Raw genomic sequence first — 242,841 nt, 5'->3', positions numbered from 1 at the left:
TCCCTCTACTAGGCCCAGGGGGCAAAGGTTGTTTTGTATTCACCATGTTCCCCGTCTTTTCTGGGGACATTCAGCAAGGAACACTGTGGACTGGGCAATTGTTGGTTTGGGAAACATTCCCAACTTCAGAATAAATGACAGGGAAGGACGGACTAAAAGAGCAAAAGGTCTGGATAATAGATGGTGTGTGTTTGAGAGCAGGCTGTCCCAGGCCACGGGCCTTCTCCAAACAGGAACAGAAAAATGCTCCAAGGCACAAAGCTGCCTCCCTCTGGAGAGGAGCCTAGCCAGACCCCCACCAGCGTTGGACGGAGGCTCTGGCTGAGATGGGTCGTCCCCTAACCAGGAAAGTCCATCTCAAACCCCAGGACCTGCCGAGAAGCCAGCCTTCAGCTGATGGTGCAGTGATGCCCATCAACTCAATGATTGTGTGGCCTTTTAATGTGTAAGAACTTTCTTCTTTCATTTACGCCCCTGACCTACAGCAGCATTAACCCCCTTTATGAACCTGCCTTTCTGAAGGATTTGTTATCGGCCTATCAATTAGCCATAGGTCAATGAGTGCTTCTCAAGGGTCTGAAAAGACTTGACTTCCTCACCTAGCTGGTGTGGCTCAGTGGTTGAGCATCAACCTATGAACCAGGAGGTCACAGTTTGATTCCCGGTCAGGGCACATGTCCAGGTTTTGGGCTCACACCCCAGTGTGGGGTGTGCAGGAGGCAGCCGATCAATGAGTCTCTCTCATCATTGATGTTTCTATTTCTCCTTCTCCCTTCTTCTCTGAAATCAATAGAAATCTATTTAAAAAAAGAAAGACTTGACTTCCTCAAGCTAAACACTTAACATTTCTACTTTACTGTTTATATTAGTCTACAAATACTCTGTATTAGCAAGTCTTTTCACAAACTGTAGTGCCCTTCCTGTAATAGTCAGGCTTTTGTGGTAGCAAGTGACTGAAACGGAACTTAAACTGAGATTAGCAAAGGAGAGAGATGGTTTCTTGATTTACGGGAAGGGGTAGATCTGGCATTGGGCACAAATGGGCCCAGGCCCCAAATGCTGCCACCCATATGCTCTCTCTCAAATTGGGTTGTCCTCTCTCCTGCTGCAAGTGGTTCTCAATGTGCACTGAAACCCGCTGCCAGCGACCCCATCAGGTTCCTCCAGCAGAGAACCAGCCGCACCTGCCCAGGAAGTGAGGGGCACTCTGATTGGCTGGGCCTGGATCGCATGCCCATCTCCTGTGGCGAGGAGGATGGGGTGCTCTGAATGGCAGGTCCTACCAGAATTATATGATTGGAGAAGTTGATCTTAAAGAAGCAGGTGCTGCCAGAAAAAGAAAAAAAAAAGCAACCTGTTTCCACTGCAGCCCACATAGCAAATATGTGAATGGTTTCTCTGCACATGCCTGTCAAACCAGCTTGTTGCAGGATCTGTTGCTTTTTATTCACCATGTTTCCCTGGCCAGTCATGTTCAGTGGATAGAACGGTAGCCCTCGAACTGAAGGGTCCCGGGTTCGATTCTGATCAAAGGCACGTGCCTTGGTTGCAGGCTTGATACCTGGCCTGGCTTATTGAAGGCACTGCCACTCCTGAATCTGCCAGGGGGCCCCTCCCGCCTCACCACGCTCTTCCCTGCTTTGTCTGCCCGACAAACTCCCCTCGCTTTCCAACCTGCTTTTGTTTGCACGAGGATCCTACCCACCAGCTACAAAGTTCCTGGGACAGAAGCTGCCATTCTCCCTCCAACCAAGGGTGACCTTTCTCTACTGGCGGAGAGGGAATTCCCTCGGCAGGGAATTCCCTGCCTAAGCCCTCAGACAGCTGCCCTCGAGCTCTCTGAAGACAGAGGAGCTGCTGGTAAGTGGGGCTGCCAACTCCTGGTGACATTTGACCTTTCAACTCCAACGGCTGAGAGGCAGCTGAGTGCAAGGCCATGGCTGGACGTTGACAGCTCTTAGCTTCAAAGAGAGAAAGGGAGGGAGGTGCAGATCACACCCATCTCCTGGGGCCAGAAGGGGAAAGTGAATCTAATCTGCTTGCTGAACCCCAGTTCTAGCCAAGGAGACATAAGCCCCTTTACATCCCCTTCCCCCCACCCCCCCAAAAAACCACTTCTTGAGCCATAAAATATAGTGCCTCTTCCAAGGAGCACAACTCTTTATTGGTGACCCTGAACGTTTGCATCTGGTCACAGCAACCTTAGGGTGGCCAGGAGTCCAGGGCAGAAAAATGTGGCACGGTCACCCCACCACCCAGAGAACGTTGAGGCGTGGCTCCACCAGATGCCAGGAGCTGGTCGCCATGCACAGCGACTTGGCCGTTCAGTCGCTGCTGTGGGCCCGGCAGCCCTCCTGAGAGCGGGGCCTGTGCCAGGTGAGCACCGACACCCACGGATGCCAGCGCGGACTTCCAGAGTCAGGTGGCCTCCCGGAGTCTGTCTTTGTCTCGTTTTCTCCTTTCGCAGGTGCATCTTAACCCCACCCCTCAGTCAGTCTGCCAGCCTGGCCATGAAAGGACGGTCTGAGACCACCTTTTCTCGGGGTCCTGTCTTTCATCAACGTCAAGGTCTACATTTTCTGTCTAGCCACACACTCTCCTGCTGCACGTTGCACCCCATTTTTTTTTTAGCCATTCACCCACTTGGAGGCCAAGGAGAGAATGAACACAGTGAAGGGAGCTGGTCCTGGCCGACCCAGGGATGGGCTGTAGGTTCATTTGGTTCCCAGGCATTTATTTGAAACCTTCCTTTCGCCCTGGGTTTCCACTGGTCCCGTTTGTGAGAGTGAAGTCATGACTCTGCTCAAGCGTCCATGTTAGGATGTTTAACCTTTTCTTCTCTCCTTTCGGTGACGGGGTCTAGAGGGAAGCAGAGGCGAGGGGCAGAGCCTCTGGCCTCAGCTCAGCCCTCCGCAGAGGGGCATTGCTTCCAGAACAGGGCCGTTTCTCGGCACATCGGTCTATTTTTGCAGTCGAGCTGGCTGCCCCATGCCAAGGTTCCTTACCACAAATAGAACTTCTGGAAGGGCCTACTGGTTTCCTCCGGGCCTTCAGACACCTCTTCACATTTCATTTGGCTTCCCTTCCCCAGCCTCAGAAGGGAATATTTGGAGCCCCTTCTGTTTTGCTGTGACTACAGGCACCTCTGGGGCTCTCCGGGGGGACTCCTTTGGGCGGCGCTGAGCCTGGCCTGACTCTCTGGCTCTGGACTCTGGCGCACCCTGCCGCCGCTCTGCTCTGGAGGCCGAGCTGCAAAGCCCAGGGTAGGCAGAGTGCCCGTGTGCACCAAAACTTAGGCTCTGCCCTGGCCGGTTCACCTCAGTGGATAGAGCATTGGCCCTCGAACTGAAGGGTCTCAGGTTTGATTCTGGTCAAGGGCACGTGCCTTGGTTGCAGGCTTGATCCCCGGCCCAGGTCGGGGTGTGTGTAGGAGGCAACCAATCCATGTGTCACTCTCACATCGATGTTTCTCTCTCTTTGTCTCTCCCCTTCCCTTCCACTCTCTAAAGATCAACAGAAAAAGTATCATTGGGTGAGGAATAAAAAAAATAAAACCACCAAAAAACTTAGGCTCAGCCCTGAATGAGGTGAAAAACAGACAAACCACCAGTGCCACACTCCGTGTCCTTGCCCCAGCCCCCCAATCCCCAGTCCTTCCAAGTGCCCTTGGTCCCCACCTGTCATTTGAGACAGGACTGGAGACCTCACCGTATGAAGTGTCATGGGCAAGTGATGTACAACCGAGACACTGGCCTGGCAGGGGATGCTTGGAGCCGGAGCCCTCCAGAAGCAATCCCTCCACGTTGGACTGAAACAGGTGGTGGGAAATGAGAGATCACCCCACTAACCTGCCAACCAGGCAAGAGCTGCCTGTGCCCAAGCCCGGCTTTTGCGCGCTGGAGCCCAAGGTTAGAAGCAGCTGGGGAAGCCACTTTCTCAAGGCACTTAAGATAGCTTCAGAAGATTCCAGAACAGTAACATCTGAAAGACTCCCACATTATTACCTCAACTCCTTCTCTCAGGCCACGTGGCCACCCAGGGCCCAAATCTCAGGCCTGCCACTCGCTAGGTTGAGAGTTGAGGATGCTCCTCTCCCCTCCCGAGGGGACAAAAGGGATGACGATAATACGCCAGCACATAATAACCCTCTAAGTCTGAAGAACAAGCCTCCACGAGAGCAAGACCCTGACGTTAGAGAAAGAGTGACATGTTCCACATGATCCCAATAGTCCAAACGAAAGACACGAACGAGCCCAGAGGTGCCAGCTGCTCACGTGACTGGGGATGGATGTAACCTTGCCCTTGATGTGTAATAGGTGCGTGCATTTCTCTTGCAGTCCAGGCAGCGTTCCCAAGACCGGCGGCTCCCAGACCTGAGCAGCAACCAGAACACCTGCAGGGCTGGTTTCCAGACTGCCGGCCCCACCCTGGAGCTTCTGACTCAGTGGGACTGGAGTGAGGCCCAAGAATTTACATTTCGAACAAGTTCTCAGGTGCTGCTGCTGGGAACAGGAGCGCCCAGGGCCGGGTGTGTCCTCGCCGCGCTGGGCCTCCATGGCGTCCTCTGTGAGCGAAATGATTAGCTGGCTCATGAGGCGGGTGCTTTGGACATCATACTCAGGGTCTATAGCCTTCTAGTAGGAGGGCAAATTGGAAAGCAATCTGGCAATGTAGATTGAGAGCCTTTTAAAAAATATATTTTTTATTGATTTCGGGAGGAAGGGAGAAGGACAGGGAGATACACATCAATGAAGAGAGAGAATCATTGATCGGCTGCCTCCTGCATGCCCCCCATTGGGGATTGAGCCCGCAACCCAACCCGGGCATGTGCCCTGACCGGGAATCGAACCGTGACCTCCTGGTTTATAGGTCGACGCTCAACCACTGAGCCGTGCCGGCCAGTCGACTGAGAGCCTTTCAATGTGTCTGCTCCCAGCGGCTGGGATCCCCTCTTCTGGGAAGCTGTCCCTGAGGGAAGTCTGAGATGAACAGAGCCTTCGAGGGCCTGTGGGACTGAGGAGAGGCTGCAGGTTTGTACAGAGCTCTCCATTCCTGCAGCTGGGGGTGGGCAGAGAGTGCAGAGGAGGATCTGGGCCCGACCCAGAGCCCGGACTCTGACATAGTCAGTACACGCACAAGTGAGACTGGGGGGTGCAGAGGGGTTCCCACCCCCCAAGTCCCTCAGCACATCTCCACTGTCGTGTCTTTGTCGCCCTTCGGATGGACATGTCAGTACCAAGTCTTGGTGAGGGACAGACGCCTGAGGTTTGAGTTCCAGCTCTGCCACTGACCGTGACCTGCAGGGCAAGAGGCTGAGCCCGCCTGGGCCTCAGTTTATCTTCAGGGGGAATGACACCGCACTTCGAACACCGTGCAGCGCTCAGAGTGGTGCTCCAATACCTTTCCTGTTACTATTACCGAAGACACACAGTGGGGAAGAGAATCCACTTCCAAAAGCAAGGAGTAAACACTGGAGGGCGGGCGCACACTAAAGGGGAAAGTTCTGGGGGGTGGGGGTGGGGGTTACGGGGAGGAGACTCTTGTTTTCTCTTAGTGAGAGGGGACAAGGGAAATGCCATGAGCTGGCAAAAGGCCTCTGTGGGTGCTCAGTTCCTGTGGGTGCTGCCTGTGACCTCGGCAGCTCAGTGACTGAGGAGAGCGGTGGGCTCCTCTCTGTGGGAGTGAGTGAGCGGAGGGAACTGAATCCGCTGACGACGAGGCAGAGGCGGTGCCCACAGCTAGCTGCCTCCAACGTGCGGGTTCCTCCATCCCTGTGATTAATGGAAACTCTTCCAAGAGTCTACATGGAAATGAGCGAATGGAAAAGGGAGACAATGAGGGCTCTGAGGCTGCGTGAGGTGGCTCTTCTCTCACGCTACCGCCAGGACCTGCGTGCTTGCTGATTCACGCACAACGCAGAAGACGAAGTCGGCTGGACAGTGGAGAATTACCAGGTGTCGTGAAAACAACAAAACACCGAAGGACCCTCCATCCCCCCACCTTTAGACCCAGGCTCCAAAAGTAGGCAAAAGCCCACGCTTCTGAGTCACACTCAATTGTCAAGGTAACTGGTAGACACAGCGCTCCAGGGGCCATTGGATGTTTACCCCGTTCAACAAATGCAGGCCAACCTGTTGGGTAAGATTAGTCCATCCTGAGTAAATGGAAGGGCTCTGAACTCCCAGCCTCTGGGTATTGAAAATAAGACTCTGGGTCAACGGGACTGCAGGGCACAGAGGGGAGGTGTGGGGAGAGATTTTACGTTCCTTATCGCCAAATGGAACGTGGTAGGGAACCACTCTCAGTCTAAGACTCCACCGTCTAGGCTCAGAGCACCTGTGCAGGCAGCTGGATGGAGGAGTGCTGTTCCCCACCCACCCGTCCTGTGCGAGGGAGGCGAGCGCCAAATGGCGGGTGACCCGTCCTCTGGCTGGTATCAGAAATATGGCAAGACGTTTCCGTGGACAAGTCACACAACCCGGGCATGGATCTGCACAAGTCCACAGTTCGCACACCCAGGCAAGGTTCTTTGGCTTCAAGCCTCTGGTCTAATATTTCCCTTAAAAAAAATAGCCGTGAGGATTCCATTTCACCCTGGCTGGTGTAGTTCAGTGCTTAGAGCGTTGGCCTGCACACCTGGGTTCGATTCCCTTTCAAGGGCATGTAACTGGGTTGCAGTTTGTTTCCTGGGCCCCGGGTGGAGTATGTGGGAGTCAACCAATCGATGTCTCTCTCTCTCTCTCTCACATCCATGTTTCTCTCTCTCTCCTTTTTCCCCTCCCTCTCTCTAAAAATCAATGGGGAAAATATCTTCAGGTGAGGATTAACAACAAGAACAACAACAGAAAGGTTCAATTTCTTCTCTTGTGAAATATTAAGTCTTCCCCCTCCCTAATAAAAGGGCTATTTTTTTGTTGTTGTCCTTTCTTTTCTGATGGGATTATCTTGTCTCAAATGTTTCCATTTTATTTATTGTTTTAATACTTTATTGATTTTTTTTTACAGAGAGGAAGGGAGAGGGATAGAGAGCTAGAAACATCGATGAGCGAGACACATCGATCAGCCGCCTCCTGTACACCCCCTACTGGGGATGTGCCCACAACCAAGGTACATGCCCCTGACCCGAACCGAACCTGGGACCCTTCAGTCTGCAGGCTGACGCTCTATCCACTGAGCCAAACCGGTTAGGGCTCAAATGTTTCCATTTTAAAAAGACCCTCTCCGGCTTCAGCAGGCCCAGCCGCACCAAAAGCTTTCTCAAGTTCAGGTTCCGGCATGACTAGAAAAAGCAGCAGGCCGAGACAGAAATGGCGAGGATGGTTGGCAACCAGGAGAAACACAAACTGGCCTTCAGGTATTCTATTTCCCCTCCTCAACAAAATCGGACACATAGCTTTACTCCACGAATCACTTGGGTAATAGAAGATTTCAACTGAAGTCATGAAACTTAAGTCATGAGATTTAAAAAAAAAAAAAAAAGGATCCCAGAAGATTGCACTATTTTTAACACTCCCGAGTTTCCCAGGTCAGGAGAGAGTGACCTGGCCTCAGCAGGAACCACGGGTCACAGCATTTCCCTCCCCGTGTGATGAGAAGGGCTTGTCCTCGTGGGACCGGCACACGTAGAAATGATGACACCCTCTCTGTGCAGCTGTTCGGCAATAGGACCAGCACATTTTAAAGACACACACACTCAAGACCCACACTTGGTATTGGGTCAACAGACTTTTGCACCAGAAGCAAATAGGAACGGTCTTCTCCACAAATGCTGATAGAATAACCGGATATTCACATGGAGTAAGGAGACCTCGACTCCTGTTCTCACACCACACACACAGATTAACTCAAGATGGACCGCAGACTTCAACACAGACGCTAAAATTATGAAGCTTCTAGAAGTATGAAATAGCATCTTTACAAAAGGACAAAGGAAAAAAACTGCCAACATAGACTTCATTAAAGTTAAACACTTCTGCCCAGTAGAAGATACTGTTAAGAAAAGAAATAAGTTGCTAGGAGAGTGGATCATGAATATTCTCGTCACAAAAAAGAAATGGTGATATGTGGTGTGATGGTGGTGTGGGCTAGGGCTATGGTAGGGATCCTTATGGGTATTACCAAGTCATCATGTTGTCCACCTTAAACTTACACAATGTTATATGTCAGGTGTATCTTAGTAAGCCAGGGGGAAAAAAAAGAGAGAGAGAGAGAAAAGAAACAAGCCAGCCATAGACTGGGACTAAAAATTTTCAAAACAACTATGTCAAAGGACCGATGTCCAGAATATATAATGAACACCTACAACTTAATAACAGAGACACAAACAACCCAGTAAAATATAGACAGGCGAGTACATACAAATGGCCAATAAGAACATCACCATTAGTCATCAGGGAATTGCAAAGGAAAGCTACAATGAGATGTACTATATACCCACTGGGACGGCCAGATCACACCAAACGTTGCCAACGACGAGAGCTACAGGAACTCTCATACATTGCTGATGAGAGGATAAAATGATATGACCATTTTGGAAAAAGATCTGGAAGTTTCTTATAAAACTAAACATGTATCGCCTGGCCAGTGTAGCTCAGTGGTTGAGGGCCGACCTATGAACTGGGAGCTCACGGTTTGATTCCCAATCAGGGCACATGCCCAGGTTGCAGGCTCGATCCCCAGTGTGGGGCCTGCAGGAGGCAGCTGATGAATGAGTCTCTCTCATCATTGAGGTTTCTATCCCAGTGGTCGGCAAACTGCAGCTCGCAAGCCACATGCGGCTCTTTGGCCCCTTGAGTGTGGCCACGAAGTTTCAATCGCACTGTATGTGCGTGCCTGCACGTGGTATTTTGTGGAAGAGCCACACTCAAGGGGCCGCAGTTTGCCGACCACTGTTCTATCCCTTTCCCTCTCTGAAATCAATAAAAATATATTTTAAAAAAATAATCAGATTGGTGGTTGCCTCTGGGGTGGGTGTGAGGAAGGGGTTGGCTGGGAAGAAGCATTCGGGAATATTCTGGGCGATGGTAATGTTCCGCATCCTGACACGTGAAAATGAATAAAGGAAGCCTCATTCAAAATGGAGTCAGAGCCCTAGTCAGTGTGGCTCAGTTGGCTGGCGCGTCATCCCATACACTGAAAGGTCACCGGTTTGATTCCCGGTTAGGGCACATGCCTAGATTGCACGTTCGATCAGCAACCAAGTGATGTTTTTCTCCCTCCCCCACCTTTCTCTCTCTCTAAAATCAATATCTCCAAGTGAAGATTTAATAAAAGAAAATAGAGCTGGAAAGCCATGGAGGACTCTCCCGCACTACCCCTCGTCGCAGCTTGTATACTTCAGCAGAAGGAAAATGTCCTCTCCGCCAGAAACAGCAACTGCTCTTGCCTGCAACCAATGAGAACACATCACCACCTCCATCTCTCATTTTCCTCCTTTGTTCAAAACAACCCCTCCCAAAATTCCCCCTTTCCTTCTCTTGTGGTCTCCAATCTGGCCTATGTTTCCCATAATTTGCTTGTCCAGAATTGAAATTCCTCTGCTACTGTTGAATAAACCCATTTGCTGCTTGATAGCCTTTGTTTAAGGCTCATGCTACACTTAAGATTTGAGCATTTCACTATAAATTTTATCCCCACTGACATCCAAATATAAACAAATATTAAATTCTGACTAATGACGAGCACACTGGAATATTTGGGAGAGGGAGTGTACTGATGTTTACAATTTAGAAATGATGAATTCATGGATGGATGGAATATGGACAAATCTATACATATAAAAGGCTAATATGCTAAGAGTCCATCCAACTGGTAGCTCTGACTCACACTGACCACCAGGGGGCAGACACTCAATGCAGGAGCTGCCAAGCTGCAGTGACTGGGCAACTGCGGTTCTTGGGTAATGCATCCCGAAAGCAGAGAGGAGGGAGCCCGATTCCTCTTGGGGTCACGTGATTCTACCTTCGGCCATGGGTTATGTTGTTGCTGGGGCACTGTCGGCCCTGACTCTGGTTTAGTGCACACTTGCGTTTGTGTTCCACACCCTGTAAGAGAGTAACTGCAGAGTGCCCTTTCACACTCCGGAACCCCTCAGGGGATGTCGGACTGCCGGTTTCAGCCCGATCCAAGGCCAGGCCGAGGGACTCCACCTGCTGGAGGGACCCTATTCACTCCACAGACGCCCTTCGAGCCACAGTGCCACCCCAGTTGCGGCTGGCTGGGGAGGGACCAGAGGGACCGAGGGAGGTTGGCTCCAGGGTGTGTCTGGCCCGTCTCGCCCAGTCCCACCCTGCCGCCACCTTCTAATTAATTTCCTTTCAATGTGCACGAATCCATGCACTGGGTCACTAGTGGTTATATAATAAAACACAACAGCAAAATGGAAACTGTACAATCTAGGTGGTCAGTAAATGCATGTTCACTGAATAAATTCTTTCAACTTCTCTGTATGTTTGAAAATTTTCATAATAAAATGTTGGGGGTGTGGGGATAGACAAATACAAAACTATAAAAATAGAGCCTCAATGCTCAGTCTCCACCACAACTCCGAAATCAAAGAACTACAAGACTCAGGGCAGGGAGACACTGAGGGCCCCCCTGCCAGGCCTGCCCCCATTTGGCCAGTCTTCCAGAAACCTGGGAGCCACAGTCCCATCACAACAGTATGCCCCTGGGCTTCACTATCAAAAAGCCAAAGCTCGAAAGAGACATCGAGAAAGCCTAGAACAGTGGTTCTCAACCTGTAGGTTGCGACCCCTTTGGGGGTCGAACGACCCTTTCACAGGGGTCGCCTAAGACCGTCGGAAAACACATATATAATTACGTATTGTTTACAGTAGCAAAATTACAGTTATGCAGTAGCTACGAAAATAATTTTATGGTTGGGGGTCACCACAACATGAGGAACTGTATTAAAGGGTCGTGGCATTAGGAAGGTTGAGAACCACTGGTCTAGAAGGTCTGTATAGAGGGGGGAAGGAGCCAACCCAGTTCACCTGTTTAAGTCATTTGCTACCGATGGGAAAATACAGGCCAGGGCATGTATGAGCTTCACTGGGTATTTAATTTTAAGCCAAATTAGGCCGACCATGCCTATGTGGGTTCTAGTTGCAGAAGCACATCTAGTTCCAGATCAAAAGTGTAATCTTCAAATAACAGTACAATTTATTGTGCACTGTGCATGTTGGGCATTTTACACAATCTGAGTTCTCGCAGCCACCCTGTAAAGCAGGTTTATTATCCTAATTTTATGATTGAGGAAACTGAGGCTCAGAGAGGGTAAATGATGTGTACAAAACCACAGAGCTGGAGCTGAAAAATGAAATAGAAGTCCTTTCCCGAAAGCACTCCTCACCAAGCCCCTCCCTGACAGGGTACAACCTGCCTGTGTGCAAAGCTTTTGGAGCAGGAAGCTTTGGGCTTCAGGGGACAATGAAGAATTTCATTACCTTAGGGCAGTGGTCAGCAAACCGCGGCTCGGCAAACCGCGACTCACAAGCCACATGCGGCTCTTTGGCCCCTTGAGTGTGGCTCTTCCACAAAATACCGACTTCTGCATATGGGCCACGAAGTTTCAATAGCACTGTACATGCGCGCCCACACGTGGTATTTTGTGGAAGAGCCACACTCAAGGGGCCAAGAGCCGCATGTGGCTCTCGAGCTGCGGTTTGCGACCACAGCCTTAGGGCAAGAGACCAATCTCTCTTTCGCTGAAGACCTCAATCTCCATGTCCTGGCAAGGCGCCCTCATTAGGCCATTTGTACTTTTCACATGTATATCAATCACCATCTTAGGTGGTTTTCCCTCTTATTCACTAGTTAAAACGCAGTGTCCAGTATGAGCTGTTTTCCCTGTAAGTTTTAATGACAGCAGAGCCCAGCTGCGCTCTTTAAGCCCCTGCCTTGGTACCTTCCTTTACTGTTTTCCACTCTCCCATCTCACTTCCCCACTTAGCTGGGAGCAGTGACAGCTCGGAAGGGGGGCCAGTTTGGGTTTGTGACTTTGTGGCTATCAGACTCCTGCGGAAGGGAGAGGATGTAGAACGGGAAATGTTAAGAGGCTCTTAATTGGGAAGTGTCTTACAAATCTGAATTTGCAGAACACCAGTTTGCAGTTCCGGTCAGTTGTGAGGGCTCAGATTCCTCCCACTGTGGAAAAGACGCAGGCCTCCCACGCCGCCTTTACCAGAGGGCGCAGCTTCAGCACAGGGACTGACTCACAGGCTGGTAGAGGGTTAGAGAGAAAAAAGAAGCTCCGGTGACTTACCACAGCTTTTCAGGGCTGATCTTTAGAGAGAAATGATACCTATGTAGAAACTGAATATGTCATTCACTTATTTAAAAAGAAAAAAAGAAAGGAAAAAACCAGAATCCTATGAAAATGTCTTTAATTTTCACCTTTTGGAAATACATTTTTCATTTTTATTTTTGTGATACAAAAATGTTATATATCTAACAATGACCTCTATGAAGCAGCTCTACTGAAGTAGATCCACAAAATTCTGTCTCCGTTGTGATCTGCTTCGACAGAGGAAGGGCGGGTACACGTAGCTTTGCCATGATTTCACACACGCACACACAGGAATACACACATGCCACCTTCCTCCCAGATAGCCACCCACACACAGAGGAGACAACCACACTGACAAGTGAACAGAGCACTACATGTAAAAACAGAAATTAACTTTTTTACTTGTCCCAGCGCAAGAAACTCACATCTTAGCAAAAATAACTCTAAATAAATATGCCAAGGCCAAGGCATATGGTAAGCTCCTTTATCGGTAGAGATTTTTCTACTGGAAAAATAAGCTTGAAAGCTTCATATTTTCAGGCAGCTAAGGTGGGAAGCAGACAGACATATCCTATTTCCCCACTAGGAGACGGTAACCATGTGCTAGGACTGCAGCAGAGTCCGAGCGTGAGGAGACAAGGAAACCCCTTGAAGCAGGAAGGAGTTCAACCCCAAACTCATCATCACAGCCCCCAAGAATGTCAGCTCTTTCTGCATATTTCACAGCCGACACCCCCCATCAGGTGGATTCTTACACACGCTAATTCATCACAGGAAAGGTTTCACATGAGCAACAAATAACTGGTTAATAATGTACACCTTAACAGCCTACAACCATGCTGAGTGTCAGCAGTTTACAATCGAAAGGAAGGAAAAAAACACAGCCACAAAAACAAAAGCTGAGCTTTTTCCAGGAGAAGCCGTTTTCAAAGCCCTCCCACACCACACTTATTGAATAGGGTATGGCTTCCAATGTGCCGCTGGTTCCTTCCCAGCGACAGCACCGCGACTTGTCTTGGTCAGGCCTCGGCTACCACGTGTCAGGAACTTCAAAGAGCTTGGCAGAGCTGTCCGAGATGCCTCCTGGTGGGAAAGGACAAAACAAGATGAGCAAGGAGAGGAGAGGGCAGGCCCTGGAGAACAGAGCCACCATCACAGAGCAGGGCAGCTGCACAGCCACGTGGGAAAAGTCCAGGCAGGTCTTGTCTATGGAGAGCAGTGTCCAGCCAATGGCGGGACCCCACAGACACATCCCATATAGGACCATGAGGTGCCTCCCTCCCCACTCAGCTGCCTCGCCTCTGTCATTTTACAGGAGTTAACACGTAGACACTTACAACATCTCCCAGTGGCACATACACCATATTCTTTGCTAGCCACCATGCTGAGCACTTAGTTCATTTACTCTTCAGAAAAGCCCTACACGATGGTACAAATATGCCCATTTCACAGATGCAAGAAGAGGCTCAGCGAGGCTGAGTGGCTGAGATGGAGTCTGCATCCTTCTACAGCACCAAGAGCCCCGCCGAGTCCCAGAAGGCTGGCTTTCTGTGATCTGTGGGCAACGGGCACCGAGATCAGCGTGGAGGGAAGCTGACCAGTGTGGGTTCTGAGATCCTAAAAAGGGCAAAGAAGCTTGTAGCTTTTTCCGACCTCAGCGACACCGGCTAAGGTCTTCTTGGACTGAAGGAACCTTTTCCATTACAAACAGCTTCAACTCAAAGTGAGAAGCCCTTCTTTTCCATCCATGCCACTTTCTGTAACAGCAACTGCACAGATGTGTCAGGGCCTGGAGCGCCGATGCCCGGAGCTGAGCGAGCGGGAACTAAGTCAGGAAAAGGCGTGCTCACAATGGAAAGTGTAGCGGGCCAGGCCCTCCCTGCACCGCTGGTGTCATACCTTATTTAAGCCATAACTGCAGGGTTGGCAGGGAAAATGGGCAGAGCCAACCCCAGCTGCTAACATTCCAAGATTTCAAAAGAGAAGAGGTCTTTGATGATGCCTGAAATGGAGAGTAACTCTTAAGAAGAGATGAGGTTCGGTGTCCCACAAAGTAGAAAATCGCTCAGCTGAGCCTGGCTACTGTTAATGACAGGAATGCCTAAAGGGAACAAGATCTGAACATCTGAAATAACATGGGCATTTCAGCTAAAATGAGAAATCCCACTTCCGATCACTTATTGAGAGAAAATCCAGAGAGACAGGGAGAGCAGACCAGGAGAAGGGGACTCTAATGTTTGTACTGCTATGTTGAACATGCAAGCCTTGGGACTCTCAAGACTGCAAGAATTTTCCTGAGGAGTGAAGATGGGCTGGAGATGACTCACGTGAAAAAGATTCATGTGATCCCGTTATAAAAAGAATAAAGATTTAAAAAACAAAACAAAACAAAACAAACAATCAAAAACCAGAAACACTGCCCTCCCTGGAATAAGTGCTGTATTGGTCCCTAATAAACCTAACTTGCCTGACCTCACTCATACGTTCAAACAGCACCTATTGTGAGACAGGAAAATAAATATCAATAAGAGCATTTTTATAATTCACATCGAAGAAATAGCAGCCAATTAGCCACTATAAAGGTAAAGGTCACAATGTCCAATGTGAGGAATTAAAATGAATTAAAACTAGCCAAGGGAGGCAGGGGAAGGTAAATAACTAAAAAGCAACTGCACTGTCATACTTATAGTAGCACCTGCCATTAGATGGATGGGAACATGTGTGAGTAGGTGGCATGCCACCATATACACAGTAGTGACTCTGTGAAGATCTAGTGAGAAATAATGGAAAGAACTTTGGAGTTGGGCCAATCTGCCTTGCCCATTTTATTAGCTGGATGACTTAGAACAACTTTCATTGTCTCATCTATAAGATGGACTGACTACTACTTTATGCCACATAGGACTCTGGGATGTAGCAAAGTTCCCAGCACAGAGCAAGTGTTTCATACACATCGGGCCCCTCCCCTTTCCAGTAAGGAGCCCACATTGAGCACGGTTGTTCCCAGGAAGCCAACAGCCTGCCGTCAAAGAGATGCAAATTTTCACTGTCTAAAATGTGCAGCTGCTGAACAAGACTATGTACAGAGGAACCAGAACTTTAGGAACCTTAAAGAAGACCCAGACACAGGCGAACTGGGGGTCACGGCTGGTGTTTTTTCCAGCACTTTCCAGAAAGAGCACTGTGGACTGCCCAAGGATCAGTCTCAGAGCTAGTGGGTAAGGAGCATTTTCCATGGAACTCATCTTCACAGTCCTGTTTTACTAGATTGCAAAAATTATTTAGGAACAATTTTTCTTTTTTAAAAGAGATACTTAAGGACATCTGCCTCCTCCTATGATGGACCTAAATCCATACCTTGCATCCTTTACAAAGATTAATTAAAAATGGATTGTACACCTAAATGTAAAACCTAAAACTATACAACTTCTAGAAGAAAACATATGAGAAAATCATTGCAATCTTGAGTTAGGCAAAGATTTCTTAAATATAATACCAAAGGCATACTGCAAGAAAAATTGATAAATTGGATTTTGTTAAAATTTAAAGCTTCTACTACTTGAAAAATACTGTTAAGAGAATTTTAAAAACTCTGTAAAGCGCTCGCGCGCGCGCGCGCACACACACACACACACACACACACACACAGAATATGAAAAGTTTGGAAGATTTTGCAAAACACCCAAAAGAACTTGTATCCAGAATATATAAGGAACTCTCAAAACTGAATAAGAAGAAAACAACTCAGTGAGGGAAAAAGGGGCAAATATATAAACAAACATTTCACCAAAGGAGAGATTGGGATGGCAAATCATCACATAAAGAGATACTTAACATCAATTAGTCATAAGGGAAATTCAAATCAAAGCAACAATGAGATATCACTATATACCCATCGGAATGGCTATAGAAGGACAATACCAGTACTTGTCAATGTACAGAGCCACTGGGTCCTCCCTACCCTGCTGGTGGGAATGCAAATGGTGCAGCTACTTTAGCAAACAGTGTGACAGTTTCTTATGAAGTCAAACATACACTTACCATATGACCCAGCAATTCCACTCCCACGTATTTTCTCAAAAGAAATGAAATTAGTCCATTCAAAAACCTGTACCTAAATGTTTACAGCAGCTTGATTCTTAGTAGCCGAAAACAGGTACCAATCTAAATGCCAACTGGCAAAACCCATATATATAAAAGACTGTGACCGACCGTCCGTCCATCCAACCAACCAAACGGCCGGTACATATGATGCGCACTGGCAATTTAAAAATAAATGTTGACTCGCGCATGTGCGATACACATATAGCTCTCACTGGTGCCAATCATATGCGTGTGTTTTGATCTGTCATTGTCGATTGTGAATTTGGTTGTTTTTGTTGACATTCTGAAGCTGAAAGAAAGCGGGTGTTGTCGACAGAGTATGTCTGAAGACCAACTATTGGCATAACGTACCTCTGACACTTCATCTCTGACACTTCTATTATAGAGAAAGCTCAAATAGCGATATTAAAATATTTCTTCTAATTAATTTCCTTTCAATGTGCACGAATCCACACACCAGGCCATTAGTGGATAAATAAACAGTAATATGTCCATAAAGCAGAATACTATTCAGCAATAAGGAATAAACCACTAATACATACAACAACATGAATGAATCTCAAATGCATTATATTAAATGACTCAAAGGTTACCTATTGTCTGGTTCCATTTCTATGATATTCTGAAAAAGGCAAAATCACAGTGATAGAAAGCATATATCAGTGGTTGTCAGGATCTAGGCATGCAGGCAGGGATAACTACAAAGGGGCATGATAGACCTGGTCTATATCTCAATCATAGTGATTGTTAAATGAATGTACAGATTTGTCAAAACTAATCAAATTGTACATCTAAAAGTGATTACTTCTATCGTACATAAATTATATTTTTTAAAAACTGTCCTGTAAAAGATATTAGGAATGTTGTTTTAAAAAGACAACAAAAATATAATATAAAACATTATGCTGATAAAAAAATTATTTGGCCAATAGTTGTTTTTTTAATGGAGAAAAAACAGGATACTAACTTTCAGAGAATATGATGCCAATGATGTATAAAAATGACAAGTGGAGCCCGGCCAGAGGGGCTCAGTGGTTGAGTGTTGACCTATGAACCAGGAGGTCACAGTTTGATTCCTGGTCAGGGCACTTGCCCAGGTTGTGGGCTGGATCCCCAGTATGGGGCATGCAGGAGGCAGCCGATCAATGATTCTCTCTCTCATCATTGATGTTTCTATCTCTCTCTCCTTCTCTCTTCCTCTCTAAAATCAATAAAAATATATTTTTTAAAAAAAATGAGAGGTGGAGTAAAACACATTAACAGACTATCAAGTAACTTTCTATTTTTCTACACTTTACAGATTTTCATAGTAAGCACATTATTTTTATTAACTAAAACAGCAAAAGAGATTAAAAAGTGGTCAACACAATAGGTGACTGTTTCTGCCTATTTATCTTTCAACTAACCAGAGTGGAGAGGAAGGAACTCCGAGAGGTAAGACATCTCTGACCTGAGGTGAATCCAAAACAATCTAAAAGCTACATGGTACACTGGAAATATGCCGAGGTGTCTACAGAGCGGGATTCTGTATTTGGGAAGATCCTCTGGGGTGCCATAGAAAGTTATTAACTCCTTAGGAAATGCTCCCCAGGGTGGTTTCCCACACCCAGCAGGCGAAGCTCCCCCTGGATGGTTTGTGGGGGTACCCAAGGGTTGCCAGGAGGAACGGGGAGGGCACAAAAATGCACTGAGCAAACTGCCCCACAGTCCAGAGCAGCACACATCTCACTTCCCACACTTAGGCTGGAAACCACACTTTGAGTAATTAAAAAGCTCCTGGGGAGGTCACTGGACTTTCCCAGCCTGGTCACTCAGGTGACCAACAGCAGCAACTGCAGATCTCATTTCTGACTCTAAGGAGACCTGTAATAGTATGAGGAGATTGCTGCTCTATGAAGATTCTAAATTTTTATATTCCGACCCTATGGCTTTGAGCTTGAAAAGTTCAGCAGACTAGTCAAGACTCCAGTGAAACTCACGGTTCTTGGCAAAAAGTCAAAGGTGTAATGTGTTGTTTTAAATGCAAGGGGGAAGAGAGACTTGGAGCGATGTCTCTACCATGCCAGAACAGTCAATACGAACGGTCCATGTCTCTGGCATTCTTCCGTGACCACTGCCTAACAGGGTGCTTACGGAACCTCGGGCCCTGGACTGCCCATCAGTATTCTGAGTAGCCAGTCTGCTCAGTGTCAGGCAACTACTGTCAGCCTACAGGCGAGGCTGGGGTTTCTCCAGGCCCTGGAGACACTCTTCACTTAGCCATCCAGAACAAGTGTGCTACGGAAGCCCATCCATTAAACACTGCCTGGGACCATTTCCCAAAGACAGTTTATTCCAGCATAAATGGCACACAGGATTGTTTTCCTTTGTGTACCTTGAACTCTGCAGAGGAAAAGTAGACAGCACAATCAATCTACACTAATCATAATAAATATAAAAGAAGGGAGCTTACATTATATATTTGCTTCCTGAAAATAGGATAGAAACAGCAAAACCTAAGAGAAAAATGTTTACCAAGTACATAATATGTGCATAAAATAGAAGCTCCAAAGGGGAGTGGTCATTGGATTTTATCACGACCTCATCATCTGAAAGTCCAGGTTGGTAATTGTTTCTGATCCAGAACAACTGCCAGAAATCCTCATGTTTGTACATAAAGAACCCTCTGCTTCCTCTGGTGCAATGTGTGAGCTCTGGATCAAACAGTCCCGTCCCCGTCCCCGTCCCCCCCCCCACCCCCCCTCCGTTATATTTGACTTGGCCAGTTGATAACTCTCTGAGCCTTGGTTTCCTATAGAAATTGAATATGTAACTGATAGGGTTTTTCTAAGGGCTAAACAAGGTAACAAAGGACGTTCCTAGTACAATGTCTGGTATATTATTTAAACTTAAATGGGTCATTTTGTTATCTAGAAAGGGTTCTAATACTTAACTCTTCGTGTACTTTAGATATTACTATGTATAACTAAGGAAAATGGCACTGTTTTGTGTGGGGTTTATCGAGCATCCTTTGTCCCAGGATTGCCACAATACACAACATTCTATGGTCTTACTTTCTGCTACGTTCTCCTTGGAAAAGAGAAAATTCCCTACAAATGAAGCAATGTTTTATGTTTTCATGCCCTCACTGAGAGTGCTGGGCACCCAACACATCTTTGCGAATCCCCTGAGCACCTGCCAAGATGCTCTCTCCACAACAGCAGAGCTCAGACTTGATGCCTTAACCTGTCTCTGAGACAGACTTTCCCACACTCCAAACACTCCAGCACGGTTCCCGCCAACACCCAACCAGGCCCTCACAACTCTGGAACATGAGAGCTGGAGCCAGACCCTTCACAGGGCTGAGCCTGGTCCTCTCACTACTGCAGGACCTTATTAAAGTCACCAAGCAATAAAGTTGGTTGATTCCACAGATTCCGCACCTAATCGCTTGACCTGCATCCTGCCAATACGACCAGGACCAAACGCTACAACAAACCAACGGAAAAGAATCCATTAAACTTTTGTCCTGCCACTGCTAGGTCCAACTTGGTGAGCGGTGCTCCAAAAGAAAGCTAAATTCTCCAAGTTCTGTGGTTCAATTCAAAGTAGTCAAGATGTTTCTCTCTCTGACAATGAAGTACAAAATCTATCGCGTGTTTTTGTTTTTTTTTTAGCTCATATCTTGTAGCAGTTACAGTTTTACTGTCAATGGGAGAGGGGAAAAACTATTTAAATGATGGTATTATAAATTCAAAACCCCAAATAACTCATAGAAAGCTTTCATTTAAAACAAAATTTATAAAAGGAGCTAATCTATTAATGCAGTCTATTATTAGGTATTTTGATTTTAATATCTTTAAGATTATGCTGAGATAGAAAAAAAAAACCTGAAATCTTGCCCCTGAGAAGTAACAGTTAAGCTGAAAAATTCAAAAGAGAACAAGTTATGAAGGAAAGGAATACAAGAAGGGAGCCCTCCTGTCCCTCCCCCGCCAACCCCCACCCCCGCATCATGCTCAGAGTGATCACTAAAAGTCGTGCTAACATTTAATATTTAACATGTGTTGAGCAGATATAAATCAGCAGCAGTAACAAGGTATCACAGATGAAGATGAAGTATGTTACAGATTAAGAACTTCTCAAAAACTTATTTTAAGGAAAGAATGGGAGGCAAGTAAAGGGAGACACCCCAATTCAAGGAGATAGCTCAAATATACACTCCAGGCTTCCAATCAGAGTTTAAAGTTTTCAGTTAAGTTAGGCATCAGCATATTGTAAAAAAGCTTATGTGACATTTTGTCACTTCTTTGATTTCATTAATACTGAGATGCAGAAAACTTCCTACGGTTAGTTTGACCACATGCGAACAAAGGAAGGAACTGAAACACGAGTTCCAAGCTTGGGTATGAATCACCTTCCACTGCTTTACTACCTTCCTTCAGTTTGGTTGTTGGGCCTGCTGACCAGGGAGACTGTCATGATGTAAGAGATAAGGAACAGGGAATAATGGCATCGAGGTAGCTGGGCCTTCTTCCCCGAACAGATAACACATAACTGTGCTTACAAACACCGGCTTTGTTATAGGACAGAATTAATTGCTCCATGACCCTGGGCAAGTCAGTAATCCTTTAGGCTTCTGTTTTCTTAACTGTAAACGGGCCCATGATGACTACCTCAGATAATTACATGAAAGAATTTCTGTTAAGCATTAGGTGTCGTGCTGGATCCTTGGCAAACACTCAGTGAGCAACAGCTATTATGGCCGGATCTGACAAGCAAGCCCCTTCCTCCCACACTCTAGCCCTGTAGGGTCTGGGCCATGAAGGGCTGAGTTAGGTCATGGCATGTCTGAATGACAGAGAAGATGTTTCGGCTTCAGGTGGGCTGGGGCTCACCTTCTGGGTCTGCTTCTTACTAGCAGCTACATGGACCTGCATATGTTTCTGATGGCAATTCCCTACGTCTGGGCTATTGTGAGGATGAAATTAAATAAGGAAAGAGAAAAACTCCTACTACAGCATCTAGCACATAGTAAGCTCTCAACATGTGCTAATTTCCTGTTTCCTTTGCTCCTTATATAATTCTGCTTCGGAGAGAAATCCAGGTTGCCTGGGTTTTCGTGGGAACAGTGAAAACTCTGTTACCAAAAATAATACGTGTAGGAGTAGGCCTCTGTGCAAAGTTAAATGTACATTTAAAATATGGAGGCTACTTTAAGCACATCAGCAAAACCTCTAACCCATGGAGGAGAGAGAAGATACCAAAATGGACTAACCGTCTTTAACATGCTCTATCTAGAGCCAGAGCTTTTTTTTTTCTATTTTTTTCAGAGCCAGGGCTTTTAAGGGATTCCTCAAATTAAATTAAATTGGTCCTAAAAACATGTGGTCCCTTGCACCAACTGAGCCCTGCTGTAGTCTCTCCCACAGAACACAAGTTTCCAGCGCGCTGAAGAGCACACAACTCCAGAACCTCAGAAAGAGCCAATACAAACCCGCTGGAGAAAGGTCCTTCTTCATTTTTTTAAATTTCTTCGTCTTTTTCCTTCCCTCGGTGGGGGGTTCAGCACAGGAATCTGTCTGCTCAAACTCAAGGTCAGAAGTCTCTCTTGCCTCCGAGCCAGCTTCTGCTTGACTGAGGCTCAGCTTTCTCTTTCTTCCTGTGCTGGTAGCTGTAGGACTGAAATGCAGACAGTGGAACAACATGAAATATGTTAAGAATAACAGGAAGACTAGCCTATAAAAATATTTTAATACTCTTAATCCTATGAATACTTAACTAGCAATCAACAACATGGGCAGCTGCTGCCTATGTGTAAGTTAAGACCTTATGAACTGAAGCCTAAAGGTTTACCCATGAGAAGCTTATTCCGAAGCAAGTTCTACATTATGCTTGGATGGAGATATATACAAATCTAAGCTGTTCTAAGTGCTTAAAGAACACATTTTTTAAAAGAAAACCCCTGGTCTCTGTTTTAGTAGAACTACTATAAAATAATAGTCTTGATTACATTTAATCAGAAGCTAGCATTGTTACCTTCAGGACTACTTAATGGATACACAGCAGAACAGAAGCAATCGTGAGTCAGTTATCACACTGTGCATGCATTTGAATACACTTACAGGGCATACCCCACCTTCCTATAATTCTCTCCTATTCCTAAAAGGTGCCAAATTTATAATTAAACCTGGCTTCACTTTTAAAGCTTCATAGGATCTGACATGTTGAATTACATCGGATTATATGTCCCAATTTTTCCTTAAGAAAATATGTTTCCTGAAATATAACTTGATAAAAACAGAGACCACATGGCCAGTGTGAGTCCTGTCTCTTCTAAGTGGGTCTTATAAATAGATTTTTTATTATAGCCCCCAAGTTTTGAAAAGCATATAAAATCAAGTCATTCCACTTGGAACATTCTCCTACTTAAGTCTTCCCTAGGAAGTGAATACTTCACAATGTTATGCTTGAAAAACCTTTGGCTACCCAATTATGTAGTATTCTGGTCAGGACTGTATAACCTGAATATAATCATAAAGAAATAGCACATAAACCCAAATAAAAAATATTTTGTTGAAAAAAAGTGTCTGGGGCGGGGGGAAGGGGTGTTCTTTAAAAAAGTCATAAAAAAGACTAAAGAGACAGGAAAGCTAGATGGAGCATATATAGACTGGAGCTTAGATTGGATCATAGGCTGAATCTTATACTGAAGGAGAAAAAGCTATAAAGATAACATGGGATCAAATAAAAAAATTGAACAGTAGGTTAAATATTAGATCAATGTTGAATAACCAAGGTTGGTAACTGTACTATAGTAATGTCAGAGAATATCCTTATTTAGAGTATTTGGGTATTAAGGACCACTATATATCTAACTTCCTCTCAAATGGTTCAGAAAAAAAAATAGTATTGTTGGTGGTAGTGAGTGGGTGGGGGTTGTTGGGAAGGTGAAGAGAGAGAGAATGCAATACAGAGTGTGTGTGTACAGTAAGCCAGTACGCCCTCACTTAATGACATCAATAGGTTCTGTGACTCTGAAGCAAACCGATGTAAAATAAAACCAATTACCATGGACTAATTGATATAAACAGAAGTTAATTTCCAATGGCATCTAATCAACATTATAGTGAAACAACACTGAATGAAATGATGAGGACCTGCTATATAGATAGAGAGAGGAAGGGGAAAGGGAGGAAGAGAAAGCATGTGTACACAAAGCAAAAAAATAAACGGAGCAATATGTTAACAATAGATGAACCGTTATAGAGTGTGTGTGTGTGTGTGTGTGTGTGTGTGTGTGTGTGTATACTGTATATGATCTTTGATTTATTGTTAGATAGAACAAGGGTCTCAAGATCTAGACAGTTCTAAATGTTATTCTTGCTAAATGTTAAAATGTAGCACAGTATTTTGCAGATCAGCTGTAAACTGGATGAGCTTGACTGGAACTCAACCAGGTAAGTGTAGCCAAGTACAAAGAGAAATCAATGTGTAACAGACCAAACAATATTTACAAACAATGGCTAAGCCTCCCTTCAAAGAGACAGAGCTTTGAGTATGAATCCTCTTTCTTCTTTACTTGCTGCAAGTAAATAAAATTACTTTGCAACAACCACCTCTCAGTCTTTAATAGAACACCCCAAGCGGCAAACCACTTGAGTTTGGTAACAGTATTTGTGTCACTTTTTTAACCCTTTTCGGTCCAACGTGGAGGCTGACTCGACAGACCAGGCGCTCGGAGCAGGTCCAAGGTTGAGCTGAGGTCTAGTGAGACAGATAACTTCAACATTCAATCCTGTCAATTAATTTGGACCAGACTGTTTGAATTCCAAAAATAAAATTGGACCGCAAAGGATTCTAAAGTTTGAAATTATTTTTAAATTAATAGTAAAAAAAAAAGGGAGACGGAAGATGGCGGCGGTATAGGCAGACTCGTCCCAGGTCGTGTCCCGGAGCAAATGGAGTGAGCAGCTGAAACTAGTAACATCCACCCCGAATTGGCGAAATTGCTCAGCTGGTGAGACGGTTTGCAGCCGGGAAGAGCAGAACTCCCCTGGAAAGGTAAAAAAACCAGGGATTTGGGCAGGAAAGGTTCCCAGACCTCTGAGCCCAGAGAGTCAGAGGGAGACCGCGTGGCAGACAGCCGCGTCCCTTGGGACAGGCACAGCCCCTAACAGGGGAAAGGAGAACCGCGGGATTCCTGGCGCCGCCGGGAGAATTGCGAGCTGGGTTCTGTGATCACGGAGGACTGAGCCTAAAGGGGGCAGCCTGAAGAGCTGACCAGACCATGCAGTCCCTGTAAGAGAAGAAGCTTACAGAAACCAAGCCTTCCCCGTTTCCGCGGCCGGCGTTTGTTTGTTTGTTTTCACTGAATCCTGTTCATGGGACATTTCGGATACAGACACTCACCTGTGCTGAAGAGAGGAAGAGGGTGCGGAGGAGTGGAATCTGGGGAGAGTCTGAGGAGAGAAGGGGGGCCGGGAGAGGTGGCAATGAATTGAGTGCTGAGACACCCCTGAGCCCAGGTCTAGGGCAGCCATTCTCTCCGGAGAGTGAGACTCCTCCCCCCAGCCCCCAGGCAAGGAGCACAGCCACACCCAGATTCCACTCTGTAGGAGATCAAGGATTAAAATAACCTGATCAGTCCCTGGGAGTTAACAGGGTCTGGCCTATAGAGGGATTTTCAATCCCAGCAACAACACAGCACTGGTAACTATTACGCAGCCAGCTCTGGGCAGTGAACTCCCACTGGACAGAGAGGCCCTATAGCCTCAGAGGCCAACCCCAGAGCACTGCCACCCAGAGGCTGACCCACAAACTGACTCTTTGCTAAACACAAAATAAGGCAGTCTGGGAAACAAATGCGGCTTGCTTTAAAATAAGGACTGTGGTTTACAACACAGAGGAACAGTGTATCGCAGGGAAACTCAACACCCTCCTGAATACCTGGCAGGTCTAAGGCGAGCCACACTGAAGAATAGAAGAACCGAAGGACCTTCACTACTGCAATATTTTTTTTTCTTTTTTCACCTTTTAACTAAGAAACCATTTTTTTTTATTTTCTTCTTTTTTTTTTCTCTTCTTTTTTCCATCACCTGATTTTACCCTTTTAATTACTACCTTCTTATTTTTAACCAGTATTATTATTGCTACCATTTTACCATTTTTTTTTAAAGTGCCATTTTATTTTCTCTTTATTTTATTTTGGGATTAGTGTTCTCCATTCTATTTTCATCGTTATATTATTGGTTGTTTCTAGTTTGCATTCATCTCCAGGGAGCTGTTGCTGGAATTTGTTAGGATTAATGGCTGTTCTATAGGAGTATTCTCCTCATATAAAAAAGTCTCTTCCCCTCTTCCACTTCATTCTCTCTTTTCGCTCTTTTTTTTTCTTTTCTTTTCTTATCTCGCTTTTATTTTCCCCCCTCCTTTTTCCCAATTTCATTTTTGCACTCCTTTTTTTGGTCCCTAATTTTCTTTTCTTTTTTCTCTTTTCTCTTTTTCTCTTCCTTCTTCCTTATCCCCTAATTCTCTTAATTCAGGTGGTCACCTTTATTTGGGGTTATTAATATCGTGAATATATTTGTGTATAGTGCCTGGTACGTGGTGCCTTGTTGTGTTGTATTTTGTGCCTTTAAAACAACGCAGCAGATCCAAGCAACAGCAACCTCCTGAGCACCACACCCTCTGCTGAGGAACAGCAGCTGTACGTGAAACCTTGCCCCACCAGCCAGAAGAGCCACCACAGCTGTGAACAGCACCCACCAGAGGAGCTGCTGCCAACTGAAGAGCAGCTGCTACCGCAACCGCCCGAAGAGCAACCACAGAGTCACAACCAAGGAGTCACTGCCACCAAGGGAGCAGCCACTGAACGACTCAACGTCTAGATATGTCAGCGAGATCAAACATGGGTAGACAAAGAAACCCCCAAAGGAAAGAGAAGGAGGACTCTCCAGAAAAGCAGCTAAGTAATACAGAGGCATGCAACATGACAGAAAAAGAATTCAGAATAAGGGTCCTAGAGTGCATAAACCGGATGGAGGAAAAAATCGACAACCTCTGCAAGAAGCAAGACGAAACAGATGAAAAAATCGATAACATATGGAAGAAGCTAGAAGAAACAGATGAAAAAATAAACAACTTAAGTAAGACCCAAGAAGAAATGAAGAGTGATATAGCTGCAATGAAAAACTCCATTGAAAGTATCAACAGTAGACTGGGTGAAGCAGAGGACCGAATTAGTGAATTAGAAGACAAGGAAGCAAAACACACCCAAAACGTACTGCAATTGGAGAAAAAAATGAAAAGACAGGAGGAGAGCCTAAGGGAGCTTTGGGACAACATGAAACGAAACAACATACGAATAATAGGGGTACCAGATCAACAGAAGGATGAACAAGGATTAGAAAACCTATTAGAAGAAATAATATCAGAAAACTTCCCTGAGGTGGGGAAGAAAAAAGTCACACAAGCCCAGAGAGTCCCAAACAAGGTGAACCCAAAAAGACCCACACCAAGACACATCATAATTACCATGGCAAATGTTCAGGACAAAGAGAGAATCTTACAGGCTGCAAGAGAGAGACGGAAAGTTACATACAAGGGATCTCCCATTAGATTGTCAAATGATTTCTCAACAGAAACACATCAGGCCAGAAAAGAATGGACGGAAATTTACAAAGTGATGCAAAGCAAAGGACTGAATCCAAGAATACTCTATCCAGCAAGGCTATCATTCAAACTTGAAAGGGAAATAAGAAGCTTCACAGACAAAAAAAGGCTAAGGGAGTTTATCACCACCAAGCCAGCAATGCAAGGAATGCTAAAGGGACTGGTATAAAAATAAGAAATAAAAAGCTCAGAAAGAAAACAGCCACACAAAAACAGAAATGCCTACAAACAAGTACCTTTCAATAATAACTTTAAACGTAAACGGACTAAATGCTCCAAACAAAAGACATCGAGTGGCTGAATGGATAAAAAAACATGACCCATACATCTGCTGTCTACAAGAAACCCACCTCATTAGAAGGGACTCACACAGACTGAAAGTGAAAGGATGGAAAAATATCTTTCAGGCAAATGGAAAGGAAAAGAAAGCTGGGGTAGCAATACTTATATCGGACAAAATAGACCTCAAAGTGAAGGCCATAACAAGAGATAAGGAAGGCCACTTCATAATACTAAAGGGATCAATACAACAAGAAGATATAACCCTGGTAAACATATATGCACCCAATGCAGGAGCACCCAAATTCATAAAAAAACTCCTGGAAGATATCAAAGGAGAGATCGACAACAATACAATCATAGTAGGGGACTTTAATACACCACTAACAACACTGGATAAGTCCTATAGACAAACAATCAGCAAAGATACAGCAATCCTAAATGACTCACTAGATCAGATGGACTTAATAGACATCTTCAGAACACTTCACCCCAAAGCCAGGGAATATACGTTCTTCTCAAGTGCTCATGGGACATATTCAAAAATAGACCATATATTGGGTCACAAGCAAAGTATCCCCAAATTCAAGAAAATTGAAATCATAAAAAGCGTCTTCGCAGACCACGATGGCATAATATTAGAAATAAACTACAATAAAAACAACCCAAAATACTCAAACACCTGGAAGCTGAATAGCATGCTATTAAATATTGATTGGGTTACCAATGAAATCAAAGAAGAAATTCGAAATATCCTGGAAACTAATGACAATGAAAACACAACAATCCAAAACCTATGGGACACAATGAAAGCAGTCCTGAGAGGGAAGTTTATAGCTCTACAGGCCTATCTCAACAAACAAGAAAAAATGGTAGTAAATCATCTAACTCTACAACTCAAAGAATTAGAAAGAGAGCAACAAGAAAACCCCAGAGTGAGCAGAAGGAAGGAGATAATAAAGATTAGAGCAGAAAGAAATGACATAGAGACCAAAAAAACAATACAGAAAATCAATGAAACCAAGAGCTGGTTCTCTGAAAGGATAAACAAGATTGACAAACCTCTAGCCAGACTCACCAAGAAGCAAAGAGAGAGGACCCAAATAAACAAAATCAGAAACGATAGAGGCGAAATAACAACAGACCCCACAGAAATACAAATGATTGTTAAAAAATACTATGGACAGCTCTACTCCAACAAACTAGACAACCTGGAGGAAATGGACAAATTCCTAGAAAAATACAACATTCCAAAACTCAATCAGGAAGAATCTAAAAATCTCAACAAGCCAATAACTATGGAAGAAATTGAAGCAGTCATCAAAAAGCTTCCAGCAAACAAAAGCCCAGGACCAGACGGCTTCACAGGGGAGTTTTACCAAACATTCAAGGAAGAACTAAAACCTATCCTCAGACTACTACAAAAAATTCAAGAGGAAGGAACACTTCCAAGCTCATTCTATGAAGCCAGCATCACCCTAATACCAAAACCAGGTAAAGACAACACAATGAAAGAGAATTACAGGCCAATATCCCTCATGAACATAGATGCCAAAATCCTCAACAAAATCTTAGCAAATCGGATCCAGCAGTACATCAGAAAGATCATACACCATGACCAAGTAGGATTTATCCCAGGGATGCAAGGATGGTACAATATCCGCAAATCAATAAACGTGATACATCACATAAACAAATTGAAAGAAAAAAACCACATGGTCATATCAATTGATGCAGAAAAAGCATTCGACAAAATTCAACACCCATTTTTGATAAAAGCTCTCAGCAAGGTGGGAGTAGAAGGATCATACCTCAACATAATAAAAGCCATATATGACAGGCCCACAGCCAACATCATACTCAATGGACAAAAACTAACACCATTTCCCCTAAGAACAGGAACAAGACAGGGATGCCCCCTCTCACCACTCCTGTTCAACATAGTACTGGAAGTGTTAGCCATTGCAATTCGGCAAGAAGAAGAAATAAAAGGCATCCAAATTGGAAAAGAGGAAGTAAAACTGTCCTTATTTGCAGACGACATGATATTATACATACAAAACCCTAGAGACTCCATCAAAAAGCTACTGGACTTAATACATGAATTTGGCAATGTAGCAGGATACAAAATTAACCCCAAGAAATCCGAGGCATTTCTATACACCAATAGTGAACTTTCAGAAAGAGAGATTATAAAAACAATCCCGTTTACCATCGCACCAAAAAAATTAAGCTACCTAGGAATAAACTTAACTAAAGAGGTAAAAGACCTCTACTCAGAAAACTACAGGACGTTGAAAAAAGATATAGAGGAAGACATAAACAGATGGAAGAACATACCGTGTTCATGGATTGGTAGAATCAACATCATTAAAATGTCCATACTACCCAAAGCAATCTATAAATTCAACGCACTTCCCATTAAAATACCAACGGAATACTTCAGAGATCTAGAACGAACTCTCCAAAAATTCATCTGGAATAAAAAAAGACCCGAATAGCTGCAGCAATCCTGAAAAAGACCAAAGTAGGTGGGATCTCAATACCAGATATCAAGTTGTATTACAAAGCCACTGTTCTCAAAACTGCCTGGTACTGGCACAAGAATAGGCATATAGATCAATGGAATAGAATAGAGAGCCCAGAAATCGGCCGGAACCAATATGCTCAATTAATATTTGACAAAGGAGGCAAGAACATACAATGGAGCCAAGATAGTCTCTTCAATAAATGGTGTTGGGAAAATTGGACAGATATATGCAAGAAAATGAAACTAGACCACCAACTTACACCATACACAAAAATAAACTCAAAATGGATAAAGGACTTAAACGTACGACAGGAAACCATAAAAATTTTAGAAGAATCCAAAGGCAACAAAATCTCAGACATATGCCGAAGCAATTTCTTCACTGATACAGCTCCTAGGGCACTTGAAACGAAAGAGAAAATGAACAAATGGGACTACATCAAAATAAAAAGCTTCTGCACAGCAAAAGAAACCATCAACAAAACAACGAGAAAACCCACTGTGTGGGAAAACATATTTGCCAATGTCATATCTGATAAGGGCCTAATCTCCAAAATTTATAGGGAACTCATACAACTTAACAAAAGGAAGATAAACAATCCAATCAAAAAATGGGCAAAGGACCTAAATAGACACCTTTCAAAAGAGGACATTCAGAAAGCCAAGAGACATATGAAAACATGCTCAAAGTCACTAATCATCCGAGAGATGCAAATCAAAACAACAATGAGGTACCATCTCACACCTGTCAGACTGGCTATCATCAACAAATCAACAAACGACAAGTGCTGGAGAGAATGTGGAGAAAAAGGAACACTTGTGCACTGCTGGTGGGAATGCAGACTGGTGCAGCCACTATGGAAGACAGTATGGAGTTTCCTTAAAAAACTGAAAATGGAACTCCCATTTGACCCTGTGATCCCACTTCTAGGAATATATCCCAAGAAACCAGAAACACCAATCAGAAAGGACATATGCACCCCCATGTTCATAGCAGCACAATTCACCATAGCTAAGATCTGGAAACAGCCTAAGTGCCCATCAGTAGATGAATGGATTAGAAAACTGTGGTACATCTACACGATGGAATACTATGCTTCTCTAAAAAGGAAGGAACTCTTACCATTTGCAACGTCATGGATGGAACTGGAGAACATTATGCTAAGTGAAATAAGCCAGTCAATGAAGGAAAAATACCACATGATCTCACTCATTCATGGATAATAGAGACCATTATAAACTTTTGAACAATAATAGATACAGAGGCAGAGCTGCCTCAAACAGATTGTCAAACTGTAGCAGGAAGGCCGGGGAGGGTTGGGGGGCAGGAGGTAGGGGGGTAAGAGATCAACTAAAGGACTTGTATGCATGCATATAAGCATAACCAGTGGACATAAGACATTGGGGGATAGGGGAGGCTAGGGGACTGTCTAGGGCGGGGGGATAAAATGGACACATATGTAATACCCTTTGTAATACTTTAAGCAATAAAAAAAAAAAAAAAAAAACTTCTAAAAAAAAATAAATAAATAAAATAAAATAAAATAAAAAAATATAGTAAAAAAAAAAAATTTCTGAGAAGCATGATGTGTAACAAGGAAAGTAAATTTCATTGAATATCTTCTAATACCTGCTATGACACAATCTAGGGCTAAAATGTGTGTGTGTGTGTGTGTGTGTTTATACATGACTAATACATATATTGTCAACCTATTAATACAAGAAAGAAGAAACCTTGACCATTAACAAAATGTCTCATTTGATACTAGATGTTTATCCAACCAACTTGGCTCACACCCTCGGAGTCAGCACCTGTCCCTTTTCAGTCTTCAAGGCCTGAGCCCTTCTCCTTCAGAGAAACTCATCCCCTCATTAACCAGTTTTCACCAACTTAATAAGTACCTCCCCGAAACAGCCTCCAGTCTTACTCATTTATTTCTACCTACCACCAGTCCAGCTCTTTCCTCGCCCACTGCCACTGCGGGCACTCCCTATCTTGCCCCAGACTCAAAACAGGATCCTAATTGGCCTGTCTCTCCCTCTCCTCCTCTTTCCAGTCTCTCTTCCCCTTCAAAGCCATCCCTTCCAATGCTGCCAAACTTCTTCCAAAGCAGAAATTTGATCAAGATGTCCCCAGCTCAAAAACTTTGGTGGCTCTCCACTACAAACCTAAATTTAAACTGCTTGGCATACCATCCAGGAATCGCTGTCATCTGGGTCCCAATCTGCTCTTCTAGCCTTATCTTCCACTAGGCAGCCGAGTTGCAAATACAATATACATTGACCTTAATAACTTCCATTATATGCACTTTCCCATATATCCACCATCTCTTTAGAGCAGTGATGGCGAACCTATGACACGCGTGTCAGAGGTGACACGCGAACTCATTTTTTTGGTTGATTTTTCTTTGTTAAATGGCATTTAAATATATAAAATAAATATCAAAAATATAAATCTTTGTTTTACTATGGTTGCAAATATCAAAAAATTTCTATATGTGACACGGCACCAGAGTTAAGTTAGGGTTTTTCAAAATGCTGACACGCCAAGCTCAAAAGGTTCGCCATTGCCCTAACTGGTTTGGCTCAATGGATAGAGCGTCGGCCTGGGGACTCAAGGGTCCCAGGTTCGATTCCGGTCAAGGGCATGTACCTTGGTTGCAGGCGCATACCCAATAGGGAGTGTGCAGGAGGCAGCTGATCGATGTTTCTCTCTCATCAATGTTTCTAACTCTCTATCCCTCTCCCTTCCTCTCTGTAAGAAATCAATAAAATATATTTTTTTTTAAAAAAGGTTTGCCATCACTGCTTTAGAGAGTTTATCAATCCCAATATAGCCTATATTCCCCCACTTCAGTGTTGCTACTGCCCATCTCTTCCTAATTAAACATCACTAGCCTTGAGAATGTTCCCCATTTTTCTGCCTAGTGTTCCTTTCCTTACATGCTCCCCATAACACTGTTTGTCTGTCTCTAGGGGTCTTTAAGTCATCTATCATTATTTGCAATAAACAAAAATTGGGACCCTGAGAAAGATACCTCCTAAAAATGGGTCCTGGTGGCTCACTGGGCTCAAATTTAAAAAAAAGAGCCTAGCAGCTATTTCTAAGCTGGGGCCTCTCACACACACCCAACACTTTCCAGAGAAGCCTGCACTAAACTGCCTGTCCACACTTGTTTCTGTCATCTGAACCAGCCCTTATAAAGGAGTTCCTGGAATCCTATTTCAACCAATAGGACTGAGGCTTTCCTCATCCAATCAGAGCTGCATAAACATCTTCACCAACCAGAGTAGTTCTAATCTGACCAATCAGGAAAGTGTCTTTTAGGCCAATTAAACTGGGAGGATTTGAAGTCCTCCTTTGCATGAGGACAGACCAATCAGGGATCAGGGGCAGGGACTTCTATCTACATAACCCAGCTCCTGTCTGGCTCTGAGACAGAGAATTAAAGGGGAAGGTGAGAAATGCAACCCAGTCCACAACACAAGATCACTAAGATTTTATTACAATTTTAATTCTCCCCTTCCTACCAAAGACTGAAGACTGTATTTCCCAGGCTGGAGCAGAACAGAGCTGCCTAGCAAGAGGGAGGCCTGGTTTCAGGGCTGCCTGGCCCCAGAGCTGCCTCATAGCCAGGCTGCATCACAATTGAGCTGTTTTGCCCTAAAACAAGTTTCCTTCTTCACTGAACCTCAAACTGGGTATTCCTGTTGGCATTGAATTGGTGACAATGACCATCGGTTGACAATATGTATTTGTATATGTATGTAATATCCATACCAACATAAAATGTTCTCAACTGTCATTCTCTAATAAAAATAAGTGATTATTATATGCATATAGCCAAACTAATGCAGTTTTGGATCAAAACAGTTTTTATCATACACTGAAAACTAGATATATGAAGTACTACCTTAAAAATGTTAATTCTTTAAACATTTTTAAAATATAGCTGTTTGTGTGTGTGAATTACATATAGACATTCTCAATACATGTATGTTGATAAGATACTCCTGTATGAATTGATTTCAAAGGTCAAAAGTCAAGATGAGATCAGACAAAACAACCTCCCATTAGCCTGGGCTCATCTTACAGGCAAAATTAGTAAACAAAGTAAGCCATTTTACAAGGAATATGAAGAACACAGGTAAACCCACTGAAGAAGTAGTGACTATTTAAAAAATAAAATGTTTCTCACACAACTTGGTATGTCAAAATTGAACATTAAACCTTGATTAGTATTTATATGGGGGATGCAAATAACAAGCCATCTTGGTTATAATGACTATTAGGTCAAACTTAGAATATTTGCTGCAAAATATTATTAACAATGCAGCAACTACACACAAATTCTGCAAGATTCTCCATTAACTTCTTCCTTTTAGCAGAAAAATTATTTGCTAACAGAAAGGTCACATTCACAAGCTCCTTCTATAAAGCCATAAAAATCTGCCTGCCCCATGAAATTTTTCCCCTTTACATTTTTTATTTTTTTAATGTTTTTATTGATTTTAGAGAGAGAGGAAGGAAGAGAGAGAGAGAGAAAAACATCAATGTGAGAGAGAAACATCGATCAGCTGCTCCCCTGACACGGGATCCAGCCTGCCTGGGCATGTGCCCTGACGTGGAATGGAACCTGCAACCTTTCGGTGCACGGGAAAACGCTCCTATTTTATTTTATTAAAATGTATTTTCAGAGAGGAAGGGAGAGGGAGAGAGAGATAGAAACGTCATTGATTGGCTGCCTCCTGCACGCCCCCTACTGGGGATCGAATCCACAACCCGGCCATGTGCCTTCTTCTGGAATCAAACCCAGGACCCTTCAGTCCCCAGGCCGACGCTCTATCCACTGAGAAAAACAAGCTAGGGCTCCCCTTTATTTTAAATTAGGGTATTATTTTTCATGCAATGAAATTCATATAGTTAAAGTGTACTTTTTGGTCCATTTGGGGAATTGTGTATAACCACATATGCACTACTACAATCAAGTTATAGAATAGTTCCCTTTCTCAAAGGCCCCATCTCCTAATACCATCACATTGGTGGTTAAGATTTCAATTTATTAAAGGGGAAGGTGAGAAATGCAACCCAGTCCACAACACAAGATCACTAAGATTTTATTACAATTTTAATTCTCACATTTAGGTCTACAAGCCATTTTAAGTTCATTATATACATGGTGTGATATGACAGAGAAAGTTCATTGTTTTACATACCATTATACAATCCTTTTAACACTATTTGTTGACAAAACTAACCTTTGCCTACTGGATCACCAGCACTTTAGTCAGAACATTTTACTTTTCCAAATTCTCAACAGTTATTAATATTCAGGATTTGAGAACAAGAGATCAAAATTCCCAAATCATCCATTATTCTGTACATTTAATAGCACTTTGTTATTTCTTTTTAAATAATAATGAGTTAGCATAAAACAGTGAGTCACTCTTCTGTGATAGGGTTATATTAAAAATTTGAGAGGGTAATTTGGTAAAGTAAGATATAATAATAAGTGCATGGGTTATTATTATGAACCAATATACTATGAAAAATTACATAATCTCAATAAATAATCTCTACCTGATATAGGTATTTAGTAATAGAAAATGAAAAGATTAAGACATCAGCACCAAAGGGATGCCTAATAAATATCATTTAAACATTAAAAGATGTCACAAATACATAATATTTAAAAGTTATTTTCAAATGAGATGTTTAAACACACGCCCTAGCTGGTTTGCTCAGTGGATAGAGCATCAGCCCAGACTGAAAGGTCCCGGGTTTGATTCCAATCAAGGGCACGTACCTTGGTTGCAGGCTCCATCCCCTGCCCTGGTAGGGGCTTGTGTGGGAGGCTACCCAATTGATGTGTCTCTCTCACATCGATGTTTCTGCTTCTCCCCCTCCTTTACATTCTCTCTAAAAATCAATGGAAAAATATCCTCAGGTGAGGACTAACAACAACAACAACAAAAACCCCACAAGTTTTCATTGCTAGTATTTGTCTTACAACAAATATTCCAGATACAGAAGTTTGTTTCATGTCATGCTGATGTTAGTCAGATTGTTCTGAGTGTGTCCAAAGCTAATACAAATTGGGCACTAGACCAGTGGTCGGCAAACTGTGGCTTGTGAGCCACATGCGGCTCTTTGGCCCCTTGAATGTGGCTCTTCCACAAAATACCGACTTATGTGCATGGGCCACGAAGTTTCAATCGCACTGTACGTGCGCGCCCGCACGTGGTATTCTGTGGAAGAGCCACACTCAAGGAGCCAAAGAGCCGCATGTGGCTCGCGAGCCGCAGTTTGCCAACCACTGCACTAGACTATACAATGCTTCATATAAGCTCATTTTCTTTTTTTTTAGAAATGGAATTATTTTGTCTGCTTGCCTTGATTTTGGTTTTACTGTTAAAACTGATATTGCTTGTTCTAATTCAGATTTTAGATCAGCCGATTCACAATGGAGTATTCCACAATGATATTTACAATCTGTGATTCTTCTGCAAAGGTACAAAGAATAGTAGCTTACAGCAAATATTTAAATACTGAAACACCACTGGATTCTATCGTAAGATAACGTAACATGCTGACATCCTAGCAAGGTTAACAGCACTACTACATAGAAACAAGTTTCAAAACTGCCAATTTAAGGACAGCTTCCGAAACTTATTATTTCTTGGAACAAGACTTGCAGCCTTTTTATAAAGTATACTATGTGTATGATTCACTAATATATTTTTATGTATAAGAATGACTCACTGTTAGCAGATAGGTCCACAAACACACACTTCTAACACAGCAATAGTGACAGACAAGAATGACTAATTTGACTGTGGCCCCTTCTCTTCTACATGCTCTTGTCCTGGTTTCAGAAACGTTGACCTTAACCTTTGATGTTGATTCCACTCTTGTTTTCAACTTCATGTTAGTAGATTCCTTTGAACTAGTAATGCCTATGTTGATGGTTAAATTTTAATTCCCACAGATTTTGTTCCTTTATCCTGATTTCTAAACTGATTATTTGCATAAAAATGTCCCTGAAAATGTCAGGAAGGAATTTCTGCATGAAAACACTACTGGGCCCTGACAGGTTTGGCTCAGTGGTTGGAGTATTGGCCCACAGACTGAAGGGTCGTGGGTTCAATTCCTGGTCAAGGGCATGTACCTCGGTTGCAGGTTCAATCCCCAGTCCCAGTCAGGGCCCATACAGGAGGCAACCATTCGATGTTTCTCTCCCTCTCCCTCTCTCTCCCCCTCCTTCCTACCTTCTACTCTAAGAATCAATGGAGAAAATATCCTTGGGTGAGGATTAAAAACAAAGAACAAAAAAAAAAACACACTGGAAATCAACTGACCACATGTATGGGGGGTTTTCTGGACTATTCTGTTTCATTATCTGTCTTTCTTTATGGCAGCACCATACTGCCTTTACTCCTGTTGCTGCATGCTAAGTCTTAAAGACAGAGTTAAGTCCTTTAGTTGGCTGGGAAGGTCATGCCGCTGGATCAAATATTAGCCACCTTTCACTATAAAGGGCTGTCCAGTTTAAAAATTCTCTCCTTTGAGGCTTGTATATGTCCATTTGAAGCTGAACATGTGTTTTCATTACCATTTTACATACAAAAAAGCTCATCAAGTGACTTCCCCTAGCTGGGTAAGTAGATCTGAGGTTGTCCTCCAAGTCCAGTGCTCTTTGCATAGCCTCCCTTCCACCCCCATCTTCCCAGGAAGGGACCCCCCTCAGAAAGGGTTTCCCTGACCCCTGAGCCCAAGCAGCCCCTTTCCCTGCAGCATCCTCTGCCTTTTGTTTCACTCCTAAAACTCATCTCTGCCTGTGCTTCTTATTTATTTCTTTGCTAATTCTCTCTCTATGCCACTAGAATGTAAGTTCTGAGAGCAGGATCTTACACACCTTGCTGACCACAGGATCCTCAGCACTGGCCCATGGCCTTATAGTGCAAGTCCTCTGCAATCAGGGTTTGTTGAATGGATGAGATCAGTGGATGCTTTCCCTACAATGCAACAGGCCAAGTGACAAAAACCAAATTGCTTATTTCCTCCTGAATTATATATATTAACAAGATTTACATTTTAGTATACAGTCAACTTCCCCAGTCTGTCTGGATAACACCATATTTCCTACCAAAGGTAACTAAGGGAAAGAGGGAATGTTCCACTGTGCAAACTGACTCACACAGCAGAATGAACTGGAAAAATCTGGGGAAGTGGGAGCTAGAAAATACATTACCTCTGTCTTCACAAACTCTCATGCTGAATTCAAATTCTATAAGCATAACTGCTTCTGTATTTTGGGGCCTGATCTGGGTGAATGAGGCGAGGATACTAGATAGACTATGCCTTGGAGATTGCTGATAACTATGACTCTTATTTCTAATACAAAATTTGATTTCGAAGAGCAAAACAAACATTAAATAAGCTATGTCTGTTTGAGAGCTACTCAGTAATAAAGAACATCTTTTGTGGAATGGGAGTAGTTGGGGGGAGGAGGATTTTATATATGTATTTGTCAGTACTAGGTATGAAGTTGATTTGCAAATATGAGATTGGCCTAAGTGAGGGAAAAATTGGTTCTGGGTTAACAAAGAATTTATGGTATTCAATTAGAAATATTTGGTAAGAACTCGGTTTAAATATATTAAACAATCTCCTAATGGTAACTCACTGTAATTCACTTTTTTAATCCTCACCCAAGGACATTTTCATTGATTCCAGAAATTAATACCAATTCCTAAATAAGGAACTTACACTCAACATACAATTAATTGGAGCTGAATACAGAATACCTGAAATTTTCAGAAGCTAGGACGAATTTTACTTTGCACCAAAATTTACCCTTGATTCTGATGAAAGGATTTGCTAATGAAACCAGTAATGTAATCAAAGTTACAGGAGGAAAAATTACCAACTCCTCCCATACCAAAAATCCAACTATTTCAGAAAATAAATTGCTTTAAAAACTTTTTCCAGGAAATTAAACATAACCAATCGAACACATATTTATCTGTAGAGAGATATAAATATCTTCACAAAGGCACACCAGAGAATGGGATGTTAGCTCACTTTGGAGATGGCAAGTAGGGAGAAGTGTGCCAAAGAACTTTGCACAGAGGAGGAAACAGAAATCTAAGTGCTGTATAAAAGGCTGATTCACCCAACAGAGCCCAGCAAAGTCTCAGCAAATAACAAGCAACAGATTCCTGAAGCAAGCAGATAATAAGGACTGATGCTGTCGACAGGGAGAAGACTGGACTAGGATCCCCACACCATCCCTAGGAAACCAAGGCACTGGCATTCTTCCAGACCAGCAGAGTTGAGCAGAAAGTTTAGTGTGGAGATGGTGGTCCTCTCACAGAGGCACCTGGTCCAGTGGTAGAGCTTGGGAGTGAGTGGGGAAATAAGAACTAGTGGGGAAAGTAGCATCCCCCATATAATGAGAAGTGAGGCCTCCAGCTTCCTCCCGCCAATCAGTACCCAAAGCACCAGCAGCAATCAGGTCTATCTCCATCAAACTGCAAATCAGAAAGTCCATCTCTTAAAACACCAAATCCTTACAGCTAATATCATACTTAATGTTGAATGCTTTTTCCCTAAAATCATGAACAATACACAGATGTTGGCTCTCACTACTTGTATTCAACCCTGTTCTAGAGGCTGTAATAATGCAATAAGTTAAGAGAAAGAAATAAAATTCATAGGGTCCTTTGGACAGGGAGGAATACAATTACCTTTATTTGCATATATGATTGTCTAATAAAAAAATACCAAATAGTCTACAAAATTTTATTAGAACTAATAAGAGAATTTAGTACAGTCCAATGATACAAGGTCAAAATATACAAATCAATTGTATTTTTTATATTAGCAATGAACAACTGAAAATCCAAAAGCAAAATACTTAGGGACAACTCTAATAAAGCATATGTAAAATTTGAATGCTTAAAACTATAATACACTGATGAGAGAAAGCAAAGAAAACCTAAATAAATAAAAAGGTATGTTCATGGATTGGAAAACACAAGATACTTAAGAGGTTAATTCTTCCTGAAATGACCTATAGATTCAACACAATCCTAATCAAAGTCTTAGCTTTTTGCAGAAATCAGCAAACTGACTCTAAACTTTTTGAGGAAAAACGAAGGAATAAATATTTTTTAAAAACGTAAGAACAAGGTTGAAGGATTTCCTATCTGATTTCAAGTCTCATCTATATATATAAAAGCCTAAGCGACCTGACAACTGGCCAGTAGCTATGATGCACACTGACCACCAGGGGGCAGACGTTCAATGCAGGAGCTGCCCCCTGGTAGTCAGTGTGCTCCCACAGCGGGAGCGCTGCTCAGATGAGAGACGGGCAGTCAGATGCTGAGCTGACGGCTGGCAAGTGCAGCTGTGGTGGCACGAGCATCTCCCACGGACATTTCCCCTGTGCACCTGAGCAGCGACAGGCACAGCAGGCTGGGATGAGCTGGAGCAGCATGGCACCCTGCTGCTTCACGCACTACATCCCTCGGGGGATGTTGGACTGCCAGTTTTGGCCCAATGCCCACAGTCCGACATCCCCCAAAGGGTCCCAGATTGCAAGAGGGCACAGGCCAGGCTGAGAGACCCCACCAGTACATGAATGCGTGCACTGAGCCTTTACTTATAAATATAATAATGTAGACAGTGTGATACTGGTGAAAGGATACACATATAGATTAATGGAACAAAACAGTCCAGAAATTTTATACACAGACACAAACTCACATCCCGAACTGGTTTTTGACAAAGGAGTCAAGGTAATTCAGTAGAGAAAAAAGTTTTTTCAAATAATGGTGCTCAACAAATATATATCTATGTGCAAAACATGAACTTGTTCTCATGCTTCACACTATATAAAAATCAATTCAAAATAGATCATATATCTGAACAAAAACTATAAAACATAGAAAAAAAATGAGAAAAAAATCTTTGTGACCCTAGTTTAGGCAATCATTTTTATGTAGATCACAAAACCACAAGTCATAAAGAAAAGATTAGCCTCAGAGAAAAGATATAATTACAAAGTCAGCTTTTCACCTCATCACTCTACAGAGATAAACCATCAATAAGATCTGTCTCCACACCCAGAGCTTCTCATCCCTTTTTAATTCATTCTTAAATAGTAGATATCCAAAAATAGTCAAATATTTGAAGAAAGCCTTTAATGTAAGAGACGAAATTCAAAACAGACCAATATACAGACAGAAAAAATTCCAAGGAAACAGAAACAATGTAAGGAACTGAGGAACATTTTTAAAGCTACAGGCAGTCCTTGCTCTGCTCATATTATAGGGCCATAAAAATGACTGGGCAACCTGCCATATTTGCAAGTAAATAGATAAATAGAAAAATCAAGAAATAGCAATAAGTACGTTACTACTTGGAAAAATAGGTAAATATAAAAGGAAAGTTGAAAATGATTGCTTCTGAGGACAGGATGGGAGTAGAAGGGAACTGCTGCTTTATTTATATATATATATATATATATATATATATATATATACACACACACACACACACACACACACACACACACACACATATATATACATACATATACATACATATATACATACACACACACTAGGGCAGCCGTGGGCAAACTACGGCCCGCGGGCCGGATCCGGCCCATTTGAAATGAATAAAACTAAAAAAAAAAAAGGACCGTACCCTTTTATGTAATGATGTTTACTTTGAATTTATATTAGTTCACACAAACACTCCATCCATGCTTTTGTTCCAGCCCTCCGGTCCAGTTTAAGAACCCATTGTGGCCCTCGAGTCAAAAAGTTTGCCCACCCCTGCACTAGGGGCTCAGTGCACGAATTTGTGCACCTTGAAAGGAACTGTGGACCACAAGGCTACAGTAGGCACAGGGGTGGGTCTCAGCCCATCCTCCACAACCCCGCCCAGCCCCTCCCGCTGCAGCCCCTGGTCTCCTGTCTGCCATTGGCCCTGCTCCCGCTGCTGCCACTTCCACGCACTGACGGCGCTGGCCCTGTTCGCACCCGCTGACGTCGTGGAGCGATTGGGGCTGGCACCAGCAGCGGGTGCGAGCAGTGGCTGCTGCCTTGATCGCCCCTCAGGTGCAGGGGGAGGTGGAGAAGCCCTCAGGGCGATCAGGGCTGGCAGCTGCCACTCGCACCTGCTGATAGCGCCGAGTGATCGGGACCGGCGCTGGACACCGGCAGTGGGTGTGAGCGGTTGCTCCGGCACCAGCAGCAGGTGCAAGTACCAGGTGGGACTGTGGCGCACAGGAGCAAAGAATTTTCAGTAACCAGAGGCTCGCCCTGATGACAGCTACTGGCGCCCCACCTTGGTCTGGCGCCCCCACTCACCTACTCCACCATCCCGCCGCAGCCAATGCCCACCATGTTCCGCACACAACCCCTGGTGGTCAGCGCACATCATAGCAACCGGTTGTTTGGTTGTTCCACCATTCAGTCTATTTGCATATTAGCCTTTTATTATATAGAAGTTTTTTATTGATTTCAGAGAGGAAGGGGGAGCGAGAGATAGAAATATCAATGATGAGAGAGAGAATCATTGATTGGCTGCCTCCTACACACCCCACACTGTGGCTCTTGCCTGCAACCCAAGCATATGCCCTGACTGGGAATTGAACTGTGACCACTCGGTAGATGATCAACCACTGAACCATGCTGGCCAGGCAGGACTGCTGCTTTTTATTATATACTTTTTTGTATTATTTGGCTCTTAAAAACATTATATATATATATATGTATATGTATATGTATATATATAAATAAAAGCCTAAGCGACCAGAATAACTGGAACTACCGGTCACTATGACGCGCACTGACTACCACGGGGCAGACGCTCAATGCAGGAGCTGCCCTCTGGTGGTCAGTGCGCTCCCACAGCCAACCTCCCCCAGCTGACCAACCTCCCGCGGTCCTTCCCCACCCCAGCTAGCCAATCTCCCATGGTCCCTGCCCCAGGCCCCCGCGCTTGGACAGGGAACCGGGGGTGGGTAGCAGCAGACGCAGCCCCTTTCCCAGGGGGGCCGAGGGCCGGCTCCCTCCTCGGGGTCAGTGGCCAACCTCCCGTGCCCCGTCTCTCCCCCCAGCTGGCAGGCCCCAATCGGCCTGCCACCCAGCCGACACAGAAGGAGGTGGGAAGGATGCGGGGAACTGCACAATGGCAGGGCACCGACGTGCCTGGCCCAGCAACTGCTGCCTCCTCTCCCGATCCTGCCGGGCCCTGGGCTGGGACAGGGAACCAGGGGTGGGTGGCGGCAGATGCAGCCCCTTTCCCAGGGGGGCTGAGGGCCAGCTCCCTCCTTGGGGCTGGCAGCCAACCTCCTGTGCCCTGTTCCTCCCCACAGTCGGCAGGCTCCAATCGGCCCACCATGGTGGCAGTGTGGCAGCGAGGGAAGGAGGTGGGGGGAGGGGAAAACGGTGGGGCGCCGACAATGGTGGCATTGGCGTCCAGTGTCCGTTCCTTCCGTGCCTGGCCTGGTGACCATCACCTCCTCTCCCGGCCCCACCAGGGCCTTCGGGCCCCAGGCTGGGACAGGGAACCAGGGGTGGAGGGCAGTGGACGCAGCCCCTTTCCCAGGGTGGCCAAGGGCCATCTCCTTCCTTGGGGCCAGTGGCCAACTTTCTGTGCCCTGTCCCTCCCCCCAGCCGGCAGGCCCCAATTGGCCTGCCGCCCACCTGCCACAGGGCAGCCTGGCGGTGAGGGAAAGAGGGAACCACACGGTGGCGGGGTGCCAACGATGGCAGCGGCCGGCATCCGTTCTTTCTGCGCCCGGCCCGGTGACCGTCGCCTCCTCTCCGGCCCTGATCAGCCTGTCCCCAATCAGCCCTGATCGCCAGCCTGGCCTACCGACCTCACCCATGCATGAATTTTGTGCACCAGTACTCTAGTTATTCATACATTTCATTGAAATATTTTTAAAATGTCAAGACTTCACAAAGGTCCACTTAACATGTGAATAGCTACCATACCAATAAATCATTACTTGTCTGGTTATGTTAAATGGATATATTCAGTTCTGCTACTAATTGGTTTTGTGACCTTGAATAAGACATAGCTTCTCAGACCCTCCAGTTCTCCTTTGTAATCACTAAGAGTGGACTGGATCATCTCCAAGTCCTTTCCAGCAAATATATGGCTTTATCAAGTAACACTTTTGCTCACACAATCATAGGTGCTACCCATTCTTTAAAAGAATATACCTGCATTTCTTCAAAAATGGATTTAGTCGCCCTAACTAACTGGTTTGGCTAAGTGGATAGAATGTCAGCCTGTGGACCAAAGGGTCCTGGGTTTGATTCTAGTCAAGGGCATTTACCTTGGTGCAGGCTCCTCCTCAGCCTGGGCCCTTGTCAGGGCGCATGCAGGAGGCAACCAATCAATGCATTTCTCTCACATCATTGTTTCTCTCTGCCTTTCCCTCTCTCTCCCACTCTCCCTTAAAAAAAAAAAAAAAAAAAAATCAATGGAAAAATATCCTCAGGTGAGGATTAACAACAACAACAAAAATGTTTTTAGCCTTCACTTCCATTCATCTGAATTAGTGTGATATTACTGTATTTCACAATTATTAACATTTGCAAGTAGAAATGACACTTAGTTATCTAAACAAAAACAAAATTTATAGTATTAGTATCTTAATCCTATGTGCTTTTAATCTCTTCAGAAATTGTCATTTTTGGTTATTTCTATTTTTCTTATAAACCAAACCTGAGAAAGAAAAAAAACTCATAATATCAACTGATCAGGCTCAAATTGACCAATGGAAAACATTACTCTAAATTCTAATGGTTTCATTATATTCATTAATTTAAACATCCTAAATCACATAATTAGTCAAATTGATGATGAGATGACATCTTAGCACTAATTTGACTTGTTGAATCAACAGGGTTATAATGGCTTTACCAGGAGAAGAGAACAAGATTCTAGATCATGAAATAGAGAATGTCATTTCAGCTTCTTCAGAACAGAGGACCACCTACCACCAGATGTTCTCTTACTAAGAAATGACATGCTTCTTACATTTTGGTTTGATTTATGAAGAGCCTCTGGGAATAATTTGTGACTATAAGCAAACTAGAAATTAATCCCCTCCAAGATTGTAGAATCATTGATTTAAGATGATAAATTACTGTACCTCATGGTCATTCCCAAGAATTCCCCAGTTCTTTAGACTGATTTCTGTAGCATCATATGAGATTGATTTGCTTTTAAGTTATTTTCCCTTAAAAAATGTGGTAAGGTATGCATGAATAGTCTTCAGACTAAGATATTTGAAGGCATCCACAGTTGATCTATTCCCACCTTTATATGGTTCTTTCAGCTGTCTTTCCTGCTGTCTAAACAGCAGGTAAGACAATAAAATAGGGTGGATACTGATGTAATTATGAAAAGAGTGTCATTTCTTTCTGCCTTACCTTTAGCAAAGCAATTAAAACTGGCATAAACTAACAGGAAAAAGTAGTCTGAATGGTATTCTCCAATAAGAAACTGGAAAGAAAGATATATTCTGGGTGTATTATAGGTTTTCTTGATCATTCATTCATTTGCATCTTTTTCTGAGTGACCACAAGGCATCATTTGTTAGGTACTAGAATGCTAATATAAGTAAGTAAACAACCATTCCCAACTTTTTCTTTTAAGAGTTACCAAGGCAAAGAATTCCCAAGGATTCTAGGTGGCATAGAAGGCATCAGAAGGCATTCCTGGTGGTGGTGGGGAAGGATCACAAGTGGATATCTGAAGGAGTGGGCATTCTGGAAAGAGCATGAATGGGATTTCAGATGAGAGAGGTGAGGGCTTGAATCGGGGTTCTGTCTTATATTGGTGTTGTGACCCAGGGCAAGATCCTTCTGTGAGTCTCAGTCTCCTCAATTATAAAATAGGTTATTGTGAGGATCAAATAAGAAAACTATACAAAACAGCAAAGGTTACAGTACCTGGAGCATGGTAAACACTTAACAAATGCAAGTGCCTTCTCTGCTTCCTCACTGTTCTATGGTAAGCAAAGGCGGGGGGCGGAGGGAGTTGGGGGGGGTGTCCATGTTTTAGGGATGATGTTGATGGGTCTTCAGAGGCAGTGGTCCAAATCTTTGAAAAGCATCAGGAAAGGAGGAAAGGAAGAGAGAAGAAGTAGAACGAAGACATAAACAGCATAAACAGGTGGTACAGCATGGTCGTGATGGCTGGGAGGGTAAGTAATTAACTGGATAGCTATTATTAACTCGTGGGTGTCCTGACCACCCCAAATGCCCTACTCTGTTGGAAATGTATACAAGGTTACTAGAAGACACAGTTCCATTTTTTCCCAACATTTTATTATGAGAACTTCAAATATACAGTAAAGTATAAAGAACTGTACAATTAACATCAATTTAGCCATTACTTAGGTTCTATAATTGGTTCTACTTTGGGGACAGAGACCTGAAAACACACAGCGATTTTAGTTTTTTGCATTTGGAAAGGGGGCATAAAGGGGGATGCTCTAGAATGTTCCCATGGGGTTAAGTATTTGGCTTCTGCTCTCCCAGCAATGCAGTTGAATGAAATGAAATCTTTGCTTCAGAGATTCTTGAATGAACAAAAGGAAGCACCTACAATCTGCAGACAGAATTTAAACATGGAACCACCCATCAGCACAATGACAAAGCTCATGTTGGGCTATAGTAGCCACTCATCCTTATACCTGACCTCCCCCAAGTGAACACAAACATGCTGTGGCTTCTGCCAGCTTATAATGTACTAGCAGGGCATAAAGTGTCAAAAAAGAACCGCCAGAAAAATGTTAAGGATTTCTACACCTGGAAACGAAAATATAGGATTTACACATTTCATACTGTATTTCAGCTAAAACGAATACAAATAATACAGGAATAATTCTAACTGCACATGATCTGGGCAACTCAAATAGGAAATCAGTTGTGTGTTTGGTTAACAGATATGGAAAAGATAGCATTTCACTTCCTTAATCATCTAAGTGTGTTGAGGGCAATTTCGATTGCCAGTCCCATTTAAGAATTTATACTATTATATGAAGATAAGTATGAATAATATAATACATTATTAGAAACACAGATGATAATTACTTTTCATTATAGTTATTCAAATAAATAACATGAAGATATGGAAAGAAAACATTTATTTCAAATACTACTGCTATTATTAAACTTGAAAGCATTCCAAAACATCAAAAGTCAGATTAAATATAAGGGGATATTAAACTGAGCTTTCAATTCTTTAAAATAAAATCTTGAGACAACATACTGCTTTAAAGTGGGTTTTCAGTGCCAAATTCTAAATTACTGCATACAGAAACTTTTAAATGGAAATAATGAATTTTCTTGGAGATGGGAACTAACTCCTATGTTTTTAAATTTAAAGAAAGCTAAGTCATTACTAAAATTTTCTCAATTTTAATAAAATAATTAGATTTTTAAAAATCAACTATAGAAATCTTAGAGATTGAGCTCTTTTAAAAAATACATAATTTTTAATCACTACAACTGTTCTGCTTTCACAGCTGTGCTTTTGTCCATTTCTGTAGAGGTGACACTTCATTCTCTTAAAACAGACAGCTCTACATCTAAAATCAGTTGGTCTGGTTGCCAGATATGCTATAGCCCATACAACAAGTAAGAAGAAAAGGCCGGATCTCACAGCATTTAAAATCAATTTACCTACCTTTCATATTTTATCTTAAGAATTTTTATAACTACAAAAGCAATTTAATGAAGTGTAAAATAGATAAGTAGTAACTGAAAGTTATAAATTCACCAACTATTTTTCTTGATAATTCATAATGCTCTGCTGAAATTTTAAAGTATTTTAGGTCAGCATCCTCCCTATCCCCAATTATCGTGAGAAAGGCTTCAAGTGAAATTTTACCATAAAAAGATTGCATTCCAGCCCTAACCGGTTTGGCTCAGTGGATTGAGCATCGGCCTGCTGACTGAAGGGTCCCAGGTTCGATTCCGGTCAAGGGCATGTACCTTGGTTGTGGGCACATCCCCAGTAGGGGGTGTGCAGGAGGCAGCTGATCGATGTTTCTCTCTCATCGATGTTTCTAACTCTCTATCCCTCTCCCTTCCTCTCTGTAAAAAATCAATAAAATATATATATTTTTTAAAAGATTGCATTCCAGATTGCCTGCATCTTTTAAAAAATTTTTAATTATAGGGAAATACACAATTGAGTTGCACTGTTATGTGACCAATCTGTAGAACTCTTCATCTTGCAAAACAGAAACTCTTTACCCATTAAACACTAACTCCCATCCCTCTCTCCCCCAGCTCATGGCAAACACCATTCCACTTTCTGTCTCTGTGAATTTGACTATTCTAGTTACCTCATAACAATGGAATCATACAGTATTTGTCTTTTTGTGACTGGCTTATTTCACTTAGCATAATGTCCTCAAGGTTCATCCATGTTGTAGTAGCATATCAAAATTTCCTTCCTTTCTTAAGTTGAATAATATTCTATAATAGCGATTTTCAACCTTTTTCATCTCATGGCACACAAACTAATTACTAAAATTCTGCAGCACAGCAGTATATATGTATATTGTGCCAATCTGAGAAAAAATAGGTATAATTTTGATTCACTCGCATCAGGCAGCTATTGTTATGTTGGCTTGTTGTCATTTTTTATTTGACAATCTAAGGGAAAAGAGGTAAGTGCTCCTGACTAGTCAGGTATTGCATGTTTTACGGCACACCGTTTGAAAATGGGTATTCTATATCACATTTTGTTTATTCAAGTTGTCTGATTTTCTTTTTATATTATTCTCAGGAATCCTGATGAAATACTTTCTTTGAAAGAAAGCAATGATGCTCTGACCTACTGGCCCAAGAGAAGTCAAAAGAAGGAGACGGGTTAGACCAGTTCAGCTTTCCCTGACACCAGCCAGGCTTTCTTTCAAAGAACAATATTTAGAAGTGGGTTTTCAGTGCCAAATTCTAAATTACTGCATACAGAAACTTTTATTTTATTATTTTTTTTTTCATACAGAAACTTTAAAATAGAAATAATGAATTTTCTTGGAGATGGGGACAATATTTAGAAGGAATATTTGTTAGAGTTGTTTCTACATCTTGATTTAAGAAAGCTCCCTGGCTTTATGTCTTAGAACATTCCATGGTAAAACCAATTTGCCTGGTACTTTAAAATTCTACATTAATCAGATTCTAGTTTTATGCTGAATATTTATTTGAATTTCTTAAAATACTTCTTTAGACTAGAGTGATCCTTTCTTCAGTTGTTCAGATGTTAAGGTGGAAAGGAGCTGAATAAGAGGGAAGACTAAGCAAAGGGCTGTGATTATTACTTTTTAATCATTTAAAGCAGATTTTAAAGGTCTCTCTGTACCACCTTTCCAGTCTGAAATTAACACAGCCCTTAAAAGATAATTAGACCGAGGCAAAATCAGCAAAGAGGAGGGGGAGGTAGCCCATCAGCAGGAAAGAGCTGCATCACCAGCTTTATGATCTGGAGCAAACCACTTCCCCTCTGAGTTTTTCTTTTTTTTTAATCAGTGAAATAGGACTAATAATGCTACCTTATTCCCCTCAGGGTTCTTCCTGTCCCTGATGAAGATAAAGAACCATTATTGTTCTCATAATGGCATTTCATAATCTTACCATGGTTCCTACTGCCCCTTGCCTCCAGCTACTATTCCAGGCTGAATAGTCTCAATATTTCCCCTTCCTTTTACCATCATCAAGTCATTTTCCTCCAAACGGGTTGTGGAACTTCTACTTAAAAGCAACCAATCAACTCATCAAAGACCAAGACTGTATTCTAAAGGCACTTCAAAAATTTTTATATTGGCTTATACATCATAGGGTCACTTCTGTGTATTTTTAAATTGTTAAAAACTAATAGTTTTCCATTTATAATTTAAATCCTATTCCCAAAGAAATAAGGTTGAAATTCAGTTTTCAACTTAGGGCTTCTTGGACAGTTCTTTTTTTTTTTTTTAAGAAAAGATAATTTAGGAAACCAAGATGGCGGCATAGGTAAACACCGGAAATTGCTGCCTCGCACAACCACTTCAAAAATACAACTAAAAGACAAAACGGACATCATCCAGAACCACAGGAAGGCTGGCTGAGTAGAAATTCTACAACTAGAAGAAAAGAGAAAAGCACTGAGACTCAGAGGAGGTGCGGAAGTAAAGTGCAGAGGTACGGAGGCAAACGCAGAAAGGGCTGGCAGCTGAGGACACGGTTGTCTTTTTTAATCGAGAGGGAGTCTCAAGCTCCCGACTGCTCTGAACTCCAGTTCCAGGTGAGTCTCTGGGGACCCAGCCTCATACGGGGAGCAACTGGACTGTCTGGCATCAGGCAGAACTCGAGGGCGGCTTTCACTCAGAGGTGCTTGCAGCGACCGGGATACTGAGACGCGGGGCCTCTTAGGGTAGGACTGGGGAGCAGCCATAGCTGCTTGCTCCGCCCTGTTGATTCCCTGAGACCCCACCCCACCCAAGCTGTGCACAGAGGCTTTTGCATATGAAAGACCTGGCCCTTTGCAACCTGAAAATTACCTAACAAACTGCAGCTGGGTCAGAGAGACCCAGAACTTCCAAAAGAAGGTCCAAGGCCTCATAGCAGCATGCACTGCTTCACAGCTGAGCCTCATCTGGGCACCTCCAAACCCCAAACAAAGAAGAGGAATCTGCAGATCTCTTTATAGCTCCTGCTGGGTAGCCTCAGGCAGAGGCTAAATTAGCACCTCCTTAGAGATCCAAGAGCCAGTGTACCCAGTGGTCAGAGTGGGACCATCCAGATTATAACTCCTCAGATCCATAAGGGACACACTCAGGGGGCAGATTCAGTGAGCACCAAAGCCCCACTGAAGCAAGTCTTGCCCCAGAAGAGTGTCTCCAGCTCAGAAGTTCTCCCACTGACATAAGCTACTTGGAGAAAAACCAAGATGGCAGCATAGGTTAACGCCGGAGATTGCTGCCTCGAACAACCACTTCAAAAAACAACTAAAAGACAGAACGGACATCATCCAGAACCACAGGAAGGCTGGCTGAGTGGAAATTCTACAACTAGGAGGAAAGAGAGTATCATACCCAGACTCAGAGGAGGCGCAGTGCTGAAGTGAAATATTAAGGTGCGGAGTGCACGCGGAGCAGGCTGGAGGCGGAGGGCGCGGTTGGTGCTTTCAATCGGGAGGGAGTTTCAGACTCTGAGCTCCAGATCCGGGCGAGTCTCTAGGGACCCAGACTCAAACGGGAGAAGCGGGACTGTCTGGCTTCGGTCGGAACTCGAAGGCAGCTTTCTCTCCGAGATTTGCAGCGGTTGCTGGGACTCTGTGAGGCAGAGCCCCTAGGGACGGAACTGAGAGCAGCCATAACTGCTCGCTCTGGGCCCGCCCTGTAGATCCCCGGGGACCCGCCCGGCCCAAGCCCTGCGCAGAGCCATTTGCCGGATAGCCTCAGGCAAATGCTAGATTAGCACCGCCCTAGAGATCCAGCACAGAAGCTCTCCCACTGCAGACACAGCGGACTCTCATAGCCAGTTAGCCTGGAGGTCAAATCACCCCCGGTATTGCCGACAACAATCAAGGCTTAACTACAACAAGACTGCGCACAAAGATCACTAGGGGGTGCACCAAGAAAGCATAAAAAATGCGGAGACAAAGAAACAGGGCAAAACTGTCAATGGAGGATATTGAGTTCAGAGCCACACTTTTAAGGTCTCTTAAGAACTGTCTAGAAGCCACCGATAAATGTAGTGAGGTCCTCAAGAAATCTAATGAGACCCTCGATGTTATGATAAAGAACCAACTAGAAATAAAGCATACACAGACTGAAATAATGAATACTATACAGACTCCCAACAGCAGACCAGAGGAGCGCAAGAATCAAGGCAAAGATTTGAAATGCGAAGAAGCAAAAAACACCCAACCAGAAAACCAAAATGAAAAAAGAATCTGAAAATACGAAGATAGTGTAAGGAGCCTCTGGGACAGCTTCAAGCATACCAACATCAGAATTATAGGGGTGCCAGAAGATGAGAGAGAGCAAGATATTGAAAACCTATTTGAAGAAATAATGACAGAAAACTTCCCCCACCTGGTGAGAGAAACAGACTTACAGGTCCAGGAAGCGCAGAGAACCCCAAACAAAAGGAATCCAAAGAGGACCACACCAAGACACATCATAATTAAAATGCCAAGAGCAAAAGACAAAGAGAGAATCTTAAAAGCAGCAAGAGAAAGAAACTCAGTTACCTACAAGGGAATACCCATACGACTGTCAGCTGATTTCTCAACAGAAACTATGCAGGTCAGAAGGGAGTGGCAAGAAATATTCAAAGTGATGAATACCAAGAACCTACAACCTAGATTACTTTACCCAGCAAAGCTATCATTCAGAATTGAAGGTCAGATAAAGAGCTTCACAGACAATAAAAAGCTAAAGGAGTTCATCACCACCAAACCAGTATTATATGAAATGCTGAAAGGTGATCTTTAAGAAGAGGAAGAAGAAGAAAAAGGTAAAGATACAAATTATGAACAACAAATACACATCTATCAACAAGTGAATGTAAAAATCAAGTGAATAATCTGATGAGCAGAAAAAAAAGAAAAGATAATTTATTAAAATGAGAGAGCATTTACACACTCATAGGTGTAAATGTGCCATGCTTCTAAGAGGTAACTTAATACAGTGGGCTATGGATCCAAAAACACCTATAAAGTTAGAATTCTGTGTAACTTCAGCTAAATTATTTGGCTTTTCTGTGACTCAACTTCCTCGTCTATAAGTCAGGAATATCACTAAGGGTTACAATGAGTTATTACACAGTTTAAAAAACAACAACAACGATCTGAAGCATCTAGCTCAGATGCCTAGAATGCCTAGAATGAAGAATCTGCTTAGTAAATATAAGCATTCTCTCCTATATTTCACAGTTATCTGTAGATACTCCAAAAAGCATTCTGTGTGTCAGTGAGCTTTACACCTTTATACTGACAGGACGAAGAAAGACATAAGAGAGGTAAAAGAAGAATGATTTATCTGAACTAGAGCACTGGGTCACGAATCGATCTTTCACAAGCATCTGACTTTACAATATTCATGAGTTCCGTTACAGGTTGATCATTTCAATTAGATTTAAACTCAGGTTAGCAGGTTAGTATGTTTTATTAAGGAGGCTAAAGAATACTAAGCCATTTGCAGTGTAAAGAATCACACTTAAACAAGAAGCAGAGTAAGAGTGACTTCCAAGCTATTTGGCAAATGAGAAAAAGAAGGCAGAGAAAAGTATGTGTTCATTACCATTTACCTAACAAAAGGTGGGGGTATATTTATGTAGTTGTTTACATATTTATAAGAATGGAAAGATATACGAAAAACTAATAAAACTGGTCACTACAAGGGAGGGAGAAACAAGCTGGAGAAGGCGCAGAGACAAGCTTGGTAGATCTGATTGTGGAACCATATAAATGTTTTACACAATTATAAGACAAAATTAAATTTTTAGAAAGGCAATCCATAAAAGTAAATATAAAGCAAACCTAAATGATTACTGAGATGGTAGCTTAACCACACAAAAAATTAATTACTTCAAATGACTTTAAAATAAGGTAATTTGATTGTTCAGCTCTAGTTAGATAAACTCTAGAGACAAAAATTGCTACCAATATAAAATTATTTTTCAATAAGTACATTACTAGTAATGCTACTGATAGAGTTATTCTGAAACTATTATAGTATGTAGTAGCATAAACCAAGTAAATAATTAATTTAATATCATTATAAACCAGAATTTTCAACAAGGAAAAGGAAAAACAAAATTTTAAATAGATACGTTGTGGAGTCTAACTGGAATTTGAAGTATCAGTATAAATTTATCTTTTTTCATGAAAGGAAGAAAGACTACCTTGCTAGCTCTTTTCAGTAAAAATGGCTATAAAACAACAAAGAAACCAGTATCAATCAACACCCTGAGAACCCAGATTATAGTTTGTAAATACCATTTCCTATCAAAAGGAACAAGCCCCTTAGAGAAATGGTTGACTCCAAATATAAGGTAGGAAAGGTATAACAAGAGCCTGGAATATCTTGTTAAGCATACCAGAAGACAAAGAAACTATTAAAGAATCCTGGAATTGTATCAGAAGACTCAAAAGGCACCTCAAAATGGTTCTCACTGGTCATAACAAGATAATTAGAGCATAAAAAAGAATAGCACTTGGCTGATATGGGTCAGCAGTTGATCTTTGCCTCTGGAACCAAGAGGTCGATTCCTGGTTAGGGAACATGCCAGGGTTTCAGGCTCGATCCCCTAGGGAGCATGCAGGAGGCAGCTGATGGATGATGTTACTCTCTCAGCAATGTTTCTCTCTATACTTCTCCTTCCCCTCTCTCTCAAAATCAGGGATGAGTGTGAAGAGATCAACCAAAGAACTTGTATGCATATATGCATAACCCATGGACACAGACAATAGAGTGGTGAAGGTGGAGAGGGAGGTGGACAGGGGAAGGCTAGAAGGGGTCAATGGGGGAAAAAGGGGGACATATGTAATACTTTAAACAATAAAGATTTTAAAAACATATTTTTTTAAAAAGCAACTGTAATGTATAAATATAAATATTTTTTAAAAATCCATGCATAGACACTTTTGGAAGGTGCTAGCATGAAAACCGATTATTTATTCTGAAACTGTTTTTTAAAAGGTGTGTTGGGAATAGAGATTAAAGAATTTATTCTGCTTTTTCTAGATGAACTATATCTTCAGATAACTGAATAAACTATATATATATATGTATATATATAATTTTTTTTTTAAATCCTCATCCTGGGTTATTTTTCCATAGATTTTTAGAAAGAATGGAAGGGAGGGAAGAGGGGGAGGGAGAGAGAAACATCCATGCGAGGAAGACACATCAACTGGTTGCCTCCTGCACGCACCCTGACCTGCAACTGAGGTACATGCCCTCGAACCCATGATACTTGGTCTGAGGGCCGATGCTCTAACCACTGAGAAACCGGCTAGGGCAAATTTTACATTTTAAATAAAAGCATTTGGGGTAATAAATTAAGAAGGAACAAACTATAATATTATCCTTTTGCAACTCTTAATGAAATAATGAATCTAGCAACTGATCATTAATGGTTACTAAAATTATCAGGTGAAAAGCTAACAGGGAACTTCATATTGAATGAACCAGAATAGCAATATCTGAACCCACCTGATCAATCTTATCACAAAGAGAGACAAGTAGACATTTTATCCCACACAAAGTAACACAATAGGAAATACATAAAATCTTCTATGAAATATTCTTTTTATTAGTTCAATCCTGAATCTGACCAAGTTTATAGATCTAACTACCAGTTCATTGCAAACACAGAAGTCAGAGAACATGTTAAACAAACTTAAATTATGTTCCAGAATATGGGAAATTCTACAGAGCAAACAACCTGGTTTCTTAAATATATTGCAAAAGGATGAGGGGTGGAGGGAAGAGAATCCAGAGAGAGGAAATTCACAGATTAAGAGAGAAGTGGAACATGTCAACCAAATATAATACATGAACTTGTTTGGAAACTAGAGCTCAAACAAAACAATTATTTCAAAAAAATTGTGAGCAGGAAATCTGAACACTGACTGATATTAAGGAATTAATTTTTTTATGGTAGTAGTATTCTAGTTTTGTTTTAAAATGCTGCTTATCTTTTTTATACATACATATATAGCCTATGGTTGAAATGATACCCTGTCTATGATTTGTTTCAAAATTATCTGAAGGGGAGAGGGAGAGAAAGAGTACTAATGAAACAGAACTGGACACACACTGTTGATACTTTGTGACAGCTAGATGGGAGCTTTGTTACATTATTTTCTCTGCTTTTGTACACATTTGAAATTTTTTTTTGGTAATGAAAAATTTTGGTATTCTTTAAGCAGAAATTCAAAAAGGCCTCTCTTCAGCTTCCTAGGATATCACTTTTAAACGGAAAGATACAAGCTCTTTGATGTTTACCTTAGGTGTATGGTGATTATAGTTAAGACAATAGTCCCCTATATGGCATGCACCTAAATGCAATCAATCTGCTTGAGTACTTTCTTCCTTCAGGACAAATTTATGGGGGTGGAAAAATTTATGGGGGTGGAAAGAACAGGGCTCTTCAGATCACCCTGGAATAAAATCCAATTCAAGAACTGTTTAATCTCCCTGAGCCTCTATGAAATGGGGATAACCTCTCACCCCTCACAATGTTGCTATGAGCATCACATGAGATAAAATGTGAAACACCTAGCCCAGAGCAAGCACTCAAGAAACTGACACTTGAGTAGTTATTTATTCATTCATTAATTCACCAACTATCTGAGTACATACTGTGGATCGGACTCTAGGTTAGGTGCTAGAGATATAGACTTGGAAAACATGGCACCTGCCTTGAAGGAAAACAGGAAAGTAAATCCATGATTATAGTGGTAATGTATTTAAAGTTCTGGAAGGTTACAATATTTGGATCTAAAATTCTATATCCAGGAACATTATCAATTAGGAAGGTGAAATAGAGGCATTTTTTAGTTTACTGACCATACAATATATATGCAAAAAATAACACACCACTAAGAAAAGAAAATTAGTTCCCTCAAAAAAATCTACACAAAAATGGCTGAGATATTTAGAAGATATTCTCCTTTGGGTAGCAAAGCTTGAATAACATAGGAATACATTTTCTTCTCTGTGGGCCCAAATATGCAGCCTTTCTTCACTAGAGAATTCTATTTATACAATCATAATAATATACATGCTATATAGCTACTGCCATCTCTTGGAATCAACTTCTCAAGAAAGCACAAAAATATAGATACAAAAAAGTAGTAAGTAGTATAAATAACCTAATTTAGTTAACGAAAGTGAGAAGGGGACAGAGAGCAAAGAAAGGTACTATATGTGTTTAATTTTTAATCTTATATAGAAAGAATTAAGATATATTGGTCAAAGTTGGTAAGACTTTTTAGTTAAAGGTAGAGTGAAACCACCAGAAGAAAATGATAAAGTAGCTGCCACAGGGAAGGAAAACTGGGAATGAGGAGCAAAGATTCCCCTATACCCGTTCATTTTATATTCTCTTGTACTATGCGAACTTTTAAAAAATTGTGCATTTATCGCTTCAATGGTTTAAAAAAGTGTCATGGGAAACACTTTCTCTGCTAAAATATATGTAACCCCACAAGATCTACATTGAATTTGCTAACTCTGCTCAAATACAAGACAGATTCTGAGGTCACTAGACTAGATAACTTCTACAGTATTTTCCAGACTAAAGATCTATCCTAAGGAACATGCAAATTGTAGGAGGGTCATTTGGTTAATATAAAGATACAGATGTAATAAAATCTATTCCTAAACTGTAGAACATGAAGCAAACAAGAATGAAACAATAGAAAATTTCCCCAGAAAAGGACAGCTGAGAACCAAGAGCAGAAGCATTAAAGTTGAATGGAGCCAGGAGGAAGAAGGAAAAAACAAGAGATGGTAAACAGAGCTTCTGAGTGCATTCCTTACTGCTGAGAGGGAGTGAGCTTACCACCAGGACAAGAGGGCTGGTGCCCATGCTGCAGAAATGCATTCTTAGACAGCAGTGGGTGGTGGTGGGTCTGAAGGGGAAAGGCAACCACTTTAAGTCACAGAAGCAGTTAAGCAATTAATGTGTAAATCAGGAACCAACGCACAAAGGACAAAAAGGGCTGAGTTCAAGTTTCTTCTGCCACAGCCTAGTGATTGCTGACCATTTCTTGAAGTCATGAATACAGATGGTAGATGGGAATTAAAAGGCTGTACCCATTGAAAGGGTGAATAATCTTTTTCTTATTTTGTGTGCTGACTTCATTATTTAGTGTAGCTTTATTTTTATTTTTTTGTTAATCCTCACCTGAGGATATTTTTTCATTGATTTATAGAGAGAGGGAAAGAGAGAGGGAGACAGAGAGAAACACCTATGTGAGAGAGACCCATCAATTGGTTGCCTCCTGCATGCGCCCTAACCAGGGCTGGGTTGGAGCCTGCAACTGAGTACATGCCCTTGACCAGAACTGAACCCCAGACCCTTCAGTCCAGAGGCTGACACTCTATCCACTGAGCAAAACCGGCTAGGGTTAGTGTAGTTTTAAATGCTTTTATTAGAAAAGAAGAAATGTAATAAAATCAATGAGTTAAGTTCCCACTTTAAAAAACTAGACAAAGAATAACAGATCCAAAATAAGCGAAGAAATAACAAGAGTATAAATAAATGAAAAATAAGACAGAAAAACAATAGGAAAAAAGCCCAGTAAAGTTAATTTTGGTTCTTTTAAAGAATTAATAATCACCTAGCTAGGAAAAAAGAAAAGAGACACAAATTACCAATATCAGGAGTTTTTAAAAGAACATAATTAGAGATCCTACAGATATTAAAATTATAAGGGAATAGCCTAAGCTAATAATTTTATGCTAATGAATTTACCAACCTAAACGAAATAGAATATTCCTTGAAAAACACAGATTCCTAAAAGTGAAACAAAAAAAACAAAACAGAAAATCTAAATAGCCCATATCAATGAAATTGAATTCATAATAAAAAACCATTCCACAGAGAAACTCTATGTCCAGCTATCTCCACCAGTAAACTCAACCAAAAACTTAAGAACTTATTAATAACTAGTTTTATGAGGTTAGTATAATCCTGATACAAAAACTTGACAAAAATATAAAAGAAAATTACAATCTAATATTTCTCATAAAGAAAGACATAAAAATCCTATGTAATAAAAGGATAATATGCAAATCGAACAGCAGGACAACCGGTCGCTATGACACGCACTGACCACCAGGGGGCAGATGCTCAATGCAGGAGCTTCCCCCTGGTGGTGAGTGCACTCCTACAGGGAGAGCGCTGCTCAGCCAGAAGTGGGGCCCATGGCTGGCGAGCGCAGCAGTGGTGGTGGGAGCCTCTCCCACTTCCATGGCAGCTCTAAGGATGACTGCAGCTTAGGGCCACTCCCCGCAGGGAGCGGGCCTAAGCCATCAGTGGGACATCCCCTAAGGTCTCCGGACTGCTAAAGGGCACAGGCCAGGCTGAGGGTCCTCCTCCCCCACCGCCCCTCCAGCACACGAATGTTGTGCACCAGCCCTCTAGTATTTAATAAAATATGAGCAAATCAAATCCAGCAACATGTAAAAAGGATAATACATCATGACCAAGTGGATTTCTACCAGGAATGCAAATTTAACTTAAAAACATCAATGTAATTCAAAATACTGACAAAATAAAGTACAAGAACTATATGATAATTTTAAAAGATACAAAAAGAGCATCTGAAAATATTCGACATCGATTCATGATACAAACTCTTAGCAAACCAGAAATAGAAGGGAATTTCCTCAGTCTGAAAAAGGACTTGTATGGACAACCTAAAAACCATACTTCATGGGGAAACACTGAACTTCACCTGATACTAGAAATAAGGCAGGGATATCCACTCTCCCACTTCTACTTAACTGTGTACCAGAGGTGCTAGTCAGGAAAAGAGCAGAAAAAAGGAGTGAGACACAAATATTGGAAAATAAAGCTTGTTACTCGCACATTAACATGACTGTGTATATAAAACCCTGTAGAATATTTAAAAAAAACTATCAGAAGAAGTAAATTTTAAAAGGTTGCAGGGTACAAGGTTAACATACAACAATTAATTATATTCTATATAAAGGCAGCAAACAACTTGAAAATGAGTGACTTGTTTTAAGAAACTTTCATTTATAATAACATCAATAACATAAAATATTTAGGAAGAATATTAACATAAGACCTCTACAGCAAAACCTAAAAATAGGCCTAATGAAGAAACAGGCAAGATGCTTCTAAAATTTATTTGGAATACAAAGGATCTAGAATAGACAAAATAATTTGTAAAAGAAAAAAAATGTTGGAGGGTTTATGCTACCTAATTTTAAGTCTTACTATAAAGTCACAGAAATAAGAAAGTGTGGTACTGGCATAAGAATAGACATAAAAATGAATGAAACAGAGGAGTACAGAAATAGACCTAAATACCTGGTCAATTTATTTTAGACAAAAGTGCCAAGTTAATCTAATAAGAAAAGAAAAAAATCTTTTGAACAAATGTTGCTGAAACAACTGGATACTCATATGTAGAAAATTAACATTGACTCCAATATCACTGCATACACAAAATTAATTTGACATGGATCATGAGTTAAATATTAAAGCTAAAACTATAAACCTTCTAGAAAAAAAAAACAGATAAGAAAATCATTGCAACCTTGGGGAATGCAGAGATATTTTGGACAGGGATAAAATCCACTAATCATAAAAAAATATTTTAAACCAGACTTCATCAAAATGATAAATATTTGCTCACCAAAAGACACTGTTAATAAAATGGACTCAAAACTCAAACAAATATATTTGCAATACATATATCTGACAAAGGAGGTATATCCAGATTACATAAAAGAACTCTTATAATAAAAAACAGTAAAAAGACAAATAACCCAATTATTTTCTGGGCAGGACACTGAAAAATCCACCTCAGAAAGAAGATATCTAAATGGCCAACAAGTACACAAAAAGGTGATGAACATCATTAGTCACCAGAGAAATGTAAATTAAAACCATCTTATATCCTCTAGAATGGCTAGAATAAGAAAAATCACTAACAGCACTAAATGTTGGCAAGGATATGAAGCAACTGGAACTTTCATACAATACTGGTGGGGAGTATAAAATGGTACGTCCAGTTTGGAGAATTGTTTGGTTGTTCCTATAAAGTTTAACAATACATCTAACCTAAGTACCAACAATCCTAATCTCAGGTATTTACTCAAAAGAAGTGACAACATATGCCACAAATTTTTTTTTACAGAAATGACCACAGCAGCCTTATTTATAATAGTCCCAAACTGGAAATAACCCAAATGTCCACCAAGAGGAGGACAGGTAAATGTATATTCATATAGTGGAATACTACTGAACAATAAAAAATAATGAACTACTGATACACATTTTATCAGGAATGAATTTCAAAAACATGTTAAGCAAATGAAGCCAAACACAATACCATATGATTCCATTTTTTTTTTACAAATTCCAAGAATAATAAAAATTAATCTATAGCAACAATTTTCAACCAGTGTGCTGCAAGAATTTTTAAAACATGCAATGCCAGACTATTTAGTCAGGAATACTGACCTCTTTTCCCTTAGATTGTCAAATAAAAAAAATGACAGCAGTCAATACAACAATAGCTGTCCAGTGTGAATGAATAAAAATTATACCTATTTTTTGGTCAAATCAGCAAAAAAATACAATTTTTGTTGTGCTGCGTAATTTTAGTAATTAGTTTATATGTCCCTGAGACAAAAAAAGGTTGAAAATCACTGATCTATAGTGATGGAAATTAGAAGTGGTTGCTTAGGGCTGCTTAAAAGGGGGTACAAGGAAACTTTGGGGGGAGATAAAAATGTCCCATATCCTGCTTAGGGTGGTGGTTACATGGATGTATATAACTGTTAAAACTCTATGCACTAAACATTTTAAATCTGTACATTTTATTTTATGTTAATCATACCTCTCTAAAAAGCCATTTACAAAGTATGGAGAGCAATACAAAATATTAATTGTGATTGCCTCTGGGTAGTGGGATTCTAGCTAATTTTTTCTTTTGCTAATTCACACTTTTATGAATTTTACAATCCTATATAATAAAAGGCTAATATGCAAATTGACCAAACAGTGGAACAACTGGTCGTTATGACGTGCACGGACCACCAGGGGGCAGATGCTCAATGCAGGAGCTGCCCCCTGGTGGTCAGTGCACTCCCACAGGGGGAGTGCAGCTTAGCCAGAAGCCCTGAGCCAGGCTCACGGCTGGTGAGCACAGTGGCAGTAGTGGGAGCCTCTCCCACCTCCATGGCAGTGCTAAGGATTTCTGACTGCCCCATGGGGAGTGGGCCTAAGCTGTCAGCCGGGCTCCCAGACTGCAAGAGGGAGCAGGCAGGGCTGAGGGACTTCCCCCCCCCCCCCAACCCAGTGCACGAATTTCGTGCACCAGGCCTCTAGTTTTCTATAATGAACTTCTCCCATCCCCTTTTTTCTATACCTATGTTTTGTAGTTTCACAAAGATGCTAAAATATTACCAGTATTTAACTTCTGAAAGTAGGATTATGAAAAGCATTAAAGGAAGTATTTGTCAAGTTCTCGTTTTATAGTTGGCACGTGGTGCAGATCTCTATGTAGGATCTGAAGGGAATTCAGGAGCTCAGGCAGAGGAACATGGCATACTGAGAAGAGGAAGGGATCAGACACAACAGAGTTCAACTCTACCTGGCTCTCTCACTGAAACTGGTGGGCAAGTCAAGGAGCCTATTTCCTCACCTCTAAAACGGGAATAAGATGTATCCTGTCTGCCTCAAAAGGGTTTTCTGTGAGTGAACCAGCTGTGGTCGATAAAGCACAGAAAGAATTAAGGTAGTAGTAACTTCTGATATTATGGGAAAAGTGTTTTTAGAAAGTCCTTTCTCAAAAGTCAGATTTATTACTTACAGCCCTATAGGAAGCAAGAAAAAAGATATTGCTAGAATAACTGTGCTTCTAAATCAATAGCCAATGATTCTTACCTATTGGTGCGGTAATAGTGATTCTGCAGAGCACAGGATATACACTGATTTAACCGCTTTCTCTCAATCTCCTTCCAGCTATCTTCTGGCCACTTTCTCTTGATCTGCTTCTCCTCGTGTTTTTTCCCCACATATTCAGCATAGGTCTGAATACGATAGCTTTCTGCGTATTTGCTGGTATTGACAGCTACAAGAAAAAGAAAAAAATCATTATGAAAGAGTCTGACGTAGCCCCGAGGTGCCACTGAGGTAGTCAAAGGAGCCCTGGATTCAGGTCTGAGCTCAGACACCAGCTCTGACACTAAGAAGCCAGGTGGCCTTGGGAACATTCCTTGGGCTCACCAAGTCTGTTTCCTCATCTGGAGAAAAGAGAGAGTCATTACTCCACAGCCTCACCCACAGTGTGAAAGTGCTCTGTAAACGTAAAGAACTGTCATGCTGTAAGTAAAAGATTAATTTTCAAAATATTTGCAGGTAACACTGCTGCTTAAAAATTATTCATTTCCAGAGTAAGAAAATGAAAACAACAACAAAACAAAACTACTAAGGGAAAACTGTAAACCTTCATTTATTTTGTTAAAAATAAAAATGGCAATAAAAGCAATCTTCACTGTCAAATACTGAAGTTCTACCATATGTGTGTGTCCAGTGTTTTGCATACATGATGTCTAATCTTCACAATACAATTACAAGGGAGGAACTGCTTTTGCTGATGAGAAAGCAGGGGCACAGAAGTCAGGTGATTTACTGCAGGCCTTACCACGAGTGAGTGGCAGCAATGGGATGCAAAACCAGGTTACTTTGACCCTAAAGCCAGGGGCCTTTTTGCTGTTCTGCACCTCACTTCTGACTCTGCAAATACAAGAGATCCCCACAATGCCTAAGACATGCCTCTTCTCCTTCCGCTTTTAAAGACTGCTAATTCTCTGTAATGTGCCTCTGGCTGGCAGGAATACTTGAAAGCTGGATGGAGCTTATTCCCTCCTTGGTGTTAATGCTTAACTAAGGCCAGGTCAGTTTTGTTGCAATCCTTTGCTGTGTCCTCCTCAGAGGCCGGGGGGGGGGGGGGGGGGGGATGGAAAATGCTGGTGGAGTGGGAGTGAGGACCCATGGAAGGCCTGTGGGTGGATAGGCACCCACTTGCTGATTCTGGCTCATGCATTTTGAGCATATACTCTCCTAGCCCACTCACTGCCAACAGTTATTTCACACACTGGCAGTGAGACAGTAAGTGCCTGACCTTGCTGACTTGGTATCTGGGCAGCTGAAAAAGCACCTTACTGTTGACAGAGAATCCATATACCCAGTTCTAGCAAAGTTCTTGGTACAGAGTACTTCTCAATAAATATTACGTGAATGAGTGCAGGCAGAATGCAGCAACTGGTGATAAGCATGCAGTATTTGAGAACATCAGAACTGGACAAAGGACTCAATTATATTAGGGACCTGAAATCAGAGGGAAAGACAACTGTGTGAGAGGCAGATGTTCCACATATCCTACACTTGACACTTAATCTTCATTCCAAGTGGGCCAGATTTGCCTAAAACGTCTCAGCACAATAGTGGATTACAGAATGTCATGCCCTTAATGTTTAGCTACTTAAAGAGCAAAATAAAACTACAGAAAAGAAAAAAAAAAACAATTCTGTAAGAAACACAAATTATACTAAGAAGTTTGCTGCAATTTTCAAACATTCACTCTAGAGTTAAAGAGAAATAAAAAGAAAAAAGAACCATGAGGGTATTAAGGAACTTTCATAGTATACAGTCTCCCAAAGAAGTAGAGTAGTTACTGAAATGTGAGCTCAAAATAGTGTGCTCTGACTCACTCACAAGGAGATAAACAGGCATCAAATTCTGGAGACATGCTATTGACCAAAGTCACTCATATCAATCAGAGAACCACAGAAATAGGATCCTTTCTCGAAAACCTTATTCCTCGTGACAGTTGCTTTTTTCCTACTTTCAGTGGCCACATTTCTGACTTTTCCCCTCATTTATCTAACCACCCAATAATTTCCATATAAACAAACACCATCCATCTATGCTTCCATCTAGTAATTGCTCACTGTCTGTCCAGGGACTATGCTAGGTATTTGATAAAAAAGACACAATCTCCATCCCCTTAAACTCACCCTGTCACATGCAAGCTTTATGTAGAGTTGATTTCCCTATATACCTGAGACTACCTACTAAAACAGGTTAACCTACCAAAATGATACACAGAGAACCCATAGAGTCTACCATCATTATTCTGTACTGACTGTTGGTAAATGAACACTTCCTGGATTTTCCTCTTTAAGTTTCGTTCCTATATCCAGCATGTTCATTTTGCAAATGTCCCCAAAAGGGATGACATCTGCAATAATCCCTCTCTCGAAATTAACTTGGACTACACCAAGTAAAAGAGTAGGCCTGAGTCAGTATTCCCCATGAAAGCAAAGGTGATGACTGGATCACAAAGGAGCCAAGATGACCTGTTTAACAGTGTCCAATTGTTTCCAATAATTTCACTCTCAGTGCCATGGACAAATGTTACAAACAACCCTCTAACCTCGGAAGGGGAATTTATTTGAGCACATTTGGAATTAGGATTGCTTAAAAGGGAAAACAAATAACAATCCACTTTTCACTCCTGGCCTTCACATGGCAATAATTTACCAGCATTCCTTCAAGTCCCAGCAGCTTTGCAGCTCTCGGCCTTTAATCTGGAAGCTAAGTTCTGGCTCAAAGCCACCCTTCTAATGGATGAATCAGCAAAATGAATTGGCTGTCAGCTGTGTCCTCCAGTGATTCCAGCTTGCCTGTCAGAAGCAACGTGTAGTCAGCTGCTTGGCAACACTAACCTTTTCCAAATTTGTCAGGGAAATGATTCAAGGCCATCTTTTGGTCATGCCACTTGGTTAAACCCACTGGGGAACTAACGCTGAGAGTCCTCCCTGTTTCCTTATAGGTGAGTGAGAGCAGTTCCTCCCACATAATAGTCTCATCCACTCACAGCTTCATTGTACTAAGTCCACTGTCTCTTGACACTCTGCACACATTTTAGCATTTAATCTTCACAATAACCCCACAAGGAAGGGATATTCTAGTCATCACACAGATACTGAGACAGAGCATCAGGGAAGCTAAGCAGCTTGCCTAAGATCTTGTAGAAGAGCAATAAAGCTGGTTTGGAACGAAAACGGGTCTTTTTTTTTTATGTAATATTGCCACAGATCTGCCATATATTTGTGTGCATTTATGTATTTATTGGATGAACAATTATTTTGTAAAATGATTCTTTTAGAAGTTTTAAAGATTTAAAATGTTTAGATTTTTTCTTTCTAAAAATTAAGAACTTTCCATTACTGTCAAGCTAAGTCTAAGTTGATAGATACATTATGTTTAAGGACAAGAAGACGTAACACCAGATGTAGATTCCTTCCTAAATTGATCTATAGATTTAATGTAACTGCAGTAAAAAAACATAAAAATAAAAATCCCAACATTTTAATAGAACATTGGAAAAAAATTAAATGAAATGAGAAACAAATCTGCAGAAAACAGAGCAGTGGTAGCCAACAGCAGGAGGAGGTCAACTACCAAGGAGATGAGGGAATTTCAGGGTGATGGAACTGCCCTAATATGTTGAGTGTGGTGGTGATTACACTTGTTGAAATGCAGAATTGTTCAACAAAGAGGATACTTTTATTGTATATAAGTTATACCTCAATTATTCTGTGGAATTAGAATGGTTGATTCCAAAATTTAAATGGAAGAACGGGCCAACAATAACCCAGACATTTCTGAAGAAGAAAAGAAAGGGGGACTTGCCTGGGTAGCCAAACAAGCTTATTGTAAAGCTACAGTAATTAGGCAGTGTAGTTCAAAGACAAACAAAGTGACCAATGGCATAGAGGAGCCTAGAAACAGACGTATGCATCTGTCAGAGTTTGCTTTAGGACAGAGACAGCATGACAGAGAGTGTGGGAAAGGAAAATTGGAAAAATTGTTTATCCATAGGAAAAAAATGAAATTGAATTCTTACTCACACTATGCCAAAAAATCAACTCCAGATGGATGAAATACTTAAATGTTAAAAGCAAACTTGAAAAGAAAATATAAGTAAATATCTTTCTGAGCTTAAAGTAGGAACGAATTTATGAAGATATAAAGTGTTAAGCATAAGAAAGATAATAAATTTGGCTACATTAATAGGAAAACTTTTGTGCATTAGAAGACACTTTAAAGAGAGTGAAGACAATCTACAAAATGGAAGAAGATATTTGTAACATATGCAACTGATAGAGTTGAGCACCAGCATACATAAAGACACCTACACATCAGTAAGAAAGCGCCCAGAAAAATGGGCAAAAGACATGAAAAGCATGCATAGCCATTTCACACAAAAGGAAGCATATGACAATAATTATATCAAGAAATGTTCAACCTCAGGAAACAAGATAACATGTTGTAGATTTGTAGTGGGAGGGAGAGAGCGAAAGGGAAAGGGGAGGAGAAAGAGGGGTGGATGAATACAGGTGGGGAGAGAGATAAAAAGAAGTAACACAAAAGGAAAAACCAGGAAATGATCAGCACAACATTTGGAAGAGTGGTTGCCCCTGGCAGGGAATCAGGAGGGTGGGGTAGGGTAGGAACAACAGGTAGATGTAATTTATTGGCAATATGTTAGTTCTTTAGTTGAGTGGTGGTTTCCTAGATGTTCATTACATCTCAACCAAACAAATTGTTTAGGTTTCTGTTGTCTACCCTGTCCAATTAAGAGCCATTTCCAATACAGACTGTCCAAATACAAAGGTCTATGAAAGACGAGGTTAGTTATTTCAGTGTCAATGTCTTCTGTGGTACGCATCTGCCCCTGAATGGTCCAAGTAGTGTAAATGAGCACTGCTGTTGAAATGCCAGACTTCTCACACCTTCCCCGGGAAGCTAAGGTCATCTGTACACAGCCAGTTTATCAGACAGCTAAAATCAGTTCATGGTAGCAAATGCTGGGAAGAGGGTGGGGGAGCACTTAGAAAAATGCAGGACACACCAATATGTCTGCATTTTTTTACAACGGCTATCCTCAACCAACATCCTGTTCTCAATTTCTAAGGAGATTACTTATATTCTTATTAATCCAATGTCTACAAGAAAGAGAAATATTTATTGGATATGTACTCTGCCAGGCACAGAAAATCCTGTAAATATTATCTTGACTTTATAGACAAGGAAACTGAGGTTCAGAAGAAGTGACTAGCCCAAGGTCCCAAAGATTATAAGTGGTTGGGCTGGGATGCAAACCAAAGCCTACATTCTTCTCATGACACGACATGCACTGAAAGGGTCCTGGATCATATCATTTAGAGTTAAGACAGGCATATATACCTGCCTCCAAAATGATTAGAGCCTGTCCATCTCTCCACACAACAGTTAGAGAAGGAATCTACCTGGTATATTAATCCCACCACCAGAAGTGACATGTGCCAGCGTGGCCTCTGCCAGCTTTGCAGACCCAAACCCTACTCCCCATACACCAACATGGGCTTTCATGCTCAACGGTGTCTGCTTCAGATGCCCATAACCTCCTCACTTCTCTTACAGCATCTGGCCTGGCCCTGCACTACTTTACTGTCATTCCAGGTTTTCACACCATGCCAGCATGACACCAAATGTTTTGTGTTTGCTTATTTATTTAAATATGAACATAATGGATACAATGTATTCTCATGTCCCATAAAATTTTAATCAGATTTTGGTTTTCAACAGCATGACCACTTTTCCACTTTTATCAGATAGGGAATGAAGGGTTTTATTTTGAATTCTACAAAGGAGCAAACTTTAAAATCTTTAAAGAAAGGAGTTAAGGCGAAACAAAACCAAACCACACCAACCTAAAGGTCACTATGAACATTTTCCTCTGTTCAAAAACCTGACTCGGGATGTATTTCTCCTCAACCCATGCACAAGTCTCAGCAGACACTGAGGTGCAGGCAGGAATGGGCAATCTAATAGGAGCATGATGAAATATAGGTATTCCCAAATGTGCCAATAGGCAAAAGTGGGCAGGCCAGCCCAGAAAATGAGATCCTATGTTTTACCCTGTGCAGTCCATCCTTTCCCTACTGACGACATCCACTCTCTTCTGTAGAAAACCCTCAGAGTCTTCTAGATAAAAGTCCCAAATTGCTAGTATACTATGCAGGGCCCTCAGTAATTACTTCGCCCTCACCTCAGCTCTTACTCTTTCCCCATATTTACCCAACAGGCCCAGTCGCCCTTTGAGGAAGGGACCATGCTTTATTCATCTGTGTAGTGCCTGGGTTCTCCCAAGGTTTTTGGTGGGAAGATTATGGAAGGAAAGGGGGGGGGGGGGGAGAAACACAGCTTTTATATATGTTGGCAGCCTGTTCCTACTCAAGAGAAAAAAGTCTGAACTAGGATACATAGTCACAAAATATTCAGTTAAAAATCCCTGATCTAGTGGATGAAGAGCCCTGACTGGCAACAAGAGGAGGTGACTCTGATGCTAAAGAGCCGATTCCCTTGTGCAGTAACAGTCCCTACACATCACCACACCTGAGCCCGCAGCGATAAGGCCAATGGACTTGCCTCGGGTACAAGATGAGGATCATGGCTTGTGATTCCTTGTCCTTGTACTTCCTTCATCCTGTGTGTACTTCTCCAACAAATGGTAATTTTTAAAAAAGTACTGAGCCTGACAGAGTGAAAACTAAGGCAATGAAAGAGATCCAAGCCCCATAAAGGAGACAGATGGAAACAATGAAGTAAGAAGCCGAGGCAACTTGATTCATTCATCTCTGCTTTCCCAAGGTATCCACTATAGCACTGATTCTGAGGGGGCACCCAAAAAGGAAATGAATTAAGGAAAAGGAAGCAGACCAGGCTTCCAAATATGTAAAGTGCAGAGCATTCTAGCAAGAGAAGCTGGTGTTTACAAACACCTTCCACACACACCCCTCACTGGTTCCTTACCACAGTAAAGGTGGGTGTTACTGACAAGGCTGAGAGAAAACTCAACTAGCACCCAGTGAGAAGTGGCAGAGTAGGTGTAATACTGGTTCTGCCACCTACAAGTCATGCCTATGACTCTGTGTTCTCTCCACATCATGTCCCTCAATTAAAGGAAGACAGGCACTCATTTTAATCACTGTCCAACACCTCATTCTACCCCACAGTTCTCTAATTAAGGTCAAAGAAGTAGCAAAGAAAATACTCTTTATAAACTGGACAAAGGCTGACATATAGATATAATGACATTTACTTGAAGCCTATAATATAAAAAAGGGAGGTAAGAGAACAAAGTAGGAGAACCAAAGGTTCTGAGGCCCCAAAGACCTAGGTTCAAATCCTGCCCAAATCTTGACCTTGCCTGAGGCAAGTCATCTGCCTTCCTGGGCTTCTGTTTCTTTATCTGTAAAATGAGTATATCTACCTATTTTATAAGAAAGAGCAGAGAATATGTATGCAAAGCTTCTAGCATAAGACTGGCACATAGTAGATGCCTAATTAATGAGACTACTGCTGTTAAATCACAAAACATAATTCCGACAAACAGCACTATGCCCGAGTCAATATAAGACATTCTACAGAGACAGACTCAGTGAGCTGTAACTCGGTGAGCTGCGCCTGGAAGTTGGCTGGTTCCTGGGCGGGGGGGAGGGGGGTGGTCTTCCTGAGTTCCAGTGTTGGAGATTAGAAGGCCTTCGTGTACAGAAGTGAGGAGGCTTGATATACCTAGGTCTGTAATAGTTCATGGAATACAGCTATCATTTAGAATTGGGATGCAATCTAGCAAAATCTTTCCTATGTAAAAATGTGGAAATAAAGTGGAAAATATAAAAAGCAATATATCAACCATACTCAACATGTATAAAATCAAAAAGTCTGAACTATAATTTTTCAAAACTGTACCAAGATCAAAATTAGTCAATTAATTTCTACTAAGTCTACTGACAATGCAATAGTCTGCTTTTTAAACAGTCATCATCATTCATTTATTTAACAAACACTGGTCCTAGGTACTGGGGTGTGGCAGAAGGATAGAGACATTCCCTACCCTGAAGAAGCCCACATCTTCTAGAGGAGAAGGAATGGAAAGGAACGGACTGTTAAAGGAACACCAGGCAGGTAAGAATCAAGGTGAGAAATGATTTTAACCTGAGGAGGGCAGGAGGGAAGAAGAGACAATAAATACAAGATATTAAAAAGTTGAGTGTAAGGGGAAAAGGCTGCTATTTAAGTGTTAAATTCCCATGGCCTATAACAACTGCCTTAGCATTTAATGAATGATGTCATTAAGGAACATTGCTTCCATTAACCAGACTGGTGGTATGTGTTTTTTTCTTTTCATGATTATAAGCTGAAAAGTCAATGAAAAAACAAAGCTGCCATTTATTGATTACTTACTATATAACAAGAATTATGCTATTTTATAAATGTACTTAGTTCTCAATTGTTCATTTATTTATCCATTTGTTTATGAATACAGATACTGATGCATTAAATTCTCATTTGTTCACTTACTCATCTATTCATTCAGTCATGAACAAACACACCATCTTCTAAGACTAGGCAACTGGAGCTGTGAGGGTGAATCAGAAACACAGTCCTTGTGTTCAGTAGGGAGGCCAAGACAGTGTACAGAGCTCCACGTGTGCTGAGGCTTAGAAAAGAGCAGTGCTCCAGGGTTTCCAGTGGAGAGCTGATCAAACCTAGGACATAGGACTGTTTCCCCAAAGAAATGACATTGGGGTCTTTCCTGAGACTTGCAGGTTGGGAGAGTAACGGTGTTAAAATCACTGAGAGTGGGGAATTATGTTCTAGACCCGTGGTCAGCAAACTGCGGCTCACGAGCCATATGCGGCTCTTTGGCCCCTTGAATGTGGCTCTTCCACAAAATATCACATGTGGGCGTGCATACAGTGCGACTGAAACTTCATGGCTCATGCACAGAAGTTGGTTTTCGGCCTGGGTGAGTCTATTTTGAAGAAGTACTGTTGATATTTGGCTCTATTGACTAATGAGTTTGCCGACCACTGCTCTAAACCAAAGGAAAATGACCTGATCAATCTCTAAGTGAGGAAGCCCTGTCTTGATTGAGGAACTGAAAGACAACCTTAATGTTGGAGCCCTAAAGAGGGAGCAGAGAGGAACCCACAGTGAAGTTAGAGCGAGGACACACCACAGAGGGCCTCGGCCATGCTAAGTGCAGCAAGAGGCCCCACAGGGTTATTAGTCTGTGCACTTCTACATCACTGTGGGTGAGGGGGGAAGAACAGTAACAGGAATGGAAAGGCACCGAATAAGAAAAGAATTCCTAATGGAAATAGGAACACAGGCATTTAATCATCATATAGATGGGGAAGAGCAGGCACAGGGCCTGGGAAGCTGCAGGCTGAAAAGGAGCAGGACTAGCCCAGAGAAGACGGTGTTAGAGAGCTCAGGAAGGGAGAGATCAATGGACCTGTCACAGGTAGAGCAGAGGGTCCAGTGGTGCTATGGTACAGAGGACACTGGGGAGCTCAGTAAGAGTAAGCTCGGCACTAAGAGGGAATACCACGTAGGATGAGAGTAAGAGGAAACAGTGGCAAGGAGGGTGGATGCAGACCACTTTAATTTGTCAAAGGAGAGAAATGATCAGAAGCAAAGACAAATTGGGGGTCTCAGGAGTTCTTCTCAAAAGATGGAAGGGATCCAGCAGGTTTTCATGCCCTTGGAAAGAAGTTCCTGGGAGGGCCCAGGGGTGAGGGATAGTGCAAGGCCCCAGGGAGGAGCTGTGTGGGATCCACTTGTGAGAGAAGGGAGGTGTGGGTGTAGAGCTTTGTGACCCTGGGGGTACGAAGCTGCGGCCTGGAAGTTGGCTGTTCCCTGGGGGTGTTGGAGGAGGTCTTCCTGAGTTCCAGGGTTGGAGATTAGAAGGACAAAAAGAGAGTAAAGTCCATGGGCTATTTACTTTGAGGACCCTGCCTGAGACAGTGGCCTTCTTTGCAGAGTAACCAATCTGCCCATGCTCTTTTTCTCCTCAAATCAACCCCTCAAGGTGGGCAGTAGCTCTATTTTTACTCACACAAGAATAGGCTGAGAGAGGTTGAGTAACCTGCTGAGGGCCAAAATAACTAATTGGCAGAGCTGGATTTGAGTCCCGATCTCCCTATGGTTTTGATGACTACTTTAACCTACCCCTCAAAGCTGTCAACTAAACAGCTGCTCTAAACCTAAGTTAAACAAACAAAAAAAGGTTTTTCACAAGTGCTGACATACCTCTTAAAAAGATGGGGTAGTGATGTGCATCAAGTAAGAAGGAATTTTAAAATGGACTCACACAGGAGCAGATGGAGTTCCAAAGAAGTTTAGAATTGGAAGTTGAGAGAGAAAGAGAGAAAACCTTTTTTTTTTTTTTTTTAATACGAAACACATAACTTAAAATAGGAATTGGGAAGCAATTCCATACTTAACAGTCTTGATGAACTTGACAGACAGCTGAAAGGCCTAAGCAATTTACAACATTCTTCACACTTCATGGGAGAAAATTAAGACTGATGTCTCAACTACACAAGAATAATTTAAAGCAAAATCAAAGCTCTCCTAGACTATGGGAAATGGCAGATCCTAAACGTCAAGAACACTGAATAATTCTTCTCCAGGGAAGGACACGTTTTTTTAGTTAGACTATTTTATGAGTATCTTTAAGGCTTACAAACATATCACAAAAGAGTACAAATAAGTAATAATCATGGTATAGAGAGGTCACCATGCATCAGGTGCTGCACTGGCTCTAATCCTAATACAGGGTGCCCCCAAATGTATACACACACTCTGAATAATTATAAAGGCAGTGCTTATTAAATTACATTTCATTTTCAAAACTGAGCCATCAACTGTTAGTGTATACATTTCCTGGGGGCACCCTGTATATTATTCTGTAATATCCTTACTAATCTTAACATATTCCCTTTCATCTCTAATTTTAGTTATACAAAATAGCCTTGTTTTGAATACGAATTTGAACAAATGGACAGGTTAAGTCACTTGCCTGATGTTACTGTGCTTGATGGTGGTAAATGGCACTCCAGAGGAGTGCCTTTTACGCTCTGATGGCAGCACAGTGTGCAATAGGTTTTAAATTGCAATAGCATCATCAGACAATACCCACCTTTACAACACGGACCCACTCTGATGTTTTCTATTCTGTTTCTTTCTCCCTCCTTTTTTTATACTGGTGTCAACCAGCACTGATTTCCTGGCTCACTAATGGGCCCTGACCCAAAATTTGAAGCACACCATAGCTCACTGACACTCACCTTTCAATATGGCATTTCTAGGCAACAATGTGCTTTGTGTTTTAAAAGGTTAATCAACAAAAGAACTTTTAGGACACAACCTATTCACCAATCAGAGTCCACATGTAATGAACTGCTGGAGATAGTGGTTGGGTCTAAAGTCAGAATTAAGCAGGGTTCTTTAATCTGGACTAGTTCTCGCTAACAAAGCTTTGGTTATCAGATACAAATACACACCAAATAAAAATGTACATCTCATACACCAAGACAATACTTTTGGACTACTTAACCTTGGCAGCTTGTGCAGCTGTTTATGAAGCACTGAATCCGCCACGATATTAATACTATTGTAATAAAACATAAGTTCACCATCTTTTTTCCACTTCCCATAATCAGGCTTACAAAAAGCTTGACAGGGCATCACATTTTCATACTGAAAGGTTTCAATAGTTGAAAGGCTTAAAGTCTGTTTATAAACCAACCAGAAATGGGAGATGCTGTGCTGTAATATTTGCACTTTCATTAAATGTCTCTCTGTGGATGTTTTGATGTGGTTTTCGTTTGATAAAAGAACTTACTTACACTTTCTGACTCAGCTTACTCATTAAACAACTGAAATCCCTGAGGAAAAGGAGAAGAAAAAATGAGAATGACAGGCCCTTATCAGCCAGGCAGGGCTAAGCTATCTCACGTGCAAGATGAGTCATTACCTTTGGGAAGGAGGGAATCAGTCACCCAAAAAAGGCCTCTCCCAACCTAGTAAGAAAGGAGTTACAGAAATTACGTATCAATTCCACATAGATGGGGCAATTCTGCTGTGATTCTCAAACCATTCCTTGCCACACCACCACTCTGGAACCAGTCAGTACTCTCATGATGGCACCATGGAGCTACCCTATGAACAAGTCCTCCTTCTGGTCCTGCCTTTCATCTCTTCCCCAACTCCTCACCCCTGAAATCCATCTATAGATGTAGAACATTCTGAAATCTACATCAAATGTCCACTCACCATTTCAGTGTCTCCAGGACATCCCACATATGATCTGTCACCACCAAAAAGGTTTGAAAAAATGCCAATACAACTTCATTTAACACTTAGGCCAGCTGCCTCTGTGCCCTCCTGGAACCCTAACTGGCACTGTGCCAGCCCTTTGTGGAGCGTAAATAGGTTAACAGCAAAAGGAATGAATCCTGCTCTTCAGAGTACAGGTTGCCTTGGGACAATGAAATGTGTTTGTTATAATTGGCAATGTTTGACTTTAAAAAAGAAGTATACAGAAAGAGTCACACACTTTTTCAATGGGGAAATAAATGAAGAATGATGAAGTTAGTCTTATTTTCTGCATCAGTTTTACTCTTTCCCTTTGCTGAGACGATGTGCCCAACAGCTGATTTATTTCTCAGGTGGGTTCCATCTGCAGATTGTACACTAAAACCCTAAGGATTATCAAACCTCCCAAAAGGGCAGCACAAAACTGAACAAGAATTATTTTTTTATTTTAAAGTCCCATCTTGGCATTTAACACATTAATTCTACACTGGTACTATTTTTCGCCTTTTAAATTACCAACTTGCATCACTGTAGACTTCATGATTTTAGGAAAACTATGTCACCTCTTTATTTTCCTCACCCAAAATTTGTTTCCCTGTCATGGAAGGCCATTGCTACAAGCGGTGTTCAGGTCTGACATGAACACATTTAGGTGCCAAAGCAGCTTAAACAAATGCACTGACATTTCTCTAGTCAAACAAATACTTTATACACAGAGGAGCAGGAGAAGGAAAGACGAGAAAGAGGGAAAGTGGGACAGGGAGAAAGGAGGCAGGGAGAGCATGCCAGCATGAGAGTTTTTCCCATTTGATGAGTAAGTGCTTTTAGAAGGTGGCAACTCCCAAAATTCAGAGAACTAACAAGTTCTTCACCATTTGTGCACATTTAAAGAACCTGTGAAATTCTTTGCCAGCAGGAGAATAAGGAAATTTTTTTTAAAAAGTGATACTGACATTGTTCAGCTTTCCTATCTTCCAGTTGTTAATATTTCTAAGTTGTTACAAATATTCTTCTTATTTTCTACATCCTAAGGTGAAATTAATGTAGACCTTTTTGTCTATTTAGACAATGCAAAATAAACTGGTTAGATTTTTAGAAGTCATGTCTTGCATTTGAAAACATTTACATACAAATAACCAATACAATGGCAAGTGTTATAAAACTGCTACATATTAAAGAATTTTGGGATATTTTATAAGATTGTATCTTAAAATTCCCAATGATGTAAAGGTTTCCCACAATGTCAAAATACTCAACACAAATTAGGAATTTGAAAAACAACTTTGGAAAGTCAAGTATCTGCACAGTAGTACACAGAATGTTCAATAATGGAGCATTTGTGGATTAAAAAAAATACTCTCTACATTTATTTTTCCCTATAAAAATATTCCCATCCTTTAAATTATAACCTGAGGTCCCACATCTAATGCCTCTAACATAAGTCTCATTTTAAAGCATGTAAACTCAAGTATGTCTGTTTAATGAATGAATTTACTTACCCTGCCTTTGCATAGATATTATGATTTGATTTTTTAATTTCTAATCTTCACCCAAGGATATGTTTATTGATTTTTTTTTAGAGAGCGAGGAAGGGAGAGAAAGAGAGAGAAACATCGATGTGAGTGAGAAACATCGATTGGTTGACTCCCATACACATGCCCCAACAGGGGATCAAACCCACAACCTAGGTATGTGCTCTGACTAGAACTGAACCCACAAACGTTTTTGGTATATGGGATGACGCTTCAAGTGAGTCACCCAGTTGGGGCTCTATGCTATAATTTTAATGAAGAAAAATATGTATATGTGACAGCAACTTCCCTGGGACCCAGATGTAAAGCTCCACAAACCACATTTTTCCAGTGAGCTCACAGTGTCCCAGCCCAGTGCCTGATTAGGACAACAATTAGAGTCCTTCACCAACAGGAAAGAACAAGCTAGACTTGCTTCAAAGCCTACAACTTGATCCTTCTGTCAAAACCAAATTGATGTCTAGGAAGTCCAAGTTACAGACTCCGCTGCTAAATAACAGACTTAGTGAGATAATCCACAGGTTTGAGTCACAAATGAAATCATTTTTATTACTATAAAAAGGAACATATTTTCATTAACTAATTCTCATCTTGATTTGGGAGCCAACTGTCCAGCTATTACATTTAAGTGATATACAAATGAGAACAGAAGAGACAGCAAATGTTAAAATGCAGGCAGAGGCATGAAAAATAAAGAAGGAAGTCGGCTGGCAGAGCCAAGTTTATCTGCTACTCCACCCTGAGTGTTCACAGCCAAGAGCTGATAGAGGGCCTTTTGGTAAAGTAGGTAGAAAAAAGCCCCAGGACTCTCAGGTTGCCAGGCAACATGCCACATTTTATTAAAGCAGGAGCGGTGAGAATCCTCAGGGGGCTGGCTGGAATGCTGTGTCATGTGTTCTCTCCCAGGCTCACAGCTGGTCACCTCCCCTTGCACAGTCTCTCCCCATAAATATGCTCTTGCGAGACTGCAGGAGGAAGCGGCTACCTGAATGTAAACCGAAAATCAAGGACAAGGAGCAAAACACAAGCCAACTGGGGTTTGTTCTTTTTCCAACTTAAGCCAGAGTGCAGCCAGAATTCATGGCTGTTGCCAAAAAGAGCACAGGCAGACCCTGTGCTTGGTTCTCCAGAAGCCTTGACTAAATGCTGTCTAGATTATACATAAAATAAAATAAAACTTTGACTGCTTCATTATTTAAAAGATTTTAATAAACATTGTATGAGCAGAATGGCACAGTGGGATGAGTGTGCACTTGAGGGAGACAGTTCTACCACTGGACTACCACTTCACCTCCCTGGACAACTGCTTTCTTATCTTTGAGCTGAGGTGCTTTCCATAGTTCATTTCAGGGAAATCAAGCACTATGGAGTTGCAGCAGCATTGGGGGAGAGGGAACAGAGACTAAAGGAGAAAACTGTTTATTCAAAATTACCCTTGGCCCTGGCCAGGTAGCTCAGTTAGTTAGAGTGTTGTCCCACTATGCAAAGGTTGTGAACCTGATCCCCAGTCAGGGCACATACAGGAGTCAACCAATGAATGCATAAATAAGTGGAACAACAAATCGATGTTTCTCTTTCTCTCTCTCTGTCCCTCTCTGTCTCTCACCAATCGCACACCCACCCCACTTTCTTTCTCTAAAAATCAATAAAAACATATCCTCAGGCAGGTAAGGATTAAATAAGAAAATTGCCCTTTGAAAATTCCCTTCCAAGGCACCACACTGGCCCCCAACACGTCCCTCCAGTGTTGGAACACACTGCTGTTTCTGCTCTTTCACACCAGAGGAAAGATCATGTTACAGAACACAAACTCATGCAAGCACACATGGTTTCTAAGCAGTGGAATGCTCAAGTACATGCAGAATGAGAGAACTGATATTCACATGGGAAAAGCAGATCCATATCTCCCATTTCATCTCCGACTCACTTGGACACCTGCTTTCACTGAGTGGAGTGACAAGCAAAACCAGTTTCACTACTGAAATAATAATTTCCCCAAAGGGGCAAATCTGAATTAATACTTTGAATCAAACTTTTCTGATGCAACTATAGTTGGAACCTAGTGAATATGGGGTGGGGAAAAGTAGGCTTACAGTTGTGAGTATGCAAAAGAGTTTATTCTTGTGTTATTATTTATTATTTCATTATTTGTATTACAGCTATAAATCTACTTTTGTCAATCTCTGTATACAATCCATACCTTTGTGCCTATCCTCTGATCATACACACCCTAGCTAGTTCTTTGAAGACAAAGAATGAGTTTTAGTACATTTTACATCACCAGTGATATTTCTCCAGGAGAGAACATTTAACACAGCTTTCAACAGACCTGTGCTTGCAATTACTACAAGCCACTGAATAACCATGGCTTAACTTCCCAGAGCATAGATTTTACTTGTGATCAGGGAGGAAAAGTTAAATACTTAATCTGGTCATTTAACACATTTTAATATTAAAATAAAATAGATGTATTTTAGAGTTGAATTTTTTAAATTTGCAGGAATGGTTTAAATAAAGACTGCAGAGAAATTCCAACTTGTATCCCCTCCCCTACTGAATCTCTCCCCCCTACCCCCACAACACCTGAGCTTTCTAACTGCTCTCCTTTGGTGTTGGGATGCTTAGTGAAAGCTTAAGAATAACTTCCTCCCACAGACACAAACAAATCTCCTAAATGTTCAACAGCAAGGGAATAGCTAAATAATTATGCTATTCATATTCATTAAAAATTATACTTTTCAATGGGATAAGTATAATATACCTCCCACAGAAGCTTGTAGTAATAAATATTAGCTGAATGAGTGATCAAGTCTCCTTCCTGATAAAGTGATAACATCAGAGAGAGAAGAAAACCCCACCTTCTCTTCTTGGCAGTGAAGTGGTGAATGTAATGTCCTCATAGAGTAGTTTACACAGACAATTTGTACTCTAGACTCACTAACGACACTCATGGAGCTGTTAGGAGCTCTTTATGACTGAATGCAATCCTGGAAAGAGCTGACTGGTCTGAGAAAGGGGTAATGCAATATCTATGAATGTATCATGTATAAGCAAGGGAAGATGAGGGCAGCTTAAACTGAGTGGGTATGCTCTCAGACTTAAATAAATCTGTCTGAAAGGGATTATAATCCCGCATGTCAGTGGCCACAATGGGAAGGCGAGAACCCTGTCCTTTAAGCTCACATCCTGGCCCTAATTCACTTGACAAGTACTTCTTGTCCCAGGGAAGTAGTTCCCTTGCATCAGTAAGCTTACCTATCAAATGGTCTGGACCAACGACTAGGTAAGTTTTGAGCACCAGGGACACCTGCACTAGAGCTACAGTCATCAGTTCGTGAGGTTACATTCCAGGTAGTGCACACTGTCAAATGCCGTACACTCTGCTACCCTTACTGTATAGAGGAGAAACCTGAAATCTGTTGAATGACTTGCCCAAAGTCTTATAGCTGCTACAAGGAGAATAACCGGCATTCAAACCCAAAGTATTTCAGTCACTCTACCAACCAAAGAAAATGATGTCAAGGAAACTACCATGCACTGGCCACCTACTCTGCTAGCTGCTCTCTGAAGCAGGGAACACAGGGCCATGGTGTCAATTCTTCCTATATGCCTTCTTCGGCAGACAGGTCCACTGTCTGCTGAATGAGAACGGGCTTAGAGATGCTCATATTCTTTGACATAGTAATTTCTTTTAGGAAAACAGTATGTGAAAGCAATCTGAAATGAGGACTAATTTTTAATGAACAAAGATGTTTGAAGATCAAAAATACATACATACATATATATACCCACACATACATATACACATACATACACATACACATTTAAAAAAGCAAAAACAAACGTCCTACGTGTTCAACAGTGGGGGAAAGCTAAATAATTATGCTATTCATAGTCATTAAAAATTATGCTTTTCAATGGAATAACAACCAAACAATAATAATCAATAAATTTTCTGGCTAGTTATTTGGACAAAAGTAACTTGAAATACTTAGCTCATGGTTACATTCATTTAACAAATATTTGCTGACCACCTACTATGTGCCAGGTACCTTTTTAGGCATTAAAAATATATTCAGAATAAAAATCTTTGTCCTCCTGGATGGTAGTTGTATGGGTATGTTCACTTCGAAATAATTCATTGAGCAATACACTTCTAATACATATACTTTCCTATTTCTATGTTAAACCTCAATTTAAAAGTAAAAAAGAAAAAGAAAAAAGCTTGACTTCATGGAGTTTACATTCCAGTAGTGGAATACAGATACTACTTAAAAAGGTAACATACATTGTGTATATACAGTGCTAAGGAGAAAAAGAAGAGCAGTGAGTGCTGAAATGGGAATTGTAATTTTAACTAAAGTGGACAGGGAGAGTCTTAGTAATAGTGTTGTCAAATACAAATACAGGACTCCCAATAAAAGCTGAATTTCAGATAAGCAAGAAATTTTTAGTATATTTCATACAATATGTGGAACTTTTAATTGCAGAAATTATAAAAGAATAAATTGATAGTTGTTACTATGGGAAAATGTAACATTTTCATGTAGCAAAATAGACTATATTAAGAAGTACAAAATAAATTGGGACAAATATTTGCAAAATACAAAACCCAGAATGAATCTCTTTAAACTTCAGTTTCCTCTATAAAGTGAAGGGGGAAATGGTACCTGCATTTCATAGAGCTGTTATAAAGATTTCAGAACAGCATCTAGTATCTAATAACTAATAGCTCTCTAAATGTTAAAAATGAATAATAATCATAAAAGAGTGTACTTACAAATCAATAAGAAAAGCACACAACTCATAAAATAAGGACCAATTAAACTTTTCAAAATAATTCTAATGCTGCTTTAACAATACATAAACTAAAATTTTAATGACATCCGTGCACAAGTACTACCCAGTGTGTGTGTGTGTGTGTGTGTGTGTGTGTGTATACATATATATATTCTATATAATAAAAGCCTAATATGCTAAGTGTCCAGTAGTCTGGTCATCCATTCAACCTATCAAAGTGTAATATGCTAATGATATGCTAAGGCTGCTCAACCACTTGCTATGATGTGCACTGACCACCAGGGAAGATGCTCCAACTGGTAGGTTAGCTTGCTGCTGGGGTCCAGCCGATCGAGACTGAGTGAGACGGGCCGGACAGGCCCTGGAGCCCTCTCGTGGTCCCTCCCCGGCTGGCCAACCTCCCACGTCCCTCCCCGGCCCCAACTGTGCAGTGGTGGTGTCCCTTGGCCTGGCCTGTACCCTCTCACAAGCTGGGACCCATCAGGGGATGTTGGAGAGCTGGTTTCGGCCTGATCCCACAGGCCAGGCTGAGGGACCCCACTGGTGCACGAATTCGTGCACCGGGCCTCTAGTATATATAAAAGCTTAAGCGACCATCCAACCAGTAGCTATGACGCACAATGACCACCAGGAGAAAGACGCTCTGACTAGTAGCTATGACGCACACTGACCACCAGGGGGCAGGCGCTCAATGCAGGGGCTGCCAAGCTGCGGTGACTTGGCAGCTGCGGTTCTTGGGTGACACACCTAGAACCAGAAAGGAGCGAGCCCAATTCCAGGGTGCATCACCCGAGTACCGCACTCTCACAATCCAGGACCCCTTGGGGGATATTGGAGAGCTGGTTTCAGCCCCATCCCCACAGGCCAGGCCAAGGGACCCCACCGGTGCATGAATCCATGCACCAGGCCTCTAGTCTATATCTATAAAAGCCTAAGCAACCGTTACGACAGAACAATCGGTCAACCAGTTGCTATGGTGCGCACTGACCACCATGGGGCAGACACTCAATGCAGGAGCTTCCCCCTGGTGGTCAGTATGCTCCCACAACCAACCTCCCATAGCCCCCTCTCCCTGGCTGGCCAGCCCCCATCGGCCCCTGGTGCTAAACCATTTGTAGAGACCTGCTTCTGGGTCAGTATTTCATATGTAGCAGAGCAGCTCCTTTGCTGTGATCTATTGAAAGTAAGCCCTTGACACAAGGGTTTGTCTTGCTCCCGTCCTCTCCCTTCCCTGGGGGCGACCCACCTGCCATGCTGGCAGCACAGCGGTGAGGGAAGGAGGAGGGGGGAGAACCACGCAGTGGCTCGGCACCAAGAGCAGTGTTGGCATCCAGCGTTCATTCCTTCTGCACCCAGCCCAGCAACTGTTGCCTCCTCTCCTGACCCCGCCAGCACCTTCGACCCAGGCTGAGAGGGGGAACCGAGGGTGGGTGGCGGCGGATGCAGCCCCTTTCCCAGGGGGGCTAAGGGCCAGCTCCCTCCTCGGGGCCGGCAGCCAACCTCCTGTGGTCCCTCCCCTGGCCGGTCAACCTCCCCCGCCACCTAGCATGAATTCATGCACTGGGCCTCTAGTATCTATAATACTAAAAGTGTAATATGCTAACTAGACTGGACAGCTGAACAACCTTCTGGATGTCCTTCCGGACGAAGCCCGGGCTGCAAGGGCCAAGGCAAGCTGCCGCGGCTGCAAGGGCCAAACCCCTTGCACAAATTTCGTGCATCGGGCCTCTAGTTAATTATAAAGGGGAAAAGCTACAGTGGAAAAATCTAAGGCCACCATTTAACTAAATCATCAAACAAAGTATCAGTAATAATGGAACAAAGTGCAATCATGTGCCTTTGGATGTGATACACTGAGAACATATAACCTATGTAGTACTCTTATCAAAAATGCTTTATCTGAATTATCATGAGACAGACAAATCCAAATTAAAAGACACTGTAAAATAACTGGTCTCAACTCTTCAAAAAATGTCAAAGGTATGAACAACAAAAACAGGCTGGGAACTGTTCTAGAGTAAAGGAGACTAAAGAGCTATAATGACTAAATGCCATACAAGATTTTGACTGGATCTTGGATTTTAAAAAACCGTAAGCGACATTATTATGGCATTTGGGGAAATTTGATTATAGCCTAAACATTAGATCGTATTAGTATCACAAATTTCCTACAATAAAATACATACATAAATGTGTATATATATATAGAATACTTATGTGTATATATATATTATGAATACTTATGTGTGTGTGTGCGCATGCACACGTGCATTCGTGTGTGCAGAGCAAGGAGATAAAGAAAATATGACAAAATACTGCCATCTTATCGATAGGTCTGAAATTTTTCAAAATAAAAAGTTGGAAAATAACAAAAATAAAATAAAATGTATAAAGTCTAATAGCAAAAAAATACATTCTAGGTAATCAAATAACTGCTAATAAGAATGGTTTTATAAAAATAGCTAACATTGGATGAATTTATATAGGGCAATCTGACAATATATGAGAATTTTTTATTTTTATACTTTTAAAAATTCAATTTTCTGAATCTACCATGTAATTAATAGAGGCCAAGTAAAATTTCAGAAACCTCTAATTTTGCACTTGGAGCTCCTTCTTTCACACAAAATTCTTGTGCCCAAAGAGATTTGAGATTACAGCAGTAAAGATTTAAAAATAACCTAAAAATTCTTTAAGAATATTGTTGAGTGAATTATATTCACTTGATGGCTTATTTAACTAATGTAGCCAGTTAACATGTTTTCATAGAATTAAAATAACTTGAGAAAGTTTCTCACAACTATTAATGAAAAAAGTAAAACCTAAAATTCTATATACAGTATGATTATATCCACATAAAGAGGCAAAATAAAGAAAGAAAATATACCAGAATGTTATCATGATTATTTCTAGGTGATTTTTTAAAATTCCATTGTTGTGTATGTGTATTTCTCCCCAATTTTCTGTAATGAGCATGTGTTTTAAAAAATAAAAGATACACAAAAACTGGCATTCTTAGACTTGGTCTATAGCAAATTTTTTTGTTACTGTATTTAACTGATTAGATGATCTGAAAGTTGTGTGCAGGGAACACAGGCTCGTATCCCCACAATATTGTTATCTGTAATAACTAGGAGAGAGCCCTATTTAAAAAGGAAACTTTTGAGCTGAATGTGGCATAGCAAAAACTTTTTAAATTACAGAGGAAGGTTGAGTTATGAATACATTTACATATATTATTATTAATACGCTGAAATGTTATACTCAGCATATTAATAATAAAGGATTGATTCAATGCCAGCAAGGACCAAATAAATTTTCTTTGAGAAAGAACAGTCTCAATTTTTTATTTAATTATCTTGGTGTTTGGCTATATATAGCTCGACCTCAAAAAATCCTAACTTAGACTGAATACAATTCTTCATTTATAACTATAAGCTTAAGAAAACAGAGTTATCACAAACGGAATGAAAATCCCTATATCTTTTGATATACGCAATTAACACCTTAAGCCAACAATTGCTAATGTTTCATAGAATTTTTAAATTATTCTTGGAAGTAAATTGTTCTGAGAATAATAAAATTATCAGAAGGTAAAACTTTCAAAAAGTAAAATTTCTGAAAAATAAGCTAAATTGTAAGTAAATGAAATTACTTGGAAATTATCCTAAGAAATAAACCACTGAGGGATTTCACCAACTTAGACTAACTTCTCAAAAAGCCAACTCCACTGAGAAAGGAACCTCTGCTACAACACTAGAAGCTGCCAAAGAAAAGATGTAAACAATGTGTCAACTTGTTTGTTTGATTTACTGACCAGCCCCTGATGTGGTGCGCACCCTGACTTCCAGTCTGCATTTGGGGAATAGCATCATTTGGCTGACCCTGCTCACTCGCAGAAAGAACAAACTTACTGAACTAATGGTGGAGAGAAGGGGAAGAAAGGCTTTATTCAATAAATGTAATTTAATATATGATTATTTAGGAACTACTTTTTCTTTAACTATAAGTAAAGAGACTATTTTAAAACATTGTCACAAGTGGTAAAGCAGTGTAATTTAATTACCAATCCATTTTCATGTAAAAAGGGATATTTGACGGTTAAAAATTTTGAACTCTAAACCTCACCCTAACCCACAAGAGAGATATTAAATTATAAACTTTTATCATCATTACTAGAGGCCTGGTGCACAAAATTCACGCATGGGGGTTGGGGGCAGGTTCCTCAGCCCGGCCTGCACCCTCTCCCAATCCGAGACCCCTCGGGGGATGTCCGACTGCCAGTTTAGACCCGATCCTGGCAGTCAGACATTCCTGTCGCAATCTGGGACTGCTGGCTCCTAACCGCTTACCTGCCTGCCTACCTGATTGTCCCTAACCACTCGCCTTCCTGCCTGATTGCCCCTAACCACTTGCCTGCCTACCTGCCTGATCACCCCTAACTACTCACCTGCCTGCCTGATCACCCCTAATTGCCTCTGCCTGCCTGATCACCCCTAACCACTCTGCCTCAGCCCCCGCCGCCGCAGCTTCATCAGGAAGGATGTCCGGAATGACATCCGGAAGGTCATTCGGCTGTCTGGTCTAATTAGCATATTATGCTTTTATTATTGCAAGATTATAATTTAAAGCCCACAAATACGCAGTTCTAATAATTGGTCAAATATCACCAATATGTAAGAGCACCTGAAAGCATTTTTATTTGTAATATTAACTGTAATATACAGTATTATGGCAAAATGTATTAAAATAAACACAGATTTTTTTAGTAGCTGGAGGGGGAAAAAAGCCTATAGAAGCTATTTTTTCAGGTAGAAACCTGCTTCTTTATGAACAAGTGCACTTCCCAACCCTTGGGGAGGCTTGTACATATTTCCTGATTCTTGAAGGAATAAACAGTGTGGCATTAAATTTCTTTAATAAAGGAGAATACAGTTAAGTGTTCTTGTTTCTTCTGGTCCCTAAGTAATGGGTTTCACAACTCACCAGAGTTAACATATACAACTTATCATGCTAACATATTCCCAACAGTTTTTCCGTGGAGAGTTCTAAATCCTCGCCCAGAGTCAACAAACAAACAAAATACATCCCAACAAAACAATGACAAAAACAACTGATGGAAACACTCACATTCAGACAAGATTCCCAGACACCCACCGATTACTAATTGAACCTACTCAGTGTTGCTGCATGGCATTTCAAGCATTTCACAGCCCCAGACTCTTTCCCCAGAGGAGAGAACAGCCAAGTTAACCAGTACTATATTTTTCTATCATTTTCATCACTTCTGGAAACATATAAAGGCTGGGAAAACTACCACGTAGGCATAATTAAGTGCCTGTATAGAACCACAAATCCTGTAGAGATTTTTTTTTTTAATTGACCTAAAATCACAAGTAAAGAGTAAAGATTAGCCTATATGACTTGAACAAGAGGAGGAAGAAGATTATCAAGGCCTTAAAGAGCAAAACAAACAAACAACGACTTATTTAAAAGGACAAATAATGAAACCCAAATCTTCAGCTGGACTTAGTTTCTTAATCTATCACTTTGCTTTTCCAAAGACCACACCAGAACACTGCATTTTAGGCCTAGGTCTCACTGACAAGCACAGAGCAGGAGACCATCCAGCTACCACCGTCCTCTGACATGGTGTTTTGACTTTGCTGTGTAGCAATGTTTATCATCTAGCCAAGCTTGCTTTTCTGTTATGCTAATCTAAGACAAGAGAAGAAATCTATACAGATTGCAGGAAATGTAGACAAGTGAATCACAGAGGAAAAATATATTCGCCAATATCAAAAGTTGTGAATGCCACCAACCAATGGGTTGCTCAACACAGGTAGTTTCTAAACCATTTTACCTTTTAAGGAATCCTCAAAACACACAAAAATCAGATCACAAGTTCTTACTCTTCTATTATCAGTAATCTATGCAAGTATCTCCTTTAAATAGCATAAGTCTTCCCTTATTTTAAAAAATTAAAATTATAAATTCACTGCTAGCTCAAACCCTAAAGCACACAGCTTGCTTATCTCTATGGGTTGACACAGGGTGATAAGTCCAAGGCTCCATTATCTTTTAAAGTCAAGGATGAGATAGGTTGGCCTGTTCCAGGGACACAGTCTATACCCCAGTACCCTTAACACACTGCTCAGAAATAAATGCTGTTATTCACAAAAGAGAAGGAAAGAGAATCTAGACATATTAACACAAATCTATTCCAAATGTTGAGAAAACACCAAGCCACATCCTGTTTGATGGTTTATTAAAAAAACATTTTTGCTTGGGAAGTATTCAAGCAGCAGACAAATTCCAACACTAGTCAGAGAGGGTAGCTAATAATACATCACACATAACATAAGCTTGAATCAATGCGCTGAAATCATGACAAAAATATGAGGCTGAGATATCTTTGGCTCTCCTCTGCCTCCTGAATGATTCAAGTTGAGATCCATGTACCTAAATGGTTAGATGCATCTATAAAGTAACTATGATAGCCTTAGGGTCTAAAGAGAAGTGATTTTCTTTTCTCTCTCTAGAAGGCATAAATTAAAAAGCCATTGATTATATACAAAACCCAGTAAGATATATCATTTTATCTTCCATTCTGTAGATAAGATCTACTATTTATTGAGCAATTCCTAAGTGCCAGGCCCGTGCTAAGTGTTGTACTAATATCATTTCATTCATCCCCACTGATCCTTAGAGGCCTATGACAAAGAAGCTACTGGGAAGGGGGCCCTATGAGGAAGAGGTTCACAGACTAGCTATAGATGGATGAGCATAGTACTATGTCAGCTTAGTTTTACACTGGAGGAAACCAGGCTCAGAAACCTAGATGTGTAACTAGCGAACATGATTTGTGGTTGTATACAGGCACTTAATTATGCCTATGTAGGTAGTTTTCCCAGCCTTGATTTCTGAGGCTCATAAGAAACAGGCCTCAGAAATCAAGGTGAGCCCTATGGAACTCCAAAACAGCCTGCTCTGTCCACTCTGCATTACTGCCTCTGATCCCTTTTTTAATCCACACACTTCTATAAAACTTGACATTTCCAAGTGAAACTAGCAATAAAACTGGTCATCTTTTACAAAGCAAAAGTTTTTTCTTTCTTTTAAAAGAATCTTACAACTACAATAAGTGCTTCTTTTCCAGGAGCACTTAAAAATATTTTCAGAACTTCAGCAGGTAAAGTACACTATTAAAAACAAATATATTACAGTACAGTGGGGCCTTGACTTATGAGTTTAATTCGTTCCGTGACGGAGCTCATAACTCAAATTACTCGTATGTCAAATCTTAAAGTGAACGAGTGAGACACGTGATGCTGGGCTGATGTTGTGGCGATCACTGTGACGTTCGCTGCGCCAACTAGCGGTGGGGTATCTGAAGCTGGCTCGTAACCCGAATTTTAGCTCGGAACTCAAAGCAAAAAATCGGCCGAGAGACGGCTAGTATCTCGAAAAACTCGTTAGTCGGGACACTCGTAAGTCAAGGCCCCACTGTACTATGACCTTGCTAATATGTAATACAAATACAAATTATTTATTATGCCTACTATATTCATTTTATCTGTGGTTTCTCAAAATTGCTATGAGGGAACCAGTCTTAGGTCATGAGAAATGGATTCCATCGTTACTTATTATAGTTCTGTGCTTTGATGTCCTGCTAAATCCTGTATTTATTATACATATTGTGATTTGCCATATTATCTGAGTTGTGACCCCCTATGTGGCTGTGACTGGTACTACTTTTTAGATAGTTCATTGAGCAAAATTTGTAACTTGGCCTAAAGGCTCTGCTTGACATAGCTGTGCCCAGCTTTTCTGCTCATCTCTCTCCTATTCCCTCACAGCACTGGCCTTCTTCCAAGTTGTTTAACTGAACGTGTCAAGTCTTGCTCCCTCTTGCCACTGAGCCTTTTTAAAAGGTACTCCATCTTCCTGGAAATTCCCCACCACTGTCACAAAGCTCACACTATTCTTTCACTTCTTAGCTCAAAACTCTCTTTCACAATGAAGCCTACCCTGATTGCTCTAGACTAGCTCTGTATTCCCTGTTCTGCCCTCCCATACGGCACCTTCCACATTTTATTTGACTAATTTCTGCCTCTCCCACTAGACTACAAATTGCCTGAGGGTGAGGCACCTGTTGTGCAACACTATCCTCAGCACCTAGCTCAGTGCACAGCACATATACATTCATACAATAAACCGCTGAGTGCCTACTGCATGTTAGGAACTGTTCTAGGCACCAGGAATATATCATGAGTCTTAGATGGTAATAAGGGGAAACAGCCATAGGGGTAAGGGTATAGACAAAATGAAAAAAAAAAATCAAACAATTACAGTGCTTTTGAGAACAATAAGGCAATGGTATGGGTAAGAAGGAAAGGATTACTTTTAATTGGAGTGGTAAGACAAATTTTGAACAATGATTGGACAGAGGTGAGATACAGGAGTGTGCCTCACCTAATATCTGGGGAGAGATCATTCCAAGCGGAGGAAGTAACCAGTGAAAAGGCCTACAGCAGGAGGGTGCCTGGAACAAGCAGTTCCCATACAGTGGGCACTCAATAATGATGTTTTGTATAAATAACACAGAAAAGTCACAGAAACTGACGCTGCTGATTATCACAGATGCCAAGGTGAAGCTAAGTGTTCTTCAGATAACAACTTTGTTGGTAGTAACTCACTATGTGGTCTATAGAACAAACGTTTTTACATAGGCCCCAAATCAACACTTACCTGTTCCTTATTGTCCCCTCCAAATAAACTTGCCCTTGTCATTGTGCTTGTCAAATCCCAAAATATATACCTGCTCCTGTCTCTCACTGTTTAGCCATAAGCATTTCTTACATAACTTGAACCTATGAACTTCGAGATACTAAATGTCTCTGCCCCAGCCAGTTCGGCTCAGTGGATAGAGTGTCGGTCCACAGACTGAAGGGTCCCAGGTTCGATTCCAGTCAAGGGCACGTACCTCAGTTGCATGATCAACCCCTGGCCCTAGTTGGGGACCCATGTTGGAAGCAACCAATTGATGTGTCTCCCTCACAGCAATGTCTGTCTTTCTCTGTCTCTCCCATTCCCACTCTCTAAAAATCAAAGGAAAAATAAAAATAAAACAATGTCCCCAATATAAACATGAAAAGGCTTTAACCCACTTGAGGTGGCAAATTCTAAGGTATGTTTCATTGCAGTTAAATCACTGGGACTGACAACTGAGCGCAAATATATGTACATGAGTCAGCCAGAATGGCTCAGTGGTCTAGTGTCAACCTATGAACCAGGAGGTCATGGTTCGATTCCCAGTCTGGACATATGCCCAGGTTGCAGGCTTGATTCCTAATAGGGGCCATGCAGGAGGCAGTGGATCAATGATTCTCTCTCGTCATTGATGTTTCTATCTCTCTCTTACTCTCAATAAAAATATATTTTAAAAGAATATTTTATTGCCAATTTAATATCTCTTCAAAGGTTTTAATAGTACAATATACAGATGATATATGATGGAATTGTATACCTGAAACCTATATAATTTATTACCCAATGTCACTCCAATAAATTCAATAATAAATGATTTTAAAAGGTTTTAATAGTAAAAATAAAATACAACCAAAATGAGAAACAGAAGAGGATTTTGTTCAAATCCTATAGGAAGTCATTATAAAGAAGCAGAAAAATTATCTGTATGGTCAATAAAAGCATGCCAAAAAAGACATGCCTATGAAAGGAATGAAAAGGAATATTTTTAAATGAACTAAAAGAATTTAAGGAAATTATGTATGAGAGAACAAAATCAGAATTAGAACTCAGAAACGAGGTAATAGTACTCAAAAAAAAACAGAACTCAAGAATTAGGTATCAAAGAAAGCATGTTACAAATGAAGACCAAATTACAAAGTATATAAGAATAAATAAATGCAATATGCCTTAAGCGACAAAGATGAAAAGGAAGAAAATTTTAAAATCAAAAGGAAATAAAGAGATTTAAAGAATGATTTGAAAAATGATACAGAAGATAGGCAAAGAAGATTCAAATAGATATAATAGCAGTCCTCATAAACAAAAGCAATAGAATAGAACAATGCTGAAAATTATAATTCAAGAAAACTTTGTTTTCAAAAACAAACAAAAAACCCTTGATATTATACATTGAAAAAGCACAACATATACCTGGGAAAACTGATCCAAAAAAATTAGCCTGAAGGCTTTAAAGCAAAAAAAAACTTTTTTTTTTTTGGTTGTTATTGAATCAATAGGGGGTTTTATTGAGAACTGAACTTTTACCCATTGGCTAAGAAAAAAACAACTTCGGTAACCAAATTATAGCACAGCTGACAGGGCCTTGGCTGTACTTAGACCAGTATTATTCAATTCATGAGTCTCTTCTACAACATTCCCTAGACATAGTCATTAAACTTTTGCTTGAATATCTCCAGTTACAGGGAAACAATACTTATAATAGCAGCATATTCCACTGTTGGACAACCATAATTGTTAGACAGTTCTTAATATTGAGTAAAAGACTGTCTTCGCCCAGTCAGCATGGCTCAGTGGTTGAGCATCGACTAATGAACCAGGAGGTCACAGTTCAATTCCCAGTCAGAACACATGCCCTCATTGTGGGCTCAATCCCGTGTGGGATGTACAGGAGGCAGCTTATCAATGATTCTCTCTCATCACTGATGTTTCTATCTCGCTCTCCCTTCTCCCTTCCTCTCTGAAATCAATAAAAATGTATATTTTTTTAAAAGACTATCTTCTTGCCCTAATCAGTTTGCCTCAGTGGATAAAGCGTCAGCCTGTGGACTGAAGGGTCCCAGGTTCGATTCCGGTCAAGGGCATGTACCTTGTTTGAGGGCACATCTCCAGCAGGGAGTGTGCAGGAGGCAGCTGGTCGATGTTTCTCTATCATCGATGTTTCTAACTCTCTATTCCTCTCCCTTCCTCTCTGTAAAAAATCAATAAAATACATCTTTTTTTAAAAAAAGACTATCTTCTTATTTGTTCTAATTTTCTATGTAGAGCCACAAAATAAATCTGGAATTTCTTCCTTTTACTAGTAGCAGCCTTTTGATTAACTACAGACATTTGGTATAGGCTCCTTGAATCTACTTCTCTTCAGGTGGGACATCTCAATTCCTCCAAACATTTCTCAAATTTCTTTAACTTTAGCTGAAGCCATAATCCAGGCAACTTCACATGGTGAGCCTGACCTTGTTGCTGGCAAGTCAGGCAGCGCTGGGCTGAAAATCTGGCTGTGCCATATCCAGCTTAGGACTGGCCTTTAGTGAGTTTCTCAATTGCTCCAAGTCTCAGTTTGCACCTTTGTAAAACAGTGATAATCATGACTTATGTGATTTAAGTGAGATGATGAGTGGAATGTGTATTCTAAACACCTGGCACAGAATGCACGTAAAGCAAAAAATCTTTTGGGCCTCCAGTCAAAAAGAGCAAGTGACTTGAAAAGGGAAAGGAAAAAAAAATCAGATTGCCATAACACTTTGAGAGAAGCACTTAAAGCCAAAAGAAAATAGAATAGTGTGTTTAAAATACTCAAGAAAAAAATATTTGAACCTATATTCTGTTATATCAAAATGTATATCTACCTAAACAAACTTTCAAGTATAAAAGTTATAGAAAACTAACATGCAACAGTTCCAGGAGCATTTTCCCATGACTTTCTAAAAGATGTACTAGAGAATAAGCTTTGGACAACCAAATTAATTGAAGAAACATCATCATAAGTACTGATAGTAAGCATTACATGTATACGGATTTACATGTAAAACTAACACTCGATGATGGTTATAAGTGAGAGTAGGGTGCATAGTGGCTGTTGGCTCTGACAATGTAGATACAGTATAGTTATTAAAAAAAGAAAAGGAGAATGAGAGGGCATACAAGAGTAGAATAACAATGCTGCCTTCCTTGTAGTTAGTAATGATGAGTAAAACGGTATTTCTTCAAATGAGATGCAGAGGAGAGGGAAGGCAGGGGAACTAAAAGATTATTAGCTAATTTTAGCAAGGAACCAATAAATAATAACTAAAAATAGATAAGAGTAAAATCCTATCTAATAAAAGAGAAACATGGTAATTAGTGTACGACCGCTACCCTTCCCATTGGCTAATCAGGGCTATATGCAAATTAACTGCCAGCCAAGATGGCGGCCGGCAGCCAGGCAGCTGGAAGCAAACATGAGGCTTGCTTGCTTCAGTGACGGAGGATTCCAACATTCCCCGCCTGCTGCTGCCGGCCTCTGAGCTGCAACTCTTAGCAATGTTACAAATATGTTACAAATATAAAAGCTAAACAAAACCCCAGAAACCTGCTTTAGTCACCGGGCTTCAGCCAGCAGGATCGCAACATTGTTTCAAATACAGAAGGTAAACAAAGGCCAGATACCTGCTTTCAGCAGCGGAGGCCTAAGAGCTGGAGCCTCAGAGCTAAAGCTGGCCCAGAATAAAAAAAGAAAAAAAAAGAAAGAAAGGAGTGGTTGGGAGCTTCAGTCACCCATCAGCCTGAAAACAGCCCTCAGCCCCTCACCCAGGCTGGCCAGGCACCCAGTGGGGACCCCCACCCTGAAGGGTGTGTGACCAGCTGCAAACAGTCATCATCCCCTCACCCAGGCTGGCCAGGCACCCCAGTGGGGACCCCCACCCTGATCCAGGACATTCTTCAGGGCAAACCAGCCGGCCTCCACCCATGCACCAGGCCTCAATCCTATATAGTAAAAGGGTAATATGCCTCCCAGCACCAGGATAAGTGGAGCCGCGAGGCCTCCTGGCACCGGGATCAGCGTGACAGGGGGCAGTGCCCAAACTCCCTGATCGCCCTGCGGCTCTGTGTGTGACAGGGGGCGGGGCCACAACCTCCCTATCTGCCCTGCTCTGTTCGTGACAGGGGAAGGCGCCCCAAGCCCCTGATCAGCTCTGCTCTGTGCCTGATAGCGGGGAGCTCCCCAACCCCCTGATCACCCTGCGGTTCTATGTGTGACAGGGTGCGGCGCCCCAACCCCCTGATCGGCCCTGCTCTGTGTGTGACAGGGTGCGGCGTCCCAAACCCCCACCACCACCACGGGCCCTGCTCTGTGTGTGATGGGGTAGAGCCATAACCTCCCCATCGGCCCTGCCCTGAGTGTGAGAGTGGCGGCGCCCCAACCTCCTGATCGGCCCTGCTCTGTGGGTGATAGAGGGCGGCGCCCCAACCCCCTGATCCACCCTGCTCTGTGCCTGACAGGAGGGAGCTCCCCAACCCCCTGATTGGCCCTGCTCTGTGCGTGACAGGGGGCAGCGCCCCAACCCCGATTGGCCCTGCTCTGTGCATGACAGGGGGTGGTGCCACAACCTCCCCATCGACCCTGCCTTGAGTGTGACAGGGGGTGGTGCCCCAACGCCCCAATCGGCCCTACCCTGAGCGTGACTGAGGGTGGCATCACAACCTCCCGATCCACCCTGCTCTGTCCATGACAGGGGGCGGCACCCCAACTCCCCAATCAGCCCTGCTCTGAGCCCGACCAGGGGCCGCACCTAGGGATTGGGCCTGCCCTCTGCCACCCGGGAGCAGGCCTAAGCCAGCAGGTCGTTATTTCCCGAGGGGTCCCACACTGCGAGAGGGCACAGGCCGGGCTGAGGGACCCCCCTCTCCCCCCCACCGAGTGCACAAATTTTTGTGCACCGGGCCTCTAGTATTATATAATGTTAGTTGTGGCAGACTATAAAATGGCCAAAAATTCTTCCTTTTTTTTTGTTTTGTTACTCCTCATCCAAGGATATTTTTTCCGTTGGTTTTCAGAGAGTAGAAGGGGGTGGGGGGTGCAGAGAGAGAGAGAGAGAGAGAGGGAGAGGGAGAGAGAGAGAAAGAGAAATATGGATCTGTTGCCTCCTATGCATATCCCAACCATGGCTGGGGATCAAATCTGCAACTCAGGTATGTGCCCTTGACTGGGAACTGAACTTGAGACCTTTCAGTGCTCAGGCCGACACTCTATCCACTAAGCTACACCAGCCAGGACTCTTCCTTTTTTTTATGCACAGCTTTTCTGCTCTCCTCATCAAGAGGTGCGCTGTATTTACGGCTCCCCTTGAATCTAAGATTGACTTGTGACCTGATTTGGCCAAAGGTGTGTTAATAAGCATAATGCAAACAGAGGGAACTAATGGGCAATGAAAAAAGGAAGTAAATAACTAAGGTGTTACATAATGGCATGAGAATATAGTAGCCGTTAGAACATAATGTAAGTTGTTCTTTAAAAAAAACCACACAAAACAATAAACAAAAGCAAAATCATACTAAGTAATGGGGGGGAGAGAATAAATAAAACAGACCATACAGAGAAAAAAATATTCATATAAAAGACTTGTGTATATACATGTTACATAAAACAATGAGACAAAACTGAGGCCAAACATATCGGTTATATGAATAAATTTAAATGGGCTCACCCTGACTGGTTTGGCTCAGTGGATAAAGCTTCGGCTGTGGACTGAAGGGTCCCGGGTTCGATTCTGGCCAGGGGCATGTACCTTGGTTGCGGGCACATCCCCAGTGGGGGGTGTGCAGGAGGCAGCTGATCGATGTTTCTCTCTCATAGATGTTTCTAACTCTCTATCCCTCTCCCTTCCTCTCTGTAAAAAATATCAATAAAATATATTTAAAAAAACAAAAATAAAAAATAAATGGGCTCAAATTCACCTAATAAAAGGAAAAGATTTCAGGAATACTCTCCCTCCAAGGAGCACACCCGTGCTATTCCCTTTCTACTTGCCTTCCCTCACAGGCACATATCCCCTAACTTCTAAGAGACCCCATGAGACTTGAAAACAGAGGAGCAACAGGTAGGGGCAGCTCATCCTGGGCTAACTCCCAGAACCATCTCCAAGGCCCCTTTCTCTGTGTAGTCCTTCCCTTTGGATATTCCCATCTCCCATCCCCTTTTCCTTAAATACAATTTTCTTTTTAAAAATAATAAATAAATAAAAGGAAAGAAAAAAATTCAGACTGGCTATCAAAACAAAATCCAACACTATGCTCAACTACTATAGTGGTATTACTAAGAAGTAATCTAGGTATCTTATGAAATGAAAAAAAAAGTTAAAAAAAGTAAATATGGTAGATTATAATTTGTCTAAGCAATAGAAAAATATAAATATATAAACTTATCTATACAAGCAATGGAAGGATAGAGCACAAAGTTTTTAATAGTTACTTATAAGGGAAGGGAGAGAACAGAGCAGAGGAAATGGGGATAAAATTCGGACTTTTCTAAATACAGTATATCTTGTTTTTTAACTTTGACTTTGGAACCATGACAAAATTGTAAGTAATTACAAAACAATTACAATTTTAAAAGCAATCGCTGAGAAAATAAAAGAAAACAAATGAACATAAATGTGTCAGCTGGGGGTATAAAACTCACAGAGAGGGGACTAATGGAAAAGGCTTTATAAAACAGAGATCAGATTTTAAGTCCCTCAAGGGGGATACCCTGTTCTTAATTATCCTATTGGTGGTGACTGCGTTGGTTTCATTATGCTGAGACTGCTGGATTTATATCATGGGATAAAGCAAATGAAAAACTGTATATTCTATTTCTATGCATGATGTATTTCTATTTGAAAGGAGTGAGAGGAGGAGGAAGAAAAAATTTTTTCTTAGTTTGTCTGTTGTAAAGGGTCAGAAACAATAACCAACCCAGTACAATTGGCACTCTAACACCCAGACTGTGGTCTGGAAATACCATTTTCCATGAAAAGTAACCAGAGCTTCCTTGGAGATGTGCTGATTTTGGGTCTGGGGAAGAACATGTACAAGATGAGCCTGAAACATCTTGTCATAACACAGGGGAAGTAAAAAAAATTTGGCCAACCAAGAGAGGCTAGGACAACTGGATCATTAGTAAGGGTCAAAAGTGCAACTGACTGAATTACACTGTATATGCTTACATGCCATTATGTCCATGAGTTCATAATGACCCTAAAACAAAATAACTGACTGGTCCCCACTGGAGAATTATAATAAATCAACTCACTCTTTTAAAAAGCAGTAAGTTAAGGAAAAGAATCAAATCTATATTCTATCTTTTTTGCAAACCCCAGATAAGTTTTTCTTTAGAGATGTATTCCAACAAAAAAAAAAAAAAAAAAAAGGAATGCTAGAATTACAGTATCACCATATTGCAACCTCTAATGAAATAATGGACCTAGGTTAAACAGGACAGGAAAATATATGAAACAACTCAAAGGGATTAAAACTAGTAAAAGCAGGCTGCAGGAAACTCTACAGGACAAATGACCTTATTTCTGCAACAAATGAGAGAAAGAGACAAAAAGCTAGGTTAAGAGACATATTAGAGATTTAAATATTCACAATATGTGGCCTTATATGGATCTTTGACTCAAATGGAAAAATAAAAACTCACCACCCTTGAGATCACTGGGAATTTTAATACTAAGTAAATATTTAATGATAATAAAGATTTATTTTTAAGGCGCAGTAATAATATTATTGCTTTGTTTTAAAAAAAGAATTTGTCTTTCAGAGATGCACACTGAAAAATTTAGTATTTACCAGTGAGTATTATATGGTATCTAGAATATGCTTCAAAATCAAACAAAAAGGGAGTGTGTATTTGGTGAAGATAAAACAGGATTGGACACGACAGTGGCAGGGAGAGGAGGTAAGTACACAGAGGGTTCATTATATTCTTCTGCCTTTGGGGATTATCTTTTAAAAATTCAACCAAACCAACAACCAGACCAAAGGAGCCTTTCCCCTCCCCTTGCTCACACTCCTCAGGGAATTTCCGATGGTTCAAGACTCGCCATCGTATTCACTTCTCTGATGACTATCCCACACTGTGTTACCCTTTGGTTTTCTAGTCTAATTACCCCAATAGCTTAACTAAGGTAAAAGATTTGTCAGAACCTCATTTTCACTTTCACTGCTTTTTTGGCTTTATCATGCTGCTATAACAATACACTTTGGCAAACCTAAACATCCCCTTTTTCATATGAAAAAACAAAGTAAAATAGAGCACCTGACATACAATAAACTTAAGTTTCTCTAATTTTTCCCTGAGAATAATTAAAATGAAGCATTACCTAAGACATCTTGACCAGAATTTGTATCCCTCATAGGGATTAGGAGTTCAACTAAAAAATGGAGTGAACATATCCCCAAACTCAAGCTTTTGCTGATTTCTCAAAGCAAACCAGGGTTGCCAAAAAATTCAATTACCTGCAGGTCCTGTACTCTAGTCTTCCAGCCTGGCACATGTCTGACACGTGGTAAAATCTGGACAGAGTCTCACATCAGTAAATGAAACCTCAAAACCACAGAATATCAGTTCACACTAAAAAAGAAATGGTGCTGTTTTCCATTTGGGGTATTTGTTAAACATTACAAAGGAGCTAAGTCAAAGGCAAAAGTGGTCCAGCACTTCTGGTAAAAACCAGAAAAGCCCAACACTAACAGTCCAGAACGATCTTTAACCACAGACATCACTTACACCATATCAAGAAACAAAAGAACTGGGGTGCAGGTGAGGAGGTGGACTGGACTAATGCAGAATGCAGTCTCCTCCCACTAGAAATGTATAGGAGAGTTAGAGAAAGGAAACTAACACTTTTAAAAAGTATATGTGTTTTTATTGAACTTAGAGAGAGAGGAAGGGAGAAGAATAGAGAGATAGAAAAATCAATGAGAGAGAAACTATCAGCTGCCTCCTGAACACTCCTACTGGGGATCCAGCCTGCAACCAGGGCATGTGCCCTGACTGGAAATCAAACAAATGACCTCTGTTCATGGGTCGATATTCAACCACTGAGCCACATCAGCCAGGCTTTTTTTTTTTTTTTTTAATGTACAGCTGAGCTTAAAGAAAAGAAAAGGAAATCCTCAGGTGTCAGAAATAAGAGAGAACTTAAAGGCAGAGGTTAAGAGCAAGAGAGGGCTGGGGCAGCCAAAGGGGAGGGAGAGTTATAAGACCTAAATGCAGACCCCACCTTCCAGAAGCCACACAGAGACCCAGACACAGTTTCAGGCCTGTGAGGAGCAGGAACTGGACCAGAGCATAAAGCTAGGGACATACAAGAGCTAACCTCTCAGAGAGAAGGACTACATTAAGAACTCATCAACTGGTCCTGAGACTTGGCAATGTCATTTGTGCCTGCCTAAGGCCTTAGGTAGAAAGAATCTGTAAAAGAAATCACAACTCATGCTTGCTCCACAAGTGGTATTAAGAAAAAAGAAATATGCATGGTAAATAGTCGATAAATTGACCAAATTCACCATTTCAAAGACACAGATTCTCAGACTGAAGAAAAGCAAACTGGCATATCTATTCTATTCAAAGAGACACATCTAAAGCAACTCAGAATGGTTAAAAATGAGAGGATAAAAAAAAATATTTGAGGCCAGTACTAAACAAAAAAGGGAAAACTTGATATATTTTATATCAGAGAAAACTGAGTTCAGGGCAAAAAACACTATTTAGAACAACAGCATTAAACTATCCAAAGCAAAAACTGACAGAATTACAAGGAAAAACCAACAATTTCAAAACCACAGTAAGAGCTTTTAAAAAATATATTCCAATTATAAACTTATAAATCAAGCAAACAAATATAATTAGTAAGTAAATAAAAGATTAACAGCTTGATCTACTGGACAGACCTATGGAACCATATACCACTTCACAATTAGAAAATTATACTTTACATTCAAACACCCTTGGAATATTTATAAAAATTGACTTAAGTCATAAAGCAAGATGCAACAAATACCATGGTGGGGACTAGGGTGCAAATTAGAACTATCTTTACTTTCTGCCCCATTTCTCTGATCACAGTCAGAGAAGTCTATCTTCCCACTAACCTAAAGTGAATATTGTATATATCTAGGGAGTAAACTGATGTAGGAAAGGCTAAACATTTATATAGAACATGGAATGATTATGACACTTAATATCACTGAGCAACCCAGCCGGTATGACTCAGTGGTTGAGCTTGGACCTATGAAACAGAAGGTCACAGTTCAGTTCCGGTCAGGGCGCCTGCCCGGGTTGCAGGCTTGATCCCCAGTAAAGAACGTGCAGGAGGCAGCCCATCAATGATTCTCTCTCATCATTGATGTTTCTATCTCTCTCCCTCTCTCTTCCACTCTGAAATATATTTAAAAAGTTTTTTTTTTTAAATATATCACAGAGCAGCTAATAAATCCCATGAGGAAAACAAAACCTGCTTGACCGTGTGCATCACCCTGGAGTGATGCAGGGATTAAGGAAATAAAGGGCTAAGTCATTCTGGGGAAAGGGAAACCTAGAAACAAAGCAAGCAGGTGGTTTTCACAGGTTGATAACCTGTGAGTTTTATTAAAATTATTTTTTCTTAGCCTAAAACACTTAAAACATATCATGAGCTGCTGTTTTCCCAAGGCAACTACCTAATTATAAATTCTTTGTTTTGTTTTTTCTTATCACTAAGCTCTCCAAAAAGAGCTAAGGCCTGAAGGCAAACCAGTATATTATCATCCCTTAGTCCATCACCGGCAGTATTCAGTGGTCGCCAACCTTTCGGACCTCACGGACCACCAGTGGTCCGTGGACCACGGATTAGCGACTGCTGCTCCAAAGGTTTCCTTAAACCAGCGGTCGCCAACCTTTCAGACCTCAAGGACCACAAGTTGGCGACCGCTGGTTTAGATAACCAAGATTCATTACCAGGTATACATTCCTGTCCAAACATGAATTAGGAAAAAAGATCTTTACTCCTAAGGGCAGCCATTGTTCACCACTGCTGCTAAATTGCAGCATTAAAAGTATTGGACTTATCAAGATAAGAAGACAAAGATCAAGCTCTAACATAATCACTTTTCAAAATGCTTGTAAGCATTTAAAAGGGGAGAAGGACTAGGAAGGGGAAGTTCCCTTTACTCAAATTAGAAATCTAATGAAAATTTAGAGGACAGTCTTTAAATTTACTTCAAATACTTTACTGAAAACATCTGATCTTCACTTATATATAATTCTCCAAACATTATTCAGTAAAAATGTCTCTGAAGCAATATTAAAACTGAGTATCAACTGCTTGTAAAAATTTCTTAAAGGAGTTAACAGCAACAAAACATAGCCAATGGTATCATTCAGATACTCCTCTGTGGTTTTTATGTGGCTCTTTCCCATTCAGTCTATTAAATCTTTCCATTACCAGATATTATGGTAGTATTTCTTTTTATATAAAGATCTCCATCTTTTTTTTTTTTTAATGTTCTTACTGATTTTAGAGAGAGAGGTAGGGAGAGGGATCGAGAGACAGACATATCAATGAGAGAAAAACACCAATTGGCTGCCTCCTGCTTACCCCCACTGGGGATCGAGACCAAAACCTGGGCATTTGCCCTGATGGGGAATCAAACCGGTGACCTCTCGGTTCACAGATGGACGCTCAACCACTAAGCCACACCTGCTGAGCATGGTAGTATTTTTTATATATAATGTGTACATCAAAATAAAGCTCCCCTTTAAACATAACTCAACACAGTATATGTAATGGAGAGGAAGGAAGATCTAATTTCATGAGAAAGGAGAAAAAGAAGAATTTAAACAATGACAGATTTTTAAACCAGCCTATAATAGATACTTTCCAGAACAAATAATACTACACAAAAAAGAGAGTAAATAATGTATTTCCTTGCTTCTGCTTATCTGGTTATCTAGAATATTTACAGATAATTATGGAATTCAGTGTGAAGATGTCTGAGAAAAACCTCCTCATTGAGTTCCTATGCCACTCTTACTAAATGTGACTCTGTACAGATGAGGAAGTAAAGGCACCAAAGGATAAAGGCTGTTCTCTGTCAAGAAATAAAACAGATGACTTCTCCCATGTGAAAGATAAGGATGTGTCTGGAAAACACAGGAAGCCTGGTTGAAGTTGTCCAAGACCTGTCAGTTTCAGTACTTAACACTGATACAGTCACATCAATGCAGCAGTCATAAAGGGGACATCTCTGAGGCACAGCAAAGCAGGGCACCCAAGAACAGGATGCACAAACACTCCATTCGAATGACAATCAATGTGGCTATGTCTATGGAAAAGCTTCTAAGTAGAGAGAGGGATCGAGAGATAGACATATCAATGCGAGAAAAACACCAATTGGCTGCCTCCTGCTTACCCCCACTGGGGATCGAGACCAAAACCTGGGCAAGTAGATGAGTTAAGGCAGCAGCATGCCAGCTGTGGGATCTGTTGGGGCACAGGACGGTCCTGCTCAGCATGGCCACCATACTCACTGCAGCCTCTCTTCATTGTCACCCACATGGCAAATGACAGGTCAGAGGTGGCCAGTGAATCCAAGGCTTTGATTAGCTCAGCAAACCTAAGAGCAATACTGTCCTTAATTGTAGGCTCCACTAGGAAAATATGGTACTATGTGTTAAATGTAAAGGGGTGAAAAGAAAGATTGCATAATGGGACTCGGAGTATTCTCACTCTGACTTCAACCAAATTTGCTACATGTTACTTTTTCCAAGTACCTGCAAAAGAATCAAGTGACTCTTCCCCTGCTTTTACCATTTCCCATCTTAGGCCCCTTCTTTTCTAAAGGAGCCAAGGGGCAAGTTAAAATGTGGCTGAAATAAATATGTTGGCAATGTAAAGCACACGTCCCGGGTTTTCTCACCACACCACAAAAAAGTTAAGGTGAAAATCCACAATAAGTGGATTCATTGGAAGAAATATGGCATCAAGAAAAAGAAGAAATAAAGACATCACCTTCCAATTAAAGTCATATTTAGTAGTTGCAGGAATTCTACGTGCAGAAGAGATGCTCATAATACAACAGAATTAACTAACCTCAATCCTTTAGCTATTCAACTCTAATAAGAAAAATGGCCAAACTCACAATAAACTGAGGATATGACTCATTGTCCTCATCTCACCAAATGAAGATCCCAAGTCCCCATGCACCAAATTACCCAGCATTTGCAACCATCTCAGGGACCTGCGAGGCCAGGAGAGGCTATACCACCCTGCAGCAAACCCATTTTATAGCAGCATCCCTATCAGGCACAACTCTCCAGAACTCTGCACTAGGGACCTATCGATGGAAAGCAAAGAGTAAGCAGCTCAGAAAGCCTATTCCCTAAGGGCTCTGGGTCAAATACCCTGGATCAACACATACCCTTGTTTTGTGTGATCTTCTGTTTAAAGAGACCTTATTTAATATACATTGTCGATTCATTAATATTGAACTCATGCCTGAATGAAGCTTATCTAATAACTCATATTTTCTCCATAAGGCACATCATGGTCTTCTTTGGCTTAGGAACACCAGATAGCACCTTGACACTATAGTTAGGAGCCATTTTTAACAGTCAAATCACCAACAAAAAGCACAAAAATGTGAAAAACATGGCATTAACTATACTGCGAAAAGAATACTTGTTTACAGCATAAGAGTTTCAACAAGAAGGCAGAGTGTTTCCTTGTTCCCCCTCAGCTGGGGAACCTGTGCATCGAGAGACTAAAATGTCACCATTCTGTTGAGATCCATAAATGACTCCAAGAGCTCTGTGAGTACTGATTTTGAGGTTACAAAAAAATTTTAATGAGTAGGTGAATTCACAAACATAGAATCTGTGCATATGAGAACTGACTGTACTTTTGAGACCATTCCCAAACCAGCTTCCCACCCTAAGTCTCAGAATAAATCCATAGACGTATCTTACAGAAATCCTATAAAATTCTCTGTGTCTATAGAACCTTCATGGTATTTAAGAACCTACTCAAAAGCTAACTTCTATACCAGAAAGATGCTCAAGTAACTCAGGGAGCTCTCTGAGTGAGCTCTGAGGGAGACCCCTGACTGTTTGGATAAGAGATTAACCAGAATGGCAGCCAACTATAGGAAGCCATGTGAAAGAAAAAGAGAGACAACTAAGAATCATTGTAGCAACAGTTTTGGTCTTTTGTTCAAAAGGTACAAAGCAGGGGAAGACTTTAACTCCAGGTCACTTACAGCAACAAACATGGCCCTACCTGAGGGACACGTCATTCTTCAAGCAGAGCAAACACCACAAGTTTTACACTTAGTCTCCATGATGCAGCAATACATACACTGTGTAATATTGTTTCAATTTGGTAATATTGTTTTAATGTCTGGATTTCTGGATGCAGGTGAGATGGGAGAAGTGAACGTTTACTGAGCAGCTAGTGCCAGGCACTGTGTTAACATTACCTTTATTACCCAGATCAATTCTTCCCAGATCTAAGAAGCAGAGTTTCTCATCTTCATTTTACAGCTGAGGGCTCAAAGAGGTTAGTCAAGCACTCAATATCACACAACTAATTTTGCTTCAAGTCCATCATACCATCTGGGTTCCTTTCAAGAGGTTAAAATAAGAAATTGCTTGGGTGTTTCAGCTAGTTGAGTATTCAGTTAAGCATTGAATTGAGCATAGTATTTCTTATAAACTCAATTCATGACTTTTTCTCTAGGTAATTCAGATCTTTTCCAAAAAGAGAAGAGAGAAAAAATGTTTCTTTTTCTATGGAAATTTCTCTCACTTCTATTCATAGATCTTCAAACAAAATCATAGAAGACTACACACAGATCAAACAGCACCTAACAGACACCTTCATCCTATCTCCTATAAGATTGTCACTTTACCCTGAGTGCAAAGGTGGCCCTGAACAAACAACTAATCAAAGCCACTGTGCCTGGTTTCTCTAGCCCCTCACTTCGTAAGTTTGACCCTAAAAATGATTCATGTTGCCCATCTGATCCAATTCTGCATGAGGGGTATACTATAAACACCACATGCTAAATGTGTCCACATGATTTAGTATGAATAAGCATTTAGTTGACAAATTTTACTTGAAGAGGGAAAGGTGGATTAGCTCCAACACAACAGCACCATCTTCTGGTTGGTGAAATGGAAGTAAGACAGAAAGTCACATCTGGCATTAAAAAGCACTTAAACAGTTTAGTAATCCAGAAGGGTGGCAAACTAGAAAATTAGTTTCCAAATACTCTTAACAATGTTGGCAGTAAGTAAACATCCTCACAGACCAATCGTAGAATAAAACTTTTTTTAACTATAGGTCACTACTGGTCGTCATTCCAATCACTTTTGCAATCGCTGCAGCCATGCCCAGACTCTCAGCTCTCTCATACTGTAGAACCCATCATGCCTTATGAAAGAAATTTCTTATCATGTAATCAGAGTAACACCCATACCTGCCTGGGTGCGCATAAAGGCTCTCTGCTGTTCACACACAAAGTCAAAATTTGATGGGGGTGGTCATCGCTATCAAGGCCCTCAGAATCTGGCGCCTTCCCTATCTCCCACTAATACTGGTTAGCAATTAGGGAGCACCATCGTCTCTTATGGGTCCTAACAAATTGAAGAACAGATAAAAGAGCTAATGATGACTTAGCATCACCTTTCTGTTCCCCCAAAGTACAGGACTCCTTAGTACATTGTGTTGAGATGGATCTAGGGCCTGAGGTCTCAGTGGTGCTTTATACTATAGCTGCTGCCACCCTCTAAAGAAATCCAGACCAGCAGGCCCCATCAATGAAGAAATCTGACAGCTGCAAGGAGACTCTGAACTATTTCCAAATCTCTGCTGCCAGAACAGACCCCAGCAGCTGGTTTGCAGGTCTGCCTTCTTCAATGCAGTAACCCCACTGAAAGGCCGCTGGAGCCAGCCTTTTTCTGATTTCACTCATCAGATATGCCATTTGTCCTTCCATGAGGAGGACAAAGCAAGGGGGATAGAGAGTGGGGTCATACACTGTAACCACAACATTCCTCTCTCGGTGAGAAGCAAGATGAGACTCCTGGCCCATGGAGATGTAAGGATAAAGGAACAAGCATTTCTCCCAGATGCTCTCCGCACAAATCCCCAGCCCCAAAATGCACCTGAGGAGCGAGACCTTTGTCAGGGTTACCTTTGCTTCCTCCCTAACCACAGTGCTCTGCACACATGGAAAAGTCTCCTAAACCATCTGATTTCAAACTTTTTTGACCATGACCTACAACAATACATTTTTTTTTGTTTTTTTTTAATATATTTTTTATTGATTAAGATATTACATATGTGTCCTTGTCCCCACGTTACCCTCTACCCCCCACCCCCCCCACCCCCGCTCATGCCCTCACCCCCCCGTTGTCCATGTCCATTGGTTAGGCCTATATGCTTGCATATAAGTCCTTTGGTTGATCTTTCCCCCTTACCCCCACCCTCCCCTACCTTCCCTCCAAGTCCCGACAGTCCAATCAATGCCTCTCCGTCTCTGGATCAGTCCTTGTTCATCAGCTTATGTTGTTCATTATATTCCACAAATGAGTGAGATCCTGTGGTATTTATCCGCTCTCAAGTTCCATCCATGCTGTGGCAAATGGTAAGAGTTCCTTTTTCTTCTTCCTCTTCTTAAAGAATACCTTTCAGCATTTCATATAATGCTGGTTTGGTGGTGATGAACTCCTTTAGCTTTTTCTTATCCGTGAAGCTCTTTATCTGACCTTCTATTCTGAATGATAGCTTTGCTGGATAAAGTAATCTTGGTTGCAGGTTCTTGCTATTCATCACTTTGAATATTTCTTGCCAGTCTCTTCTGGCCTGCATGGTTTCTGTTGAGAAATCAGCTGACAGTCGTATGGGTACTCCCTTGTAGGTAACTGACTGTCTTTCTCTTGCTGCTTTTAAGATTCTCTCTTTATCTTTTGCTCTTGGCATTTTAATTATGATGTGTCTTGGTGTGGTCCTCCTTGGATTCCTTTTGTTTGGGGTTCTCTGCGCTTCCTGGACTTGTAAGTCCATTTCTTTCACCAGGTAGGGGAAGTTTTCTGTCATTATTTCTTCAAAAAGGTTTTCAATATCTTGCCCTCTCTCTCCTTCTGGTACCCCTATAATTCTGATGTTGGTACGCTTGAAGTTGTCCCAGAGGTTCCTTACACTATCTTCATATTTTTGGAATCTCTTTTCTTTTTTCTTTTTCGGTTGGGTATTTTTTGTTTCTTTGTATTTCAAATCTTTGACTTGATTCTTGGGATCCTCTTTTCTGCTGCTGGATCTCTGTAAATTATTCTTTATTTCAGTCAGTGTATGCTTAATTTCTAGTTGGTCCTTTTTCATGTCCTCCATGGTCTCCCTATACTTATTGAGGGATTCATTAAATTTATCGGCGGTTTCCATAAAATTCTTGAAAAACCTTATAACCGTGGCCTTAAACTCTATATCCAATCGTTTGCTTTCCTCCATTTCTGCCATTTGTGACCTGTTTCTTTGTCTCCGCATTTTGGCAGCTTCCCTGTGTTGATAGAGTGGCCCTGTGCGCCAGGTGTCCTGTAGGGCCCAGTAGCTCAGCCTCCCCAGTTACCTGGGGTGGACACTCTTGGTGCACTCTTGGTGCCTTGGTTGTTGTAGACTCACTGGGAGGAATTGACCTCCAGGCCAATTGGCTGTGAGAATCAGCTGTGTCTAAAGTGGGAGAACTTCTGTGCTGAAGACACCCTTCTGGGGCAAGACTTGCTTCAGTGGGGCTTTGGTGCTCACTGAGTCTGCTCCCTGAGTGCGTCCCTTATGGATCTGAGGAGTTGCAGTCTGGATGGACCCCCTCTGACCACTGGGTACAGTGGCTCCTGGATCTAAGGAGGTGCTAATTCAGCCTCTGCCTGAGGCCACACAGCAGGAGCCACGAAGAGGCTCAGCTGTGAAGCAATGCAAGCCGCTGCGGGGCCTTGGGCCTTCTCTTGGAAGTTCCAGGTCTGCCTGGTTCGGCTGCAGTTAGGTACATTCACATGCAAAAGCCTCTGCCGCAGCCTGGGTGGGGCGGGGTCTCAGGGAGTCAGAGGGCGGAGAAAGCGGCCATGGCGCCCGGAGTCGCGCGTCTCAGTGTTCCGGTAACGGCTGCAAGCACCTCTGAGGGAAAGCCGCCCTCAAGTTCGCTCGCTGCCGGACAGACCAGCTTCTCCCCGTGTGAGACCTGGGTCCCCAGAGACTTCCCGGAACCGGAGTTCAGAGCCGTCGGGAGTTTGTGATTCAAAAAGACAGCCGCGTCCTCAGGCACCACCCCCTTTCCTCGCGCGCGCGAGCCGCCGTACCTCTGCACTTCACCTCCGCAGCGCCTCTGGCTCTCAGCGTGCTTTTCTTTCCTTCTAGTTGTGGAATTTACACTCAGCCAGCCTTCCTGTTGTTCTGGATGATGTTTGCTCAGTCCTTTGGGGTAATTTTCAATTGTTGTGTGAGGCAATAATTTCCCGGTGTTTACCTATGCCGCCATCTTAGTTGCTCCAACAATACATTTTTATTACAACCCTGTACATGTTCAGATTTGTACCTGAACAAAAGTTACATTTAAAAAAAGCAAACCTGCCTTTATTATATGGGACTTACACTGAACTTTTCTAACTTCTTCCTTTTATAAAAATGCTGATCACACTCACTAAAACAATTTCACAACCTAATGAGAGTGTGAACCATAGTCTGACAAACACTGTTGTAAACATCCACTTTCATTCCAACCTCTGTTGTGCTGGCACGATCCCCTTCTCTGCTAACCCAGAATCAGACCCCCATCAAGGGCCAAATAAAGGCCTCTCCTCAAAGTCACCCCAACTAGTGCCCCGCATGTCCCAAACACCAACCAAGTAAAATAATAGCTATGAATAGTCCCCACTTTGAGAAACCAAGTCTACTGGGTGAGACAATTAACAATCGATGAGTTTTAGCTCAGTCATCTCTCCTTCCTCTGAATACAAAAACACATGTCATCTGTATTCATTCATTCCTTCATTCGTTCATCCCTGTGTTCATTCTTCGTCATTCACTCCCCACCTTGACTCATTCCATTATCATTTGTGTAAACATTTAAATGTTTATCAAAAGATTAATTCATCAAGTAGGATTTCTTTCTCTTTTTTTTTTTTACAATCTTGTTTGTTAAGAAATAATTTTTATGAACTATAAATAAATTAGGAACTAAAGTGCACTGTCACCAATTCTTGGAAACCAATGGCCCATTTATTATTTTGTGCGGCATTTATAGATATGGCAGGTTCCCAGATAAATTCAATTTGGCCCCAATCTCTTAGCAAAGGCTATGAAATAGAGTAAATGCAAAGACCAACCTTCTAGCCATTTAAAAATAAATAAAACCTGCCCTAGCCTATTTTCTCAGCGATTAGAGTGTTGGCCCACACACTGAAGGGTTGCAGGTTCGATTCCAGTCAAGGGCACATACCTTGGTTGCAGGCAGGCTAGTTCCTGGCCCCCAATAAGGACACGTGCAGGAGGCAACCAATTGATGTGTCTCTCTCACATAGAATTTCCTCTCTCTCTCTCTCTCTCTCTCTCTCTCTCTCTCTCTCTCTCTTTCTCTCTCTCTTTCTCTCTCTCTCTTTCTTTCCCTCCCCCATACCTCCCTTCCACTCTCTCTAAAAATCAATAGGGGGGGAAAATCCTCAGATGAGGATCAACAACAACAAAAAAACCTACTTGAATATGTCCACCTATTTTTGACTCTGCCACAATGCCACCATATACACATGAACAAGTGCCATTGAGTGTATCACCTCTGCCAACTATCAGGCTTTTCTATGGCTGCTCCCTGTTTGGTTGGCAAATTTGGCACTCAACACCTGAGAAGTCTTTCAAAAGCCCCAAACTTTTAAAAGAAAATAAGTTAGACACAGTATTTTATTTTAAAACTTGATTTAATAAAAAACACTCCAAATCAATGTTACTGCAACATCTGTACAAAGGACACAATTCAAATTCCTATTTTTAACACACAAATTCTGTGTTTCCACCTTCTAAATTCCCCTCCAGCCACTACACCACATGTACCAAAAAAATCCCAGTCATACCAAAGGATATGCTAGTCCCACTCTGCCAAAGCTTTCTCAGTCTTCCTCTACTAAACTAAATCCAACTCATTATTTGAGGAGCAGCACAGGCATCACCTACTCCAGGAAGTATTCCCTGCTGACCCTCTACTGTATCTCCATGCCAGCCTGAGCTGGTTCTCCCTCCCTTAGCATATGCTGATACGCTAGTTGTCTAAATACTCGTCTGCATTACTTGACTATGAATTCCTTGAGTGCAGAGACTATTATTTCAATTCTATTCCCCATCAAATTTAGTCCCTCAATGCTTCAACAGCAGGCAGGCAAATATTTATACAAAAAATAACACTGCAGTTTCAAATGAAAACAATCTTTTCAAAAACCTTGTAAAGTATCTTCATAATTATTCTATGCTGTTACTATAAAAAAACAACACTGAACATACAAACATAAAGTTTAGCAATATACAGTGAGAAATCAATAAGGAACAAAAGGCTTACACTCCATCTGAAAATATAATTACAAAAATGCATTCTTAAACATTATCGTGCTCATGCTATCAAGTGACTCAAACTTTTAAAAGTTTGGGGCTTTTGAAAGCTGGTGTGGCTTGGTGGTTGAGCATCAATCTATGAACCAGGTCACGGTTCGATTCCCAGTCAGGGCATATGCCAGGGTTACAGGCTCGATCCCTAGTAGGGGGCGTGCAGGAGGCAACCAGTCAACGATTCTCTCTCATCATTGATGTTCCTATCTCTCTTTCCCTCTCCCTTCTTCTCTGAGATCAATAAAAATATTTTTTAAAGAATTAATTTAATGCCCTGGCCAGTGTTTCTCATTGGTTAGAGCATCAGCCTGCACACCAAAGGGTCATGGGTTCGATTCCTGGTCAAAGGCACATACCTGGGTGCAGGTTCAATCCCAGGCCCCAGGCCGTGGCATGTTTGGGAGGCAACCAATCTATGTGTCTCTCCCACATCAATGTTTTTTTTTCTCTCTCTCTCTCTCACTCTCTCGTTCCTCTTTCTTCCCTTTCCTCCCTCTCTTCCACTCTAAAAAAAATAAAACAAAAAAAGTCAATGGAGGGAATATCCTCAGGTAAGGATTAACCAAAAATAATAAAAATATAATTAACTTAAAATAGTAAAAATGTGGATATAACTTAAACATCTAAAAGGGATATAGTTATATATGCCATATGTATCTGTACAATGTAATATAATGTATTCATTTAAAGAAAACTTTTTAAATTTTTTTTATTGATTTTTAGATAGAGAGGAAGGGGGAGAGAGAAACATTGATGAGAGAGAAACATTGATTGGCGGCCTCCTGCATGCCCCCTACTGGGCTCAAAACCCGGGCATGTGCCGTGACTAGGAATCAAACCAGGGACCTTTTGGGTCCATGAGACAATGCTCATCCACTAAGCCACACCAGCTGGGCTAAAGAAAACCAGGAGTAAAACAGAGGAAACAAAAAAATATATATTTTTTGGCCCTAGCCAGTTTGGCTCAGTGGATAGAGCGTCGGCCTATGGACTGAAGGGTCGGTCCTGGGTTCGGTTCCAGCCAAGGGCACATGCCAGGTTTGCTGGCTCAATCCCCAATAGGGGGCATGCAGGAGGCAGCCGATCAATGATTCTCTTTCATCACTGATGTTTCTATCTTTCTCTCCCTCCTTCTCTGAAATCAATAAAAATATATTTTAAAACATTTTTTGAATGATAGGCTTAATCATATAAATAATTACATTAAATGTCAATAGACTAAATACTCCAATTAAAAATCACTCATTAGGATAAATAAAAAAGCAAGACCCAACTATACGCTATCTACAACTATATGCTATATACACACATAGGCTAACAATAAATAAAAGGAAGATATACCAGCCAAACATAAAAAAAACATAAGAAGAGGCCCTGGCTGGGGAGCTCAGTTGGTTAGAGTGTCATCCCAATAGGCCACAGTTGTGGATTTGATTTTCGGTCAAGGCACATGCAAGACGCTACCAATGACTGCATAAAAAAGTGGAACAACAAATTGATGTTTTTCTCTCTTTAAAAAAGAAAAGTAATTAAAAAAATTTTAATGCAAAAAACTAACAAAGTAGACAGTACAGCAAACAATACAGAAAAACAAAATAAACCAGAAGCTGATTTTTTTAAATCAACAAAATCAGTAACCCCTAGGTAGAGTGACCCAGAAAAAAATAAGAACACAAATCACTAATATCACAAATGAAAAGCAGTTACCACCATAGATTTTGCACAAATTACAAGGATAACAAAAGGCACAGGTAAAGTTTAAAATTACAAGCAGCCTTTTAGCAAAACATTGCTAAATAATCACTTTAAAAGAGTCATGTCCACAACTCTAATTTTCATCTGTTAAATGAAATCAAAAGCTATGCTTTTAAAAGTCCGATTTAATAAAAGCACATTCATACTTTGGGCTGAAATGAAGCCAAGATTCTACCCAACCCCAATAAATCATCCTGAACAAGCTCTTAAAACAGCATATCAAGAATTTATATAACTCGTTGAATTTGGGCTGGCTTTACAAAATAATTGTTAGGTTTCTAACTCCAATCTCCAGCTTTCAAAATAAATGAAAGCTAATACTATAAAAACTATAGGCAGAGAGAAAATGTCTTATAACATTCAAGGACACTCAAGACAATGTCTATATATTGAGAGTATGACTAGAATGTTTGCTTTGAAATATTGAGCTCTTTCCCCATTTAACAAAACTATGTTAGGAATTTAAAAATATTAAATATGAATGAGCTATATACTTCTTATTTAAGGTAATTTCTTATTTGACTACTTTGAGGAAAAAATCTTAAATGTGGAGGCTAAGTTATCTTCTCCAATGTATCAAGTCCCATATTGGCCACCTACCGTTATTTTTTTTAAATATATTTTTATTGGTTTCAAAAAGGGAGAAAGAGATAAAAATATCAATGATGAGAGAGAATCATTGATCAGTTGCCTCCTGCACGCCCCCTACTGGGGATTGATCAAGCAACCAGGGCATGCGCCCTTGACTGGAATCAAACCCGGGACCCTTCACTCCACAGGCTGATGCTCTATCCACTGAGCCAAACCAACTAGGGCTGGGAAATGTTTTTTATTTTGGCCGCCTACTGTCGTATATGAAGAGTGAGAAGGGAAGAAGGCTGACTATATGGCTTGTATGGGTTATCACTATCTGAACACCCAAAGCCACCAGGGACCCTCACCTTCACAGCAGCAGCAGAAAAAATAAAAAATAAATAAAAAAGAATCACAATACATGGCACTCAATAGAAAGGTTTTAATAAATAGTATGATAAGGATTCCTAGAAAAAGAGAGCTCTCATATTCAAAATGTTGAAAATAAATTTTTTTAAAATCTCGATTAGACTCAGTACAGTAATATCAAAAGAAAAAGATAGGTGTCACTTAAAAAGCAACTCCATTAATGTAAATAAAAAATTGCTTGTGCCTGCCCAGTATTGTCCAGTGGTTGGAGTGTCAGTTTGTGCACCTCAGGGTCAAAGGTTCGATTCCCTGTCAAGGGCACATGCCTGGGTTGCGGATTCCCTCTCCGCCCCTGGTAGGGGCTCGTGTGGGAGGTGGCCCGTCAATGTGTCTCTCTCACATTGATGTTTCTCTGTTTCTCTCTCTCTCTCTCTCTCTCTTCCTCTCTCTCTCCCTCTCTCTCTCTCCCTCTCTCCCCCCCCTTCCTCCCTCCTTCCTTCCCTTTCACTTGAAAGCAATGGAAAAAATATCTTCAGGTGAGGATTAATAACAACAAAAAAAGCTTGTAACTGGGCCAAAGAAGCCATTATGAACTGCTTGCTATATAAATAGGCATTTAATGATTTTTCCAATGTTACAATATTGATCTAACAGATCCTCCGTTTCCGCAGAAATGAATAAGTAATTTAAGATTATATTAATAGGGTTTACAGCACATAAGAATGATTACCATAAAGAACAGATTTTAAATTGTCTTTCAATGAAACATATGCATAATTTTAGAAAGCAGAGCAAAAGACCAGAGACAGCAGATATATCTGTCACGTGCAAAAACACATTTCTAAGTCATAATACCTTGAATATCATTTATTAAGATAAATAAATATTTAACAAACACTTACTAATGTCAGGCAATACTATCCTAAGCACTGAAACATGATGGTGAACAAGAAATATGGTCCCTGCACTAAAAGAGTTTATAGTCTATCGGGGAAGAAAAACAAGGGGTTTCAATAAAGGATGCCCGGCTAGCCCAGAAAACAGGGTACATTCCCCTTCAAATGAAGCCAGAGAAGACATTCGGAGAAGTGGATATTGAAGCTGAGACGAGGGGGGAAATAGGACACAGCCTGGCTCTAAAGGGACCTACGTGATTATGGAGTAAAAGATGGCTTCTGCCAAAGAACACTATGGTCATGTGCAAACGTCCAGGTATTTATGTTAAGAGTTGCCTCTTGTGTAAAAAGAGAGACAACAGTGGAAAATTACACTTTACTAGTAAAGCTGCGTATATCAAAAGACAATAGGCATTTCTACTTCTTAATCTCTGAGGAAAAGGGTAAAGAGGTCATAATGTCATCTTGGCCTAGTCCCCATATTACCCATTCAAACACACATTTATTTATTCATGCCACAGTGTGTGCCAGGCACCAGAGGATTCAATGGTGAATAAGGTGGACTTAATATTATCCCCAGGGAAACAACACACATAGGCAAACAATCAAATTAGAGTGCTTCTGTGGCTACCGGATTCATTGACTAAAATACTGAGCTTAAAAGCTACTGTTTGAAGACTCTTTCAAATAATAAGTAAGGGAGAAATCATTATTGGACATCAAATATGGTATAACAGGAACATTAAAAGAAGCTTTGACACCCTGTACACATAAACAAGAATTATGCTTGCATTTTCAAGTACTAATTAGTGTTTTACAGATGCCAATGCACTTTTACACACTCATTTTTACTGTATAAGGCAAGAGGCCAAGCAGATCCTATATAATAAAAGCCTAATATGCTAAGTGTCCAGTTGTCAGGTTGGCCATTCAACCAATCAAAGCGTAATATGCTAATGATATGCTAAGGCCACTCAACTGCTCACTATGATGTGCATTGACCACCAGGGGGCAGATGCTACGACCAGTAGGTTAGCTTGCTGCTGGGGTCTAGCTGACCAGGACTGAGTGAGATGGGCCAGACATACCCTGGAGCCCTCCCACAGTCCCTCCCTAACTGGCCAACCTCCCATGTCCCACCCCAGCCCCAATCATGTACGAATAGGGTCCCTCTAGCAATCTGGGACCCCTCGGGGGATGTCTGGCTTTTATTATAATACTCTGTTTGTAGAAGTTTTCATATATAATTACTCTTATAGTTACATTATCAGAATTGTTAGTTTTAGTATGTGACATTTTGTTAAATAAAAAGAAAAAACTTAATTAGATATATCACTTCAAAATTTCATACCTTTTATATTATTAAGCACCATGAAACTTGAAATCTATTTGAATAAGTAGCTTAATACTACATATTTTCTTCAGTATTTTATTCAATAACTTTTCATCCTAAGAAAATGAAATGCTTTGTGATGGTTAATATCAAAATTAATTAGGGTTCAACTAGAGATGTGATACTCAATCTTTTTATAATCCTATTTTAAAAGCAAACAACAAAGTCCAGCCAGTGTGGCTCAGTGGTTTAGTGTCAACCCATGTAACAGGAGGTTGCAGGTTTGATTCCCCAGTTGCTGTCTCAATCCCCAGCAGGGGGCATGCAGGAGGCAGCCAATAGATGTTTCTTTCCATCTCCCCATATCCCTTCGTCTCTCTCTCTCTCTTAAAAAAATAAAGAAAAAAATGTTTAAGCAAACATAGCTTTCAGTTTATTTGCCTATAAAACAATATTTTATACAAGTTTAATGGAATAAATAGATCACAAAAATTTATAAATACATGAGAAAACTAGAGACCAAAGGGTCAATACAGGTATCATTTTTTGTTCCCCACCCCTCTCAATTTGCTACTCCTAACCTACAAGTAAATCTGCAACTCATTTTAGAAAAAAAAAAATGCAATGGGAAAGGAACAGAATGGAGGTAAGTACAAAAAGATACTATGTAGTATGTATAAAGAATCAATAAATTTGTCTTTCTTTTCTAAACATGACTCACTAATTATTTTCTTTATTTTATAGACAATTTCAAAACATACCAGGCTGCAATGCTTGTGAATCAGCTGACTGAACCCACTAAGGGTGTGGCGGGGGCAAGCTTCCACTTTAATTAATAAACAAAACAATGTCCAAAACACTTACCAATTTGTACTTGCTCAGGCTGACTGAGAGAAACAAATGCTGACGTGTCATCAATCCATGATACCTGAATGTTTCCTGTAATATTGTATTAAATGTAAAGTGAACACTTGACCATTTCGATAGCTATCAGATTTCATTTATATCTCTGTTATATTTCGGTATATGTGTTAATTTAGAGAAATATGAGGTGGTTTAAAATATAATCAAAATCTCATCACTATTAAAAGGTAATCATAAATCAACCACAGCAGTTATTTCAGTTAAAACTTCCAAGAAGAAGAAAAAAGGAGCTTTAAAATTTGTTTTAATAAACAAAAGAAATATCCTTCATGATTGTATCCTGCCAGAGCTGGAAAGTTTGTTCCTATCAAGATCACTAACAAAATTCAGAGACCACATAAGTTAAAAAACACAACAATTTCTTTTCAAAGACACAAACTTTGAAAATTACGAATGGGAAACATGAAATGAATCAATGTAGCAAAAAATAAGAAAAAGTCAATTTGATCTCAAGCCAGGTAAAGAAAACAGATAACAGAATAAAGGAAAAGGAAAAGAAGGTGTCAGACAGAGAAAACAAGACAGTCTTAACAGAGAGGAAAAAAACACAGAGAGGGGCAGTCACAGAGACTAATCTTCAAGAATGGCTAAGTGTAAACAGAATGGAATATAGGAGAGCACTGAGGAGAAGGAAAGAGGAATGGACTAGGAAATGGCAGAAAACTGAAGAGAAAATCAGAGATCTAATTATTATGCTACAACTCTTTAAAAAAATACCGAAAACTGAAATTTTAAAAAACGGGTAAACAGCCCTAGCCTGTTTGGCTCAGTCAGACTGAAAGGTCTCAGGCTAGATTCCAGTCAAGGGCATGATCCCCAAGCATGAACCTGGGTTGCAGGCTCAATCTTCGGGCCTGGTCGGGGTGCGTGTAGGAGGCAACCATTTATGTATCTCTCTCTGTCTCTTCCCCTCCCACTCTCTCTAAAAATCAATGGAAAAATATCCTTGGGTAAGGATTAACAACAATAACAAAAAAGGGTAAACACACTGGAATTTAGCAATGAAAAACTGTCTTAATTCCAACTAAATTTTCGAAGGCTAGGAAACTAGTTTATTTTACTATCATAGGATAAAACTCCCACTTCCTGCTGCACAATGAGGTGCCATAATGACTTAATTAGAAAGTCACTATTATTCTGTTGCCTCTCTATCCAGTATGCTGCCTTTGACATCTATAATAATAAAAGCATAATATGCTAATTAGACCGGACTGCAGAATAGCGGAACGACAGGGGCTGAGAGGGCTGAGCCCCTTGCATAAATTTCATGCATCGGGCCTCTAACATGACTCACTAGTAAATAATAATAGCTAACATTTATTAAGTAGTTACTATATGCCACATACTATTCTAAATGCCTTCCATGGATTAGCTCATTTAATCCTAGTGACATGTCTATGAAACGGGTGGCATTATTATTATTTTATCATCATCATCGTCATCATCACCATCATCATCAGCTCCGATGAAGAAGCAAAGATACAGCGGGGTTACTTATCCAATATCACAAAGTAATTTTCTTTAATTAAAAAATTTTTTAAATTTACTCAGAACGTTCTACTTAATTTAGCCAATTAAAGTTTGACTATACGGAGATAAGAACGTAACAATAAAAGATGAGAAACAACATCAAAAGCTTTCAAAAGAAATGAGCTGTGAAATTCAACTGCATTTCTATACCTGTGTTTAAGTTTAAAAGCAGCACTAGAATTTTAGAAGACATGTAGATTATCTGCAAAGATTAGGATAACTTTCCAAAAATATGCCTGCTTTCACTTACTTTTCTAAAATTTAAGTGTGTAAAGGTTTTACTTAAAAAGCTAATAAAGCCCTGACCGGTTTGGCTCAGTGGATGGGGCGTTGGCCTGCGGACTGAAGGGTTCCAGGTTCGATTCCGGTCAAGAACATGGTTGCAGGCACATCCCCAGTACGGGGTGTGCAGGAGGCAGCTGATCAATGTCTCTCTCTCATCGATGTTTCTGGCTCTCTATCCCTCTCCCTTCCTCTCTGTAAAAAAATCAATAAAATATGTATTTTTTAAAAAGCTAATATATACTTATTTTAGAAAATACAGAAAGCATAAAGAAAAAAATCCTATCTAAAACATTCAGTGATACTAGTATGATATTTCTTTTCAGTCCAGTTTTTATACGAAGTTTGTAAAAAAATAATTTTAGTTACACAGGAATCCTACTTTGTATCTGCTTTTTACTCTAAATGCTAAAATATATAATTACTTTATCATCTTTTAATAAACTTCAAATATTTTTGTTTTTTTAATATATTTTTATTAATTTCAGAGAGGAAAGGAGAGGGAGAGATAGAAACATTAATGATGACAGAAAATCATTGATGGGCTGCCTCTTTCATGCTCCCCACTGGGGATCAAGCCCATAACCCAGGCATGTGCCCTGACCTGGAATTGAACCCTGACTTCCTAGTTCATAGGTCTATGCTCAACCATTGAGCCATGCATATTAATATTCTCTTATGCCCCCAAATACCTCTCATCACCTCGACCAAAAGAAGAGCAAAGTGTTAAAAGGACATCTACACTTGTGAGTTACTTACCAAAGGCACTAAAAAGCTGGTAAAGGTCACTGGTTTTCCATTCTTTGGGGAATGTCACATGGAGAACATGATCACGTTTAGGTTGTACTACAAGACAAATTTTTGATAAAAGGCTGATAGCTGAAAAGTGAACTATATATCAAGGGTTCTCTAAGTCCACACTAACTTGGGGAATTATTATGAATGCTTCCTGATTATCAGACAACTCCTAAAAGCATTCTTAGGAATGGCAGTACTCTGCCATCTTAACCTAGACATCAGGCTCTGATATTTTATAGAACCCACAATAATAAAGATTCTATGCAGAAACATCTTTGCTCATGAAGTTCCTGTGAAAATTATTTAAAGAAAAAAAAAAAAAAACCAGCTTCTCGGTTTGAGAAGTTTCACTAAACATTTAACTTTCTCCTTTTAATCTAGTTGTCCACATGTTTATTAGCTAAAACACACACCACAGTGTTCAAATTAAATGGGCTAATTGTGTTTAAGTAAAGGCAGTCCTAAGTCAAAATTCTGTGTTCTAATACCAGACCCGCCACTGAACTGTGCAACTCCAAGCAAGAGAACTAACCACTCTAACCAATCATGGTTATAAATTGGGAATGACGATATTTACCTTGCTAAACTTTTATGAGAATGACAGATTAAAATGTAAATCTAATATGGAGCGCATATCATCAAGTATAGTTTACCCATTCCTATATCCCTGTAGTACATATTAAGACCAACATCCAAAGGCTTGGAAAAGAACAATGGGGCAATGTGGACAGAGTACAGATTAATTAGAAGAAGAAGCAACCACCTCCCAAATATATTAGCTTTCCAAGGTTTAACAAAATCACCTACTAAACTAAAATATACAGTACTCCAATAATTATAAAATAGAGAACTTACTGTTACTGATATAGATAACTCATCTTAAAATCTACTATGCATTTATATGAAATTATAAATTTAGAGTTCTGAGTGAAACAAAATTATGGTGATATATTTTTAATTCAACTTACGCATAAACTGGAAAATGTAAGTAAAAAGATGAGTTAATCAAGGCTCAAGGGTACCATTAACTTAAGCATACTATCCATATCAACCACAAAAATCACTGCCTTTTTTTAAGTGATAAAGCACTTTCTTCAGTCATACTTTTCCTATTATCCCTTCCAGACCACATACTTAAATGTGCAGATGCATAAGAAAATAAATTTCACTTACAGTCTGGGCCTTCCAAGTTTAAATAGGGAATATCCATGACTCTCATTAGAAATAACCTACAAAAAGAAAGGTAATGAACAAATTAATATTTTTTAAAAAAAAACAGGCATCTATTAAATATTTTAGAAATTTCTTAATCAAATTATTCTGTTTTTAAAATCATCTTAAAAGCTCTTAGGATTCATTTCAACAATTTTTCTCTATGGCTAAATATCTATCATATTTTTTTTTTAAAATGAACCTCGGGTATCCCCAACACCTACAACAGTTCCTAGCACTCAGTGGCCGTTAAATGAATGGAATTAGTAAGCAGGATCTAAACAAAGTCCTTATAAAGCTGCCTGTCAGTCCAGAGAAAATTAAAGAAAACCAGTATTTTAGTGCTAAACATCTTACCAACCAATAAGCAATTGTTCCCTAAATTGTAGAGGTTACCCCTCTAGTTGCTGTTTTGTGAATTAAGAATAACAGCAAAGATGTCTTTTTTACAGAAAACTATCACACTGACATAAACCATTGCAGTTATTTTATGTATAACTTCAAAATGGAAACAAAGGCACTTAAAAAGAGTACTTGTAAATTACAAGTCTCTAATGCCACTCAATTTTCTCTTATTTGCAAGATTATGGACAAAACATCAGACATTCTGTTGCATGTGAGATGATTTTAATGAGTTTTATTTAGATAACGATATATTGTGTACTTCTGGTAGAGACTGCATTGTACAGCAAATTAAAAAGGCAATCCAAGTACCCAACAAGCAATTAGTTTGGCTTCACTGACCCACAATTAAGGCATTTTATTAGCAGACATTCAAAAGCCAAGCAAGGCATGATCCAGTTTACAAATGGAACCATCAGTCTGAATAACACTGATCCATTAACACTAGAAAAAAAAGAAGTCATGGTACTCTGTTGTTTGAAAACTTGTTGCCTAGCCTACAATTTAATAAACCAAATCCTATGGCTAAGAAACAAAATTTATTTTTAGTGCACTAGTTTAAGCTCAAGTATACTATTCTGGTTCTGATAGCTATTTTACCCAATTTAATTAATACTGCAATGCCAATAGACAATAAAGCATATAAAGCACCTAACACATAGGCGGTTCTCTCAGAAGCAGCTATTCTTACTACTGGCAACCAGAACCTGGAAAGATATTCCTCAGTTAGAAAGCTCAGTTAGAAGTACTTTTATGCTTCATACTAGAGGCCCGATGCACAAAAATTCATGCAAGAATAGGCCTTCCTTCCCCCGGCTGCAGGCACCGGCTTCCCTCCAGCACCCGGGACCCAAGCTTCCCTCCTCCAGCTGCTGGCAGGCACCTGGAACCCAGGCTGGCTTCCCCAGGCTGCCCGCAGGCACCCGGGATGGGGCTGCCCCCGACTACTCCCCCCCTCTCCCAGCTTCAGGAAAGACATATGGTCTAATTAGCATATTACCCTTTTAGTATTATAGATAACTTCAAATTCTCCATTTAGTAACTTGAGCAATGGTCCCCAAATTCTAAAAGCCAAATCAAAAATACTTTATTTTAAAAGTTAACAAGACATACCAAGTACTGTAAAAATAATTTTATTTTTTTTACCCTAATTTCAACCAACAAAATGTTCCTGGCTATACTGCCAGATACACCAATAATCAAAATCAACCTCAAGATTTAATAATATGTGGGAGTGATAAATTATAGTTCATCATTTCAACAGAACATTAAACAATCAAAATAACTTTTGAAAACTTCACAACATAAAAAATTGTGATACAATTTCAAGTTTTAAGTAAGCACAAAAGTTTATACTGCAATTACAGCTTGGTAAAATATTTATGTCATTAAAGCAAAAATGAAAAATACCTCCATCCCAAGAAAAAAAGCCAATGGTTTTGTGAAACTGAACTCTGTTTTTCAAAATTTTTTTACTATTATTTTTAAACTTAAAAAAATAATAATAAAGGCTACCAGAAGTGAGAGGCCAGGGTAAATAACTAGAGACTTTCTTAGAGAAAGCCCAGCTGGAAGAGCCAACTGAATCAATCTTATGCATCCTGTGTACCACCTCACCTGTTGTGAAGGAGGGGAATATATATATAATACATATTGTTTTTGTGATTAATCACTATGCTTTATGTTCAATTTGTAACAATGAAAATACATCCTGCATATCAGATATTTACATTACGATTCATAACAGTAGCAACATTACAGTTATGAAGTAGCAACGAAAATAATTTTATGGTTGGGGGTCACCACAACATGAGGAACTGTATTAAAGGGTCGCGGCATTAGGAAGGCTGAGAACCACTGATCTAGAGGTTATTATGCTAAGTGAAGTAAGTCAGAGAAAGACAAATACCATATGATTTCACTTGTATGTGAAATCTAAAGAACAAAATAAACAGATACAGAGATAAAACAAAGTTTCGAGATGGGAGGCAGGGTAGGTGGCTGGGTGAAAAAGTACAAATTGGTAGTTACAAAATAGTCATGGGGATATAAAGTACAACATGGGGATTATACTGTAATCTATATATATAAAAGGCTAATATGCAAAGTGTCCCCTTGGGAGTTCAATCGCTCACTATGACGTGCACTGACCACCAGGGGGCGGCATGGAATGAAGGAAAGCCCCAGCCAGCAGCCAGAAAGCCCCCATCAGCCCTGATCATCGGCCAGGCCTAGGGACCTTACCCGTGCACAAATTTTGTGCACTGGGCCTCTAGTAGCTATATATAATGCCAGGTAGATATTAAAACTATCAATGAGATCACTTTGTAAATTATATAACTGTCCAACCACTATTCAATATACCTGAAACTAACATAAAATAATGTTGAATGTCAACTGTAATTGAAAAATTAAAAAAGTTATCTTTTATCAAGCAATATACAGGCTATTTGTTCTCTAAAATTTCATCTAACTTTGAAATATCATCTCTCATTAAAATAAGTAAAACTGATTCTCAGTTAAAATACTCAAAAGATTTTTTTAAAGTTAGTTAAGCCTACACTATCTTGGTTGCTTACTTGATACTTTAACTAAATAGAAGCCCTTTTCAAATGAATTATTAATAGCACTTCTCACTCTTCCCGTAGGCTTCCACCTTCGTGTCTGAGCTTTAGAGAGAAATGAATAGCTCCAAACCCTGGAAGAACACGAAAACGAGCTCTGTGTGTGACTTGGCAGACAGTGCCGCTGGAGAGAGCCATGCAATTGGAAAACCGACTCTAAAACTGTAGCTGAGCATCCGTGGAACTGAACCAAAGTAAACTCTCCAATGGCCTTCCATCCCCTTACTCAGGGCTATTTGCAAGCCATTGCTCTGGTAACATCCGTGCCCTTTTAAAGTGAAATTAAAACATTTGATTATATGAATGCCTCATACAAACTGGCTGTCAAAAGGCCTACACTGACTCCCTGGCATGATTTGATAAAATACTTCACATATGGATCGCTGCACTAGGCAGTTTTCATTTTAACATGTGAGGAAATGCACTGGAAAAGCAGAAATACTAATAAATATTTGAAAGGATGCCCCTTCACTGTGAATTGCATTGAAGAGCAATTTCTCCTAGAAGGCCTTTCTTTGGGAAATTTCAAAAAGGCACTTGGCCCAACACTTTCATGAAACGTTTTCTCTATTTTAGTAAAGATTCAATATGGCTATAATTGGGTGAAGACATTTAAGACCATGCGGGAGTCTCGCCACATTCCCGCAAACTTTCTGATGAACCGTATTTTAGCACTTCTTCTCTAAAGGACTGACACCGACTCTGTCAAAGACTAAAATTAAAATTCCCATTTGATACAACAGCCAAATTTATACCAGAATTTTATCCTAATAAACTGTATAACTCAAGTTGACATTCCAGATGCCATAAAACAGTGGTTCTCAACCTTCTGGCCCTTTAAATACAGTTCTTCATGTTGTGACCCAACCATAAAATTATTTTCGTGCCCTGACCCGTATGGCTCAGTGGATAGAGCGTCGGCCTGCAGACTGAAGGGTCCCGGGTTCGATTCCCTGTTAAGGGCATATGGTTGCGGGCACATCCCCAGTAGGGGGTGTGCAGGAGGCAGCTGATCGATGTTTCTCTCTTATCGATGTTTCTAACTCTCTATCCCTCTCCCTTCCTCTCTGTAAAAAATCAATAAAATATATTTTTAAAAAAATTATTTTCATTAATGTTGCTACTGTTATGAATCGTAATGTAAATATCTGATATGCAGGATGGTCTTAGGCGACTCCTGTGAAAGGGTCGTTCGACCGCCAAAAGGGTCGCGACCCACAGGTTTGAGAACCACTGCCATAAAACAAATTTTAGCCCTTTTGGCATTTGTCAGTTTTTTTATACATTCTATGATTATACATCTGGTGATGCTGTTTATCTCGGCTTTCAAACATGTCTGGAAAGATCCAAGGATAAAGGAGACAGGGTAACTTGAGCTCAGCCTCTTAATAGGCTACACAGTGTAGGCTATGTCCAACACCTTTATCTCCAGAGTCACCTCTGTTGCTGATAAGCTGAATGGCACTCACAGAAAGTCATCTGCTAACATTCTTTTCCGACCAAGGAAGTATGATACTGTGACCTTGACTGTGTAAGAAAGCTCACTATTCACAAAAAAATTTCATTTCAGATATAAAACTTCGTAGGGGCCTTGAGCCCTTATCCAAATGTGGTTCCCCAGAAAAGCAACAGCGACATCACCTGGGAACTTGATAGAAATGCAAATTCCTGGACCACACCTAATCCTATTGCCTCAGAAACTCTGAGGATTGAGAATCACTAGTTAATAAGAAAAGAGTACGTTCAAGGTTGTATGGTTAATTGTCATTAATGCCTGGGTAATTTGGGCCAACTTCTCCAAAAAAAGTATTAGTGTTAATGACTTTTTTATATTAAATGTTTTTGGCTTAGAAAAACACAAAACTATTAAAACATATACCAAGGACTACCTCAAAGTCCAGGAAAGCAATAATATAAGGCTTCTACTACTTCCTGAAACCAGGTCAACTATAGCAAGAAACTAGGTTCTATGCAAGAAGTAAATTGGGGGAAGTTACTGTTCTGGCAGCTATTTTTCTCATTTTTTATATATATATATTTTTTTTTATTGATTTTTTACAGAGAGGAAAGGAGAGGGACAGAGAGTCAGAAACATCGATGAGAGAGAAACATCGATCAGCTGCCTCCTGCACACCTCCCACTGGGGATGTGCCCGCAACCAAGGTACATGCCCTTGACCGGAATCGAACCTGGGACCTTTCAGTTCGCAGGCCAATGCTCCATCCACTGAGCCAAACCAGCTAGGGCTATTTTTCTCATTTTTAAGAAGAAAGAATAAAAGACTACTTATACTACTTTCTTGGCAACTCACTGGCAAAAGTCCAACCTGTTTCTGTAAATTGGCCACAAATGAACACCTCCAACATTAAACTTGAGCCAATAATGCAGCACTGAAGACTGGCAAACAAAGCATCAGACACCTCTAAAATTTATCAAAATTCTCCAACCTTACCAACAAGTTTCAGACACAGATTCTGGTAACCACAAAACACATTAGGCTGTTTTAAGAAGTACACAAGATCAAAGGTTATCCTTTGATGACACCAGCTTATCTGAACCACTCCCTGGATGTCCACGAATAAAATCAGATTGCAAAACAATGCCAGTATTAACCCATTTTTATGCAGCTGAGCTCAAGAAAACAAAAACCACAAAAGTGATATTCAAAAATGCATGCAAAAATTCCTGATGGTGATTCAGGAATACTATGTCCAAGAGGCTCAGATCTCAGGGAACTGAAAAGGTCATTAAAGTTCTTTAAAATTCTGCATTACCAAATCTATGGAAAAAATCCATGATTCTATTCAGAAATAAAAGAAAATATTTAATTTTGCTCTTGCAGCAGCATGCTTTCCAATGCTATGTGGGAGAGGTACCCCACTCACATTTGGCATTTAACCTGAACAATGTCCAAAGCCTCCATGTGCAGGAGCATCTAGGGACAAGTCAGGTTTTATTCCTGAATCACTACCCAAATCCAACCCCCTAGTGCAGTGGTTGGCAAACTGCGGCTCAGCAAACCACGGCTCGCGAGCCACATGCGGCTCTTTGGCCCCTTGAGTGTGGCTCTTCCACAAAATACCGACTTCTGCGCATGGGCCATGAAGTTTCAATCGCACTGTACGTGCGCGCCCGCACATGGTATTTTGTGGAAGAGCCACACTCAAGGGGCCAAAGAGCCGCATGTGACTCACGAGCCACAGTTTGCCAACCACGGCCCTAGTGTATAAAAATGAAGCATGAGCTCAATATATAAGTAAAGATCTCAGAAACAATTTTTGTAATGCTTTGGAGCTGATTAAATTATGGCTTCATGTGATGAGCAGAACCTAGATACAAGAGAAGGAGCTTTAAGTAGACTGAATTTTCAAGGCAATGAGAACAGGCACTGAAGAGAGCTATGTTGTCACAAATCAAAAGGACAAACTTCCCATATTTGTAACATAGGAAGAGCTGCTATCTGGGCTACCTGAGCATTAGGCTTTCCAGTCACACCTGCCCACACACACCATGATCACCATCAGGAAAACTAGCAAATAGGTTCGTCTCAGGGTTGAGCAAGACATAGAGGTATCTGAACATAGGGACTTATTTTATGTAATGTCAGATTTGTACACATACACACAGGCCTGAATGATCTAGAAGGACTTCTAATGTTAAAACATGTCATTAAGAAAAACAGTGTTTGTTCTGGTCTCTTTCCTTAGCAAAAAAGGAGAAACCGCAAGCCCCTAACCTCTTCATTCTTCCTCCTAGAAACTCAGTATTTCATTCAATGAGTAACAATTTGCATTTGTTCATCTGCTTTCTTCAAGACTATACTTTTCTTCCTAAAAAGCTTCTTAAAAAAAAAAAAAGATTTCCAAGGAAAATTGCACTCCTCTCATAACACTATACTAGGATACAGAAATGTTGTAGAAAATCTAATCTCAACACAATTGAAGCAGTGAATTAATTTGTAGTTCACCCCAAGTCCCAAGCCTTCCAAAAGAAAATTGAAACCTTTAATGACTGTCAGCTCCACTGTACTTGCAAATGGTCTTGGTATTTCCTTCAGGGCACAGCAGTAGAAGCACTTCATAAGAACCTTGTATGCAAGGGTTCATCATTATACATATTTATGTGCTATAAAAAACTAATTTCATCATCTAAGGTAGGAAGCGTGCAGACATCTCTCACAAAATAAGCTCATTTATTTTGCTTACTAAAGCTCTTGTGTAAAATCAAAGGGCAACCACTGGCTAGCAGGGAGTTACTGTGCCATCAGTTATTTTAAATTCACTCAGCAGGGAGCATACAATTTTCAATCCAGTCAACTTGATGTTTTGACAAATAGAGCATTACCCAACATTTGTCCTGAAGCCAATTCTTGTCCTCTCTTAAACAGAGATACACCACTAGAAACAAGAGGGAGGGAGAAGAAAGGGGAAACAAAAGAGAAAACCAGCAGCTCATTTGAACAGTCTCCATCAAATGAACCATATCAAATTACATCAAATAAAAATGTTAAATTAAGTGTTATATACAGAGGCAACTTCTGCAGGGTCTAAAAATAAGATTATAAAATGTCAGAGGAAATCAGCCTAACACAATCTAGTGGTCAAAGTCAACATCTATTATAATTACTGCTCAGGCTGAGAGAAAAAGAAATCTTTCAAAGATCCCAGCATTATCTCTTAAGAAAATGTGCAAACTGTGCTACAGCTCATGCTTACATTTGGAGTTAGAAATCCTATGTGTGTGCTGGGCATAGGGGGAGGGTTATTGTAACACTTAAAACTATGGACCTAATTGTTCAGATACCTGACCTAAACATTGTATCGGTAAAAACACATTCAGTCCATCACCCAGGATGCTAAAAAACAACAGAAACACTGGGAATCAGAACAGTTTAGCCTCGTCCTCTTGTTCCTCTGAGGAGGGGCAGGCAGCACAAGAGAAGATTCAGTGAGAGCCACCTTCCAAGTGATCAGGCACCACCCTCCTGAGAGACAAGCAGTCTGCTCTTCCAGACACGTGGCCTACTGACAACCTGCTACTGACTGGCATGTGACCTGGCATACCATGCAGTGAAACATGAATGGCAAGTTGCTAGTAAATAGGACAAGTAAGAGTTGTTCAGTCCACTATCAGTGAAAGGGCTGGGGAGAAAGGAGGTGCAGTTGGCCTTCTATGGATTCAACCAATCACAAATAGAAAAAAAATTTCTTAACATTATGTTGTTGCTGACATGTACTATGTGGTCAGGCCTACTGCATAGATTTTTTTTTTTCTTGTCATTATTCCCTAAAGGATACAATATAACAACTATTTAAATAGCATTTACATTGTATTAGGTATCATAAGTAATCTAGAGATGACAAAGTATATGGGAGAATATGCACAGATTATACGTAAATACTACACCATCCTATATAATAAAAGTGTGATATGCAAATTGACCCTAACTGTGGAACTACAGGGAACAACTGGTCACTATGAAGTGCACCACAGAAGCGCTAAGGATGTCCGACTAACAGCTTGGGAGCGGGCCTAAGCTGTTAGTCAGACATCCCCCAAGGGGTCCAGGACTGCGAGAGGGCACAGGCTGGGCTGAAGGATCCCCCGAGTGCATGAATTTTTGTGCACCAGGCTTCTAGTTTTTATATAGGAGACTTGAGCACTGTGGATTTTGGTAACTGCAGGGGATCCTAGAACCAATCCCCCTCGGATATTAAGGAATGACTATACAGCCTTGATCTTCAGATTTTTGTTTTCCTATAATCCTTCCGTTTAAAATCTCTCTGATGTTAAATATGAAGCATATGCACATGTCAAAAACAACTTGCTGCCAACATGATTGCTTTCCATGAAGAAAACAGGGCAAAACATTGGTGTGCTTTATCTTAGGCACCATAATGGTTCCTCCTTTCTATATACTTATGGCAGTTATATATACCTATACTACCCTCGATAAATTGTTGTATTCATTTTAATAACAAAACTTTAAAATGCTCCAAATCAAAGCAAACTTGCTTCCACTATATACCAATCTGACTCACTTCATCATCTGATTTTTTTCATAAGCAAACACTAAACAGTAGGTACAAGCAAAAGTGAACACCACATCTGCTGCCACTGTATTCCCATTTTATATCCACGTGGTAACATATTTTCTTCTGTATCACTAAACAAAAAAACAAAACACATCCCACTACTGCATCTACTTTTTTAAATCTCCTAATATGTTAAATTCTCTTATATGTCAAGAAAGGAAAACAATATATAGGAAAACAGTAAGAACTATCAAAGTTCTTTTGCATCTCATACAAACTTTATAATCTCTGTGGGAGGTGAACAGTTTCATCCCCATTTTACAAAGGAGGAAACAATTTGTCCAAGAACACAGCATCCTTTCTAATGGTTTCTCTCCTCATCTGCAGCTTAGAAAGAACATATGGTAGGGTCACCCCAGAAAGACCTTGGTTTCTAGAGGCATCCTATTCAGATTCAGAAACTGATGTCAAGAACAAGGCAGCCATCCTGTATGTATAGTAAATTGCACGCTATTCTTTCTTTTTAATTCTATTACTTATAGATAATAACCAAAATTAGAGACTTAGTCATTTCCCTTCTCTTTCTAAGAACTGAGGTAAATGGAAAATAACCTTCCCAAAAAACCTTTGAAAAGGTTATCCATAAGAGAGTTCAAGGGGTCTTTCAGGAACAGATGACTGTTAAAAAGACATAAGGCAAAAGTCTGATTTTGTGCTTTCTATTGTGCAATAAAAGTAAAAGCAAAGAGTATTTTTAGCTCTCCCAAGCTTAAAAGGATTTAACCAAAGTATCTTCTCTAAGTCTGGTTTTTATTCATTGATTAAAACTGACCAAGATTATAAAATAACGTAAATCATTTCCTGACCAGAGAGCCTACAACTTAAACGAAGAGCGCATTCCACACAACCTGTCATTAGCAGTGGTCTGATCATGATTTCCATCACTCAGCTCTCTTATGACTTTCATTCTCAGTGTAACAAACTAAGCAGAAATATGGGAGGTACCTAGACCATGAAAGAGACAAAATGGGCAACTAAGATGGCGGCATAGGTAAACACCGGGAAATTATCGCCTCACACAACAATTGAAAATTACCGCAAAGGACTGAGCAAACATCATCCAGAACAACAGGAAGGCTGGCTGAGTGTAAATTCCACAACTAGAAGGAAAGAAAAGCACGCTGAGAGCCAGAGGCGCTGCGGAGGTGAAGTGCAGAGGTACGGCGGCGCGCGCGAGGAAAGGGGGTGGCGCCTGAGGACGCGGCTGTCTTTTTGAATCACAAACTCCCGACTGCTCTGAACTCCGATTCCGGGAAGTCTCTGGGGACCCAGGACTCATACGGGGAGAAGCTGGTCTGTCCGGCAGCGAGCGAACTTGAGGGCGGCTTTCCCTCAGAGGTGCTTGCAGCCGTTACCGGAACACTGAGACGCGCGACTCCGGGCGGAGAATCGGCCATGGCCGCTCTCTCCGCCCTCTGACTCCCTGAGACCCCGCCCCACCCAGGCTGCGGCAGAGGCTTTTGCATGTGAATGTACCTAACTGCAGCCGAACCAGGCAGACCTGGAACTTCCAAGAGAAGGCCCAAGGCCCCGCAGCGGCTTGCATTGCTTCACAGCTGAGCCTCTTCGTGGCTCCTGCTGTGTGGCCTCAGGCAGAGGCTGAATTAGCACCTCCTTAGATCCAGGAGCCACTGTACCCAGTGGTCAGAGGGGGTCCATCCAGACTGCAACTCCTCAGATCCATAAGGGACGCACTCAGGGAGCAGACTCAGTGAGCACCAAAGCCCCACTGAAGCAAGTCTTGCCCCAGAAGGGTGTCTTCAGCACAGAAGTTCTCCCACTTTAGACACAGCTGATTCTCACAGCCAATTGGCCTGGAGGTCAATTCCTCCCAGTGAGTCTACAACAACCAAGGCACCAAGAGTGCACCAAGAGTGTCCACCCCAGGTAACTGGGGAGGCTGAGCTACTGGGCCCTACAGGACACCTGGCGCACAGGGCCACTCTATCAACAAAGGGAAGCTGCCAAAATGCGGAGACAAAGAAACAGGTCACAAATGGCAGAAATGGAGGAAAGCAAACGATTGGATATAGAGTTTAAGGCCACGGTTATAAGGTTTTTCAAGAATTTTATGGAAACCGCCGATAAATTTAATGAATCCCTCAATAAGTATAGGGAGACCATGGAGGACATGAAAAAGGACCAACTAGAAATTAAGCATACACTGACTGAAATAAAGAATAATTTACAGAGATCCAGCAGCAGAAAAGAGGATCCCAAGAATCAAGTCAAAGATTTGAAATACAAAGAAACAAAAAATACCCAACCGAAAAAGAAAAAAGAAAAGAGATTCCAAAAATATGAAGATAGTGTAAGGAACCTCTGGGACAACTTCAAGCGTACCAACATCAGAATTATAGGGGTACCAGAAGGAGAGAGAGGGCAAGATATTGAAAACCTTTTTGAAGAAATAATGACAGAAAACTTCCCCTACCTGGTGAAAGAAATGGACTTACAAGTCCAGGAAGCGCAGAGAACCCCAAACAAAAGGAATCCAAGGAGGACCACACCAAGACACATCATAATTAAAATGCCAAGAGCAAAAGATAAAGAGAGAATCTTAAAAGCAGCAAGAGAAAGACAGTCAGTTACCTACAAGGGAGTACCCATACGACTGTCAGCTGATTTCTCAACAGAAACCATGCAGGCCAGAAGAGACTGGCAAGAAATATTCAAAGTGATGAATAGCAAGAACCTGCAACCAAGATTACTTTATCCAGCAAAGCTATCATTCAGAATAGAAGGTCAGATAAAGAGCTTCACGGATAAGAAAAAGCTAAAGGAGTTCATCACCACCAAACCAGCATTATATGAAATGCTGAAAGGTATTCTTTAAGAAGAGGAAGAAGAAAAAGGAACTCTTACCATTTGCCACAGCATGGATGGAACTTGAGAGCGGATAAATACCACAGGATCTCACTCATTTGTGGAATATAATGAACAACATAAGCTGATGAACAAGGACTGATCCAGAGACGGAGAGGCATTGATTGGACTGTCGGGACTTGGAGGGAAGGTAGGGGAGGGTGGGGGTAAGGGGGAAAGATCAACCAAAGGACTTATATGCAAGCATATAGGCCTAACCAATGGACATGGACAACGGGGGGGTGAGGGCATGAGCGGGGGTGGGGGGGGTGGGGGGTAGAGGGTAACGTGGGGACAAGGACACATATGTAATATCTTAATCAATAAAAAATATATTTTAAAAAAAAAAAAAAAGAGACAAAATGGTACCATACAAAACTCTCCTGGAACATTCTGTAGACAAATACAGTACAGAATACATCTTATATTACATTCAGTCTCTGCATACTGCTCAACCACCAGGTATCTTGGGATTTCTCAAGAGCTGACTTAATGAAGCTCCCAAAGTGATACCTATTGCAGTCAAATGCCAATTTAGGATAATGTGGAAATAGGTCGAGTTACTTCCCCTTTGGGTTTACTTTTTAAATGTAAAAACAGAGGAACAAATTATTTGCATACGTGAGCAGTTTAATGTCCTTCCAAATTTATGTTAGGACTATGCATATTTGGAAGAGGTACACTGAGAAAAGCCTGATGCCAAAATATATAAACCCTCAGAAAAGTAACTAATTTTTATAAAATCAACCACTTAATATAATGTTTATGACAATTGTTGCATATTTTTTAAGGGTAATCTTGAAAAAATGTAATAAATCAAACCTGCATGTAAGTAAGAATGAGGTCAATATTAACACAGAATGATGTCAAAAGAAGCAACTACTTTTTCTACTTTCTAAATGAGTTAAGAATGTTTGACTGTACTTGACCAAGCTATTCCAATACGGAATAATAAGAACAGTTCTGCCCAGTGCATAGCTCAGTGATTAAGCATTGACCTATGAACGGGGAGGTCGTGGTTCAATTCCCAGCCAGGGCACATGCCCTGGTGAGGGCTGGATCCCCAGTGTGGGGTGTGCAGGAGGCAGCCAATCAATGATACTCTATCATCATTGATGTTTCTAGCTCTCTCTCCCTCTCCCTTCCTCTGTGATATCAATAAAAATATATATTTTTTAAAAACCAATTCTTATTTTTCATTTAAAAAACCTCTGCAATTTTATTTTCCTTCAAAGACGAAGAAAGTGCCAAAACCGGTTTGGCTCAGTGGATAGAGCGTCGGCTTGTGGACTGAAAGGTCCCAGGTTCGATTCCGGTCAAGGGCATGTACCTGGGTTGCGGGCACATCCCCAGTAGGGGATGTGCAGGAGGCAGCTGATCGATGTTTCTCTCTCATCGATGTTTCTGGCTCTCTATCTCTCTCCCTTCCTCTCTGTAAAAAATCAATAAAATATATATTTAAAAAAATAAAAAAAATAAAAAAGATGAAGAAAGTATTCTTCCTTTATAGATGGGGGAAATAAAGCAAAAAATTCAAATTAGGCAAGAATTTTCAGATACTTTGTATCTAGGTTTTAGAAAAAAAAATCTGAATGGAAACATGTCCTGATTTAAAGTGAAGCTATGTGTTTACCATCCAATTCTTTTGAGCAATGGTCTTGCAGATTATTAGCATAGAGGCCTGGTGCACGAAATTTGTGCACTGGAGAGGGGTTCCTCAGCCCGGCCTGTGGCCTCTCGCATTCTGGGACCACTCAGGGGATGTCCGCCTGCTGGAGGGATCGGGCCTAAGCTGGCAGTCAGACATCCCTCCCGCAGTCCAGAGCTCTCGCAGTCCCGGACCCCTCGCTCCATACAACCCACCTGCAGCGGAGGCGGGAGAGGCTTCCACCACCACCACTGAGCTCGCCAGCTGTGAGCCTGGCTTCTGGCTGAACGGCGTTCCAAGTGCACTGACCACCAGGGGGCAGCTCCTGCATTGAGCATCTGCCCCCTAGTGATCAGTACGCATCATAGTGACGGGTCATTCCGCCAGTCGTTCCACCATTTAGTCGATTTGCATATTAGTGTTTTATTATATAGGATATTAAACTGATCTAGAAATGCATAAACTCTTACTTAAGCTTTTTAATCAAAGCTTACTTTGAGTGCATGTTGGTCACAAAGATCACTGATAAAGTAGGTGCTTCCTGTATCTAACCCAGTTTATATCTACCACCTGATTTTATAAGAAGTTTATTTCATGGAAATAAGTAAATATCTCCCAGTTGAAAATTTTGAAAAATATTGTTGAACTATGAACTTAACATCATGCACATAAAAATGTAAGGAATAATCATGATCCAAACAATATTTAGTGTCACCTATAGGTTCAATAGCCTATGACATAAGCTGCCCTTTCAAAGATTTAAAAAGCTAAGCACTGCCCCAAAATAAGAGTTAAGAGCTAAGAAAATCCTGTAATACCCATAAGATCTAGACAGATGGCAAGGATTCAATTGTTAGCAGAATTATTTTTCCAACTATTTATAGAAATTTAATTTCTAATATACACCACACTGTTGCCCAGTCCACTTTGAAAGATGTCTGGAAAATCAAACACAATTACTTCTGAACTTCCATAGAAAAGAACAAAGATTAAAAAATAAGAAGCCACAGCATGATAAAATTCCCTGAGACTACACAAATTCTGAACCTGTAGCAATCCAGATGTTTGGAATTAACGTCTGTCTCTGCAGCATGTCACCTAAGTACAAGCACTGTAATACTAGTACTTATACAGACATTCTAAGGAGACAGTACTCTTACCCAATATAGCACGGACAGAATTGTAAAGTGCTACACAAAATGTAAGGAAATGATGTAACCAACCCAATACCAAAATAATTTTCCCCCATGGTGGTGATCACTTGTTCTCTCTGGCTCACCCAGAATCTCCCGGAACCAACCCTGCCAAGAGAACTGGAATAAAGATGAAGGTTTAGGGCTCTGGAACAGAGCCAAACTGTGGGCTGCTGGAGGAGTACATCCATAACTTCAGTCTCAACTGTGCCAAGAAAGCACAAACCGCACTTTGAAGTAATAATCTTGAGATCTTTGAGAATGTTCTGAACTTACACTTCTCCCTAAATCACACTGTACCAACAATGAAGGTACATGAGCAAGCTTGTACTTCATTGGATCTATTTAGATGAGGGCTCAGGATATAATGACAATCAAAGCTCCATAAATTATCTTAAAAGGCATTTGTATAACCAACACCTTCTTAGAAACAATATTTAATCAGATAACAATACAAGCGTAAATAATAATCTCACATATAAAGTTTGTTAGGGGTAAGTTAGATCTCACTATACACACACACAAACACACACACACAGCCTCCCTTATAGGTAATCTAAACACAAAACAACCAGTTTTTTGGCTTAGAAGAGATGCACTATCATTGGCAATGTTGTCTTTCCTTTCCTTTCTTTTTTTTTAGCTAATATGTTTAATAAATTAGCCCAGCTGGTGTGGTTCAGTGATTGGGCATAGACCTATGAACCAGGAGGTCACGGTTTGATTCCAGTGAGGGAATATGCCCAGGGTTGGGGGCTCAATCCCCAGTGTGGGGCGTGCAGGAGCCAGCCGATCAATGATTCTTTCTTATCATTGTTCTCTCTCTCCCTCTCCCTCTCTGAAATCAATAAAAATATATTATTAATAAATAAATTGCCGAAACTGGTTTGGCTCAGTGGATAGAGCGTCGACTTGTGGACTGAAGGGTCCCGGGTTCGATTCCGGTCAAGGCCATGTACCTGGGTTGCGGGCACATCCCCAGTAGGAGATGTGCAGGAGGCAGCTGATTGATGTTTCTCTCTCATCAGTGTTTCTAGCTCTCTATCCCTCTCCCTTCCTCTCTGTAAAAAATCAATAAAATATATAAAATAAATAAATAAATAAATAAATAAATAATTTCCCAAAAGATCAATTTCTATTTTCAAAAAACATTTCAGTCACCAGAAATGAGAAACATTTCATCTAAATATGCACTACAGCCCTAGCCAGTTTGGCTCAGTGGATAGAGCACTGGCCCACAGACTAAAGCAGCAGTCACCAACCCATGGTCCGCGAGGTCCAAAAGGTTGGCAACCACTGGACTAAAGGGTCCCAGGTTCAACTCCGGCCATGGGCACGTACCTCAGTGTCTCTCTTACATCAATGTTTTTCTCTCTGTCTCCCCCTCCCTTCCACTCTCTATAAATATCAATGGAACCGTGCCCGGCTAGCTCAGTCGGTAGAGCATGAGACTCTTAAAAATCAATGGAAAAATATCCCCAGGTGAGGATTAACAAAAAATAATCCTATATAATAAAAGTGTAATATGCAAATCGACCAAATGGCAGAACAACCAGTCAGTGGGGAGCGGGGCCAGCGAGCAGGGGGTGCCAGGCCCGCCAAGGCACTTGCCAGCAGGCAGAGGGAGGGGACGGCAATGAGGGGTGAGGGGGGAGCGGTGGTGACTAGCCATGGCGGAAGGGTAATTGGGGAGCCTGCCAGGTCACCTCCTGTAGAGGGAGGCCACCAGTCCGGGCACAGCGGGGTGATGGGGGCGGCGCTGGGCCGATCCCGCAGAGAATGGCCGGGCGGAGGCCACAGAGGGGTGATGGGGGTGGCGCCATCCCCTGATCTTGATCAGCCCACCAGGTCACCTCCCGCAGAGGGAGGCCAGACTACGGCTTAGACCTGCTCCACACGGGGAGTGGGCCTAAGCTGTCAGTAGGACATCCCCTAAGGACTGGTGCAGGCTGGGCTCCCCTCCAGTGCACGAATTTTCATGCAGCAGGCCTCTAGTAATCTATAATAATAAAAGCATAATATACTCATTAGACCAAACAGCCAAAAGACCTTCCAGACATCCTTCCAGATGACCTTCCGGATGACCTTCCAGGCAAAGCCAGAGCTGTGAGGGCTGAGGCAGCCACCATGGCTGCGAGGGCTGAACCCCTTGCACAAATTTCATGCATTGAGCCTCTAGTGATAATAATAATAATAATAATAATAACAACAACAATAATAAAAATGCACTACACCTCCCAATCATCCCTAATTGACATTCCAGATACTAGGCTATACCACAGCGAGAGAATGTGGGCCTTGGGACCCACAGATTACTTACTTGTTGATAAAGGGTTCAATGAGTTTTGATCTGGCAGACACATGATTTTTTGGAGGACTAAGAAAAGAACCTAATAAAGAAAAGAAGCAGAGTATTATATATAGTCAAGTAGACAAAGCCTGAAATTCAGGCGAAAATATATTTAAATCAATAGTATGGGTCAGCAAGGGTAAAAAGTACTCATATGAGCAAGTACCATACCACAGGTACAAGTCAATGGTTCTTCCTTGTGTACTCTCCATCTGCTCCAACCCAATCTCCTCCGACTCCATCCCCTCCCATTTCTAACTGTGTGAGTGGATCCCAGGGAACTAGTAGACAGGTAAGATCCACTCTAGACCATTGTGTTTGACAGAAACATGTACAGTGAATACCTAGGTAATTTGTCATGGAGATGAAACACAGTCCTGTGATATAAGCATCATAGCCTGCCTCATGGAGCTGTTCAGAAGCTGTGTCATAACTTGGAAAACCTTCTGCACTTTCTAAAGAAAAAAAAGAAAAAACAGTTTTCCCAAGGACATCACAAATCATGAAGACTGGTAAGTATATTGCCCTACCAAATCCAAATTGTATTTAGATGTGCTATAGAAATATCCTAAAAAAGCATTTAAAAAACTTTTTTTAACTTTATTTTTCAATTACAGTTTACATTCATATTATTTTTATCAGTCTCAGGTGTACAACACAGTGGTTAGACAACCGTATACTTTACAAAGTATTTCTCCTGATATTTCAGTGCCCACCTGGCACCATACATAGTTATTACATTATTGACTATTCCCTATGCTATAGTTTACATTCCTATGACTGATTTCTAACTACCAACTTGTACTCCTTAATACCTTCACATTTTTACCCAATCCTCCATGCCCCACCCCTCTGGCAACCATTTGTCTGTTCTCTGTTTCTAGGAGTCTGTTTCTGTTTTGTTTGTTCGTTTATATTATTCTTTAGATTCCACATATAAATGAAATCATATGGTATCTGTCTTTCTCTGACTGACTTATTTCATTTAGCATAATACTCCCTAGGTTCATCCGTGCTATCACAAATGGTAAGATTTCATTCTTTTTTATGGCTGAGTAATATTTCATCATATACTATACATGTACCACAGATTTTTATCCACTCATCTATTGGTGGGAACTTGGATTGCTTCCATATCTTGGTTATTGTAAATAACACTTGCAATGAACACAGAGGTGCATATATTCTTTCTGGTTGGTGTTTCAGGATTCTTAGGATATATATATACCCAGAAGTGGAATTGCTGGGTCATAAGACAGTTCCATTTTTAATTTTTTGAGGACTCTCCACATTGTTTTCCATAGCAACTGCACCAATCTGCATTCCTATCAATAGTGCACGAGGGTTCCCTTTTCTCCACATCCTTGCCAACACTTGTTTGCTGACTTATTGCTGACAGCCATTCTGACAGCTGTGAAATGATATCTCATTGTGGATTTAATTTTTATTTCTCTGATGATTAGTAACCTTGAGCATCTTTTCATATGTCTATTGACTATTTGTATGTCCTCTTTGGAGAAGTGTCTATTCAGATCCTTTGTCCATTTTTAATGGAATTATTCATTTTTTGGTACTGAGTTGTATGAATTCTCTATAAACATTAGATATCATATCTATCATTGGTAAATATTTTCTCCCATTCCATGGGTTGTCTTTTTGTTTTATTGATGGTTTCTTTTACTGCGCAAACCCTTTCAGTTTAATGTAGTCTCATTTTTTTATTTTGTTTCCCTTGTCTGAGAAAACATATCAAAACAAGTATTGCTAAGAGAAATGTCAGAGGTTTTACTGCCTATGTTTTCTTCTAGGAGTTCTAGGTTTCAAGTCTTACATTCAAATTTTTAATGTATTTTGAGTTTATTCTTGTACACGGTATAAGAAGGCGGTCTAGTTTCATTTTTTTGCATATACCTGTCCAATTTTCCCAACACCAGTTATTAAAACAGTGTCTTTACCCCATTGTATGTTCTTGCCTCCTTTGTCAAATATAAATGACCTTATAGGCATGTGTTTCTTTCTGGGCTCTCTATTCTGTTCCATTGATCTATATGTCTGTTTTTATGCCAGTACCAACCTGTTTTGATTACTATAGCCTTGTAACATAGTTTGATATCCAGTAAGCACTCCCCAACTTTGTTCATCTTTCTCAAGATTGCTGGGGCTACTCAAGGTCTTTTGTGGTTCCATATAAACTTTTGGATTATTTTTTCTAGTTCTGTAAAATACACCGTTGATATTTTGATAGGAATTGCAGTGAATCTACAATTTCTTAATTTATCTACACATAAGCCCTTATGAGATAACAGACTCATTGAAAATGAGGGCTTTTGTCTAGACTAGAGCAATCCTCAGTTATGTTATCAAAGAGAGTCACAGGCCTCTCCATTGCATAGCGGTCAGTGCTATTTACAATCATGCCTCACTTTATGACAATGATTCCTCTTCTGATTTCTCTCTACCGTCACAAAGAGGAGTGTCTACTCTTAGAGACAATGGTAGCATTGGGACACAACAGGAATTTCAGAATAATGACTTAAGCATGGACTCTGGAGCCCCACTGTGTTTAAGTTTGAATCTGTGCTCACCACTTATTTGCTATATGATCTTGGGCTTCGCCTCTGGTCCTACATTTTGGGAGAATGAAGATAATAATCAAAATCCCCCTTTTTTGGTGAGTATCTAAAGAGCTAACTAAGTAAAGATCTTATATAGTGCTTGGTACAAGGTAAACACTCACTAATTATTATCTGTTAATACCGTAGATAATCCTCCCAAAAGCAAGACTCCAATCAATACTGACAGCTCAATTCAATATTGCCCTTTATTATGTTGCCAAGCTTACAGATCTAAAGATGAAAACACAACTAACTCCAAAAAATGGCTCAGAACTTTCTGTAATGCAGCCCTTGAAACATGGGGCCACTTCATAGTATAGACCATTTTATAACATAATTCTTTTGTCACATGGATATACATAGATGCTGAGAGGATATCATCTGAGAAGAGTGACCTACCTGCTTTAGAGTAAATTCTCTACCAGACACCAGAATATTATATGGAAATAATATGATAAAACTATGACTCATAATTATTTCCTAGAACCATTCAGAAAATGAATATCAAAAAGGTTACAATAGGAGAGAAACCAAGATGGCGGCATAGGTAAACACCGGAAATTGCTGCCTTGCACAACCACTTCAAAAATACAACTAAAAGATAAAACGGACATCATCCAGAACCACAGGAAGGCTGGCTGAGTGGAAATTCTACAACTAGAAGGAAAAGAGAAGAGCACACTGAGACTCAGAGGAGGTGCGGAAGTAAAGTGCAGAGGTACGGAGGCGCACGTGGAAAGGGCTGGCAACTGAGGACACAGTTGTCTTTTTCAATCGGGAGGGAGTCACAAGCTCCCGACTGCTCTGAACTCCAGTTCTAGGCGAGTCTCTGGGGACCCAGACTCATACGGGGAGAAACTGGACTGTCTGGCAGCGGGCGGAACTCGAGGGCAGCTTTCTCTCAGAGGTGCTTGCAGCAATTACTAGGACACTGAGACGCGGGGCCTCTTAGGGTAGGACTGAGGATCTGCCATAGCTGTTTGCTCCACCCTGTTGATTCCCTGAGACCCTGCCCTACCCAAGCTGTGTGCAGAGGCTTCTGCATATGAAAGGCCTGGCCCTTTGCAATCTGAAAATTACCTAACAAACTGCAGCTGGGTCAGAGAGACCCAGAACTTCCAAAAGAAGGCCCAAGGCCCCACAGCAGCTTGCACTGCCTCACAGCTGGGCCTCATCTGGGCACCTCCAAATCCCAAACAAAGAAGAGGAAACTGCAGATCTCTCCATAGCTCCTGCTGGGTAGCCTCAGGCAGAGGCTAAATTAGCACCTCCTTAGAGATCCAAGAGCCAGTGTACCCAGTGGTCAGAGTGGGACCATCCAGATTACAACTCCTCAGATCCATAAGGGACACACTCAGAGGGCAGACTCAGTGAGCACCAAAGCCCCACTGAAGCAAGTCTTGCCCCATAAGGGTGTCTTCAGCACAGAAGTTCTCCCATAGTAGCCACAGCTGATTCTCACAGCCAATTGGCCTGGAGGTCAATTCTTCCAAGTGATTCTCCCTACAACAATCAAGGCTTAACTACAACAAGACTGTGCACAAAGCCCACAAAGGGGTGCACCAATAGTGTCCACCTCAGGTAATTGGGGAGGCTGAGCCACTGGGCCCTATAGGACACCTAACACACAAAGCCACTCTATCAACACAGGGAAGCAGCCAAAATGCAGAGACAAAGAAACAGATCACAAATGACAGAAATGGAGGAAACCAAACTACTGGATATAGAGTTCAAAACCACGGTTATAAGGTTTTTCAAGAATTTTCTAGAACCCGCCAATAACTTTAGTGAGACTCTCAAGAAATCTAGTGAGACCCTCGAGGATATAAACAAGGACCAACTAGAAATTAAGCATACACTGACTGAAATAAAGAATATTATACAGAGATCCAACAGCAGACCAGAGGATCACAAGAATCAAGTCAAAGATTTGAAATACGAAGAAGCAAAAATCACCCAACCGGAAAAAGAAAAAAGAATCCAAAAATATGAAGATAGTGTGAGGAGCCTCTGGGACAACTTCAAGCATACCAATATCTGAATTATGGGGGTGCCAGAAAAAGAGAGAGAGCAAGATATTGAAACCTATTTGAAGAAATAATGACAGAAAACTCCCCCTACCTGATGAAAGAAATAGACTTACAAGTCCAGGAAGCGCAGAGAACCCCAAACAAAAGGAATCCAAAGAGGACCACAACAAGACACATCATAATTAAAATGCCAAGAGCAAAAGACAAAGAGAGAATCTTAAAAGCAGCAAGAGAAAAAAAGTCAGTTACCTACAAGGGAGTACCCATAGGACTGTCAGCTGATTTCTCAACAGAAACTATGCAGACCAGAAGGGAGTGGCAAGAAATATTCAAAGTGATGAATAGCAAGAACCTACAACCTAGATTACTTTACCCAGCAAAGCTATCATTCAGAATTGAAGGTCAGATAAAGAGCTTCACAGACAAGAAAAAGCTAAAGGAGTTCATCACCACCAAACCAGTATTATATGAAATGTTGAAAGGTATTCTTTAAGAAGAGGAAGAAGGAGAAAAAGGTAAAGATACAAATTATGAACAACAAATACACATCTATCAACAAGTAAATCAAAAATTCAAGTGAATAAATAATCTGATGAACAGAATAAACTTGTGAATAGAATACAATCAGGGGCATAGAAAGGGAGTGGACTATTTTCGGGGGGGAAGGGTTTGTGGGGGGTGCGGTAAGAGACTGGACAAAAATCATACACCTATGGTTGAGGACAGTGTGGGGGGGGGGGGGGGGTAAGGGCAGAGGGTGGGGTGAGAACCGGGTGGAGGGGAGCTATAGGGGGAAAAAAGAGGAACAACTGTAATAATCTGAACAATAAATATTTAATTTAAAAAATAAAATAAAATAAATAAAATAAAATGGTATTGAAACCATCATATGAAAAACAGGAAAAAAAAAGTTACAACAAAATTAAAAGCATGAAGGGAAATTATCAATGAAAAGGCTGTAACTAGTTTTACATCAATACAATTCTGTATAAACAAAAATTTTTAACCTCTGTATTAAACATTAAGACTTTAAGTTGAAAAAATAATAATATGCCGTAACCCGTTTGGCTCAGTGGATAGAGCATCAGCCTGCGGCCTGAAAGGTCCCAGGTTTGATTCTGGTGAAGGGCATGTACCTTGGTTGCAGTCACATCCCCAGTAGGGGGTGTGCAGGAGGTGGCTGATCGATGTTTCTCTCGCATCGATATTTCTAACTCTCTATCCCTCTCCCTTCCTCTCTGTAAAAAATCAATAAAAATATTTAAAAAATAATAACAATATTAGCCCAGCCAGTGTGGCTCAATGGTTGAGCCTCAATCCATGAACCAAAGGGTCACCAGTTCAATTCCTAGTCAGGGCACATGCCCAGGTTGTGGGCTTGATCTCCAGTAGGGGGAGTAAAGGAGGCAGCCAACAGATGTTTCTCATTGATGTTTCTATCTCTCTATCCCTCTCTCTTCCTCTTCCTCTAAAATCAATAAAAATATATATTTTTTAAATCTTTTATAACACAATAGCGAACTAATTAATAGCCTCTACTCTACCATCAGCTGAAACACAGATTTCCAAAATCATTTCCATTATATTGCTACAGAAAAACATCAGGTTTCCTTCCCCTCACCCACCCCTTTGTTTTTTCCTAAAGATTTTTTTATTGACTTTTAGAGGGGGTGGGAGGGAGAGGGAGAAAGAGAAAGAATCATAGATGTGAGAGCAAAATACTGACGGGCTGCCTTCTGCACCCTCCTTAGTGGGGATTAAGCCTGCAATCCAGGCATGTGCCCTGACTGGGAGTCCAACCAGCAACCTTTCGGTGCACCAGACAACCAAATGAGCCACACACGCCTTTTCTTAACTCCTTTTCTGAACTATTACCCAGAAAGGAAAGCAAATAACTGTATTCTTGGCTACTTTACTACCTGTCATTGTCTATTTCTGAACCCTTGGTCCTATTACCAATGTCTTCAGAATTTAGAGATTACAGCTAATGGGAGACTAATTACAGTATCAGCAGCACAATTAGGCAAACAGGAACCAAGGAAGTGACACCTGGAAGGTTCACCTACCTGGGTTGGGGCCATAGCCAGGATGGCAAAACATCTCTGGCCTGAGAAATATTCCTCCCTACTCCACTCCAAAGCTACCTCTGAAGGAGGAAGGGATGGAAAGGACTCTCTTTTCTCATCTGTAAACCTTGGGCTTTTCTGAAACAAAAAGGATATTTTCATTCTAGTCCTGACAATTAATCACCTATTCTTTGTCTCTGCTTAAACAATGCACCATAGAAAGGACACATCATTTGGGGAGAATTCCAAGCACTAGGAAATAAAAGCCCTGAAGGTTTAATTGCTAAACCTCTCAAAGAACAGACTACCCAAATTCATGCACATAAAACAGATGTAAGATTAGAAGATTACTTTTACTGAAGAAGCATGAATTCAACACAGGACATAAGCAAGTTAACTTAGCCAAAATCTATAAATGTACAATGTAGTTTCTAGAGCAGTTTCACCTTTCTTCTACAATATAAGTTAATACATAATTATCACAACAAGTTTTGGATTTTCATTTTATATTTTGTATTCTTACCAACTTTAGGAGGGTTAAAAGGTGTCTCTTTTAACCGCTTTTCCAATTCTGCAAGGGATGTGTTATTAATGATATCCTGCAAACCAGTAAGCAGAGAATTACAAGCCTTCATCATCTCAGTACAATATATATTAAAGAGATACTGCCCCCTTGTGTTCTTTAAAGAAACACAAGCGTGGAGTCATCGTTTATTCAATGTGAAAGAAAACCAGCAAGTTTAATTTTCAGCATATAGAAGGTTTAGTCATATGAAAGAGTTTAAACAGATGTGCTAAATATTTACAGACCTTGGGCCAGAAAGCTATATTTGTTCTTATACTGTGCTGACATTCATTTCACTCAGCTGTATAAAGTCACTTCACAAAGTAGTAAATGATTGCACCTTTACCTGAATTTTCTTGATTAGAACATATGTAAAATAAGGAAAATAAAGGAAGAAGTGTGTGCCTGTGTAGAAGTGTGTGCCTGTGTAACCTATTCAAAAATACATTATATATCTTTTTTTTTTTTTGGAATAGTTGACACACTTTATTGAGATAAAATGTGCAAAAAAATCTGATTAATACTTAAATGTATTAAATTCATTTTACATAGGCTGATATCATTCCCTTTACATCATATATCTTAATGTTAAAAACTTACATTCAAAAAGAATAAAGGGGGGGAAATACAATTCCACCACCCAAAGATAACAGCTATTCACATTTTGATATATTTATTTCTAGTCTTTTGCCAATTCTTTTTTTCTTTTACGTTCTTCTCTTTTTTCTTTTTTGGAGATGGATTTTAACAATAACATTTAAATAGTCCAGAATTCCAAAGCTCTCAGTAGCAATTTTGAGAATTTCAAATATTGTTCAAATTTTTTAAATACCTTAAAAGGTTGTGTGCTGGCCATCAATTTAGTATCCAAGAGCCTAAAAACAAAAGAATTTTTAATAAGGTAAACAAAATGTATATCAATGTTCAAAATGTATTTTACTCAAATAAATAGCCTAGTGTCTTAAAAGTGGGCAGGGAAATTAAGCACATTAGGCATTGTGAGCCTGGCGCTGGCATTCCTGCTAGGTTAGACTGGGAACTTGGTCTCCTTACCCAGGAACTTCATCAAGAGGCTGTGGGAGAGTCCACACTCTGCCATACATAGGGCACAAGTTCTGGATTTGCATGTACCCTGAGAGGGTGTGGGCTACATCAACCTCAAGGAGAAGTCAAATATCCTCATATGTTTTTACATGGTTCAAATACTGCTACAGGTTTAACATTGCCAAATTGTTACTACCTACCACCACTACCCAGTGGTGTACACTATAAATTCTTGGAGGGTCAAAATCTGCATTTGGTAGACTTATACTATTGTAGTTATCTCTTACTACTCTGTTTCAGTGAATGGAATAATAAAAAACAGAGAGAGACTAATATGAAAACTGTTTCTTTTCACATAAGTGTGAACACTAGATAATAGGACAGAAATATCCTGGCTATAAGAGAAACTGCTTTTTTGCCTCTCCTGTCCCTCTTCAAACAGGTCTTCAAATGCAGAGGCTTGCTCTGTAGGCTCCACATGACCGATATGTGATCTATTAGACATGTGACATATCAGAATTAGCATGCAATATTAATTGTGGAAAACACAGGTAAAGGCACGGACTTAAAATTGAGGGGAAAAACTCTAGGTAGATAGTTCTTGACAGAGTACAGAATATTCTCAACTGGACAGTTGACAATATGCAAGTATATATTCAACTATATCCAATATTCAACTGAATACTCTCAACTAGACACTTCACTGTGACAAGGTACATCCAACATACAGGAAAGATAAAAGCCAACTCAAGAAAACTTCACCAATTCTTCAGACATCAAGACATGGGATGAGACCTAGCCAGTTTGGCTCAGTGAATAGAACACCGGCCTGCAGAATGAAGGGTCCCGGGTTCAATTCTGGTCAAGGGCACATGCTCGGGTTGTAGGCTTTATCCCCAGTAGGGGACATGCAGGAGGCAGCCAATCAATGATTCTCTCTCATCATTGATGTTTCTATCTCTCTCTCTCCCTCTCCTTTCCTCTATGAAATCAATAAAAATATCTTTTTTTAAAAAAAAGACATGGGATGAGGAAAAAAATGGAATTGCTAATTTCACTCAGTTCAAATTCTAGTATTAACAGATAACAAAACCAATCATCTATAATAAGAAAAGGGTAATATCCTAATTAGACCAGACAGCGAAACGACCTTCCAGACGAAGCCGGGGCTGGGAGGGCTGAGGCAAGTCGCCACCGCAAGGGCCAAGGCAAGCTGCCGCGGCTGCGAGGGCAGAGCCCTTTGCACAAATTTTGTGCATCAGGCCTCTAGTCAATTATAAAAGCAAACCATTACAAACTTGGAGCTATTAAATAAACGATTTCCCAGCTTATATGAAGTGGATTGTAATCATGATCTAATGGATTCAAAAAATTACTATACACCTATTTGTATTACATATGCCATGATGACTATTTTAAATGAAAGACAAATCTGGAAAGGAAGCTTACTTGGGGAAAACAGAAGTTGTGATCTCCTTAAATTCATTTAAGTCCTAAAAAACAAGAAAGTGGACTTGTTACACTTTCACTGTTACACTCATAGTTTTAAAAACATACATAAATATTTCTAGTTCCATAGGTCTCTTCTTAAACTAACTATTATACCTCATACAGGCCCTTTAAAGCTAAATTGCCAGACCTGTTTCTAGTTGACAATAACTTTTTAAATATCTTCATTATTTGCTCAATGACTGGGAATCATATAGCCTGATACGAAACCTTTGCATAACCAAAACAGACAAATATAAGTATTTTATGACTGAAATAGGAGGGGGGGACATAGGTTACTATTATATAAAGAAAACTTTCAGCAATAACTCTATTACACAAATTCATCAATATAGAGAGACTAAAATTTTATTTTAAAAAATGGTTTATACAGGAAATGAATACTGTAAACTAGATTATTCTTTTATTGGGAATACCTTTGAAATGTTAGTTAAAATGACCACTAAAGACCAACCGGCATGCCTCAGTGGTTGAATATCAATCTATGAACCAGGAGGTCACAGTTCTATTCCTGTTCAGGGCACATGCCCTGGTTGTGGGCTCGATCCCCAGGAGGGGGCATGCAGGAGGCAGGCAATCAATGATTCTCTCTCATCATTGATGTTTCTACCTCTCCCTCTTTCCCTCTCCCTTCCTCTCTGAAATCAATAAAAAAATATAGAGAAACCAAGATGGCAGCATAGGTAAACACCGGAGATTGCTGCCTCGCACAACCACTTCAAAAATACAACTAAAAGACGGAATGAACATCATCCAGAACCACAGGAAGGCTGGCTGAGTGGAAATTCTACAACTAGAAGGAAAGAGAAAAGCATACCGAGACTCAGAGGAGGTGCAGAGGTGCATGCGGAGAGGGCTGGCGGCTGAGGTCACGATTGTCTTTTTCAATCGGGAGGGAGTCTCAGGCTCTGAGCTCCAGTTCCGGGAGAGTCTCTGGGGACCGAGACTCATATGGGAGAAACGGGACTGTCTGGCGTCAGTCTGAACTCGAGGGCAGCTTTCTCTCAGAGGCACACGCAGCGATTGCCGGGGCCTCTGAGGACAGGACTGAGAGCAGCCATACTGCTTGCTCCGCCCGCCCTGTTGATACCCTGGGAGCTGCCCCGCCCAAGCTGTGCATGGAGGCTTTGGCATATGAAAGGCCCGGCCCTTTCTGAAAATTACTTAACAAACTGCAGCTGCCCCAAGGCCCCTGGGCAACTTGCATTGTTTTACAGCTGGCTTCTGCTGGGTTAGCCTCAGGCAGAGGCTAGATTAGCACTTCCTTAGATCCAAGAGCCAGTGTACCCAGTGGTCAGAGTGGGACCATCAATTAAAATTCTGCAGATCCATAAGGGACACACTCAGAGGGCAGACTCAGTGAGCACCAAAGCCCCACTGAAGCAAGTCTTGCCCCATAAGGGTGTCTTCAGCACAGCAGTTCTCCCACGGTAGCCACAGCTGATTCTCACAGCCAATTGGCCTGGAGGTCAAATCCTCCCAGTGTTACCTACAACAATCAAGGCTTAAATACAACAAGACTGTGCACAAAGACCACAAGGGGGTGCACCAAGGGTGTCTACCTCAGGTAATTGGGGAGGCTGAGCCACCGGGCCCTATAGGACACTTAGCAAAGAAAGCACCTCTATTGACACAGCAAAGCATAAAAAATGCCGAGACAAAGAAACAGGACACAAATGACAGAAATGGAAAGCAAACTACTGGATATAGAGTTCAAAACCACACTTTTGAGGTTTTTCAAGAATTTTCTAGAACCCGCCAATAAACTTAATGAGACCCTCAAGAAATCTAGTGAGACCCTTGATGTTATGATAAAGGACCAACTAGAAATTAAGCATACACTGACTGAAATAAAGAATATTATACAGACTCCCAACAGCAGACCAGAGGATCACAAGAATCAAGTCAAAGATTTGAAATACGAAGAAGCAAAAAACACCCAACCGGAAAAGCAAAATGAAAAAAGAATCCAAAAATACGAAGATAGTGTAAGCTTCAAGCGTACCAACATCCGAATTATAGGGGTGCCAGAAAAAGAGAGAGAGCAAGATATTGAAAACCCATTTGAAGAAATAATGACAGAAAACTTCCCCCACCTGGTGAAAGACATAGACTTACAAGTCCAGGAAGCGCAGAGTACCCCAAACAAAAGGAATCCAAAGAGGACCACACCAAGATACATCATAATAAAATGCCAAGAGCAAAAGACAAAGAGAGACTCTTAAAAGCAGCAAGAGAAAAACAGTTCCCTACAAGGGAGTACCCATAGGACTGTCAGCTGATTTCTCAACAGAAACTTTGCAGGCCAGAAGGGAGTGGCAATAAATATTCAAAGTGATGAATGCCAAGAACCTACAACCAAGATTACTTTATCCAGCAAAGCTATCATTCAGAATTGAAGGTCAGATAAAGAGCTTCACAGATAAGAAAAAGCTAAAGGAGTTCATCACCACCAAACCAGTATTATATGAAATGTTAAAAGGTATCCTTTAAGAAGAGGAAGAAGGAGAAAAAGGTAAAGATACAAATTATGAACAACAAATATACATTTATCAACAAGTGAATCTAAAAATCAAGTGAATAAATAATCTGATGAACAGAATGAACTGGTGATTATAATAGAATCAGGGACATAGAAAGAGAATGGACTGACTATTCTTGGGGGGAAAAGGGGTGTGGGGGATGCGCAAAGAGACTGGACAAAAATCGTGCACCTATGGATGAGGACAGTGGGTGGGGAGTGAGGGCGGAGGGTGGGGTGGGAACTGGGAGGAGGGGAGCTATAGGGGGAAAAAAGAGGAACAAATGTAATAATCTGAACAATAAAGTTCATATATATATATATATATATATATATATATATATATATAAAATAAAAATTACCATTAGAACACACACTTTCCAATATACACACAATTCCTGTTTTAGCTACTCAGAAAATTGCTAACATGGCACCAATAGCAAGTACCTACATTAGACAATTCATTTCCCGAGTTTATTTTGATCAGGAAGTCTAAAGCTGAATGAGACTGCTCTAATTTTAAATTAAATCATTTATATGCATAATTGCCTCAATAGACTGACAGTCATACTCCTGACCCTTTGTAACTACACTTCTCTTCAGCCATTCCCAATGAGCTCATCAAACCTGTAAATACAGATTGTATGTAGCTCCTTTGTAAAATTTACCAGCTTTCAAATGGCTATCATTAAATTAGTGGGCAATACATGAACAAGGGGTTTCAATGCTAACTCAAACAAAAATGCACTGAGGACTATTTAAACTCTCTCAATACCATTACAAAGCTTGACAAGCAAGAAAAATTTAGAATTATGGCTACTTCCAAGGCCAGCAATAGCAAAGTTCTAAACCAGCGCCTTCTAAAAGGTCATATAGAAGTACCATGAAGATTAAGAAGAGACTTTCCCTTAAAAGGTAGCTCCAAAATAAGGATTTTTTAGTTACTTTTAAATGCATATTTTGGTACCAGAAGTTCTACCATTTTACATAGGTTTTCTCATTTATATCACTGCTTCCAAAGATAGATGGAAGAAAATGACTTTCTCCTCTGACAATGATAGAACATAAGTTAAGTAACTTACTCCGGTTACCTTAGTAATAATGCAAGGGATAAAACCACTTATCCTAATCCACCGCCTATTTTGCAACAGATCATGTGGCTCTTTCTACTAAAATGTGATTCAAACATAGTTTCATTCAAGGTAACATTTATTAAGAGCTTACCTACAAAATGCTATGCTAGGCATTTATTTTGTCTGTTTGTTATGCTAGGCATTTAAACAAAGACAATAACAAGGTTATACTCCTTGTCCAAGACACTAATCACCTAACAGGAGAAGGGGGTTAAGCTGTAAAGACAAAATTCATGCACCATAACAGGCACACAGTTCTGTGGGAGGTCAGAAAAAGGAAAGATCACCTATTGGGCAAGGCAGCAGGCAGGGAAAACTTCCTGGAGGAGGCATAAGCTGGACCATGGTAAGATAGGTAAAGTTGAATACAGCAAGCATTGAGAAAGGCTAGAGAAAATTCAAGTTGGAGGAAATTATATTCCGAAACCACAAACATACAAAGCACTTGTCAGGGAACAAATGAGCCATTCTGGCTTGGATTAAGGAGAATAACAAGTGGCTAGACTATGCGAGAAGGTTAGGTCAAATCATAGAAAGCTTAATATGCCAAGCTAAAAAGAATCAACTGTGCCGAAACCGGTCTGGCTCAGTGGATAGAGCGTCGGCCTGCGGACTGAAAGGTCCCAGGTTCGATTCCGGTCAAGGGCATGTACCTGGGTTGCGGGCACATCCCCAGTAGGAGATGTGCAGGAGGCAGCTGATCAATGTTTCTCGCTCATCGATGTTTCTCGCTCATCGATGTTTCTAACTCTCTATCTCTCTCCCTTCCTCTCTGCAAAAAATCAATAAAATATATTTAAAAAAAAAAAAAAGAATCAACTGTATAGAGAAACAAAGAATGTGGGATTAGTTCAGAATTTTAAGCAGGGTCAGTGATGTGAACAAAGACATACATTATCAGAAGATTATAAAACTGGCACAGTGATGCCGAAACCGGTTTGGCTCGGTGGATAGAGTGTCGGCCTGCGGACTGAAGGGTCCCAGGTTCGATTCCTGTCAAGGGCATGTACCTGGGTTGCGGGCACATCCCCAGTGGGAGATGTGCAGGAGGCAGCTGATCGATGTTTCTCTCTCATCGGTGTTTCTAACTCTCTACCTCTCTCCCTTCCTCTCTGTAAAAAATCAATAAAATATATTTAAAAAAATAAAAATAAAAAATAAAAATAAAATAAAATAAAACTGGCACAGTGGGAAGGTACTCATTTGTTCAATCTATATTCAATGCCTCTAATGTGCCAAACTCTGCTTGGTATCCAAAACACCTATAAATACAGTATTAAATACACTTTCCTCACTGATAACTTCATTGCTTTAAAGGTCAAAAAGTCACAAGAGCCCGGCTGGTGTGGCTCAGCGGTAGAGCATCAACCCAGGAACCAAAAGGTCATTGGTTTGATTCCCGACCAGGGCGTATGCTGGGGTTGTGAGCTCGAGCCCCAGTAGGGGGCGCGCAGGCAGCAGCTGATTGATGATGTTCCTCTCTCATCAATGTTTCTACCTCTCCATCCCTCTTTCTCTCTCTCTCTAAAAATCAATAAAAACATTTTTTTTTTAAGTGAGAGTAGCTGCTACTTTGGTCTGTTTGACCAATAAGAGATAAATATTAGATCTTTATATTTATAAAATGCAAATTCACACCCATCACATTTGAGACTCACAAGTATGAAGTCTTTGAGTCCCAGAGGGTGATACAGTTGTCATGAGAAGCAGTGACGATCTTAACATCACAGAAATAGGACAAGGGGAGCGACAGAACCACTGTGTCCACAGCTGGGCTCCAGTGGACTTTCTAAAGGAAAGTCATCAAGATGCTGCTGGGACAATGTCCCCTTAGAAATGGGAAGTAACTGAGGCTTTGCAGATGTATAAGTTTAGACTAAACTCCAAAGCAGGTATCTTCCAATCCAGAAGGAATAATAGATTAATCTGGTAGCAGCTGAAAGCAGAGATTGGCAAACTATGGACTGCAGGCCAAATCTGGCCCACCACCTATTTTTTAAGTAAAGTTTTAGGACAAAGCCACATCCATTTCTTTATGCATTCTATGGTAGTTTTGGGACTACAATGGCAGTGTTGGGTTATAACAGAGGCTATGCAGCCTGGAAAGCCCCAAATACTTATCTTACCACTTGGCCCTTTATAGGAAAAGTTTACCTACCAACCTATGATTTAAAGGATGGGCTGAAGGTTAAAGTGAGTCAGGGAATCCTGTCTGAAATTTGCTGAACTCCAGATGAAAAACAGGCTAGTTGCAATTGAAATGAAAAGAATCCAAATGCAAGACACAGCATGTAAACAAAATTGTCAGGATTTTTAACTGACCAGGTCTGGGAGGAAGAGAAAGAGTCAAAACCAATGTTAAATATAGTCTTGGTTACTGGGTATTATTTATAATAAAGGAGTCAATAGAAGGAACTGGTTTTGAGGCAATAAGAAGGAAAGAAAGGTAGTGCAAGTTACATATCTCCTCTGAAACTTGTAAATTTTAAATACCACTTAGTCTGAAGGCTCTCCAGGTAGGGACGTGTGGAATCTAGCATCAACTGTATTCCCAGTTCTCAGAGGAGCTGGAGAGACTAATGTCAGTGTCCTCAGCTGAAGTTATAAAAGTGAGACTACTAAACGACATAAAATATGGAGAGAAAATACAGGAGATGGGAAGACAAGTGAGATGAGGCCATGTGCAGTTAGGGAACAGAGGGGAAGAGACAGAAGAGAAGCTCTTTTCCTGAGCCAAAGAAGCTCATGCTTTCCTGAACTGAGACGACTTGGCTCCAAAAGTGAAAGGAAAAAACAAGGTCAACAGAGAATCTAAGGGAAGCAGTTTAGCAAGAGGTAATCAAGAACTTTGCAGGAGCTGATCCAGCTCACTTGACCTAATGCACCACTCAGCTTCAATGGTCCTGCTATGTCTAGTGTTAGCAGTAGCAAACTAGATAACCACACCTGTGGCTGAGAAATCCCTACCCAGCATTAATTGAGCAAACCACTGACATTAAGATAAAACAAATGTTTAGCCTTGCTCTGGCAATGGCAGATGACTGAAGATCCCTTAAAATGGCCTGTACAGCCCTAACTGGTTTGGTTCAGTGGATGGAGCGTCGGCCTGCGGACTCAAGGGTCCCAGGTTCGATTCCGGTCAAGGGCACGTACCTTGGTTGCGGGAACATCCCCAGTGCAGGAGGCAGCTGATCAGTGTTTCTCTCTCATCGATGTTTCTAACTCTATCCCTCCCCCTTCCTCTCTGTAAAAAATCAATAAAATATATTTTTTTAAAAAATGGCCTGTACATACATGTACACCCCTTCAAAAATGTACAGCTAAGCCCAGCCAGTGTGGCTCAGTGGTTGAGCATCCACCCATGAATCAGGAACTTAACAGTTTGATTCCTGGTCAGGGCACACTCCCAGGTTGCTGGCTTGATCCCCAGTAGGGGAGGCGTGCAGGAGGCAGCCAATCAATGATTCTCTCTCATCAATGATTCTCTCTCATCATTGATGTTTCTATCTCTCTCTGAAATCAATAAAAACATATTTTTTTAAAAATGTACACCTAAGCCGAAACCGGTTTGGCTCAGTGGATGGAGCGTCGGCCTGCGGACTGAAAGGTCCCAGGTTCGATTCCGGTCAAGGGCATGTGCCTGGGTTGCCGGCACATCCCCACTGGGAGATGTGCAGGAGGCGGCTGATCGATGTTTCTCTCTCATCGATGTTTCTGACTATCTCCCTTCCTCTCCGTGAAAAATCAATAAAATATATTAAAAAAAAAAAATGTACACCTAAGCACATGATCTCCCTCTCTGGGAGACTCTCCCTCTCTGGGAACATGCTGCATACAAGAAGACAACACTCAAGTAGAGAACACTCTCTTAGTAATAAAGAACCACGAATTTTCAACACAGGCTGACAAGTCACTTACCTCAGGCAGGGGACAGCAGAACTGATGAACTGTGTGCATAACATCCAAGAGCATATTGTGTCCAATAATAAGTTTTCCCTAAAGAAAGTCAAGGTTAGGAAAAAGACTTCCCGGTACAAAATTATAGTGGGGCTGGAGAGTGAAAACCTATGAGGATTTTCTACTAAACTTATTTTACCACATTAAAAAAGTCATAAATATGTGCAAATAAGAAAATTAGGGTTGGCTTCATTCTTTTTCAATTTTGGAGTGTTAAATATAGAATGCAAAATAAAAGTTCCAAATGGTTTTGATTTCATTGATCTTCTTTTCTAATTTTTATTAATCTGGCCACCCACAAGAATCAGGAGTACTAAATTTTGATTGAAGGGCTCAAGTTAAAAAGGTAAAATCTGAAAACACTCAAACTCCAAATACCTACTTTAGAATTGTGTTCTTTAAGACAACTCATTTATTTTTAAAAGATACGTAACAATGCTAAAAGATAAAAATGACTTTCTCATTATAATAAACGAAATGAATTTTCATTTTCTTTACCATTTGTGTCAAAATTCATGGGCATGTTCTTAAATACCATTTTCAGTAAAATCACTGTTTTTCAACCAACTGAAGTACAATATGTATGCTATAAGTTCACTCCATTTTGATAAAAATTAAACTACCAAAATGGAATATCAACTTAGAGCAGCGGTTCTCAACCTGTGGGTCGCGACCCCTTTGGGAGTCGAACGACCCTTTCACAGGGGTCGCCTAAATACATCCTGCATATCAGGTATTTACATTACAATTCATAACAGTAGCAAAATTACAGTTATGAAGTAGCAATGAAAATAATTTTATGGTTGGGGGTCACAACATGAGGAACTGTTTTAAAGGGTCACGGCATTAGGAAGGTTGAGAACCACTGACTTAGAGTTAGCTAGCCGGTGACACTATCCTATATAATCCTATATAAGAAAGAGCTAATATGCTAATTAGACCAGACGGCGGAACTACCTTCAGGAATGACCGGTGGGCAGGGCCACGGGGCCACAAGGCAGCTGGGGCCGCGAGGACCGAGCCCCTTGCACAAACTCGTGCACTGGGCCTCTAGTTTTTAACATAAAGCATCAGGTCACTACAATGTAGCTTTTTACTATGTCCCAGTGGACCTTCAGAGTAACACTCCTTGACTCATAGGGCTAAACATAATTATTTGAAATAAATAATTCTATATAACATTTCCCAAATCTAACAGACAAGCTGTCCTTTAGGCTCAGTGTTTCTGCACATTCAGAATACCTAATTCAATGCTGAAATATCAAGTATTGATTGAAACTATAGAAAAGATGTAGAGGAAATCCAATATGGAATACTAACACTAATAAAACCTAATTATATTATAAATGAATACCTAACTATATTATAAATGAAGGAGGCTGAGAAGAAAAGAACTACAAAAACGGTATTGTGACTAGATGTCACAGTTGGTACAAGTTGAAAAACAATCCTATATACTAAAAGCATAGTATGCAAATTGTCCCCTTAACAGAGAATTTGTCTAGGAGTTCGAACAGGGGGCAGGGCCAGCCGGGGGAAGGGAGGGAGTACCCAGCCAGTAGTCACTAGGGACTCTAACAGTGCACGAATTTCGTGCACTGGGCCTCTAGTATAAACAATAAAAATACTATATTTTAATCTGCAGGATAAATGTATTTCCTTGAGTCCATACTCATACATTTTTAAAATTATTAAATAAACAGGGGAGAAGGGATAGCTCTTCCTTATAAAAGAATTCCAAGAACAAATGTAGAAAGAGGAAAATACAAACTCGCCATACAACATCAGAGTAATAATGGCCGCAGGTAAGATCCACTGATAGATGCTGTATTAGTGGGCAAAAGTTTGAGAAAAAAACAAATTTTCATAGGCTCAAATATCTCCCCCGAGATATTTATTAACCACAAAGGGAAAAGTAATAACTTCACAGTGTTAACAGACACCACCTTAAGCAAGTGATTAAGGTCAACATTTTGAACCACCATTTCAGCGGTATTCTTGTATAAACTGTATATCCTCAGTCCAATCATACAAAAGATCAGATAAATCCAACTGAGGAACATTTGACAAAATGCAAGCAATACTGTTTAAAAATATCAAACTTACAGACTGCAGAAGACTAAGGAGAAATAACAAGTAAATGTAATGTGGGATCCTAGATAAAATCATCAACAGAAAAAATACTTAGTGGAAAAACTGATGAAATTCAAATAAGGTCTACAGTTTAATTCATAATATTGTGCTAATGATACTTTCCTGGTTCTGATAACTGTATGGCTATATAAGATGTTGACATTAGGGGTAGGTAGGTGAGGAACACATGGAAACTCTGTACTATTTTTGCAACTTTGCTGTAAGTGTAAAGTCAGTAAAATATAGTTTTTAAAACTACAGAAAACATAGATTTACTACAAAGATGACAGGAAAAGAACTTGGTGTGACATAAATATTTAAGAGTATTTACTGTTCACTAGCTTTACAGAGCTTAACTTAAAATGTTAGCATTTTTAAGATATGTAACTTTTAAATTTTAAACTTCTGCATCACTAATAAATAGGGCTTTTTTTTCATAGTATGGTTTGTGACATAAACTACCAAAGGTCAGCAACATACTATGAATTATTCTGTGGAAGACAAGAGAGGAAACATAGAAACACAGCAAGATACGGTATCTGAATTTGTACAAGGTGAACACATGTCCCAGCTAACTAAACTATAATGGTGGCTACAAGAGAACTCAAAGCCTACTGATGTCCCACATCCCTGTTCTTTAGGGTCAGCCTCAGTCAAGCCAACTACAGTGGGGCCTTGACTTACGAGTTTAATTCGTTCTGAGACCGAGCTCGTTAAGGAGCTCATGAAGGAGCTCGTTAACTCAAATTACTCTATCAACTCAATGCAAAAAAATCGGCAGAGAGACAGCTGGTATCTCAAAAAACTCGTTAGTCGGGACACTCTTAAGTGAAGGCCCCACTATACTTATCTAAAGTCTGCTGGCTAAGTGTGTATAATGTAAGCAAATGTGACCAGAAACTCTGCTTTTATAGACACCTGTGATCTTAGCCACTTCTGAAGAGACTCCCATCTTTCCCTCCAGGCTCATCCAACTTACTCTTCCATTCTGATTATCTTGCTTACTTTAGAGAAGGAGCTCCTAGGAGCCAGCCCTCTTCTGTAATTTCTATTTACCCCAAGTTAAAGACAGGGGTGTGCCTCCTCTCAAGCACTCCTGTTTTGACAAATCTATACCTGCTGGTGAGACAGCCATGGAACTCTGAGAGGGTCTCTACGGCCTTAAAGCTTCTGATGCAAAGCTCAACATCTTAGGGACAAGACGAATCCTTTTCAGGGAAATGAATCCTTCTCCCAAGGCCAACTACTCAAGGAAAGAAGTGAAATTTAGCATCCAAGCAAGCAGTCTGACTTGGATATGTAATTCATAAAACTGCCAGCAGCATGATCCAGCTTATCTATTCAACATGTGGATGCCTCTTTTCCAAAACGACTTAGAAAACAAGAAAAAATGTCTACCATATATAGCACAGAACCCTCTAGCACAGTGGTTCTCAACCTTCCTAATGCCGCGACCCTTTAATACAGTTCCTCATCTTGTGGTGACCCCCAACCATAAAATTATTTTCATTACTACTTCATAACTGTAATTTTGTTACTGTTATAAATCATAATGTAAATATCTGATAAGCAGGATGTATTTTCATTGTTACAAATTGAACATAATTAAAGCATAGTGATTAATCACAAAAACAATATGTATTATGTATGTGTTTTCTGATGGTCTTAGGCAACACCTGTGAAAGGGTCGTTCGACCCCCAAAGGAGTTGCGACCGACAGGTCGAGAACCGCTGCTCTAGCACATTTACACAAATGGTAAACACATTTTTAAAATATCAAATATTATTTAGGCTATCCGATATAAGATTCCATTAGTTATGTAGAATAACTCAACACAGACAATTATTTTTCATCCTCTAGATCAGCGGTTCTCCACCTGTGGGTTTCGACCCCATTGGGGGTTGAATGACCCTTTCACAGGGGTCGCCTAAGACCATCAGAAAACACATATATAATTACATATTGCTTTTGTAATTAATCACTATGCTTTAATTATGTTCAATTAGTAACAATGAAAATACATCCTGCATATCAGATATTTACATTACGATTCATAACAGTAGCAAAATTACAGTTATGAAGTAGCAACGAAAATAATTTTATGGTTGGGGGTCACCACAAGATGAGGAACTGTATTAAAGGGTCGCGGCATTAGGAAGGTTGAGAACCACTGCTCTAGATTCTTCTAATTAAGGGGAAAAACACCTTCAAACACCTAATTGTTTCACCCTATGTTCCTTATTTTTTTATCCTACTTATTGGTTTTTAAAAATCCTATATAATAAAGAGGGAATATGCTAATTGACCATCATGCCCTCACAAGATGGCAGCGCCCACAGCCACAAGATGGTGGCACCCAGTCCCCTCAACCCCACCAAGGGCCTCGAGTCCTCCTGCACCCCCCACTGACTGAGGCTCAGGCAAGCAAGGCCAGCCGAGGCACAGGCAAACCTCAGATGGTGGCTGCCCAGCCGCCCAGGACTAGCCCGAGGCACAGGCAAGCCTCGGATTTTTATGAAATTTTTATAGTACAGCATTCTGAAAACAGCATTCTTAAAAACCCAACCACCCATGGTCAGCCTGAGGCTCAGGTAACCAGGGCCGGCCGAGGCTTGCGCTGCCAGCAGTGGCAGCAGCAGAGGTGTGATGGGGGCGTCACCTTCCCCTGATCGCCGGGTCATCTCCTGCCCCTGAGGGCTCCCGGACTGTGAGAGGGGGCAGGCCAGGCGGAGGAACGCTCCCCCTACCGGGCCTCTAGTAATAAATATTGGTTTCATGTAGCCATATAAGGACCTCATAGTATAATCCTCCTATGCATTTTATAAGAAAAGTTTTCTGAAAAAATGCTTTGGATTAAAAAATGGTGACAGCAATTATGTCAAATCAAGCATATCATAACAACAATCTACCTTTATGAAGTTCTAACTTTTTCCTCCATACTAGGTAAACACTCTAAATGTAACCAAATGATTAATTTGCAATGATAACTAGGCATTTCACCTTCTATATTATGTTCTAGAACAGGGGTGGGCAAACTTTTTGACTCGAGGGCCACAATGGGTTCTTAAACTGGACCGGAGGGCCGGAACAAAAGCATGGATGGAGTGTTTGTGTGAACTAATATAAATTCAAAGTAAACATCATTACATAAAAGGGTACGGTCTTTTTTTTTTTTTTTAGTGTTATTCATTTCAAACGGGCCGGATCCAGCCCGAGGGCCGTAGTTTGCCCACAGCTGTTCTAGAATCTAGTTACAAAAAGTCCAGTTCACTTACCGAATTAGCAATGGCATGAATGACTCTAGAAAATCCCACAGCATCATTCAGTTCTTCCTAATTTAAAACAAACAAACAAAAAATTACTCACTTAGTATATTCCTATATTTGCATGGGTTAAACCCTGGCCCAAAAAAGCACTGAAATTTTATAGTGAGTTAGCTTTAGTTTCACCTGCTTTGCATCTATCATCCCTAACAATAGCATCTGAAATGATTTATGCTATTCCTTTATTCTGTTTTAGAAAGTGGAATGAGCAGGTGGCCAATTATTCATTAGTTACTAAAATAACAGTGCCTAGGGCCTACCATCACTTCACATCACTTGTTGCATTTTCCAAGTCTATCAAGCCATCTTAAAAACACAAACTTTTAAAAGCTGCCACCTGCTGGCCAAATTCAATACTGCATTAAATTTTTAGGACATCCATCCAGCAGTCAACAGATCAAAACAGCATTCCCATAATCCTTTTTTTAAAATGTTTTTATTGATTTCAGAGAGAGGAGGGGAGAGGGAGGGAAACATCAATGATGAGAGAAAAATCACTGATTGGCTACTTTCTGCACACCCCCTACTGGGGATCGAGCTGGCAAGCCCGGCATGTGCCCTGACCTGGAATCTAACTGTGACCTCCAGGTTCATGGGTCGATGCTTAACCATTGGCCAGGCTCTCATTTCTTGATTTTGTTCCTTGTCGAAAGCATTTTTATAAAATTTTTATAGTATAGCATTCTGAAACTCATCCCCACTCAGTTTCTTCTTTCCTATTTCCTTCCCAACAGTGTTTAACCCTTTGAGTGCCAACCAATATCCTAGGAACTACGCTAAAATTGCCAAGGCATTTTTGCTGATTTTACAGCAGTTTAGGAAAAAAATTATGAATCGCAAGTAAATGAAGTTACATATTCAAAAACTTAAGGAAACTTTACTACATTGACATATTTAGTGATATCATCATCACTAATAAAAGCAGACTTAGAACTGGGCGCCATTTCGAAACTTTGATAGTGCTCCTGGCACTTTTGGCGAAAGACAGGAGGAGCGCAATCGCGCTCCCCGACACTCTAGGGATTAAATAGGCTCCATTTCTCTCCTATCTTAAAACCCCTTCCTTAACTCTAAGCTCCATGCAACTTCTTACTCTCCCTTCTTCTTATCTCTTTACATATAAATTACTTTAAAGACTTTCCTCCACTAACTAGCTCCAGTTTAACTCCCAGGTACTTGCAGCCTTCTACTCTCTGGCATCACCTCAATGAAATTGCTCACCTCTTTAAATGACTCCCAAAGGTAACTAGTTTACTAGTAAGGAGGTGGAGAAATTGGAACACTTGTGACCTGTTGGTGGGAATGTAAAGTGGTATAGTCACTATGGAAGACAATATGGCAGTTCCTCAAAAAATTAAACATAGAATTTCCATTTGATCCAAAAATTCCACTTCTGGGTATATACACCAAAGGACTCGTCCAGCCGGTGTGGTTCAGTGGTTGAGCATCGACCTGTGAACCAGTAGGTAAGGGTTCAATTCCTAGCCAGGGGCACATGCCAAGGTGGGGGCTCAATCCCCAGTGAGCGGCATGAAGGAGGCAGCTGACCAATAAATCTCTCATCATTGCTGTTTCTAACTCTCTGTCCCTCTCCCTTCATCTGTGAAATCAATAAAAATATTTTTTTAATAAAAGAAAGCAAGAACTCAGAAATACTTGTACACCTATGTTCATAGTAGCATTATTCACAAGAACAAAAAGGTTGAAGCAACCCAAGTGTTCATCGACAAATGAATAAAGAAAATGTGATGAATAGATAAAGAAAATGTGGTATACAAATGCGATATTATTGAGCCTCAAAAAGAAAGGAATTCTGATATACACTATAAAACAGATGAACCTTGAGGACTTTATGCTAAGTGAAATAAGACAGTAATACTGTATAATTCCACTTATATGAGGTACCTAGAGTAGTCAAATTCAGAGACAGAAAGTACCTGGAGCTGGTAAGAGGGAGAAATGGGGAGTTATTGTTTAATGGGTACAGAATTTCAGTTTTGCAGGATGAAAAGACTTCTGGAGATGGATGTGCTGATGGTTACACAACAATCTGAATGTATGTAACACTATGGAATTGTACAATTAAAAATAGTTAAGGTGGTAAATTTTGTGTTATTTTACCACAATGAAAGTACAACATTTTTAAAGAATATTTTAAAAATAAAAACAATTCCCAAGACTAAACCCAATGACCACATCCTTACCCTTCTCTAGAGTATCAGCCACTGTTGAATCCCATTCTTCAAACACTCCCTTCCCTTGGCTGCTGTGTCACAATAATCTCCTGGTGCATTTTTCTACTTCCATCATTTAAATGCTGGTGGTCTTCAGAATCCTACATTAAGTCCTCTTCTCATTCCTCCTACACACTGTAGGTGCTCTAATCCAGTCCCAGTCTCTCTGCCAACAACAATCAAGTCTAGCCCTCACCTCTGTCCTATGCTCCAGAATGACAACTCTGCCTACAGGACACCTACCCTTGGATGTCCCAAAGACCCTGGTGACCCTACACATATCCAAATAGGCCACACAGGCAAAGGCGTGAGCTGCAAGTAATCTGCATCTTGGTGAAACATCCCAGGAAGAAAGGATGGGAGGCAGAAGCTTGCAAGGAGCTGCTAATATGCCATCTCCCACCCACCTCCCTCTCTGTCCCAGGAGGCTGAGATAGTTTCTCACTGCCTCCCAGATTCTGATGAGGCCTGGGACTTTCTGCCCCACCACCACCACCACCACCACCCTACCCTTGTCAGAAGAGAGTTGCAGAATATAAAAGCACTTGGCTGCAATCGAGAATTGGCTCCTTAATAATGAGGTATCCACAATTCATGTTACAGCTATCTGGCCCCTTTTTTTTTCAGTGTTGTCTTTTTGTGTGTGGAAACAAGGACCACGTGCAGCTGGCACCTTTGGCTGATCTTCCTTCTCTATGTAAGTAATAAAACATCTTAATCTAAAGATGGCTTGTTGTGTCTTTACTGGTTGAATCAGTCAGATGTGGCCCTATCTTACATATCTGTCAGTTTGACATGCACCCATACGCAAAAACCCTACTCCACCTGTGTCCCCCCCACCAACATCTGTCAGGCCAACTCCACGTAAGTGAACTGGCATCAGTCTACCCAGTTGCTCAAATGTCAAACTTGAGCATCAGCATCTTCCTTCTCTCTTCCTCTTTCACCACCCACATCCCATCACAAATTCCACTGATTCTACCTTCTAAATATCTCCAGATTTCATCTAAACTACTACTAACTATCCTATTCCAGATCACTGGTATCTCTTAGCTATGTTACTCCACAGCTTAATAGGCCGCCCTGCCTCTAGTCTTTCTCAAATCCATTCTCCAGATAGCAACTAAGATGATGTTCCAACAACACAAATATGGCCATAACACCCTAATCTGTCAAATCATATATTCTAAACTTTGTTGTAGTAAAACTAGAAACTTGCTTGAAATCAAGTATTAGTTAACAAGCAATGAAGACCAATGGGACATAATCCGAATGACAATCAAAAACACTTTTTTCAAGACTGCTTCATATAAGGGAAGATTGGTCAACTGTGTCAGACTCACTTTGTTGGCTATGTCTAAATACTTAAGTTCCCTTGTTCTATTCTAGATTTTCCTACCAATGCAATTAATCATTAAATTGAATACAACATATGTCTATAAATATAGAGAAAGTTATTTCCTGTGGGTGTCATTTCTCACCCAAAGGAAATGAATGTAACTCAATTACCTGTTCTTTAGCATGTTTCTGCTGCTCTCTTCTTTTGCGTTCTTCTTCATCTACTTTGCTGACAACTATGTATCGCTCTTTCTAAAAGACATAAAGCCAACATACAATTTTCTGGAAGCAACTTGACCCAAAAAATTCCCAATTCTGCTACCATGAGAAGTAATCCTTTTTATCACTTCATGTCTTTCATGGGCTAAAAACACTGAAAGGATTTTTAAATGCCACAAAAAGTTGAGTTAATGCATTACAAACCAAAATCCTTCTTCTGTGTTTCCATGAAAATTTCCCATGGTTTATTAATCCAACCCAACAGAAGTCAGTTAAAAGTACCAACAGCCCGCCCTAACTGGTTTGGCTCAGTGGATAGAGCATCGGCCTGCAGACTGAAAGGTCCCAGGTTCGATTCCGGTCAAGGGCATGTACCTTGGTTGCGGACACATCCCCAGTAGGGGGTGTGCAGGAGTCAGCTGATCGATGTTTCTCTCTCATCGATGTTTCTAACTCTCCATCCCTCCCCCTTCCTCTCTGTAAAAAAATCAATAAAATATATTTTAAAAAAAAGAAAAATATCAACAGCCCTAGCTGGCTTGGCTCAGTGGATAGAGCATTAGCCTGCAGACTGAAGGGTCCCAGGTTCGATTCTGGTCAAGGGCACATGCCAGGTGGTGGGCTCAATCCCCAGTAGGGGTGTGCAGGAGGCAGCCGATCAATGATTTCCTGTCATCATTGATGTTTCTATCTCTCTCTCCCTCTCCCTTCCTCTCTGAAATCAATAAAAATATATTTTAAAAAAAATAATCAACAGACTGTGAGAATAAGACACTTTTCAAGATAAACACTAAGAAATTACATTGCATCTAAACATGAATTTCTAAAGAGTTAGTTTTAAAATAAAGTTTCTACATCATTTTATGAACATAAAAAAATCCTGGATTTTCTAATAATTTGTCAGATACCATCTTCCCTCATATATTGCATTTTTTATCTATTAAACACATCATAAAACCTCCTATGTCTAAGTTTGAGATTTATCTTCTGGCAAGATTGTTTCTTAATTCACTATATATATATATATATATATATATATATATATATATATATAAAATAGCCTAAGCGACCATCACGAAAGGAAAACCAAATGACCAGTTCTATGACGTACAATGACCACCAGGGATGAGACGCTCAATGCAGGAGCTGCCCCCTGGTGGTCAGTGCACTCCCACAGCCAACCTCCCGTGCCCAGCCAACCTCCCACAGTCCCTCCCCCCAGCTGGCCGGCCCCAATCAGGACTGGACGAGATGGTCCCAATCAGCCCTGATTGCCTACCAGGCCAGAGAACCCCACCCGTGCACGAATTCACGCACCAGGCCTCTAGTCTTTTATATAATTTGACATCCAACTTCAGAGCAACAACTAAATTCTAAAATCCTAAAATTTGGCAAAGGGAACCCATCATCTACACACCATTACCCATCACAGTTCTGTCAGTACACCTTGGGGATACATGACAATACCTATGCATACAATTATGACCTAAATTCTAAACTTTCATTTTGCTTGTCCACATAACAGGAATGCTTTAATTAGAACATGTACTAACATTTGCATGCTTTCAAATTTACAAAGCCTGCTCACTCCCACTGGACCAGCATAAAAAGCATTACAGCCAAAACCGGTTTGGCTCAGTGGATAGAGCGTCGGCCTGCGGACTGAAAGGTCCCAGGTTCGATACCGGTAAAGGGCATGTACCTGGGTTGCGGGCACATCCTCAGTGGGAGATGTGCAGGAGGCGGCTGATCGATGTTTCTCTCTCATCAATGTTTCTAACTCTCTATCTCTCTCCCTTCCTCTCTGTAAAAAATCAATAAAATATATTTTTTAAAAAAGCATTACAAATCAGCATTATTACCATGCTCATGTACAAATGAGGAAAATGAGGCTTAAAACAGTTAAATGACTTGCTAAAGGTCACCCAACTCATAAATAGCAGGGCCAAGAAGAGAATTACAACTTTTGACATATCAATGTACCATTGCATGTGTTTATTAGCCCTGAATAACTTTTGAGGTTACCTTTTCAGTTTCTAAAGTCTCAACATGAATGCCTTTGGGATACCTAAAGAAAAGGAAGAACACATCACATCAGTAGAGGAGAAAATGACAGCAACCACCGTATTTTAAAAGCAACTATATGGCTATAATTTAATTAAATTATTAAATATGAAATAAGTATTACTATGATAAAACCTATTCAACAATTTTTCAGCTGCTAAATGTTCCTCTATTTTTGCTCTTAAACACACAGGAATGTATCTGATTTCAAATTGTTTTAGGGCTTAAGCATTTTCTGAAATGTCTTACATCACATAATACTGCCAACTCATTACCACATAGTCAAATCTTTCTCCCAAATATAATAATGCTTACTTCCTAATTGATTTTGAAGGTCTTTTTAGATTGTATGGGTACACACACAAAAGGTTTGATGTTAATAACCCTGTAGTTTGGCATGGTAGTTTGTACCAGCCAAGAAGAGGGATCTGGAACCCACATGAAGTAAGTTGCAAGGATAATATGAAAGAAAAGGAGCCTGATCAAAGGACAATGACCCATTCCTATTATGTTCAAAGTAAATTTCCAGTACACATGTCACTGACAAATTCTAATGGAAGAATAAGAACCCCAAACAAAGTCAAATGCAAACAGCAAATTGTCTAATACTGATGTGCAATTTTCGGGTTACAGATTCACTTGAAAACAAAATGAAACCAATGGAAACATCCCCAAACAAATACACACACAAAATTTTAGATAATATTTCAGAGGATTCACAGACCTCCTAAAACCCATCCATGATCTAGCCCAGGGGTGGGCAAACTTTTTGACTCGAGGGCCACAATGGGTTCTTAAACTGGACTGGAGGGCCGGAACAAGAGCATAGATGGAGTGTTTGTGTGAACTAATATAAATTAAAAGTAAACATCATTACATAAAAGGGTACGGTCTTTTTTTTTTTTAGTTTTATTCATTTCAAACGGGCCAGATCCGGCCCGCGGGCCGTAGTTTGCCCACGGCTGATCTAACCTCTGCTTTAGAAAAAGAATTAACAACGGCTGGTGTGGTTCAGTGGTTGAGCATCCATCTATGAACCAGGTCACGGTTCGATTCTGGTCAGAGCATATGGCTGGGTTGTGGGCTCAATCCCCAATGTGGGGTGTGCAGGAGGCAACCGATCAGTAATTCTCTCTCATCATTGATGTTTCTATCTCTCTCCCTCTCCCTTCCTCTCTGAAATCAATAAAAATATATTTTAAAAAAAGGATTCAGCTGAGTATTTCTTAAGTCTTAAAACCAAATTTTTATAGTATACTTACAAAGAACAAAAACACTACACTACCCAAAACTTAACAGACTAAAGTCAAAGTAATAATTAAAAGAAATTTTAAAAGGCTTTAAAGCATCTATTATAAAGCCCTGGCTGATGTTTCTCAATAGTTAGAACATCAGACCACACACTAAAGTCACAGGTTCGATTCCCCGTCAAGGGCACATAACTGGGTTGCACATGCATGTGGGAGGCAACCAATATATGTCTCTCTCTCACATTGATGTTTCTCTCTCTTTCTCCTCCTTCCTTCCTCCCTTCCACTCTCTCTAAAAATCAGCAGAAAAAATATCCTCAGGTGAGGATTAACAAAACACACACACACACACACAAAACCATAACATTGCCCTGACATGCTAGCTCAATTAGAGCATTGTCCCAATATGCCAAGGTTGCAGGTCCCCAGTCAGGACACATACAAGAAATCCAAGAAGCAACTAATGAGTGCATAAATAAGTGGAACAACAAATCAATGTTTTTCTCTCCCTCTCTCTAAAATCAATTTTAAAAAAATTTTAAAGCAATAACAAATAAAATTAATTAAGTGGGTATTCAACTTTAAGAAAACAGGGGGATATAGCCTGGCTGGTGTGGCTCAGTATTTGAGCATCAACCCATGAACCAGGTCACAGTTAGATTCCCGGTCAAAGCACATGCCTGGGTTTCAGACACAGTAAGGGGTATGGAGGAAGCAGCAGATTAATGATTCTCTCTCACACTGATGTTTCTATCTCTCTCCTCTTCTCCCTTCCTCTTTCTGAAATCAATAAGAACATATTTAACAAAAAAGAAAGAAAATAGGAGGAAGTAAAATAAAGTGCTACACAATAACTTAAAATGGTCAAATCACCAAGTACAGTAGAATTCTTTAAATTAAATGAGAGCTAAGAGATTATATTTCATTTTTAAATCCTGGGTCCCTCACAGAATTCTTACATATAATATAAACACTTACTTCCAGTTCAAAGTTTGATAAATTAGTTTTCTTTGGAACCTATAAAAACAAAAGAAAAGATATTGGTCTTGGCTTATTAAAAGAAAATCCTAATTGATCAAGCACTGGTAGGGAAAGATATTTAAGTTCTTTAAAAAACTTCAATAAAAGTAATAGGTAATATGCAAACAAAAATGGGCAGGATGCCCAGCAGACATGGCTCAGTGGTTGAACGTTGACCTATGAACCAGGGAGTCAGGGCACATGCCCAGGGTTTGGGCTCAATTCCCAATAGGAGGTGTGCAGGAGGCAGCTGATCAATATTTCTCTATCATCACTAATGTTTGTCTCTCCTTCTCCCTTCCTCTCTGAAATCAATAAAAAATATTTTTGAAAAAACGGGCAGGATGTTTGAGGTGTGAGGATTCCTCACCACTTGCCTTCCTCAAAGTGTTATTTAATATTATTATACTACCTTTAGAGAAGAGGTTGGAGTTCCTGTCTAACCAATGTTTTACTTCCTGTGGCTTATATAGAGTTAAGGTAGGCAGATGCACTTAAATACTTTTGTGAAGCTAGTCACAAAGGAAAAAGTATGATGTTTAAGTTACTGACTCTTTGAAACACTGATTTTTTTTACCACAAAAAAATTAAAAGCATAGAAGTAGTCTGCGAGTAAGTTGTTCTCTTCTGAAGCCTTTATAAATTAAGTACTCCTCGGACTAAAACAATTATGCCACTCAAGCATAACTTTAAACCAAAGTTCCACAATAGTTTTAGCCTCTCCAAGATGGGACAAAGCTTTCAGTGTCTCAATATACTATCACACCCACTATATTAATGTTAAAGTTAGTGCTTAAATCTTGGGAGTATGGCTACAATAAAAACACTATTTATGAAAGTGTTTTTTTGTTTTGTTTTGTCTTTTCTTTCCATTGCTCATTTTACTTATTTTGTTACTGTTGACAGTATTACAGATGTCCCCCAATTTTCCCCCCTTTTACTCCCTTCCTCCCAGGTCCTGCCCCACTCCAGGCCTTTACCACACCATTGTCTGTGTCCATTGGTTATGCATATAGTATGTATGTAATTTCTTCGGTTAATCTCCTCCCATCTCCCCCACCCCTCCCCTCTGAGGCATGTCAATCTGTTCCATGGCTCCATGCCTTTGGACCTATGTTGTTCACCAAGGCCAAATACAGCACATGTCAAAAATCATCTACCTTTCCCCAAAAAGATGTGAAAAGATTCAGGGCAACTAACCCCGTGCATGGGTCTAAGTCCAAGTTCTTATTTTCTTCACTCTGTAACAAATCTTCTATTTTCTCTCTGAGAAATTAAAATAAAAACATGAATGTCAATACCTTTAAGGGACAAAGTCATCAATAAGGCTTAAAGAAAAATAATTTATTCTGGCATATTCTTTATTGTTGTTCTCAATAAATTAATGACAACTCCTCAAGGCTACATCAATATAAATGATTTAAATTTTTACTTTTCTAGTAAAGCAGTTATACTGACGTGTAAACTAAAAAAGTCTAGACACTCCTTCAATGGCACATTGGCTTATCAGAAACTTCACTTTGAACAAAAAACACATGGACATGTTGCAAATATCTGGACGGGCCTGTTTCATTGCTCTGCCTTCAGAGGAACTAGGCAGTGGCTACCAGGCCTTTGCAGAAGGTCTTCACAGTGACATGACAAGTCTAAATATAGTAAACAGAATCCTATTTACAATGTGCTATTGTCACACAAATTCAGATATGCCGTAATTAAATCCTGCCAATCACAACATCACACCTCTGTGAGTACTATGTATGGGCAGCACAGGTTCAAGATGCAGATGTCAGTCCTGCCCCCAATACACATCACACAATGCACAGTTTTGGAACTTACACCACTTGGTCAATAAACTTCTTCTGATCCTCAGGAATCGTCACAGGACACTTGGATGTGTTAGGAGACACATATGATAGAGCTCCTGCACCATTGGACTGTAAACGTTTTTCATCATACTGCTCTCTTAACTGTCTTTCTTCTTCCTGATTTAAATATGGAATTCCTAAACATAGTTTTTAAGAAAAATGTATTAGTAGAAGTAACTTTAACATAAAAATTGTTTAACAAACCAAAGAGCCTAAAATATTCAAGAAAGACCATATTTAACTATATCTAAAAAAAATCAACAGAAAAAGCAAATGATTTTGAAATATGTTTTCTATTCATACACCCCAATTATTTATTCTTTTCAACAAATTTTTATTTGGCACTTAGACGTTATTCCAGGAAATGTATGAGGCACTAGGGAATGTAACAGTGAGCAAAGTAGATGCATCTTGCTGTGTAGTGAATAAAATGACTTTAGCCAGGATGATCAGAGAAGGCCACTATGATTGAGGCCCAAAGCATAAGAATGACTCAGATATGCAAAAAAAAGAAAGAGTATCTCCAGCAGGGAAGTAAATATAAATGTACTGAGGATGGACATGGCATGGACTTTTCCAAAATCAGCAAGGAAGCTGGTGTTGCCAGAACACAAACAGGAGAATGGCATGACACCAGACTGGAGAGAGGATGGAGCAAGGTTACAAGCCACAGTAAAAATTTATTATATTCTAAGAGCAATGGGATGCCAGTAGATTTTAAGCAAGATAATTAAATTACCTTCTTCATGTTTTAAAAAGATCACCTGAAATAGGGAAGTCAGAGATATAAGCAATTGTCCAGGGAAGAGATGATCACTTAGATCAGAGGTGAGTAAACATTTTCTTAGAGACAAATAGTAAATGTTTTAAGTTTGTGGGACATATGGGGGTATCTGCTGCAACTATTCAGCTCTGCTCTTGTGGCACGAAAAGAGTAATACACAATGAGTAAATGAATGGTTACAATCTTATTTACAAAACTAGAGGCCCGGTGCATGGCCTGCAGGGGTTGGGCCGAAACTGGCTCTCCAAAATCCCGAGAGGTCCTGGATTGCAAGAGGACCTCTTGTCAGGCCGAGGGACCCCACTGGTGCACGATTGGGGTGGGGAGGGACCGCAGGAGGGTTCCAGGGTGTGTCCAGCCCATCTCACCCACTCCCGATCAGCCAGACCCCAGCAGCAAGCTAACCTACCAGTCGGAGTGTCTGCCCCTTGGTGGTCAGTGTGCATCATAGCAACTGGTCGAACGGTTGAACAATCAGACACTTAGCATATTAGGCTTTTATTATATAGGACAGGCAGTGGGTCATAATTTGTACCCTGATTGAGACTATAAAAATGGGAAGAATAATTTTAGAGATACAAGAGACAAACCTGCTGATATACTGAAGATGAGGGATAAAGGAAAGAGCAAAATAAAAAATGATGCTATTAAATTTAAGCAATTAGAAGATGATAGTGCCACTTAATGAGGTGGAAGAAAACTAGGCAAATAGGTTTAAGGCTCCAAAGATGAAAACCAAAAGCTACCTCCTGGATATATGAAATCATCAAAGGGTACAGGTGAAAGGTGTTGAGAGAGAAATTTAGATATCATCAGGATAGGTGTGGTTTTAAAAGCCATGGGATACTAACAAACTTTGTAGAAAGAATGATGGAATTAGATCACATCTGTCAACAGATAACACTGCTGAGGTTATTGCCTACATTCATTATGGAAGAAACTGAACTTATCAAATTCAGTTCAAAGTTTAAGAAAATATAGACAGGAATGATGCAGTAGAGAAGAGAAAATAATTCAGAAAAAGAGAAGGGCAAACTGAAGGAGCCAGTGCTTGACAAGGAGACAGGAACTAGCCATTGACAGACACAGGAACTCCTCTTCACTGTAAAGAACAGAAGAAAGAAGCTGGGTCCAGACCTGGGTCTGGTGGTGAGAACTTGCAGCAGCTCTTCTCTGCTTTTTTCTGTTTTCAATGAGAGGCAGGGAGAGAAGTTTGGAGAAAGAGATTGTAAAAAAACAGAGAGCTGGAAAGGGAATTTCTAAGTCAATAAAATAGGATTTTTGAGCATGAATGTTTATTTGAAGCTTGTGATCATGAATTTAAAGTAACAAATTAGCTTAGATGTGCCATGTTTTCCAGCAATATTCAGATGTGCAGAAACAAAGAAGGTGGGCAGTCAGATCCAACCAGTGTTGAGACTTTGTTAGGCAAGTGCAATGGAGGGAGAGGGAAGGAAGGATATGATGGACCATGTGGATAAGGAGGGAAGTCAAGACAGGAGAGTGGAATAGGAGAGTGGAAGGATATTGATAGTGAAAACGCAATGGAGGTCAACAGATTGCTGAAATAAGGTACTGGAGTAAGTGAATGAGAAGAACAGGAGGTAGTGCTCTCAACAAGAAATGTTGGGAGTGGGTGATGAGCCCATGATGCTACCAAGGGAGGTAGAGGCAAGGACTACTGACCACCTGATCAAGAAACCGTAAGACAGAGCATTTGCTGGTCATCCTTGTGGATGCAGAATTCACCCAGAATGAGGAGAGAGGTAGGAGTGGAAAGACAATGAGCCAAAGCCAAAGTTGTTAGTCAATGCTATGCCCAGGAAATCAGCAGAAAGAGGGGTGGCAGAACTGGGCGACAGTCCTGAAAAAAAAACTGTAGCTCCTGAGAAGAGAGAATTCAAGTGGTTTGAAAGTGGCATGGGGAAGCAAGGATACCTACTACTGCCGGGCTGAAGGTATAAAAAGAGAGCTGGGAAAAACCACCTTTGTTTGATGCTTCAGGGAGAACATTAACAAAGAGTCATCTGGTTCCGTTTCATAAAAGGAAGTCAATACACTTCTGACAAAGCTACCAAGAGAAACGGGCCTGGCATTTATAAAGTGTGACTGGAAAGATTTGATAAGGAAGAGAAGTGAAGGTCTATATCAGATTTAGAATACCAACAACAGCATGAAGATAAGAATCCTGGTAATAATAATGACCTGGAGGTCCTGAACCATCTGTGACTAAAATATTCCAAATATTCTGACTATAAAACAATAATAAGAGACACACTCTAATTTGGCTGTTTCTCTCCTTTTATGAAAATAAAACCATCAGGCTGGAAACTATACTACATCCATATGAGTCTGGTTAAAGTAATTCCTTCAAAAGAATTTTGTTCTTATTCCAATATAGTGTTCTAACTACATTTGGAACTTGTATTTTATAATGACTTTCAGTATCAAGTGTGAGCCAAAAGAAAAAAAAAAATTATTTTACATACCCAAATTGTGTTACCCAGTTGGTTTACCCACTATGTTAAGCAGTTTGGTCTCTAAAACTTTTTAATATTTCCAAAAATCAAAATCACCAATAGAAATTATAATACAGCACTACTGAAGCAATTAAAAAACAACATATCAAAAACAGCTACAGCCAGCACCGGTTTGGCTCAGTGGATAGAGCGTCGGCTTGCGGACTCAAGGGTCCCGGGTTCAGTTCCGGTCAAGGGCATGTACGTTGGTTGCGGGCACATCCCCAGTAGGAGGTGTGCAGGAGGCAGCTTATTGATGTTTCTAACTCTCTATTCCTCTCCCTTCCTCTCTGTAAAAAATCAATAAAATATATTTAAAAAAAAACAAAACACAGCTCCAGAGACAGAGAAACATCAATCAGACCTTCAAACCTCAGAGGGAAGGTAGGGGAGGGTGGGAGTAAGGGGGAGAGATCAACCAAAGGACTTGTATGCATGCACATAAGCATAACCAATGGACACAGACACCAGGGGGATGAGGGCATGAGTGTGTGTGTGGCGGGGGAAGGGGGGGAGAGACAATGGCAATGGGGGGATAAGGCACATATGTAATACCTTAATCAATAAAGAAAGAAAAAAAAAACATAGCATGAGTTCCAAAGGCCTCCCAGGAAGACCACACTGAGAGGAAGTAAATTTATTCGAAGTCTATGTTCTAGTACTTTCGGTAAAAAAATCTCCTTCCTCACCTTACTCAATAATTCTACATTCACCCTGGAAAAGAATACAATCTAGGAAAATAATTACAGTAAAAGCAGTTATTGACCTTACCAGCAGCAGGTGCTTAATAATGCTGATAAAAACCAAAGGTTTTCCAAACACTGTTCGGGAAATGAATGGAGGAAGAAAAGACACTCTTGTATGCTCTAATATCAGACATGCACTCATTAGATATTTAATGGTCACTTCCCCCTGATGAAGAAGAGGAATCATGCTATGCACCAAGAGCATGGAATGAGACACAGTCCCTTTCCTCAGAGTGGTCAGCAGCCTATCACACCAGCAAGTTAGCCATCATGATAGTACATGATAGACTTTTTTTTCTCCCATGAGAAATAGAGAAACCATCTCTAATTATAAAACAAACACCAATAGGAAAAGGGAGTTTTTCATTACAGGATTACTAAAATACAGCTACTTTTTAAAGTACTACACCATACCACTTGTCTCACTGAAAGGTAACAGGAAAGCATTCCCCACCGATTTTAGATAAGTCACACAGAATAAATTATGAATAACTATGTCATACTATGTTATTAACTATGTATAAGTAGTCAATTCATAGAATAAACTATGAGTAAGCTCTACTCATAAAATCAGGAGATTGAGAGGCTTCATTAGAGCCAGTAAAGTAGTGTCTACTCTCCTGTTCAGTTCATGCTTAACTAGGTTTAGGGGGGGAAAGGCACAATAAAAGTTTCAAAAACTTGCCCTGGCCGTAGTTAGAGCATCGACCCAGGGCCAGAAGGGTGACGAGTTCAATTCCTGGTCAAGGACACATATTTCAGTTGCAGGTTCCCTAGCCGCAGTAGAGGCCCAATCAATGTGTCTCTCTCACATTAATTCCTCTCTCTCTCTCTCTCTCTCTCTCTCTCTCTCTCTCTCTCTCTCTCTCTCTCTCTCTCCCCCTCCTTCCTCCCTTTCACTCTCTCTGGAAATCGATGGGAAAAATATCCTCAGGTAAGGATTAAAAAATAAACAAACAAACAAACAAACAAACAAATAAATAAATAAAAACTGTAAGCTTAAGAAACCAGGAAAACTAGTGGTATAATTTTTTTAAATATATTTAATTGATTTTTTTACAGAGAGGAAGGGAGAGGGATAGAGAGTTAGAAACATCAATGAGAAACACCCATCAGCTGCCTCCTGCACACCCCCAACTGGGGATGTGCCCGCAACCAAGGTACATACCCTTGACCGGAATCGAACCTGGGACCCTTCAGTCTGCAGGCCGGCGCTCTAACCACTGAGCCAAACTGGTTAGGGTGGTATAATTTTTTTTTAAGTTAAAAAAAAAAACTTTTTTAAAACTATGTGATATACTGGAAATCTGAGATTCTGTATCAGAAAGCAAGCACAAAAAGATAATTCTCAACCAAATCCACATTTTCAAGTTCTAAAGATAAGTCACAGATAATCTTACCATTGCGGAAAACTTTATTGAAATCAAATCCTTGGCTTGCTAAAAAGTCAATGCTTGAGCTCTGAAACAAGAGTAAACAAGACATACATTTCAGTGATTTTAATGTCAGGTATGTAAACAGAAGTGGGGAAGTAACTCAGGTGAGTAAACATAGGCAACCAGGCAAGGAAACATGTCAAAAGTCAGAAGTCAAGGGATTTCTACTCCCAGGCTGCCAAACAATCCATTAATTGACTTAAACTATCCAGGCTCTGCTCCTTTATAACTTACTAGTGTCCCAGTGCACAGATTCATGCACATTGAAAGGAAATTAATTAGAAGAAATACTTTAATATCATTATTCACCCTTTCTCTATAATAGAAGTCACCACAGCTCAGCATTAAACCAGATTCAGGGCCATCAGTGCCCAAGCAACAACATAACCCATGGCCGAAGGTAGAATGGCATGATCCCGGAAGGAATCGAGCTCCCTCCTCTCTGGTTCCAGAGTGTGTCACCGGAGAAACATTGCTGCCAAGTCACCACAGTTCGACAGCTCCTGCATTGAGCGCCTGCTCCCTGGTGGTCAGTGTGTGTCATATGTACCGGCCAGTTGGACGCTCTGACAGTCGCTTAGCCTTTTATCTACATACTAGAGGCCCAGTGCACAAAAATTTGTGCACTCGGGGGTCTCTCAGCCCGGCCTGTGCCCTTTCGCAGTTTGGGACCCCTCGGGCGTGACCACTTGCTGGCTTAGGCCTGCTCCCCGGGGGATTGGGTCTAAGATGGCAATCAGACATTCCTCTGGCAGCCCAGCAGCCCTCGGGGGATGTCCACTTGCCAGCGGGGAGCAGACCTAAGCTGCAGTCAGACATCCCTAGCGCTGCTGAGGAGGCAGGAGAGGCTCCCACCACCACTGCTGTACTGGCAGCCATCAGCCTGGCTTGTAGCTGAGCAGAGCTCCCCCGTGAGAGCACACTGACCACCAGAGGGCAGCTCCAGCATTGAGCATCTGCCCCCTGGTGGTCAGTGTGTGACATAGTGATCAGTCATTCCCAGTCTTTCTGCTGTTAGGGTCAGTTTGCATATTACCCTTTTACTATATAGGATAGAGGCCTGGTGCACAGGTGGGGGCCGGCTGGTTTGCTCTGAAGGGTGTCCTGGATCAGGGTGGGGATCCTGCTTGGGTGCCTGGCCAGCCTGGGTGAGGGGCTGATGGCTGTTTGCAGCTGGTCACATCCCCTTCAGGGTGGGGGTCCCGCTTCGGTGTCTGGCCAGCCTGGATGAGGGGATGGTGGCTGTTTGCAGCTGGTCACACCCCCTTCAGGGTAGGGGTCCCCACTGGGGTGCCTGGCCAGTCTGGGTGAGGGGCTGAGGGCCATTTTCAGGCTGGCGGGTGACTGAAGCTCCCAGCCTCTTCTTTTTCTTTTAATTCTGGGATTTATTTACCTTCTATAGCTGTCACTGGAGCTGAGAGCTGGCTCCAGCTCTGAGGCCATGGCTGGTTGAAAGCAGGTATCTGGATTTGTTTAGCTTCTATAATTGAAACTCTGTTACCATCACTGGCGCTCTAAGCTCTGAGCCCACTGCGGCTGAAAGCAGGTACCTGGGGTTTGTTTAGCTTCTATAATTGCAAAATTGTTGCACCCGGAGCTCAGAGCTGGGCTGAGGCAGGCGGGGAACCTTAGCTTCCTCCATCACTGGAGCAAGCAAGCCTCATGTTCGCTTCAGCTGCGTGGCTGCCGGCCGCCATCTTTGTTGGCAGTTAATTTGCATATCCTGCTGATTAGCCCATGGGAAGCGTAGCGGAGGTATGGTTAATTACCATGTTTGTCTATTATTAGATAGGATAAAACAAATATTCTTTGTTTCACAATATTTAAGAAAACTACTTGGTGAACATATATACGCCAATAGGCAGAAAACTCCTGATCACTGTACTAAGAGACTATAAGTAGAAATAAAATATATTTATACTATCTCACCCCAGGTTCAACTTTAAGGTAGCTCAAATGTGCAGGTTATAAGACATCACTATCCACTTCAAATTACCATTGAGATTCTGAAAACCCAAAATCTAGACTGGATGTTCTTTACATTCAAAATCAAAATAGATAAAAATTCCCAGTAACAAGATATTCAACAAACATCTGAAACCTAGGGTGAGTTGAAATATTTAAGTAAATTTAAATAAAAACATTAAATAATATTATACAATGTACATAAGAATGGCAGAAATCACAAAGTTCTTACTCAAACTGACTGAAGAGTAGGAATCATTACTGTAGCTACTCTTATTTTATTCCTGTCTTAAGTCTAAATTGAAAGGGCAATGCAATTGAATCATTTTAATCTGATCCCTCACAGAACTACCTTTCCTGAACTGTACTTTGACATTGTACCCTCAGTCCGACTGTCTTACTGTCCCATTAAATGCATTACAGTATTTACTTGAGAGATATGGTTAAAGACTAGGCTTTCTACACTAATGATTTCTTTATGATAATGGAAGAAGAAATGTTCTGAGGTCTCTAATTTGAGAAAAGCCAAATTTCTCTTGATCCTGGTTTGTTTAGATCCTATGGCCACAAATTGTGTGTTTCCCCTTTTCTTAGCTGGTAGGAAGCTCAGAGACAAAGAGTGGAAACATTCTTTGTCACAAATTCTGTGTCCTAATCATACCATAGTAATCATATCTGCATTTTTCTTTTCTTCCAATTTTTCACTTACTTTGTTAAAATGTAAATAATACATGTATCTTTATCAGCCAACACAAATTCTTTTTCAAATTTGGTGGATTATAAAAAGACAATCTTAACCCCCCCTGCCCCCCAACACACACACTTACGTACATGTACATCATTTTCCATCATGTGCAAGTTTTCTATGGTTTAAAACAAGCAATCTTAAAAAATAAAAAATAGAAAAAAACACACACATACAAGCAATCTTTCCCCTGACGTTTTCCTGTTCTGAACCAAAACCCAATAATTTCTGACTTGAGCCACAAGCCTCCTTCTGTCTCCCATGCCTGTATAGTCTTCTAATTCTGTCTATCTATATATTCCATCCCCGACAGAGACACCAAAAGATGGACTATGGAAAGGCATTTTTGTCCCTCTAGTCACTAGACTCTAAAAGATCTTAACTTCCTTCTCTTTAAAAATCCTGAGTGCCTCACACGGGGGAGGCAGGATAGGAACAGCCCACAGAGATACCACCACCCTTCATGCCTTCTTCCCTGACATCATGCTCCAGATCCTGGTGGGATTTCCTTTTGGCAAAGTGGTTGAAATGTACTAGATATGGCTCAGAATTATGACATGCCAAACCTGGATAAAAAACTTGATTAAAAAGGACATGGATGCCAAGAAGAAACCCCCTAGTTCATGAGACCAACTCCAGCACTGACTCCAAGAAATCCTGACTCTACTCTTCTCCAGGGCCTCCTTTACACCTGAACCAAAGCTTCTGTCTCCAGTCTCAGCCTTTGCTTTGAGCACAAATGGGGCCACAAGTTAAGAACTGTCCTTACTTTCCAAACATCTTCACCTCTTCCCTTCCTCCTTTAGCAGCCTGGGAGGTCCTAAGACTAGAATTATGGTATTAGATTAGTAAATATGACCTTTACTTAAAAAATATTCCAGTCACCCTGGCCAGTGTGGCTCAGTTGTTTGGAGAGTTGTCCCATACACCAATGCCTCTCTCTCTCTCTCTCTCTCTCTCTCTCTCTCTCTCTCGCTCTCGCTCTATCCCTCCCTTCCTCTAAGAATATATTTAAAAAAAAAAAAAGATGCAGTCAAAGATGCACCTATTCCATTTCTGAAGCTATACGTTTTCCACCCAAACAACACCCTTTAAGTTGCGCAATGATGTAAATGGAACTGGCTGTAAATGATGTAAATGATGTAAATGGCTGGCATGGCTCAATGGTTGAGTGTCAACCTATGAACCAGGAGGTCAACAGTTCTATTCCCAGTCACATACCTGGGGTTTCAGGCTTCATTCCCAGTGGGGGCCTGCAGGAGGCATCAGATCAATGATTCTCATCATAGATGTTTCTCTCACTCTCTCCCTCTCCCTTCCTCTCTGAAATCAATAAAAATATATTATTAAAAAAAACACTATGGTTTATTTGATAATTTAACAAAACAGATTACAAGCCCTGGCCAGTATGGTTCAGCTGATTTAGTGTCATCCCTTGTGCACCAAAAGGTTGCTGGTCCAATTCCTGGTCAGGGCACATGCCTGGGTTTCGGGCTCATCCACGTTAGGGGGCGTGCAGGAGGCAGGAAATCAATGTTTTGCTCTCCCATTAATGTTTCTCTTTCCCTCTCCCTTACTCTCACTAAAAATCAATTTTCAAAATAAGTTTCTAATCCTCACCCCAGGATATTTTCCCATTGATTTTTTAAAGAGCGTAGAAGAGAGAAGGAAAGACAGATAGAAATACCCATGTGAGAGAAACACATCGATTGGTTGCCTCCTGCATGCACCCCATGGGCCCAAGCCAGGGAGGAGCATACAACTGAGGTACATGCCCTTGACCAGAATCAAACCTGGGACCCTTCCGTCCGCAGGCCAGTGCTCTATCCACTGAGCCAAACCGGCTAGGGCTTTAAAAAAAATTTTTTTAAACAGGTTACACAACTAAAATTACCTTCACCTTTTCTCTTCATCCCCAGGCATACCTGAGATTAACTCTCAATTTTATTTGCTTATATCCTGCCTTATTATAGAAAGAATTTGACATGACTCAGTCACTCAGAAGCCTACCCTTCAGGCTTTCTTAACTGCATTACTACTTACAAACAGGAGAAAGGAAAGTTGAAAAGACACAAATGAACTTATGTTCCTACTGGAAGAGAAGCCAGGGCACAGTATTGTAAAGGGGAAAAGATTAACACTTATCTTTAATCACATATTTACACACTATCCCACTTATTCACGTTCTCCTTATCCATTATAACAGATTAAGAGGAAAGAAAAAGGAAACTGATATTTAGTAAGTGTCTACCAGCTCAGCTCCCACACCATAAAAGGGATGTGCTAAGGGAGAATCTCCCATATGCTTACCTTGGCTCATAAGTAAGCCCTCTCCTCCTCAGGAGGAAACAACAGTTTTTTCCACGCTCCCTTTCTAATTGATGAACTTGGAAAAAGGAACTAAGGGTCTCGAGTTTAGCACTCTGCTCTTCCAGAAAATAAAGCTCTACCCTGGGAGGTGGGTGCAAAAAGAATGAGGTGGGAAGAAGCCTGCAGGTCCTGAGCTGTGAGTTTAATTGAGGTGTAAGATATCAAAAATCCCAAAAAGAGCCACATTATAAAGGCAAGTTCTCAAGCCCATAATCTGGCTACACTTGGAACACTTCATGCAGTTCTCAAAGTTTTGAGAACTTTATGCAATTCTCAACATCTTACTAATAATAAAGCTCGTGTTCTGACTTCCATCTATCTGTCACTTGCATCTTACTCCATAATTCATTTCAAAGTAAAGGGTAAGACAGCAGTGCAATTAATTTAGAACCCTAAAATTGAAGGTCAGATATAGTGTACAGATGATATCTTGTGGAACTGTGCACCTAAAACTTGTGTATTATTTTGTGAACCAGTGTCACACCAATCTATATATATATATATATATAAAAAGCCAGCGACCGGGAAACCATAACGAACAGAACGACCATCGCTATGACACCCACTGCAGCCAGCGAACTGGCCAATCTGGGGGTGGGGCTGGCCGGCCAACCTCCCGCAGCCCCTCCCCTGGCCAGCCTCGCCCCTGATGGGCCCCCACCACCTTGATTGGCCCATAGCTCCTCCCCGTGGCCAACCCCACCCCTGCTAGCCCCCGCCCCAACTGCAATAGGGGGCAGAGCCAACCAGCCAACCACCTGTGGCCCCTCCCCCCGCCAGCCCCACCCCTCGGCCGATCGGCCCACAGCCCCTCCGTCCAGCCAGCTCCACCCCCGATCACCCCGCCACCCCAATCATGGGTGGGGCCCTACAGCCAATCACCTGCGGCCCCTCCCCCTAGCTGGACAGGCCCCGATCCACCCCAACTGGGGCCGGCAGACACCACCCATGCATGAATTTGTGCACTGGGCCTCTAGTAAATTCAATAAAAAGGAAAAATTAAAACATAAAATAAATAAATAGAACTGAAGGTCAGAGATGAAATAGTTTTCCCAAAGCTCAAAGTTAGTGGCAGAACCAAATTTTAAAGAGAATTCTGATTCCACATATCCCCACAGACTCATCAGCAATTTATAACAGAAAAGAAAACTTAATTATGTTACTAACCTGACAAACAAATTTGACATCTGGTGAGGATCTATTGAAGGGTTTCGGGAAAACATAGAAGTTAAATGACTTTATTATATACCTGGGAAAATAAGATATACAAGGAGATTTAGGGTGTTACATTATGCCACAACAAAAGCATTCCCACCACTTGTTAAAACAACCTACTTTGAATGTATGCAGTCATACTTAAAAGCGCAAAGGCCAAACTGAAACAGCAAAAAGTCCATGGAATGCTGGAAAAGAGAAATAAAACATCTGTCAAAACAATGCTGTATATTTTATGTAAGCAACAGTATTCTCAATCAGGTGGGCTTTCTAATTACTCAATTTGACTTTGGCAGAATACTTCTGATTAGAAAAGATTACAGATTATGTATTAGAAGCATTATTAATTTATATACATCTCTTAATGTTCTTCCCAATTAGACACCTATCCACCATCCAGAGCATCATATTAGGCCTATTTCCAAATTATTAAAATAACCACATCATACTTCCTATAAATCAAATTAACACTGAAAATACTAAACCTTCTCCGAACATGTTTTCCAGCAAACAATTATTTTTGCTGTTGTTTGAAACAACACTAAAATATCGTTTCATAGCTCGGGTTGAGAAATCAATGTGCAAGTTTAATGATTATATTTCTCTATAATTCAATGTAAGGAGGACCAACATGGGGGAGGGACGTTTCTAGCACATCCACTTACCTTTTTGAGCTTCTGGTACCTCTCTTCCGGAGTGTCAAAACCATTTGTTAATGTGGTGACTGAAGGTCCATCACTGATTCCTAGATTTTAAGAAATAAAAGCTTTTAACTTGTTAGTAAATACTAATGTAAAAATGTCAGTCAACTACTCAATGGCTCTGTAATTTTATATTCTCATGTATTACAAAGTGCTTCTCACTTCACTCTTTCAAAATTAGCATTCATTTCACTGGCCACCAAGCTAAACGCTATAACACATTTAGAAATGTTAGTGTTTCTATTTCAGAATCAGCAGTTCCAGTGTCTAAAATAGGTTTCAAAACACAGGAATAATTTAAGAAAACAATATCTATGATTAAGTTTTGCTGCTTTCAAAAGTTTAACGCATAATCAGATATCAACAAATTCTGAAGTCTATTATTGTTAGAGTCCCAGTCTTGGCCAACAGTTTTAAGTAACATCTATACAACAAAGGTATTTTCCAGGTCAAAAGAAAATTATTTCTGGTGAAAACTCTTAGCTTCCCAGAGAATTGAGTCCAACTAGAAAAGGCATGTATGTATAATTAAAGCCAACGATCTACAGGGTGTCCACCAAAAATGTATACACACTTTGAGATTACAAAGTCAGTATTTATTAGCATACAGTTCATTTTCAAAATTTCAAAGAATCAATAGAAACAAGTGTGTATACATTTCTGGGGAACACCCTGTATTTACTCCCAGCATGGATTCCTTTAGAAAGAGCTGAAGAGTTTTTCAAACATGTAAAATCAGAGTGAAAGTGGATATCTACACCAAAGAAAGTCTACTGTTCGTATTAACTTTAACAATTTAAAAATTAATCTCTAAAAAAAAATAATTAATCTCTGATCCAAAAAGAAAAAACCCTTGCAATTGTACGTGTTGGTAAAGTATTATACACACATACACACCCACGCCAAGGTAGGCAATGAACACTTCCACAAATGCATAAAGCCTGACCCAGAAGTCAGTCACAAAGGACAATCATTGTATGATTCCGTTTACAGGCAGTGCCTCGAGCAGTCAAATTCAGAGACAGACACAGTGGTTGCCAGAGGCAGGGGAGGAGGGAAGGGGAAAAAGTTCAGGAGATGGATGGTGGAGATGGTTGCACAAAAATGTGAACGGACTTAATGCCACTGAACTATTTTTAAATGGCTAAAATGGTCAATTTTATGTTATGTATTTACCTCACACACACACACACACACACACACACACACACACACACACAAAGAGCCTGACCCTAACCCGGAAGCAGCACCAAAACCATATTCTACCCGCAACCCTCAGAGCCCCAACCATCCAAAACCCGCTTCCCTGCCTTTGAAACGAGTAAGAGGAAATGCTGAGGCTCGTGGAACTTCTCCAAGGCTACAAACAGGGGGAAGGGGCCAGCGAGCGGAAGGCAGGGCAGGGTGTCAGGAGGAGCCCTGGCCCGCGCTGCAGGGGGCTGGCCGCGAGCCTGCAAGGAGGGATACCTGAGAACTCCCCATCGATGGCAAAGAAGTCCGCCTCCTCTATGGCCTGGTACACTTTGTGAAGATGACTCTTAAAATCTGCGGAGAAACCGAGAAGCTCAGAACGGGGGGCTTGGCTTTCTGCCCACACACGCCTAAGGGGAGAGGGGAGGAGGACCCATGAGCTCCTAAGACCTGGGGCCCGAGGACAAGTGTACGGGGGGGGGGGGGGGGGGGGGGGGGTGCAGAAATGCAGGGAACCTAGAGCGTCCAGGCCCTAAGGAGCACATGGGCCGGAAAGGGACAAGCACTGAGGGTGTACGGACCAGGGAGGAGCAAGGCCCTGAGGGTGCCCGCAGGAGAGCAAGGCCCCGAGGGGGGCACGGGCCAGAGAGAGACAAGCGCCCGAAGGACACGCAGGCTTAGGAGGGGGCACACTCGGGAGAGGCTGCCTCAGCCCCAGGCCCCACCAAACGGATTGGCGGGCCGTGATCCGGGCCTAAAAGACCGAATGAGGGGGACCGTGGGGAAGCGGGGAGGTGCACGGCCGACACGCACTGCTCCTGATTATCTCCATCCCGTAGGGTGCCCGGAAGCCGGGCCGCCCGGGCCGCCTCGGCCGTTCTACTCGCGGAGTTCCGCAGCGACGGCAGCGGCGGCTGAGGTACCAGCTACAGAGATCGCAGCGGCGATTTCCGGGAACAGCGCGCGCCGGCGCGCAGTCACGTGCGCTAGCGTCACGGTAGGGGCGGGGCCAAGGCTGGGCTTCCCTCACTCCTTCCAGGGACAGAGGAGGCGCGTGGCTATCGAAGTCCCTAGCCTTAGGCGATCTAACTTAGGAGGCCAGGTCGTGGGGCGTTCTCTTTGGAAGAAATATGCATACCGTGACATCCAATCAAGGAACAAATGTTTCCTGGGTTCCTATTATATTCCAGGCACTCTGTAAGGAATGCGGATACAGTGATGAACAGAAGACAAGGTCCCTGGCCCCACTGGAGCTTAACTTGGGGGAAGAGGGGAAAGTCAAGCAGGAATCAAACTTGCCACTTGGAAGCATGATAATCTTTTTGAAGAGAAAGAGCAGGATGATACAATAATAATAATAATAATGTGAGAGAGTGTTATTTAAAAAGGTAATGAGGACCCAGCCAGTGTTGCTCAGTGATTGAGTTTGGACATATGAACAGAAGTTCCCGGTTCTATTCCAGTGAGGGCACATGCCTGGGTTGTGGTCTGGATCCCCAGTAGAAGGCCTGCAGGGGGCAGCAGATCAGTGATTCTCTCTCATCACTGATATTTCCATCTCTCTCTCCCTTCCTTTCTGAAATCAATAGAAATAAATTTTTAGCGGCCTGGGAACTGAAGGGCCTGGGGACTGAAGGGTCCCGGGTGCCATTCCAGTCAAGGACACATGCCCGGTTGGGGGCTCAATCCCCAGTAAGGGGCCTGGGGGAGGCAGCTGATCTATAATACTTTCTCAACATTGATGTTTCTATCTCTTCCTCTCCCTTCCTCTCTGAAACCAATAAAAATCTATTTTGAAAATATATACGTGTGTTTTTAATTTAAAAACACTTGTGTATCAAAGGACACTATCCAACAAGGTGAAATGGCAACCCATGCATGGAATGGGAGAAAATATTTGCAAATCATATATCTAATAAAGGGTTAATATCCATAACATATAAAGAATTCCTACAACTCAGCAACTCAAAAACAAACAATCCTATTACAAAATGTACAAAGGACTTGAATAAATATTTATCCAAAGAAGATATACAAATGGCCAACAAGCACATGAAAAGATGATCAATGTCATTAATGCAAATCAAAATCACAATGAGTTACCATTTCATATCCATTTTTTGAGAAATTAGAACTTCCTGCACTGCTGGTGGGGATGGAAAATAGTGCAGTCACTATGGTCGTTCTTAAAAAATTAAAAATAGAATTATATGATGCAGCAATTCCACTTCTGGGTATACACCAACAGAATTGAAAGCGGAGGTTTTTGAACTTCACAAAAAAATACCCTATGTAAAGTACACTGCGGACTTGTAATATTATTTTAATTTCTGGGTAAATCTATTTGCTAATCCATTTATTAGCAGCATTTTTCACCATAGCCAAAAGGTGGAAACATCCCAACTGTCCATCAACAGATGAATAAGCAAAATGTGGCATGTACATACAGTGGAATACTATTCAGCCTTTAAAAAGAAGGAAATTCTGCCCGGGCTGGATTGCTCAGTTGGTTGGTGTGTCGTCCTGTACACCAAAGGTTGTAGGTTCAATTCATTTATGCTAAGTCAGTCATAATAAAGCCAGTCATAATAAAATACTGTACAATTCCAATTATATGTGGTACCTGGAGTAGTCAGATCCATAGACATAGAAAGTAGATGGTGGTTACCAGAGGCTGGGGGCAGGGGATCATGAGTAGGTGTTAAATGGATATGGAATTTCAGTTTGGGAAGACGAAAAAAATCCTGAAAATGGATGGTAATGATGGTTGCATAACACTGTGAATATACTTGATGCCACTGAACTGTACACTTAAAAACAGAAAAAAATGGTAACTTTTATATTATGTATATCTTACCACACACACACATGCTGACACCTATTACCAGATTATCCTCCAGAAAATGAGTTCACACACTTCCGGCACTGACACAGGTCATTACCAAATCTGTTTACTCTTTGCCAATTTCATAGGTAGAAGTCATCCAAATGACCAATTTAACAATCTCCAGACCATCCATTTAAAACAGATTAACTCAGCATGAATTCTCATCGTATCAAGAAGCTCGAAGAAACAAAGTGGTAAAGTCATTTTAATTCCGATTCTTAATACTGTAAATGGAACTTTAGGCATGGTGCTCTGATTTTCTGCATAGAAATGTGAATGCAAAAAAAAAACACCTATGTGAAGTACACTGCAGACTTGTAATATTAGTTTAATTTCTGTGTAAATTTAATTTGCTCCAGACTCAGAAACAGCAGCCAGGCTGGAGGGAACACACATACAGGAACCTTAAACTTAGGGTGTTACGCACTGCCCCTTCGGGGTCCCTGAAGAGGAAGGGGCGGGGCCGATGTTGCTACGCATGCGTCGAGCTCCTCGGCGGGGAGTGGCCGCTCTAGGCAGCGGGGAGGTCGCGGGGTGGGGGAGCTGGGAAACAACTGCGACCTTTCCTCTATGGTCGGAGCCCCGGGCACCTTCCCTGGCGTCTTAGGTTACTTCCGGAAGTGAAGCTGCCACCTCCTCTACTTCCGCGGGGTCCAGCCTGGGGCAGCGGACGGGTGGGCCCCGGCTTGAGCGCAGTGGTAAGCAGCCGCGCGGCGGGTGATAGCGAGAGGGCGACCCAGGCTCGAATGCGGGGCGGCGTGTACAGAACCGGCGTGGGGTTCGAGGTCCGAGGAGGCGCGCGGGGCTTTCCTTATCCAGGCCCGAGTTCTGAGCAACCTCAGCCCTGGCCTTGAGGCGCAGACCCCCCTCTTGGCCAACTTCCCCCGTCCCTTCCCGGGAGCCCTACGTCGACATGGCGGGTCGGCGGGCCTCGCTGGTGTCCCCTCGAGGGTCAGCATCAGCCTGTCGCTCCGGCATCTCCCCAGGGCGAGAAGGAGGGGGCGTCGCTTCCACGATGAAGGGGGACGACTGGCGTCCCCGAGGAGCACCTGCCGCAGCCTGCGCCAATACGATCAGAATGTATTAGGCTCCTGATAAATGCCAGGCTGGGCTTCAGGTCTAATTGGCGAGGCACTAACCTGCCACAAAACGGGACGATTGCTCCCGTTTTAAAATGGGATAACGGGCGCGCAGAAAGGCGAAAGTGAAATCGCACAGTCACACTGGGGATGGGCTAGGCTAGAACCAGCTCTGTGGTTCCGCACTTACGGGCAGAAATCTGAACTTGTGCAAAAGGGAATTTTATTTTATTTTTTTAAATAGGCAAATGAGATTCAGGCTGTGTGTCTAACGGAATCTTTGGCCGGCAGGGCCTGTCAGTGCCCCAGGCGGCTGCCCTCCTACTTTGGTGAAGAGAAGTGAGTCAATAGCTGTTGTGCCCTCAAAGCCCATTGGTTAGTCCATTGGGGGTTGCCTTTATGTCACACTCTGAAAGGCCAATGGGAAGGAGGTTTACTCCCCCTTCCAGCCCCCCAAGGCACACCCCAGAGTCCTTTCCGAGCGCACGTGCGTAGTGAATTGTTTGGTTTGTTTTTGTTATGGCTGTTTTGTTTCCTGCCTAACTCCATAAACTTGATAAAATACTGTTTCTCCAATTCTATGTTCTTTCTTTCCTCTTTTTTTTTTTTTTTTTTTTTTTAAAAAAAAGCTCTAGTGCTTGGTGCTGGCACTACTTATATAGCTGGCACTCAGTAAGTACAACTATTAATAATTTTAATACCTATGGACCATACAGTAGTTTCTATGGTTAGAAGTTATCACTTAAGCCTCCTTCAGAGTATATGTGTGTATATATATATATATATATATATATTTTAATATATTTATTTTATTTTAGAGAGGCAGGGAAAGGGAGAGAGATAGAAACATCAATGATGAGAGAATCATTGATTGGCTGCCACCTGCACATCCCCACCTGGGATCGAGCTGCAACCTGGGCACGTGCCCTTGACTGGAATCAAACTGGGGACCCCTCAGTCCGCAGGCCGACACTCTATCCATTGAGCCAAACCAGCCAGGGCCAGAGTATATATTATTATCCTGAACTTATAAATGGGAAATTAGAGGCTCAGGGAGAATAAATGAGACCTGCTTTGGAACCCAGGTCTCTCTCATTCTGGAGACTATACTGACTGCACTATACCAGCTTCTCCAGGGAAATTACAGTCTTTGAGATGAGGAAACATGCACAAATAAAAGTTACTGGTATATTAATGCACAGAACAGGAAGGGTTAATGGGGGGGAATATAGTCATTAAAGATGTTCAAATAAAAAGTTAATTTGGGTCTTGTCAGCTGGACACTTGACTCAGATGGTGTGGAGCTGTGTTACAGATGGAGGGAACAGGAAAATGAGCAAGGAGCAGGAATTAATATGTGGGACTAGAGTATGAATAGGTGCATAGTAGGGGATAATCACAATAATAATAATAATAATAGTTAACACTTAAATTGCACTAACTATGTGCCAGGCACTATTCTCAGTGCTGTGCACATGTTAATTCCTTTAATCAACAATCAATCAGGAAGATACTAGAATATCCCCATTTTACAGATGAGGAAACAGGAACAAAGGCGAAGCGATTTGCCTGAGGTCACACAACGAATAATTGGTGGAGCTGGCTTGAGGAAAGGAAGGGCTTGGTCAGAACTGTGTTTCAGGAGGATGGTGGGCCGTGGTGAGTGGAGGGACTAGAGCAGCCGTGGGCAAACTACGGTCCACAGGCCGGATCCGACCCATTTGAAATGAATAAAACTAAAAAAAAAAAAAGACCGTACCCTTTTATGTAATGATGTTTACTTTGAATTTATATTAGTTCACACAAACACTCCATCCATGCTCTTGTTCCGGCCCTCCGGTCCAGTTTAAGAACCCATTGTGGCCCTCGAGTCAAACAGTTTGCCCACCCCTGGACTAGAGAGAGGAGCACATGAGATTAGCAGTGTTACTGAAACTATTCTGTTCATACCTTACCCATATGTTGTCTGAAACATATATTTAGGGCATATAAATGTTTTTTGTACAGGCCTACATCAGAAATATTTTGGGTTTGGTTTTGGTTCCAAGCCTCCTCAATAAAGCAAGTATCACAATAAAGCAAGTTGTAATCTTTTTGCTGGTAAAGGGTCCTGCCTTTAATTTTTAAAATTGCAACATCTGTGAATGGCAATAAATAGAAGCACAATAAAAGGCGATGTTCCTGTACAGAACAGCTGTGTAGTTACCAAACTTCTGTGTGCACACGAATCTCTCCTGAGCGGCTTGTTTAACATGTGCATTCCTGAGCCTCCCGCCCAGATATTCTTTGGTGATATCTTCTTTCCCAGATATCTTCAAACTTCCCAGGTGATTCTGATGGAGGATCTAGGAAATTACTGTGATAGGGAGTCAATTTTTGTTGATTTGATTTTCATTTACAAATTTCTGGAGCCCAGCTTTGTGCCTGCAACTCAGGGGTGATGATGGAATTCTATCAGTTGGTTTCTGACCTCAGGATTTGGTCAAAGAGGCAAAGACTACTCAAACAGTAATGTGCAAAAGGTGTCAGAGCAAGCTAAACCTGAAAAGGACATGTCAGTTTTTAATATGTGAATCATAATAGAATCGCTTATAAACAGCAGTTATAAGTATAGTTTACTGGTACTTACCAGTCATTTTTTGATAACTTTCTGAGTTATTGTATTTCTACAGCATTTAATACAGGATAGGTCATTGAATATGTGCTGTGTAACAGAAAAGAAAGAGGACAGTCTCTAGAGAGAGCCAGGACACCCTTCTCAGTGTGCTCTTTCTTCTTGCTCAACACCACTCATAGGCAGTAAATCACGGGTGCAAAAGTTCAGGCAGCAAGTCAACATCCAGTGAGCTACTAGCTACCTTTGTCCTAGTGATTTCTGACCTCATCCAGAAAGAAGATCTATTTGGAGCCAGAAAAACACAAGGTTCTGTATGCTAAGAGCCTGGAAATGCTTCTCTTGTAAAGGCTTCTCTTAATGAAAGCCAGTTTTTGCCACCTGCCAGACGTGCACGTAAGTCTCTCTCTCTTTTTTAAATATATTTTATTGATTTTTCACAGAGCGGAAGGGAGAGGGATAGAGAGTTAGAAACATCGATGAGAGAGGAACATCGATCAGCTGCCTCCTGCACACCCCCTACTGGGGATGTGCCCGCAACCAAGGTACATGCCCTTGGCCGGAATCGAACCTGGGACCTTTCAGTCCGCAGGCCGACCCTCTACTCACCGAGCCAAACCGGTTAGGGCAACACGTAAGTCTCTTTTATTGCCATTGTTGACTCTTGCCCTGCTTACATTTGGGCACTTTTGTTTTTAATTTCATAGTCACTAGAAATGCGTAGTCACTCTTTGAACATTTACTAAAGTCTGTAGTATTTGGGTAGTGTTTATAGTGATGTCCCCAGAGGTGGACTTGGGTGCCAGAAATGGGGTGCTCCCAACCACCCTCACCCCTATTTCTTTTTCCTTTTTTTAAAGATTTTTAATTGATTTTTAGAGAGAGAGGAAGGGAGAAGGAGAGAGAAACATCGTGACAGTGAAATATCAATTTGCTGCCCCCTGCATGACCCTACTGGGAATTGAACCAGCAACTTTTCAGTGCTTAGGACAACACCCAACCAACTGAGCCACCCCAGCCAGGGCCTCACCCCTATTTCTACTGTGAATGTTTGCTTATTTATCTCCTAGACAGCATACTCACTTTAGGAGTCACATGTGAGAGTTCATGTTTCAAAATGCAGTGTTGTTAGATTTTAGTTTGTTTTCACTAGTTTGGACTTCTCAGCTTTGCAATAGCAGCTCTCTGATGTGGCCTTGGTAATAAAGCAGCAACTCAGTCCTTTGAACTAATAACTGTTATTGATTACATTATTGGGATAATGTAGTGTTATGAGGACAAGCTTTTAAGTCAGACCAGGATTTGGGCCTCCATTTTCTTGTCTATAAAATAGAGATGATAGTAATAATTATCCCTTGGGATTCTTATACCTTTCACATTTAAGGGCTTGGTAAATGTTAGCAATTGTCAATATTCTCTGATGTCAGGTAATGTGTATTGAGAAGAAATGGTCTAATTAGAGGCCCACATAAAGCCAAAATATTTTTATTCTTGTAGTGAACAACTCTGCTAAGAAATGATTGAGATCATAATTTTCAGGCTAGAATCCCTATAAATTTGCCCTTCAAAGAATTATTCCTAAAGCATTAGGTATGTACTCTAATCACAATAAGCGTCTTGTTGAATGAAGAGGTAGAACTATAATTATATACCACTGAACAAAGCAGTTTGAAGATTATGATCTCTTAGAGTAGTGGTCGGCAAACTCATTAGTCAACAAAGCCAAATATCAACAGTACAACGATTGAAATTTCTTTTGAGAGCCAAATTTTTTAAACTTAAACTATATAGGTAGGTACATTGTTATTAACTTAATTAGGGTACTCCTAAGGCTTAGGAAGAGCCACACTCAAGGGGCCAAAGAGCTGCATGTGGCTCGCAAGCCGCAGTTTGCCAACCACAGTCTTAGAGAATTAATAATCATTACATAATGAATCTTTATAAGCTAAGGTGTAAAAATTCTTAACTTGAACTCAGAATTAATGCATTCTTTTTTTATAAACTCAATAAAATGTATTAATTGAGTGCCTGTTGGGTGACTAAAGAATCAAACAGGTAACAGCATAGTAATCATGAGATAGTAGCCCTCTGGATACTGACCAGATCAGACAACTTTGCTTCCAAGGGAGGAATAGCCAAGTTCATTACAGGTTCTTTCATTACATAGAATTAATTACTGGGAGATTGTTTCTATCTCAGCCCCCTTTTTTCATAGATTATTTCCGATAACTATACACGCCAATTAGGTATTTCTTTGGAAAACCATAAAAAAAGGTTATGGTGATAGATATCTTAAAATTGCCTGTTATTGGAGACTGTGATCATTTTTTCTATCAAAACCAATAGACCAAACCCATGAACATCTTAGAAAAGGTTAACTATACAGTTTGTTCATATATGTGATATTCATGCCATATTTCACATATTAATGCTTTTTAAGATTGTATGTCATTTGTTAACACTGAAATTTTAGAGATGGTATGTTCTTCAGGAAGTAATATGTCTCCAAGTGTTTTAAAAGTTACATTGGTGAGCTGTTAGAATGAGTTGGTTATATGGCATGGACATGAGAACACCTTTAGGGATTCCTCAGTTGTGTGAGTTGGGAAGTGTTATCCAGCTGGAATTTGATATGGAAGAAGAGACCACATTTAGTAAACACTTCCTAAGTGCCAGAACTAACATGCGTCCTAGGAGGTGGGCAGTAGTAACCCCGTTCCTTGCATATGCTAATGTTAGACTTGGAGAGGATAAATTATTTCTCCATGATCTCATGGTTCTTAAATAGTGGAACTGGGTCTCACAACCTATCTCCAGATTTTATTATATATACATAAATATATTTTTTAATTTTCTTTTTAATTTCAGAGAGAAAGGGAAAGGGAGAGAAATAGAAACATCAATGATGAGAGAGAATCATTGGTCGGCGGCCTCCTGCACGCCCCCTACTGAGGATCGGAGCCTGCTTCTGTGGCATGAGCCCTGACCCGGAATCCAACTGTGAACTCTGGGTTCATAGTTCAACGCTCAGCCACTGAACCACAACAGCCAGGTCCTATCTTCAGATTTTAAAACTGAGGTGCATCACACGGCCGCTCAGAATCAGGAAGTAAATAATACCTCCAAAAATTAAAATAAGCGTCTTTAAAGGCCTTGTATAACATATTTGATTCATAGAAGAGCCCACAAACTCTCACTCCATTCATTTGACCTAGGTCTCTGGGGAAATGATGACAGTAGAGCCTGCTTAGAATTTTTAGACTTACTCCCTGCCCTCAAGTTCCTCCAGAGCGTTTCACACACTGCATCTGCTTAGTAGGGTTATCTATCCTCTGAGTCTAAAGCAGAATAGAAGCAGTAATTTTAAAAATTACTGCCCTGGCCAGTGTGGTTCATGGTTGGAGCGTTGGCCTGCACACTGAAGGGTCATGGGTTTGATTCCTGGTCAGGGCCATGTACCTCGGTTGCAGGTTCAGTCCCCAGCCTAGTTGGGGCATGTGGAAGGCAACCAATCAGTGTGTCTCTCTCACATCGATGTTTCTCTCTCTTCCCCACCGCCTTCCACTCTCTCTAAAAATCAATGGAAAAATATCCTCAGGTGAGGATTAACAACAACTGCAAAAAATTCTGTTGCTGCCCTGGCTTAGTTGGTTGAGCATCTCCCATGCACCAAAAGATCACAGGTTCAATAAATTCCCAGTCAGGGCATATACCTAGGTGGCCAGTAGGGGGCGTGCAGGAGGCAGCTGATTGATGTTCCTCTCTCCCTCTCCCTTCCTCTCTGAAATCAATAAAAAAGTCTATTTAAAAAATTTAAACTTATCTTTGAAGTTTGGTGGACTTTTCCAAATTCAGGCATTCTTTCCATTAGTTTTGAACTAGGTAGTTAACACTTGTAATTTCATGTGATAACTAAACATAAATCAAAGTGTATCCATGTGAACGGGGCACTCGAGGTGGGAATGGGATGACTGTCTTGCCACAGTCCTAACCACAGGCCCCCTCTCCCTGAGGCCTTTAAGACAAGGGGAAAGACCAGGAGGCTACAGGGCTGTTCTAACACATACTTACTTGTGAAGCAACTCAGAAAAAGCCAGGAACCTCGCAGCTCCAACCTGCTGGTGAGTGTGCTGAGAACAGCTATAAGCATCCTCATGAACACTGGGCCTTCTCAAAGAAGCATTTAATCACAACCAGTGGAGGAGGGTGTGTTCAGTCAGAACCCACAGCTGGGAACTTTAGTGTCTGAGCTCGATTTCATCACTGAAGAGGCACTTCCATCCTTTAGAAGTACTGCTTTTTTTTTTTTTTTTTTTTTTTTTTAATGGAAATAACCCTAATATATACAGGTAGAAATAGCAGAAAAGATCTACTGAATTTGGTTAAGATGTGTATTTATTCTGTTAACTTTCACTTTTTGAATTTAGGGTAAAATGAAACTAGCCAGATTCCTAAGGTCTAGTCCAAAGTCCATGCAGTTTTTAGTTTGTTGAAGACAATTATAAAACAGTGGCCACTTCAATTTTTCAAAATATGAGTTATAAAATACACTTTGATGTCAGTGGGTGATTTGTTTTCTCTCATGAAAAACAAACTTTCAGATCTGGTAAGCTACGAACTACTGGGGCATTCTAGTTTTAAAAGGCTAATTTGTGAGAAATTAACTTCATATATAGTCATTTCTCTGCAAATGACTGAAATTCATACACTTGGCCTCACTCTTTTTTTTTAATCCTCGCCTGAGGCAATTTTTCATTGATTTTTAGAGAGAGTAGAAGGGAGGGGTGAGACAGAAATATTGATGTAAGAGAGACACATCGATTGGTTGCCTCCCACACACACCCCAACTAGGGCTGGGGATCGAATCTGCAACCAAGATATGTGCCCTTAACCAGAATCGAACCTGGGACCCTTCAGTCCATGGGCCAATGCTCTGTCCACTGACCCAAATTGGCCAGGGCATTTGGCCTCACTTTTAACTCCCAACTTCTGTTTGTGTCTCCAGTTGCTCACTAGACAGTTGTACATCACCTCAAACTCAACTTTTCTAAAATTCAACTAACCTTTCCAAGATGGCCCCATCTGTTTACAGTGACCTGTTTCTATCAGATGTACTGTTCTTCTTCCCCAGTTCTGAAACCTAGCCAGCATCTTGGATTTTTCTTTCTCTCTAGGCACCAAAGTCCACAAATAATAATAATAATAATTACTATTATTATTATTATTATTATTAGAAATACTGTTATTCTTTTTTTTTTTATTTTAGAGAGAAGAGAGAAACATCGATTTGTTCCACTTATTCATGCATTCATCAGTTGCCTCTTGTATGTGTTCTTACCAGAGATCAAACTCACAATTTTGGTGTATCAGGACAACACTCTAACCAGCAGAGCTACCCGACCAAAGCCCATAAGTTATTTTCTTAACATCTTCTGGATAGATTGATCCCTTTCTTTTACTACCTTTGCCATTTTCATTTTTGTCACCTTAGTTCCAGCAGTGATAACAGTTCATTTGTAACTTGTTCCAACCTAATCCTTCTTGATGAGATTTATTATCCTAATGCACAGCTGTCTGCTCTCATTGCCTCTGACACCTTTATGTGCTCCCATTGGCTCACCTGTCTTTAACCAGGCACATAAGACCCTGTATCGGACCTGTAGCTCCTATATCACTCACTGCTCCCCATGAAAACACTGAGAGCAGCGCCCAAGTCAGGCCCATCTTTTCTGACCCCTTGCCCAGCCCTCAATGGGAGCCTTATATCTTTCCTTTGACACTGAGTCCAGATGTGAATATGAATGTACCTAAAGGGCCTTCCCAATGTCCAAGCTCATAGGAAAAGTTCAGTAAATAGCAGTGTTTCAGTTGTTTCCTGGGATGATACTGTCCACATGGTAGTTGTTTAATAACTATTAACCAAGTAAAGAAACTACTCAAAATGATTTCTTTTTCCAGAAACCTATATATAAGATCTCTCACTTCTTTAGCAATTTGAAGAGACTGTACAAAGTAAAGCACTTAGAAAATTTTTCAAAGTTCCTTAATAGCCCTGGCCAGTGTGCTTAGTGGTTAGACCATCAGCCTGTGCATCAAAGGTTCTCAGGTTCAATTCCTGGTCAAAGGCACGTACGTATCTGGGTTGCAGGTTCACTCTCTGCCAGCCCTGCCCCCAGCCTTCCCTGTCCTCACATTGATTTTTTTTCTCTCTCCCCATCTCACCCTCCTTTCTGCTCTCTCTAAAATAAAAAATAAATCAATAGAAAATATATCCTCAGGTGAGGATTAATAACAACAAAAAGTGTTCCTAAACATACAAGTAATGAGCAAATGTGATTATCAGAAATGATTTAGAATTTGTCATTAAGAACATTTATTTAGGTTCTTTTCTTCCAAATAGAACAGTTTTTAATAGACCTATACAAAAGATTGTTTCCGTCTTTGCTACCATCAATTGTAAATAACTATTATTTATTTAAATTAACACTAAGCTTAAAATTTAGTTCTGTTTATTCTGAGTTGAAAATCTCCCATTAGTGTTTGGCCAAAAGAAATATAATACAGTATACTTTCTATAATTTTATATATATATATATATATATATATGTTTCACAATTATTAAAATGTCAGACATTTTCATTAAGAACAACTCCGTAAGTACAAAGAAACCACACACCAGGCAAACAATCATGACCCTCTCCACTCAACACACCCACTACTAATACTTCACTGTATTTTCTTCTAGTCTTTGTTTATAGATTTGCTCATTTAAATTATAGTGTTATCATGTTCTATGTAAAAATGTTCACCTTTTAAAGGGTGATAAAATTCTCTTATCACTGCATTTGAAAAATCAGGTAAATTGCCATATGCCCAGCTCTGTACTAGGCACTTTACTTGCATTCTCTTATTTCATCCTTAAAACCTCCTAATGGCCGAAACCGGTTTGGCTCAGTGGATAGAGCATCGGCCTGCGGACTGAAAGGTCCCAGGTTCGATTCCGGTCAAGGGCATGTGCCTTGGTTGCGGGCACATCCCCAGTGGGGAGTGTGCAGGAGGCAGCTGGTCGATGTTTCTCTCTCATCGATGTTTCTAACTCTCTATCTCTCTCCTTTCCTCTCTGTAAAAACTCAATAAAATATATTAAAAAAAAAAAAAAAAAACCTCCTAATGAATAGCTGAAACAAATATAATATTGAATGTCAACTATAATTGAAAAATACCTTTTTAAAAAAAAGATTGATTCAGTGATACAGAGTGACCCATATCCTCAGGTTAATATGGACTCTTCAACTGGTGATAAAAATTCTTGGAATCTTAAAAATAAACAAACAGAAAAACTCCTGAAGAGGTAAATCTATTACCACCCTCATTGATACTTGAGAAAGCTATGAAGGACTCTTTGCTTTTGCATCAGACTCGCTGGCTCCCTGGTGGGCCCTTGGGAATCTTGAAATCTGGGCACAACAATATTAATATAAATCTATTTTAATTATGAAAAGTAACAATACAAAGAAATGGACAATAAAAACTTCATAACTATGATTATCTTTGTATATCCCCTGCTGGTTTTTTCCCATTTGAATGTTTTATATGACTATATAAATATAGGTTATATCTATATTTAAAAAAAAAAAAAAAGAGAAAGCTGAGACTCAAAGAGGTCGAGACCCACAACTGGTAAAGGGCAGAGGTGGGGTAAGAACCAAGGCAGCCCAATCCTGGGACGTGTGTTCTTTTTTTCTTTTCTTTTTTTTAATATGTTTTTATTGATTTCAGAGAGAGGAAGGGAGAGGGAGAGACATCATCGGCTGCCTCCTTCATGTCCCCTACTGGGGACCAAGCCTACAACCCTGAATTGAATTTAGCAACCTCCTGGGGCATGGGTCAACGCTCAATCACTGAGCAACACTGGCCAGACTTGGGACTTGTGTTCTTATCTACTGTGCCTGCAAAGTGTAAACTGAGCTCAGTGTGATCAGTGTGACTGATTTACATTTTTTCTTTCACAATAGCGACATTGAGAAACTCACCCACCACTGTGATAATGCCTACACTGTGATAATACCGGGAACACAATGAATAATCATTTTTTAGCCCCTGTTTACACCACACACCATCCTAGCCACTATACTGTCATGGTCTCTAGTCCTCACAGTAGGTCTTGAAGGTTTTGTATTGTTACCACCATTTCATAGCTGAGAAAAAAGGCCCAGGGAGCTCAAGAAATTTTATGCACAGTCACAGAGCTAGTGAGTTGCAGAGTTGAGATTCTAACTCCATGGTATTCTCCATCATACTGCCTCTTAATAAAAAAGTCTCATGAGCCTTAGATGAGAATAAGAAGAGAATGGATCCTTTGCCATTTGCATATTAGTGATATTAGCATATTTCTCTGGCACCAAATTGGCCAGACCCAGAGGGCATGATATGCATGTTTGGGTTGATTTGGGGAAAAGGGTAATATTGAGCCATGGTGGGGTTGATCGGGCACAGAGCACCTCAAAAAAAAGGCTTCACTTACTTCTTAGAACTGCTCCTGTGGGAACCTCTGAAGTCAAATGGCTATGAAATAAATAATTACCTAAAGGAAAGGCAGATTTATTTGGACAAAATGTGTTATTTATGTGAAATACATTTTGTTCTTGTTGTTAATCTGCACTCCAGGATATTTTTCCATTAATTTTTAAGGAGAGCAGAAGAGAGAGGGAAAGACAGAGAGAAACATCAATGTGAGAGAAACACATCAATGGATTGCCTCCTGCACGAGCCCTGATCAGAGCCCAGGCCAGGGAGGAGCCTACAACCAAGGTAGATGCCTTTGACCGGAATTGAACCCAGGAACTTTGGTCTGCAGGCCGACGCTCTATCCACTGAGCCAAACTGAAATACATCTATTATTGCCAACTCCAGACATTTCACCGGGCCAAGAAGCTGGTTTATTTTAAATCACACCCACTGAAAAGATTTTAATTGAAAAAACTGAGACTAGAGAAATTACATTTTCAGAAGAAATTAGTGAAAGAGTAGGATCTAGAATTCTCCACACTGCCTCCCAAGTCTATTGAACTTGCCACTACACTATTTTGCTTTACCTAATTTTCAAAAGTAAGACAGGCGAGGAAGAAATTCAGTAATGTTTATCTGGATTTTGGAATGTGAATTTTTAGAAATCAAATTTGTCGCATTTAAAAATTAGCTTTAATTGAATGGCAGTAATCTCAAATACCTACTAAACTGATTGTCCTATTCCTGTTGCTGTCTCTCTCTTTTTCTAGATTTAACGATGCTTTACAGCAGTTTTCTAAGTCTGAAATTTTCTATGCCTGTGAATCCCACAATTTGCTAAGAGATGGAGGAATCTCAGCAACATGACCTGAACACGATGACCCTTGAGAAAGACGATCCCCTCGAGAGCACCAGCCCTCAGATTTCTGTTAGTGAATTTTCTTGCCACTGCTGTTACGACATCCTGATTAACCCCACCACCTTGAACTGTGGGCACAGCTTCTGCCGGCACTGCCTAGCTTTATGGTGGACCTCTTCAAAGAAAACAGAGTGTCCAGAATGCAGAGAAAAATGGGAAGGTTTCCCCAAAGTCAATATTCTCCTCAGGTATGTTCAGTCCATGTTGGTAGCACATACTGCTTGTTCGATATGGTTTCTCTTAGTGGGGCAGCCATGTCTGAAAAACACAGACACACACAGCTGAACTACTGTGGTCATTTTGGATCTGCTGGAATATAAATCAGGGAGCTCAAGGACCTGAAAATCCAAACTCGCTTCCTCATAGGTGACTGTGATTTGTTTATATTTATTATAAATAAAAGAAATTCTCGTTATCAGACCATTGCTTGTAATCCTTTGCCATATAATACTTTTTTAAAAATATTTTTTTATTGATTTCAGAGAGGAAAGGAGGGGGGAGAGAGATAGAAACATCAGTGATGAGCGAGAATCACTGATTGGCTGCCTCCTGCACACCCCCCACTAGGGATCAATCCTGCAACTTGGGCATGTGCCCTGACCGTGAATCAAACTGTGACCTGGTTCACAGGTCATCACTCAACCACTGAGGCACACCAGCCAGGCCATATAATACTTTTTATTGATGTGTATTCAATGAAAACACTCTAGGTCTAATGGGGAAAATGCTATCTATATATATAAAAACCTAAGTGACCGGCCAACCGGCCAGTAGCTATAACGTGCACTGACCACCAGGGGGCAGACGCTCAACGCAGGATCTGCTGAGCAAATTTGCAGAGTGCCCTCTCGCACTCCAGGACCCCTTGGGGAATGTCGGACTGCCAGTTTCAGTCCGATCCCCATAGGCCAGGCCAAGGGACCCCACCGCTGCACAAATCTGTGCACCAGGCCTCTAGTAACTGTATAATTCTGAGTAACTGGTTTGATGCTGACTTTCATAGTCTTTGACTAACCTCTGTGCCAGCTAACACATTAATTGAAGTAGATTCTATTGCATACATAGCATCACACAATAAATGGCAATACACCTTTCAGTTATCAGGTTATTCCATTCATAATGTTTGTAATGTTTAAAGTTCTTTGGGGATGTTGCTTATTATGAGGTCTTTGAGACTAAATTCCTTGTCTCTTCTTCTGTTGTTGTTTTGGTATTAATAGAGTACCAAAAAGTTCCATGAAAACATTAATTCAACTTTCTCCTTTTCACAGGAGGTGTATTTACAAACACTTTGGTCTTGATGGTTGATCTTTTCTCTTACTACTCTACTTCACTTTTTTCTTTTTTTACACATTAAATTTTTTTTTTTTTTTTTTTTTTTGAGAAAGAGATAGAGAAACACTGATTTCTTCCATTTCTTTATGCTTTCATTGGTTGATTGTATGTGCCCTGACCAGGAATCAAACCTGCAAGCAACCTTGGTGTATTGGGACAATGCTCTAATCAACTGAGCTATCTGGCCAGAGCACGAATTAATTTTTAATAACCTAAGCAATACATACATACATTCATTTGTTTACATTCTTTTTAAAATATTAGAGCATTACTGATAAAGCTAAAAATCCCTTTGACCCCGTCTCCATCTTATAATCCTTCCTTCCTTTGTCCCAGAGTAACTTCAGTTATGACTTAGTTGTGATTTCTTTCAGACTTTTAAAAAGATATATATATATATATATCAATAAGAAATGCAAACACTTCCTCATATCAGTGGTATTCTATCTGTATAGTTCTGAAGTTTACTGTTTTCAGCCCTGACCGGTTTGGCTCAGTGGACAGAGCATCAGCCTGCAGACTGAAGGGTCCCAGGTTTGATTCCGGCCAAGGGCATGTACCTTGGTTGCAGGCACATCCCCAGTAGGGGGTGTGCAAGAGGCAACTGATTGATGTTTCTCTCTCATCCATGTTTCTAACTCTCTATCCCTCTCCCTTCCTCTCTGTAAAAAAAAAAAAAAAAAAAAAATCAATTAAAGTTTACTGTTTTCATTCAACACTATGTATGTCTTAAATTTATCCATCTTGATAAACAGTGATATCCAGTAAATTCATTTTTAAAGCTATGTAGTGTTCCATTGTATGAATATACTGTGTTTTATTTAGCTGTTTTCCTAATACAGTGGGGCCTTGACTTACGAGTGTCCCGGCTAACGAGTTTTTTGAGATACCAGCTGTCTCTCGGCCGATTTTTTGCATTGAGTTGATAGAGTAATTTGAGTTAACGAGCTCGGTCTCGGAACGAATTAAACTCGTAAGTCAAGGCCCCACTGTATGTCCCCTAAAAATAGGTCATTTCCCATTTTTTTACTGTTTCAAAGTACTAGAGTACTTGCGTATTATTAAATGTTGGCAGTATTGTTTTGGCTTTTAGACATTGTAAGTATATTTAGCAAAACAACTCTGTTGTGATTTTTTTCTGTTCTCCGTAGGGATGCCATTGAAAAGTTATTTCCTGATGCCGTTAGGATGCGATTGGAAGACGTTCAGCAGAATAATGACATAGTCCAGAGCCTTGCAGCCTTTCAGAAATATGGGAATGATCAGATTTCTTTAGCTCCCAACGCAGGCCGAGTGAATCAGCAGAGAGGAGGGGGATTCTTTTCAGGAGTGCTCTCAGCTTTAACTGGTGTGGCAGTAAGTTTATAACTTTTTCACTGTCCCCACCTCCCAGGGTTTCTACTGAAGTCAGTTCTGTTTAAATAACCTAAATGATTGATGACATAGCTGTTTGTGGTAATTCAGTGCATTCATTGAAATCTGCTGGGTTGTATGAGTCTTTGAGGATGTTGCTTACTCAAGTCGACAACATAATAGTCAGAGCCCAGTAAATGTTAGCTTTCTCTCATTTCATCTTCCTCCCATTTTAGAGATGAGGAAATAGGTGTCAGAACTGGAATATGAGACCATGTCTGCCTTGATAGTGTCCTGAGCACAGCCTTTTACTAACTCCCAATGTAAAGACTATTTCCTTTATTTAAGTTCCTTGCTACAGAAATCTATATGTTATAAATTTTTCAATAGAAAAAGCACATGAGTTAGTCATGTTGGCCAGGTTGATGGGGTCATGTGTTCGATGTTCCCAGGCACCCTGTGAAGAGTCCCTCCCGCTCCTGTCTCTGTTCCCTTACGACCCAACAATTAGCAGAGAGTTGAGCCTGCCAAGAGTTGTGCTCCCCCACTTTCTGGCACTGGCCTTGCCCTGCTTCTGTGTACAGACTTGGCATAATTCCCTTCTAGCTCAGCCTCTCCCCTTCCCTGCCCCACATTCACGTATTTAGGAACTGGCAACTCTAACTTTTCTGTGTCTTAAAATCCCTGTCACTTTTCCCCAGGTGGTCCTGCTCGTGTATCACTGGAGCAGCAGGGAGTCTGAGCATGACCTCCTGGTCCACAAGGCTGTGGCCAAATGGACAGCGGAAGAAGTTGTCCTCTGGCTGGAGCAGCTGGGCCCTTGGGCCTCTCTCTACAGAGACAGGTTTTTAGCCGAAAGAGTAAATGGAAGGTGAGGAGCAAAATCTTTGACACATCACTGACATTTTTTAAAACAGCTTTATTGAGACATATTTACATACCAGAAAATTCACCATCTAAAGTGTTTAGTCAGTGGTTGGGGTTTTTCTGTTTGTTTGTTTTTTTAATATATCTTACTGATTTTTTACAGAGAGGAAAGGAGAGGGATAGAAAGCTAGAAACATCAATCAGCTGCCTCCTGCACACCCCCACCGGGATGTGCCCGCAACCAAGGTACATGCCCTTGACCGGAATCGAACCTGGGACCCCTCAGTCCACAGGCCGATGCTCTATCCACCGAGCCAAAACAGTTAGGGCAGTCAGTGGTTTCTAATGTATTCAAAGATATGATAATGTTCTAGTTTTAGAACATTTTCATCACCCCCAAAAAGAAAGCTCAATCCTTGTTTCCCCCATCACTCTGCCCTATGTACCACCATTCTACTTTGCCTATTCAGAGTATTTCATATAAATGGAATTATATAATATGTGGCCTTTTATGTCTGGCTTTTTCATATCATGTTTTAAGGGTTCATACAAGTTGTAGCATTCATTTTTATGGCTGAATAATATTCCATTATGTAACTACACAACATTTTATTTATCCATTCTTTAGTTGATGGACATTTGGGTTGATTCCAGTCTGGGCCTATTATGAACAATTCCACTGTGATCATTTGTGTACAAGTTTCTGTGTGGATATATATTTCAGTACTCTTGGAGTGCAATTGCTGGGTCATAAGTGTGTGTTTAACTTCTTGAGGAACTGTCAAACTGTTTTAAACTGAAAATACGGTCTACTAAATAGGTCTGTGTCTATATTTACATATTTGTGTACATATACATATAGACAAATGTATGTATATATGCTAGAGCAACGGTTGCCAACTGGTGGTCCTCAGACCACTGATGGTCCGTGAGGTCCAAAAGGTTGGCTGTGCTAGAGTCTATTTAATTGATCTCTACCAAAAAATATTTGGATTATTTCCTTTTTCCTTTTATAGACAGTTTCACACAACATTGTAGCAAGTACCTGGAGGAACACATTAGTATGAGGAACTGATAAGTTGCTCTGAGGAGGCCTGCTTCTGCCCATCAACAAACCCCTGCCCTTCCAGAGCACTGTCCATCTTTGCTGGGATCCCTCCCTTCCTTGGAGGGACAGTGTAGGGATGTTACTTAGAACACCATGCAGTGCTGAGAGGAGCTGCTTGTTTCAGACTTGGAGTCCACTCACTGCCAGGCTGCCTGACTGTCCCACTTCCCACCCCAGTCACTTTCCTCCCTGAACTGAACTTCCAATATTTGACTCTCTTTTGTGGAAACAGAATGCTCCCACTGTAATTGTCTGGGGGATTTTTTGTGTAAAAGTTAGTGTGCCCCTCCCCCAGCCCAGAATTGTGGTTTTAAAAAAAATTCTAGTTAATACAACATATCTTTGCATAACTGCCGTTTCTTCCAGAGGACAGATTCCTAAAACTGGAATTGCTGGATCAAAGGGAGTAAACCTCTGCTACTTAAATATTACCAAATTACCCACAAAAGGACATCAGTGCACAGTCCTCCAACAGTGGTGTGGGGCTCACCTGCCAATGCGCAAGGGAGTTTCTAACAGTGAATCGCTGTGCAGGTGGATTTGTGTTTTCTGATGAAAGGGAATAGATGAGACATCTGCAATTATTTTTATTAAATCACTACCCCGAAACAACTACTTCTAATGTCATAACGTTTTATTGGCTTTCTTCCCAACTTTTTTTCTATGCACACACAATTTTAAAAAACAGAGCAAGCCCTGGCCAGTGTGGCTCAGTTGGTTGGAGCGTCCGTTGTCCCATACACCAGAAAGTGTCAGATTCGATTCCAGGTCAAGGCACATACCCAGGTTGTGGGTTTGATCCCCAGTTGGGGCACCTACAGGAGGCAACCAATCAGTGTTTCTCTCTCACATCGCTGTCTCTCTGTTTCTCTCCCTCTCCCCCCAAGCAAATAAATAAATAAAATTGTCCCACTTTTGATGTTTAGAAAAAAGGAAAAATAAAAAACAGAGTAATATGTGAGAGATCAGAGTGCATAGCTGAAAGATCAAAGGTTAGGAGCAAAGCAGGCCTGGGTGTGGCTTGGGTAGGTCACTTTATTTCTCTGAGCCAGTTTTCTCATCCACAAAATGGGCATAAGGCCACTTACCCTACAGAATTGTTAAATGGATCAGTGATGATTTATGAAAGTATTTTCACATAGTCATTGGCAAATAGTAAGCAGTCAATTGTTTGGTGTTATTAATGGTATTTTACTTATTAGGTATCTTACCTTACCTCAAGGCTAAAGTATTTGTGTTGATACGATGTAACTCTGTGGAAAGTTTCCTTCCAGTACACAACCTCAAAAAAATTCTCCTATCAACCTCTCCACCACAGATTGCTTTTAACTTTAACAGAGGAAGAATTTTCAAGGGCACCGTATACCATAGAAAACAGCAGCCACAGAAGAGCCATCCTCATGGAATTGGAGCGTGTCAAAGCACTAGGCGTGAAGCCCCCCCAAAATCTCTGGGAATATAAGGTGAATTCTTTATTTTTTTTAATTGAAAAAAGTATAGAGAACAACATAAATCACCTGCATGCCCACTGCTTAAAACATCACAGATACGATTGAAGCCCTGCCTCCCACCCTCTCTATAGATCCCACACTCCTACAGCAAAGCACTAGGAGCATTGTTCTATAGGTTTTTAACCTTAACCTAAGAGGCGTGAACTGAGCCTGTCCTTCTGCAAGTGGTATTTATCTCTGTGGCTCCCGTTCATTCGTTTTCTTTGTGGGCAGGTTTCCATTGCACAAGTTTGTGACAATGTATGCATTTTCCTGTTGGTGTACACTGAGATTATTCTCATTTCTGTATTAACTGTATATGTTTATGTGGTATTAACAATTCATGGGCGTGGGGTGGGGGAGTTCATGAAAAATAATGTCTTTTATGGGCTTCTTAAGGGGTAATAATGAAAAAATGTTTGGAAACAATACTTTAGAATAAAGTATCCCCATATATGTCTATGTCTCACCTAAGTTAGGACACAAAGTTATTTTTAGAAGTTAGATTTTTCTAGAAACTATTAGTATGGGAAATTTCAAACATACCCAAAAGCAAGATAAAAAAAAACCTGCCATCTGTCCATACCAGGGCCATGTTTATTTCAATAATACCCCCACCTAAAGATTATTTTGAAAATCTGAGACGATTTACCCCTTAAGGAGCCCTTTATTTATTTATTTATTTTTTCAGGTGATCATCATAGCCAGGTTCTCTTGTCAGGGTCTCCAGCTAGGTTCTGTAGTCAGTTCTCCAGCCAAGTTCTGTCTAAGATCTCCAGCCAGGTTCTGTAGCCATGTTCTCTCACTAGGTTCTCCAGCCAGGTTCGGTCGCCAGGTTCTGTAGCCGGGTTCTTCAGCCAGGTTCTGTCTAGGTTCTCCAACCAAGTTCTGTAGCCAGGCTCTGTCCAGGATCTTTTGCCATGTTCTCTTCAGCGAAGTTCTTCTGTCTCTAGGTTCTGTGTAGTTTCTGTGTCTAGGTTCTGTGTAGGTTCTGTGTCTAGGTTCTGTGTCTAGGTTCTGTGTCTAGGTTCTTCTCTAGGTTCTGTAAGGAGCCCTTTAAAGACTTGACTTGGGGAGTTGAATACACAATACAATATACAGATGATGTAGTATAGAATTGTACGCCTGAAACCTATATAATTTTATTAACCATTATCACTCCAATAAATTCAATTATAAAAGGGGGGAAAAAGAATAAAACAAGATGAAGCCTAAAAAAAAAATAACTAAAATACCACTCTTAGGTTTTACGCCGCTGTAAGGAAAAACCGTGAGTCCAAAAAGAGACCAGATTAAACAGGCTTTATTGGGAGCACACGGGCGGGTTCACCGGCTCAGAGAGGGGAGCCGGAGAAGCCGCGCCCAACCTGGGCAGGGGCAAGGTTTTATACTTTTCTGAGGCAATTGTTGCTGGCCGAAACTGGTGGCAGTCGGGGCTTTCCATGGTCAGGTGAAACCTGCAGTCTGTCCTGTGGTTTGGTCATTTTCCGGAGCCGTTTGTCCGGCAGAGATTTTTCACCGGGGTGGGGTGGTTTCCAGACGTCAGTGTGGACAGGTCAGCTTCTCACTGGCCCAAGAGAGGGAGGGGGTCCTTTCGCCCCGGGGCAGGGTGCCAGCGAATACCAGACATTCCGGACTCTATGATGGGATAAGAGGACGATGTGATCATCTGGAGAGGGAGGTATATGTGAGAGGAGGGTATAGGGGTTGGGGACGACTGGAGAGATAGGGATTACAGCCGAATTGATTATGCAGAGGTCCTGAACCAGTCTATACTGCCCGTTGGGTTTTTTAACTGGGAGGATGGGGGAGTTACAGGGGGAGTTGATGGGAATGAGGAGCCCCTGGGTTTTTAGCTTGGTGATTATGGGGCTAAGTCCCATCCGGTGAGTGCGAGAGATGGGGAACTGGGGGCGGTTAGGATAGGAATGAGGAATTTTCAGTTTTACAAGGGCTGGTATATGATGCCTGGCCACAGAGGGAGTTTCAGTATTCCAGACCCCAGGGTTTACTTCGGGTAGAAGAGGGTGTGAAGGAGGGGAGGGGGCGTCGGACATATAGTCCAGGAGAACAGCTATGAGGGGGTGGTCCGAGGAGGAGAAGGTTATGGATGCGTGGAGTTTAGTTAAAATATCCCGCCCCAGTAGGGGGACAGGGCAAGTTGGGATAATGAGGAAGGAGTGTGAAAAAAGGCGGTCTTGGAACTGGCAGGCTAAAGGAGTTGTTTGCCTGGGGGTTGAGGGGGGCCCATCTATCCCCGTAACTGAGATCTGGGAAGGAATACTAAGGCCCAAATGAGAGGGGAGGACCGAGTAGGTAGCCCCCGTGTCTACCAAAAAGGAGATAGACTTACCCGCTACCTGGAGAACTACCCTGGGCTTGGCGAGGGTCACCGGAGTCGTGGAGCCAGGGCTACTTCATTCGTCCGCCAGCCCGAGGAGCTCCATTGCTGGGTATACCTGGTTCTCAAGCCCCCCACATGGAGATGTAGAGGGCCGAGCCAGGGTCGGACAGTCCGACTTCCAGTGCCCAGAGCGTTTGCACAGAGGACAGGGCTTTGTTGGCGGCCGGGGCTGGGGGCACGATTTAGCCCAGTGGCCTTCTTTACCACATTTGAAGCATGCCCCTGGTGGGGATCGGAACCCACCCTTTGAGGGCTGGCGCCGACCCGGTTCCCCTGCCGGCCGCAGAGCCGCCACCAGAGCCTGGGTCTGAAGGGATACCTTCTCACGGAGCCGCTCCTGTCGGGCGGCTTCTGCCGTCTCCTCCCGGGCATTAAAGACTTTAAAGGCCATTTTTACCAGGTCCTGTATGGGGGTTTCAGGGCCCTCCTCAACCTTTTTGAGTTTCTTTCTGATATCGGGAGCAGATTGGGAAATAAAGTGTGAGGCCAGGACAGTAGCCCCATTGGAGGAGCTAGGGTCAAGACGGGTGAATTTTATGAGGGCTTCTTGAAGGCGGTTAAGAAAAAGGGCAGGGTTTTCATTAGCTTGTTGGGTGATTTCTCTTAATTTATCATAGTTTACTACTTTATTGGAGACAGCATCCATCCCTCTGAGGAGGTATCTTAGCAGGGTGTTACGGTTAGGGATGTTAGAGCCTTGCCCAGTCTGGTAATTCCATAAAGGATCCTCCCGGGGAACAGCCTGCTCTCCTATGGGGACAGTGGGATCTACTTCATGGTCCCGGTCAGCCTGGTGTCGAGCCGCGGCGATGGTACGTTCGCGCTCATCCGGGGTGAGGGAGGATGAAAGGAGGACATGTACATCATGCCAGGTTAAATCATATGTCTGAGTTAAGTATCGAAATTCTTTTATATATGAGGTTGGATCAGCTGAGAACGATCCTAGGCGTTTCTCAATTTGGGAGAGATCTTGGAGTGAGAAGGGGACATGAACCCGGACCAGACCTTCGGCCCCCACTACCTCGCGGAGGGGGCAAAGAGGGGCCGGGGTTGAAGAATGTGAGCGGGTATGAGAGGCAACCGGAGAGGAGAGCGAGGACGGTTGAGGTTCGGGTTCCTGAGCCGGGGATTCCGGGGGAGGAGAAGGGACAGAGCGGGTTTCGGGGACGACAGGAGAAGTCGGGGGACGACCGGCTCGGTCAGGGGGACGGTAAGGAGGAGGAGAGGAGAGGAGGTCAATGAGGTACGGGTTGAACAGGGAGAACAGAGGTCGGGGTGGGAACGTATGTCCCAAAAAGCCTGGACGTAGGGGACCTCAGAATCTTTGCCCGTGCGCCGGCAGTAATTATCTAAGTCTGTTAGAACATTAAAGTCAAAGGTGCCAGTTGGGGGCCAGCGGGACTGGTTATCTAGAGGATATTGAGGCCATTGTTGTTGTGAGAGAGAAATTAAGCGTTTGGCCTTGAGTGTCTGAGTGTACCCCAATTTGGAAAAATTTTTAAGGAGACACCCTAGAGGTGTCTTAGGATCCGGTCTGGACTCTGAGACTCCCATAGTTGAGGGGTTTCCCGCTCCCCGAGATTAGAGACAAAGCACCAAGGGAGGCGTCCCACCGATTGGTACAGAGTCCCGGTTCTGGGTTGGGGTCTGAAGAGGACCAAGGACGTCTCCTTTGTCCTCAAAGAGACCGGACAGTGGCCCTCTGAGGGCGGAGGAGTTCTCTCGGCACGGCCGCGACTTAGGACGAGAGGCTCCGGACGGATCTCGGAGAGCAGGAAGGAAAGGGAGGGAGGTTTCCCGTGTGACTTACTGGAGATGGAGTCCGGGGGAAGTCCAGGCCGAGGTCCGGGGCGGCAGACCGGGGAAGTGAGCTGGACCTGCCAATCGACTCGGACCCCGGCACCTCAGAGTCTGGGAGTTAGCCCGGGCGAGCTGCCGCTGCCCACTGCTTCCCAGGTCGTAAGAGGAGACCGGGGCGAGGATCGTCCGAGTCCGAGACCCACTCCCGGGTTTCGGCACCAAATCTTAGGTTTTACGCCACCGCAAGGAAAAACCGTGAGTCCAAAAAGAGACCAGATTAAACAGGCTTTATTGGGAGCACACGGGCGGGTTCACCGGCTCAGAGAGGGGAGCCGGAGAAGCTGCGCCCAACCTGGGCAGGGGCAAGGTTTTATACTTTTCTGAGGCAATTGTTGCTGGCCGAAACTGGTGGCAGTCGGGGCTTTCCACGGTCAGGTGAAACCTGCAGTCTGTCCTGCGGTTTGGTCATTTTCCGGAGCCGTTTGTCCGGCAGAGATTTTTCACCGGGGTGGGGTGGTTTCCAGACGTCAGTGTGGACAGGTCAGCTTCTCACTGGCCCAAGAGAGGGAGGGGGTCCTTTCGCCCCGGGGCAGGGTGCCAGCGAATACCAGACAACCACCATTGTACCCCCTAAAATAATTCTCTATATATTATCACTTGTCAGTATTCAAACATCCCACATCATTTTTTCCCCCAGTAGATTTGTTCCAAACAGGATCCAAACAAAGTCCACTTTTGGTTGTTATGTCTCCTAAGTCTCTTAGTCTATAGGTCCTCCTCCTTGTTTTTGTTACTCTGTATTTATTTGTTGAAGAAACCAAATAACTTGTCCTGTAGTTTTCCCACATCTTGAATTTTGCTGGTTGTCTTTCTGTGTTGTCACCCAATAGGTTCCTTTGTCCCTTACATATCCTGTACTCTAGTAGTTTGATCTAGAACAGCAGTTCTCAACCTGTGAGTCGCAACCCCTTTAGGGGTCGAACGACCCTTTCACAGGGGTCGCCTAAGACCATCAGAAAACACATATATAATTACATATTGTTTTTGTGATTAATCACTATGCTTTAATTATGTTCAATTTGTAACAATGAAATTGGGGGTCACCACAACATGAGGAACTGTATTAAAGGGTCATGGCATTAGGAAGGTTGAGAACCACTGATCTAGAGCTTGCTTTGGTTTCAGTTTCATATTTGGCAAGACTACCTCATAGGTAATGGTGTTTTCTTCCATTAAGAGGCATGTATGTATGTATGTGTGTGTGTGTGTGTGTGTGTATGTATGTGTGTATATATATATATATAAATAAATGCAAAATGACCGGACAGCGGAACGACCGGTTGCTATGACATGCTTTGACCACCAGGGGGCAGACCCTTAAAGCAGAAGCTGCCCCCACCCCACAGGCCCTGATTGCCTGATTGGGGCCTGCCAGCCAACCTCTCAGTCTCTCCCCCACAGCCAGCAGGCTCCGAACGCCTGAGGGGGAACAGGGAACCAGGGGTGGGTGGCAGTGGACGTGGGTGGCGCCAGGCCAAGGTGGGTGCAAGTGAGCGGGGCCCAGATCACCCTACCAGTTGCCCCACACACAGAGGACGACTGGTAGCGGGGGGAGGGGCCAGATGCTGGCAGCTGCAGAAGATCAGCCCTGATCGCAGGCCAGGCCTAGGGACCCTACCCATGCACAAATTTCGTGCATCGGGCCTCTAATAATGTTTATAATGTTCAGTTGTCTCTTTTCTATGGTTACAGCCACTGTGACCATTGATTGTTTAGAATTCAGGGGTCCTCAAACTTTTTAAACAGGGGGCCAGTTCACTGTCCCTCAGACCGTTGGAGGGCCAGACTATAGTTTAAAAAAAAACTATGAACAAATTCCTATGCACACTGCACATATCTTATTTTGAAGTAAAAAAACAAAACGGGAACAAATACAATATTTGTATTTGCATGTGGCCCGCAGGCCGTAGTTTGAGGACCCCTGGTTTAGATTCATTGTTCATTAAGGGTTGCAAAATGGCGATACCGTAATTCTCTCATTTCTTCTTCTTTTTTAATCCTCATTAAGGATATCATTTTATTGATTTTTTTTTTTTTTTGAGGGAGAGAGAGAGAGAGATTCGTTGCCCCGACTGGGACTGAACCAGCAACCTACGTATGTCCCTAACCAGGAATCAAACTGAAACCTTTTGTTGTATGGGACGAAGTACCAACCAACTGAGCCACCTGGCCAGAGCTCATTTTTCTTCATTTGTTAGCTGAAATACATCTGGAAAAAAAAGCGGGGGGGGGGGGGGGGGGGGGATTTCCCTCAACAACCATTTTGATTACCCTAAGAACAGTTTAGACCAGAAAGTCAGATTAAGTGTTTGATTCTTTCCCTTTATTTAGCAGTTTCAGAAGAATGATTTGACTCCCTATTAATCTCCAAGGTGACCAATTTCTTTCTTTAGGAGCATTAACTGAAGATTTTAACATTCTTGATATGTTTGAATACATGTCAGTAATTATACTAATTGATGCTCATATTGTTCCATCTTTTTTGAGGAGAAGGCTCCTCAAATTATTTTCTGAGTTTGTTTTTTAAATTTAACTTTTGAATTGAAGAATAATGTGCTTGCTAGTGAATCCTTTTAACATGACCTCATTAGTCTTTGATACTTTTCCTTTCTCACTGGCAAGATGTTCAAGTTACTCTTGTACCTTTCCGTACCCAAATCTGGAATCAGCCATTTCACAAGTTGTTCCTTTTTAAAGTAACCTTTTATTATAGAAAACTTTATGTATAAACAAAAATAGAGGGAAGAGTTTATTCATATGCAAATTCAACATGTATTGACTCATGGGTATTCTTATTTCATCTGTCCCCCCTCACACCCTCCCCACACCCCTAATCCTGAGAATTTATTAAAGCACTAGAGGCCCAGTGCATGAATTTATACACAGGTAGAGTCCCTTGACCTAGCTGGCAATCAGGGCCTCTTGGTGGGGGATGAGGGGGTCGCGGGAGGTTGGCTGTGGGAGCGCACTGACCACCAGGGGACAGCTCCTGCATTGAGCATCTGCCCCCTGGTGGTCAGTGCACATCATGATGACTGGTCGACCGAGTGTTAATATGCTTATTTGCCATCCTTACATTTTCTTTGGTGATGTGTCCATTCATATCTTTTGCCCGTTTTGTTTGATTCTTAGTAGCATAAAGTAAGTTGAATTATTTTAGTTACTTTTACAATCAGGAAAAATATGAGTACACTTCATTGTAGCAAAGTTTACAAAAGTAAATAAAATGAAAATAAATTGCCACAATCCTGAGATTCAGACAGAGTTAACATTGCATTTTGCTCTGTTTTATTCTAGAAAATTTTCTGTGCATAATTTAAACAGTTCTTTTGTGTGTATTCATTCCGCAAATGTTTATTGACAAGTGGTGTGACCCAGGTGCTCCACTAGGAAAAGGATCTCAGCCCTGAACAAGGCCTTGCTTTCATGGTGCAGATACCATTGAGATCAGATTGCTACACATCTTTGAATATTTTTTTCACCTAACATTGTTCATGAGCATTCTCCAAAACTTTTCATATTCATTTTTCAATGGTTAAATATCTACTGGAACTTTATTACTTAGGTTGCATATTTTATTTTTTCTCTGTCATACACAATGCAATGCTAAGCATTCTGTACATAAGACCTTCTTCACTTCAGACTATGTTTGTTAAGTAGTGCCTACTAATAAATTGGTTAAATTAAAACATTTTTAAGAGTGATGCACTTTGCCCTGGCCAGTTTGGCTTAGTGGATACAGCATCGGCCTGAAGACTGAAGGGTCCCAGGTTCGATTCCCGTCAAGGGTACTTGCCCAGGTTGCCGACTCAATCCCCTGTAGGGGGCGTGTGGGAGGCAGCCGATCCATGATTCTCTCTAATCATTGATGTTTCTATCTTTCTCTCTTCCTCTTCCTTCCTCTCTGAAATCAATTAAAAAAAAATTTTTTTTTTAAAAGAGTGATGCACTTTGGCCCTTGCTCTTTGGCTCAGTAGATAGAGGGACAGCCTGTGGACTGAAGGGTCTCAGGTTCAATTCCGGTCAAGGGCACATGCCCAGGTTGTGCGCTTATTTTCCAGTAGGGGACGTGCAAGAGGCAGCTGACCAATGATTCTCTCTCATCATGGATGTTTCTATCTCTCTCTCTATCTCCCTTCCTCTCTGAAATCAATAAAATATATATATTTTTTAAAAGAGTGATACATTTTGCAGAATTGCTTTCTAAAAAGGTTGTGTTCTACTAGTAGTGCCTCGGAGTATGCTTCTCATCCCCCCTCCCTTCCCTAGCTGTGGAGAGAGGTTGGGTCTTTATATAACGTAGCCTCTTCTCTCCATTCATTCATTCATTGTTTATGCAAACCACGCAAAAAATGGCTGATGGCAAGGGGCGTGAGGTTGCAGACAGAGCATAGGTGGGGACTGGCTGCCATGGTTGTACCATGACCTTGTGCTCACTATTTTCTGCAGGCTGTGAACCCAGGCAGGTCCCTGTTCCTGCTGTATGCCCTCAGGAGTTCCCCCAGACTTGGTCTGCTGTACCTCTACCTGTTTGACTACACAGACACCTTCCTACCCTTCATCCACACCATCTGTCCTCTGCAAGAAGACAGCTCTGAGGAGGACATCTTCACCAAACTTCTGGTAGGTCTGCAGTGCCTTGAATGAAATTATTCCACCATTTCTCAGTGTGGTGCAGAACTGGAGACATGGCTGTAGCTTGTCATGAAGAGTTAACAACTTCAGCTTTCATTTGGATTTTGCAAGGAGATCCCCTGCAAAAGAAAACAAAGAAGGGGCTTTTGCCCTGGCTGGTTTGGCTAAGTGGTGGGAGCATAAGCCCATGAGAACCAAAGGGTCGAGGGCTCGATTCCCAGACAAGGGCACCTTCGTTGCAGGCTTGATCCAGGGTCAGGGTGCCTGCGGGACAACCGATAGATGTGTCTCTCTCAGATCGATGTTTTCTCTCTCTCTCTCCTCCACATCCCCCCCCCACTCTCTCTAAAAAATTAATGCAAAAAGTGACTTTGGGTGAGCATTTTTTAAAAAGGACCTTTTCCACCCCAAGAAGCCTATTTTGTTTCCCATATTGCATAGCAAGAGGGGCTACCCTCTGGACTTGAAATGTTTAGCGGGGAAAACCAGCATTTCTTTTATTATACAAGATAGGATAGGTCCAGATTGCCCGAGGGTTAGATTTGTGAGTCTGCTAGCTTGGGAATCTGTCTTTCAATAGGATCCCCAAAGGATGAATGATTACTTGTGTTACCACAGACAGGGGTAGTATTTGTCCTATTGGCCATAACAGTAAGGCAGCGTCCAGCTCACTGATAGGAGTCCTCTTTTAACCTGAAATGGTTGCCCATCATGGCTCTTGTTTCTTCAGCTTGACCCATGGATCCTTCAGAGTTATTGGTGGATCCCATTGACTACGTGATTTCTTCTGTCTAGTTGGTTTTTTGAGGGTATATTGTCCTTTGCATTGCTGCTCTTGGGGAAATCCCTCTGATCTGTTTACATCAAAAAGTCACATGGATATAGGAATTGTCATTTATGATCCACACCCACAAATGTTGAAATAGAATTCCTAAATCTCCTAATATCCTTTTTAAAACATTTTAGGCAAGTCTCCTACCTGACTTCAGCCTTGGATATCGTTCAAAGCCTGCTGATGAGCCCCTTTGCACAATGTTTCTCCATCCACTTTCCAGCTGTTACCTGCCCTTGCTGGACTGGAGCTTAGAAACCCATCTGACCTTTCCATTTTAACAACCCCCGGCAACCCCTGCCTGTGCATCAGGCTAACTTGTTTCTTGGAATACTCATTGCACAGTCTTACTGAACTTCCATTAACTTCTGGATGCCTATGAATTAGTTAAATACTTTTGTTAATTATCTGCTAATATCTGTAATCAAAGTTTTTATTTTCCCAAAAATTATTTTTCCAAGGTTTGTGTTAAATTTTTCCATGACTTGTTAACTTTCTACCACAGCTAAGATGTTGAATTTAGGAAACTGAGGTACACATGCAGTGATGATGAAATTATAAAACTGGTTAATTTCAATTTATATCAACCCCATTTTTTATAACTCACGATTAGAATTTTTTTGCTTCTGAACTTCTAGAATTATGTAACAAGCATCTCAGTTCAACCTCTTTGGTAATATTTAGGCAATGTAAGATTAATTATTACAAGGTGAGTTGATGGAAATTTCATTTTAGATGGTTTGGGTGTGTGTGTGTGTGTGTGTGTGTGTGTGTGTGTGTTTTAATAAATGTAAAACTCACTGGAATAACTACAATATTATATTTTGTATAAACGTCAATCTTCATAATTTTTTGTATTTTTATTTGTGTGTTATTTTTAAAGGATCTTAGAGAGCCCACATGGAAGCAGTGGAGAGAATTCCTTGTCAAATACTCCTTCCTTCCGTACCAGCTGATTGCTGAATTTGCTTGGGACTGGCTGGAAGTCCATTATTGGACGTCTCGGTTTCTCATCGTCAATGCCATGTTACTGTCGGTTCTGGAATTATTCTCCTTTTGGAGGATCTGGTCAAGAAGTGAACTGAAGTAAGTGTGTTTTTATATTGGATATGGTTGGAGCACTGGGGACTGGAAAAGATGTCTAAAGTATTAGACACAAAGACTCCTCGTGTTCTGGTTTTGAAACACCTACTTAAGCAGCAAATAGGAAAAGTTACTTTGTGGTAGCAGGGTGGAGAGGTTTTCATGGTGCTCATTGTTAAAGTGTTTCTCCATATATCTTATCCCATGTACCCTACCATATAATTCCTGGGAGTGGAGGCTGTACATGAAAGATTTTAATAATTAGGGGATAAACAAGTGGGAAAATGAAGGTGCTTTATTAAAAAAAACAATTATCGTAAAGCATAAAGAGATCTGGTGAGAAATCCTGTGGGCATGAGTTCTAATCCTGCTCTGCTGCCACTGGAACAGTAATAAGGGCTTTGGATTAATGCGTAAAATGAGAATTGGACTAGATGGTCACTGACTTAGTACTCTTGGTTGCAAGTGAAGTGACAGAAACCAATCTAAATTGGCTTTCCTAAAAAGCGAAATACCCAGTTAAGGCTTCCCACATAGCTGAATGCAGAGACCTAAATGCTACCATCCGAACCCACTGTCTCCCTTTTGCAACGCTGCTCTTTCCTGTTCAGCCTTAGGCAGCTCTCTTTAAGTGGGGGCCTTGGGTCACTCCAGCTGTAGATGGGAGCAGCTTAGCACCTTGTGGAAGGAGAGCACTTCTTTCCCTATAGTACTCATGAGTCTCAGGGCTCACGTGCCTTTACTCTGATTGGCCCAGCCTGGGTCACGTGCTCACCTGAACCCATCACTTGGTGCAGGGGTATATGGGGCTCTCCTTGTCCAGGCTCAGAGCATGTACTCATCTCCCCAGCAGGGGCTTCAGCCACACCCAGACCACATGGAAAAGAATACGGGAGGGAGGCACCCCAAAGGAAAACAGAAGGTGTTGTTAGAAGAAGGGAATGGCTGCTTGTCAGACAGAAGTAACATTACCACAGTACCCTTGAACTCTGAAATGCCCTCTATAACTCACAAGTCTTGGCTTCATCAATAAGGAGCAGCCTTATAAATAATTCTGAGAACCTGATAAGAATCTCCCTCATTTATTTCAATTCAGTGAACTCCTTTCTTCATGTACAGTTAATTGAGCCCCTTCTCTGCCCCTGGCTTTCTTCTCGGCACTGCAGATTTTTTGGTAACGAAGACAGTCTTTACTCTGAAAGTCTACAGCCTCACAGAGAAAATATGTATATTAAATATATACAAATGAGACACAGCGATGAAGCAGGTGGAGTTGGGGCTGAAATGGGGATGCCTGACCTGGTGTAGATAGTGCCCTGGGGAAGCACCGTCTAGAGCAGGGGTGGGCAAACTTTTTGACTCGAGGGCCACAATGGGTTCTTAAACTGGACCGGAGGGCCGGAACAAAAGCATGGATGGAGTGTTTGTGTGAACTAATATAAATTCAAAGTAAACATCATTACATAAAAGGGTACGGTCTCTAGACTCTCTAGACTGTGTCCTGGGAGTTGAAGATGGATTAGTCAGGCAACGCTGTGTCTCAGGCAGTGAGGACAGAAAACAAGGTCTCTGCAGCCAGGCCACCTGACTCTGCACTAGGAGACAACCAAAGCCTGAGCACTGTGGTGTTGTCTTTAGAATTGCCAGCACTATTCCACCTCTCAAATGCTTCCCTTCTCTTTCAGGACTGTGCCTCAGAGGATGTGGAGCCATTTTTGGAAAGTATCAACACAGGGGCTTTTTGTGGCCATGTTCTGGCCCCTCATTCCTCAGTTTGTTTGCAACTGTTTATTTTACTGGGCCCTGTACTTTAACCCAATTATTAACATTGATCTTGTGGTCAAGGAAGTCCGACGGCTGGAAACCCAAGTTTTTTGAGTGGCACTGCCCACGCTCTGAGGGACTCCTCCAGCCTCCCTGACGTCTGAGCTTTGATGCTTGAGTGAAGAGGGGTTGGGAGTGCACAACTTCCTATTTTCTTTCCCTAGTAAACAAGGTGCTGCTTTCTCTGTCAAAGCCTACAACCAGGTCCTCTCTCCCTCTGCCTTGGTCATTGTGGCAGCAGGGACTGACATCCCAGAGCCAGGCCGGCACAGCAGCACCTCCCACCTACCCTCCTTGCTCACAGGAACTTGGGAGGCCCCGTCCACTACAGCTTGCAAGGAACCAGGGTCCTCAGAGGATGTGGTGTGGGCGACATCAGAAGGCTGCCACATCAGCAGTCCTAACCTCAGTGACTGACAAAAGCTCCCAGGGCAAGTTGGAGTTCTGAGACTCAGCCCAAGATCCGGCTTATTGGGGCCAGGCCTGTCCTCTAAGTCAAGTTTAGGAAAATGGGAGAAGACTTTGTCATAGGCATAGACAGTTGCACTCAAAAAAATACAGAGGAAAAACCAAAATTCAGTAGACAATTGTTTTATTGAAGAGTTGCTAAGAAGTTGAAGAGTTAAATATCTAAAAGATGCAGTTTGAGACTAGAATGATGGTTACACTCACCCTGTTTCTACTAATCATTGAAAGTTTGGATCCCTTTCTCTGAATGGGGGGATTGAGTGGGATGTCAGGGTAACAGAGGTGGGTATCAGGCTGTGCTGCCTCAGTGCCACTTAGAATTGCCTTGGCACTGGCCAGGTGGCTCGGTTGGAACGTCATCCTGTTCATCAGAAGGTTGCAGATTCAAGTCCCAGTCTGGGCCTGTACAGGAGGCAACCAATCAATGTTTTGCTCACATTGATGTTTCTCTCCCTTCTCTAAAATCAGTTTAAAAAAAATTTTTTTAAAAGCATATCCTTGGGTGAGGATTTAAAAAATGGTTTTGTTTTGGGGTTTGCTTTGTTTTGGATAATTTAACCCAAAATCCAGGAGAGTCCTTTTGTTTAATGAAGCATTTTACACATTGACCTCACACTGTATAATCTCTATCATCTTGTTTTGATGTATAAAACAGCAAGTGTAATTACACCAAGTGCTGTAATTGTAAATATGAATGAGATAAACTATGCCTCTTATTTCATTCTAATATGATCCATGATGGGCCTCGCAGAGATAAATTTGCATCCAAAGGGTTTCTTTGTGACTCCATGAAACATTCATTAATACTTTGTATCTTTGAAGATTTCACTCAAACTTTGCATCTGAAAGTTTAAAAAATGAGTTGAAATAAAAATAAAATATTTTTTATAAAGACAAAACTTCTGTAGAAAAAAATTGTTTAGAAAACATGAAGATCTGAATTGCTCAATACAACCTACTAGTCATGCTGACGTCTCCCTGCCTGATGGGAACATTGAGCCAAGGACTCACCCTAAAGTATCTTAAGTGAAAGGAAAGTGTTTTCTTCCTCCTGTGTTTGCTCATCAGGCCCCAGGATTCCCTGACTTTACCTGCTTAACACCCATGGCTTGCCAGAGACACGCGGCACTGCAAGCTTGGGGACAGTGCAGGATTTTCACATCCCTGGTCTCCTGCCTTGAGGGGTTACTATTTTTTCCAGATAAAGAGATGGATGGAGACTGGGTGGCACTAGTGGAGCAGGACCCAGGCTGGACTACAGATTGCCAGACTCCTAGACCAGTGTCCCCTACCCACTCCCCATATTCTGCTTCAAAGAGGGTGCCATCCACATCTGTTCAGGGGAGAGCAAAGGAGACCTGGCCTAGAGCAAATGGGCTGGGCTGGACTGTCACTAATTGTCAGCAGGAAGGACAAGTACTTCAGAGCCAGGGCCACAGCTGCCTCTCCTCCCTCAGACCTTCTCAATCAGCAGGTTTACATGCATCAACAGAGGGTGTCCATTTAAAATATTCAGACCCTTTGATGTAAGAATTCCATTTCTGCAAATCTGAGTTAAGGGATAATGAAAAGGGGCAGTGGGATTTGGCGGATTTATTCAAAGAATCGCCAACACATGAATAATTGCTCAAAATAGGAAATCACCAATACTCTAAAGTTAGCAATTTATAAACTGGTACGTAATACCTATTTAAAATGGGATTTTCAGCCCTGGCCAGTTTTGTTCTGTGGTTAGAGCGTTGGCCTGTGACTGAAGGGTTGTGGGTTCGATCCTGGTCAAGGGCACATAACTCAGTTGCAAGCTTGATCCCCAACACATGTGGGAGGCAACCAATCAATGTGTCTTTCACATCGATGTTTTTCTGTGTCTCTCCCCCTCCCTTCCATTCTCTAAAAAATCAATGGGGGAAAAAATACTTTCTCGGGTGAAATTAACAACAAAAATGGAGTTCCCAAATATTTTTTAATGACATGGAAAAAAGCTTATGAAAAACAAGAGTTTTAACTACATTTTAAAGAACAGTTTTGCTGATTTTTAGAGAGAGGAAGGGAGAGAGAAACAGAGATCAAGCCCACAACCTGGGGATGTGCTCTGACCAGGAATTGAACCAGCAAATTTCCATGCATGGAATGATCCCCAACTAACTGAGCCACACCAGCCAGGACTCAACTACAGTTTTTTAAATTACAGAAAAGACTGATGGACAACCAACTAAAATGCTAAAAGTGGTTATTACGGTTTGTGGGAAATGGGATCATTTCTTTTCTCCTTTATATTTCTCTGCATTTGCCTTTTTAAAAAAGCAGTGAGTATATAATACTTTTGTAATCAGAAAATAAATTTTAGTAAAGGTGTAGGATGGTCCTGGTTGGTTGCTCAGTGGTTAGAGTGTTGGTCTGTGACTAAAAGGTCCTGGGTTTGATTCCCAGTCAAGGGCATGTACCTTGTACCTTGGTTGCAAGTTCCCCGGCACTGGTAGAAGCCCATGTAGGAGACAGCCAATTAATGTGTCTCTCATGTCAATGTTTCTCTCTCCACCTCCTCCCTCCCACTCTCTCTAGAAATCAATGCGGGGGGGCGGGGGGTGGGGGGGAAATACCCTCAGGTGAGTATTTTTTTAAAAAAGGTGGAGTAGGATGGGCAAGAATACTCTTTCTTGAGCTAACAATTACTAGACCTGAACTTCACAAGGGTGGATGGTGTCATGTGGTCATCTTATTTATTGCCTCAACCCAGGACTTAGAACAAGGCCAGGCACTCAGCAGGTGTTTGTTCATCGAGAGCAGGTTAGAAGACAAGCTCAGCCTTTTCATAAAGGTCGAACCTCAAACATGGTACCAGACCCAATACAGTCACAAACACCGTCATGGGTTTGTAAATAGGCATGGGGCTTTGACCTTAGTCAAACTGGCAACCAAACAGGCTCCAGCCCCAGGTTTGGAGAGGGAGGGAGAACAAACAACAAGTTGCAGCTTTAACACTTTAACTCAGTTCCCCTCTGAATATGGCTGTTGGTTAGTGAAAAAGGTTTTATTTCCTTGTACAATAACATTTCAAGTCAAACTAGTCAGTCACATTTGAGCGGGTCGTGCCCACATAAGAAACGTGGATAGAAGAGGTACTTTAAATGGTACTCGTTTTCGGCTAAGCAGTAAGCAAGCTCCTGGTCACACTTGCACAAGAGTTCTTGACATTCATCCTCTGCCGGTCCTGGAAGAAATGGGGAAACTGAGGTGAGAGCAGGAGCTTGCAGAGACTTGAGGATAAACAGGAGGGAAACCGGTAACACTGTTGGCAGTAAGGGTCATAAATTGCATGTGAGTGACACTTGACAATTCACTATGTGATCTCCAGCCTTAGGGCAACTCCAGGAGGGAGGTGATACTGGCCCCATCTTGCTGAAAAGGAAATTGAAGTTGTCAGAGAAGTGTTTTGAGGTGCTGTGTCCAAAGTCCCTTTGACCTTCTAGCTTCTCTTTCGTATCAATATTACACAATTTCATTTGAGGATCCATTGAGACTAGCAGTAGGGAACCATCCAGGCCTTTTGGGGGGGGGAATGCCTGCTCTGCTGCTTCCTAGCTGTGTGATCTTGCCTAAATGAGTCAAGTCCTCATTTAAATGGGGCATTATCCACTTGGCAGGATTACTGGGAAGCCTGGATGAGGAAGCCTGCCCAGGAGAGACTTGGCACTGAACCTGCACTCAATCAACGTAGCATGTAGTAGATATGTGCCTATAGACACATCAATTCACCCTCCCTAGGCTGTTTCCTCAAGTGCAACACAGGGATACTAATAGCACCTACTCCTAAGGGCTATTGGAAGAATGGGAAGAGACCAAATCAGTAAAATGCAGGGGATATGGGAGGCACTAGTAAGCTGAAGCTGACCTGCTAAAGTTGCCAGCTAATCTGACCCTTCAATATAAAAGAATATCCCCACCTTGTATCCCTGCTTTTTTATTGAGGAAAAATTCCCCTATCAAAATTTACCATTAGAAAGTGCACAAATCGGTGGGGCTTAGTGCATTCATAATATTGGGTAACCATCACCTCTATCTAGTTCCAAAACATTTCTATCACCCCAAAGAGATCTTGTACACATTAAGATGTTGCTCCCCAATGCCCCTCTCCTGAGTCTTCAACCATTAATCAGCCTTCTGTCCCTATAGATTTGCCTATTCTGGATATTTTATACACTTGGAATCATATAGCACATGACCTTTTGTGTCTGTCGTCTTGCACTTAGCTCCTTGCATCACATTTTCAAGGTTCATCCATGTTGTAGCAGGTAAGTACTTCATTTTCTGGCACAGGAGTTATAAAAGCACTTGGCACAGAGACAATTTCCCATTCTCCTCCTTTTAGACTTCTCTGTCTCCTTTATTTTTTATGTTTTTATTAATTTCAGAGAGAGAAACATCAATGATGAAAGAGAATCATTAATTGGCCTCTTCCTGCACACCCATTACTGGGGATCGAGCCCAAAACCCCGGCATATGCCCTGACCGGGAACAAACCATGACCTCCTGATTCATGGGTCAACATTCAACCACTGAGCCACACCAGCTGGGCTACACTTCTCTGTCTTACCTAAAACCTAACATAGGGGCTGGCACAGAGTAGATTCTCAATAATATTTGTTGAGAGAATATGAAAAAGCCATACATCATTTCCAATTCTCACACAAACACTGCAATTAATTTTTACTATTTCCATTTTATGGATGTGTAAAGTGAGGCTCAGTGGAATTCAGTAACTTGTCCAAGGACACAGAGCTGGGAAAGGGTGGACCAGGACTCCAGCCCACGATCTCCTGATCCAGTGCCTGAAGCCGGTCCATCCTTGTTGCTTGACACAGTCGCTGCAGGGAAGAAACATCTGCACAGCGTATGTTTCAAGGGACCTGGCATACTGTTCTTAATATGTTTGCTCCCCTTCTTAGCGCTATGTGTTCTAACCAGGGCCACCTCCCCGGAGAAAGGTTGTTTCCCCAGGTGGGGATATTTCCCTGGAGTTAGGAATTAACAAGACTAAGGAAGGGAATGAATCAGTAAAACCCCCTAGTGTTACAAAATACCATGTACTACTTATGAAGATCTTGGACTAAAACTGTTGGCAGTAAATTTGGGACTTGTTGGGCCCACATCCCCAGGGGTCTGCCCACAAGGGAAAGCACCAAAGCCTATACCCCTGGAGACCCACCGACACAGGACAGTCCCAGGGAAGGCAAGCAGCGGGGCTGGGAGGACATAACTTTTACTGGGTAGGATAATCTTCTTCAGTCACTTCCTTGTAGCTTATCAGTAGAGCAGTAGAATAGTGATCTTGGAATAGCCCTTATAATGGAACACAGAGATTAACCTAGGAAAGATTAAAATCAACAGAACTAGATAGAGACAGGATTTTTGGCAAAGGTCAGATAAGAAACTATGGACATGAAACCAGGAACTATAGAAGGCCAAGGGAGGACCCAAAACATACCATTATGTCATGCTTATAAATACAGTTGTAACAGGACAATAAAGGAGAGAATAAAGAGAGAACCTGGCTATGCTGATCAACTGAACGCTGTCTCCATGTCATTCCTTCTTCGCCGACTCCATCCACACCTTTGGGAACCCCTGGACCTGCTGGGGCTGGACCCCAACAATTCAGCACCTGTACCTCCCTTCTGTTCCCACCCTCACCTCTGAGCAAGAAAGATTCTTTCAAAAGCAAGACTTGGTCTCACTGCTCCATAGCCTCAGGAACCTAACAGCATCATGTTATTCCAGAATAATAAAAATTTAAAAGGAAAAATAGCTCCCATGGGTTAAGTTTAAAATAAAGGCCTACCAGTAAATATTATTATATGCTTAACATTTTAAAAATATATTTAAGTCAGGCCCATAAATGGAAAATGGGCCACACCTGTAATTAAATAAACAACTATGTTCAGAATATCTCCAAACAGAATAAGAGAATATTTTTAGTCAAAAATGTATAATAGGTATTTTGGTTCTCTTCATTTGGTTCAGGGAGGGCAGGTCTGTAAACAGGCACAGACTCCATCAACAAATATTTTACAAATTCCATTTTAACATGGTTAGGGGCAAGTCGAAGGGAAGAAGGGGAAGATCTTTAAGATTTCCAACTCAATGCCCATTTCTTTTTTTTAATTTTTTTTTTTTATTGATTTTTACAGAGAGGAAAGGAGAGAGATAGAGAGTTAGAAACATCGATGAGAGAGAAACATCGATCAGCTGCCTCCTGCACATCTCCTACTGGGGATGTGCCCGCAACCCAGGTACATGCCCTTTACCGGAATCGAACCTGGGACCTTTCAGTCCGCAGGCCGACGCTCTATCCACTGAGCCAAACCGATTTCGGCAATATTAAGTCAGCCTAGTTCTTATGCCAGCTCCTAAGTCATACTGAGAAGATATGGCTGAGGACCTGTGCCTATCTAAGACCATCCTTCTAGTAACTCTTAGTTGCCTCCTTTCCTCCGGAACAGACCATGCTGCAGGGGCTAGGGTTCCAGTGGAAAGTCACACCAGAACCTCAGTTCTCTCTAGTGGGAGGTAGTGGGTCAGAGAGAGGTTCAGATCAGGATGAGAGAGGGAGGAGCGGAGATGGGAGAGAGTAGTAACCTCTGTCCAATCTGTTTACCACATTATAAACCCTTTTTTCATCTTTGCTACACCCATCTTCCAGGTAAGGCAACTGAGGACCAGAGAGGTCATCCTCCTAGGGCCAAGAGATTTTCAACAAGGGAAAGAAGACTTTCTTCCACAAACAGTACTGGGACAACTGGATAGTCCATGCAAAACAATGAAGTTAGACTCTATCACACACCATCTACAAAAATTAGCTCAAAGTGGATCAATGACCGAAATGCAAGATTCAAATGATAAAACAATTAGAAGGAAACAGGGACATAAGTCTTCATGGCCTTGGATCTAGCAATGGATTCATAGATAGGACACCAAAGACATGATCAAGAAAAGACAAAATAGCCCTGGCAGGGTTGTCCAATGGTTAGAGCGTCAGTCCACAGAACAAAGGGTCTGGGTTCCATTCCTGGTCAATGACATGTACCTTGGTTGCAGGTTTAATCCTGCATGTGGATTAAACCCTTTCACTCTCTTTAAAAATCAACAGGGAAAATATCAGATGAGGACTTAAAAAGAAAGACAAAACAGAAAAATTGGGTTTTATCAAAATTACTTTTTTTTTAATCCTCACCTCAGGATATTTTTCCCATTGATTTTTAGAGAGAATGAAAGGGAGGGAGGGAGGGAGGAGAAGGAGAGAGAGAGAGAGAGAGAGAGAGAGAGAGAGAGAGAGAGAGAGAGATCCATGTGAGACTCATCCACTGGTTGACTCCTGCCCATGCCCCTGACTGGGGTGGGGGACAGGGGACGGGTGCAAATCGCAACCCAGGTATGTGCCCTTGACTGGGAATCAAACCCAAGACCCTTCAGTCTGAGAGCCAGTGCTCTAACCACTAAGAAAACCAGCCAAGGCCAAAATTACAACTTTTTAAAAAATATATATTTTGTATTGATTTCAGAGAGGAAAGGAGAGGGAGAGAGAGATAGAAACATCAATGATTAGAGAGAATCATTGATTGGCTGCCTCCTGCACACCCCCACTGGGGACTGAGCCTGCAACCCAGGCATGTGCTCTTGACTGGAATCGAACCAGGAACCCTTTAGTCTGCAGGCCAACACTTTATCCACTGAGCCAAACCAGCTAGGGCCAAAATTACAAATGTTTTTGAACTAAAAACATTACCAAGAAAATGAGCCCTAGCTGGTTTTGCTCAGTGGCTAGAGCATCAGCCTAAGGACTGAAGGGTCCTGGGTTCAATTCTGGCTAGGGGCACATACCGGGGTTGTGAGCTCAATTCCCAGTAGGGGACTGCAGGAGGCAGCCAATCAATGATTCTCATCATTGGTGTTTCTATGTCTCTCTCCCTCTCCCTTCCTCTCTGAAGTCAATAAAATATATTTTTTAAAAATATGAAAAGAGCCCTGGCCAGTGTGGTTCAGTGGTTGAGCGTCAACCCATGAATCAAGAAGTCACTGGTTCGGCCCTAACAGGTTTGGCTCAGTGGCTAGAGCGTCGGCCTGTGGACTGAAGGGTCCCAGGTTCGATTCCGCTCAGGGGCATGTGCCTTGGTTGCAGGCACATCCCCAGTAGGGAGTGTGCAGGAGGCAGCTGATCGATGTTTCTTTCTCATCGATGTTTCTGACTCTCTGTCCCTCTCCCTTCCTCTCTGTAAAAAAAATCAATAAAATATATTAAAAAAAAAAAAAAGAAGTCACTGATTCAATTCCCAGTCAGGGCACCTGCCCAGATTTCGGGCTCGAGCCCCAGTAGGGGGTGTGTGGAAGGCAGCTGATCGATGAGGTTTCTCTCTCATCCATGTTTCTCTCTCCCTCTCCCTTCCTCTCTCTCTAAAAATCAATAAAAACATTAACAAAAAACATTTTCAAGAAAATGAAAACAGCCCTGGCAGGTGTGACTCAGTGATTAGAGGTCCAGGGTTCGATTCCCAGTCAAGGGCATATACCTGGGTTGCAGGTTGGTCCCTGCCCCAGGTTGGGGGGATGGCAACCGATGAGTGTGTCTTTCTCACATTCTCTCTCTCTCTCTCTCTCTCTCCCTCTCTCCCTCTCTCTCTCATCTCTGTCTCTGTTTCTCCCCTTCCCTTGTCTCCCTCCCTTCCACTCTCTCTCTCTGAAAAGCAATGGAAAAAATATCCTTGGCTGATGATTAACAAGAAAAAGAAAATGAAAAGATAACCTATAGAATGGGAGAAAAATATTTGTAAAATCACATATCTGATAGGGGTGCAGTACCCAGAATAACTCAACAACAAAAAGACAAATAACCCAATTAAAAATTAGCAAAAGACCTGAATAGTCATTTCTCCAAAGATATAAAAATGGCCAACAAGCACATGAGAAGATGCTCAACACCGTTAGGGAAAAGCTAATAAAAACCACAATGAGATATACAACCACCCACTTGTAAGTACCATCTCCAAGAAAGTAATATGTCCATCCGTCCTCCACCCACATTTTTAAATTTTGTTTCATTACATGTCAAAGTAATTTGCATAGATCCCATCAGTCTGCATATTCCTTTTCTTTTTAACTTTTAATCCACAAATAATTCATGCAGGTGATCTTTTTTAAAAAAATGGAAACATGACAGAGAACATAAAATTGCCTCCTACCGTCACTCCCCTCAACCTGGTTCTGTCCCTAGAAATGACCACAGCCATCCTCAATGTGGAGTGTGTCTTTACATTTTTCTGAGCTTTGCAAGCGTCCACATGTAGTTGTGGAAAGCAGTACGGTGCTATTTGCAAGTTTTTCTTTTTAACACAATGAACATGTCCTTCTGCAGGTTGCTTTTTCATGCAACACCTTTCCATGTCAGCATATGGTTCTACCTTATCCCTTCTCCAGGCTGCAGTCTTCCACAGTGAGGATACATCATGGGTTTATATACCCAGGCCCCATCTGATGGACAGTTAGGTAGTTTATTTCTGGTGTCATTTCTCTCTTTTTCCATTTTTGTCCAGACAGAAAAGAAATGGGTTTCTTTGGCCCTTGCTGGTTTGGCTCAGTGGATAGAGCGTTGGCCTGTAGACTGGAAGGTCCTGGGTTCGATTCTGGTCAAGGGCACATGCCTGGGTTGTGGGCTCAATCCCCAGTAGGGGGCTTGGAAGAGGCAGCTGATCAATGATTCTCTCTCATCATTGATGTTTCTCTCTTTCTCCCTCTCCCTTCCTCTCTGAAATCAATAAAACTATATATTTTTTAAAATGTTTTAAAAAAGAAAGAAATGTGTGTTTTTTGTTTATTTGTTTAAGTGTTCAGTATTAGAGATCATTTATATTAGATCAGTCCAAAGGGTGGTCTATGGGGAGCTGGAAGCAGTGGTAAGTTATTACAAGCAGATGCCCCAGGAACTCTGGGGAAGGTTGGTGTGGGTGTTGCTGGGAACTCACCACATTCAATGTGCTGATTGTTGCATGTCCAAGGGTAGGACTGCAGCTTGGGTATGCAGCCAGCCTCCTCACTGGCATGCCGGTAGCAGCAATCATGACGGTGACAGCACCTGTGGATGGCAAACAGGCAGACCAGCAGGTGAGTGAAGGCTGCTCTCCTGACCATCTTTCCATGCCAGGACTATGGGTGAGCATCTTCTGGTCCAAACTTTGTTCCTGAGAATCCTATCTTGGGAAATACGTCTACTGACCTGCACTGCCTCCATCGCCAGCCATGCTTGAGCCTGGCCCCTGCCTGCCTCACTCCCGTGGTCTCTGAGCTCCAGCAGAACTACTCTCCTCTTTGTTGCTAGAACGAGCCTGCTTCCCGCCTTTGCCCTCTGCCTAGGACAGGGGTGGGCAAACTTTTTGACTCGAGGGTCACAATGGGTTCTTAAACTGGACCGGAGGACCGGAACAAAAGCATGGATGGAGTGTTTGTGTGAACTAATATAAATTCAAAGTAAACATCATTACATAAAAGGGTACGGTCTTTTTTTTCAATAGTTTTATTCACTTCAAACGGGCCGATCCGGCCCGCGGGCCGTAGTTTGCCCACGGCTGGCCTAGGACAACTGCATGCCCACTCTTCCTCCTTTAGGTCTCAGCCTAAGTGCCAGCTCCCATCCCCAGAATGTCATCAGGACCCCTGCTTCCCAGACTATGAGGGTCTCTTTGTTACACCCTCTCATAAAACCAGGTTCCCTCCCTCCAAGGCAGGTTTATAATGAGACCCTCATTAGCAAGAAGGTTAACACCCGTCCTCCTCACTGACCAGAGCTCTAAGACAGTGGTTCCCAACCTTGGCTGCACAGTAGAATCACCTGGGAATCTTTTTAAAATCCTGATTTCTGGCCGAAGCCGGTTTGGCTCAGTGGATAGAGCGTCGGCCTGCGGACTGAAAGGTCCCAGGTTCGATTCCGGTCAAGGGCATGTACCTGGGTTGCGGGCACATCCCCAGTAGGAGATGTGCAGGAGGCAGCTGATCGATGTTTCTATCTCTCTCCCTTCCTCTCTGTAAAAAATCAATAAAATATATTTAAAAAAAAAAAAAAAAATCCTGATTTCTGGGCCTCATCCTCCGGAAATTCTGTTTCTTTGTTATGGGGTGGGGCCACAACATTAGCCTCAATTTCCTCATTTCTGAAGTGGGATTGTTGTGAGGACTCAAAAGGGGTTCTCAAAACAGTTTCTGGTGCACTTTAAGTCTGATCAGTTTTGTGTTTTGTTTTGTGGTTTGTTTGTTTTTTCAGCCAAAGAAATCATCCCATAGCCCAGCGGTTCTCCACCTGTGGGTCGCGCGGCCCCTTTGGGGGTCGAACGACCCTTTCACAGGGGTCGCCTAAGACCATCGGAAAACACATATATAATTACATATTGCTTTTGTGATGAATCACTATGCTTTAATTATGTTCAATTTGTAACAGTGAAATCGGGGGTCACCATAACATGAGGAACTGTATTAAAGGGCCGCGGCATGAGGAAGGTTGAGAACCACTGCATAGCCAGCGTGAGGGGGCAGCTGGCAATGTTACCCAGGAGGACCTCTGCCTGCAAGGCAGTAAAACGTGCTATTTCCTCATAGGCCTTAACTACCCCCAGGAGGTGGGAGACCTTCTAGCCTGGCCCACGCATACACTCACCGGTCCATGGCATCCAGGGGCTTGCCTCGGCCACCCAGGCCACAATAGCAGCCGTATCTAATATAGGCCAGGGGGCTGCGGGGGCCCACACAGTGTACGGTCCCTGCCAGTTCTATGAGCCCACGTCGGTGCACATGTGACGTCAAGGATGCTGGGGGAAAACAAGGGTTAGAGGCTGCCGGTCAGGTCTTCCCTGGCCCTGGGAAAGGTCACTGGCCTGAAAGAGCCTGGATGACTGCCTGGGTTTGAATCCTGCTCCTCCCAGTCGCTGGCTGGGTGACCTGGAACAACTTACTCAAACTCTCTGTGCCTTGCTTTCTTCGTCTGCAAAATTAGGGGGTAAGTGCACCTCTCTTCATAGAATGAAATGAGATCATGTATGTAAAGCACCTGGCACACAGCAAGCTCTAGCTATTATTACCGATATCTTCAAGGCAGCCATGAAAGAGAAAACAAGACACAGGGCCACAGCACCCTGAAAGATCTCACCACTGGGCCCTCTTCCTGGAATGCCCTGACTCCCAATCTCCTGCCCTTGTCAACTTCCGGCACAGTCAGAGTCCAAGTTGTGCATCAAATGTCTGTCCCATTGCCCTAACCGGTTTGGCTCAGTGGATAGGGCGTCAGCCTGCGGACTGAAGGGCCCCAGGTTCGATTCCGGTCAAGGGCACGTGTCTTGGTTGTGGGCACATCCCTAGTAGAGGGTATGCAGGAGGCAGCTGATGGATGTTTCTAACTCTCTATTCCTATCCCTTCCTCTCTATAAAAAAATCAGTAAAATATATTTTAAAAAACGTCTGTCCCATTGCCGGTGATGAGCACTGGACATCACAGATGAGCTAAACGGGGTCCCTGCCACCAAGGAGGGCTCCTCTGTGCAGGCTTCCCTGTCCCTGTTTCTCTCCACCACCAGCACCACCACTTCCACCTAGACCAGCGCTTCTCAACCTGTGGGTCACGACCCCTTTGGGGGTCGAACGACCCTTTCACAGGCGTCGCCTAAAACCATCGGAAAACACATATATAATTACATATTGTTTACAGTAGCAAAATTACAGTTATGAAGTAGCAACGAAAATAATTTTACGGTTGGGGGTCACCACAACATGAGGAACTGTATTAAAGGGTTTGAGAACCACTGATCTAGACTCTGGTTCAGGGCCCTTTCCATCTCCTCTTACTTTCCCTGCCTAGCCTCAGCTTCTTCCCACACAGGGAGGTCCTGTGGCCCGAGCCCAGTTATGGCTCTGACACAGAGCAGGGCACAGTAGGTGCAATGGGAACCCCTGCCTTTCACAGCCACACAGCCAACAAGAACCTGGCTGATTGAACCTGGCCGGATCAGAACCTCTAATCCAGGCTTCTGACTCCCAATCCAGTGCTCAGTCCTCCTTGCCCAGTAACAGCAGGGGAAGGAGACCTGCCAGGGTGACAGAGCTGAGGGGCACCAAGGAGGGGGCCACTGCTCAGGGTCAGGCATCTCCAAACTCTCTGTAACATGGGCATCAGAGAACACACTCCCTGTGAGTGTGTGCCTATGCACCCCTTAGACTAAGACTAAGAGAGGCAAAAGGACCCATCCCGGGTCACAGGGCTGGTGGGTCTCAGAGCAGACGCCCAGGCCCAGACCTGCCTGATTTCTGGGAGTCTGCTCTCCACTGCTCTGGGACTGCCGAGCCAGAGATTTATGCATTACATCTAGTCATCGTGTCTCTGTTCTAGAACAAGTTGTTACTCCACTGACTCTTTTTAAGAGTACAGACCAGAATTACATCCAGCTCGCTCTCTCGGGATTTGCCAAGTGCTGCCCACACCTCTGCCTGAAACCACCCTTCAGAGAAAGCTCAGGGGCCTCACTGCAGCCCAGAGACCCTGCAGGAGCCTGCCTCTCCCTCCTCTCCAGTGTCCGCTCTGAATGCTCACCACAGAGATCCTGCTCATCATTTCCTGTTCCTCCAGTTACATTCCCCGTCACATATATCCTGTGCTGCACATGCCCTCGCCCCATCCTCACCCAGCTCACCTGTCACCTCCTAGAATCTGCCTCACCCTCAGGTCGACCACAGGAGCCCTGTCACATTGTGCTGCTATCTGCTTCCGGGAGTGACTCTCTAGCCTGGGAGCTCTTGGAGGGCAGATCTCTGCCACAGGCAGCTCCAGATGCCCTGGCACACAGATGGCTTCCATAAAAGGTCCCCTGACCTCTGGCTCCACCAAGCCCCAGTCTAAGCATACATGACAGGGCCCCAGTCTTAATCCTATGCCCCACAGCTGTCCCCAGAAGTCCCCCACCCTGACCTAACCACACTCCAGCATCTCAGGGTCCTGGGGACAGCCCTATGGAGAACCCAAGCATGGGGCAGAGGCCAGCACTGGGTTTGGAACCAAGGAAAACACTCCCTCTTCGGTGAGGCAGGTCACTCTGAGGTCTGTTTGCTCTGTCTGCCCACAGCAGCCTTGCTAGGAGTGCCAAGGCTGTCTGGGCTTCCTATATTCCTAAGGGCCTGAGGGTGTGTGTGTGTGTGTGTGTTCTCCTTGGGGAATCTTTGCTTGTGTCTGTGTGTGAGTCTGTCCATGAGCCCTACACCTAAGTGCCCAGGTGAGGCTGGGGGTGTATGTGTATATGATGTGGTGTCTGTATATCTCCCTGTGAGTGTGTGCCTGTGCACCCCAGAAATGGGGAGTCATTGAGGGGACCTCTCCAAGTGTGGTGCCTAGGGAGGGGTAAGAAGGCAACCTCATGTTCCTCCCCCACCCCAGGTAGGGCAGACCCTTCTTCCCCTGTTCCTCCTGCCTCTGGTGTCCCCTTGGTAGTCCCACTTCAGACCCCAGGGACAGGTAGATGGGGAGGGTGTGGTCGCTGAAGGGGGTTACAGTGATGGCGGGGGTGTCTGGGGAGGACACCGAGACCCTGGGAAGGGCTGGCCTAGTTTTGGGTCCCTGGGAGGAGTGGATGAGTGGAAGCTCTTGGGGAGGACAGGGGACAAGGCTCTTAGAAACCTGGTAAGAAAGTGTCAGTGAGCCAGAGAAAGGAGGGATTAGGAAAGTAGGGCTCCCGGGACCTTGGAAAGGGCTGGTAAGTTGGAGTTCCTGCAGAGGGGTGGGAGCAGGGCTGGGGTGGAGGGAGGGCTGAAGGAGTCCCAGGAACTCCTTGGTCCTCCAGGGGCGCACTCCTCACTCACCTGCGCAGGGCAGGAGTCCGGGTACCAGGAGCAGCAGAAGCGGCAGCATTGCTGGCTGGCACAGGGGCAGCTGACCCATAGGAAGGCGGCAGGTGTGGGACGATCTGGCTGACCAGTGTATATAGTCACCAAACTGGGGCCCAAACCCCCACCCCCACGCCCCGCCCAGCCCCGCCCCTGCCCTCACCTTACCGCAGGGCCGGATGGAGCCCGGCAAGGGCAAGCCCCTGGGGCGGCAAGAGAAGTCCTTCCAGGACCTCTGCATCTTGGTCATGGAATGGGCGCTGGAGGCCAAAAGAGAGAATCTGGCCCAGGAAGTCTCCAATTAGGGTTTGGGGAGAATTAGGGAGGAAAGGAGTTTAGCACAGGTCGACCCACCAAGTAAATGCTCAAAAAGGGAGCTCTCTTCATATTATGATTCCCTGCAGCCCCCTTCCAGCACTCACCTGGGCATCGAAAAGAAGAGTTCGAGGAGCGGGAGGGACAAATTATTTTAAACACTTTAAATGTAGGAAACTTGGCGCTCCGGGTACCTCTAGAAATCAGCTCTCTGCACCGCGCCCCCCCCCCCCCCCCCCCGCCCGCCTCACCACCACCATCACCCTTGGGAAACTGAAGGGGTCAAAGATTTGCCCTAAGTGGGTTCTGGTGAAAGAGCTGAACTGGTGTAGGAGGGGAGCTGGCCTCACACCCCATGCCCTTTCTGCCTCAGGCTTCTCATCTGGTCAAGGGTAGCAAAGCCACCGTGAGGCAGTGAAGACAGACACAGCAGGTGCTCAGCACTGAAAGGCAGTGACAGTTGCGGCACACATCTGTCCCCCTTAGTCCCTACCCAGTGTCATCAATTTCTGACGATTTCTGGTCAAAACCATTTCTGAGAGTGGAACTCCTAGACTCCTCCCATCTCCACAGCCAAGCTCTCGTAAAAATAATGGCAACTAATAATGGTCCTGTTCAGACCGGCCAATGAATGGAACAGGGAAACTGAGACGAGAGCTGAACAAGAGGCACAGCAATTCACAGCAGATACAGCAGGTCACCTCCCTACAGATAACAACGTCTAGGCTCATTTGTATTTCAGCTCCAGGCCCAGAAAAGCAGCAACACCAGGTGGGTGACACCAGACCAGCTGCAGTGACTAAGGACGCCCTGGCATTGACAAATCAGTGAAGACCACGACCCTGAAGGAGCACACCGGAAGACGGATGAATATTCTGCTGAAACCCTCTCCTGAGACCTCCCCTAAAATTCCTGCTGGCAAGAGAGATACAATCACTGAGACAAAGGAGCCCTCACTCTCCCTCCCAGGACCATGCCCACGCCTCCCCACAACTTCTTTCCCCACAGGCGTGCCTCTAAGGGACCTCACCAGGCTTGCAATCAGGGCAGCAAATACAACAGCAAAACAGTCCCAGGCAAAACTCCTGAACCTGTCTCTAAGGCCCCCTTTACTCTGACTTTTTAGTGAGCCAAAAGCAGACAAGCCTAGTCTCATTTCCTTGTTTCATGGTTCTGTTATGGACCAATGTTCGCGAGAGTAAGACCACCAACTCCAATTAGGTCTTAAGCAGCAAGTGAGGATTTATTGAAAAGGTGGCCAGCGGCTGCCGCAGGCGTGTTCTCCCACGACAGCGCCGACCCTGGTTCTGGGCCAGCCTTTTATTCCCAAAAACCATACAACGGTTGGCTAAACACACACAAAGTTACCTGAGATACAGACACAAAGTTACCAAGGTATTCATTAATCAACTTGCCCCGTTGCTTATACTACTAATATAAACTTGCCCCTAGGCTACCCTCGACCACAGTTGGTTCCATTTCCCTGGTACAAGAGGGGCTTAACTGTAACAGTTCCCCAGATTGAATAAACGTCCTCTCAAATTCACCTGGACTCGTATTGTGAAGTTTTTCCTGCTTCAAAGTCAAGAACCCACACACTATGGCTGGCCCTAGGAAAAGCCCCAGCCAAAGCTGTTTCCAGTAACAATGTCTCACTAGCTATAATGTGGTAAGAATCCCCACCTTTCAGAATTTTAGAGAGTGAGGGGGGGGGGCGGGGTGGCGGAGAGAGAAACATTTGTTGATGTGAGAGAGACACATCGATTGGTTGCCTTCCACATTGGATCCCTTCTGGGATCAAGCCTGCAACCCAGGTATGTGCCTTTGACCTGGAATCGAACCCGAGACCCTTCGGTGCATGGGCCGATGCTCTTACCACTGAGCCAAACCGGCCAGGGACAGACCCATGATCTTAGCACAGCCTCAGACCCCTCCGGTGTCCCCATTTCACAGGAAAAGATCGAGGCTCAGAGAAGTTAAGAACCAAGAATTGTGGGTGCCCAGATTAAAATTCATTTCTACATGTTGCCAAATCTCTGTCTGCCTCCTTCTGAGGCAGGATAGTAAGAAGCTAGGAAATTTCCTGGGCAAGTAAAATACGGGAACTGAGATGGATAAATGACCAAGCAGCTTGCAACCATTTAGAAATCCTATCTTCCCTAAACCGAAGACACTTAAGAGTAAATGGCTTACACCTCTCCCCAACCAGAGGCTGATTAGTTTAAATCACTAAGGGAGCTAGAGAGCAGAAACCCAATTAGTGCCATTTGTGCCAGGGACAGATGAAATTAAGGGAATAAATCTCATTTTGGCACATCAGCATAAAAATGATGAATATTCTATTGAGATCCTCTCCTACGACTTCCCCTCAACTCCCAGCCTTTAAAAATCCTCAAAATGAAGTCCCAGCAAGAGCTCTCCATCCTGGGGAGCACACCCAAGCCTTTTCCTTCCCGCTATCTCCCCCCACAGGCATGCACCTCCTAAACTCTAAGGGACCCCACGAAACTTGCAACCAGGGCAGCAATGGTCAGTGACAGCTTGTCCTGGGCTAACCCCCTAAGACCTGTTCTTAGACTTACCAGTGAGCTAAAGCAACCCTGCCACGGCTCCTTTCTTTCTTTCTTTTTCTTTCTTCCTTTCTTTTTTTTAAAAAAAATTTCTTTAAGTTATTACATATGTGAACATCTCTCCACATTACCCCCCATACCCCCCACTCATGCCCTCACCCCCCTGTGTCTGTATCCATTGCTTAGGCCTATATGTTTGCATATAAGTCCTTTGTGAAGTATGGTAGCAATCATCTCAGGTAGAAACTATAGTTTAACTTTAACCCTGCTGTTTGGCTTCTGTACCTATTTGCTTTGTTTAACAATAGAAAGGTTATTTTGACTTTCTGAATTATATAAATCATCCCATTCAATTGAATGCCTTATTGATTGTAATGTGAATATCCCATTGGTTGTGATCTTACTGGTTTTAGAAAGCAAATTCCTCTGTACCTGGGAACCAGGACAGCACAATTATCCCAAGACCTGAGGGTTCTAGATAATATGTCCCTGTCAACCCAGGGGTCCTAGATAATGTGTTTCTGTCAACTCAGTGACCCGGAGACCCAAAACAATAATTAACATGCTTAACTCTGCTTCTGTAAACTGTTTTGCAGACCAGGTTCCTCATTCCAAACCCTGGGATGTAATCAATACCTTTGTGATCTTTACCTATATAAATCTGGTGTTGCGGCCATCTTATCACTTCGAGATTTGGGAGAGCGAAATGCCCCCTCGGAGTCCCGGATTGCAATAAATGTGACTCTTTAATTCGACTTCTTGAGGTGTCCTTCTGTGATTCGCGAGGTACATTATAACATTTGCCTGATCTTTCCCCCTTACCCCCACCCTCCCCTACCTTCCCTCTGAGGTTTGACGGTCTGATCGATGCTTCTCTGTCACTGGATCTGTTTTGTTCATCAGTTTATGTTGTTCATTATATTCCATAAATGAGTGAGATCATGTGATATTTATTTTTCTCATTGGCTTATTTCACTTAGCATAATGCTCTCCAGGTCCATCCATGCTGTTACAAATGGTAAGAACTCCTTCTTTTTTTACCACAGCATAGTATTCCATTGTGTAGATGTACCACAGTTTTTTAATCCACTCATCTACTCATTTCTTTTTTTTTTTTTTTAATTGCTAAAAGTATTACAAAGGGTATTACATATGTGTCCTTTTTTTCCCCCTGCCCTTAACAATCCCCTGGCCGCCCCTACTCATTTCTTTCTTATAACATTTCTAGAGAGCCAAAGCCACCCCACCTAGGCTCTCTCCTGTAGCTTCTTCTATCTTAGGCCCTTCCTTGTATCCCTGTCCCCGGTTTTAATAAATGTACCCTCAAAATCACCTGGACCAATGTTGTGAAATCTTTCCTGCACGTAGTCAAGAACCCACACACTGCCGAAACCGGTTTGGATCAGTGGATAGAGCGTCAGCCTGCGGACTGAAAGGTCCCAGGTTCGATTCCGGTCAAGGGCATGTACCTGGGTTGCGGGCACATCCCCAGTAGGGGGTGTGCAGGAGGCGGCTGATCGATGTTTCTCTCTCATCGATGTTTCTGACTCTCTATCTCTCTCCCTTCCTCTCTGTAAAAAATCAATAAAATATATTAAAAAAAAAAAAAAAAGAACCCACACACTTACCAGCTGCCCCTAGGCCAGTCCCCTTCCCATAACACTTCTATGAAAACCTAAGGCATCAGGCCATTCATCTGCCACCCTCAGTCATTCTCTCCACTGGAGTGAGCTCCTCAAGGCAAGGCGTGGTCTCTCCTCTTGAACCCCTAACATGGGCCTGCCTGCACACAAGTGTCCAATGAGGGCTTGTCCGCACAGATTATGGGTCTCAGACTCTCCAAAACATGGGGTAAAAAACATTGTCTTTCTTCTAAGGATCTCCTATGAGCAATGGGGGATAAAATATCCCACATAAATATATGGAGAAAGACGTTTGCTTTCAAGGAATTTCCCAATCAATGTGCACAGAGGAAACCTCATTTACACTGGTGCCGGGAGCCAGTCCATCCTTGCTGTTTCAAGGGACCTGGCATATATAGCATACTGTTCTTAATATGTTTGCTCACCTTCTTGGCACTATGTGTTTTAACCAAGGTCACCTCTCTGAGAAAGGTTGTTTCCCCAGGTAGGGATTTTCCCCTGAAGTTAGGGAGGGAATAAAACCCCTTAACTAAGTGCCAGGCGGGTAATTAATCACTTTAACTACGAACAATCATGCTTAAGCTACATAATCTTTACTCCCTGGAATGGAGATAAGAAACGCCCTAACCTTTGGAATAGAGATTGATAGGATTAGAATCAACTGGTATAAATACAGATGTAACAAGACAACAGGACACAGAACCTAGACACAGAACCTACACAGAACCTAGAGACAGCAGAACTTCACTGGAGATCCAGACCAGAACTTGGCTGGAGATCCTGGCTAGAGATCCTGGCTAGGCTGCTGATCAACTGAACGCTGTCTCCGTGTCATTTAGTCTTCGCAGCACATATACTAAAATTGGAACGATACAGAGAAGATTAGCATGGCCCCTGCGCAAGGATGACACGCAAATTCGTGAAGCGTTCGGAGAACAACAATGGCAGCTGCCAGAGGTCGTTTTGAAAGTGCGAGGAGTATCCAAGAGCGTAAGGAGCAGACCCTCCAAGAGCGTAAGGAGCAGACCCGGATCACCAGAGCCGAGGTGTTGCTCCAGGCTAAAGCCAATTTTGAGAAGGAAGAAAGGCGTAAAGAACTTAAAGGACTTCGGGGTGAGGATACATGGATGCTACCTGATGTGAATGAGCGGATTGAACACTTCTCACAGGAACACTCTGTGAAGAAAAAGAAGAAAAAAACAAGTGTTCAAAAAAAGTAAAGAAAGAGAAGAAAAAAAAGAGCAAGGAACAGAAGTATGAAAAAAACAATGAGTCATCTGATAGTTCATCAAGCTCTGAAGATGAGTGGGTTGAGGCTGTTCCACCCCAGACTCCTGGCAAGGAAAAGGCCTGGAAACTGAAAGGTGAAAAGTCAGAAAAAGAAGACAACCGAGGTATTCGGAGGGATGAGTGGATGACTGTTGATTTTATGTCTGTTAAAACTGTGTCATCATCCTCACTCAAAGCTGAAAAAGAAACAAAAAAGAAAATAGAGCAAGCAAAAACCCAAGCACTTGAACAGTCCAGACTGCTAGAAAGAGAATTGAATCCATACTGGAAGGATGGTGGGACTGGTCTTCCACCAGAAGACTGTACTACGTCATCAGTTACTAAAGTTTCAGTAATAGAAGATGGTGGATTAAGCTGGCTAAGGAAGTCTTATCAAAGAATGAAGGAACAAGCTGAGAAACAGAATAGAAATTTTGAAGACACTGTAGCTGAAAGATATGGGTCAATGGAAATATTTCAGTCGAAATTAGAAGAAGCTGAAAATACTGCATCCACAAAAGAAGACTGTAGACAAGAACGCTGGAGGAAACCAATGTATTCAGATAAAGCACCGAGTAGTCAAGAAAGTAGAAAATCAGACTTGACAAAATATAATAAAAGTTCAAGGGATAGACATAGTTCAACAGATATTACAAAACATAAAGATAAGTTTTATGGTGATGAAAAAAATAATAGACCTGGGTCTTCAGAAACATATAGAAGAGACTCCAATTCAAGGCAAAGTCAAGAGTTTTCTTCTCTTGGAAATTTGAGACCTAAATTTATAATGCCCTCTGATGATGAACTGTCATTTCATCACATGGGCAGGAATGTTGAATCTAGTTCACCCTCAGCACTGGCCACCCAGGGTTCTGTGCGTTGTGGTTTTCGAAAACCGACAGAGAACAGCGAAGAAAATTTATCATCACGAAGTCGCTCTGATGAGAGAGAAGGAGAGAGGAAACAGTCAAATCGAAATCCATTGGAAACCAGTCACAGTGTTGGCTATCGACATATCTCAGAAGATGGAAGAGAGAAATCACACGATGAAAGCTCGATGGATGACTCTCCGAGAAAAGAACATCTACAGGACACGAAGTCTTCATTTTCAGGAAGTCTCCCTGAGGATGAGTCCATCCACATCCTGAGTGTTGATGAGAAGAACAAGTTGGGAGCCAAGATTATCAAGGCAGAGATGATGGGAAATATGGAGTTAGCTGAGCAACTTAAAGCCCAACTTGAAAAAGCAAATAAATTCAAAGAAACAATATCATCAAAAAAATCTGGGATAGAGAATGAAGACCAGCAAGAAGTGATTCTCGTCAGAACCGATCAGTCTGGGAGAGTCTGGCCTGTGAACACACCAGAGAAACCTCTGGAATCTAAAGGAGGAAGAAGGAAGAGACAGATGGCTTCAACCCATGAGGAAAAAGAAAGGGTCAGATACTTTCATGATGATGATAATTTAAGTCTAAACGATTTAGTCAAGAATGAGAAGATGGGAACAGCAGAAAATCAGAACAAACTTTTTATGAGAATGGCATCTAAGTTTATGGGAAAGACAGATGGAGACTATTATACTCTGGATGACATGTTTGTCTCCAAAGCAGCTGAAAAAGAACATTTTGGTGAAGAAGCAGAAAGCCAGAGGAAAAAAGCTATTGCTGAACACCGGAGTCTTGCTGCACAAATGGAAAGGTGTCTGTATTGTTTTGACAGCTCTCAGTTTCCCAAGCACCTTATTGTTGCGATAGGTATTAAGGTTTATTTATGTTTACCCAACTTTCGATCTCTTACCGAGGGTCACTGCCTGATAGTCCCTCTGCAGCACCAGAGAGCCGCTACCTTATTGGATGAAGACATCTGGGAGGAAATTCAGATGTTTAGAAAATCATTGGTAAAGATGTTTGAAGATAAAGGGTTGGATTGCATCTTTTTAGAAACTAACATGAGCATGAAGAAACAATATCATATGGTTTATGAATGCATTCCTCTCCCAAAGGAAATGGGTGATATGGCTCCCATCTATTTTAAGAAAGCCATAATGGACTCTGATGAGGAGTGGTCTATGAACAAGAAATTGATTGATCTGTCTTCCAAAGATATCAGAAAGTCTGTGCCTAAAGACTTACCTTACTTCTCTGTGGATTTTGGTCTTCAAGGAGGGTTTGCTCATGTCATTGAAGATCAACACAAATTCCCTCATTACTTTGGAAAGGAAATCATTGGTGGGATGCTGGATATAGAGCCACGACTTTGGAGGAAAGGGGTCCGAGAAAGCTTTGAGGATCAGAGGAAGAAAGCACTGCAATTTGCTCAGTGGTGGAAACCATTTGACTTCACCAAAAGTAAAACATGTTGAATCATACCTTCCAGTGTTATTTCCTCTTCAGGTTCCTTTCAGTTTTATTTCCATTGTACCTAATAAGCAGCTGACCCTCAGGTCCCAGGGAAGTCATGCTCTGGGTCTCTGACCACAGTGCATCACTGGATCGTGTCGTGTCCTCCCCACCTGCTCCTGTGGACTTCATTGCAGTAACCCAGCGTAAGGCCAGCTGTGTCGGTGACCTGCTCACATTTCTGTTCTGTGCCTACGTCTTGGTGTTCTGAACTATTCTGTGCATATATGGAAAGACTTTTCTGAAGGATTAACCAGGAAGCATAACAAATCATGGGTTCAGAAGGAATTGGGTCAACGTCAAGGTTAAGTCTATTGATTGACTTCTTTTGCACTTTTTAAATTAAGAGTTGGCATATTCAGTAATAATTGAAATTTCTTTTCATAGCATTTTATAGAAGATCTCTTAATTTTCTACCAGTAGCACA

At 41.7% G+C, this 242,841-nt stretch overlaps 4 protein-coding genes, 1 non-coding gene and 1 pseudogene across 12 annotated transcripts; 4 read left to right on the top strand and 2 right to left on the bottom strand.

Annotated features, from left to right (window-relative positions):
• Positions 1-12,369: 12,369 nt before the first annotated feature.
• PARN (poly(A)-specific ribonuclease) lies at positions 12,370-185,010 on the bottom strand. 5 transcript variants are annotated; one of them, XM_036308965.1, is made up of 24 exons: positions 184,865-184,883; positions 184,328-184,405; positions 182,825-182,904; positions 182,280-182,347; positions 182,112-182,193; positions 175,829-175,889; positions 170,351-170,516; positions 169,715-169,780; positions 168,473-168,511; positions 166,206-166,248; positions 164,133-164,213; positions 160,342-160,398; positions 154,894-154,971; positions 147,262-147,305; positions 145,601-145,643; positions 144,727-144,802; positions 137,837-137,947; positions 137,463-137,532; positions 120,277-120,332; positions 119,065-119,151; positions 116,434-116,508; positions 62,559-62,745; positions 21,870-22,054; positions 12,370-13,372 (listed from the first exon to the last, which is right to left on the bottom strand). In XM_036308965.1, the coding sequence occupies exons 1-24, from the start codon at positions 184,881-184,883 to the stop codon at positions 13,320-13,322; spliced, it is 1,905 nt and encodes a 634-aa protein (XP_036164858.1). In that variant the 3' UTR covers positions 12,370-13,319. The 5 variants fall into 5 exon arrangements, with proteins under 5 accessions (XP_036164858.1, XP_036164862.1, XP_036164861.1 ...); XM_036308967.1 differs by having other exon boundaries at positions 13,320-13,372; positions 182,112-182,142; positions 184,865-185,010; XM_036308969.1 differs by lacking the exon at positions 137,837-137,947 and having other exon boundaries at positions 184,865-185,010.
• On the top strand, positions 179,058-179,201 carry LOC118656126 (annotated as a pseudogene).
• Positions 185,011-187,433: 2,423 nt separating the features above from the next.
• Positions 187,434-220,216, top strand: BFAR (bifunctional apoptosis regulator). 4 transcript variants are annotated; one of them, XM_036309598.1, is made up of 8 exons: positions 187,434-187,636; positions 199,910-200,246; positions 202,545-202,749; positions 203,448-203,617; positions 206,040-206,184; positions 214,925-215,098; positions 216,826-217,028; positions 218,711-220,216. In XM_036309598.1, the coding sequence occupies exons 2-8, from the start codon at positions 199,984-199,986 to the stop codon at positions 218,901-218,903; spliced, it is 1,353 nt and encodes a 450-aa protein (XP_036165491.1). In that variant the 5' UTR covers positions 187,434-187,636; positions 199,910-199,983; the 3' UTR covers positions 218,904-220,216. The 4 variants fall into 4 exon arrangements, with proteins under 4 accessions (XP_036165491.1, XP_036165493.1, XP_036165492.1 ...); XM_036309600.1 differs by lacking the exon at positions 187,434-187,636 and adding an exon at positions 188,336-188,356; XM_036309599.1 differs by lacking the exon at positions 187,434-187,636 and adding an exon at positions 190,861-191,027.
• A 2,169-nt stretch (positions 220,217-222,385) lies between these two features.
• Positions 222,386-234,273, bottom strand: LOC118656904 (group 10 secretory phospholipase A2-like). Its single transcript, XM_036310690.1, has 4 exons — positions 234,195-234,273; positions 231,013-231,163; positions 229,331-229,440; positions 222,386-222,528 (listed from the first exon to the last, which is right to left on the bottom strand). Exons 1-4 carry the CDS (start codon positions 234,271-234,273, stop codon positions 222,386-222,388), a joined length of 483 nt encoding a protein of 160 aa, XP_036166583.1.
• Positions 234,274-239,574: 5,301 nt separating this feature from the next.
• Positions 239,575-239,685, top strand: LOC118657131. Its single transcript, XR_004967870.1, has one exon. It is a non-coding gene; the product is annotated as a U6 spliceosomal RNA (small nuclear RNA).
• Positions 239,686-239,687: 2 nt separating this feature from the next.
• Positions 239,688-242,565, top strand: LOC118656979 (CWF19-like protein 2). Its single transcript, XM_036310824.1, is given in 2 exon segments — positions 239,688-239,943; positions 239,946-242,565. Coding segments are annotated over 2 exon segments (2,688 nt in total). The 3' UTR covers positions 242,378-242,565.
• Positions 242,566-242,841: the final 276 nt, after the last annotated feature.

Source organism: Myotis myotis, unplaced genomic scaffold (assembly GCF_014108235.1).
Source record: "Myotis myotis isolate mMyoMyo1 unplaced genomic scaffold, mMyoMyo1.p scaffold_m19_p_5, whole genome shotgun sequence".
Classification (NCBI taxonomy): Eukaryota; Metazoa; Chordata; class Mammalia; order Chiroptera; family Vespertilionidae; genus Myotis; species Myotis myotis.
Note: the sequence above shows the minus strand (reverse complement) of the source record. Positions and strands in the feature narration are given on the sequence as shown.

What these genes read in the sequence shown, in the direction of transcription:
- PARN (XM_036308965.1), bottom strand. An exon ending in ACAACTTCTGTTTTCCCCAA is followed by an intron (nt 145,644 to 147,261) that starts GTAAGCTTCCTT and finishes TTTTGTTTTTAG; the next exon opens with GCTCTTGGATACTAAATTGA. An exon ending in AAACTTGGAAGGCCCAGACT is followed by an intron (nt 119,152 to 120,276) that starts GTAAGTGAAATT and finishes TTTGTCTTGTAG; the next exon opens with TACAACCTAAACGTGATCAT.
- BFAR (XM_036309598.1), top strand. Translation starts at nt 199,984, where the DNA reads ATGGAGGAATCTCAGCAACATGACCTGAACACGATGACCCTTGAGAAA. An exon ending in CAGCTTTAACTGGTGTGGCA is followed by an intron (nt 202,750 to 203,447) that starts GTAAGTTTATAA and finishes ACTTTTCCCCAG; the next exon opens with GTGGTCCTGCTCGTGTATCA. An exon ending in ACATCTTCACCAAACTTCTG is followed by an intron (nt 215,099 to 216,825) that starts GTAGGTCTGCAG and finishes TTATTTTTAAAG; the next exon opens with GATCTTAGAGAGCCCACATG.
- LOC118656904 (XM_036310690.1), bottom strand. Translation starts at nt 234,273, where the DNA reads ATGGGTCAGCTGCCCCTGTGCCAGCCAGCAATGCTGCCGCTTCTGCTG. An exon ending in CCCCTGGATGCCATGGACCG is followed by an intron (nt 229,441 to 231,012) that starts GTGAGTGTATGC and finishes TGCCATCCACAG; the next exon opens with GTGCTGTCACCGTCATGATT. An exon ending in CAATCAGCACATTGAATGTG is followed by an intron (nt 222,529 to 229,330) that starts GTGAGTTCCCAG and finishes CATTTCTTCCAG; the next exon opens with GACCGGCAGAGGATGAATGT.